Below are 270966 nucleotides of genomic sequence, written 5' to 3'. Positions count from 1 at the left end.
TGTGAAAAGATGACCTACATTCCAGCAGTTTGCAGAGAACTGTTTCCTGTGGACGTGACCCCACACTGGAGCAGGAGAAGCACTGATCAGCATCAGGAATAACGTGTGATGAACTGACTGTAAACCCCCATTCCGTGTCTCCTTATGCCACTGAGGGGGAGAGGTAGAGCTGGGAAGGAGAGAAGTGTGGGGGGAAGGTGTTTTTAAGGTTTATTTTATTTCTTACCTGCTTGGGTTTGGTTAGTAATAAATTTAATTAATATCCCAAATTGGAGTCTGTTTTGCCCGTGGCTGTATTTGGTGAGTGATCTCTCCCTGGCCTTATCCCAGCCCATGAATTCATTGCATTTTCTCCCCCCTGTCCAGCTGCAGAGGGGAGTGAGATATTGGCTTTGGTGAGTGCCTGGCATCCAGCCAGCATCAACCTACCACAGTACTACAAAAAAACCTGTGCTTATACATGCTTGAAGAATTTCTGCATGGCAAAACACACCCATAGTGACAAAGACAGGACAATGGTTACTGTGTGACCATCCCAAAATCCAGAGTATGAGGTAATGCTACGCAGAGACATGTGACAACTAAGCAGTCAACTGGAGTTGCTCAGGCTTTCTTAGAGTCCATGGTGCCACTGCTACTGGAGCTTGTGATAAAATCACTCCTTGAACATTCAGGAGAAAGCAGCCAGGGGAAGGGAAAGGGTTAAAAAGAAGAGTGTAAAAGACCGTTAAAAGCAAGGTAATTGGAAGAGAAAAAGGAGGAAGCAGCCTTCAAAAAAAATGCTCAGCTACAAAACACCTGGAAGACACTCAGCTAAGACCACAGAACAGCAATAGCAATTTGAATGGAAAAGCACAGGGTCTTACATATGAGGCAGGATCTTCTCTGTGACATCGTATTTATCAAGTTTTCCTATTTCTTACACATTTTATGGGAGAGAATTATGTCTTTGATCCCAGTCTTTTAAGAGTGTGATTGGAGGGATTTCTTCAGACATGATCTTAAAGATAGTTGCATTCACAGCATCAACAGTGTTTTATCAGAACAGTAATGCTTGAAGACAGAAATCTTATACTGCAACAGCCTTTTCACAAATTAAAAATTGTTTTCTCCCAATACATGTTCTCATGTATTTGTTCAAGAATCATTCATGTTTCTTTGTCTACAGAGGAAGAAATTTTTTAAGGTTTGATACATCCTTATTAATTTTCCATGAGAAAGTTGACTCTGGAACTCACAAGGTGCAGTGGATTGCCAACAAACTTATTTCATGACCAATGAATATTTGGCTGCATTCATTTGCCCTTGTCAGAGGTGAATGACAAGAGCTTCTTGCTGAGAGCAGCTTCTTGCTGAGCTTTTCAGAGAAGTTCCCTGCTATTGCCATGGTTTCCCTCAAACAGTTACGTGACAATCCTGGGAGAGCTGACAGTCTAAATCCTACAAGTATCCATCTAGTGTGGTGTCCTCCTTCCAAATATGTCTTTGGAAAATAGTGCAAAACACTACAATGATCAGATATGGAATAACTTGTTTTCCAACTTAAACTCCTCCTACTCAGTAATATTTGGATATTTTATTCTAAGACCGAAGTATATGATTTGAATATCTACCGGGAATAATTTAATTCTTAATTTTTCTAGTCCTTTATCTCTTTTCTATTCATAGGAAGAAAAAATTGTTTTAAATCTCACTAAATTATGCATTCTCATTACATATTTCATAGCTCAATCCAATGTTTTATGAAGAGTAGATCTTCCTGTCAGTTCTGCATGTTTCTTAATATAACTCCATGTTCCTTCTTTCTTTGTGAGATATACTAGAAGGTCCTGATTATCTTTCCTATTTTTATACTTTTAACCATAATACTTTCTTAGTTTTATAATCCTAGTCCTCTTAGGCATGCTATCCACAACTATTTATAGCCCCTCTGTAGTCATCAGAGCCTTTATTTCTACTGGATTTTAACAAGCACGTCACTTCGTATTTTTCTTAATGAAGTACACAATGAACAGTGAGAATCTACATGAGTTTTACTCACAAAGCCCAGCTGACAGACTTAATTTGGACCGCAGGAGGTTGAACTAATGGTTTGTTGTCCCTCCCCCTTCTTCACCATCTCTCAGTTGCCTTCAATTTTTAAAATTTAATTTAATCTTTTATCACATCAGTCAGGTATTTCAGAACCATGGACTGTGTTTACAGTCCTCTCAACTTCACTAAGTAGATTGTGTTTCACAAATTTTGTCACTTTATTTGCTCACTAATTTTTGTTGAGTTACTGAGAAGCAAAAAAAAAAAAAAAAATTACTAGATAGCACTTCAGTAACCCACTTCTCTATATCTATCTTAGTTCTCATGTTATGATGATAATTAATTGTTGAATTCTATGATTTGGTTTCTGTCTCTCAGATGGTTTGGTTTTCTGAATACTGATGCTATTGTTTCACACCTCAGTGACTCAAATAATGATGTTCTTTTGTTTCACACCTCAGGGGTTCTCACTAAGGCTTTTTTTCTAACAGGCCAGGTCAAAGGTCCATAGAGTTCTAAATCCAAGATGCCACCTCTTCTTACATGTAAAACCTTTGTTACCTTAAGGAGGAACAGCATTTTTTGTTGGATCATTTGGAATTGGTAGCATTGCATCTACAAGGCATATGTAGACCGTAGCATCCAGTATCACTCAATAGACTGTGCCACTGCAACAAGCTACTAGAGAGGCTGCGCACTTTCTTCTAGTGAAAAAAACTGCATTTTTCATTATGTGTATACAAAATATTTACTATCTAAAAACGTCTAGTCCTGGAACTTAGTTAATATTTGCCCTCAATAAAAATAAAGAAATCAGGCATTTAATTTATTCCTCGAACAAAAAAAAAAGTAAATACATGCAGGATATAACAATAAATACATCCTTGCACACATACACAAAAAAAATCCCACTTTCCTGAGCATCATCTGAAATATCAAATTCCAAGAAGAACAAATTATTGGTTACCCTACTGTTACTATTAATTTTGAAAAATAACATGATACCTGACCTTAAAATATGGTAGATGAATATAAATTCCTTTTTCAAGATAAGACATTATTTTTCACAAGGATTAAAATGACTATTCAGTTGTTCAAGGACAAAATACTTCATACTGCAAAATGAAAACTTTGCAACTGCAGGCACTCTTTAAACCAGCTTGGAGATAGGCTGAAAGGTGAGGAACTTATTTTCATGTAAATTAAGTGCCTGCATTTCAGGTAGAAACATCCCTTCCTCCTTGCAACATTATTTTTTAAACTAGATTTAATAGTTCATCAAGTTTTTTTTTTTTTCTCAAAGCACTAGGCATTCCAAAATGGAAGTGCTGTCTCAAGTACACTGTAAAACTAAATTTTGTTTGATGAATTCATAAAGTAACAAGGTTTGACACACTCTTCCAAATTTTATCAAGTCATCATTTAGAGGGGTTCAGAGTCACAGCCTATATAAAACCTCTCAAGAGACCCTTCCTCTCCTAACTGCTCAGCACAAATGCTCTTCATTCTCACAAAACTCCACACTGCTCAGTTCCACTATGCAATTTGCTTTCTTGTAGTCTAACTGGGCCCATAGAATGGTGGAGTTACGTCCAGATGATGGCCAGTCACAAGCGGTGCTCTGCAGGGCTCGGCGCTGGGGCCTGTCCTGTTCAGTATCTTCACTGACAAACCAGGGGATCAAGTGAACCCTCAGCCACTTTGCACCAAGGTATGCAGAACTGTTGATCTGCTGGAGGGCAAGAAGACTCTGCAGAGAGATCTGAACAGGCTGGATCGATGGGCTCAGGTCAATGGTCTGAGGTTCAACAAGGCCCAGTGCTGGATCCTGCCCTTGTGTCACAACAACCCAGGCAGCGCTAGAAGCTTGGGGAAGAGTCACTGGAAAGCTGCCCAGTGGAAAAGGACCTGGGGGTGCTGGTTGGCAGCAGCTGAACATGAGCCAGGGTGTGCCCAGGTGGCCAAGAAGGCCAGTGGCCTGCTGGCCTGTGTCAGCAACAGCGTGGCCAGCAGGACAGTCTACCCTGTACTGGGCACTGGTGAGGCCACACCTCAAATCCTGTGCTCTGTTTGGGCCCCTCACTACACAAGGACATTGAGGGGCTGGAGTGTGTCCAGAGAAGGGCAATGGAGCTGGTGAAGGATCTGACACACAAGTCTTATGAGAAAAAGTTGAGGGTGCTGGGGTTGTTTAGCCTGGAAAAAAGGAGGCTCAGGGGAGGCCTTATCTCTCTCTACAACCACCTGAAGGGAGGCTGTAGCCATGTGGTGGTAAGTCTCTTCTCCCAAAACACAAATGGCAGGACAAGAGGATATAGATTCAAGCTGTGCCAGGAGAGGTTCAGGTTGGACATCAGAAGACCTTAGAAGTGTTCCAAAGGCAAGATTTTTTGTTACTCATTTGTCACCTCTACTGATTTACAAACCTCCCCTACAGGCCATCACAATCCTTTCCTCAAAACCAAGACTCCTTGGAACAGAAGCAGCTACACTTTTGTGAGGGTTGGATGAGTGGACAGTGGGGTAGATTGAAAACTAGGTGACTGGCAGATGCCAGAAGGTCATGATCAGTGGCACAGGGTATATTTGGAGGCCTGTCATTAGTGTTGTCCCCCAAAACTCAATACTGGGTCCAGTACTGTTTAATTTGTCCATCAATGACTTGTATGAAGGGACAGAGGCCTCCTCAGCAAGTTAACTGGTAACACAAAGCTAGGAGGAGTGGCTGATACCCCAGAGGGCTGTGCCATCCTTCAGAAGGACCTCAACAGGGTGGAGAAATGGACAACGAACCTTCTGAAGTTTAACCAAGGTACACACAGGTTCTGGCATGGGAAGAATAACACCCTGTACCAGCACAAACTGGGGGTCGACCTGCTGCAAAGCAGCTCTGCAAAGAAGGACCTGGTGGTCCTGGTGGACAACAAGCTGTCCATGAGCCAGCAGTCCCCTTGTGGCCAAGAAAGGGATCCTGGGATACACTAGGAAGAGAACATCACTAACAGGTCAAGGAAGGTGATCCTGCTCCTCTATTCAACCCCAATGGGGCCACAGTTGGTGTTCCATTTCCAGTTCTAGGCTCCTCAGTAGAATACATGGATCTCCTGCAGTGAATATAGCGGAAGGCAACAAAGACAATTGAGGGACTGGAGCACTTCTCTTACAAGGACAGATTTGGGCCTGTTCAGCCTCAGGAAGAGACAAGTAAGAGACAACCCCATCAATGTGTGCACATATCTAAAGGGTGGTGCCAAGAGGATGGAGCAGGCTCTCCTCGGTGGTTCTAAGCAGTAGGGCAAGAGGCAACTGGCAGAAACTGATGCACAGGAAGCTCCACCTGAACACGAGGAAGAGCTTTACTGTGCAGGTGACTGCACACTGGAACAGATCGTCCAGAGAGGTTGTGGAGTCTCCCCCACTGGAGACACTCAAGAACCATCTGGGCACAATTCTTTGCTCTGGGATGACTCTCTTTGAGCACAGATTTGACCAGGTGACCCACTCTGGTCCCTTCCAACTTGACCCGGCAGACGAGGCGGGACTTCACACCTCTGGTCCCTCCCTGGCCGCTGCCCGGTGATGGGAGCGCGCTCGCCGGTGACGGGAGCGCGCCCGCCGGTCCCGCTCGCGCCGCGCGCAACGGCCGCCGGGCGGCGAACGCGGGCGCAGCACGCACTGCCATGGCCCACCCCGCCTGCGCTTTCTACGGCGAAGATGAAGATCCCGATGACGATCCCGATCCCGCTCCTGCTCCACCCGGCGGCGGAAGTGGAACGAGGCGGAGGGCGCTAACTCATTCCGAGATCACACCGCCGAAGTGGCGCTTTTGTTGCCAGGCCTTTCCCACCCCCCTGCCCCGCGCCCCCTCGCACCACTCCGCACGGCCGGCAGCTCAGTTACCGCCGTCCCTCTCCTTCCCTAACTCCCACCCTCTCCTTCCGGGCCTCCACGGCGCCTCCTTCGCCGGCTTCCGGGCCGGCTCCGCCTCCTCCTTCCCCTGCCGGGACGTATTTTGCCGGGCGGGGGCGCTGGCGGGCCCGGCAGCAGCAGCCGTCGCTGCCGCCATCGTTGCAGGACGGTTTCAGTCTCCTCAGCTCCCCAACATGGCAGCAGCGGCGGGAGGCAGCCGCGCACCTCGCAGGCCGGCGCTGCTGACCCCTCGCGGCAACGGGGACCGCACCGTGTTCCTGTTCGACCGGCGCCGGGAGCAGGCGGACCCGGACGAGAAAGTGCTCAGCTACGGCAAGGACAACTACCGCGCTTTCCGCAGCGCCGTCTGCCAGGTACGCGGCAGGGCGGGCGCGTCGGTGGCGTTGTTTCACGAGTGAGCGTCCGTCCCTGAGGCGCTGGGGCTGGGGGGCGGCCGGGGAGGGGCGGGGGTGTCACAGCCTGCTCGGGGGCCGCCGCGCCCGCCGCCTGCCCGCCAGCTTTGTTGCCGGGATAGGTGGGCGGCAATGGCGGAGAGCCCGCGGCCGCCCCGTCGCCTTTCTCCCTCAGCCCGAGAGGCCGGTGCGGGGCGGCGGCGGGAGCAGCCCCTGGCGGCGGGCGGGAAGGCAGCGGGCGGCCCCCCAGCGCCCCCACGCGGGGAGCGGCCGCGGTGCCGCGCTCCGGAGGGCGTTTGTAGCTGACGCGGTGCTTGGTGCTCGGTCACAGCGCCGGCTCGGGGGTCTCACAGGTCGCTTCCAACCGAGATGGTTCTGTGGCTCTGTTTCTGTTGTCCAGAGTGTTGGCGATGAGCGCCGTTTCCCGTCTGCAGCCGTGGCTGCCATTTAAATACCGTGTCTGGCGGCGCCTTAGCTCTGTCGCGTGTCCTTTCGGTTCTTTTTCCCTGTCGTAACGCGAAACGAAACTTACTCCGTCTTCACAGCTCGGGAAGGTGGAGATTGTTTTCCGCGTACGGGCTGTTCCCAGTAGTTTGCTGGCGCTGCCAGTAGGCATCGCCCGTTTCTGTCATGGTTTCGTTTTCTGAGCGAGTGGTGAATGCCATAAACCTCTTAGCTGCCTGCATGTTTTGCCATGTGAAATGCGCAGGAAAATCAGCTCTTAATTTCTGTACTAATTTAGTCTGATAAAAAATTTAATTTTAGTTTCTTTATCCAGTATAATTTGCACTTCGTTTTCTAGCATGTAAATTCTATATTTTACCTATAGATTGGATTATAATAAATACCCGGTTTACATTTTAATAAATATAATTATTTCTAAATTTTATAAAAATGTATCGATTATTTATGAACAATATAAGTACTACCAAGTATCGCTTTTATATGTAATATAACTATATAATGATTAAATATATAATTAATATAATTATATGTGATGATAATTATATAGAAGATACAGGCAAAATATTTATTGAGGAAAAAATAACTAAATAAGTAGTGTATAAATTGTTCTATGTCTGGACAGTGTTTCTTGTAATGGCTTCCTACTGTGATGGAGCTTTGAGTTGCCAGTGTCAGCAGGGATAGCTGTCACTTGTGATTGCAGAGTTCTGTCTCCAAAATGGCATAGCCATGGCAGAGGCATCTTCCCTAGAAGTGTCCACAAAACGAGTAGAGGTGGCATTTTGTGATATGATATGATTTAGAGAGTGCAAAGTCTTGGAAGACTGGGAAGTCTTTTCCAGCCTTCTTGATTCTGTGCTCATAAATAAAGGGGTTGTGGAGTGTTAGCACATTGCTTTGTCTGATCCCTGCCCGATAAAGACATGAATGCACTACAGTGTAACATTCTGAAAAGCTAGACTGTGGGGTGGGTTCATGACCTTCCAAGGGTTTGTATCTCCTGTGAGTAATTTATAAGTGTTACATAATTTTCTTCTACAATTGTCTTAATAGATACAACTGCACCTAGCAGATGGGCTCAAGAATACTAAGTGTTTTCAGTAGTTGAGGCAAATATGTACCTGATGAACCCACCCGTCTTTCTCTTAATTTTGTATTTTGTCGGCGAGCTGAGTTTAACACTAATTTACAATTTGTTCTAGAACGGAGTCTGTCTTTTCTGGTTTTTTTATATACTGCACACTCCAGTGACTTAATGTTTCCATACATCCACATGGTGTTCAGTTCACAGAGATTTTGGCATATTTGCAGTTTTATTAAGAACTAAGCCATCATCACCAGCTGTGACAGATCTCGGGTACAAACAGCTTTGGGGATTTTTTTACCAGAGAAACGTTTTGATGTTTTGAAGTTGGTACCTTAATGCTGTTAGGCAGACTTCTTGCATGGGCAGCCAAGCGTGTGAGAAGCCTGATGCTGCAAAGCAGACCTTGCTGAGTTTGAATGTGCTGCCTGTGAAAATAAAATTTTCAAGTATAGTTTTTTTACTATGTTTAATACTACAAGCCTTGTCACCAGTCCTGTTGGCGGTTTTGCGTGTTAAGGGTAACAGTCTGTGCTCTTACAAACTTACGCAGCAAGAACCTCAGCTGATTATTCTCTTAGAGAAAGACCTTCTCCAATAATGTGTTTACTGTTATGAATATGAACGAGGCCAAACTTTCTCTGGAGAAAGAGGTTCTCGTTTATTAAAACAGCTGCAAGGAACGGAGTACCCAGGATAAGCCCAGGCACCCACACAGCGAGCCAAAAGCACAACAGTGAGCTAACCCCAAGTGCACTGGGCTCTCCCCACAAAACAAGTCTCCAAAAAGAAGAACCCCGACCCAACCGAACGCCCCCCCATTTATAGCTCCCTTTGAGTCCAGGATTGGTCCATTTTGGATCCGCATGGTGATTGGTCCATTTCCAGGCTTCTCATTGGTCTTTAACGCCGTTCATTCTGGACCAATCGTTTCTGCAGGGCTTCAAATGATTGGTCAGATCTTCCATCCAATCCCTCTTCAACCTCGCCTTGCCCCTTCCACCAAACCCTGGAGCCTTGTCCTAGAACATTCTAATCAGCCCCCCCCCCCTTAACATAATGCAATTAATATAACATAATTAATACAATATAATTGAACTATACCCTAATTTAACGTAACTTAACTTTTATCTATAACATTTGCCATCAGTGAGTGTGGTCAGAGATGCCTCTGTCACTGCTACTTTCACTGTAATGACTCTTTGCACTTTGGAACTGTCATCATCTGATATGTGGGGCATCTGACTCTGACAAAATGCTGAGACAGGTGGATTGGCATGACCTCTAAATGTTGGTACAGTGAAAACTGGACAGGCAGAGGGTTGGGATGTTTGCTACCTCATGTCTCCCACACTAACAATATTCAAGTTCTAGGACTTCTAGAAGAACATTTTAGCATCTCAGTGCTCCAAGAGCTTTGTAAATTGTGTTTCTCTGAGTGTTGTACTCCAAAGTTCCCCATTTCTGGCATCTTGAAAGTTGCAACTAATTACTTTTAGGAGAAAGTGATGAATGGTTCACTGGCTTGGGACAGACTTTCCTAGGTTCCTGGTGCTGAAAACAGCAGGGAAGTAATGAAAGCTCAGGAAGAATGATTCTTTTGTTAAGCGGATTTTGAGTTAGTTCAAACTAAGTTGAAGTGGAATGTTGTAGTCACTTTTAGCTAATTAAAGCTGTTAGGCACTGTCAGACTGCCTGATTGGGCAGATACCAAGTATGCAGCAATGTTGTTTCCACGGTTCTCCTGTCTGGTTGCTCAGCGTCAGTACAGGCTCAGCTTTCAGTGGACTTTGCAATTTGTCACACAACTGAATGATGTGAGTGTAGCAGCAAAGGCACTCCCATGTGGTCATGGCTGACAAGGATGCCAGAAATATTAAGGTGTTGGAGCTGTTTATGTTGTGAACATCTTCCTATGGCACAAGAGGATTCTTCTGGGTAGATCTGGATTTATAGGAATCAAATCCTACAAAAAATTATGAAATTAAACCTGATGGTGATATGTGATGATCCTGAGTTGAAAATACTTAAGTACCTGATGGCATGGTCTTAGGCTACTACTTCTGAGACTTAGGGATTTTTTTTTCATAATGCAGAGAGAAGGTATTTTCTTGTTTGTGGAGCAGAATTGATTCAGCCACTTCAGAGGCTGATTTGGGAGCTTATGCGTGTTGTGTCTGTTGTCATATAAAATATTCCTCTGTTATTACTAAAATATTCTTAATTTTGAAATTTTGGGAGGGGGTTTTAAGCAAATTTTTGGTTTTTTACTATCCCCTAAGTAGTTCATGTATGTCTGTGTAGTTGGAAGTGGCTTTGTATACTGATAAATTAGCCTTTCATTCTCAGTGTTGCAGGAAGATTTAGGGAAAATATCTTATAAGAGGGTGGAGCTTATATGTCTTTGTTCTTCATCCTTGTAGTGATCAATCCTAAAGCAGAAAGCTCTTAATTAAGAATAGTACTAGCTTGAGTATTCAGTTTGTGCCCATGTGGAGCAGTCATATAATTTCAGTCTACAGAATCATAAAGTTTTAAGGTGAATAAGGGGGTTAAGTGTTGTGTGTTGCTTCTTCTTGGCAGTACTGTTTCTTGTGCTCCTTATTATTATCTTCTGTTAGGTCTGTACCCTACTGCTTGTCCTGATGTTTAGTGTATAATTCAAAAATACTTAGTAGCAGTAAGCAAAATGTGGCTAAACTGTTGGCGGCTAATCTGAGATGCCTTGCTCACCTTATCCAGGTGCACAGTGGAACTGGAACACTTCAGTTTGTTGCTGAGATGGCAGAAATCCTTCAGTCACTTAGAGAGGTCATGCTCCTTTGATAGCAGAAAGGTGTCTGTGCTGAAAACTGCACAGAAGTTTTGCCACGTGTGGAGGGATTTTTAAGAGGCTTTGAGGTGAACTACCCGTCTGAGGACAGTTAATGGTACTAAGATTAGGGTAACTGCTTGTATAGGATCCAAAGTCATTGGTGAATGCTTCCTTAGTTCTTCTGAAGCTTCTCCTCATTGTTGTGATCTCCTTGTGTAAAAAAAAGAAAGCATAGATCTGTAATCTGTGTAAAAAGTAAATATCTGTAATTAAATACTCAACAAGTATCACAATAAAACAATTTGTTTTGGTTTTAGTCTTTTGTTGAGCTTCCCGTTGTATACTAACCTACTTACTATTTGAATAGATATTTAAATAGATTTTGCCAATCCACCCAGATAAATTCCAATGTCTCAGTGAGCCAAGAAGCAGAAAAGGATATTCATTAAGATGGTGTATGGAAAATAAGCATAAGTGTAATATCAAATCAAGACAAGAAATAAGTTAATATTTTGGTGAATATTTACTTACAGTGCATAATACATAAAGTATAATCAAATCATTTGCAATCAAAGAAAAAATATTAGGAACTTCTGCAAGTTTGTATCACCAAAACATCATTCTGATAAATGCTTAATAGAGATACTGCCATTAATGATAAAATCAGTCCATCTTGCAATAATTGTATTTTTGTATTTTAAACCCTATGTTTGTTTAGCAATTTTAGCAATTCTGTGTAACCAGAAACTAAGAATATATGTATTTTAAACATGCTGTTCATACGCAAAGCAAGTTTCTCCTTGATTTTTAAAGACACTGCTGGAAATACTGTAAGATGCAGCAATGCTGTAATTTTTTTTCCAACACTGTCACACTGTATTTCAGACATCACTGAAATTGTTACTGATGTTTTGATGGGAAGAAGGATGCAATTTGCCTACCTTTGTGCACTTAGGTACAGCCTTATGTGTATCAGTTGATTTGGAAAGCTGAGTGGCTTGTAGGTTCCTGGTCAAATTCAGGTGTTGGCAACACAGTCAGATGAAGAGTACTTGCAGTCTTTAGGATTAGTTATCCAGGTGCAGTTGTTAGATGTGACTAAATATTTTTTTGTTTTGAAGAGTGGTTTCTGAATTCCTTTTCCTTTAACAAGTGGTGCCATACAAAGTATTTTGGTAGGAGAAGCTGACATGAAGTTAATGTTCAAATTTTGGCTGATAGCTGCACTGAGTATTTGTGATTGTGATTTTAGATATGGTAGTTTGTGAAGGTCTCGTGGAAGTTACTGTCTAGACTCAGACTAAGTCTAGTAACATGCTCCTTGTAGAAATTCTGGGGTCCCAAGCTTCTTTCTGCTTGTTAAAAGTTGCAAATCTTGAAAAGATGTCTGAGTTAATGCATCATTCCGGACAAGTACACTTGTGACTTCTCTAGAGATGTTGTGTCATACCATTTGAGATGTTGTGTCATACCATTTGTCTCTTTTCTTTTTTTCTCTTTTTCCATCAGAATTGTGATAAAACTTTAAGGCATCTCAAAAACCTATTCTATTACTGGATCTTGTGATACATAGCAATGTTCTAGGTGTTTCTGTTAAACTCTTAGTTCTTAACTTCTTAACATCTTTTATTATTACTTTTCGTAAATATTTAGAAGTGTATCAACTGAACTTCTGAAAGTAGTGAAGCTTTTAAGTATGACAGAGGACAAGGACCTTGAAGTTCTGCAAATGTTATCATCTGTAATTTGTTCTTTAGATGGAGATGGTGCTGTCAATAAAGGATGGTTGGAAAATATTTTTAGAGCGTTAGTGTTCATTGCAGGTTGTTGTCTGCAGATAGTCTCTAAAAACCATTTGACCAGAAGATACAGGCTCCTGTGTATTTCTGTAATATATCATTTTTTGATTTTAGCTCTGAGAAATGCTTAGAAATAATTTCTACCTTTATTTTTAATTTTAGCTGCTTTTCTGGAGACTTTTGGATTCCTCTTTGTTGGTGTCCAAATATATTATATATAAGTTTGTGTTGTGACATTAGGGAAGCTTATTGAGATTATGATTAGAGATGACTGTTATCATCCTGCCCTGCTACCATGAGTGCTTAGTCCCAGGTGCTCACTAAGACATCCTCAGCAAGTTGTAATTGTGTTGTGAACTGTCCTGACAGTGGATTGGAAAAGTTTATTTGATTAGCATTCTTATGAGGCATGTACAGTTCTCTTTTACTTCCGACAAGTTCTCCACTTAATCTTTTTATATTTTAGTTTTCATATCTGCTACTTCTATTAATTACCTTAATATTACATAGTTGTATGAATAGTTGAGAGAGATGATACAAAAGACAGTTCTTGGCTTGAAAATCTGGGATTTGAGAATTAAATAGTTTCCCTTAAATGAGTACTGTCATTTCATCCCTTTGTTGATGTAAGAGATTTCTCTCAATTTGGACTGGTAAATCTTCATTAAGTGGGCTAATTAACTGATAAATGCATGTCTTTCAGATGATCATTTGGTAAATAGCATGGGATATTCAGTTAATCTGTGCAAAATTAGAGAAGGCTACAGCCTTCTCAGTGTTTGGGTGTGGCTCTTAGCTTCATTTTTTCAGATTCGTGGACAAGTTTTTGTAAAGCAGCTGCTGGATCAATTTGAAATACTTTTAAAGCTATATTGCCTTTTGCCATGTTGGGTAGCTAAGTGTTTAACTATGAAGGAGAGCATTGAAAATGACATTATCAAATTTCTTTATGTTTAACTAATACAGTTCAGGTTCTCCTTTAGAGGTTTGCATTGGCAGTACAGTTGTAGTAGTCAGAAAAAATACTTCTTGGATGTGGAAGGTGACTCCATGGATGTTATGTCTCTGTTATGCTTTGGCTGCATCACTAAGGCCTGCAGCCATTTTTTCTCATTATTCTCATGTGCTGTCTGCTTGGATTGGTTATGGTCAGAGGATGCAGAATTTTAAGGGTACAGAAGTTGCATATTGTAGGGAACAACTGTTTGTGTTGGAAAGGTTTGGATCCCAAGAGGCTAAACGTCTTTTCTGAAGATATTATAGTCTTGGCTTCACTGTTCTACCTTTGTCGTGTTGGAGAGTGTTCTGTTCCTTCAGTTTTAAAAGTCACCACCAGGAGGACCAGAGGAAGCAGAGCAGTGACTCTGCCCTTACAGCATGTTATTTCTCCTTCACTTACCGCCTCAGGCCTCTTCATGTGACTGCTAGCTGTGGTGGTGCACACACTAAGTTAAATATTTACTCTTTGAACACCTTTTCCAAGGCAGATAGTAAATCCAGAGGCAAAATCTATGTTGACTTCATGTTGAGCGTTTTAGTTGGCTCAGTAGGCAGGTAAGACTTGCTGTGTGTGTAGATCAAGTAGCAGTAAAACTTTTGAGCTTTTGTGCTCATATGTGAAAGAGAAAAGAAACAGAGACCCGTTTGAAGTGTAAGCTGCTGAGGAGTTATCTGTGGTTTGAGGTTTGTTTTTGTTTTGAGGTTTGTTGGGGTTTTTTTGGTTTATGAAGAAAACCTGTGACCGGAGCTGGTGCATAAACTGAACCATGCTTCTTGATTCAGACTTAAAGGTTAAAGATACCACAGTTCATTCATGCTTTCATGTGTCATACCTGTAAAGTGCTCTGCTGAAGGCTTCTTGGGCATGTGACATTGTCTCAAACTCCTTTAGCATTATATAAATCTCATGTCATAAACATCTACCAGCAGATTGAGAGCTATTAACTTTATTTATCATTAAACATAGGTGGTGCTCCAGACTGATCCTCCACTTACAAGGAGGGCATTTTTCTTGTTTGTACAGGCAGCTTTTTTTGCATCTGTATCATTCCATGGGTTTAAGGATTGATATCCTGCTGTGTGCAAAACAGGCTAAACTCAGAGGTTTTGTTTTTCTTAATTTAACTTATTGCCTGTTAATACAAACTTCTGATGATTGATTGTGGGGGAAATGAATCACTTAGAGAAGTGATGCATTTCCTTCCCGTTTTCCAAACTCATCTTCTGTCATACACCATTCTTTTCCCATTCCTAGTTTAATTTATCCTTGTTTTCCCAATGCATATCTCATGGTCAGTCCCAATTCCTTTAGGCAACAGGTGGTGTGAGACATCGGGGCATGTGCAGGACTTTATTCTGCTGCTCGTACTGTTTGTTTCCTGCTATGATGAATTGCCATAGGTCTCAGCTCCATGGGAGTAGGAGAGCAGAGAGAGGAGATTCTGTGCCCTGATGTGGGGTCCTCCATGGGCCTCAGCACCTTTGGGACCCTCCCTGCTCTGGTATGGAGAACATCCTTTCAATGGGTCTGTCCTGGGCAATGTCTCCTGATGCATCTCCTCTGTTGCTTCTCTTTTGTCTCTTCTATGTCTTCCCTGACAAGTTAGAGCAGAAGCACCATGTGCTCTTCTGGTGGAAATTTGGGGGAGGAGTGAGTTATTTCCATGGATTTGAGAGCTATCTGCAACTGGCTATGGCTGTCTCAGGGCAATTGATTGTCTCCTCTCACACTGGTCACCCCTGCCACTCTCCGAAATCAAAGCCCGGCAGCGTACGCTCAGCACGCTTCCAAGTGTGCTTTAGCAACTCATTTGGATTTCAGTCAACACCTATGGTTGTTTTCCCAGAATATTAAATTTTTGGTTTGTTGACATAATCTATACTTTTTAAGCTTTTGGTGTAATTTTTCTCTTCTCTATGCACATAACAGTTCATCTTTGTACTATTTTAACTCTTGTATTTGCATGTAGTGATAATATGTAACCAACAGTTTAGGGATCCTTGCCTTTTCACATGTCTGCCTTTTCTAGCTTGTGGATTTATTTGAAGTTTGTATCTGTTTTTTCCCCAACGTCTCTTCTTTTGTATACAAAAAGATAAAAGCTTTCACTTAGTTGCTTGAACACATTGACTTCCAAACATGCTTTCACTGTGAATGTGCAGAGGCATTTCTGAGTGTAGTGATTGTAGTCTTGAAGATTTTGGTGACAGTGAAAGCTTCATCATGGTTGTGTGTCTGGATTATCATAGAATAACTCACAGATTTATCATATGAATGTGTTTCTGGGTTGTCTCATAAATCTTATCAAATTGAGTTGTGTACATCTTCAGTACTTTCTTGGAAAAGGGCACCATACTGGGCTGAAAAAGACATGGCAGTGAAACCTGAACTTCTTACCAACAGAAGATACCATGTTATCTCTTACATGGACAAATCTTACTGAGAAATTAAACATTTGACCAAACACTGTCTGTTAGAATTGAATGAAAATTGCCAGCTGTACAAGTAAATTGCCCAGTAGGTTCACTTTAATTCAGGAATCACCAGCAGCATCTTATTCTGGAAATCAGGTCCACATACTGGCACAGCTGTGCAGCTGCTTCACTGCTACCTGGCATAGTGGGAAGAGACAGGGTCTAGGATAACCAAGAATGTAGGAGAGAGGGAGGGAGGAAGTAAAACAAGTAAGTCTTATGTAGAAGTGAAGCATTTAAACTGAGTAATCCCCAAAGTTTACAAAGGATATGGCCTGTCAAACTGTGACATGGACAAGACAAACAGTAATCTGCAGTCCAGACTGCCAAACTTGGTGTGTGTACCTACCTACCTAGTAGTTTGTGAAGTGGAAAGATCCTGCTGCCAGTGGACACTGAAATGCTGGGTTCACCCAGGAAATTAAAGCATAGCCTGCCAGGCTGTTTGGGTTGGTTTAATTGAGGCACTCCTGTGGAATGGGGTGGGAGGACCAGAAGGATGAGGCTGCCCCTGCTTCCATAGCAGGCAGCTGTCTTGTACCTGCAGTAGCTGATCCTAACTTCTTGCTGCCTTAAAGTAAATACTGCACTCTTCATAAGGGTGTGAGAGCAGAAGAGCCTTTGGGAGAGTGAGAAAACAAGGAAGCTGTAGTTACAGCTGGAGGGAAAGATGCTTGTCTGTGCTTTCAAATGTAAAACTTCGCAGTTACTCTATATTAACCACTGACCTCAAATGGCACTGTAGAATGTTAGCTTTCTAAAATCCATATATTTTAATGCTTAGTTTTCTTGCTCTGAGCAGTTTTATAGTTTTTCCTGTACAGATTTGCTGTGTGGAAATTTGTGTAATGTGAGAGGTAAAATTGAAGTGATCTGAACTCAGAGGAGTTAAAAAGTATTACTCCAGGTTCTTAAGTCTGAATATCAGTCTCTGTCATCTGCATTAGTTTCACTTGCACCAAGTACTGTGAGAAGTTCAACATTTTTTTCTAATTTTGCTGATGGATAATAACTGTAACTTTAATGTGGTCACAGGGAGAAAGTAACAAATATGGAAAGTAGGCTCTTAATGAAACCATAAGTAGGGTTTAAAAATATTTTCATGAGTCTGAGTAATAGGGATGGAAAGAGAGATGTGGGAAATGATGAGGGCAAGCTGCTGCAGAGAATGCTGGAGCTTCCTTCAGGGCAGAATCTGGCTGGAAGTGCATCAAGTACCTGTCTGAATTGTCACTGCAAGAATGACTGGGTTGATGGAGTTTGATGAGACCAGGATTGATTTTACTTGCGTTTCAAAGACTGGAAAGGCAGGAGAAGGTACAGATATTTATTTTATTATTTTGGGAAAGAGATTAGTGTTGATCATCAGGGTGTAAAAATGAAAGTAAAAGCAGAACATTTAAATGCATGTAGAAAGCAGGATAAAAAGTCTAAAGCTACAGTAAACACATTCAGAAGAAGGCATCAAAGTGGCAAAGATTGTTTAGTTTCAGAAAAACAAACTTCAGTGTTTTAACAGTAAAGAATTTTTTCTGAAAGAAATTTATTTTTTTAGATGTATTATATAATTGAAGAACAAAGACTTTAATATCCAATGTTAAGAAATATTAGGTTGGTTTGGTGTCTCAGGAGTGCAGTCAAATATGGGACACCCTCTAGATCATAACTATTGTTGTAATTTCACAGTCTTGTTCCTCTGCCCTCAAGTGGGTTATCAATAAGACAGTTCTTCCTCCTTAAAATTCCTGTTGCTCACTAGAGCATATTTTTATTTTATGCAGTTAAATGAGCATACCCTAGTATGAACAGATTTGATTAAATTGAGAAAACAAACGATCCTAAATTCCACTGTGTTCTAAGAGATTATGTGATTACTCATCAGTAGCTTGTGACAAAGTAAATAGACTTTGCCTTTTTTTGTTTTAATGTATCTGAATAGTTTTTGGACTACTTAGTTATCATAACTAAATAACCTTCAATTTTTATAGGCATTTGGCATACCTTCTGATGAAACCTTTGTTATCACCACAACAAATAGAAAGGAAATCACAGAAGAGAACTTCAGTAAGTATCTTAGATGACAAAATAATTACAGTTATTTCTTTCTATATTGATATAAAGGTCACATGATAACTGTTTGTGCTCTGTGATGTACAGTAATTAACTGAAAGTACAAATCCTGTAATAGTTTGCCAAAAATTGCTTAAAATTAGTTTCACAAACATGTTTTTGATGAGTTTGTATGATAACAGTTATACTAAGTATCTTCTGTCACAAAGTGACAGATATATATATATATATCAGATATATATATATATCAGATATATATATATACATATATATATGTGTGTATATATATATATATATATATATATATATATATAGCTGTCACTTGAGAAAACTTGCATTCTAAAGCTTGGAAATGTCAAAAGATATTAATTTAAATGTTGTTGTTAAATGCTGAACAGGCAACGCTTAGGACAATACACAGATTACCTGTGGCAACGCTCGGACTTGTTTTGAGAGCAGAAGTTGCCTGATACAGTGCTCTTCAATGTACTTTACATTTCATCTTCACTGCAGGCGAGCTTGTTCACGATGGAGTTACTTTATATCTGCTGCAGTCAGTTGATCAGATGTTGCTTTTGGCAACCAAGGAGCGAATTGACTTTCTGCCCCACTATGACACACTTGTCAAAAGTGGCATGTACGAGTACTATGCCAGCGAGGGCCAAAATCCTTTGCGTAAGTACCTGCAAAAGTAATCGCGTGTAAATGATGTTTATATGATTATAATGTGGTTATGAGCAATTCAACTTCAAATTATAGCTGCTAAAAAATAGTCTTAACTGTAAAAGAAAAATTTACTATGTTCTTCATAAAAAAAGTTTCTTTTTAAAATTATTAAAATTAGCCACCTCAGAATCCAGATTTATAGAGATACCTTCTCAAATACTTGTTCAAGAAGTTTGAGTATTTTAGAAGTAAAATAACTTTAGCCTGAATAATCTTGTGCATGTCATTCAGACAGGTCAGCATTTGTGTTATCAAGTTTTTGTCTCCTGTACTAAACTGTAGACTTTGTGTTTGAATTTAATGAACAGTTTTTGTGTGAGCTACTATAGAATGTTTTGTGCCATGTGGGGTGCTACAGGGCTTAATTTACCAAAAAGAGCAAGTATTTCTTTAAAAGGATGCTGCTTTAATATTTTTGTTTTTTTAAGTGGTGCATGAAATATGTAATCGCCATTTTGTATTGTTTTACTGAATAAATTACTTTCTGTTCATGGCTTCGCTGAAAATTCTGTCTGTGGCTGTGATTACCTTCTAAATACTATGTAGTTCACAGGTACAGCAGGTTCAAAATTGCACAGAAAAAATTCCAAAAAATATCAAGAATCAAGCGTGATACCATTCCTGTTGTTTTAAAACAATATAAAAAATGTTTATAAATAGCAGCAGTTATTTTTAAGGACCAGTCTTTCCCCTTTCCTCTCTGTGCACATAATTTGTTCTGTGCCCCAGCAAAGGCACTATTTTGGTTCGGGTTTGGTGGTAGTGTTGAGTCAGTGGTACATCCATCCCTGTGCACAGGAATTGCTGTGTAAGCCCACTGAGAGCAAGCATTCTGTGGAGGTCTGTGATGTGCACTTTATTCCTGCTAGCAGCCAGTAGTGGACCTGTGGCTTTCCAACACAGAGAAACTGGAAAGGCCAAGCTGGGCCTGGTCTGTAGCAACCATACCCTGGTGGAATTTGATTAAATAGGCAAGTGTAAAGTATTGTAAGGACTCTAAACCTTAAGAAAAGTCCTTTCAGTTGTTAAAGGGTGTGGTTCATGGGACACTGGGAACACCCTTGGGGATAAAGGAGTAGAAGAGTGCTTGCAGTTGCTTAAATTACTTTTCAGAGCACAAGAACTCTTGATTTCTATGTGGAAGAAATCGGGTGTAGAAGGCAGGAGAATAGCATGGCTGAGAAAACACCTCTTGGTCAAACTGAAACACAAGAGAGAATTGCACAGCTGGTGGAAGCAAGCTATAGAATAATAGCAAGCTAGAGAATAATGTAGCAATAATAGCTAGCAAGCAAGCTAGGGGATAATACAGGGATATTGCCTGGGAATATACAGATGAGATCAGGAACACTAAGGCACAGCTGGAGCAAATTTGGCAAGGGATGGGAGGAGGGATGATAAGGGTTTTACAGATACATTAGAAAAGGATAACAAAAAAAGTTGCACCCTAAATAACTGAAATGTGAGGTGAGGAGGTCCAGGGGCAGCTGACATGGGGAAGACTGAAGTACTAAACCAATGCCTAACCACTTCTGAATGCTGATGAAGGACCATTGTTCTTTGCTATGGAATAGTAAATATGGATCACATAACTGATGCTCAACTACTTTGCAATGAAGAAAGTTGCAAAAAAGTGCAGAACTGTTTTTCTACTTCGATAACCCCTTGAGGGAAAATGCCATGTGCTTCAGTGTTGCTGTGTTACACTGATACTCAAGGGTTTTCTTTTACATGTCTGAAGTGTGGGGCCAGTGTAAATTGCACTGTAGCATTCTGAAGAACTCTGCAAATTGTAGGAAATAAGGTTTCCTTTTTAAAGAGACTGACTGGAAATGTCTGTTCACTAAAGCTGGTCAGTCAGATTGAGTAAATCTGAATTTGATGTATTTTTTTCAGATTAAATGCAATTTTCCAGTAAACTTAGGTAATTTTACTTTAATTAGGTAAGTGCTCCAAACATTAATGGTTAGAAACGACAGATTTGTGCAAACAGTTTGCCTGACTATTTCTGCAGTGTATTGCAACATGGATCTGACAGAAATTTGGTTGTATTTACCATTCACTGAAATCCTTCAACCATTTCTACAATTTTTTTTGTTTTCTATAAAAAATTAACACTGTAGTTTTAAATGTTTCACAAAATTTCAATTCAGTTTTCTTCAGTTAATTCATTCTTCCTTCAATATTTTAACAAGTCAAAGTCTATTTTTATTTACCTTTGACTCACATATGAATCATAAAAATTAATTTCTAATCATGAAAGGGACAAATCTGTCTTTTGTTAAGGAGATGGTTAGTTTATCATTGTTCTTTCTAATAATTGTGATATTGCCATTAAGAGCTGTGAGAGACTTAGTGATAAAACAAATTAAAAAGTACATGTAGAAAAGCTGTTTCATTTTTTTAAACAAGATGTTATGTGATTTTGATTGTTCTGACTGGGCTTAGGTCTTGTCTGTGTTTAGGTAATGTGTTTTCCTAATTGTTGAAAGAAACTACTATAAGTGGGTGTCTGTTTCCTGAGCACTAATAGGGTTTTTTTGTCAATTTCTTTAGCATTTGCCCTTGCTGAATTGATTGACAATTCTCTATCAGCTACCTGTCAAAATACTGGCATTCGGAGTATACAGATAAAATTGGTAAGATAAAAATACTTCAGTGTTTTCATACATAGTTTGCATTATCCTTTTTTTTCCCTGTTGCTCCTTGTTGATTTGTGCTGTGTGTTTTTCCCCCAACAGCTGTTTGATGATTCCCAAGGAAAACCAGCTGTTGCTGTGATTGATAATGGAAGTGGAATGACTTCTAAACAGCTTAACAACTGGGCTGTATATAGATTGTCAAAGTTTACAAGACAAGGTGACTTTGAAAGGTTAGCAAGTTCTATATATTTCTACAACAATTAGCAAGCTCTGCAAAGGTCTGTAAAATAAATTCTTAAGGCATAGCTGTATACCAACACTCAGCTAAACCCTGACATTTTATGATTACATAAATAGACCCATACTTTTTCTGAGTAGGCAATAGAGAAGCTTTATGACACAAAACTGGTCTTCTATTCTTGTGACACGCTGAATACTTTTTTGTTCTTGGGGCCTTTTCTAAACTGTCTTTTGCTTGCCTGCATACAGTTTGGGACATGCTATGTCCTGCAAGGGGTTTTTGTACCATGTTCATCTCTTACCTGAAAACCTTTCAGTGGTGCATTAAATGATACATTCAATATCTGTTAAGCTACTGCAATAACAGTTGGTTTTAGTTCAAATTTTCTTTTTTTAATTTAAATTTTAATTCTGTATAATGTATTTTAAATTATATCTGGAGATGTCTATTTTTTTATGCAGGCTACACAAAATAAATGTTTTTCATTTAAAAAAGAAAGTGGAGGTTCTGTGGTGGGTTTTGCTTTTTATATGAATTAACTTTATGGTTTGGAGTCTGTTCTCAAGAGATGTTCTACCTGCACAGCCAGGCTTAATCCTAGTGTATAAAATTGCACAAAATCAGTGATGTACAGTTTTTGAGCTTTGGTCACATTTTAAATACCTTAAGTCTAGGATTGCAAATGTGAAGACGATAATTACAGTCTCAGTCATAACTAATTTGTCATATGAACAGGTAGTGTAAAAAGTAATATAGCTGTGGGAAGTGATAATATAGCTGGGGGAATTGAAAACATCGCCAAATAGAAAGTCAATGTCTTTTAAGCATCTAGAGATAAGTGCATAAAAAGTGATGCTGGGTCACTTGTAAAGAAATTCACTGCTTTTTGAAATTGCTGTAGGCAAGTTTAGTAACAGAAATATGTAGTATTCCTAAAATGCAGATTTAAACTGTGGATTACTGCTTAATGGAAACAGAGGTCTAAATTACAGTAGGATGCCATCTACACCTTATTTTCATTTGGGACTGCTGTGATTTAAAAATAAACATTTTCCTAAACTAGATAAGGCTGCTCAAAGTGACTTAGAAGACATGGAATTTAACTACTGATAGCATATGTTATCTCTCCAAGTCTGCATTTAATAGTTGGTTGGCATTATTTTCCACTTTGACTTAAAAGTATTTTTATGAAAGGATGCTGTCAGAAAGATCAAGCTTGCTTTTTAAGCCATTTTTATTTAGTAAGATTTGGTTTGCGAGAAGAGGCAGAAATGTTTTATAAGATGACTTGGGAAAATACTTACTTTTAAAAAGAGTACATCAAGAATTTCAGGCACATATGTTTTAAGCTTGGAGTTTTAAAAGGTATAAAGCGAAGGATTTTTTAACAAAATACCAGGAGGAAGAATTTGGTAGAAGCTTTAGATCAAAAGTATCTTTGGGGTTTTTAATTACTTTTGTCTTGAAAAAATTTATTAAAGACACTCTTATTCTCAGTGATCACTCAGGATATGTACGCCCTCTGCCAGTGCCTCGTAGTTTAAATAGTGATATCTCATATTTTGGAGTTGGAGGCAAGCAAGCAGTGTTCTTCGTGGGACAGTCTGCCAGAGTAAGTCAATGTCTGACTTTAATTTTATTTTAGAACGTTGGCACACAATCAGATTGTTACTTCCTAACTTTTAATCACAGCAATAAAGTATTTTATTATGTTAATTTTAAGTCTTATTTTGATTTTCAATGCTGTTTCTTTAATAAAATCAGATGATCAGCAAACCTGCAGCATCTCAGGATGTTCATGAACTTGTCCTTTCTAAAGAGGATTTTGAAAAGAAAGAGAAAAACAAAGAAGCAATATATACTGGATTCATTCGAAACAGAAAGGTAAATAGCCTTAAGATTCTCACATTTATAATTGAAAGCCTTTCCCAGGTTAATGTGATTTAACTGTGTAATATTCCTGTAATACTTATCTGGAGATATCTTCACCTTAGTGAATCATTTGCACCCTGTAGTGTAAAAGGAAGTAACCAAGAACTTGAAAACACTAAGGACAATATATGCCTTATTTTTTATGTGATGCTTTTTCCTCTTTTCAGTTAAGGTTAAATGACAGAAATGCTTTACAGTTTTGCATGTCAGGTTAAGAAAAATACTTTATAATACTTTTCTAAGCACAGAAATTTTTTTTGTTGTGTATGAAACAAAAATGAATTTTCTCTGAAGCAGTAAGGAATAAATTAGGGAACCAAATTGTACTTGTTTAGAAATATGTATGACTAACCTGTATAAGGAAGAGAAGTCCAGCCAGACCAACAAAACTCATTGATTTTATAAATATTCATAAATGTTGTAAAATAAATGAACTGTTTAGCTGAAAGCTAAACTCAACAGTCCTGATGCTTTTAATGAAGAAAAAGAGCCTAAGTAAAAAAGCTGTAAGATAAGGAGGAAGATTGAAAAGAACTGTTTTTTGGATATTTTTGGGCAAGGAGGGAGAGAACAAGATGTAGCTAAGGGTGCAGATGGGAGGAAAAATGGGTGGTGTGTATGACAGGGTAGTCAGACCTTGAGCTTGTATCTTGTGGGTTATATCAGTGTTCTTAATGTTTCATATGGATGAGAAAGGAAATAAGGTTTTTATTTATGCCAATTCTGAGTCAGTGAGTTGCAACAAAAAATGAATTGCCAGTTTTGATTTTATTCTCTCTACAATATCAGACTCAAAAAATAGAAACTGAAAATAAAAGCTGACAAAATCTGCTTTATTGTAAAGGGTACAAATGCTTTCCCTCCCTGCTTGATACTAAAGAGCAAGGTTGGATGATACAAAGTAGAAGACAAACTAAGGCACGCATAAGTTGGAAGAAAGTAGCTGAATGAGATGCATAGGTACTACTAAAGAGTTCAAGAAGCTGGTGCAATCAACTGTTTGAAATGTTGTGGTAATAATATAAAATCAAAGTTAAATTGACAGTGTTAAAATGCAAGTAAAATTCTATTTAGAGTTAAAAAGATAACTTGTAACTATCCAAGAGGGAGGAGATGATGTGAAAAGTAATAGAAGTGAGGTATGAAGATAATAGAGGTTTCCCTAAAAGATTCCTAAAACTCAGGTTTAGGAATTTTTTTTGCAAATCATTGAAATACCTAGGCCGGTTCATTATATTGGTGTGAAATAAAATGTGTGAATGCATCTCGCTAAAGACTTGAAAAATGGTCTGCACTGCACATACATCAGCAAGAGAATACTGTGGCAGAAGTAGAAATTGTAAATGGATTATTAGTGTGAGAAGAAATAATTGAGCATTTGAGCCATTCAGTTGGTGAAGGAAGTTACTTTTGCAAAGAAATTAAGGTGTAATTAATGTGAAACAAAAAGAACTTTAGAACAAGGCCATAACACTGAAGAGAAGTGATATTAATGGTATCCCTGCTGGTCATCTTTCCTTGATGGGTAATAGTCACCTCTCTTCACTGCAGTCATTTCTCTGGACCATTGAATATTGCAAAGAAGTAAATAGTTATTTTCTAGTTGAGATAGATGCTAGGAATGTAGGGGAAGGTGCCATGGTAGTTTGTAATCTGTAGTGGGAAGGCAGCCAGATAATTTGGCAGTGATATTTTGGAGGCTCTTTTGGTCTCTAAATTTCTTCCATGATGTACAAAGTGGCACTTGTTCAGCATAAGTGTGCAGCTTCTAGGTTTGTCAGATCACATGGGGATAAGGACCAAGCAGCTCTGGCTTTTCTTTATTATTGCCAATCCCATCACTAGCATAGAATAATCCAGGCTATGCTGTGGGCAGGAAAAAAGAGATGTAGTCTTCTTTGACAAAGTCTCAAAAATTGTTTAGTTATCCTTTTAGCTAAGGAGAGCTCTTTGATTCCCTGGGGAAAGTAAGTCTTAATAGAACACCCTTAACTATTTCACCTAACTGGTTAGGTAGGACATGTCTCCTTTCATGCCTTAATGATGTGGGGTTTGTCTGCTTTCCTGCAAAATAAGGCATGTAGCTGCATTTACTACAACATATCTTCTCAGTTGTACCAATTGTTTGCATTCACTAGAAAGATCTTAATCTTTGTTTTAAAAATAGGAGTTTTTTTCTGGATGTACCAAATGTAAGGGATTACTCACTGGTCCAGTGTGAAGCATGACATCAACCACTGTGTCTTCCTGCACTTTAGAAAACTGTCAAAAGAGCAAAGTGCATCCATTCAGGAAAAGACAATCAGTAGTTTCTGGAATGAGGAATCTCTCTTTCTGTTAGGCTACTTGACATTTCATCTGAAATTGAGGATTCACCTTTTTTTCTTTTACAACAAAACTGTTTCTTCTTCTTGAGTTTCTACTATAGAAAGTAGCCTATCCCTTTAAAAGCCAATAACTTTTTTTGGCTTTGTTTTCTTCAAGAGGCCTTAATGTCTTGCCCACTTAATGCTTCCACTTGATGGATGAGAACATGGATATTACACAGTGCTACATTCAGTGTGATTAAATGCATTTTTAGACGGCACACTTTAGGTGTTGTGATGAAAGTGAGTTGAAAATGAACTGGATTAGTGATGTCACATTCTCAGCTTGTTGACTTTAATTTGGAAACCTTTATTTTAAGCTTTAATCCTTTGTGATACTTAGCATCATGTGTTCTGTATTAGTTTTCTCTTATGTTTTTTAATCCCTTTCAAGTTGATGGGAGTTTGGAAATTCAGTTTACATCCCTGCTCTTATTATTTTACTTTTTTTGTAGCCATCTGATTCTACTCACATCACAAGTGATGATGAAAGATTTCTTCATAATCTAATATTAGAAGAAAGGGATAAAGAGAGTTTCACAGCAGTTGTCATTACAGGTGTACAACCAGATCACATGCAGTACTTGAAAAACTACTTTCATCTTTGGACAAGGCAGCTGGCGTAAGTTGGTGATTTAAAAGATTTCATTTAAAAGTGGGCTACTAACAAAGTCAAGTAATTATGAACTGCTGCTTTTTTGTGCTTTGACATTGGCCTTATTCTTTTTAAGGCCGTTGATACTTCAGTTAGCCTCCCTATCTAACCAATATTACAGTAATGAACACAACTGAATGGGGCACCCCCAACCAAAGATGTGACTTGATGATTAATACATAATCCACTGTAATTTTTGCATACATATCCACTGTAATTTTTAGTAGCCTATTAATTCAATGGTGTATTACTGATGTAAGAAATTGTTTATCTAATTACTAAGAACTTCATCAGTTACTTTGCTCACAGCCATGCTCCTAACCTTGCTCACAGCCTTGCTCCTAATTTACACTTTTAGGGGATCTTTTGGTTGGTTCACTTTTTAAACAACAACAGAAGAAGGTACTGCTCTTCATCCCAGTTTAAGAGGGAGAAGGATATATGACACTATCTGCTCTGTACTGTAATAATGTCATCAGTGGGCCTGCAGAACCTGGAGATACCAGTGAATAGTTTGGGCTTACCTGTTATGATGATCCATATGTGAATGTAAACTGAAATACAAAGGCCTAGACCAATTTTGAAATCTGGCAAACTACACAACTTTGTTTTCAAAGTATGATTTCATTTTTGTGATACCTATAATCTGATAATAATAGATGTACTTAAAAAGAGGATTAATATAAGATTTAGGTAATATCTTACTATGTGAAATATCATTCAGTGTTGCACATAAAAACTTGTTACTGAAGCCATTTTTAACCTCATGAAAATATAGGATACGTGACTTGCAGAGGATAATTTACATCCCTCATTAGCTTCCAGTAGCTCATCCAGTGAACACTTACACTTTACTGTTAGTTCTTTCCAACCATCTCTTGAAGTGAAAGAGCTGCCTCTGTTTGAGATGGAACCCAGGTGCAATTATTCAGATATATGCCCTGTAGCTGTTGCAGTAAAACGACTCACTTAGCCTTCCAGTGCTACGCAGTCCTGTGTCACTGTTTCAGCTGTTGTAATGGCCCTTTCCCCCCCAAACACTTCCCCATTTCCTTCTGCCATGCCTTTTGCCACACATGCAGGGTACCAGTTTCGTTCCGCTTCCATGCGCCGCAGCACAAGCCCTCATTATTTTGGATGCTTTGAAGTGGAGATGAACCCCTAAAATAACAATGTCTTAAGGCCAGGAGACTGCCTTTTGAAGTCTGAAGAAATGCACACAAAATACTAAACAATTTGGACATACTATAAAATCCTGAGCAATGAGACCAGGAGGAGCCTTTTTCTGGGAACCACGATTTCTCTTTGGGGAACATTTAGTGCAGTGGAGGTCAAAGGCAAGCAGCTATAAACTTGCAGGTGCATTTGACTTTAGTCATGCATTCAGTCCCCTTGACTAGTACAATCTCATTTTTCTCCAGACCATCCCCCAGAGCTTTAAGGATTCAGTCTTTGAAGTTGAAAGAATTAGCTAGCTGAAAAGTTGAAGTAAATGGAGTTGAGTTCCTCAGTTTTCTCAAATTGCATTTCTCTGTGAAATTATTTAATCTATTTGACCACATATATTTTTTGAAATTTGTTAAATGAGGAAAAATGCCAATTAGAAAGCAATGTTTACAACTGAAAAACTATTTCTGTTATGCAGATCATGTCCATGACTCCTACCTATATTCAAATTTATGTAAATAATGTAAAGATGGTGATTGTTTGTTACATATTTCTGTTTCTGTTAGATGATTGATATAAAACTGATAGCAGAGACAAAATGTGGAAAGATTTGTGACTCTAATTCTGATTTCCAGAATGCAGAACAATTTACAGTAGGTTTATTTAGTTGACCCTTTGATGTAAAGGATCTGTAGCCATGTAACAATTGTTTGTTTTTTTTTTTCACTTATTCATTTTTTTTCAAATTTGTTTCCAATTATTTTACCCAAAAATTGGTCCTAGTGTGATTGTGCATGACAGAGATGAGAAGACTCAAAAGGAGTCACTCCCTTTAGTAAACCTTTTGTACCAGATATATGTTGTCAAGGAGTTGATTTATAACAGTGCAACAAACCAGTTATATTTTAATAAAAATAAAAGCTTATTTAGATTTTTTAAATTATAATGTGAAATTTTTAAATTTCACTTGCTGGTTTGGTTTTTTTCTGAAATGTGTTTCAGTCATATCTATCACTATTATATCCATGGACCAAAAGGAAATGAAGCTAATGCTGTAACAAAAGAAATAAGCCCTTTCAACAATATCGATATTCAGGTAAGAGATTTTATACATGTTAGTCAAAAGTCCTCTTTGATGACAACTTATTTTATATTGTGCCTGTTTCTCTGTATTCAAGCATTCAAGATGTGTATGTAGTTTAATTTTTTGAAGTAATTCTGTTTAGCATTGCAGTGTAGGAACTAACTCCTTTGCTAACAGTCAATTGTCAAAGTGCTTATTACTATAAATCTTTTGCTCTAAGGAAAATCAATTTACTTGTTTTCCTTTTTTCCAGATTTCATTGTTTGAAAAGGGAAAAGTACCAAAGATTGTCAATCTGAGGGAGATCAAAGATGACATGCAGACACTGTATATAAACACTGCAGCAGATAGTTTTGAGTTCAAGGCACATGTTGAAGAAGAAGGTATAGTTGAAGGCATCATCCGATACCATCCCTTCCTTTATGATAAAGAAACATACCCTGATGATCCATGTTTTCCATCAAGTAAGTGAAATGCTTTGCTGATTGTCCGTCCTATCATAGACAGTCCTACTACTCTAAATATTTTAATGAAATAAAAACCAGAACAACTTTAGGTTGAAGTGTAAATATTACCATATTACCTGATTTAGGTTGTGACAGAACAGAAAAGTTCACGTTCTTTTGGATGAACAGATGTTGTGAATTTTCTGTTGTGGTAACTCATTCCTGTAAACTTGATCTTCGGCATACCACCATCTGATTCCAAATTATAAACTCTTATGGAATGTACTCCAGTTGAAACTTTGCACTTTCTTGATTGCATCTTTGCTCCAAAAAAGTAATAAAATATGAGCAGTTGATTCAAGAGATTTCAAGACATACAGATTCAAGAGATTATAGTATCGAAATACTGCAAAGGACAACATATAGTCTGAAGTCTTTAGTTTAAAATTTGTTTTACTCAGCTGTGAGTTTTTAAATGCTAGGGGTTTTAAAATTCCTTGTGCTTTTTTTTTTGACAAAACAAATCTTGAGTTAATTGGGACAAGATTTCATGATACTAGAAGAACATCAGTTGAAGCAAAGGAAAAAGTAACTCTCAAAATTTTAAAATTTCGAATTTGGTAATATTTAACTTCCATTTAGAATTTTTCTTTACCTTCCTTATTTTTTCTGCTTGCTATTTCTAAAACATGAAAAAAAATGTAATATTGTATGGAATGAGCTTGATATAATGTGCATTGCTACTGTGCTGAATATAATAACAATAGTACTTCATTAAGATTGCTATGGGTTTTGATATTACACTAATTTTTTAAGGAAATATATTCAGGAGACTATCTTTCTTTTTTTTTTTTTTTTTAAACAAGGATTAAATGATGATGATGACGATGACTGTTTCTTAGTAGAAAAAGGTGCCAGAGGAAAAAGGCCTATTTTTGAATGTTTTTGGAATGGAAGATTAATACCGTACACAACTGTGGAAGAGTAAGTGGTGATGTGTTTGTACAGTCTCTTTCTATAACGTAAACCTCTCTTTATGAAAAAGGATTGTAATGACTTTCTCCTTTTAAGTTTTGACTGGTGCGCTCCTCCAAAGAAGAGAGGATTGGCACCAATTGAATGCTACAACAGAATTTCTGGTGCATTGTTTACCAATGATAAGTTCCAGGTCAGCACAAACAAACTCACTTTCATGGATCTGGAGCTGAAGCTAAAGGATAAGAATACTCTGTTCACAAGAATCTTCAATGGACAGGTAATTACTGCATTCTGTTAAGTGTTTCTTCTTGGTGAAGTTCAGTGCATGTAATACAGAAAACTTTGCTCACTGGTTATTTGTTCATGTCTCTCTGGTTTAGTGAGCAGTAAAAGCTGAGTCTTTAAATCTGAAAACTTAAGACTCTGTATTTTTCCCTTTATTTTCTTGAACAATTACTTTATTTAGTTGTTACATGTCATTTTTGTGGAAAGACCCACTTCCTAAAGGAATATGGCTGCTGGGGGAAGCACTTTTTTTGACTTGAAGTGTACCTTTCCTCTTTTTAAAGTTTTCAGACTGAAGAATCCTTTTTTTTTCTTTGTTTCTGTTCTTGTGTTTCTTTTTCTTTTCTGTTTGTTCTTTTTGTGTGTGTGTGACTTTTTGGCTTTTCATTTGAGTACCGTATCTCTGTACTCTTAGAACTGTTCAGGTTTCTGATGTGGTCAGATTCAAATTTTATAATACATTGTTAATATGTGCTTATTTTGTAATCTCTTTATAGGAGCAGCGAATGAAAATTGACAGAGAATTTGCTCTGTGGCTCAAAGACTGTCATGAAAAATATGACAAACAGATAAAATTCACAGTCTTTAAAGGAATAACTGTACGTACTGATGTATTATCCAAAAGAATGCAGAGCCCTTGGACAATGTATGCTGCAATAGAGTGGGATGGAAAAACATACAAAACTGGACAGCTGGTAAGTTAGTTAAACCCTATGAAAGATGCTGTGCATTTGATGCAGGAGTAATGAATTAATTGCTGTCTTCTGCTTATAGGTGAAAACTACTAAGACTCATCCAATATTCTATGGAAGCATTGAGAAATTTTACTTGTATGGGGACCATGATGGGGATATATTTGCCACTGGGGGAGAGGTTCAAATTGCTTTGGTAAGAAGAAATACAGAAAGGATTCACACAGCTAGTGTGGATATTAAATATTTAAACATAAAGATATGTTTAAACATAAAGATATTAAATCTTTAGTCTGACCTGATTAAATTACTTTAAATAACAGTAAATACCTTTAATGTAATTTTTTACAATCAGCAGTCTAGAAATACTCAACTTGAGCTTTAATGTGAATATATTAAAATTGTTATTTATTATGAACAGTCTGATTTATAAAGATTTGTGTATGGAATAAAGTACCATACCACATTTAACATCAATATTGTGCATCCATTTGTAACCCTTGTGGTTTCAGCAAATTTTAAAAAGTGTCTTGTAGTTTCACTAGGCAGTATTTGTTAGCATATTGCCTTATGTCTTTGTTGACTTGTTTAGTCTCTTGATTGGGAGGTCTTTCTCATCTGACATATTATAAAGTCTGGCATCTTATAACTGCACTGAATTTTTATTTCAGGAACCACAGGCATTGTATGCTGAAACGAAAATTATTCCAATCTCAAAACTTGACAGAACAGTGTCTGACAAAGTTGTGAAAAAGTACATAGAGGATGAAATGGCAAGGTAAGCACTAAGTAACAATTACATAATTGTGGAGTTCCTAATTATAGTTTTTGTATTTAATCAGGAATCAAACAAAGTTCAGTTTTATTCCCAAATGGGAAAGCAGTCAGCTGTTTCAGTAGAAACCAAAAAACTCCCCCCAAAAACCAAGAAGAAATAGGTTGGGATTTGGTTTTTCTTTCCCTACCAGAAAAATAGTTTCATGTGTATTTAACTAAAGGTAAATTGCTCTTTATTTTAACTTACTGCAAAAATGTTCATCCTCTTTTTTTTTCTATTAGACTTCCTGATAAATTATCAGTAACATGGCCTGAAGGAGATGAGTTGTTACCAAATGAAACAAGATTTGCTGGTACACCAATAGGTATATTTTTTTCTTCCAAATACTAAAGCATTAAATTCCAGTTAAAAAATATATTGTGCACTCTTATTAAAAAGACAAGCATACAGAAATCTCTGATCACTTTTAATCCACAACATATTTTAAAAGTCTGTCATCTTTCATTTTATATTTAGGAGCATTAAGAATAGAAATTTTAAATAAAAAAGGAGAAGCAATGCAAAAACTTCCAGGTACAAGCCATGGAGGTTCAAAGAAACTTCTTGTTGAACTCAAAGTTATTTTGCATTGTGAGTATTTCATTATATTTAATTGTATCTTTATTATTTTTAAAGTGCATAATGGATAATAAGGTATTCGATTGTATAATATATGTATATATTTAAAATACATATTTGAATTTGATAAGTGGATGTCGTAGTTAGACAATATTCCATCAGTTCGTGTTGCATTTCAAAGCCACTTTTCATGAAATGACAACTGCCTCAATACCATGTATCATCTTAAATGCTGTATTTTGATTACATCTTCTGTCACAAGTAAGGAGGGCCTAACAATTCCAGCCTGTTCTACTTAACCTGCATAAGAACATGGGTAAAATGGATAATGTTTCTGCAGTTAATGTAGCAATTTACATGAGATGCATAAAAGTGGGGATCAGACTTGTTCAGTATCTAACATAAATTCGCTTCAGCATTTTTAAAAAATCAAGGGTTTTTATTATTTACTCATTTGTGGTTTCCATTTTGTGGGTACTTCACTTGGTGTTCTCACATTGCATTATTAAGAATTGTGTTCTGTCCAACGCAGATGAAATCACTCAAGTTTTGTTTTGTATAGAACACTAAAGTCTCTGAAAACTCCAATTCTGCACATGTCAAATGTATTTGAAACTTGTAGAAACCTAAAATCTTCTTTCTTTCCATACACCATAAGAAAATCCAAATCCTTTATCTGTTAGGAGTTGTAAAAATAGCTTTATGAGTGCTGAGGTTATTCTAGTGTCAAGGAAACCAAATGAAGTATCTTAGCTCAGTTTAGTGTATATGTCATGAGTCTACATGTGGTATTTTAATGGCACTTGTTCATGGGAGCTGGCTGCTGTGCATGACCATTGTCCAGCATAGTGTGCTGGGGCATAAAGAGGTTGGAATTGAACAAAAGCTGTTCATTTAATCTAGATTATCAAATTGTCTCCTATCAGCATGTGTGACACACCAGTGTTTTGCAAACTTAAGATAGGGCATCCTGATGTCAGGAAGTATGGACTTGAGAGAGACCTGGTGTTTCTGTTGTTCTGTTTTGTCAGGGTCATTCCTAGGATCACTGAAAAGTCTGCCTTCAGACCTTTCATGTCTCCTGACCCATTCATGATGGAAATTTGTACTTTTAACTGTTTCTACTGCTTCATGTGTTAGCTTTTTTTCTCTACTCAGTTGAAGAATCAGTAGTGTAATCCTCATCTTCTTCACCAGAACAATGAATAAGACCTATAAGTGATGATTTGGGCATAGCACACCTAGCAAAACTCAAACCCTTATTTGTATAAATGAGAGAAATGTGGTTACACCCATACAAAGGCCAAGAGCAAATATAATGTACAAAAAGTTTCTCTTCTCTTTTGAGGAGTGGAATACTTGGTGAACTGTAGTACGGGCTACCAAGAGACCTGAGCTATGAGAAACCTGATCTCTTACTGGGCAGTCTTATTATACAAGCTTCAATTCAAAATTAGGGTTTGAATTAGGGTAAGAGAATGATAAAATCTCATTGACAGCTCTTACTTTATCTTATGTATGCTATTTGGTGCAAAAACAGGGTAATGAAACAGTTTTGCTTAGCTGTAAAGCAATTTGTATTTCTACTGCATTTCTTTTGTTCAGTGTAGTCTTATTGCAGTCACATTCTATATTCGGAAGTGTGTTTTGGTGGAAAATAAAAAGTATTACTACTTCTTGACACTTCCAACAATAAATCTTACTTCTGTATTTATCTTAGGTTATAGAACCAGTCACTAGAACTGCCTCAGAGTTTCAGTGTGTTATATTTTTGTATATGTCTTAATTCTGCAGAGGTTTATAAAGATAAAACAATTTGGAGCAAAAAAGGAGGGTTTTTTTCCAGTAATATTTTCTGTCAACTGCACATTTTTATCATTGCTCCCATTTAAGCAATTTTGCTACAGTCATTTGTCAGTTTGATCCATTGCCAGCATGGAGTGCAGAGTGCTCATAGTTACAGGAAATGTACAACCAAAGAGCTAACAAAATTCAGCTTTAAAAACCTGCTTCTTTCAGTGCAATGTGCCTGAGGCTAGCAAGTTTTAATTAAAGTGGGATTAGACAGGGAACTAATTTGTTTAGCTGTGATCATTGTGTTTAGTTGTAAAGCTGAATTGATGTTAGTTAGAGATCCAGAAGTGATAGTAATACTAAATAATAAGTGATACTAATGCTTGAAAAAGTTAAGAATTATGGTGTAAAATTTAAATACATGAGCTAAGTGTTTGTTTTGCAGCACCTACTGAGAATAAAGAAATAATTTCCCATATCAGTCAGCATGGAGGCAAGTGGCCATACTGGTTTAAAAAAATGGGTAAGTTGCATATTCAATATCTTCAGTTTATTTGTTGGTTTTTTTTTTTCTTTCTAATTGTACTTTTATATCTGTTTAGAAAATCTTCAGAAACTTGGTAACTACTCCTTGAAACTGCAAGTAGTGTTGAATGAAAGTAATGCAGACACTTATGCAGGAAGGCCTCTGCCATCTAAAGTATTTAAATTTACTATTGTAGGTAAGAATTCCCATCTTTTTTTCTACTTTTAGTGTTTCTCTTTGATTCATATTATATCAAAATTTGTGATGTCCTAGTTGAGACGTGGTTTTCAGCACTGAAAAGTAGCATTTGCATGTCAAATTTGATAAATTTCCAGGAAACAATGGGGTTTTGTAGTAGGTTTTGATCTCATGTGTAATGTGTTGGCTCTGTGGCAGGCAGTTTTACATAAAAAAATAAAACCCTTGATGTGAACTTTCCGAAATGTACGTATAAAAAACAAACTTAAACTTCATTAGAATCCCCCTTTTTCCTCATGCCATTGACATAAATATTCTTTCATAAAACTAATATTCATTAGGCCAACTGTCATACATAAACCACAGAAATGCATTAAAAAACAGTTATGCGTTTAAAATAAGCATGTTGAGCTTGAAGTCTTTTTTTAAATTAATTAATTAAGGAAGAATCCTATGCAAAACTAAATTCTCATTTGGTTGTAATGGATGTGTCTCTTTACTGCAATGCTTACTAGAATACTCACTTCAGAAAGGGTCGGAGTGAAAAGAGAGGTGGTGAGGTAGGCTGGAGCTTGATGATGGTGCCAGTTATTGTTGAGTGTTTGTGGCTGAGAGAACGGGGAAGGCCAGCAAGGCAGATATTGTGCTGGGAGTCTGTTACAGACCCCCCAGCCAGGATGCAGAAGCAGATTGAATACATAAACAGCTGGGAGAAGTGTCACAGTCACTAGTCCTTGTTCTTATGGGGGACTTCCCCTTTACCAGATGTGTGCTGGAAATGTAACACAGCAGAGAGGAAATGGTCTAGGAGGTTCCTGGAGACTTTTGAAGAGAACTTGCTGAGCTGACACAACTGGTGAGGCAGCCAGCTGGGCAGGGAGCCCCATCTCCTTTGTGACTTTCTCTTTGAGAATAGAGAAGGACTGGTGGGTGGTTGGATGCTGTCTTGAGCATATCAATCATAAAATGGATGTTTACAGTGTTCACTGTTCTTGAAGTAAGGAGAGAACTGTCATCTTGGACTTCCAGAGAGCAGGATTTGGCCTGTTAGGTGAGTGGTTGACAGAGTCCCTTGGGAGGTAGTTCTGAAGGGCAGAGGAATCCTGAAAGGCTGGAAGAAGAGGAGCAAAAAGGAAGCTCACAATCTGAACTTCAGGAGAAGACTCTGGCCTCTTCCAAGATCTGCCTGTTAGAGCTCTATGGAAAGAGGTCCTGGACAGACTGGAGGCCCAAACAAGTTTGTTAGTATTCACAGTCACTTCCAAGCTCAAGTCTGGTTCATCACAATGAATAGAAAGTCAGACAAAAATTCCTGGAGGCTTGCATGGATGAACAAGGAGCTACTGACAAAACTCAACACAAAGAAGTATACAGAAGATGGAAATGGAACCAAGTAACTGGGGAGGAATACAGACACCATCCAAGCATGCAGGGATGGGGTTAGGAAAGCCAAAGTCCAATTGGAATTGAAAATGGAATCACTAGCAAGTGATATCAAAGTCAAGAAGATAGACTTCTTTAAATACATAGGTGACAAAAGGATGGCTGAAATAAACATGAGCCCACTGTTGAATGAGGCAGGGAACACAGGATGTGGAAAAGGCTGAGATACTGAAATCGTCTGCCTTAGTATTTACTAGTAAGACAGACCTCAGGAATCCCAGACCCCAAAGACCTTCCTCTGGTGAAAGGTCTGGGACAAGGAGGATACACCCTTGGTGGAAGATGATCAGGCCAGGGAATACCTAAGCAAACTGGTGATACCTATGTTCATGGGCCATGATGGGATGCACTCATGAACCAGAGAGAGCTGACTGATATCCTTATGAGGCCACTCACACCAATTGAATAATCGTGGCAATTGAGAGAACTGCCTGATGTTTTGAGGAAAGCATCACTCCCATCTACAGAAACCAGGAAGAGGACACACAGAGCTACAGGCCAGTCAACTTAATTTCAGTTTGTGGAAAGGTGATGGGGCAACTAATCCTGAAAACCATTTCCAGGTATGTGAAGGACTAGAAGATCCTTAGGAGTAGTTAGCATGGATTCACCTTCTATGATGAAAGGACTAGCTTAGTAGATGTTGTCTACCTGGACTACAGCAGGGTTCTCATCAGTAAGATCCCATAAGATCCTTACAGAGAAGCTCATGAAGTTTGGACTGGATGAACAGAGTGAGGTGAATTAATGAACAGTGAGCCCAGAGAATGGTGATCTGTCTAGTTGGAGGGCAGCAAGTAGGGGTTACCCTAGGGGGTCAATACAGGGTTTGATCCTGCTCAATGTCTTATGAAGGATCTGGATAACAAGACAGAATGTACCTTTAGCAAGTTTTCCTGATAACACAAAACTGGGAAGAGTGGCTGACACATCTGAGAATTTGCCACCCTCCAGAATGACCTCAACAGCCTGCAGAAATTGGCTGTCTGGAACCTTAGGAAATTCAGCATGAAGGATGAAGTCCTGCACCTGCAGAAGGGCAGCCTGCAACCCAGGTATCTGGAAAGCAGCAGGAAAGAACCTGGAAGTCCTGGTGGGCAGCAGGTGGACACAAACCAGCAATGTGCCCTCACAGCAACAAGCAGCAACAACCTCTTGGGCTGCATTAGAAGCCGGTCAAGGGAGGTGATCCTTTCTCTCCTCTCAGGATTGGTGAGGCTAGCTGGGGTACAGTGCCCAGAGCTGGACACATTGCATCACAACACACAGACATGGGTATTCTGGAGAGAGTCTAGCACAGGCCCCTGAAGATGAGGAAGGGACTGGAGGGTGCTGAGGCAGTGAAACAATTTTCCCAGAGAAGTTGTGCTAGTTCCACCCCTGGAAGTGTTCAAGACCAGGTAGTATGGGACTCTGAGCAACCTTGTCCAGTGGAAGGTGTTCCTGTCCACAGCAGCGCAGGTTGATACTGGGTGATGTTTAAGGTCCTTTCCAACTCAAAGCAGTCTATGATTCTGTGATCTCTTACCTGAAAAAAGTCTGGGGGAGCAGTGACTGCTTTGCCTGAAGATGATTTGTGGGGGTCTTACCAATGTCTATAAATAACTGAAGGGGGAGTGTAAAGAAGATGGAGCCAGGCTTTTTCCAGTGGTGCTCAGTGACAGCACCAGAGCCAATGGGCACACACTGAAACACAGGAGGTTCTCTCCAAACATCAGGAAACAGGGGTTTTTCACTATAAATGTGACGCAATGGTGGCACAAGTTGCCCAAGAAGTTGTGGAGTTTCCTTTCTTGGTGATATCAAAAGTTGTCTAAAGATGTTCCGGGGCAGCTGACTCTAGGTGGTCCCATTTGAGCCAGGGGCATTGGATAAGATGACCTCCAGAAAACCCTTCTGACCTGAGCCATTCTGTGAACTTTATCTACAAGAGGGACAGGAAGAGGGAAAGAAAAAAAAGCTAGTTTCTTTGCATTTAATATCAAAAGGATTATTTTTGTCACAATTTTGGGTGGTACAGCTAACATCTGTTTCCAGGAGATCAAAGGGGAGGGAAAAAATCAATGTTTTCTATTTCTTCCACAAAAGAGAGGCTTTGAATGCAAATTCTTGAGGCAGAAAATAGTTCTTAGTATAGCATATTTTTCTAAAAGTTTCTACATATTGGCAGAGTATAAAGAGGTGTTCTTGTATGACAGTAAAGGAAAAAAAATGTTTGGCATTACTTGAAAAGAGTAGTTATCTAAACATATGTCTAAAAACATGCCATGGAAGGCTCAAGATATTTCTGTGAACTTGCAAGTAAAGAAGAGGAAAAAAAAACTTGTTCTCTGAACAAAAATGAATCTTTCTTCTTCTTTTATCTCTTTATCCAAGTGAAAAGAGAATCTTATTATTTTCCAATAGTAGTGTGGCTTCCCCCAGTATGGCAATTAACTATTCAGTTAAAGATTCCTTCAGCTATAACAACTAAAATGAACAAATCTCAATGGAAAGGAATAAAACTTTGAAAAACTGGTTTAGCTAATAGTGTTTTGCAGAGATAAACAAAACTCTACAACTTTTGTGAAAGTTGTAAATCTGGTATATTTATTACAGCACTGGACTGAGAAACAAATTATTCTATTTTTCTAACAGAAGGTTGTCACTGAGTGTTTATAGTTGTTCTTGATAAGCTAAAAAATCACCATAAATGCTGGTTAAAACTGAGCTTCCGAAGTCATTCTACAAGGTTTGTGGTTTTAGTTCAGACACGTTCTTTTGGCAGTTACTCACTTAAATATTGCAGAAGTTATTCTACTGTTACTTTCTCAAATAATTTTACAGTTTTATCATTTGCTTACAAATGACAAATAAAGTTGTAGACACTGTAAGGTTAAGGTCTTTCTCTTATTATAACCAGTAACTAATTTTGGCCAATGCAAGGTATCTGTCATCTCCTGTGCAAAGGAAGCTCCCTGATAATGGACACCCCTAGGTTGTATAGATAGTTGTTAATTTGAGTTTGAAACTTTTTGGTAGGATATTAATTTACCATGTAGCTCAGCATGCATTGCTTCTTTTTTCAAAGGTCACTTGGTCAAGACATTTGGTTTCCACAAAATAGGATGATTGATTTACACGCTCCAGTTGATAGACGCTCCACTTGTTACCACTGGTCTTGTTTGCTAGTGTCTAAAACTAGCAAAGGAAGTGTGGAGGGGCCAGGTTTCACAGGAAACTAGTGGAGGAAGTGTAGTGGGGCCAGGTTTCACAGGAAACATACACTCACGTTTTTTTTTCTAATACTCATCATTATATACCTTTATTTCTCAAATTTGAGGCAATTGTAGAACAAAAATGTTCTGTTGCATGAATGATTTATTTTACCAGAATTAAAGCAATTGAATATTTAGGAAAAGCTGTCCACGCAGAACTTTTTCACTTTCAGGTGCTGTATTGGTGTTTTGAATACTTTGGGAATTTTGACTGTCTTGTTATGTTTCTTATACTGTAGTCTCCCACTGTTATATTTTAACCACTGTTTTTATTTCAGTGTAAATTAAAAGAAGAACATAAGCATAACTTTGGTTATAACAGTATTCTGAACAGCCTGTTTACTTTGTGTCTGAAAACCTCTTGACTTAATTGCAGCCTTAATCAAGAAAAAGCCAAGGAGCACACATAATTATTTCTAAAAATGTATTATTTTTTTCTCTTAGAGGGCAAACCAGAGAAATTTTTGGTGGGTCTCTTGGAGCTTCCTTTTCGAATTGGAGTACCTTTTAGTATTCCTTTGGAATTGCAGGATGAATTTGGTCATGCAACACACTTGACAAATCGCATTAGACCAATTCTGGAAGCTAGGTAATTCAGCCATCTTTTTTTATTTGCCCTTTATTTATATGACAATAATATAATAATACTTTAGGGTTTATCTGAATGATATTCTGGGAATTTCTCACATAAATTAACTGATATTTTTCCTTTTATGTTCATAAGAATGTCTGAAAGTATCTTGTATATTAAAACACCGTGTTTGTTTTTAAACTGGTTCTCTTGTGTTTTCTATATATTTTTCTAGTGGATTAACACTGAAGCATGAAGACATACCTGTGGCAACAAAGTGCGTCATTAAGGGTGTTACTGCTAAAGGCTGTGTAAATAGTTGCCAGGGCAAGGTAGGCTAATAAATTTAAACTTTAAGTAAACTTTCTCTGTCTACTAAGAGATGGAGAAAATAATTTTTATGTGAAATAAATTGTTACGTTTGCTCTGCACTAATGACTACAGATATTTCTTGGGATATTTTTAAATTATTTCTTAGAGCTCTACTTGGAGCAATTTTTTATTTCCCATACCTGCACTCTTTTCACAGCTGATGGGACCTGGAGCTAGAAGGGCTGAGCAATGCATGGATGTGTGGTAGAGTGTACCCAGCACACCAAATCAGCTGTCTTAGTTTGAACTAGTGCTGAGATTGGTTTAAACCAAATCATTCTGGTGACTTTTGCACTGAAAGATGATAGGGAGCTAAAGAAAATGAAATCTTACATTCTTAGTTCAGATGATGAGTAATAGCAGCTAATATGCAGGGTGTCTGCTCAAGCTCCTTTAATTGTTTCCACTATTCTTGTTGCACTTACACAGTTATGCTTATCCACTTACACACTTACGTTATCTAAAGCCAACCTGTTACTGATGGATTCTCAGCACCTTGTCAAGCTTCTACTTTACTGTAAAATCCAAAATGTACATTCCATGTTAAAAAGATTTTTTTCATAAAACAGATCTTAATGCTTTTGATGAATATAGATTTAAATTTTTTAAAAATATTTTTTAAATTATTTATAAGGCATATTTAGACAGTATTTTAGCCAGGTCCCTCTCATTTAGTCTGATAGTCTAGTGTATTAATAACAAAGCTAGGAGATGAGATATCCCATTTTACTGTTGATATTGTTGCTTAGAAAATAGCAAATAATGTTGCTGGTGGAAAGATGTATGAACAGGAGAAAGAGCATATATACCTGCTTATTGAAAGTTAAAGGGTGTTCAGTGTAGTAAATTTTGTAGGCAGAGTTCATAATCTAAGGTGAAGGGCAAGAACAATGGCATAAAATGGAGTGGATTATGAGAAATAAAGTGTATAGGAGCAAATGTGCCAGACTTTAGCAAGAGATAAATTTGGTGAGGGGCAAGACCAAGAATCATTTAGGGAATTTGCAGTATAGAAATAATACTGTACAATAATAATTTAAAAAATTATTACTATTTTTCATTATCTGATTTTAATGTGAAAATTTGTTTTAGTGATGCAATTTACAGCAGTTATTTTCTTACATCCTTAATCAAAGATAGATGGACAGTGATAGCGATGCCTTGCTAAGGAATAACAAACACAGAACTTGCAGACCCTTATTTTAAGACTTTTTTTTTTAGCTGCTATATTTTTCCCCATTTAAACAGCCTCTAAGCAGGAAATGAAAAGTTATGACCACTGCTTTTTGTAGTTTCAGAATCATGTAGTTTAACATATAAATCCTGAATTGTACATCTCTGATTATAATAACATGGAAAAGAGGTGTCAGTACAGGAGAAAAACAAATCTTTATTTTTTGTAGCACTGTAAGACAATTTCTAGGGACTTCTGAAATTAACATATATACAAATTGACATGATTATGTGAAACTAATACATTTAAGGTTATTTAAGGTTAATAATTAACCTTTATTTTTTATTTAAGGTTAATAATTAAAATATTCTTTTCATTAGAACTTTAATCTGAAGATTACTCTTCCTGGTTTGAAAGAAGATACACAAGTCATTAAAATAAGATTGCAGCCTGGTAAGTATCCTTAAAATATTTAGTGAAATTCTGTTAAATTTTGTTCTGACACTATTAATGAAAGCTTCTCCCAAGAAAGTAAAATATTTAGTGAGGCATAAAAAAGGATTCAGGTGATGACTAGAAAGGAAATAAAGCCAAGAGCATCTCATTCTTGGCAGGAGTATCATTGTACTCACAGTACAATCTCACCTACTATTCAAGGGTCTGGAATATTGGTCTGCTTATTTGAGATACATTTTTGTCTTTTAATTACTTTAAATCTTTTTCTAATCTAGCACCACTGAACGAATGAATTTCTTATCTTCTTGTTTTTCTTTCGCATTAAGACTTTTAACCTGTACTAATCAGTATTGACCTGTTCTCCCTGCAGAAAATCTTTTATGAATGAATAAGTGGTCGTTCAGTTTCTTAACTGAGCAAAGGGGGATGCTTTGGCAATTGAATTTTGTCTGAAATTTTTATGTTACATGAATTTATCATAATGCAATACAGGAACATAGAGGTCTGTAAGGACACTGCCCTAACCAGAATTTTATGTTTTCTGGATGTCTTGATTCAGAGGAGTCCCTTACATGAGGTCTTGTTATCCCTTGTTACCTGGATTTTTCTGGATTTGGGATATAAAGTATAGTGTGAAAGTTAAGTTTTGGCCTCCCAGATTACCAAACTTCAGGCTTGACCATCTCATTTTGCATAGATACTGTCGTCTACTTTGTAAGACCAACAATGCACAGTTTAGTCCATAAACCCTTAACTCCTCAAAGGATAAAGATTATTGTAGAAAACAGTGACATGATCGGACTTGAGACAGACTGTGTTGTGTGTTGCTGTTATTTACCTTGGACTGTTATTTACCTTCATCCTTCATTTTGCTTTTGACAATATAGAGATGCTTCACTGCCTCTTTCTTCTCACTTGAGTTAAATCCTTGGCTTTGTAAGCTGGTTTTGAAGGAATAATAAAAGCAATTTCAGTCTCATTCTTCAACTAGTGAGTTTGTAATAGAAGATTTAATAAGTCATGCATAAAGGATGCTTCTGAAAAATTACCATCTTTGTTCTTTCAAAACCTATCTTTTAATAGTAATCTGTTACTTCCTTCTCTTTTGAAAAACTTATAAAATAATTATGTGTTCCAGGAGATAGACTTATCTGAATAGCTTCACTTTATTATCTAAGTAACGACAACAAAATTTTCTTTTGCATTTTTTTGCATGCAGATTGTAGCTGTGATAGCTTTGGCAATTAATTGGATATCTCAGCATTAATTTTTTTGTGTTTATCATGTCACAAGAAAGCTCAAAGTTGTTTTTTTTTAATGAATGTGGATCCATATACATGTAAACATGTAAACAAAATTATATAATGTGTTTACACCTTGTATATTCTGAATTTCATCGGTTTTTTTTAAGAGTTCTCTACTAAGTTCAAAAAGTTGGCACATAGTATGTGTTGAAGGACAGAAAGTGTAGAACTTTCCAGTGCAAACCAACATATATATATATATATACCTGAATTGTTTGAAATAGTTTGTTACCACAAATATCTTGGTAGCTTGGCTTTAAAATCTCTGAGTTAGCAAAAACTTAAATTTAGTGTCTCCCAAGTTATCCAGAATGTAACTATTGTTCTGCAATTGTGCATTTTTTACAGGCCCTCCTCGTCAATTGAAAGTAAAACCAGATTCAGAAATTCTAAAGATTGAAAATGGTACAGCTTTTCCCTTTCAGGTTGAAGTACTGGATGAATCAGGAAATATAACAGCACAGCCAGAGTTGATTGTTCATTGTAAGGTAAAGTTAATTTCATGGCCATAAGGATTTTTATTCTTGCTTTTTAAAGGGTTGGAAGAAGAATCTGTGTTGGAGTCTACATAGAATTTAATATCTTTAGCAATGCTTTCCAAGTTTCTACAGCTTGCTAGCCATAACTGTGGCTCTCTTACCTCTTATGTATTACGAGCCATTCAATAAGTTGTAGAATCTGTGGAACATGACCTTAGAAAAGGAAGAGAAAATTATGTGAGGATGTATAGGTTCAATTTTAAGACATTTTAGACCATATTTATCATATACAATGTTAAAATTTATTCAGAAAAATAACTGCAGAAAGCTTACTTCTGGTATTTATAAGTTGAAAATTCAAGTCTAGTGCCTAATAATAATATTAGAAATTATCATAAGCACCAATAGAAGCTCAGAAGGGAATGCGTATCTTGCTCTGACTTTAGGAGGTAAAAAACCTTCCCATTTTGGCCATCTTTTTAGCACTCAAGAAATGACTTGCCCAATTCTAGTGAAATTCAGCAAGGGTATATAGAAGTGTTTTCCCACTGCAAAATAGGCTGCATTCCATTTGCACTTTATATGGGTACATGCTCTTCCTGTAGAGTGGGTCTGCAGTGATATGATGAATGTGATGTTTAAATTCTTTTAATGTGTGATGTTTAGTAAATTGCTTCACAAGTTAATTGAATTTATTGCATAATGGCAGAAGAGTCTAATTATTGTGTGTTATTAAAGCAAATTAATAGATAGTATACTTTATTTCTATAACTTACTCCCTTCTCCCACACATCACTTATTACCTGAAGAAAAATACAGGTTCCAATTGTTTCCAATTGTCTTACAGTTGTTGGAAAACTGAAATATATTATTTTTTTCTGTAAAGAATAAAATAATATATTTGTACTTTGCAAATAGTAGTTTCTGAAATTATCATGGTAGTTCTGTAAAAGAAACTTGATGTTTAATTTTACATTTTCAATAGTTTTTAGGTGCTTCAGACCTTCCTGTGTATTCTGTGGACTGCAGTAATGGAGGAACAAACATTTTAACTGGTCCAGTTATACATGTACAGAATATCAAAAAAGACCAGATACTGAAAGCAAGGTTTGAAGTACTTGTAAGTATTGGTTGGACTGTTTGGATAAACAAAAGATTGAAAAGTTTATTGTACTGTCTTGCCAGCATTTTTTATGAACAAGCTTAGCTCCACCGAAGTTAGTGGTTTAGGTATCATAAACTTCATAATTAGGTGGCTATGCTTTTTTATCACTAGAAAATAATAAAAAGGCAAAGAGTTTTTTCCATTTTTTCTTGACTTCTCATTCTATTTGTTACATCCCTGATGTGTTTCAGAAATACGCATGTTTTCTGGGATTTTTCTTCCCCTTTTTAATTCCTGGATTGTTTTCACAAACTGCCCTCATTGCATAAACATTTTAGTGTAAGAATAGGTACAACAATCAATATTTTTTTGTAGCATTTCAGTTTCAAAGCTCATGAAGTATGAATTTTTTAAATGCTATTGAAAATTCTAGTTCTCTGGCAGTCAGGAGAGTCATGCTGATGGAGAAAATAAGACCCGTGTGTGTTTTACTCTGGAAAAATGTGTAAATAAATACTAGTATGGCAAGAGGAATTATATGAAATGATACTTAGGATTGTGCTTAAAATGTATTTTTTAAATTTTATAACCTACTGCTTCTGGAATAGAAAAAATCTAAATAGCTAGCATCAATTCTAATATCTGTTAAAAGTTGTAAGTATATTGGCGTATCTTTTGTATTTACTTTTGCCAAGTCAAGCTGATTTCATGTTGGACACCTGGTCATACCTGGTATTCTGAGTAGAGCCATAGGCTATTATGGTATTATGTGTATGCATATCTAAATTAATTATCTTAATTATATGTCTTTTTTTTTTTTTTTTTTTTTTACCCATGAATAGAATTGCAAAGATGTGCCACCAGTGGAAAAGATTATTAAACTTCTTCCTAGCAGTCATGTTGCAAGACTACAGGTCTTAAGTATGAATGGACAAAAAGCTCTTCAGATTAAACATCAGGATGAAATCAGTTGTGTTGCTGGCCAAGTCATGAATAAACTTATATTTCAAATGTATGATGAAGCAGAAAGGGAAATACCCATAACTGCAGCTGCTGCAGAAAAAATCAAGGCAAGTACTTTTGAGTAAACAGCAGCATAATATGGTGGAGGAACACAAAGCTGATAGCATTAAATCCATAAATGTCAGATTGCTACATAATATTCCTCAAAACTGTATTAATAAACATGGAAACTTAACTCTCCTTTTAATTATTTTGTTATCTTTTATTAATTAAATGTCAAGTAGTGCTTCAGGGTAATATTATGAAAAGCAGGTTAGTATTTCCAGTGCTTCTCCTAAATGCATTAAATAATTATCACAGAGGTATAAATCCTCAGATCCAGGACCTTCCCAACATTTAGAAACTTTAAATAGGCATGTTCTGCATGAAGGCTTGCTTGCCTATCTTATCCCTCTGTCTTATGTGTGCGCTTATGTGGAGTCCAAAACAAACATACAGATTCACCAAATATATGACACTTGTATCTTTTCTAACTCAAGTTCAGTGAGGGAAACCTAATGTATGTTTTGATCTGCTTGTGGTTTTTTTCAAGTAATTGACTGTATTTCAGCAGATAGCATTGGTTACTGCTGAGAAATGTCCAGGCTTTCCCTTGAAAGCTGCTATTGCCTGTATGTTACATCAACATATTTGGAATGGCTTTAAGATGCATTATGTAGCTAGTCATTTATAATTTAGCTTTTGATTAATTTATAAAATTTTAATTTTAGGTCAACTGGACACCTAAAATTGACAGAGAGCTGTTGATGCAGGGATTATTACCTGATGTAAAAGTACCAACTTCAGTAAAAGATGCACGTTACTGTCTAATTACTTACCTTGATGAGCACGTGTCTTTGGAAAGTGCATTCACAGTCAGGTTTGTTCATTTGGTATATTTCTTTATTAACCATGTTATTGGCATAGCATTGTAGATCTCATTACTTTGGAGTAAAACAAAAGTCTTTAGCTGAAATAATGAAAGTGGTTGGCAAATTAACAGGAGAATGTCAGCTTGGGAAATGGGAAGGGTTTATGTAAATTTATTACATGTGAGAACATTATCTATGTGAAAGACTCCATTGTGATTACTGACTTGCATCCAGCTCTGTAATCACTTATGTAAATATACATATACTGAAGAAGACTGTTGATTTTTTTTTTTTGTAAAGTTGAAGTAAACATTAGCTCACAGAATAAGGTGACTGGTGACAGAGGAGAAAGAAATATCCATATAAAGTTAATTCTTATCTGGTTTCTCAGTCAAAACTGACAGGCTGTAAATTGAACCTTAAAATTACCTGTTTATCACTCTTAGCGTGTTTAAGTCTTGTATCTTAAAAAGTTTATTAAGAGGAATCTGATTCTAAATTATTTCAGTGTATTTAATGTGATTTTAATAGGTTATAATTAATTAATTCACAGCACTCTGATGCTAGGGGTAGATTTGCAGCAATTAGTCATTTCACAGATCTGCAGTAGGAAAATAAAATACACTGCATGACAAAGCATTAAGATTCTTAAATATATTTATCATGCCTTCTATGATGTTATATTTACCATTATGAGAGAGATAACTCAATTTTCATGTACTCAGACCAGTTCCTGATGAACCCAAACACATTAAATGTAAACTAAAAGGCTCAAACACACTGCAGATGGGTGAAGAACTGCAGAGTGAAATCGGTAAGTTGTTTGCATATTCTTCATTTTCTTCTAAGATATATCTCTTTTTCTTGGCAGTTTGTTAAGACTGTTATATATACAGATGTCATCAAGAGTAAATTACTTTCAACTACTTTAATAAACAGGTTTACATTCTCATTCACAGAAAGATGTTCAGACTTCTGAATTGCCATTTTACACTTCTGGAGTTACTCCCTGATAAAATTTGCCTCTTACTTTGTACATCAGGACATTCATCACGCTTAATTCAAATAGTTCATAAATTTTTGTTTAGTTTATGTATTCTGAAATCTCAAAGGCTTAACAACATTCAGACTGTTGCTAAGGCATGAACTTAAGAGGAAGGCATGTTAGGGATCAGTCTTCTCATTCTTTGGTTTCTGTATGCAGTTGCCACATGACAATGAAAACTTAAAAAGTCTTTCAGTATTGGAACATTAAAAGCTTGGGTGTGAATGAAGAAAGCACATAGAACAAAAAGAGATAGGAAAAAAAAAAACTAGGTTGAAAAACGCTTTCAATTTTGAGATTTTTTTTTCCTTTTAATTTTTGGTAAGAAAATATCTTTGAATAAAAAGAATTGGGAAGCACAAATATGGGATATAACTAAATAGATACATTTGGTTTATACCCACAAGACTGGGGCTTCTTATCAATGTATATAAAAACCTGAAGAGAGTGTAAAAGGTTTGGAGTGGGGCTTTTCCTAGGTGTGTTCAGAGACTGTAAAGAGAGACAGTGGGCACCAAGTGAAACACAGGATGTTCCCCCCAAACTTCAGGAAACACTTTTTCAATGTGAGGCTGACTGAGCACTGGCACAGATTGCCCAGAATTTGTGGTGTCCCTCCTTAGAGATACTCAGAAGCTGCCTGCCTGCAACTGGCTCGAGGTTGCCCTACTTGAGCAGGGGTTTTGAACCAGGTGACATCCAGAAATACTCTCCAACCTCAGCCTGTGATGTAGTGATAGTTACTGAATTTTTTTCTATATTGTGTCTGTGTTGTGTATGTTTATTTTCCATATGTTGTATAATGTTTTGTTAAAGCAGCTGCTGAGGTGATCATCCTAATAATCATTTTAATCATCATCATCTTTTTTAACAGATGTAATGATTACAGATCAGTTTGGAAATCAGGTTCAGACAATGACATCTGCATGTGTAAATTCCCTAGGAGTTTCTGGGCCTGGACTTGATAAGTCAAATTTGAAAATAACTTGGCAGGTATTTATAAGATGTCATATAGTTTACTCCTTTGTGGCATTTGTGTGGTAATTGTCTTAATTCTGTTACACAGAACTAAACCAAAAATGTGGAAGGGTATTCAAATTACATGCTAGTTGGTTGCTGAAAGCATTAAAATTGTATGATCCTGTTCTAAGGAGCACAGCTGCATCTGTTAAAAACCTTATCACTGCTGCAGCTGTAAAATGTGGAGGCCAGTTCACTCTGTGCTTGAGTCAGGGTTGCTTTGTTTCTAGGTCATTGTTCTGTTTGTTTTCTTCTATCTTGCTTTTAGTCTTCTGTTTTTTTTTATGTTGGTACAGTTGATTTTAAGATGTTTTGAAAAACCTTGTAGAATGGACTGGTATCTATAACTTTTAAAATTCACTGGATATAACCTGAAAAACAAGTTTCTGAGAAATTCTTGAGTTTGAAATGTGTCACTTCTTACTCATGAAGTTCATTAAAATTTAAGAGAAGGAATAGAACTTGTAGTTTAATTTTTAGTCCACTGTCTCACAGTAAAAATACCAAACAGTATTTATAGCATTAATGCTATATTAAAAAAATACTAGTAAGTTTTACTTTGCTTTATATGTTCTTGATAAAATTTTCTTTGTTTCTCAATAGGAAAGTACTCAGACAATGAAAGTAAAAGGTATTCAATACAAACCCTGTTTACTTGGAAGCAAAGAATTGTGCTTTGCTTGGCGTGAGTTTTCTGACTTTATCAGAGTGAATTTAGTAGCAGGATCCCCAGCTAAATTGCAGCTTGTGGATTGGCCAGAGTTAGAAAAGGTAAGTTGAACAATTTTGCTTTAAAAAAAACAACATGGTCCCTAGTCATGTATTTTAATTCCATTTTTCATGCAATAGCTAGCTCCATTAGGCTTTTAAAAGTAAAATTATTTTGGAGTAATCTAACTCATATGTGTATGTTTACAACCAAAAGTACTGCAGACTTTATTCTGCCCCATTTGCCTTTCTACAGATAGTGTAACTTTTCTCTGGTGCAGTAATTTTACTGTGGGCTGGATCCTGACATCCATCTTTCACTGCTGTTTTCCAAAAATACAATCCTTAGTGGTAGTAATGGCTGGCAGCTCATCTCTCTGTCTTTGCTGGGGTTTTTTGATGTTCAGGATGTAGGATGGCAATCCCAGATTTACTTCAGTTTATAAGTGTTTACTGTCAGAAAGTAAACACTTGTACTTCATTGTCTCTAAGACTTAATGGAAATGGCTGGAGATTTTTGATGCTGTGCATCTATTTGCCTTAGGTTTTTAAAATTATTTTTCAGTGTTTACTTTGGCTATTCAAAGAACAATGCTTAACTTCTTGCAGAAATCAGAATAGAAAATTGAAAGCAGAAAAAAGAAAATTGTCTGAATAGAGGGCAGGAATCAAGATTGGTGTTTTGTGAAAATGGAGAAGGAGGTTACTGAAGAAAATTAAACAGAAGGTTCAGGAAGTTGCATAACTATTTTTTTTCTCTAGGCAGCTGTTCAACTATATCAGAAAATAAAATTTTTACACCATAGCTCTTCCTACAACAAGAACATTGATAAGGCCCTTCAGAATGAGTAACCCATGCCATTTAATTCAAGTAGTGCATTTTATTCTAAAAACAGAATATAAACAAACTCTAGAAATACATTCCTACATACCATTCAATCATGGCCTAGCTGTTCTGGGAGACAAATAGTATGGGAAAGGTGGACACTGTTGCTCTGGGGATTCCTAAACTGCTGTTAATGTCCAAGATATGTACAATTGATTATCATCATTTGAGTATCGTGTATTTGTGTCTGTTCCAGCCTGTGGCAGTGATAAATGGTAGAGAATTGCAGAGGCCCCTTATTGTTCAGTTGTGTGATCAGTGGGGAAATCCAACTCCTGAACCTAATGTCAAAATCAACCTTACAAAGAGTAGCAACTTAAAGGTAAGCATTGGCCTTATTAGGTAAACTTTGTTTAACACAAGTTTTGTTGTCATGTCTATGGTATGTTAATTTTCAGGACATTTTTGGAAATGTAATAAAATACTGTAAGATCACAAAAGAATAACTAATCTTGTATAAGAACTGTGACAACAAATATCATAAACTGGTCCCAGGACAAAACCCACAAATATAACAAAATTTGGATAGGACAGGATCTGAGTAAAATTCAAATACATTCCAGATATTTTACAGAACCTTTTTTCCAAATTTTGCATGCACATCAGACCACCACATCCCCCATGTTATCAGAGGTAATTTACTGAATTATAGTAATGACAATGGTGCAGTCTCAACTAGCAACCAAATAATTTTTATCCTGTGGTTCTTTGATTTTGATTCCTGAATGTATGACTTACTGGTCTGTAGGTAAAGCTGGTCAGCAGATTTGGGCCCTACTTGATTATCCTGTGAAAAGCAGGATAAATGAGACTAAAACAATGAGGATGCAAATCTAGCCCAGATATAAGTGGTTACTGTCTGTTCCATAAGTGAGGTATGAGTATCAGATGGTTTTCACTTTAGTCTATACAAAGGAAGGACTTTGACAGAATACTCCATTCATTAAAAATTTATTCTTGTGTTTGAACAAAAAAGGAAAGTCAAGCTGTCAAACATTCCTACTTGTCAGTACAGAGACTGTTATATTGAATATATATATTATCAACACAGGATATATTCATCCACCTCTGGACATAACATTTTTTCATTCAGGACAGGTCCTGTTCCCTTTTTGTTCCTGCTTGCCGTGCATTTGCGTTCCTCAGTTTTCTCAGAATAAACAACAGCTGAGAACCTTCTTTTGCTTGCTCCTCCAAAGCTGTGCCACAACCTTAGCTTTTGCCCAATTTAACTATGCTATTATTACTTCTTTTAATTGGCTATTTTGGAGTAGATTTCTTGATATCCTGAACCTTTTTTTCTGTCTTTTTTTACTCTCTTGCCATAGAAGCCCGCCTTGCAGTTTGGAGATTTTTTTTCTTTGCACCATCTACTGTTTTTATGGTGTCAGCTGAAGTTCACTGTGGGTTCTAGTTATTTTGTTCCTGAGAGAAGACACAACCTTGGCAGTAGCACTGTGTGATAGTGCTGCCTGGTCAAAGAGACGTTGAGGCAGCATGCTGTGTCTTCACAGATTTTTTGCCTTCTTCTGGGGAGCACCAGCAGCATGTCTTAGAGTCCACATGTTCTTTAGCTGAGTGGGATGTGTCCAGGAGAAAGTGCTCTGGAAGCCAAGGTTGAACATTGTTATAAAAGTGTTTATTACAGCATGCTCTGCCTTGGCATTTCCAATAGGTGGTATGCACAGTCTCTCAAAAGAAATGAGAAGATTTTGGGAATGGAAATTCTCAAATAAGATGTTCTCTATATTTCAGATTCCATCCTCTAAGTCTCCAAAGCCTGATACTATGCAGTTGTAGCATGTGTTCCCTGTACTCCTTTATCTTACAGATCCAAAACTGAGTAAGAACTGGAGGAACACTGTAACAAGCACTAAATTGTTTGTAGAAAGTTTTTGGATCTGAAAATACACTCAGATTAACATCTGCTGTGGATGATACGATAGCATCAGTAGCAGTTTAAGAAATAACATTTTTAAAATATTTGAATATATTAATGAAGAAAGTGTCCTAGTTCAGATGAAGTGATTGCTTTTAAAATCTGGTAGAGAATTTGAACCCTCTTCCTTAATATTGTCCTAATAACAGTATATCTTTCCCTAACTTATAGTACAAATTTTAGCTACAGCTCAAATTAACAGACATACACAGTCAAATGAGATAAACATTCTGTCCTAAGACTATTTCTGTGTTGTTGAAAGATTTTATTTTTTTTTTGACAGCTTGTTCCTTCAAACCAGCAGCATAAAACAGATGACACTGGTAGGGCTAACCTGGGAGTTTTTAGTATTCACGCACCTAGGTAAGTAGTGAAAACCGAATGGATTTCATAAAGTACTACTAAGTATTAATCTAGAACTAAGATTTACTATCCATATGCAGGTGGATGGCCAGATAGTAAGTTACAAAAATCTAAGTGCTTAACTAAATAAAATTCAGTAGCTGCTTCTTTTGATCTATTGAGAAGCTGCTGCTGTAATTTTCTGAATCTTGTTTTATTGTGCTAGACATTGTTTTAAAGGATTGGGTAGAGTGTCCTAAGGAATTTTAAATAGATGTATTTCATTTTTCCTATTTGTAATTCAACTGCTCAAGTCTAATTTCCAGCAGATATGTGTACTGTGGTTCCTGCTTCTTCATCTTATGCTTCTTCATGCTCACTTCATGTATAGCTTCCCTTACACACTTAGGTCCCATATGGCTTTTCAGTTCATCATTTCTGTATCTTCCTCATAGTCACAGTTCTGCAACCCACTCCCTGTATCCCTGAGGTTTTGGAGCAAGACTGGGTTGACTTTAGGTTATTTGAAACTAGCAATAAGTGCTTGTTCTTTGCATTTAAATATGGAGGATTTGACTCATAGTACTCTTGCATTTGGAAATCTAAAACAGCATTGTTTTAAATGCTGTTGATGGTGTTCAGTGTATTTATGATGTCTGTGACTTGGTAGAAGGATGATGAATATTAGATATCAATTTACTACTGGAGGTTAGAAACAGGTGTGACATCATACTATTTATAGCATAATCAAAACTTCCTGGGAAGTACAACCTCTGTGCAGTTAAATACTATATTCCCAGTTGTATTTTTTAAAAGACTGGGAATTTTTGAAAAAACTTTTAAAAATTAAACTTTTAAAAATTAACCTTAAACTTAAAAATTTAAGTTTTTAATACTGTGAAGAAAATTAGTTATTTGATAGCATTGAAGACATTATATACTTTCAGTGTACTTTGTTGTATATGAATGGTACTTGGATTCACTCTTTGGAAATTTATCAAAGTGGAATGCTTCTCACCATTTTAACTGCTTTTTGCTTTACTGTCTGCTGCTTGAGGCTATAGTTGCTAGTGTCTTACAGGCAATGAAATGTGATTAAGATAATGAAATATTAACACAAAATTAACAAGTTAATATCTTAAGAATAACTTGTGACTATACTTACCTGACATTGAATTAACAGTTCCTTTTTTTTCTTCTCTTTACTACTACATTACTAGATATTGTTTAGCATGCTTTCATGTACATTATTCAGACTTTAAGCCAGTTGAAAGTTGCCTTTTCAGAAGAGATTTTACATCCATTTTTATGATTTCTCTATATTGCAGGGGAGAGCACATTTTACAGATTAAAGCCTCATACAACAAGGCCATATTAGATTGTCTTGTAATCACAGTAAATGTCCTGCCTGATCCTGAGAAACCTATCTGCCTGAATGTTAAATATGACAAAAGTCCTTCTTTTCCAGCAGGAGGTACTTTTCCTGGTAAGTATATGACTTTTTGGTGGAAATCAATCACTCAAGAGCTTTGAAAACTGTGGAAAATTATTTTGGGGGTTTGCCTACTGTATTGTTTTGTTTTGTTTTTCTGGTCTGTTTTCTCAGTTCTTTGTAACAGCTGTGTCTGAGGTGTAACACTTGGACAGAAGAGATATGTAGGTCATCTTTGGAAAGCATTTCAAAAGACCTCTTATTTATTTGTTCCAAAATGCTCCTTTTATCCATCTATAAACGATAAAACTAAGAATCTCTTTTCTGTCTTACTAAAATATGATCTGAGCTTGTTCATGTATGTTTTCCCGCATCTCTTTCTCTGGAATAGTAGCAAAGGAAGTAGCTATGAAATTCTAGGTCAGCTGTGAGCCAAGACAAACCAAAAGCAATCAACAGGAGGACAACACAAAATATTCTTTTCTCCTGCTGTATTCTCTCACAAAAGAGCTTGTTTCTTGGCTGTCATAACTTGATCAGCCAACATTTTTATGACAAGAGGTTTTTGGTTTTTTAAAATACTCCATACAATGTTATGACCTTGATTAAATTCATGAGGTATTTCAGTTTTTCCTGGAGGAATCATAAAATGACAGAGTGGTTTGGGTTGGAAAGGACCTGTAAAATTATCTACCTCCAACCTCCCTGCCAAACAGACATTTTTCAAATGTAGTGTGTAGTGTAAACCAGGTTTTTAGTTAAGAAAGAGAATTAAACAGCTTCCTCAGGACAATATATATAGTATATATGACATTAAATTATTTCATAATAAATTCTGTATTGACTGCTTCATATTATTAAATAAATAAAATATCATCCTAATTATTTGATTTACTGTTGATTTCAGGCATACCTGAGGGCAGGCACTCTAATCTCGGCGGGGGGTCATGCCTGAACTTTTCATGCTCATCAAATCATAGTCCTTCCTTAAAGTGCAAAATCCAGTCCTGCACAAACACTGCAAGTTCATTTACGTGCATCAAACCCATTTGCTTTGTTCACATTTTGAACTAGAAGAAGGGTAGCTTTATTCCAGTTTGGATTCCATTTCCTTCAGATCACTGCACTTTCTATGGGGCCTACAAGAAAAGTGAAATTTTTCATACTGGGTTATAAAATGGCAGGTAGTTTGACTGCAAAACTAGCCACCAGAGTGAAATGTCTTTCTATAGCTGACTTCTAACAGCTACAACTGTGTGATCCTAGTCTGTAAGCAATAAAGTACTTGTGAAGGAAGAGGGGGATTTGGATTTCTTGTCCTTGAAGGAAGGAATCACCTGCTCAACTGCTACTGGTATGCATTCCTGAGAGCAAGAAGCAGCCTGGTGTGCTGTTTTGATAAGAATGATAATTTGAGAAAGGCAGACTTGAAATTTTAGGATTTTTTTTTAAAGCTGTCATAAAGTAGGTGTTTGGTTTTTCCTAAGGATTGTTACCTGGTCTAGGAGAGAAGGTTTTTCATACCTGATTTGAAATCCTTAGTGGTTTTGGCTCTTTTTGAAATGCTTGTTTTGTAAGGTTTTTTTCCTCTTAAGTATGAGGGAGACACAGAAATAATGAAGTTTGAGCTGCTTAATTCTGAATAAAAATAATCTTCAAAACATGTTTTTCATCCTACAGATTTTATGGTTAGTGTTCTTTCTGAAGATGACACCATTATTAAAAATATTAATCCAGCACGGATTTCTATGAAAATGTGGGAAGCACAGAGCAGCCGGGTTAGGACACCAGTTGATGTAAGTCATCAAAATGCATTTTCAAAATGACTATGGACATGCCAGCATAGGACAAACATAGTAGAACTTGTCTTTCATTTGACTTAGATCTGCATCCTGTTCTAGATTTTAAGTAACAAATATTACAGATCAACCCTACGTGTTTATCAGTGTTTGTCCTGTTACAAGTTGTCAGATTGATCATCTGTACTACAGTAATGACAAAAATGTTGCTGTTCTGCAGAAGCTAACTCATAGCAGGGAGGGTATTAGAAGTAGCCACATTGAATTTTGCAAAGAAAAGACTGTGAGAATTAAGAACATGAAATTAGTGTCTAAAGTACAGGCAGTCTCATTGGTTCACTGTGGGCTAATCAGTACTGCAAATCATTTAGGCTTGGTAGCATATTGCAAGTTAAGTACTTTCAGTACATTGCATTAAATTTTTTGCATTTTTACAGGTTACGACGTTTAGCTGTAGTAAGGTGAAGGATGACAAGGAAGATGGGTTCTTTTACTTCAGGTATAACAGCATTTATTCTGTAAATACTCATGGAACTTACTATACAAAATGCATAGTTTGAAGTAGAAGAGTTTTATGTTTTGATAATAATAGTCCGTCACAGAATTAGTATGATACAGAAGAAGTGAAAGATACTAGCAAGATGTATTGAGATGAAGATTGAATTCTTTCCTAGATACTTTTGACATTTGTATAATCTGAGAGTGGAGAAGAAAGGAGTCTAAGATAATAGAATACATTTTGAGATACGCTAGCAATGAGGGAGCTAAATGATCAGCTTGTAACTTAGATGGTAACTTTAATTCTTTTCAATATTTCTTTAACTACTGTAGAATTGCAGGCTGGACTAAGAAGATTTAACTCTTTTTTGCTACCTTCTCTAGCTGTGCATCAATCCTGAGCAATGGTCTTGGTCCTGTTAGTAATCATTCCTTGGGCTATTTATTCAGAAATAGTGTCTCCAATGAAAGGTGGCAGAACCAGAGCTCATCATAAGCTGGTACCTAACTGCCACATTCTTTCTACATCTATTTCTAGTAGACAATCTATGGGATTAGCTAAGTAGTTATGGTACTGGCTATTGATTTAACCTTTTGCCTCCTGGGAGTGGGCTTTTCTTCTCATAGGTGCCTGTAGTTCACTAGTTGTCCACAAAGGTCCAGAAATAAAACTCCCAGCCTTATTGAAAAGTTTGAAAGGAGAGTAGACACTGCCCATTAGCAGCCCTTGTAGGAAATTACATTTTACATATTGCTGCCAGTGTCTGTGGCATCACTGTCTATGAAGTGACTTTATTTCAAGTTTCCTGTTCTTGGCACACTCTCAGATAGTTTTCATCTGTTTATTGCCAGTCAGTAACACAGATGCCGTTACGCAGTCTGAAACAACTTCCATAGCAATCATGTATTTCTTCTTTTTCTAAAGCCTGTGTCTGTCCAGCCATGAGATCCTTAGCTGATTATTTACTAATTAGTGTTTTAATGTATCCTGACAAGGCAGGTGCTACTGTCAGTCTTAAGCTAAATAAAATGCAGACAAGAATTGTCACTTTGTTTGTGAAATCTAAAAAAGGAAAAGTCATGGTCTGTTGTAGAAATATTAAAGCTTTGGGATTTCATATTTTCCAAGCTAAGTGTTCCAGGGAATCTTACATATGACTACTTCCCAAACAAAATCAGAAGAAATAAGTTACTTAATGTTGACAAAACAGTTAAACTGCTGTATGTTGAGTGCAAGAATCATTAATCAATTTAAGAATGCCACATGTCATGTTTGGAGAAATACCTGCATCTTGGCTGTTTGCAGCTCTTCAAAAGTTTGTAAGCACTTTTAAGTCACTGGTATCCCTTGCTGAATACTGAAAAGTCCTCTGGATGCCATGTGGCCTTCCTTGCTGGGTGAAATTATAGCAGCAGAACCTCAGGTGTCTGGGCTTTTCTTCATGTTTTGGTGGTAGGGGTTCTTTGCCAGTGGTCTACACTCTGGAATGCTGTCAGTTAGAAGGAAAACTCTGTTTCTCTTTCACTATACTCAGCCTTGACCAGTGATCCCAATTACACAACTTTGTACAATCTGACTGAGGAGGGAATTATATACTCTGATTTTATGAAAATTTTATTAAATTTGGAGAGAAATGGTTGTTGTTCCAAATCTAGACATGTCTATGTTTTGTTCTGGTAGCTGTATGAAAATTCTGAATAGGAAATTAAATGGTGTAGACTTGCAGATTTCTGAATAGGGCCATGACAAACATCCTGTCGTCTAGAAAAGACAAACTCTTGGAGGAGACTTCCCTCATTCAAACTTCCAAAAGCCTTACTCTAATTCTCAAGGATGTTTGATGGCCTTCTTTCTGAAGGAGGAGTATTATGCCTTAGTAGGGCTTTCTGACTAGATTGGAGGACAACTCAGAGTTTGAATTTTTTGTGTACTTACATACTTGTGACTATAATATTGTCTCATGTTTGCTTGGGTTTTATTTTTGGTTTTTTTTAGGGATAAAGTGGTTCCAGAGAGGGTGGGCACTTACATGATCCAGTTTACCTTTGCAATGGATAAGACAAATATGCTCAACAGTGAACAGGTTTGTATCTATAATTAATTGCAAGTAGCCAAGAACATGTAATGCAGAATCATCTGGGTGAAGTGTTAGGATACTTTGTAGGTTCAGAGTGGAAATACTTCCACTCACAACTTTTGAAAAAAAATTATATTTTTATTTTTGATAGTTACTGATTTCAAACTGTTGATTATCAAAATATGTTTTCATTAACTTCTATAACCAAAAGTAACCAAAAATTTGACAGTATAACAGAAGTGCATAATTTGCAACCTAGCAGAACTGCTTTATGGTTGTGCTAATTTATTCCAAGTCTGTCCACAAATTTCACATACATTTGTTTTAGTGGTTTTTGAGCAACCCAGGTGTGCAGGTGATTTGTAGTTAATTATATCAGTCTTTATTTTATTTTGTTTTGTTTCATTTTTCCTTCTTTTTCTGCTAGATTATAATTGAAGTTGTACCTAATGACCCTGTACGCTTGTTACCTGATTCTTTACCAGCTACTCCAGCAGTTTCCAATGTTCGAGCTCAAACCAGCCGTACACTGGTCAAGGATTTATACCTCCATGTAATGGTAACTATACTTCCATATAAAATCATAATTAATGAAATGTAGAAGACTGCTGAAACTATGTTGAATTTTGCTGTAAGGCATTGCTACTGTTTCTTTGCAGATTCACTTCATTAAAAAAGATGTTAATCAGTGATTTTTCAGCATATAACAGGTCCGTCTTCTTAGATTTACATACCGATGACCAAAACTGAAATGTTTTGCCCTTGCTGTCAGGTATCTCAATTGAGAGATCCATGTTTTGTTGCTGCACAAAAAAATTGTTTCAAGAATAGATTCTAGTGGGAAAACGCTTATGTGTACAGCAGATGTTTCCCTCCATGATTTTTATTCTCTTAGAAATCTTATATTACCAAAAATAAGGTTTCTTGAACATCAGGTGTTCACAGGGATAAAAGGAAATCACTTACCAGCTACCACAATAGCAAAGCAGACTCAGCTTGTGCAAAAGTAATTTAATTTCATTTCCAGTTAAAAAAGATTTATGTAATAAGAAACGAAGACCAAAAATCTAAAGCAGCACCTACTGCCCCACCCTTCCTAGGCTCAGCTTTGTTCCAGATTCCTGTACTCTTCCCCAAGCAGTGCAGGGGGATGGAGAATGGGGGCCACAGTCAACCTGTAACAGCTCCTCAGCTCCTTCCTGCCAGTGCTTTTTCTTCAGTTTCCCTGTTCTAGTGCAGGTCCCTTCGTGGGCCACAGTCCTTCATGAACTGCCCCACTGTGAGCCCTTGCCACAGGCTGCAGTCCAGGAGTTGTCAGCCTGGTTTAGCGTAGGGTCCTCCATGGGCTTCCATGCAGGTCTCTGCTCCACCATCCTCCATCATTGGCTACAGGGAAGTACTTGCTCCAGTGTAGTTTCCCTGTGAGCTGCAGAGGTCTCTGCTCCTCCTGCTGTTCCTTCTCTCACTCTCTGCTGTTTTCTCTTTTTTTTCCCCATTCTCACCTGCCTATGCATTTCTGCCCATTCTTAAGTATAAAGAAACACCATTTTGGCTCAGTGCACAGTTGGAGCACTGGCCATGTGCAGCCTCTCCTCACAAAGGCTGCCTCTGCAGAGACTGCTAGCACCTTGCCATATAAAACCAGGGCAGTGCAGGAATGGATTATTTAGTTCAGTCCCAAACTAACTTTAATTTCTTTTTTACTCACAGGATGAATACAACAACCACACTGGACTTGATCTAGTTGGCAAAATAATAGCAAAAATTAAAAGCCCCAATGAAGATTTTGAGATCCCGCAGTTTCAGGGGAAAGTCAATACAGTAGAGTTTCCATTGGAGAATGGGTCAGCTGAAATTGTAAGTGACTGAAATACACAGCTCCATGAACACTGTGTATAATGAGGCTATTTTTCCTGCAGTTTGAAAGTTATCTTACATCTCATTGTGTTCTGTGGAGATTTAGTTTATATTGTAGGTTTCCCTTAGAAATAAGTAGATAAATTATTTCTTCCGTATTTGGTTGCTGATTTTCAGAAAATCTAAAGGACATTCTTTAAAAAGTTTATCCTTTCCAAGTGAGACAAGAGTACAAGTACTTTCAGTTAGGGACCAGGACATTCAGGAAAATCCAGGAAAAATATTTTCTTCATTTGAATTTCACATGTGAATAACACTTAACCAGTTTGTAGTTAAACCATTAATATTACCATTAGTTTACATTTTTATTTATAGTACTCTCAGGCTGTTATATCTTAAGATCATTTAGACTGACTTCTTCATATATTTCTAATTAAATTTTGCTAGGCTCTCTTTACTTTTTTGTCTAAGTAGTGGGCATATATATACTTTGTGGAAAGGCATCCTACCCTCATTTGAAAAAGATAAAGCTGCCATTTTTCTTTATGCTTTGTTTCACTCATTAGCACATCTGGCTGTTAGAAATGCTTTCCTTATTTTGGTTTGAAACTCTGACATCATACATACTCTGAAAGTACCGCATATTGTAGTCACATCACTGCAGGCACTTTTTCTTCAACAAATACAGATTGAATTTTTAAAACCTGTAAGTTCCATCTTTCACAGTTGCTATAAAATACGATACAAAGACACAGTGTAAAATGTGCTCCTGCCCAAAACCAGGAACTGTTTAAAACACACCAAAGAAAATCCAGGTGAATGTGAAATTTCTTCTAATTGGAATGGTCACAATCTCTGTTTACAAACTCAAGCCTACACAGAAGTTCATTCAGTAGTATTCCTGTGGTGAAACAGTTGTATATTGATTTTTGTTTTCAACTTGAAATATTATATAAGAATGGCAGAGCAAAGTTATACCTCTATTTCATTTGGTTGTCGCATATTTTAAAAGTCTGGCTTCTACAGAAGTCTTCAAACAGTAAGAAGATGTACTACAGGAGGATCCAACATTTTAAGGACATTTTCTCAGCCACCTTTTCTAACTCACTCTTTGGAACCAGCTTTATGACAGACCAACATCAGTGTGGGCCAAGTGGAGACAGACACTGCATAGCAATCTAAATGAATTCTCCAAATAAATCTTGGAAATCACCACCATACGACTACAGTAGAATCCTAAAATCTACAGGTCCTACATAGAAATTTCTTTATAATGTATATTTTATTCAGTACATTGACTGCTTTTATGGAGCTTCATATGTGAAACTGAATGACACAGCCTAAGTTATTCATTGTCAATAACAGTCAAGAACAGAAACATCTAGTTAACATGGCCAAATGTTATTAATGTGCCAGATTCTTGTCTACTCTAATCCATACAGAAAAGTGACAAAATATGTATAAAAAACAAACTAGTAAAATAAAATGCAGAGGCTGAATAGAGGTATCAGATAAAATTAATATACTGATTGATTTATGGTACACTCTTGGGTTTCTCTGGTTTCCGTACCATGTTTCAGGAGTAATTATCTGGTTTGTGAACACATTTTCCTCCAGGCAGATGGGGTTAGGAAAACCTAAAGGTTTTAGCTTTAGGTAAGGATCAGCTAAAACCACTGGTCTAACAAAACACACTGCAATTCTTGTATTTACACATGTGGTAACAAGGTGTAAATTGAACACCTTTATATGGGTAACAATAACCCCATATACAACCTGTGACAGTTCAGATGAAATTACTCGATAATTTCAAAGACTCCTTGCTAATGCAGAAATAATATTTTTTTGGTTTATCTCCATGTAGTAACCTCCTGTTGCATAATTGTGACGTAAATTCTCCAGTTCCCCATCAGTGACAAAGTAGCCAATGTAATGGAGGGGAGAGTGTGATTGAGTTTCATGGTGTTTAGTGGGTTGGTGGTTTGTTTGGCTTATTTTGCCCTTTACCCCCGCCTCTTTTTTTTTTCTTTTTTTGTAAGCAGATGAGGTGGTTTTTTTCCTGGTTTGGTGGGAGCTGGGGGGGTTTTGCATGCTTCTTCCTTTTTATTACAATGATCTAAAGAGGTCCTGCTGCTTTCGACAGTAACTTGTGTTCCCCAGTCATCCATGGGGGCAAAATGCATTTCAGTGAACCCAGTATCTTTCCCCCTCTTCAGGCAGTTTTCAGGCATCTGGTTTATACTGAGTTCACTGGCTTCAGACTACTCACAAAACCCATGTGGAAACTGTGCGGATCTAATGTGGAACGGATTTGTTGGTTGTGAGGCACTGTCCTTTTCATATGACTTGTAATAGGGAGTGGAAGGGACATACTTGTGTTCTTCAAGTATTTTGAAATTGTTCCATCTTGTTTGTAAAGACAGTTGTGTGCACTTAGCACAAATAATGAAAGTGAGAATCTGACATGTTTACCCTTAGTAATAGATAAGTTCAAGAACTTGTTTAATGAAGAAAAATGTTAAGATTTTTGTTGACATATTTTTTGAGGAAAAAATATTTCCACTACAGATTCTCCTGACAACATATGTAGCTACAATATTTTTGAAAGCTATGAAGACTATCTTTGAAGGTTATATATCTATCTCTTCTTTTAGGCTGCAACCACTTCTCTCATGATTTGGCCAGTTGAGTGGCAATTTCTACATGTTAAAGGTGGAAACAGTATGAGTTTTATTATAAGAATTATTCATTTTATGCATGATACTTTTCCCTAAGTAGCAGCGCATTTAGATCGTACCTTTACTAATTTTATTTCTGTTTACCTTTATGGTTTTATAATATTTCTCATGTTTATAAAGAGAGGCAAAGGATTTAGTAGGTATTTTCAATAAGGAATTGATAAGAAGTTAAATGTTTATGATAGTGTTTGGATGTATAGTGTTCATTCATTTGGGATTTGCTGTCTACTTCCATGGTAACAGCAGTAACTTTAGCTAAGCACTGGGAATAGTTTGTTCCTCCTTCTCCGTGTTTATGCTTTGGGTCTTTGTTTTTAATGATCTGTTTGCATTTCACATACTGAATGAAGTACACCTGAGGATATCTTGCTTATGAGGCAGTGCAGAGGATATTATTTCTGAGTGTGTGTCTCTGAAATAAAAGACATAGCCAAAAATACTAAGACTTTTTCAACAGGTAAAATGGCAATCTTAATTTCTTAATAATAAAATAGCTGTATCTTTGTATTTTACTTTATTTGTTATAAAAGGCTGTGAACTGTATAGAAATCATGTGTTATGTAACTCACAAGATTCACATTTACACTTATGTAACTTTTGAGATTTACATCTGAAGAATGTTTCTTTTGTGTGTAACCTCAAGCATGGGCATAAACTTATGTTTGTTTATTTTCACAGAATTTAGTGCTGGCTGAAGACAGTCCTGGAAGAGATAGCACTGAATATATTCTTGTCTTTGAGCCACATCTGCCAGCTTTGAAAAAACCTTTGGAATCATATTGTCTCTCGTTTATGTTTTACAATGGTATGTTTCAAGTGCTCTAAAATAGTTGCTTTTCCTTAGAATCAGCTATTTTTAGATCCATAATATGTTTTCAGAACTATGTAATAGCTTAATAGATTTTTGCTAATGCTTAAACCAATTAAGCACGATACTGTGTTTTCTTTTAAAAGTTTACATGTGTATTTCTGTAGATTCCAAGAAGCAGCAGCTGATGGCAACACTGACCAGGGAGAAAGACCAATTATCTAAGTCCATAGATCTTTACAGAAAGATGTTTGATACTACAAATCAGCTCGTAGCTGAAATGAAATGTAAGTTCAATCAAATATGTAAATAATTTTTCTGTAAATTAAACTTCTGCCCTATAATGATTTTCAGAATATAGAGAAGGGGTGAAAAATCAATATTGAAATCATGAGACATAGTAATTAGAGGCTAGCAGACAGGGTGTATATCTTGCAGGGAAGCATCTAATTATTTAGCATCTATCTATTGGGCTGTTCCTACCTATAAAGGTCTTTGACGTAGAATGTCATATTGTCAGGATTATCTAAAGTAGAAAAGGAACATTGAAGTTGGTATTCTTTTTATCCATGACTGCCTTTCACTCCTATCTTTGCATGCTCATACATCTGGAAATTCAACACTTGTCTAAAAACAATTTGAGGAGAGTGAACTATAGATAATCCTCTTTAAAAAACGTAGTCTTATGTTTTCAAAATATTACTTTTCCACCTCAGGTTTGACCTTGTGTACATTATTCAGAAGTGTTGCGTCATTGTTTAGGTTCTTCAGCAAATGTAATTCTTTATGAATGAAGGAAATGTTTTCTTTGCCTTTTTTTTTGTTTGAATCATCTCACCTGTTGATCTCAAGGTTTGTTTTAATAACTGCATTTTGAATTTTTCTTTTAAATAATCACCAAAAGTAAGTAAAGTACATTGGTGTAGAAGATGCTGCTGTTTGTTGTAATTTTAATACTACATATTTCCATTATGAATGGAAAATCCTGAATTGCAGTGAAAGGCATAAAATCTTTGTTTCATACACACACATCTGTGGAGAGTAAGTTGCATAAAGTGTAATGCTGTACTCTTAAGTAACATTTTCAAGTACAAACTTGTTGTCATTAGAGGGTAGAAAGCAAATCACCTGTTTACTCATTTGTTTCTGGAATTAGTTCAGATATGAGAGCTGAAGAAATAATGTCCAGAAAGTGGTGTCCCATATAACAGACAAAAGAAGGTAGTGCCAGCCACCACTCTTCTCTCCTGTCTTGCCAATTCACCTGTTGGAGAACCATTTACAATGATAATTGAGGATGAAAATTAAAACCAGCTAATGTTCTCAGACTGATAAGGTCTAAGACCCTTTGCTCCTTGAAGCTGAAGGTGTGACATCTGCTGAAATAGTTTAGAAACTGGACAAAATCGCAAGATCTTTGTGGAAAAATATTCTGTGCTGAAATTAAGAAGTAGATAGGGTCAGTTGCAGCTGGCATAATTCTAAAAAGTTATAAGAAATTCTCTATGTGTTCCATTGCTTCCTATCACTTTCTCACTCTCTTTTGATGTGTTTCAGGTCAGGTTAAAGAAGCTGAAACACGAGAAGCTCTCCTGAAGAATGAACTGAAAAAGCACCAAATTGAATTACCACAGACAAACACAGTATGCCTTGATTTTTACTAAACTCCATTAATATATCTAAAATTGATATCAATAATATATCAATACTAATATTGCTGAATCACACCTGTTACCAAAACAGTGAAAATTTAAACTGTAGAAAAATTAATGAATCAATGTCAAACTTAAGATCTTTTTTTTTGTATTGTTCTGTTAGTGTGATGATCTTTTAAAATACTGTTAAAGAACTAACAAAAACCTTGTCTTTTATATCCTGGTCTTGTGCTTTTGCTGGTCATGTTTCTGCTAAGGTTACATGTGTTACTGGTACTGTTAGATGTTAGAGTAGGTTATAGGAGGTTGGTCAATATATATTGGATGTATTCTGGCATAAGTAAGCCAAAGGAAAGCACTTTTTTTTAGAGAATCAGAGAATTGCATATGTTACTGCCAAAGTTCATGTAAAAATAAGTTTGGAAATATTCAGGGCAATGTACCTCATTACTAATTTCCCTTAAAGATACAATTATGTTTTAAGAAACTTTAAAAAAGTTTGCAAACTACTGACATTTGGGGGAAGAAAACACCTATGTAAACAATTATCGTTAGATCAAATAAGACCAAGTTATAGTCATTAATCACAAATCAGTAGAATTAAATTGCAGTCACAGTACTGAAGTTCCCCCTGCTAGCTAAATTTTTCAAGCCTGGACATGGTCACCCTCTGAAATGGTTTCTTTTTGTGCGTGCATGATTGTCTCTTCCTGCTGTTTTAAACTTTCCTCACTTTTGTCTGTAAACAAGCATTGATAGTTCTTTGTGAAATGATCCTTGAAGTCCTTAAAAATTAAAAAAAGGGGGAAAAAAGTAATGAGAAAGTTTGGTCACAATAGCAGTGATTTTTCCCTTTGCTCTTCTCTGAGATTGTGGTCCCTTATATTTTAAAAGTCTGTTTCAGGTTATTACTTTTAGGTTAGAATGTTAACTGATGACAGATTACTTCTGCTGCTCAGTCCAATGGTACATGCTTGCTGATTTTAAATTTTTATTCTCAGCTTCAGTATGTGGATTCTCTTCTGAAAAAAAAGGTGTTGGAACAAGAAGGAGTAATGAAGCAACCAAGGAGAACTTGTACCCTCCCAAACTATCCAAAAGGCAACCAGGATATTCTAGGCAAGGTGAGTTTTCTTGCAGGGAGCCTTCTAATGAGTTTTGTTGGTTCCACAGAGTGGTAGTGATGAAAAATTATCCGATGACCAGCTCCCCTAACAGAGCCATCAACAGGGGAATTAAATGTCTGTCTGAAGTTGCAGGATTATTGTGATTACTATGAAAGGGGGACATAGTCTTGGTTTCTGTTTTGACTGTTGTAACTTCTGTGGTACAGATTGCACATTTAGCTCAAATTGAGGATAATGAAGCGGCAAAAGTCATCTCTTGGCACCTGGCAAGTGACATGGACTGTGTTGTCACACTGACCACAGAAGCTGCTCGTTCTATCTTCGATGAAACTCAAGGTCGACAACAAGTGTTACCCCTTGATTCCATTTACAAGAAGACACTTCCAGATTGGAGCAGGTAGAAAAAAAACAATGAAAGTTCTGCATTTGTATTACATACTTCTTCAACTCTTTTCTTGTCTAAGTTGATTGTTAAACTTCAGTTAAAGATTTGAAGTATAAAATTTCTGGGCTTATTATTATAGCAACAGTAATGTCACTTGAAGTGTTAGTGAAATCTCAGCTTTACATCTTTAACTACTGTGTGATGTTCTTTATATAATAAAGTGTTTCTATTAAATAAGATAATATTTTTTTCTTCATGTCTACATGTTTTCTAGAGCAGGAATTTATTTTAAATAATTATAGTGCTTGTAATCAGATTATAACTTTCAAAAGTCCAGTTTCAAAATACATTCCTAAAATCATCTGTAGTAATAAAAATTAATTTTGCTATTTCTGTTGCCTGAAAAATAAAGTACAGTATTTCTGTTCCTGAAAATCATTTGCTTATGAAGGTGACTGCTAATATAATAAGAATGCCCTTTAGAAAAGATCTGATGTATAAATGCATTTATAATGTTCAAATTCTCAGTTTTCATAATACAGTGCATTAAAATTTGTCCATAAATTAGTCGTATGAATTTGCTGGAAATAAGGTCTCATAACAAATCAGTGTTTCACTAAAACATCTTTAATATAACTGGCATTTCAGATAATGGTAGGATCATTTATCTAATGTGGAAGTGTTAAGATGCATTCAATTCAGTTGGAGATTCCTGAGTAGAATAAAGACAAATTGCTTTCTTCTTTTCTTCTCCTTTGCTGTCCTCTTTCTTTAACCAGACCTTTACCTCACTTGAGAAATGGAAGAACCTTCTTCAGACCTATTGGAAATCCTGTATTTGCCAGAGATCTGTTAACATTTCCAGATAACATAGAGCATTGTCAAACAGGTAAATGATAAGAAAGAAATAATTAATAACTTATTTCTTTTAAAGAATGAAATACAGAAACATGACAAATGATAATCCCTTCAATAATCTTCACTGATGCATTTGCAAACACCAGAGTACATTCCTCCTGAGTTCTGTTGGTAAAAATAGGAGGGCATTAGCATTAATTATTTTTAAACAAAATTGTGAAAATTTCAACCATGACCACTTTCTTCTGCTTGTTTTCTTAGTTTCATTTTGTCTACTTAGATGTATGGCAGGTTTTTTCTTTTTTAAATTCCTGCAACATTATCTTATTCTCAAGCTCTTTAGAGCAGGAACTGACTATCACAAGATTAATTTTATAATCTCATATTGCAGAAGTTGTTCCTTTTGTTAGGCTTTGTTTCTTTGGTTCTTCTCAGAAATGTGAAATACATAGATTTAAGTACATGCAGACTGAACTGTACATGACTGTGTATGTTATGCTTAAACAGCTTAATAGTTGTGAAAAATCTTTCAATTTTTACATAGATTTTAGTTTAGGAAACTATTGTCCTCTTGCTCTTTCTAACAATGTAGCAATCCCTACCTTTTCCTACACTTTTTTTTTTTTTTTTAATGAAGTAGATCTGCTCCTTTATATGGAGAGTTGGCATCTGTAGTTACTTCAGTAAGTTTTGCATTTTATTTCATGACTTCCCACTATTGAAGTATTCCTCTCTACTGTTAATAAAGACCAGTTTTTAACCCTGTGCATTTTCAGAAAGTTAGATATTGACAGACTTTTAACTATAAATTCTTCTTCATGCCCATTGGGGAATTGAAAAACCACATTGCATGACCTATCTCGTGCATGACTACATTGTTAGATTTTGTATGGAAGAGACTTCTGTTAGCAGAAGAGTTTTAAGCTCAGTTGGATTATTTGCTTGTGAATGTTTTTTTCTTTGATAAAGCATTGAATATTAAGAAAAATATTAAGAAACTGAGAGCAAAATTCAACATTCCGGGAAGATTTTTAAAAAGATAACGTTTATATAATTCCCTGAAACTTATTATGTGTATCTTGATCAATGTAAAGTATCAAGAGAGTATTTTATTGAAAAATACACTCAATTATGCCAAAAGGCACTTAAATGTACTATTTGTTTCCCTTATGAATTCACTGATGAACGCAGAAGATTGCATATATATCTCAACCTCAAGAGAATTTTGTTGAAACAAAAATTATTTACATGCTGTTTCCCTTGCACTTATCTTAGAAGATGTAATAATGATGCCTCAGAATTGACTTTTCAAAACTCAAGTTATTTTGCTCCAGAGAAATTTCATAGTTCAAAAATTTATATTTTTCAGTGTTTGGTATGCTCTTGGGTGATACTATCATTATAGATAACTTGGATGCTGCCAACCACTACAGAAAAGAGGTTTGTTTCAATTTTTCATTAAATTTTACTATACAAATATATTGCAGAGCTACATATTTAATACATTAAAAACTTACAGTAATTTCCTAGTTTAATGCTGTGTTAGCTGTAAGTGTACTTACTGTCTGTGGGTCTCAAAGCACTTAACAGTGAATGAAATGTCTGTTATTGGCACTGACAAAATTACCTCCATTCAACAAATTCCATTATGTGAATGTTTCTATGGCAATTGGGACCATGTTTTCAAAGATAAGCATCTTCAGTTCTGCTGTGTTAGTGTTAAGCACAGGTTCTTCTGTACTTTCCTAGTCACTCTGTCTCATACAACACAGGAGTCTAAGGCACATGGTGAAATTTCAGGTCTACTTGACTAAAAACTTGATGTGAAACTTACTAGATGTCTTTGAGACCCATTTTATTTAGGTTTAATGGTACATGTTTTAGCACACAGGAGTCTCTGAGGAAGTGCTGATACTGAGCACTTTTACTTTCAGCTTATGAGTTTGCTGGAATCAAAATAATGATTGAGCATAAGAATGTAGAACTGTACTGATTGCCACTGCTTCCTTATGCTTCCAATATATGTTGATAATCAGTTTTCCCAGGTATAGATCTATATTCTGCCTTCAGAGTTCTGGAAAATGTGAGAACACAAACCCAAAAAAACTGGTCTTCGTAATTATTGACAGTAATGCTTAATTTTAATAAATGTGTTCTATTGCTTGAAAGCAAAGTCGTGATGTAATTTCATAAAATATGTTTTTCTTTAGGGGACAAAGTTGCATTGCAGTTGAAAAATACAAAGGTTCACAACAGCATTGCTGAACACTTAGATTTTCTGCGGAGTTACTAATTTATTCTCGATTTTTATACCTGTGCAGGTTGTAAAAATTACACACTGCCCTACCTTGCTGACTAGGGAAGGAGACAGGATTCGCAGCAATGGAAAATTTGGAGGCCTGCAGAATAAAGCTCCTCCAATGGACAAACTCAGAGGAATGGTATTTGGAGCACCAATGCCAAAACTTTACTCTACTATCTCTGCACAGATAGGTGGGTTAATGAAATCACAAACATACAAAACTTACAAAATTGTATTGCTTGTCCTGTGCTTTTTATTCTCTGATATAATACAGAGAGGAAAACTTCAATTTAGCATACAGTTATTTTAAGAAGTAGGAGCTGTACAGTGTTCTGTTTATAAATTTGCCTTTTCTTAAAAGGTTATAGCTATTACATTTCCTGAAATAAAAAATAATAATAATGAGACAATCCCCTTTATTCTTAGTCTTATTAAAGGAGTATAAGCAGTAATAATCATTCAAATAGCCAGCATGAGAAGCTTGAGCTGATTGAATTCTGGCATCACTGAGACACAAGTTTTAGGTCTTTCTACTCTGGAAACACCATAATCAATTTAGAATTTCTTCTGTGCAAGTGAGCTCTATGAAACAGTGTTAGAGAGATTATCTCATAAGTTACACTATTTCCTCTGGGATCACTTCCATTTCTTTATGTGCTTGGATTCTTTATTTCAGAATAAAGGTTAGAAATTAAGTTAGAAGATGCAGTTTCTCACTTGTAACAACTGACCTGACTGATGAGCAAAACATTGAAAAGTCTTACAAACAAGATTGTTTTTAAATACTTAACTGTAAAAAGAAAGAACATGAAGTTTATCCATGACAGTGCAATGGAGTGGTGTGGAGAGAGAACACACATACCTATTAAAGCAGCCATATATATGAAAAACTACTTAGCACTGACCAGTTGAGTAGGGGGGAAAAAATAAGGACTAAAAAGATCTTTTCTCAGCATTTTACTAAAAATATATTATGCCTAGGGAAAACACAGTAAGCATGTCAATCACAGACTAAAATACACTGGGTTTAGCACTTTGTCTGTCAGCATCTTTTCAATTGTTGAACTCAATTATTACCCAATACAAATTATATTGAAATTTTTTATAGTTTACTACTGGAGCAATCGTGGTAGAAGAAAAGGGCATGTTTTAATTACACTTAGATACTAGACATTTAAAGGAAAATCATAGTAAAATTCCATTTAAAGGACAGCATCTCATTACACAGGGCTTGTTTTGAACTTAATTTTACACTTAGCATTAGTTCTGACATGCTCTTTTTGAATGTTTGTAGGATAAAAGTTGCCAGTGTAATAACAGATTAGGCAAGGTACTTGTAAAATAAGCTGTACTAAGAGTCTGCAGACTTCTGTCAGTCTGCAGCAGCTCTCTGTGTGAGAGCTTTCACCCCATGGCAAACTTAAGGTCATTTAGTGTTCAGTTAATCTTTGTGCAAGATACCTCATACTCACCTGAAAGTAAAATGAATGAGTCCAGGCTAATATGCTTGAACCCTTCCTTTATTACTTGACATATTTATTCAGTGCCTGGATGTGGAAAAATTTTTTGTCTCATATGTTTAAAGAGGAAAAAGGATTGTCAACAAAATACACCTTTGTTTATCTGAGTCTGCTTGATTAGATTTCCATAGTGGGACAGAGTGAAACTCAGTAAATGTTCACTTGGTCCACAAGGTGGAATACAATTCAAGTCAATAATCCAAGCTTCTGCTTTGTAGCACTGAAAACACAACATGCTGCAAGCACTTAATGTCATCAGAGGTAGAGAATTTCACATGGAGCACACAGGCAACAAGAAGTGTACAGTAATACCAGTTTCCCACATAATTTTCAGAGCTTGCAGGTACTTCACTGTCATCTAAGATGTGGACTCAAAAAGAAAAGAGGAGTCAAAATATTGGATATGGTTTTCTTTTTACAGTCATTTTAAGAATAGCCACTATAAGTTTGGATGTTTTTTTAAGTAGTGTTTTGAAAGGTATGTTTTCTTATGGATTTATACGTTGCCTAGTTTGTATTGGTAGCATTCTAAATCAAAATGGTAATTTACTTATTGTTCTGTGGCTTATTGTTTTATTTCTCAATTAGATCTTCTTCAGCAATACCGTGCAGCAGTAATTAAATTTGATAGTGTGAATAAGGACCTGGATTTACATTTACAGTCATTGAACACTCCAGAAATGCAAAAGAGAAAACAGGAACTTGCTGAACAAGAGAAAAGCCTCAAGCTAGTAAAACAAAAATTGGGTAAGTTATTGTACTATAATTTTGATGTGCTATAGGAAGAGAACAGTTAACTGCAACCAGATGTATTTTGCTCTTACAAAGTAAGAAGTTCAAACTACGAATGTAAATTGTTAACATTAATTAGTAGCTTAGAGATGTCACATTTTAAGGAAAGAATAGAAAAACTGTATGTGGTAGTATGATGCTGTGGATATTGCCTAGAGCAGTACTGCCCTCTATTGTGTTCAGATAGCAAAAATGTGGTCAGTCTGTACCTTGTGAACATGAAACTGTGATCTCACTAATAAGAGATTATATAACTATTATTGTGGCTGGCCCCGTGCTACAGAACATTGGCATGCTTTTTGAAATGACTGTGTAGTAAAGAGCTGAATTGCTTTTGCTAAGGAAACACAATCAAAACATTGTGCTATAAAAAGAAACACCCTGAAGTCTGCAAGAATTGTCTGAGTTACAAAAATGCCAATATCAAATAATATTTTAAAAATCAAGACTTACTCTGCAACAGTTATAAATAAATAATTTTAACTGTCATCTTTGAACTCTGTCTTAGATATAACGAAACCATAAAATTCATGACATTTCTAAAGTCTTATTTCAAAGGTTTAACTCTATTGTTATAGGACCCATTTATAACCAGCAGGTTTAATTTTTCTGTCATTGGTTCTTACTTTCAACTTTTTCGTAGGTATGACTCCTGCTTTATCAGATAAAGGTGCTGAATCGTTACTTCAGCCTATAATTTTAGATATATCTGACACCCCCATTCCTCCCAAAAGAATGAGAAGAGACACAGTGAAAAAATTGTACAGGTAAGTATTTTCTGAGTCTAGTAATTATTTTCCCATAATCTGAATTCAAAACCAAAACTAGTTTATTCGTATTTTTAAATTCATATTTGTATCTAATAAGCAACAATTAATAGAGTTTGCATAAAGCTGATTTTCAAGATAATTTTTAATTTCTTCTAAAAGTTTCTGCCTCATTTAAAAGTTAAATCTCATATAGAGATTTGCTTACTAATTCTAATTCTGTTTCTCTTTATGAACTGATGATTATCTTTGTGCGCCACATTCCCCATATTCTCTGGTATATTCGACACTGTTACACCTAAAACCATTTCAGATGGCTCGGTCTGTAAACTCTTTTAAGGTCTGCTGTCAAATACTGGATAGATGAACACAGGAATAATTATTCTTATGTAATAGAATCATTCTTACACTATTTTTTCTAAGTAACTCTCTGAGGTGAACTGGTGGTAAAGTGTTTTACCCATGCATCTGTTCTCATTCCCTCTGTGCTGAGTGTTTGAACACACACACACAAATTTGGGAAATCCGTATATCTGTATCTTTAAAGTAACATGAAACTGTCTTTGCCATTTCTCATGTCTCTTCTCATGACTACATCATTGTCTTTGCTGAACTATGGTAATTTTTCTGAGATTATTTAAATCTTAACCCAGTTCTGTGAATCTCAGAACAAGTGTTCACTATATTGCTATGTCTCCTTATTTTTTATACTTGTTACTGTTTTAATTTTTATCTACATATAGAACTAAAGTGGTTATGTAGTTAAACTGATATTAGCCTGTTGCTATTCTTCATTTTAAAGAAATAAATACAGTAATAAAAAGCTGTGTACAAATATGGGGATTATATTGTTTATACTTTTGGGAACTCTATGCTATATAAATATTATATATAGATATATATATCTATAAAAAAAAAGCTTTGTTTATAAGCCACTGTGCTATGTTTTATTTAGCTCAGAAGAATGGATTTCCTCTACTGCAAAGCAGCAGCAGCAGCAAGAGCTGCAAATGGCCCCTTCAGAACTTAATGGAGCTCCACGGAAAAGAAAGGCATAGACTGATGAGACTTGCTGGGAAAAGCTGTGTATGGAAAATGTGAATACATTCACTTAAAGGAAATACTTATGCGGTATTACCATTACTCTGAAGATTTTTATACTGATAGAAGATACAAATGTATTTCAGTTAGTAGGAACAAAAGTGTAAGTATTTAACATCGATAGCCGAAGTTTTGTATAGTTAATTTTCATTTCTAAAAGCTGTCAGAGTTTTTATGTTCGTGTGTGAAAAAAAAAAAGGTTTTAAATATATTCTTTTTTATTTATGAAAATAAAAGATCTTTGCAATAAAACTGCTTCATTACAAAACACTGACAATACAATCACTTGTGTTGAATAGATTGTGTCATGAAATGAGATTTTAATTTAAAAAGCATCTCAAACTGTCTTGAGGAAGACAGTCAAAGGTCACTTTAATGATCTGCATTGCAAAGATTTTAGTGATGAACAGGGCAGAAAAGGATCAAGCATGATTAAAGACAGAATTGCAGCAAGAGTCAGAGCAAGCAGCTGAAAACAGACTTGATTGAAAGAAAAAGATAGGGCAGGAGTAGGAAGCTAAACTTGAAAAGTACAGTAGTTATTAGTTGAGGCCCTGTGAATAACATAGGAGACAGTGTTCAGGGGTGTGGACATGTGGGTTCACCTCTGCCTCAAAGAATTTCTGCCTCGGAGTGGATGTTGACACCAAATCTACTGACCTGTACTCTCAGCAACATGCATTTTATGTACATACTCCTTTTCTGAAAAAGGACTTTTACTTAAAAAGACATGGTGGTCTCCTGCTAGAAGTTTTAGAATGCTGATCACTGGTGTACATCTCTGTGACAGTTATAATATGAAATTTCTCCAAATTAAGGAGAAATAAAACTGTAATTTTTGGTTGAAGGTTTTCCAGAGCTTTATGCTTTAAAGACAGGTTAAACATCAAATTATCCTACTCTTAAAGCAAATAAATATATTCAAGTAAACATGTAACACCAGCAAGAAACTAAGCTAGCCCTACCTCAGCCCTTTTTTCTGTTTTTTCTCTCTAAATTTAGACATCAAGACTTGAATCAGGTAGCCATCATGAAGGGTTTGCCATGTAATAATTTGTCCTAACACAAGTTACCTATTTGTACTTCTTTTAAATGCATTTATTTTAATTCTGACATCTGCCTAGCCTCAGTCTCCAGCCTATGGATCACCTTGAATCTTACTGGATTAAATATGTATTCCTTCAGAAATTTAATCCAGAATTGGATTAAATAAGTATTCCTGTAGAAATATGTATTCCTGTTGGAGTTCATCTCTTGCCTTTGTAGTCAATGTAGGCACTACTAGCATCGTGTGATGGATCTCCCTGGTGGAAGAGACAAACACACTTAAGGATGGTTTCCAGCATTGTGCAATAGCTATCAGAGATTTCAGGAAATTTCACCAGGGAACTTTCAGGATTTTCCAGCAGAGTGATGGCAAGTTACTACAGTGCAAGTCACTGCTTTGCAAAGCTGTTGAGGGCAGCTGATTTGGTCATGACAACAAATTGGAGCTCTGAAGGTAAGTGTCAATTTTTTTCCTTTACCCACTCTTTATTCTGCAACAGAGCAGAGCAGGGTCCTCAGCCATGGTGGGCAGTGTTGTGTTGTCCTCACTGATTTGATGTGGGGCTGGTAGAAATCCATGCAGGAAACTGGGAGAAAGTGGTTGTGGTTTTGGTCTGGGCCTGCTTTTTGACTAGCACCCAGGGATGCAGAGACTGCCTGTCAGGTGAGGGGGGCTGGACACCCCCTGTAACCCAGGGAGGTAGGTTGGATGACAATTCCTTTATGCCAAACCACATTTGTGGTGTTACAGCCCCACCATCAGTATCATGGCCTTGACTCTACATCTCTACAATCCCAGTACCACCAGTACTTCTCTAGCCATGGCACTTGCTCTGCCTCCTCCAGGGCCAAAGTCCCCTTGTCAGCCAGAGCTGCAGGTCAGGGAAAGAGCAGTGAGAGGGAGGGAGAGAGGGAGAGAGGAAGGGACCGTGCCCAGGGAGCAAAAGGGGGCAGGGAACCACTGCAGGGTGTTGCTATGTTACTGCTACAGCAATAGCCTGGATGAAAAACACGCATTCCAAATGTCCATTGAGACATTGTGAGACTGTAGCAGTGTAATTACTGGAAGTTTTCTGCTGAAGCAATCCAGAGTAGGTGCATATTTGATTAAGTTAGCATTATATTGCTATCCTGAACTCCATTTCATTTCATTTAAAGAGATTTGCAGTCCCCATTGGTGAATGGTTCATTCTTCAGTTGGTCACAATGGGAAAAGAAAGATAAGTTGCTTGTTTTTTAACAGCAAAGATATCAGCTGCTCTAAAGACTTTTATTATAGTGCATTGCTGCAGTTATGGTAGTGTTATTTTGTGGATATTTAATAAACCATTATTAAGGAGCTATCATTAAAACATTATCTGTTTCCATGCACCAACATTTTCTCCCAATAAATTCTGCTCCCAAATTGTTCTGTTTAGGGGTTTGTTTTTTTTAAATACTTGGGAAACAAAATCTATCAAAGTTGCATTTCATGATCACAGAGCAAAGATAGGCAACCATCACAGACCGTACCTGCAGTAAATTCCTTTTCACGTGCCAGAATGCAATACAGCAGAAGAGATGCCCAAATCACTTCCAATGTTTTCTTTTTTAAAAGTCAGTTTGCTTATTATCTAGGAAGTAGAACATGTCTTACTGATGGTAGCAGTACCAGTATCAGTAAAAAGCAGCTGTTTGCCTCCCTTTCTGCCTGTGACTCGACAGGGTGTATTCAGGGATTTTGACATTCCTGCCACACCAGATCATCTTCCCACAGGAACAGGCATCATTTCAGGTTCATAAAAAGTATGGACTTGTGGATGTGCATACACACGACAAGTTGTATATGTACATGTGTACATATAGTTCCTCTATTTCCACAGACAAGCTCTTCCACACCCACCGTGACTGTGGAAAAATTCCAAGAGAGCTACTGTGTTGCCTGGATGTGCTTTAGCTGCTCCTGTCCCCCATCTCTGCCTCTGTGGCATGTCTTCTCTGCTGTGAAATGGTTCTAAGAACAGAGAAGCCCTAGCTTTAGCAATGAAAACTGACTTAGAAAAGGTACACATGTAAACTAATTGAATGCAATTTTATTTTAATCCAGCCCATATATAAACTCGAAAATTTTCAGTTATTAGAGGCAAAAAAATACAGTACTTTCAATTTGTAAATACATAAATTTCACAAATTTTTTAATATATGTTAATGGATTCTTACAACTCTCACTAGCTTTTATAGAACTCAGTATTTATGAGGGCTCTAAAGAAATCCCCACTCACTATTTTGGGGTTATTATTTTACAGTAGCCTTGCTCTTTATGACTACATTATTTAGGCCCTGTTTGTATGCATATCATCAAGCACAGGTGAACTTTGCAAGAGCAATAGGGCTGCTAAGACCTTCCTTCAAAAAATTGAAAATAAGTACAACAGCAAAACTATGTGTTTCACTGTCTTACCTAGGAACAAATTATGAAAGATTTTTTTCATCTAATAACACAGCCCAAGAATCTTTGCCTAAATCATATAGTATTCACCCTTTTTAGAAAATGAATGTTACTGTCTAGTTACTGAAAAGACATTTAGTGGGCTCTTATTTCTTATTATTCACTCCCTCTTTATCCCTCATCCTGCAACTTTGGTAAATCAATTAAACCATATCATGCAGCAAATATTGCAGTCAAGGCTGATTTCAAGAACAGAAAATTATTTTCCCTTAGTGTACTTAAAAGTTTCAAAGAATGATGAACCAACTAACTGCAGCAACCTCTGATTCATCATATTTCACACACACAAAATAAATTGGTAGATTAAAAAGTTACTGAATAAAAAACTGAGCTACTGAATTAAAAGTTGCTGCTACTTTGTTTAATGGAAAATGGGAATGATCCTAAAAACTTAAAAGTTAACTTTCCCCAGTAAACAGCTAGTGAAAACAAATGTTTCATATTAAATATAGCTCCTGCTTTTAGCCTGTTCTTATAAACAAAATATAGTTGAGAAATGAAATGGCAATGTCATAAAATTAGCTAAAGGCTGCCTTACAAGAAAAGGGAAAGGTGGACTGTTGTGTTCCTGCCCTGTCTTAATTCCAGGAGCCTGTCTTTGTAATTAAGGGTCTCTCAGCATGTGCATGCTCCTGTGTGGTGGTATATTAACCTAAACTAACTGATTCAGAAGATGCAGATCAAAGGTCCAGCTTTGCTCTACAAACTGGAAGAGCTGGTTTAGCAAGAGGAAGATTCATGACAGCCTGAGGAATGCAGTGAAAAGAATTCTTCTGAAACAATGGAGAAGGCCATTCTAAAAGTTGCTCAAGAGTTTCTTTTCTTCAGAAAAGAAACAGAGTCCTGGGGCAATTCTAAGACAGAGACCATCCTGGGAAAAGTGAGAAGGGATGGTTGGAAGTCTTCTTCATACTAAGGACTTCTGGCAGATGCAGTTGTGAGTAAATTTGGTAATGCATGCCAGAGCTAACTCAGCAGTGATGGGAAGTCAAAGCAGAACTGCTGAAGTGGAAGCACGCTGAGGGCTGGGTCACAAGTGAGAGGCCTCTCATGCTGAAATTGAGCCTGCTGCTGTTGCAGGTAATTTTAGAGAGAGCTGCCTTCAGTGTAACAACTTCATCTTGCATCATTCATACCTGAACTGACCTGACACATACGACACAGCTGGTGGAGTCAAACTGCTGCAGGAGCATGATGAAAATGGAGACTGGTAAGATCAGTTAGTGAGTTGTGGTGTGGTGTTGTTGCAGTGTGGTGTTACACAGACATGTGCAAGCTTGCATTTAATCACGTCCTTCACTGGCATTTTAACCACTGTTTTGAAGTTTGTAAGTACATTCCAAGTGGAGAGCTCTTGGATGCCAAAGGCAGTTTGTTGTCATGCAGAGTTTGAAAGGAAAAAGTCCCTCTGAAGGTGGGTGGTCAGACCAAGACTGATTTATCCAGTTGGTCTCTGGATGGCGATTATATCTTTCTCCAGAACTGAGCCCTTCTAGGAGTCCATGTCAGAGCATCTGAACTGTACAAGATCTGACCATTCTTGTCCTCCTTTCTCTGGAAACAAACACTGGGAGGCCAGCCTCAGTGCTGGCAGAGTGCTGTACTTGTCTCATGCTGCTCAAAGTCAAAAGGGTCTTCTTCTTAACTGTTCCTGGAATAAGCTTGTGGTGCTGGTAGAGTCTCTCTACCCTGCTAATCTTTGGCACCCTCCTGTGCCAAGATAAACAAGATTCAAAGATAAGCAAGAGTCCCCAGAAAAGTCCAAATGGAGGAGTGTGGGCTAGGGAAGGGAGCAATAAGAGCACAAGGAATCAGACATATTTGGCTTGGATCTGAAGTTTTGCATCTCCCAAAAGGAGGCTTGAGAGTTTGTTAGGCCTCTGTTGTTGGGTGCTTCCAAGACTGAAGCAGTTTGGGATTAGACATGAAGCAGCTATAGAGGCTACTGGCACATGACTTGAGAGTCCCTAGGAGACTCAGCAGTGTGTTAAGAATTCCCTGCAACTGGATGCTGATGGCACAGGGAAGATGAGCAGAAAGATGGAAACTGCTGGAGTTGCCAAAAATAGAATACCAGGTAAGCGTGCAAGGAGTAGCAGGAGAGTTGACCAGTCTATCAAGACAGATGGACACATCTATCAACCTAAGAGGGAGAGATTTATGGCAGATTAAGGACGGTCTCACCAGTGCAACTCCTAAAGCCTGACAGGTAGGCATGATTCAGGATTCTAGTGAGCACATATTACAAAACATCTTTGCAGTGGACTTGAAACTTATGCCAAATACCCTGTTCTAGAAGATTTTATGGGTTACTTTTCCTCACCATTGTGATCGGGTAATTTCCCTGGGTTGGTGAAAGGTCATGAAAACAGAATTAATTTTTAAAAAATGGTTTGGTGATAAAGTATTTTTCTTGTGGGAAAGAAAGCACTCTGAATTTTTTAGGTTTTGTATCATCCTTATGAGGTATTTTGTGGCTCCCAGAGCCATCTAATTCCCAGTTACTCAACCACCCACCGAATCACAGAGTGGGAACATGTATTCTAGGCTATTCAGGCCCGAGTCATTTTTGATGCTAATACTTTTAAGTATTAGTATTTTCTAGAAAAATAAGCAGGCTTGAATATACACAGATCTACTTCATAAGCTTCACATATAAATTGCCAAGTACACTGGAGAATAGTTGCTCCGTACATATTGATACACTGGTTGTTAAATGCCATAAATACATTTTAAATGTTTGTGCTGAATTTATTCCCTGAACTGCTCTACTTTCTCTGATCTTAGAATTGTAATATATACCACTTCTGGTGTTAAGAAAGACTGGAAACATTATTTTAACCAAATGTGTTGAAGTGCAAATAACAAGTGAACTTTTGAACTCTCTTGCATTCTTTGAGGATCTGGAGAGGTCTCTGCAGGCCTGGAGAAAGAGCTGAACATGGATGTTTTGTTAGAATTTTGGCAAATAGAATTATCTGGAATTACCATGGTTTATTCAGATTCCAGCTTATCACTTCAAACTAGATTTCTCTTTAGTAATAGTTACTCAGTTTCTCTTATGAAAGTTTCCTGTATGTAAGAGGGTAATAGCAACCCTGTGTCAAATGCATGATAGCATTATCAAAATAGAGGAATTTGGGGTCAAAGAGTTTGCTGGTTGGCTCTGTTGCCAAGACTGACTGTTCCAGATCCTTATAAAGACAGGCTGACACATTGGTGTGATGTGTCAAGGACCTGATGATGTGGAACATTTTCCATGACACCGCTTCAAATGCAAGCCTTTCCTTTGTTGAAAAACTCTCCTGCATGTGCAGAGATTGTATGCAAAAAATAATAATAACAAATATGCTATCGGGGGGGAGCGGGGGGCAGGGGGAAGGGGATGGGGCAAGAAATGGAAAGAAATTTGGTGTCCTTTTCCTGAGTTGGAAAAGCACAAAGCATTCAGTGTTCTGCATAAAATTGCAGTTTTTTGCAATACATTTATAATACAGTTTGAACTTTGAGAATCAGAACATTTAATAATTGTTACCTGATTCTCTTGTTCTCAGTTTTCAGATGTTTCAAAATCACATCTATCATTTTTAGGTCTGCTCTGTCTTTGGAATGTATTTGCCACATTTTTTATGGACACTAACTGTATATCTACCTCCACTCTTTCCAGTTCTTCCGATTCCTGGGAAAGAGGGAAATTTGTGAGAACATTCCTCAGGTTTTAGGCAATGCCAGTTATTGCTCTTGGAACACTTTGACAAAGCAACTACACAGAGAGATACAGAAATAGTAAAATCCTGTTCAAATTTTCACTTAGGTGAAAAATAAATAATGCCATCTCAGAATCCATAACATATAAAACTTTCATCTGTATTATTTCTCCTGTCAGCTTACCTTTTCAAAAACAACTGTCTTCTATATATAATATATATATATATATATTTATTAAAGGTTGAGAAACGTTTGTGAGTAGTAAATGTAAGCTTTTTCTCAAAGGAAAAGGAAAACCAGACTCTCTAGTGTGAAAAAAAGAGTTATCGGATTATCTTTGCCAAAGGATTTAAAACTCTTTGAACATGAAATGCTGGATGTCACTTCATAAGATTTTTTTTTCCTTCCTAAAATTCAGGTTGAGTCAGCTGGTATAAATTTCTCTAAGATGTAAAATAAAGATGGTTAAATAGGATTCATTGCTGTAGGTAGAGAAGCAGTAGACTTCTGTGTGAGCTGCTGGCTATTTTGTACTGCTGGACTTGAAGCCATTGGATTTCCACCGCTGGAACACAACATTGCAGCTCTTCCAGTATCCATTTGTGTACATGATGGTGATGGCGAGTAAATTTGATCTGCTCATCATTGACTGTTAAAGTGGCAAAATTTGACTGCTTTGGATGGTATAACTCTCATTTAATAACCTGCACTCAAAGTTAAGTTTTGATAACCAAATGCTTTCTCTCTTTAATATAATTGAATATATATATCAGAAAAATATCCAAGTTTAATATATCAGAAAAAGATCCAAAGTTCCAACAATTACTGGAGAGCAGCTGCATATGGGTCTTATCTTCTTTAACAGTCTGGTCCTCTACTACACTGGATCAAAGTCTTACTCATAGGCAGAAACCATCATTCATTTAAATGTGTACAATTTTGACTGCTTCAAACATCTGTGTTTGCAGCAGCAGCAGGAACCCGCAGAGGCCCTGCACCTTCAAAAGGCCCAAGCCAACCTTGTCCTTAACAGTGGTGAGGTTTTGCTGTCAGTGTAAAATGTTTTGTAACCGCTTTTTGCCAATTGAAAAACAGGACCAGACCCTAGAGACAGTCTGTAGAAAAGGATGTCTTGTTCCCACCCCTGGATGTGTGTCCAACCTATGTTGCAATGTTTGGCTGTGGACTTCTGCTTCCCTCCCCCCCCCCCTTTTTTTTTTGTTAACTGCCTGAAAACAAAAGAGTATATCCATGCAAATCTAGACTTGAATTTTGAGCTAGCTCCTCACATTAAAATTGCTAAAGCCTGGAAAAAATTATCAACATTTATGTGTCTCAGAAGAGTTTTGCAAGTCACCAAGAAATGAGTCAGGCATGAAGTGGTGTCTGTAGGTTGAGGGGGTGACTGAAATGCAAATACCCAGTTACCACAGACAGAATTGAGGGGAAAGAAAGAGTCTCACTCCAGTAACTTAATCCAGATATATGGCCCTTACCAGAGAAAGTTTACACACAAGGAAAATGAAATAAAGTAATTGTAAAGTAAGGTTGATTAAAGAGTGAAGAACTTTGATTCCATAACTGTATAAAGAATCTAAAAATAAATAAATTAAAGTCATTGTTGCCTTTCAATGTGCCACATAGCAAATAGTGCCTTAAGGTAATCTGTGTTGCCAACTCCAGACAGCAACTCCAGAGGACTGCTGAAAGTCAGAAGCAGTTGGACAAAGACAGTGAATTAGTGCAAAGCACTAACAATAAAAAAAAATAAATTAGGAGACTGGCTTAAAAGTCAGATTTGAAAATGATACCATTATTTGTACTTTCCTTTTTGTTTCTGAGTCTGTAAGACAGGTTTGAGTCAAATTTTCACATTGCTCTCTGCAAAGGAATGCCAGAACTAACTTTCTCTTGCAATACAATCTGAAGTGCTCAAATCATGCTGGAATTCTGGGAACTGGAACTTAAATGAAAAAGCAAAATGTAGATGCTGCAATACTAAAAAAGATGTAAGGACAAATGAAGAACAGTAGGTAGATAAATTATTTTTTCTGCCTCAGTTTTTAAAGAGAACACTGATGTAACAAAATACATCCCGTAATCTAACAATGATAAGTCATTCCTTCTCCATCGAGATTTCAATGTTGTAACTTGTAAAGTCCACTGAACTTAGCAGACCTCTCTAGGAATAAAGGTCTTGGGAGCATTCCCATTTTTTCAAAGGAAAAAGGACAACTCATGCATGAGGCAGTGAAGTTTTGGCTGTCTAAGGATACACTCAGTGAAGTGGCTCTTTGTGAGTTATCTAAATCTCTCCAGTTATACACAGCTGATATTTCTAGACATTTGGCTTAATGTTTCTGCTCTGGATATGAATGTCTTCTCCATGAAGGAGAACTGTCCCCATAATTTATGTTAATCTTCAGCAGTACACTACTTGCAGTGAAATTGCAGTGTAATAATTTGCACTGACTTCCCTGACATCCAGTTAGGAAATGTCCTACTGTGCTTCAGGCAATTTATTTTCCCCTAGTGCAGTTTAAAAATATGTCTACAGTCACAGCTCTGTGACATTATTTCTCTATCAATGACAAACTTCAGGGAACAGCAGGCATGAACTGGTGAGATTTACTAATTGAATGCTTTCCTTCAAGTGGCCTATTGTTAGTAATGCTGGAAAACTGCTCAAACTGAATGTGTAGACTGAGAAGAAGTAAGGCAACTTCTTAATTATTGTCCTATTGCTCCAAAATCAAAACTAAAAGGAGCAAAATAGTAGCCAATGTATTTCTAAACAGCAATGACACATATAAGCTTTTAATTTCTTTCAGAAAGAGAAACACAAAGTGAAAGAAAAGACTAAAAACCCCCTGTTCTTTTTTCTGCTTTCTTCCCACTCCCTGCCCCTCCATCCTAACCTCAGCTGCCATATGACACTTAGTGTGGGTGCTGTTATTACTGGAATATAGGGAATTTCATCTGGCACAGTTGAATCACTTCCCAAATTAAAATAGGCTATCTCAGCATATGCAAAATAACCTGTATCTACAGACCTTTTGCTGGCTCTAACACTGTTGGTGTAATTGGAGTGGCAAAATTTCCTATAGAGACCAGGCCTCAGCACAAAGCTTGAGACTGTAACACTGAAGACAACAGAGTTCTGATTTTGTTAATATTTTCTACCATCACTGACAGGTACCTATAAAACAACAGAATTTCTTCCTTAAGGAGGAATTTCTCATCTTAGAGCAGTAATGACTCCACCATGTTCTTCTGTAAATGGCTAAAGGGAAGAAGGAGAAAAGCCCATCATCAACAGGAGCAGAGAGTACCAAAAATTTCTGACAGAGTTCATCCTAAAGTTTAGATTTCATTTTAGCTGTTATAAAAAAATACTTTAAATAACATTCTACAAGCCTGAAATCCTGTGCTCGTTAAAGTAAAAGCAAATGCTGTAAATAATGCCAGATGCCCTGAATTGAGTCCATGACTGAGTTCATTCTTGAAAATATGCTCCTATACATAAATTCTTCATATCCTATGTTCACTGAAGTAAATTCTAAAACCATGAGTTCATTTTACCACTACTGCATACAGACTTGTCCAGTGTATTACTGTCATTTGATCCACCAGTTCTCAGTCTCCCACACAGGAAAGACACTAGAAATGTTCATCTTTAACTTCTCTCGCAGCCATCATCCCTGTACCCACTGCTCTTCCAAGACCATATAAAACCACACCCTCTTTTGGCAACAGATATTTCCTTTTAACAATAAAAGACAAAGAGGATACAAGTCCATGGTTGATCAAGATCACTCGTCTGCACAGCCTGCAGCAGGAAGGATGCTGAATTGTAAGATGTGTCTGAAAGAATCAGAGGAAATGGTGTCACCATCCTCACCAGGAGGTTTTGATCTCAGGTGGGAAAAGGAAATTCAAGACTAGTCTGAACTCATGTCATAGACAACTTAAGGATACTGTGAAACCTCTGAGATGTTCTAAATTCTAATTATTTACCAATTTACATAAACAGTTAACGGAAGGATATTATGATACAGAATGGAAATGTCATGATGAGTGAATTTAAATACATATTTAAATACTCCTCATTGTCTACCAGTTGTAATTAATTACATGGCTACTGCTCATTAGGAGGCATGTATTTAAACGTACCCAGTTTCTCCCAGTACTGGAAAGAAAAAATCAACAAGGCCATTATCTGTGTGAAACCTTCCTGTACTTCCCTGTACTCCAAGGACTTTACTACCCAAGTAATGGAATTACCTTAAACCAGCATGTCTGAAAACAGAATATTTGGTGTTTTTAAAAAAACTATTGATTCTTGCCTGAGGTTTTCAAGATGAGGTGGCAGAATGAGGCAGAAAATGTACAGAGATGGTATCCAATCATGTTATCCAGCAGAGGTTTGACTGAAACAAATCTTGGGTGCTAAATTCCTAGTTTTCACAGAGGTGAGGGCTGTTGATTCCCACTGACGTTGGTGGGAGTGAAGTACTTACCTACTTTGAGTATGTTGCCTTCTCAGCTGATCAAACCAGAGCACTGCTGTCACCAGTTTATTTATTTGCAGCCCTGGGAAATCCAACACACATGGTTTGCAGTCTGATTAATACACAGTTCGACACACAATTAGGATACAATGCAAAACATTTATCAAGAATAATTTATTGGAAAATCTGTAGAATAAAAAAAGGTAATTATAAAGTAAACTTTGAATGTAAAATAAATAAGAATCAGAAGAAATGTTTAGAAGGTTTCCTTCATTTTTTTTTCCATTGGGAAATAAGCCAGGAGTTATTTTTTCCAAGGAAGCAAGACTGATGTTGTGAATCACAGTATTAGGTCTTACTGACATAAAGAATTTCCGCCTCTTGTTTTCAGCAAGACCTTCTTATTTTAATTTTCAGTGGACTGACTGCATTTTTAATCAATGCCTTTATATAAACCAACATCTATTATTCCTAAAATGAGATTATAATGTCTGCATAGAAACTCGACCCTATTGTAGTTAGACTCACTTAACTTTCTTGCTTAGTTCAAACCCCAGGAACTTCAGCATGAGACTGACTGGTTAAACTGATGAACAAGGAATTCAAGCTTCAGAATCATGTGATTTTTCTATCAAGAGCAATGTAATTGTCTAAAAATCTGCTGACAACTTTGTCCCAAACACTGCAAAGCCACATGCCACTCCCTTGCTCTCCATTCCAGCTCATCTTTAAAGTATCATAAAAGCTGAAATCTGTCACTTTCAATCAGAGAGCAGCATGTTGAGAAGGGCAGTGCATACTGTGAACCTCTGAAAGCTGCCCTGTACCACAGGAGGAAAGCACTGCACAGTAATTAATGCCCTCAGTTTTAGTCTTTATTCTGAAATACTGCACTACCATCAAAAGTGAAATATCAAAATAAGTATGGCAACTCTTCATTTCATAAGAAGCAAAATTCAAATAAACCCTTTACAGCAAGGGTAAAGAGTGCACAGTTTAAGGCTCAGCCTTTCAAATACATTTCAGCAATTTGCCTGCAGGTTTTAGAAGGGCTTGTGCACAGGTAGCAACTGTAGCTTTGTACAAACCAGGTTTGTCCTACTTTATGTGCAGGTTAGAGAAGAACTAGCTGTGGAAAGAACAGAGGAGCATTGTGCATCTTTTCCCTTGAAGTCACCTGGCAATTTCAACAAATCAAAGATAAGCTGACAAAAAGAAGTCTCTTCCCTCTAACTCCTCTACCCTCCCTCCAACATCCCATCTGCCAAGAAATGCCATTCTCCTCTGATTTTCTTCCAGTACTCATTAACTTCTTGGCCCCATACACATGTGTCAGCCAGCCTGAGGCTCTTCACTGAAAGGTCTTGTGGAGCAATAAAATATTTTCTTCTGACTGTCATCCCATTTTGGATGTCCAGACTTGCTCTGCTCAGAAAACCATGGTGACCATATCAGAGGATGATATGTCAGTCAGTCCTCTCACGTTATATAACAGGTAATATAAGAGAGCACTTATCTTTTGTATGGCAGGAGTGTAGACCTTAGTCCCACTCTTTCTTTAGGTGTCACAACCATTCGGTATAAAGCAGACAGGCCGTTCCACAAGCGTGGTGTACTTGTGGTTTACCATGCTCCAGCACTCAGATCATTCTTCAAGGTGAATAACATAGTTTGATCTCTTCTGTCCTGCCTTGCAGCCTTGAACAGATGCAGTGTTGTGCTGAGAGCTTCTCCCAAGGAATAGTCTTGTTTCTTTTGTTCTCCAGCCAAAACCATACCTGCGACAATAAAGAGCATGTTTCAACACAAACATTTGACGCATGCCACAACTAGGCAATGTTTGGGCTCTTTGTAATACACCAATTTGGTTTGCTGTTTAGATAAATGAAATTAGCACAAATGTTTTTCCCCAACAAGGAAATAACACCAGAGAAGAAAGGCTGGAGTTGCCAGGTTGCCCACCCACGCACTGAAACATCCTCAGCACCACACTGCCAGTGATGCCTAGATAGACAAACATGGCAATTCAATAAAGAGATGTGGCCAAGCACTGGTTGGAACCACATGGGCTATTTCTCTGCATACTCCAAAGCTCCCAGGATGGTCTCTGCTACAGACCTTTTGTTGTGGAATGAGCAAAATCCTTGTGGTTGTATAACTGTTATGGCTCTCCAAGTTGGCTCTCCAGTTAAGAGAAAACCAAAATACTCCATTCTCCCTTCTCTCGTTTATTTATTGATTTATCACTGACTAGTGCTGCTTGGATTTTAAACTAAGTTAAAGTGTTTATAAATAGTAATTTTATGAACATCTGTTATTTACTTTTCATTCAGTCATTGATTTTCATTAAGCATTCACAGCTAAATATGTGTCTGGCAGACTCTAGTGAGGTGATTACACATAAAAATTTGAAAATTGAAACCCATCACTTCTTGATGGGGAATATTTTCTTTTTAAAGAAATTGCAAACAAAGCTAAGGCTCTGATCCGAGAGTTGAAAAGTTGCAAAACACCCATCCTAGATTCGAATTAGGATTTTTATGTTCATGTTAAGATTACTATGTAATGACATATAGGCCAAGTGAATGGCATAGGGCTGTGTCATATCTCTACAAAACAGTATTTAAAACCCTCTTTCCCCAGTAGAGTACTTTTCCTGGTATATCCAAGCCAGCATGCGTCATGCACCTCTATCCAAGCTTTCCTCTTTTAGCCTGCCGTTTCCTACAACTTCCTTTCAAACGTTTCTTTGTTCCCTGATGCCAGTTTCATCTTTCCAGAGGGACACTGTGACCTGCTTTGACTCATGGACTAACACAGCACCAAATGTACGCCCAGATTACGCACAGCTGTAGGCCTCACATCTGATGGCCAGTGAGAAGTACCCGAAAGGCCTTTTGTGGCACAGACAATATTTCCTTTTTTTATTAAAGAGAAGCATCAAGGCAGTACAAACACCTCTCTGAAAACCATTCACCTCAGGTTATTTTGGACAAGGTTTTGAGACAGTGAACCTGAAGAAAAGGAACCCAGAATTCACAAAGCAATTTGTTGCTGAAATCTACAGAAAAGAAAAGCTGATGGATAAGGGATGTAAATTGCAGGGGAAACACCATTTCTACCCCATACACCACACCATTACAGACACCTTTCTCTCTTGAAGTTCTGCAGTAAATATCTGGTAATGTTTTTGCATATTATTCTGCCCACATGCTCTGTGCACTTTTCTCTCTCTAGCAGCCCTTGCACATGGCCCTTGCTGTTTCCCCATCATTATCCTCTTAGGAAGTATGAAGGTATGGTTGATCTTGGTGCTAGAAACACAGCCAGACTGCTTAGCAAAGAAACAAGAACTTTAAAACATTTCAAAGGACATATGGACTCACGTTTCTGAACTGCATCTCCCAAGGATGTGAGCACTGATCTGGCCAGTCACTGAAGCTCTCCTCAGTGCACTCACAGACTGCATGCTCCATTTGTAGGGAGGGGTGGAGGGATGCTTTCCATGCACTGTAAGAATCATCTGTCTTGGGATTACTGTGAATTTTAGAGATGAGATGACATAGCACAGAAATACAAAATGTGAACATTTCTGTCTCCTTGGGAACGCGATTAACCCTCATACTTACACTGTGAAATAAAACTAGTTACACCCACAGGAAAAATGCAGCCATACACAGAGCTTGGACCACATCTTCAGCCTGCACCTGAGCTGAAGATTCTCCAGGCAAAGCCCAGTTTCTGTACTGGTTATTGTTGAATCAGCTGATATCACATTTATAGGCCCAGTGTGAATATCAGAGGAGCTGAAGTCAACTCTATGCACCCACCCAAGTTCATCCATTTCTCTTCAGCTCAACACTTCTAGCACAAGTCATCCTCTGCTGATATTCCTTACTGAGCCATCATGCAGCCACCCTAAAACTTCACTCTCTGCACCAGCACTTGTATTCAAGTTCCAACAGAGCTCTAGTTTCAGGGAGAAGATGAGACTGGTCCGGCAGGATTTTTTTTTCATTGTTATGGTTTATTTTAAATGAAACAAACTCCAAAATGCACTGTGCTTTGCAGTGGAAGAAGTCTCACATAGCCTTTTAAAGAAATGGCAGCTAATGCTGTGAAAGCCTTGTTTCATAATATTTACAAATATCTGATCCAGACAGTAAAGGGACAGCTATATATCAGAAATTAGGAGAGATTTTCTTACATAGTTCTTGAATGAACAAACATTGACAAAGTCCTGAAGTTGCAGAAAACTCCTGACTTATTATCTGTCATATCCATGGAGTAAGCAGGGCTCTAACAACTCTCCTTCTGATGGTGTCCCCATGTTACATTTGGTCAGGCAATTGACTCTGGGGTTCATAGGTAAATTGGGCGCCCTCATGGAAAATCAGGTAACATCTGCTTTGTCCTCCTTCACCAAAATGTAAGCTCAGTGTTCAGCATATGGAAATATTCTGTTGCTTCATGCTCATTTTGTTTAAATCAGTCTATTAATTTTTGTACTATGCAGTCATTCTCAAGACAAGGATGACCTCAGCCTTTCATTATTTAATGACTTTCCTTTTGTGGGACAATGTGCAGCTCTTCCATGTTGCTCATCCCTTTTGGAAAAGGAAAAGTTTCATGAGTTCCTTGGCTGAGTGAGGAAGGGGGAAAGGAAGAAAAAGCCTTCTTCATTGCTTTTTAGGAACTGAACTGTAGTCTTGTTCTCTGCAGGCTTGGGAAACTCTAGATAACTTCTGCCAGCACAAATAATGAAAACCCAATTACATGCTTCCATGAATGCAAACAGTGGCACAGGAAATTGTTTAACCCTTGAGAAGGTTAAAGCATAATTTCTTATGAGAGTGAAGTGCTATCCTCTTCCAGGCATCTACAGAGCATTAGAAGGGTTTCAAGCGAAACAGGACAGATTGAAGCAACATCTCATCTTTTTCCATTGCTATTTGTTGCCAGTGAAGTGTTCCTATGCATCTGTAATGGCACACATTTCTCTAGGGGACAGGAAGTTTTAGTGTATATTTCCAATGAAACAGTTCCTAAAAACCAGTGTGAATGCATCATTTTGACCTCAGCATTTAAAGCTTCTTTCCCTGCAGACTTGCAGAGTGAAGCTGTTGGGTGAGACTCCCAGATGAAATTTGCCTGTTTCAGCAGGTCGGGGCAAATGATGAGGTCAGCAGGCCTAGAGCAGAAGGAAGAGCCCTGCCCTGCTGCCGGCTGTGCCTGCAGTGAGAGCTAGGAAAGCCTGAGCAGCTGCTGTTGGCCATGGGAGGCCTTGGGAGCAGGGCTGGGGCTGGCCAGGCTCAGCAGGAGCAGCCTGCACTGTTCCCAAATCTCCACCCAAACTATTCTCCACCCAAAGATCGCTCTCTCCCTTTGCCTCCTTCCCACTGGTGGGAGCAGCCTGCCCTGGCCCAGCCTTGATGCTTTTGTTCAGTGTCACTTCAGTCCAAAAATCCAACTCATAAAAGAGCAGGAGCTGAGGATGATAGAAGGGCATCCCTGTGGTCCTGCTCTCGATGGGATGGCTTCACACGGGCAGGCCACTCAGTCAAGGTGATTGGGTTGGATTTTAACACCTAGGTGAAGCTGAACGCCCATTTCTCCCTCTGCCCAGTAAACACCTCGCCTTACAATTAAAGGCTTATTGTACATCCCTCGCTGAGGTAGCTCCAGCACCCTTCCCATGACAGTGGGTGAATGAGCCGTCATCGGGTCACGAAAGGAACACCACCACCTCACGGCACCGGTGTCAGGCAGGACCCCAGGGCTACCACAAAGCAGCAAACCAGCCTCAGACACCGGGAGCTCAGCGCGTCCGCACCACCTGAGGAGCCCGGTGTCCGCTTCCCCGCGGGTCGCGGGCCGCCCTCTGCCCCAGCCAGCCCGGCTCCCCGGCAGCGGGGGCTCTTCCCCAGCGGCCCGGCCTCTCCTCCCGTCAGCTTTCCAGGGGAAAATCTGGTACGGGAGCTGTCGGCTCGGGCAGGGGCCGGGGAGCGGGGGCTGCCCGAGGGGCCCCGGGCGCCACACGGGGCCGGGGGCTGCCGCAGGGCTCTGCCCGGCCGGGGGTGGCAGCGGGGCGGGGGCCGGGGCGGCCGAAGGGGAGCGGCGCCTTGGCCGGAGGGGGGTGCGGAGCCGCCGTGGAGGGCGGAAACGGGGTGGGGGGATTTGCGTCAGTGAGGGAGCTGAGAGCGGGCGGGACGGACGGAGGGACAGACGGACGGAGGGAGCCGGCGGAGAGGCACCGGCCCGCTGCGCTCGCCCGCCGCCGCTGCCCGTCGCCGCATGGAGCTGTGCCCGGGGCCCGCGCCGCCCTCGGGATGGGCTCTGCCGCTCCTCCTCGCCCTGGGCGCCGCCGGGCTCAGCCACGGCACCCCGCACCTGCCGTACTCGCGGCCGGGCTCCCGCAGCAAGTGAGTACCGCCCGCCCGGGGCGCGCTGGACCGGGCTGGCTGCGGAGCCCGGCAAGCCTGACCGACACTGTCCTTCTCCCCCAGGAACTGGTGCGCCTACATAGTGAACAAGAACGTGAGCTGCTCGGTGCTGGACGGGACGGAGAGCTACGTCCAGGCCCAGTACAAGTGCGCCTGGAACCAGTTCCCCTGCGAGCCCACCCTGGTGTAAGTAGCGCAGGGGGACACCTCGGCAGGGAGAGCGCTTTGCCGAGCTTTCCCCCATTGCCGAGCCCGGGGGAGCGCTGGGTGGTTCCCGGCACCCCGAAAGGCGCAGGGCTGTGGCAGGGGGTGCGGAGCGCCTCTGGTCTCCAGCGCATCCCGAACAAAGCGCTCGCTCGTTGCGGACATGGGGCTAATGCCGGAGCTAATTAGAGCCAGACCGAGCGGCTGCTCCGCGCTGCCGAGAGGGAGCTGCGCTGGCACACCTCGTCGGCTCGGAGCGGCGTGCGGGCGGGCGGGAAGCACGCGGGCTGCTTTCCACGGGCACCGGGAGCGCGCCTTGGCGCTGCCGGGAGCGCGCCGGGGCTGCGGGCGCACAGCCCCGCTCCAAACCGGTTTTGTTGCTGCTCCTCCGAGGCGCTGCATCGGCGCGTACAGGGAGAGCCAGGAACGCGAGCCAGCGCATTTACAGTCTGTGTGTCCTTGTAGTTATCCAGCAAGGGGAGCGGCCAGGGCAGATTTTATGGGGGGTAATATAAAACTGCTTGTTTGATTTTATTCTCTGTGCGTGTGAGCACGTGGAAATCTGTGGAACGGCCACCTACAGCAAGGTGTGCTACAGCAGGCATTAGGGAACTGATGGATCTCACCTGCTGGCTAATCACAGGGAAATCTCCTTTCCTCATTTTTCCACTTGAAAAGCAGTAATATTTACACATTTCTGTTTGAAAGCTCTAGGCAAATGCACTCTGTGAAACCATTTCAGCATCCCCAAGAAGCTGCTGGAAAAACACCCATAGATTATCATAGGTTTAGACTTGGGCTGAGGTGATGATCATGAGTATTTTACAATAAAGCTACAGTAACTAGATTTTATTTTGACATGAAACAGTGATGATGAGACAGATACTGCTAGATCCTGGGTACTGCTGAAATAGAACTTCAGACACCGATGACGCTGCCACCCTGGGGTCGGTGACAATAGGTGTTGGGCGTTTGGCATTCAAATGTGCTGCGTTCTGTTTGTTTGGGTTGTTATTTTTGTTTAAAATCCAGCTTTTCTCTATATAAACACTAGAATTGGAGGGGAAAAAACAAAGACAGCAGACAGCTGAGACAGCTGTCTTGTGTAACTTCCCTTGTTTCCCTTTGGAGTCTTGAACTGGCCATTTTGGACTTCTGACTGAGTTTGTGGATGTGTAATGGGGTGTGCCCTCTATCCCGAGAAGTCTGTGTAGTGGAGCTACAGAGGCATGAGGAGGGGTTGAAACTGAGCTCTTTAAACACATAAATCACCAAGCATTAAGATAAGGAATTTCAGAGGCGGTAAAATAGGACTTCCATGGACTATCTGCTAGCAGATAGTGAAGAAAGTGTGAAGGCATTGCTTCTAGCTCAGGAAATTCCTGCACCGAGAGTGTGAGATTATTGGCAGGAGTGACAAGGGGAAGCCCAGCTTGAGCAGGGGGCTGGACTGCATGACCTCCCGAAGTCCCATCCCTTCCATATTTCTCTGTGGTTCTCTGAAATGGCATTGTCTGTCCTTGTGCTTCTAAACATCTGGAGTTGGCTGCTGTCAGAGAGAGAATGTGGGGCTGAACAGACATTTGGTCTCACCAGATGTGTCCAGTCTCGTGGGGTTTTTTGTTCTTTTGAGAATGGAATTAGATGCTTATCATAAGGCTTTGTTTCCTCTGACTTTCTTTGGTGAACATCACTGTTATTTTCTTCATAACCATAATGGCAACTGCAAAACAATTCCTTGTTCTTAACATAAAATATTCCTTACTATTACCATAAAATATTTTTCTTCTGTCATAGCACCAGCTGATTATTACCAAGAGAAGGTGGAATATCAACATCTTGAAATTTTGTGTTCAAAACTGTTTATAGGTTGTCATTTTATTTTTGTGTCTGTTACATATACACTGTCAGTGGCAGAGTAAGAAAGGTGCTAAACCAAAAAGTTTGAAATACCTCAAATCCTGCAAATTCCTAACTTGATTCCTGTGAAAAATATTGTTTAATTCAGAAGGAGTAGCTTCCTGAATAACAAAATGTGTTTATATATGTTTGCTAGCTAATGTTCACAAAAATAGGAAAGAGCTGTAAAACAACAAAGAAATGACTGTGAGGACTTTGTGGAAATTATTCTCTTTTTTTTTCTCCTTTATACACTTGAACAGAGAACTTGACATGAGCTAAATAGCAGATATTCATGGGAATAAAGTGCAGCCCCTGTGTAGTCTCCTCTCGATACCCATGGTTTATCTAAGAGCTCATTCAGCTGCAGACAGTGGGCACAGTGAGATCCAAACCAAACAAAGAATTCCTTAACTGTATCATGGATGTGTGTGTTTTATTAGTACTTAAGTACTATCAGGTCTATTTTCTAATCTACTGTTGGTTTATATTAGTTTAAGACTAGATTTAAAGAGCCCATCTAGTGTGGTCTGGGTTATGCATAGCAGTTACTTAGATTGCAGTGTACAGGGGAGCATTTCACTGCCTTAAACTTGCAGTGTTCTCCTGCATTCCATGTGTTCTTCACAGACAAGGGAGTGAGTTGCAGATATGGATTATAGTCAGCCCTGATTTCTCTTTGAATTTTTTTTTTTTTTTTAAATAGAGAGATCTGGTGATTAAACCTAAAATCATATGCATGCATGAACCCATTTAATCTACCCTTTGGGCTCATTAAAATATAATTTGTCTGAAGACAAAAGCCCTAAAGCCCCCTGTTGGAATGACTACACTTCCATGATTGTTAACTGTAAATTCACTTTGGCTGCAGGGTGTATTTCCTGAAAGGTTAAGCTGAAATTCAGGAAATTATTACACTTCATTGTTTAACTGTTTTATAGGTACTTGGGCTCAATAGTGCATTTCCTTGCTGAAAAGTTGGTGAATACTTTGGCTGATTAAGGTGTCAGGGATGAATGTGAGTTGAAGTGTGGCTGCTCAAGAGATAGGAAGAGAGAAAGCAGAAAGAAAGAGCAGAAATGCCCTTTGAAGTATGCTCCCTTTGAAGTGTGAGAGGCTTCTGATTTATTTTTGTTAAAACTGTGACTAGTGAAAGAAAGAGATACTTTGTTATTAGTGGGTCACTGGGCTGAAAGGTACAAAAATATTAGTGTTTATACTCACTAGAAAGAGCTTGGATGTTTTGAAATTTAATATTGCTTCATAAATAATTGACCCCTCACTGCTTCTTTTGTCATGAATTTCCATTCTTAGCTTTCTTATGAATGGTTTGGTAACTTAATTAGCAATAACAGCAATTTATAACTAGTAGTATTATCTATTTCTAAAAGAAAAAAACATGTTGCCTTTATGGTTGGATCCTACACACTCTTTAGGGTTGTGGCTTGTTTGGGACAATTCTGTATTGTCACTGTAGCTGGTTCAGGGTGGGATGCTGTCATAGCAGTTGGTTGTTTTGCCCCTTGTTCTGTAGTGTGTGGGTACACCTGGCTGTACCAGGGGTGCACTGGGTTATGGCTCAGCACTTTTGGGAAAAGCTGCTTCCACTGGTAAGGTTTTGATTTTAAAGTCTGAAGTGAACTGAAGTTGCTGAAGGTTTTCTGGGACGTTTTCTGGGTTTGTGTCTTTGCTACAGAACTGCAAACAGGATTTCCCCCTACAAGGTCATAAAAAAAAATTATCTTGGTAAGAACCTCTGGAGGTCATGCAATCCCCTCATAGCCCCCAGCTAATACCAGAACCAGCTTCAAACTTAGATAAGGTTGCTCAGGGGCTTGAAGAAAGGATGTTTTATCAGATCTCCTAATTCATGTACCAGCCCCCATTAATTTTGCTTAAGTGAGTAAAGATATTTGTGTGCTCAGGTCAGGTCATCTGTCTTTAGCTTGTGAGGAGTGAATTTCATGATTTAGTGTAAGCTTCTCATCTTAACACTAATGATACATGTATACTAAGCAAGCCCATTATTTCATTTAGAAAATGACACAGAAAATGATGAATGAAGCAATAGGTAAATTAGCAAGACTCTTCAAATCTCTCACTGAGCAATATTTTCCAACTTCTTGTCATTTTATCATAAATAAGCCCAGTGCCAAACTAATCACAATTTTATTCATGGCCCAGAAGATTCAAAGCACATGACTGAAATGACTTTTGAGAATGTTACTAAAAGTTTTCTGCATTCACAAACATCAGAACAAATTACTGCTTATGAGCAAAACACTGCTTTTAATCAGCAATATTTTGCATTTATTAACAATATATTAGAGGTTAAAAGTGGAAATTTGATAACTGAAAAACCTTATATGAGACATCCAGTTCAAGTTGAATGGCTTCATCCATCTGGCAACCCCAGAACGACCTGGGTGGAGCACATCAGCCCCAGTCTAGGAACATATAGGAAATCCCCATGTAGTTTTCAACCTTCCAACAGTCCCAGTGTGTGGTTTTTTCTGAGAGTGGTCTGTTGCTAGAAATCAAGCATGCAGATCAGTGTCAGAGTGCTCAGCACCAGGCAGGAGCAAACCTCAGATATACAAGTCAGCACAGATTGAGCCACTGGCTTCCAGCAATACATATCTTGTAAAAAAAAATCTTTCAGGATGCACAAAAAACTTGAAAGAAAAGCAAGAGCTGTTTAATGTTTCCCGTTCAAGTATCTATAAAGGTCTTCAGCACTTTCTTTCCAACTTTGTGTATTTTGTATGAAGCAGAATTTCTTTGTACAGGCTCCAGCTAGCTGACTACATAGGGAGGTTAGCCTAGGGGTTTGTGCATTGAAAACAGTAAGGAAACTTAAAAAACTTTGGTCTCCTGGAGTGCTTGTTTGAAAATCTTTGAGATCCTGCTGGGTGTGGTAAGTTTTCCTGGCTGTCTCCCCAAGCCTGAAATTGTGCATCTCTGTCTCCACACACTGAACGCAGCAGAGTCTTTCTTCTCTGTGAACTGGACAGGGAATTTTCATTTCACACATCATTTGAGTTTGTTGCAATAATGTAAAAAAAAAAAAAATCCCATGCTGCTCCTCACTTCCCATTAATGTGATAACTCAAAGTTTCATGCTTTTCTGGTTTGAGAAATGTGTGACCTGGAGGTCTGGGGCCTCTTCTGTTAAGCACCAAACTGTTGCCAAAGCAATAAATTTTTATTTGCAGGGAGCTGCTGAGCCATTTAAGTGTATTTCATCATAAATCACCCAAATAATCAAGGAACATTTTGTACCATTAGGCAGTGGGCAGTGCCACTTTTACACGTTGGGGATATTATGACTCCCATCTGACTTCATTCTGCATTTGCATCTCATCTTTCCTTTCCCTTCTGATTCACTTTTAACTTGGTGTCTTGAAAAGTAACAGTTCTCAAAACAATGCTCCATTTTATTCTCAAAGTTGGGGTCCCATTAATCCCCCAGGTTAGCTCTTGTCTTCCTGAAAGTATTGGTTATTTGTTTCATCTGGGTGTATTTTCAAATAATCTCTCAGCTCTTTCTAGAGCATTCTAGAAAACAGCTTATTTCATGGGCAGAGAAGCAGAAGAGATACTGTTGGAGCTCAGTTTTTCAGGCAGCTTTATCAGCAGCAGTGCTCTGCATCCTCATTTCATCTCTCCCCTCGTGTAAGGTGAGAAACTTGGTCCCTGCTGCTGGGAGAGGCAGGTGCTGATGTTGTAAACATATAACCTGTGCAGAGTTGTTCCTGTTCTGTCACTGAGCACATCACACTGCCACTCTACAAAATTTCCCTGGAATCCTTTTAAAAGGGCTGTCTTTTCAGGGTTCTCCTGTCCCATTCTGTTTAAGTGGGATTTTAATAGTTCAGTGTTGATCTGTTACCATGTGTATGACTGGCCTTTCAACGTTGTTAATCCCAAGAATGAAGCTGTGCTTTGAGGTTTGCCACAGGCTGTCTCTGGCTCTGAGTTACTGAAATGCATTCTGTGTCCTTCTTTTGCTCTCATAAGAAGAGGATGCCTACCTAGTGATAATTTATGAACATTAAGAGTATTGACATTTTAAACTTCTGTGCGTTTCCTACTGGACTTTAGTGGTCAGCTTTTTGAAAATAAAATCCTTGGCAGCCAAGAGAGAGTTAGATAGGTAGGTATTTATGTATGTGTGTGTGAGGATATATGTTCAACAAGAAGAAATCACTAGTATGAGACATGGGGTCGTATTTCAGACCTTGGTTCTTTCTTCCCACAAAAAAACATTTATCTCCCAAGAGAGAAAATTGTAGTTTGAATCTCATCTTTTTTTTGATAGAAGAATTCCAGCTGAGTGGCATAAAATCCATTGTATAAGTAGTGAACAATGGCACTTTTGGAGAGTTTCAAATGAAACCATGTGGTGTTGCCTGAGAATAATTGAATGTTGTTGTCTTCTACCAGTTCCTGTAATCTTCTGTCCTTCTTACTGAAGAAAACACAAACTCTGCAGTAAAATTCAGCCAGATTCTCTCAGATGCATTGAAACAGTGTTCAGTGTTGAAGACAACTAAGTACCAGAGCCCAGGCTGTTGTGAGCTGACTGGGGCTGCTTCTTCCCTGGTACCACTGATGAGATGATAGTTTTACTTAGGGATAGACAAATGCAACTTTTTCCTTCCTTGCATGAAGGAGTAATACAATCACCTGTGCCAGGTCTCTGCCCACTTAGCAATTTCTTCCAGATGGAAGGCCATCTTCTCCCTTCGTGCTTAGCATGAAGCCACCAAGTAAAAATAACCAATGGAAAAAAGTACTGAGTCTCTAAATGCTCATTCCTGTTTTTTGAAACATTCAGTAAAATTACAGTGCCTTCATAGTCAGATACTAAAGCACTCTTTGCAGTGACCTGGATGGGTGGTTTCTTGGGTGTGTACACAGCAGGTAATGGTGTTCCTGTGGATGCAGAGTGCTTTCACTCATTCCCTTGCTTTTCTTTAGTTTCTTCCCTGTTAATCCTCTCAGTCAGTAGCAGTTTTTTCTTCAGGATTTAGCTCAGTACAGATCTGGTACAAATGTTGGCCATGCTATACATGACTGCAAAATTTATTAAGAACTCCCTTGTGGGCCTGTGCAAGCCTGGAGAAGCTGAATCTCCACGGTCATGTGCACCAGTGATGCTTGTCATAACTTAATATTTTCCACAGGAGTGCCTCAAAACTTTGTTTCACCCAGCACAAAAAAATTTAAAACACTCTCTTTTTGCTTTTCGTTATATATATTTTATTTTGATTATTATGTTATCCAAAGACCTTTGAGGAACTTCAGTCTAGATGTCTGTGAGTGGGCCAGGCACTGGACTAGTGTCTAAGGTCAGTGGCATTTTTCTCAAGATGTAATTGCCCAGACTCCAATGCCTGTAAAGACATTTACTGATCTACTTTATATAAATTCTTGAAAGGAAAAATGCCAGGTAAAGGAAAAATAGCAGTGTAAAGATAAGTCTTGTTAAGTCCATCTGAAGAAGCAGCTTAGTGTCTCTAATACCAGATCAAAATGGGAAATTATTTTGGGGTGCAACAGGATTCTTTTTAAATAGACTTTTGCTCCATTGTATTATTGGGATTTATTACAGCTTTGATGGCTGCTGTCACTCAACGTTTAGACTGCTGTAGGTTTATCTGTTTGCATCAAAACATCTTCTTGCTGCTTGCTATAAATGCCTTAGGATAAATTCTTGGGAGAGACACATTTTTTTCAAATTAAACTCATCTGTGGGCTGAAACACAAGCTAGCTTCTGGTGCTACTGCATAGTGACAAGGTCATCAAAGAACAAAAAACAAAGGTGGGATTTGATTCACCATGACCCACACTGTCTGCCCTGTATGCAGAGGGGTGAATCTGAGTGTGGGAGCTTAGACATGCAGTGATGGTGACACAGGTGCAAGTCAGGGGTGTCCAGCACAGTCTGTAGGTAACAGGGTGTAAATGGTGACTTTAGGGTGAGATGCAGCCCTGTTTTGACTCTGCTGGCTATGTGGACTACTGCTGTTGGCCTTCATGGAAATACAGACAACTGAAACCTGTCCTTACCTACACACGAGGCACCTGAAATGCAGGTGAGTGCTGAAACTCACTGTGACAGACAACTGCTCAAACCTACAAAGATTTTGGTGGAAGTAGGATTTCTGCCACCATTTGTAGGGAATATAAATAGGCCTGCACGTTTGGGAAGCAGGAAGCGTGGATCAACTGGTTCTAGTTCAGCCTTTGTGTAGTATAAACAGCCAATAAAGTTACCTTCTATTTTCAGCAGAAGTATTTTCAGCCTACAAAATAAAAAATGTTTAGTCAAAATATGATTGCATTTAATTGCATCTTCTAGGTAGTGTTTTTGGATGGTGTCTATATGCCAGTTCTGTGCTCCCCTTGCAATATATTGGAGATTCGGATGCCTGGGACTATATAACTATAGTATAACTGTATAAATACAATTACCAGATGATGCAATTTACAAAGAATGTGTCTACATGCAATAAAAATGTTAAATAGTGTAGATTTGATATCTTCTATTTTATAAAGACGGAAATTTGCAGGCTGCTGAAGTCATGGGACTTGTTCCAAACACTACAGAATTTTGGACCAACCTTGAAGCTGTGTGCTCAGAGTAAACATTTTGTACACTGCTTATGTAGAAACATGCTGATTCTGTGGTCCCTTCCTCGCAGTGAGGAGGTGGTGGCACTTATCTCATTGCATTTCCCAAAAGGTTGAATGTTAATATCCAGTTACAGAGCTGAGCCATATGTTTTCCCACCAATTTTGTGCAAATGTTTCTGATTTGTTTTATCGCTATTAGGTGACATTCCAAATATCAGTGTTAACTGTTTCCTTCTGTGGTTTAGCACCGTGAGAATACCATAGCTCATTCCCCAGTGAAAATGTCCAGCATTTGCAGCAAACATGGATTTTTAATTAAGCATTTTCCTATGGAAGTACTGCTGTCTCAAAGAGGAATATTTGAGTGCTGTTGTCACCCTGTACACCTTCATTTCAGCTGTGAAACACTTAAGATAATAAAAGTGGAGGTTTGTATTAACATTCTGGGGGTGTTTTCTCATTTGATCAGCATGTTGAGTTCATGGTGAAGGTAGTAGGCGTGGGTAGTTACAAGCCTGTTGTGGAAAAACTCCTAAAAAACAGCTGTTCTTATATTCTCTGTTGCAATGAAAGATTAGAGACAGTGGATATTAACCTTTATTCATGCCTTATAAAATAATTATTTCAGTATTTAGCTCAATTCATCAAGAGATTATGACCGTCATCTTGGACTTGAAGTCCACAGGAGAATGGAAGGACTAGGCACAGTAAATGTTGGTGTGTTATATGCAACTTCTAGCCACATAAGAAATTGCTATTTTTAAAGAATACTTGTAAAAGTAATTATGTGTATTAACACTTATTTGAATAGCAAAAATCCAAGTCAACCAGAGGAAGATTTGATGTTTTACTGGTTTTGAATTCCATTGCAGCATATAAAAGCGTAAAAGTGGAGCCTCAATTTTTAAGATACTTAGGAAACTTTTGTGGACCCTTTTGACAAAATTGCCTCACTAGATAACTCTGTCACCATTCACACCTGCCAGATAAACCATGTGGAACTTGATGTTACATTCCAGCCATGTCTCTTTATCCAGCTTTATAGAGAAGGAACATTTTGTCTGGCTGGCTACCTTGAGTACATTTTGTGTGTTCTGTATGTTTGTGATTGTGTATTTTAAGTTTGCTGTGACTATGAGTGAGTAATTGGATTCAGAATACTGCAGATTTAAATGAAGACATGTCTAATTTGTATGTTGTGATAGTTCCCAGTCTTGTGTCTTTCACATGCATAGAATCACAAATTAGGGATGTGGTCCCTAAGAGAAACTTACGGTTTGTTTTGTTAGAATTGTAACCAACAACATAATTTTGTTCGGTGCTATATCCTAGCAAAATCCTGTAAGTCTCCAGCTCCTCCACTGAAATTCACTGAGTGAGCAAAGTTCTGCCTTTAAAAAGCATTTGTATGATTGGGAAATCCCTGGGGCTGGATGCGTGCTGGTGGCTGTCGTTTGTCAGTGCAGCTGGACGGTGCTGTCACAGTGACGCCGTTCCTTGCAACTTGCACAGCAGTTGTGCTTGAAGAATGTCATTGGTACAGAAGTTGTAGCTGTGAAACTGTGATTTTTAAGAAATTTTGGTATGACTGTATTCAAATTAGAGAAGTGCTAGTGTAAGTTCCTGTTTCCTAGCCTCACATGTCTAGTATTCCTGGAGGAAATGGGAGTAGCTGTGTGATTCATTCTGCTGGAATGGCAGTATAGAGAAGAAGTTCTTAGTCAATAAATCACAGTTGAATTTTTGAGCCATCCATGAGTATAGCTGTCTTCTTACCACAGTTCAAGTGTGAATATGAAATCTGTTCTAGGTACAGATTTTGAAATGTTCTGATTCTAACTTATTTTGGCTCTAGAAGAATTGTGATTTAGGATTCAGGTTAATCTGTATTTGATATACCATATATGAAAACAAAACAGTTCTGATTTGTGTTGTTTCAAACTTGAAAGAATTTTTTTAGACATGGACTGTTTTTCAAATTTTTTAAATATTAAATCGTATTTAAGCATTTTATGCCTATTAGAATCAGGAAGCTATAAAACAAAGAAGAGTGAGAATGTCAAACATGCCTGTTTTTTGTTTTTAAGATGGAGTTTAGAAAAGTTTTTAAGTTTTGACATTGGAAAAATATTAAGTTTGATTTCTTTTTATTTGTTTATATTCTTCTTTTGTATTTAGTTGTTTCTTAATATTTGTCTGACTCTTAAAGCCATCTGAAAGTGTCTGTATTGATGAATATGACTACAGAGAAGGTATTAAAAGAGAAAATTGTCAGAAATGTGGTGGAAAATCCTCACTCTGTAATTTGAGTGAAGAAGAGCAAAATTTGCATATAAGTAATTCTTACTCATTTTATAAAATTAGTTTCAGCTATATTCTTAAAACTTTGCTGGGAAAAAAGAGAGATTTGGCATTTGAAAATAACCAAAATACTGTATTTTTCAGGAAGGGGTTTGGCCCTGAAAGTAAAAAGAGGAACACACACAAAGCCAGAAGCAGTTAAGTGTTTTATGGAAATCATACAGAATTATGTACAACCATTTCCAGCATGAGAAAACTGATCTGGAAGTTCAGAGTTTGCATTTCAGTAATGTGGTGGTTGTGAGAGAAGTTGTAATGACTTTCAAAACCACTTCAAAACACTAAAGTATCTAGCTAATCCTGTTTCTCTTGACTCTGGCAGCTAGCTGGAAGGAAAGGATTCAAACCCAAATTATCTACAGAAGATGTGGGAGATCTTTAGATAAGGGAGAAAGAGAAGTTGTTCCTGGGTGGCCGGGATATTGTTCTCCCCAGTGGTGCCCTCTACATTGCACTCTTCTATTTAATTTTTAAAGCACTTTACCATTGGGATTTCTGTACTTTGTAAATAGGATTCAGCAGATGTTTAAGTGAAAACTGTAGAAGAAATGATGAGCTGGAGTGAAGTCTACAGCTGTTTCATATATGGTGTTCAGAAGGTATAAAAGGATTGGACGCCCTCCCTGAGTTAGCATGCTCCAAGCCAGAGTCTGAAAAGCTGACAGGCACAGCAAACCACTGCAGTTATGAGCAGCTCACAGACAGAGATACAGCACAGACTGACCCTGCCTTCCTATGCTGATCCACAGAAAAACTGAATCCAGAGAAGCTTATTAGTACAAACTACTCTTGGCCCAGAAATAGTTGGAAAAAATATGATTGTCGCTAGTGAAAGTAGCTTTTACCCCTTAAATGAGAAGTTATAGACCAAATAACAATGCAAAACAACACTGAGTATTTCCCAAGTGCAGAAATTAGTCAATGTTGTGGCAGAATTGGGAAAGATACGTTTGGAAGAGAAGCAAATTCATAATTAGCAGTTAATATTTTAAGCACACCACCGCAAGTTTGTTAACCAGCTTGGCAAAAAGGGACAGCAAATGGCTGTCAGATGGGAGACATTATATTAAGATTGTGTATCTGAAATATGCTGAATAAAATTGAATAAAATTTCAGCAACTTTTTGCATGCATGGCCCGAGAAGCTTTGAAGAGTAACAGTAAGCTCACTCTCACTCTGTGACTTCCAATAGGAAATGTTTCACAGTAAATCTTACAGATTTACTTCTTTCCATTTGGTAGCTGATTACCGATTTTTTTTTTTCGACCAGTTAGGAATTTTGGATGTTAATAGCATGCCATGTTCAGTGAAATATGTGACTTTCGATGATACCATGGCTGTCCTGTGCTCTCTCTGTCCCAGGATACACTCCCTGTGAGCCCAGCCAGGCTATGGCTGAAACCTATTACAGAGCTTCTGTAGATTCCTTTGCTGCTGTCCTGCATTTATTCTGCTTATATTACTGTTTAGGGACACTTCAGCTGTTAAATGAGCCTGCAAACTGTTCTGATCTGAAATAATCTGAAGGACAAAAGATCTGAAAAAGCCTTAGGGAAATTAGTAGCATGAGGCTAGTTTAACTGAGAGAAAGGAATTCACGTGGGAAATTGGGATGACTTACTGTTTCTGTGTGTTCCAAGAATACCATTTTATAGAGCTCAGGTGCCAAATCCCTGTTTTACTAATTTTCCTCATGTCTCAGTCCGAAATGAGCTGTACCTTGAATTGATTTAGTTTTTATCCAATAGCATAGGCTCTCCTATGCTCTGCTGGGATACCACCGTGTCTGACCGCAGCTGAGCACATGGGATGTGTTTCAAGGGAAGCTATGGAAGAAGTTTGTGGTTGAAGAAAGTTGCAAAACCAGAATTACTTTGTCATTTATTAACTTTTGAGTGGTTAATCAGGGAAGCTCAAGGTTGTATGTACATAATGTGTGTATAGGTTTGTCTGGCAGACCCTCTTCAGCTTAACTGATGGAGGAAAGAGTTGATTTCTTTGTTTGTTGTAGTGTTTCATCTGATTCCTTCTTTCATGTCCTTGTCTGACTCACACTTTTAGCATTTTGTCCTTCTCTGGAATATCCCTCCCAGCTCAGACTGTGCTGTATATATGGATTCTGAGGAATGGTTTAAGTGGAGACTGTGGAAACACAAATGGGGCAAAGCAGGCAGAAGCATTTTTTGATGTTCAGAAGAGCTCTGGGGAGAGGGTTCCAATGAAAAGTTAGAGGAAAAATATTTTGAATTTGTAGTCTAAGACACTAATGGTCACTGGTACTGTCAGTGGTGTCTGATGAGTTGTACCTTCATTTGCCACAACATTTTATCCCTCTGCTCATACATGAAAGTCCCTATTCCATGGCTCCGTGTTGAGTGGAGGTAGCTTTAAAACCTAGACAAAAACATTTGTTCATTTGATGTTTAAAGCAGAAAATGAATAATAGCTGTAAGTATTTGATTTTCATTATAAAAGGTCCCAAAACCTGTTTTAATTCTAACTTTAATCTAACTAGCAGCTTAGGTTATGGATTGTGTAAAATGCTCTCTGTTTTGGCAGATACCGGACGAGTTTCAGACCTCGGTACACAGTTGCATATAAGACAGTGACAGAGCTGGAATGGAGATGTTGTCCTGGCTACAAAGGGGAGGACTGCAGGGAAGGACCTGCAGAAAAGCCAAACACTGCTCGTCGTCCCTCAACACCAGCCAGAGCTGCCGTGAAGAAAGGCACAGGTAACTTTTGTCTGAAATTTGGTATGCACAGTCCTGTCTGGTTTCTTGGTTTGTCTTCTTGTTTTGTCTTCTAATCATTTTGATTTCTACTGAACTCAGCTGCTGCAGGTACAAAAGCCATGTGAAGGACTCTGTGCAGTGGGGAAATAATAGCCAGGCAATAGCAGGCCTGATACAGAGAATTTCCTGAAGAATAACAGAGAAATGGGCTGTAGAACCCTGGCTGGAAGTGCCAGCTGTCTATTCATGGTTCCAGAAAACCTTTGGATAAAGACTGTGGGTTTTGTAAGAATTTACAGGGGTTTTTTTGTGGTTTCTCCAATGTTCACGTAAAAAAAAAGGAATATTACTAAAACACCCCCCCCCAAAAAAAAAACCACAAAAACCCCTGATACTAATTTTAATGGTATAAGAGTTCCTAGCAGTTTCACAATGTTTTGTTTGAGGAGTAAGAGAATTAGTATGGATAAGCCTCAACTTCTGAAAAAATATTTTAAAGAATGAACTATGTTTGTTTGTGTGAGATACTGTCTTCTGAAAGGGCAAGAAGGAATGCTATTACTGCTATATTATGCCTTTTCTCCATTAAGAAAAAATGATAAACAGATGTTTCCTTCTGAAGGACTTACTTTTTCCAACATAATTGGAGATTAGTGTCACATATAGCACTTAGTCAGATTTCCACATGTGTTTTCTGTGTGGTGGAATGTATTGAATGACTGAATACATGGTTTCAAACTAGTCCCATAGATTATATACCTGCTTTAAAAATGAGCTTATAAAGTATTTTGTTAGCTGACCTAAAATATTAATTCCAAAAGATGATAATAAAACATGGGGATCTATATCCTTCTCCTCTCCTCCAGACAAAATTAAAAACTACTTTTGACTTTTCCTGCAGTTTATCCTTTCTTGACCTCTGATAATGTTTGTTTTCTGGGGTTTTGTTCTGGATTTTCTGCAGTTGTTACACATTTTGTGTGAAACTGAACATCCAGATTTGTACATAGCTTTGTAAATGAGGTCCTACTAATGATAAGATTCAGATTCATTAATTGATTTTTGATAGATAAAAAGTAGATTGCAGCTAAAAGTCTTTTCTTTCTGATTTTCATACAATGAGGATAAGTTATTTTAATCTAACAGTTTTGAATGTGTAAATTTTACACTTTTATACATGTTTTTATTGCCTACTTAAATATATGCCAAATAATTAGGTATTTGTGAACCAAGTGTGATAACTGGAGTGTCTTGCAGAACCCCATGTCATATATGGGATGTGTATTTGGATCCCAGGTCAGTAAAACACAGGAGCACAAACCCACTTCAGGCACATAAATGACTGCCACTAAAGTTTTCAGTGGGAATTCAGGAGTAAATCATTGTTATAGGAGAAGCAGTGGTTCTAAGGTGATGTGTATGGACCTGTATTGGTCTGTTATATGTGCTGTAGCTTAGATTCGTTGCTGAACAGGAGGGGTGGTTGCCAGTTCCTTTATGGCCACTGTACCTTGGTAGGAATTGGTCACTATGCTGAAACTTCTAGTTCTGCGGGTTTTGATAACATATTAATTATAAATGACTGAAACTCAGAACAGAAAAGACAACAAGCATTAGGCAGTTTAAACCATTATTTCATTTTAAAGAAAAGTGAAGTCAACTGCAGCTTAATGAAACAGATACCACTGGGAATACTTACATCCACATTTTGTTATTTCTGGGAAACAGATGCAGAGCCAACAGGAGCACCGGAGCCTCCACCATATGAGAAGAGAATGCAGTTTCTTGAGGATGAGTTGTTTAGACTTACACGGTCTGTGATTGAGCTCCAGTCCTCCGTGGCAGGTGTGAACGAAAACCTGAAGCTGACTGTACAGGAAGATGCCAGCAAGATGTTGGTCACTTGGCTGAACAACCTTTACGACCGCCCGGAGCCTGACAGTGCAGTGGGGGCTGAAACAGACACTATTCAGCTGCCAGGCCTCCTCAACAATAAAGACCAAAAAGACCCTTTTATTGATTTTGAAATGGAAGATATAAAAGCTGAGCTGGCTGAGGTCAAAGAAGCCTTGAAGATGAGGAATGATGAGCTGGAGGAACTGAATGGAAAAGTAAAAGGATATGAAGGACAATTGAAACAACTGCAGGAGGCAGCACAAGGACCTACAATAACAATGCCCCGTGACAATATATATCAGGACTATATAGACTCAAAATTTGAGTCCCTCAGACAAGAAATAATGGAAGGATTTGAGAAGAAAATGGCAGATCTGAAGAACTCCTGTGACTATAAAGTAGAGGATATTCAGCAGCAGTATGACGACAGTGAAAATAACTGTGTAGGGATAATGAATGTTATAAGAGGAAAAGAGAATGACTTGAGGAAAGAAATAGATACTCTCCGCACTCAGATTCCTTCAAATAACTCCAGCTGTTGCAAGAAGGGTGAGGGAAATTACTTTGACCAACAGATGAAAGATTTAGATAAGAAGATTGACAGAATTGTGGAAGCACAGAGGATCTTGAATGTCAGAATAGATAATGAAATCATTAGATTGTCGACTCCAGATCTAGAAGATGTGTTGGGTGAGAGGCTGGAGGAGCTGGATGCAAGGATGAATATTACAGAAAGAAATGCTGAAGAGCACTGTTTTTACGTTGAGGAGACTCTCCGTGGTGCTATCGCTGCTGAGGTGGATGAACTGAGGGAATTGTTTGACCAAAAGCTGCGGGCGCTGGAGGTCAGGCTAGGCGGGACTATTTTGGAGATTGCCAACACCACGGACCCAGATGGAATGTTTGCTAATCCTGGGCCTATCTTGCCCAGCGATGCTGGATTTGCAAATGAGCAGTTTGCAGCAGAGATGAATTTTGTGAAGGACAAGCTGCTGTTGCTTGAGCAGCTCTGTGGGCAGAAATGTCAGTCTGCACCACGAGGCACTGAGGACCTTCAGAAACAGCTGGAAGATTGTAACGAAAAGTACAATCAGTTGCTTTTGAAAACGGAGAATAATTCTGTTGTCCTGAAGTCTCTAAATAGCTCTCTTAATGAGAAACTCAGCTTAATTAAGGGTAACCAACGTGACATCCAGAAAATGCAGAGAGACGTACGTGTATTCCGATACAATCTAAATGCCATTGATAAGGATATGAAAAACCTTCAAGATGGCCTGAGTAGCTGCAGGGAGCAGCTTCTGGGTGTCAATTCGACATGCAGAAAAACACAAAGAGGTGTCTTCCGAAAAATTGATCAAATGCAGAGGACATTTGCGAATCAAACTGCTCATTCCAGTGGGAATTGTTGTGGAGAAGTGAAAGACAGACTAGAGCAATTGAATGACCATGTCCTGAATGATCTTAGCAAGTGCAAAGAAAAGACCCAAGGGGTCCAGGAGGATGTTTCAGATGTTGAGAGCAGAGTCTCACATATTGAAAAAGTCTGTGGCAAGCTGGACTCTGTTTCAGACAGCTTGCAGAATATAAAAGAGGGTCTGAATAAGCACGTGAGCAGCTTATGGAACTGCATCCGTGAAATGAATGGAACTATAGCATCGCATTCCACTGATATTTCTGGCCTCAAAAATTCTGTCCAACAGTTTCACAGTCAGGTTTCCAAAATCACTGCAGACATTGAAGGCGTGCTGAAATCTCAGCCTGACACAAGTAAGTTTCTTACTTATTTTTTTTTTACTTTTTGCTTGTTTGTTTGTTTTTTAACTGGCTTTCCTTTCTGAAACTCTTAGAAAAGAACTAAACGAGGGAGGAAAAAATATTACACAATTCCTACTTTATTTTCGCAGTGACTAATTTTGGCTCTTTGCTGCAGAACACCACAGAGTACTTTGAGTGCTTTTAAAAGTATCCTCCAAAAAGAAGAAAAAAACAAAAAAAAAGTCTTACATGTTTTTATGTTTACTTCGAGCTAGGATAAAGACAGTGGGAAAAGAAGTGTTTTCGAATAGTGATTTTAAAGTGACTTTTTTGTAATAATTGTCTGTATTATGCCAATTCATTTGGCTTGATTTTTTTTTTGTTTGTTTTATTTTTTTGTTGAAGATTATTCTGTATTCCTCAGGGAAAATTGAAAAGCAAGTAGAGAAAACTGAAGTCAAATTAATTCAAATTTATGATAAGAAAGATTTCTTCTTAGTTGTGTTCTTAGCATGAGTTTATGCTTATAATTCAGCACCAGCTCTTTGATCTAGAAGTTTCACAAATGAGCTCTGGCATATCTTGGCATGACAATATAAGACTTCTGCTTCATAGCTCTCCCAGAAGCTTGCATTCCCACAAGGTCGTTGGCAGTACTTGGCACATTGCAGCTGGCAATGTTTTAGCACCTCAGCCAGTTCTGTTAATAGTCCAGCATGTTGGTGCAAATCCACCTGCACTTTGTTTAAAGTTTTCGTTAGAGCAGCTGAGAAGGTGGGGCACATTCCCTTTGGCTCTGAGCGCTGGGAAATGGCAACCTCAGCATGCTGGTGAGCCTTGCCATGGAGGTTTAGAGACCTTGCCAAATGCCCCTCTATTCCCTCTGCAGCTCTTGCTCCAAATTCCAGCAGCAGGTTGTTTTCCTGAGAGCTGAAGTTTACAGAAGGAAGCTGAGTTCCTGTTTTCCCGTTTCTCTTAGCATGATGCAAAATCACAGGAATTGCAGACTGTTTTGAAACTGCACTCTTCAGTTGGTTGATGCTTCTGGTTTTAATTCTGTGCACGTATGAGATAAATAAGAGGCCAATTTCTGTGACTGGGTAAAATTAGGAGAGGTGCTGAGGGAAAAGCCTGTGCGCTGTTGCAGCTGATGGTGGCTGGGAGAGATCAGATGCGAGATTCTTGAGTGTTCTTTCTGGAATGGCCAAGTTGTGCCTCATGAAGGGAAGAATATCCTTCTCACCCCAAGGCAGAGACTTGAAAACCTGCAATAGGTGTGTTTCTTTTGTTTAATTGTTTAAAACCAAATGTATAGCACTACTTGACACAAAAGTCCTTCTGAGGTGAGAGGCTTTTGTGTGAAATTAAAAAAAATATTTCTCTTAACTTTAAGGGAGGAAGTGGAGTGAAGAAGGACTGTAAATTTCAGATAATACTTTTGCTGTAATTTTGACTTAAATTCAGCAGGGTGAGAACCTTTATCCCTAGATCTTGCAGAAGCATCCCAGTTTCCATTAAAATGGAACATAGTGTATCTATATAATCCCGTCTTCCCCAAAATTAACTAGCACTAGGGACCAACATTGGAGAAAGGTCCAAGATACATGCAAGTAGTAATATTTCTTCAGCTGTTTGAAGCAGGTGTTCAAGTGACATCATGGGTTGCATTTGTTGTAATGTATTAAAGCATTAAAAAGCCTCTGCACACCTGGGTTTCCATAAAATAATACCTTTTGAGGGCAGACCCCTCCATCCACCACTGGAAGTTAAAAGCCTGTGGAAGGATGCTGCTGCTGGCTGTGGGGTGCAGGCACTCTGAGCATCCCTTGTTGCTCTGGGGTGCCTCTGGCCTCTGAAGGATTCGTGAAGCACACACTGCAGTTCCCAAATGTTTCCAATTACAACAACACTGTCTGGCACAGCAGCCTAAGTAAGTTTTGATGGCAGGAGTTGCAGAAAGATTTTGGCAGAAGAGCCTTTTTTGGAAGTGTTTTTGCGAACCCTGTTACGTGAGTTGGGGTATGGCTTTAACTATTTTTACATTTGTGATCTGCAGCCTTGTCTGCCATACCAACATTATTTGACAGGAAGACCTGAACTTGGATCAGTGGAGAGTTTCTTGTGCACAATTTGCCAGCACATTGTAGCATTCAAATGATGTTATTTGACTTCAGAGGGGCCGAAACAGAAACAAGTTGTTGCTAATAAAGTTGTTGAGGGCAGTAAGGCAAAGATGTGTTGCAAGAAGTAAAACTTAAAATCTTACCAAGCAGTGTAAGCCCAGCAAAGACAAATGACCCTTGTCTTAAAAATATGCCTGTATTTTCTTCCATGTTTTTATTCAGGGGTTTCAAATGCCTCAATCCAAACTAACAAGCCAGCTTAGCAAATGACTGTGTATCAGATACAAACCTAAAGACTAGAAATGTGTTTAATTTGTTGTAATGCCTGGTGAAGGTAGTGAAATGTACTGCAGCACACAAGGCAGTGGTGGCATCAGGCACTAAGCTTTCAGGGAACCATGCATGATGTGCTGTCCAAGGTAAAATGATCCAGCAGCTTTCCATCCACATTAGATGGTGCCTTCCCCCAGCGCCATGTCTGCTAGTCTAAGTGGTTCTCATTGCATTCTGTCCCTCTCTGTGGATGTGATTGCTCTTCACATGGCATGACACTGAAAGCCATGCCAAAGTTGGTGGTCTCTATTAAAGTACTGCCTTTTTGTATGTATATATAGATATATAGATATATATAGATATCCATGAACTTTTCCAGGAATCAAAAGTGGGGTCTTGCAGCCAGATACCGTGCTGGGAGTACAGTTTTCTTTGGTTACAGGGATTTGACCTGACCTGCAATTCCTGTGGTAGTTGTCTGTGTACCAGGGCTTTGAAACCAACAGCAAAATGTTGTCTGATGAAGTTGTGGCCTAAGAAACCAAATGTGTGCTCTGCATTACAGCATGGATAAAATGCAACATAAAATTTTTAATGCTGTAGTGTGAATAGTCATACAGTCAATTCCTCTGGGCTCCCTGTGAGCTTGTGCACAATGCTGCTTTCTAACAGAATTGTAAAACCCCCTTGGTGTCTATAACAAAATTCAAGCGACGTCTTTTGGGCTTCTTGTGAGAGCAGTCACAGATGCCTTTATTCTCTAGTTAGCTTTATGCACTTCATTTCTGTGTGTTTGGGGGCTGAGGAGAGCACCAGAGGATGCTGGTATGTGATGTGGTAACCACATTGTCCCTCACAACAGTGGTGACAAGCTGAGCAGCAAGGCTGCTGCTGCTGAGAGCAGTGTTCCTGTTCCTAGCTCTGTAATGATCTCAGCTCTGTCCTTGCCTTCCCAGATAGATGGGAGGATGATGGGAAGATTGTGTTCATGGCCTGCTCAGCCAAGTTCAAACAGATCTGTACTCACACATATCTGATTGCTTCCACTTGAAGGTGAACTTTAGGCCAGTGATTCTGGATTTAGAGTTATGGAGATGGGACAATTCTGAATATTGCAGTGTTCATGTTGCATGCAAGGAAGCAGTTTGCTCAGGATATGGGATTTCAGCAGTTGATTGTTATTTAAAGGTCTAGAAAAGCAAGCAGAGAAATGTAGTTATTTTCCTAGTGTTGTCCCAAATAATTGTCTTAACGAAGCTTAGCATAATTGACTCAAGAAATGACAAGTACATGCATCCCAGGCTAAAGTACCTTGTCACTTTGTTTTTTCAATGAGGTTAATCTGAAGATTTTCGTTGAAGGTCTAAATCAATGCCTCTATGGAAGAAGTTGTCTTACAAAGCAAATAATTCTGTTAAAAATTCGCTTTGATACTTTCAGGGGGTTTTAAAATTTTTTTAAAGATTTTTTTTAAATTTTAAGGTTTTTATGAAAATAGTTTTAATCTGCATGAAGCAAACATTTCACTGTTTAGGCCTCTGCCTTGTGGACAGAGTTACTGAGTGAGCTTCAGCCCAACTTTGTGGACCATTGCCTGTATGAGTTTCAGTTCTCTTGGTGGTTAAAAGTCAGCCAGCAGAGATCAGGGAGGTTTTTTCCTAGCAGCCATATCTAGCAAATGAATGCAGGTGGTGTGAGACTTTGGCTTCAGACAGCCTCCCAGTACTCCTGAAGGTTTATGTAGGCTTTTAAGGCTTTTATGAGACTGAAAACAAGACATGAAATTCACAAGGGTAAAGTGCAGGTGTGGAATAGTCACAGAACAGCACGTGGGTTGCCAGTGATGCTGTCTGGACCCCAGCCATGTGTTGGACACAATACCTGTATAAGTTTGTTGTAAACTCTTCCCCAGGTGTGCAGACTAAGGCTCTCCTGGGCTCCCCAGACACACAGCAGAGCCAGGGGAAGGCTCACACCACATCTGCTGCTTGGCACAGCCAGATGGGTTAGCCCTAGGCACTGGTGAATTTTGGACTGTACTGAATTGAAGTGTTTCATTGTGAGCATCACTCAGAGAGGTGGTCTCTGCCGGGCACCTTGGCAGGCATCTCTGGTATGTGACAAGTTGTATCAGATAAATTTTTAATGGGTTGTAGCTGTCATTGCATCTGCTAAAATCTACACATTTGTAAATTTCTGTTCTTAGTGTGAAGGTAATTCAGCTTTACACTTGGGAGGGCATTGCATCTAGGACTTCATTTTTATGAATAAACCAGAATTCCCATAAAGGGCTTAGATCCTGACCAGATACACAAATGGAACTATGTCAGTGCTGTTCAACCCTGATGTCATATGGGTTGGATGCCCCAGTGGAAAAGTTTTTTAATGGTATCTCTTTGATTTAAACAATAAAGAATTTTCTGGTAGATTATATCTTTGAGTTCTCCCTTTATTGGCAGAAAATATTAGTCATGGAAGCACTAGGACATTTAAGCTTGTTGCTTTTTAAAGTAAGGGGAGAAACCTCTTAACTCATGTTCATTTACTGATGTTTTTTGCTGTGGATAATTTTCTTTATGATCATGCTAGAAGGACAGCCTTGTGCTAAGAGTTGTGGGAGTGGAGAGTCGAAAGGAAGCACAGTGGGTGTGAGGGGCTGGGGAGAACTGAAGTGAGAGGAGAGAGAGGGACAGGGAGAGCTTGCTCTGGAATGAAGGTACTGCTGGGAATAAGTGTGATGCTCTGCCTGTTTGGTGCAGAAAGGCCAAGCTGGTGTAACACTTGAATTAATGTTCATAGGTTATTTGATTGCTGCTTGTCCTGTCTCCAGGCTGTCTTCATTTCTTTCCCTGTGCCACACAGGCTGTAAGGAGTGGAGTCTGTAGTACTTCAGGAGTGGAACGGCGTTTAGCCAGTGCAGTCTTGGGTCTCAGGGAGCAGGTGGCCTCCAACTCAGTCCTGTTTTATTTTGAAGTATTTATCATGCAAAACCATGCAAGCTTATGTTCTATTTTAGGCAAATAATTTTATATTTTTCCTCCTCTTTCCTCCTGTCAAAGGGCAACCAGAAGTCCCGCAGCATCCCTTGCCACCAAGGCCTCCCGTGCAGCCCCAGCCTGGCATTTCCCTGCTGCCATCCCGGCCCAGGATGCATCCCCCCCGGCACAGGATCCCCCTCCTCCCACCACAGCTGAGGCCTCCCCCACGCCCAGCTCTGCCAGGGTCAGCAGTGGTGCCACTTCTGCCTGGAACAACCGGCATCATCCTGGAGACGGGGGAGGCAGGGCCTCCTGGCACGGTTCTGATGTCTGGCAGAGGGCGCCTGAGGAGTGCGGATGGCCAGGCCGGCCAGAGCACCATGCCCATTGCTGAAGGGTACGCTGGAGCACCAGGTGAGAGAACCAGGCTGGTAGTGCATCACTCCTGAGTGCAAGGGATGGGTCAGGCCTTGCTGGAGAGCTGACACTGAGATCTGCTGTGCTCTGCCAGCCCCCTTTTGGCCTCTCATGGACACCCACTGAGGCTGTTGCTGTTGGGAATGGGTTTTCAGCAGAGATGATTTGTGAATGGGCCTCTGCAGCCTCCAGCTGGTTGCAGGAGTAGGGGAAACACACTCAGTGCCAGTTTTGCTGCCTTTCCAAGGATGCCAAAGCATGAGGTCAACAGAGATGATGTAAAATCCCTGGTTACTGCAGCAGTCTTTGCCACTAGGGAAACTCAATTTCTTTTTTCCTTCCATAGTTCTTGCAGTGGATTTAGTACATTGGAGTAATAACTTGGTTCTCTTTGCCATGACCACCCCGGTTTAACAATAATTGAGCATTTCATAGGGGACACTATTTAATAGCTGTTTTGGTAGGTTGCTCTTCAGCAACCAGGGATGCTTTCTCGGGCACTGCAGTGATATTTGCTCACAATGTACTCTGCTGTGTACTGAGTCACACATATTACTTTTCCTTTGTAGGATATCCAAAGCCACCTCATTCTACCACGGATTCACAAGGTAAGGCAGTCGTTTCCTAGAAATGTTTCACGTGGGTTCCTAATGTTTGTTTCAGTGCCTGGAAGGTCATGGCTGAGAGAAAAAATGTGTTAATTTTTAGCATTTAACTTTAGCATTGAGGAAAATCTGATCAATATTTTCTAGACCTAAGCATTAAAACATAATCTGTATCTTTTGAAAACAGATGGAGGTGAGGAGAGGAGTTGGGTTTTGAAAAATCATTTTGGGTTCTTGCTACTTACTTCACTGTGTGTTTTTTAAATGCAGAGAGTTTGTATTTTCTAGCCTAATGTCAGTATGCACCTTTCTGTATGCCTTCTAAATGAGAAAATAAATGATGATTTTATTATTTCTTTATTAAAACATGAATAAGGCCAAGACTAAGATCTTGAATAACTGCTGGCATCTTTATGAGGTTGTTCTCCTCTTTGTTACAGTCACCAGGGCTCAAGTTCGTGACTTTAGTGAAAGCAGGAGTGCTGCCACTGACAGCCACTGATTAAAATTATTCAGAATGCAGTTTTCTTGGTTTGCTGGGGTGCTTTTTTTTTTTCAATTGTTAATATCACAATTTATTTAGGAATTTATATGATGAACAGGTATAAAATTTATGTGGGACATGCTGGTTGGCCTAGATAAATATGTTGATTGGGTGCTGCCAGTAATGCAGTCTCATACTCAAGATATTATCAAACCCTGGGGAATGGTATCCTTGATCAAAGTATTTCCATATCCTCTTCAAAAAAAGTTATTTCATCTAAATTTGTTTGAGGAAATATGGGCAATAGATGGAAGTAAAACATCAGGGCTTTATGGAATTCAAAAACCTACTGCCCCAGGACTTAATTTAATGGCCATAACAGAATCACAAATAGACTTCATGAAGAATGGTCTGGGGACTGACAAAAAAAGAATTGTAAAAAGTTTGTGCTCTCATTGTGATATTTATACCTGCTAATTAAAATTCCATCATAGCCTTAAAGCAATCTTTTTGCATTTGAGGATTGCGGTGGTAAGAACAGGCAGCAATAGATGAGGTTTCTGGAAAAGGATAAGAAGTAAAGAAACATTCATTTATCTTGATGCCAGCAAAGCCAATGTAGATGTCTAGATTTCTGTGATAAATGGATTTCCTGGGGGTTTTCTTCCCATTGCAATTTATAGAGAGCAGTGTTTTAATAAGTTTATGCTAAAACTGTGTGAAACAGTAGGTGGATGTTAGAAGTGTTGAAAAGTCAGGGCAAGGCAGGAGTGCACCCATCTGTGCTTGGTGGAACGTGTTGGTGGAACAGTTACCACCCTGGGATCCAGAGGGAGATGGGCTTGACCAAGGAGTTAATTTTCCTGATCCATGCCACTGAATATCTCTCTAAATACAAGATATTCCTGCTGATCTGTCCTTAAAATCCCCACAGTGTACCTTGCAGACCTCAATGGCTGATAGTCAGAAAACAGAGAGATAAGGGTCATACCAAAAACTGTTAAGGCTTTTGTGGAGTTGGAGCATTTACATCCCCTGTCCCTAATCTGGCTGGATTGATGGGCTGAGGACAATTGGATGAGGTTCAACATGACCTCAAGTACCTGACAAGTACCAGTGCTGCACTTTGGCCACAATAACCTGCTGCAGTGCTGCGGGCTGGGGGCAGAGTGGCTGGGAGCTGCCCAGAAGAGAAGGATCCAAGGGTGCTGGTCAGCAGTGGCTGAACATGAGGCAGTGTGTGCCCAGGGGGCCAAGAAGGCCAATGGCATCCTGGCCTCTATCCCAAATAGTGTGGCCAGCAGGACCAGGGAAGTGATTCTTCCCAGTATTTGGCACTGGGGAGGCCACACCTGAGGTGCTGTGTCCAGTTCTGGGCCCCTCAATCCAGGAAGGACACTGAGGTGCTGGAGTGTGTCCAGAGAAGGGCAGTGAAGATGGTGAAGGGTCTGGAGCACAGGTCCTGTGAGGGACAGCTGAGGGGGCTGGGGGTGTTTAGCCTGGAGAAAAGGAGGCCCAGGCGTGACCTTATCACTCTACAGCCACTGAAAGGAGGCTGGAGCCAGCTGGGCGTCGGCCTCTTCTGCCAACAAGTGACAGGACAGGAGGACATGGCCTTAAGCTGCACCAGGGGAGTGTTAGGCTGGACATGAAGAAGAGCTTCTTCACAGAAGGGGTGACTAGACACTGGAATGGAGTGCCCAGGGAGGTGGTGGAGTCACCGTCCCTGGAGGTGTTTAAGGAATTACAGGATGTGGCACTCAGTGCCCTGGTTGATATGGTGGTGTTCAGTCATGGGTTGGGTTCCATGATCTCAGAGGTCTTTTCCAGTCCAGTTGAGTCTGTGGTTCTAGTTGTCAGTGTCTGATGAAGAGAGAGCATTCTGGGGCAGAATTCAGCAGTTAACAGTGCTGTGGAAATTAATAGCTGCGGAAGGGAAAATTTTTGGCTTATCAGAGGAGGAACTTACTGTGTGAATAAGGCACCAAGGAATCCTTACTGTCTCATTAGCTCTGGACAACTGCTTGTGATGTCTTTGGCAGTCTTCACTCAGTGCATTTTGTAGTACTCAAATTCAAATTTGAAAGATGACCAGACCTTCTTGTACTATAATTCCTAATATAAGAAACTTGTACTATTAAAATGGCCTTGTCAGTACTCTCATTTCTGTTTCTGAATAGCTTCTGTTACATAAAAGCACTGCTCAGGAAGAAGGGCAGGTTGAAGGCTCCAATGCTCCAATTCTGTCTTCTGGGACTAAAGCAGCCCACTATCCTGCTTTTCTTGAATGTTGAGGCATGATTTGCATCTTTCAGTACCAGAGCATTTCTTGATTTTTATTTTTTCAGATTCCTTAGCTATGTATAAGGAACAATAGGCAAGTGCTGGAGCAATATTCTTTTGCTGCAGTGTGAAAGGATGGAATTGTAAGAGCAGACAGATGTTTTACTAACAGACTCAGCAGGAAAGTATGTGTGTCTTCATAACACACCAAGATATCATCCACATCAGAATCACTGTGACTTAGCAGAGCAGCTTCATGGAAATCAGTGTGGTGCTGTGCTGCATGGCCAAGCCATAGGCAGGAGGAATGTTTCTGAAAATGAGATGTTAAGGTCAAATTGGAGCGTTTAAAAAAAAATAGGCAGGGAAGTGATAAATTGCTTGTATTTTTGTCATATAAGCTCTAACTGAAATTACACACTTTGCCCTCATTTAGATTTAGGAGTATTGACCATATGTGAGAGGAAATCTGGCAAATCCTCCTTACTCCTGCTGTGTCCAAGGGATTCATAAGTGCCTATTGACAAATGAATTATGTATTTATTCTTTCTTCTGTGTCAGTTCTTGAAGAGTCCTCATTCCAGTTGCTGAGCAGTTGTCCGCAGCACCCTCATATTGTTATTTTTTTCTCCTTTCATCTTGATAGCAAATGCCTATGCTGTGTGCTGTTTTGTTTTTGCTTCATGATCTTTTTTGTCTTTTCTTTCCTTCTGGCCCTTGGGCTCTGTGGGAGGCATGAACTGTGCTTGGAACCAGGAGCACAGCTAGCAGATGGGTGGAAGGAGATGTAGCCTAACAAGGGCCATCCATGCATCTTCTGTGTTTTTTTGACTCCTCAGAATGCATTACAGTAGCACAGATTGCCAAGAACAGACTTACCTGCTCCTGCTTACCTGCATGTGTAATATCTCAGGTTAAACCTTCTTTAATGCATCTGAAGTCAAAAGAGCTTTTTCCTCCCCCAAAAGGGGGAGTAAACCTGCGGTTGAAACTTTTGTGAAACTTTTTGTCTGCCTGGCAGTTTCTTCATCAGAGCTGTGCCTGTGGTTCAAAGCTTTAAAATGCTTTAATTTTCTTTTCCTGATGTTTATACTTCCTCAATATTGACTAGTTAAGTGAAAGTAAGTGTCCAAGCCTGGACCTTCCTTCAAGAAGCTGAACTTTGATCTTTGCACGAAGAAAAGTGTTTGCAAGAGGGGACATGTAGGAGAAGGTGGTGCTTTTTGAAAAAGCACTGCTGAGGTGTTGGTAGGAATTGTGAAAACTTCAGACAGGCACAACTCCATCTAGAAGGTGGGAAGAGGGGAAGAGAGTGCAGACACAGTGCATCTTTACTATGTGACCTTGTATCACCCCCTGAACTGATTTACAGGATATTTAGACGGGTTTAAGATTTCTCCTGTGACTAGATACATATGGTGTGCTAAACTCAGCTGCAGATCTGAAGCAATTTCATCAGCTTAGCAACAAATAGTTACTTCTAATAACTACTCTAGCAATTAGTGAAGGAAAATCTTGAAGGAAGCTGTGGAGAGCCAGGGAAGGAGTCGCTCCTTTATTCAGGTGACACCAACCCAAACAGAGCTGTTGCTGCTCCAGAGCTGGCAGTGTTTCTGGGCAGGCAACATGTGGTTTGTTCCATTTTGCAGTGTTACTGCAGGGGAAAGTGAGCCAACAATTTGAGGTGTGTTTTCAGTTAATTTCAGTCTCAAGGTAAGCTGAGAGCAGCTTTCTGTGTAAGCAGCATTGTGTTAAGGTGGTGGAGCTTTACAGAAGCTGTTTAAGTAACTAGGCTTCCTGCAATTAATTTTGGTCCTTTCAAATAACCTCATCTTAGCTTGCAGTTGCACCTGCAGGCACGCTGGCAGGTAGGAGTAATGAAAAAGGGCTTCTGTCTATCTTCTGAGCTTGAAACAAAATGCTGAATAAGAAGATTTCCAAAGATAAGGGAGGCAGCTGGTTACCAGCCCCTGAGGGAAATCAATGTAGTTATCTGCCAGTTCTGAAGTTGCAGGCTTGTCTTCCCCTTTGCCTTCTCCTCCCCATCCCCCCAGGCTGAGTTATTCAGAAAATCAGTGAATAGCAGAACATTTGTATATCCACATTTTAGGTGAAGTTATGTGACTTTTTAAGCTTCAGTTTTAAGCAATATCATCTGAATTAGATTGGATTTAAAGAAAAGTGTTTTTACACTGGTCAGGCACTGCAATTTCCCCAGGGAAGTGGTCACAGCACCAAGCCTGACAGAATTCAAGAAGGGTTTGGACAATGCTCTCAGGCACAAGGTGTGATTGTTGGGGTCCTGTGCAGGGCCAGGAGTTGGACTTAGGTGGTTCTTGTGGGTCCCTTTCAATGCAGGATTTGATGAATTTAGCATTGTTGCTGATGGGCATCTCTGATTGAGAGGGAGAGGCCAAACATTAATTTTAAGGAAGGCAGAAGGAGCAGAGTAAAACAGCAGCTGTGGACAACTCTAGGGCATTTGTTGTTTCTCTACTTGCCCAGACATAGCAGCAAGAATTGACTCTAGCAGTGTGTACTGCCTTAAGGAAAATGTTTAAAGGGAAGGTATTTGGAATGGGACTAAGTGACTGAGCACTGAACACTTGATATTGTCAGTCTGTTAAAAGTAAAAATTCATCTTAATTGTCCAAATTATATTTCATCCAACTCAGTCTAATAGCAGTATTCATCTAGCATTTGGATATCCACTATAAAGTACCTAAGTGTCTGTTTAATCTGGTGAGAAAAGAAGGAAAAATTGTCAAGTGAAAAGTTCCCCAAAAGAGAAGTGCTGGAGAAAGACAAAAGGTTCTTTTTGCATTAATACAGAAATGTTATATATTCTTATAGCCATTTTCAGTGGGCTTTGGCAGAGAAAGTGGGAGATCTAAGCTGTGCACATGACAAGGAAAGCTGGCAGGAGCTATAATCTTTAGCATTCCTATGGCCTTTGTGATAGTGATGGAGAGTGGAGATGTTGAAAGGCAGCTTCTGTCCTAAAAAAAGGTCTTGGGCAGAAGCATCGTTGAATTGAAGGGTGCTAGGATTTCCACTGCCGGCATTTTACTAGCCGTGTACTGTTTCCTTAGAAGGGAAAACAAAACCCATAAGATACCTGTGGCCAAGGCAGGAACTTTATGGTGCTCATTAAATTTTATGATGAGATACCTGGGGCCCGGGCCAGGAATATGTATTCTGCTAATTCCGGCATCCTGCAATTGGCAGTGTTAGTACAAGTGGAGTATGTGCAGGAACAGACGGAGGATTATAAAGCATCATAGGGACAAGGCTGTGTTATCATCCTGATGTCGTTCTGACTCGTGTTGTTACCCATTCCAGGACCTGCCACTGCTGCTGTGCCCTCCCTGGTGTCATTTTCTGCTGGGCTCACACAGAAGCCCTTCTCCAGTGATGTCGGCGTGGTTCACTTCAACAAAGTGCTTGTGAATGACGGAGACTACTATAACCCCAATACAGGTAACAGCCAAGGAATGCACCCACAGGCATGCTGAACAGGCAGGAGCAGGGGTTACCAGTGTTCCGTGTTACCTCAGGCCTTGCTGGAACATGGAACAAACCAAGTCCATCTAAACCAGACACATGGGGGTAAAAGCTCCCTGTGGGTGTGGACAGGCACACCCTTTCATGGCTGGTTTTCCATGACTGCCCAGTACTGCTGAGGCCCAGCTCACCTCTACATTTGCCCTGCCAGCACAGCAGGGCAAATGTAAATGGGTGTGCTCCTCAGTCCCCCTGAGCCCAGCTGAGCAGAGGTGAGGTTCCTTACTCAGCCACTTCACCGTGGCTGGGTCACGGGGAGAGGGAGAGGTTCTCATATTGCCTCTCCAAGGTCCCTAACTGGGAGCCGCCTACTTCTCAAGCACAGAGTGCAAGTTGTGCCTTCACCTTCGTGACTCCGATCAGTTGGTCGCCTGCCCAGGCTGACCTCGTTGCCTGCACAAAGCAGTGGGTGACCCACGTGGCTTTATGTCTGTCACTGTGCTCAGGGCAGTCAGGTGTCCCCGTGTTGAGTGGCTGTGGGCAGTGCAGGCTCTCTCTGTTCTGCAGGCATTTTCACATCGCCGTACGAAGGGCGCTACCTGATCACGGCCGTGCTGGCCCCGGAGAGGGACGAGTACGTGGAAGCGGTGCTGTCCGTCTCCAACGCCAGCGTGGCTCAGCTCCACACCGCTGGCTACAGAAGGGAACTGCTGGAGTATCACAAACCCTACTCGGGGAAACAGACCTGTGGTGGTCCTGGGACGTTCCACCTTGTTCTTCACCTCAAAGCAGGAGATGAAGTGAACGTCGTCGTAACGGGAGGCAAACTGGCCTACACAGACTCAGATGAAATGTACTCCACGTTTAGTGGAGTTCTCCTTTATCCTTCCATTTCTCATGTTTAGGTTTACCTTGAACAGGGGAGAAGGGTAAGATATTCAGAAGAAATTAAGTGTAATAAAATTCAAAGCTTTAATATATTCCGTTTATATATTTGATTTCAGTGATGGGTTTATAGTCTGTGGGGAAACACTTTCCTTGTCCCTTGTTAACAGAGGTAGCTCCAAAGACATATTTCTGTAGCTAAATGAACTCCTTCCCAAGCCCTTGTACAAGCAGAACAACTGTTTAAACAACAAGTATGTTCCCAGTAGATACTTCTGCACTGTGCTCCAGCTATTCCCTAGTTTTTCAAATTGTCCCTAGTGTATCAAAGTTTACATCTCTGCTCAAGTTTACAGTTGTGGTCAGCTATTTTCATGTTTTCAGTCAAGCAGAGCCAAGAAAGTGAAATTGTAGTGGATATGGTTGACGACTTTTTATTCCTTGTATTATTTAGTAATGTGCATTGGCATAATCAGTTTGTTCAGTGCAATTGCAAACTGTGGTGGTGCAAAGCAAAATGATATTCACCTGCATCAGTTTTCTTTTTTGCCTTTAAGGGCCAAACACTGTGCTAGGAGACAAGGTGGGTGACTCAGTCAGGTGGAAGCAGCAGCACAGGGAGAAACTTGCCTCAGCTTTCTGCTGGGAATATGTTATATATGAACGCAACGTGCAGTTGCTACTACTGAAGGATTCAGAACAGTTATTGTCTATTTATGGAGTAAAAAAGATGATTGGTTATTCATGACACTCTTGAGATTAAAGCTTGCTGCTGAAAATTAATAAAACAGGTCAGAAAAATCAAAATCAACTTTGCTTAGCTAGAAGAGTGGTGATTTTGAAAAATTTTAAAAATTTTACAGGGCCTGCTTCTGGCAGTCCAGAAGTGTTTGCATTAGAAAGAAAGTTTTTGGTGCATAAGACAAATCAAAGAAAAAATGGTTAATAAAGGAAAATAATGTTATTAGTCAATATAGTCAAATGCACAAACCAACCCTCTGCCAGAGTTGTTGTGGTAGCCTCCTGCATCAGTGCTTTCAAGTGAGGTTTGTTTTAACACTCAGCATCTGTTTACATGGATCAAGCAGCCTTCTTAGCTTAAACAGGTAAGCGCATCTGAGGCAGCAGTATTTTATTTTGCACACTAGCCACTTCTCAGTGGAGATAATAAAAATGATGCTTTGGCTCTTAGGAGTTAGCATTTTAATCACTTCCATGGCTGAAAAGAAACTCAGCCATGTTTAACTGAGAGCAGGACTGTATATTCATTTTTCACATGTACATATATTTGTCACCTGTACATTCTTTATATCAGCTGACCTTTTTAGTAGTCTGTTCATGCCACATAGAGCTGTATTTATCATAGTGGTTTGTGTAGTGTATTTTCCTTATTGCAAATGCAGAACAGCTGTTTGTAGCCTCAGAACAAACAACTTTTTAAGGTGGGGGAAGAACTCCCTGCACTGTAAAGCAGTACATTGTATTTAGCTGAAGCTCTTCCAATCTGAAGAGATCAGATGAAGACTTGTGCTTTTGTTACTTCGTTTTGGAACAGATACTCCCTAATAACTGTGTTTCCAGGCAATGAGTTGGGGCCTTCCCACAACAAACTATCACATCCTGGAAGCTGAATTGCTTTAAGAAGAGCAGGCAAAAAAAACCCTTCTGTCCACAGGGGACCTCTGAGTCAGTCCTGGTGCAGCTAGGGTTGCACTGGGGCACTTGTGAGCACGGGAAGGAAACTGTGGGTGGAGTTTTAAAGCACCTGATTTGGGAAGATCTCTTGACACCTGATTTCCAGAAATGACGGTGTTAGAGGTAAGCAGGAGCTGGAGCAGGCTGTGTTTGTCGTTGGAAGGCTGTTTCTGACAGAGCAGCAGCCAAAGATGTACAGTGAATTTGCACTGATGGAAGGAGCCGCCTCCATCCCGTTTCCCTGCCTGTGTTTCTGGACCTGAGCATTTGCACGCAGTCAGCAACTGCATGCTCATTCAAGGGGGGTTCAGCTTTCTTTTGTCCTTTCTGTCCCATGCCTTCCTAGGGCTCAGAATGGTAGGGACAGACAGGAAGGGTTGTTTTCTGTGTTTTCAAAAGCCAGGCATATAATACGCTTTTTTTTTGCTTTAAAAACATAATTTCTTGTTACGTACAAAAGGCAGAGAAGCACTTTTCCTTTCAGGATATTTTTCACTCTCCTCCAGAAAGCTGTGTTCTCTAAGAAGCTGGCTCCAGACTATGTATGACTCAAGATTATTGTTGCCTTTTCTAAAAATGACTCATGGAAACAAACAAAATGAGCTGAGTGCTTAGGGAGACCTAGCTGCCAAACATAAACTTTTTGTTCCACCTCCCCCCCAAGTGAGAAATTTTTAAGAATCAGCAGCACAAGTTTAGTGCTGAGAGTTGCAAATCAATTATTTAATCATTATCTATCATTTAATTATTGTCTAACTGCTCCAGGAGATTCCTAAATCCAACCCACAGATCTTCACAAGCCCAGTTCTGCTGATGGGACAGGGCCATCTTCCACCAGAAAGTTTCCCTTTAAACCCAGGATCTGCTGCTGCCTGTGCTGGGACAGTTTAAGCATCAAAATGCAGCGTAACTGGTACTTGTACACTGCTGTAGGGCATTCCCTAAACTGTGTCACAGCAGGGCACAACCCCAGCACCTTATTTTGAGGACACTTTTGGACTTTTGAGGGAAAGCTTCCCATTCATCTCGAGCTGTGTGGATGGGTAAAGCTATGTCCTTTTACAAGGAACCTCTATCTAAGATTCCCACCTTCGTTGAGAGGGATTTGACCTTAATTTGCACTTCCTTGGTAATTGCTGTAATCAGGGTAGGTGGTTTGGTTCCTCCTAATTAGGTTATTTTCCTGGAGCTTTACAAGGTGGAATATTCACCCAGCTGGGAAGACCACAGGGATGCAGCCCATCAACAGGCAAAGGGAGAATGGAACCTGAGTTTGTGTCTGCTCCAGTCAGTGCTTGGATTAAATATTAATAATGCAAGAGCTGGAAGAGACTTGGGCACAAATGCATTCATAGGCCTGACAAGGGTTGGCTCCACACAGAGCAGCCCAGCTTCAAGGGAAGGAGCAAGAGCTCTGCTCCAGAATACCTGAGCTTGCTGACAGAGCATTTACATCTGGTGAGAATCAGCAGCAGCACAAGGAAAGACCTGCACTGAAAGGAGCATATCTCACTGTGGGTTTATGATTTGACTGCTACATCCAGGAGAATCCACAAGGCTCAAATAGGAAGCATCTGTGAACTGAGAAAGCCTTAAAAAAAATCCAGTAGGTGGGAGCTCTAAGATAGGACTGGTGCCTGTCTCACAGATGACAGTGCTACCTTTTAGAGCTGCTTTGTAGGTAGTTCAGTAATGCAGTACATGAGAATTGCAAGACTCTTAGACAACACAGTATCTGTTGGGCCCAGTGCTCTAATTTGATGTCAAAAGAGGAAGAAACTCAGAAAGAAGAAACTCATCTTCTACCAGGCAAAGCTCTGCAGGCAGATGTGTGTCTGACAGTCCCTCAGCCAGTCACAAGGCCCTGTGGTTCCTAGGGACTGCAAAAATCCAAACCAGATCAGTCTCCAGGGCAGCATCACTTGTGAGACAGGTGAGTTCCCAGAGGCAGGGCTTTAGCAGCCAGAACATCTGAAGCCAAGCCAGCATGCTGACAGGCAGAGACACTTGCCTCTGGCCAAACGTGGCAAGCGTGTCCTAAAACCCCAATGTGACATATAAATCAGTCATATCCCCAGGAAAGACTGCAGCAAAGCAGGAATACCATTTTTCACTGCAAAAAGTGTAAAAAAAATCCCACCTCATTATTTTAATTTGCTATTAAGACCTCTGGAGACAGCAAAGACATTTTTCTACTGCCCACTTTGAGAACACTTAAAGCTATGAGGACTTTCTGTGGTACTCTATCACATTTCCTTTCAGTGTACACCAGGCTAGTTGCACCAACTTTGTGCAGTGTCACTGAGCCTCCAGTTGGTTTGATGAAACCAGCTGGCCCAACAAGAAAAATTAAAAATAGTCAAGCAAGCTGTAGGTGGAAAGCATATGAAACAGCATGCCCATCACCACCCCATGCAACTTTAAAATGTGCTAAGAATGCAAGGTGAAGAGTTCCCCAACTACAATCAGGAGATTCAAATCTGGATTGAACTCTTTCCTGAGAATACAGCAGGCATTTGGAAGTGATTGTTTGCTGATTGGCTAAGTCCTTGTATTACAGCCCAGAAGTGGCCATGGGTCTCTTTCACTAAAACTAGAAATGTATTTACGGTCTCAGCTTGGAGATGGGAGGAATCTGCGCTCCACTGAGACTTTCTCAGCAGGTACAGGTCAGCTGCTGGTTGCTCCTGCATAATGGCACAGAGTTCAAATCATCCAGCTACCAGGAATACCTGGGGGCAGTCTCCTGTCATCACAAGACAGACTTGTGCTGCAGCCAACATAACCTTTTTGCAATGTGCCCTGCAGACTTGGGATGCAGAACAGCAGCCCTGCCAATTTTTTGTATATGGGAGATTTCAAACAACACCTTGTAACATGTTACTGCATAACCAGGTTTTGGCATTTATTTCATTGTCTTGATTGTGAAAAAAGGAACATTACTAACATTTTTCAGCAAAAAGAACAGGGCATTTCAAAGTATGATTTAGGTATGCATGTCTACACATATATTAATGCATAAATAAAAATAATCTCAAAGGGGGAGAGAAATATCCAGGAACACGAAGAAAGTGTGTGACAGAAAACAACTGCAGATATGTCCAAATAAAGCCTACCTCTTGTGTAATGCCTTGATGCTCTTTTGCTTTCCAGGGAAAACAGCAGCACTGTAAGCCAAAAATTTTGTTCTCTTCTCCACCACCTTTAGAATTGCAGTTTCTGCCTTCTCAGTCAAGCTTGCATGTAGATTTAAAATGAGTTTTCAGTGTCAAGCACTGTGTTACATAGACTCTGTAGTACATAGAAGTTCTGCCAACACAGCTCTTGTCCATCTCAGTTGCTCAGTCACTAATTGCCCTAATTCCTGGCAAAGATGGAATTTCAGTTGCAAGGGACCTACAACCATCACCTATTCCAAGTACCTGACCGATTCAGTGCTGGACAAAAGCTAAAGCATGTTGGTTAAAGGCATTGCTCTTTGCCTTTAATGCCTCTTAAACACTGTCAGACCCCTCCTGGGCTGCACTCGCCTCCATCTATCCTGCTGGCATGGGGTGTTCCCCAGTGACTGAGAGTGTGGGCAGCCAGCCCTTCCCATGGCCCTGGCAGGATCCCCTTCTTTGTGGTGCATCAAAGCAGCTTCAAGTTCAAGAGCATGGGGAATCCAGGGTGGCTCCAGGGAAAAGGAAGCGTCCAATGCCATGTGGGGAGTGCACCTGGCTGCCTTACACACAGGAGCTTCCATAAATGCTGTAGTTTGGGGATCTCTGGGCGTTGTTAGTTGTTTGGACTTTGTTCATTTTTACCAATCACTGATCTTTGCATTTGTCCTGGTTCTGGCTTGGACAGGGTTAAGTTTTGCAGCAGGGGTGAGCAACTGGATATGAATTGTATGCTCTGTTCCTATCACTGTTGTTACTGTTCCTTATTCCACTGCTGTTTCTAGTAAATTGTTCTTATTGCAACCTGTGATCTTTAGCTCTGTGTGCCTCCAGCTGTCATTTCCAGCCCTCCCCAGGGGAAGAGAGGGAGCTGGAGGAGGGGTGAGAAAGCTCAGTGGTCTGGGTATTTCAGTGGGAATACAAAATTGGGGAATACCACTCCTAAACCACGACAGCACTGCAGAGCAGAGCTGCTGAGCACTCATATCCATCTAGGACAGGATGGATAGGATCCAGCTCTCTGCAAGGCCTTGTCCCTCATGAGTGAACAGCATCTCCCAGTTTGGCATTGTCAGCAAACTTGCAAATGGTGCATTCAGCTCCTGCATCCAGCCCACTGATAAATATATTGAACAGAACTGGCCCTGGAATTGAGCCTTGAGGAGCACCACTGGTCCACCCATCACCAGGCAGCAGCAGTCCCTTTCCCTTTCACCACAACCCTTTGAGCCCTGCCCTTCAGCCAGTTCTAGGCTGAGCAGCTCATGCTGTTGCTTGTGATCACCAGAGCAGGTACACAGGAACTATCATCAGAAGTGGGAAATGTAAGATTAGAGGCCAGCAGGGTAGGAAGGTGAATTAAAGAGAGGGCAGGGAAAGGTTGGCTAAAAGATATGACCAGAAAGAACAGGAAGTGTACCAGTGCTCAAGTGTGACAGAAACACTAGTGGGGGTTTGATTAATTTAAGGCAAGGGAAAGGAGCAAAAGCAGCAGGGCACTGCTTAGGAAACACATTGCACAGGAGTGGCCATCCCTGCCAGGCAGAAGACCCTGGCAAACCCTTGCTGTGCCCAACAGTGAAAGCTCTGAGCACACAGCACAGGGGACATGTGCCCAGAAAACCCTGCTGAGCTGGCTCTGTGCTCAGCTCACCGCTGGCATGAGAGCCCAGCTGGCAGCAAGGGGGAGCATGCACACCAAAACAGTGCAGGGCTGCGGGTCCTCTGTGCACCAACTGCATGACACAACTCCAGGCACAGCGTTCTGCTCCTAGAAACAGTGATTCTGTTCTTTACACATTGAAACCAGCTGCTCCAAGACAGAAAAATCCATCCACCAAGAACAAGACCACCTAGTAGGAATGCATTACAGTAAGATGGACACAGGAGAAACAATGCCAGCTCAGAAAAGTTTTTGCAACAGATCCAAACATTTGGCATACATAGGACACACCACCCTTGTGCTGCTTGCAGTGGCAGAGTCACTCACTGCAGCACCAAGGATGCAGTGGGACCCAGGTGTGAAGGATGGGCAGCGAGCAGACTGGTGGGAGGAACGAGTGCAGCATGTCAGCAGAGTCATGGGGAAACCTGGCAGGAGCACAGGAGGTGACAGAACACCAGCAGTAACACCAGTGACACCACAGAAGGTCCAAGAGGCACAGCATCACTGACCTTTTCATGCAGATCCATCATAATTGACTGAACAGTCAGGTTTTCTATGTAGGCTGCTAGGTGGTTGCATTTACCAAGTGCAGCAAGAGACCAGGAAAATTAATTTCTAATGAAAGCTTGAGGCCCCTTTTCCAAGACTGCCTCACAATATTTGCTTCAAGTGATTTAACAACTGCTATGGAAGACAATACTCTTTGCCTTGAAAGGGAAAAGTTAACTTTGATTGAAATAGGATAAAACTCCAAATTAGGGCAGATTTACAAGAGCTCAAACAGCACTTACAACTTTTTATTCAAAGCAGCTTGTAGATTCCCAAGTCGTGCCTCTGATACCTGATATTTTATATTACCAAGTGCATGTTTGCTTTTTATTATAGTTGTAACCCAGTACTGGTACTGGCACACAAGTTAAGCTTGATGACAGCTATTTTTTTATCAGCTGTATAAATACTCTGAAAAAAGTAAATCAAGCCTGAAAGAAAGCAAATATACTGTATCCTGAGAAGACCAACTTGAATTCTATGCTGAACATAAACACAATTTTAACAGTCCCATGTTTAGTCATTCAGCAGTACAATAAAGGAATTACCAAATACAAAGTAAAGAGGAATTTCACTTTAAGTCTGTTTTTATTGTGATAACATTGTTCCGAACACCAATAAACATTGCACTGAAGTGTGGGTTGCTGTACCCAAGACAGTCCAGTCTCAACAAAAACCACTGTATTGGTATGATCACAGATTTGACATTTTAAACACACTACCTTATTAGTGATTGGGTTGCTTAATAATCAAGTATTCCACATCTTCAAGATAAAAATGAAACAAATGACTGAAGAGAGTTTTCCCACCCTCAAAATAAACCAACATTTTAACTTTCATCTGGAAGTAATTAACACTGTAAAAAAGTCCCAAATAATTCCTCTCTATTTAGCAAATTTTAACTCTGGAACTTAAAATTTCTTCAGACAAAAGTGACACTTTAAAGGCATCTCAAATTCTCTATCTGTGATGTTTCACAAGGAATTTGCATTACAGTCATTTAAACAACTCATCCATATGACAGCATTTTCTAGAAGACTTGCATGAAATATTAACATGAAATCTCATCTCTTTCACGTTTACCATAAACGGATTCAGAGTTTGCTTCAGAAGTCCCATAATGGAGTTGACACAAGTGTTAAAACTTTTCCAGTTGAAAAGAAAAAAAAAAAGGGTTTTGGAAGGCATATACCGATGACAGAAAGTTAAGAAGACATGAGCCAGGATTGCACATGCACTTGTACACTGTTGGGAATGAAAGCCCAATCTTCTGAAGTACAAACATGCTTGGTACAGTAAAGAAATTTAAAAAATTAAATCCAGAAATGCATACCATTTAAACTGCTGATCTTTAAATCATTATACAAACGGGTAATGCCCAAGTCACTAACAAGTTTTGAATTGCAATGTTCCTTATTTACTCCCAGACAGGTGTCATTGGCTCAGCCTTTGAGGGCTTCCAATGCTAAGAGGATCTGCATCTTCAACAACACAGTCTTAACAACAGGGGTGTGTGTGTGCCCACAGCCAGGCACACTTAGAAGTTCCTCTTTCACAGAAAGAATGATGTAGCTTGCGCTAATTTTACACCCAGTATAGCACAACTTGTTCTCAAACATTCGTTTCAGGCCGCTTCACTAAGGTAACAAAGGTCAAGCTAACACATAATTCTTATTTACCCCCTCCACATTCATGTTGTGGCACAAGCCCACAGCTTGATAGCAACAAGATGTCTGCTCTAGAGTCAGTAAAGTGCCCAGCAGCCCCGAGAACACAGGTACACAGCAACAGGCCCCATATTCTGTCCCTAAATGGGGTTAACAAACAATCTGAAAAGCTTCAAATACAAGCCAGAGTTAGAAAAACCAAACCCCCTGCCCTACTCGTATCAGAAAGACTCAGCAACATTTACATTTTATCAAAAAACAAATATTAAACTGTAGCTGTTACAGAGAAAAACCAATCTGTTTTTTTAATTAAGCAACCTTTTGGACACTCCTACAATGCAAAGTGACATGCTAGCAGAATGAGGAGCTCTCAACAAAACTCACACAACCCCCATGTTCATACCAGCTGAAAGTACATGTATTTGGAAATATACCTGATACTATTTTTTTCCACACTTCTCATTTACTCAAGACCCCACCTTGAAATCCACAGCTTATCTTTACAACAGTCTGAAAAGTTGAAGGGAATTGAAGGGGGAAAAAAAAGTGAAAAAAGAATATCAATCCAAAAGGACACAGCCAAACCATGGTAACAATCTGTCCCATTTGGGAACTCATCATGGTTTCGTGAAGTGCTTTAATTTTTAGAAAAGCTGTGTAATACCAGGGCTACCAAGAGTAGACTTAAGCATGGTAAAGCAAATTTTGACAGCCACAAAAAGACTGTTTGAGGAAAGGCTGCTTCACTTCCTTTATGCAAAATAGAATCTTTAGATATAATATTTAATCTTGTAATTAAAATACTTTATTATGTATGGATTCTTATTTATTAATTTTAAAGTATTTAAGTGACTTAAAAGCTCAAATCCCATTGATATTCAAAGCACTTGGTGATCATGAAAATTTTAGTTTCTAATGAAATCTATGGGATAAAACGTAAAAAAAGGGGAAAAAATACATGGAATGATGTTTGCAAGCTTCTGACATTGAAAAAAAAATACAAGAAAAAAGTAGTAAAATATCCTTTGAGTTGAATCCACAGGATTCAACTCTCTACTTAAAGACTGAGTAGACTGGTGACCAAGAACCACAGAAGTTGTTCTCACAGTACAAAAATGAGGATGCCTTTCAATTCACTGACATGCATGACACACCGTGACAGGTAAGTTTTTTTTATACCACTCTCCTTCTCCTGCTTGAAAGAGATTCCAGGTTGATTTTGCTTGCCTCCACTCATTATCCAGTGTTTTATAAATGCAGAAATACACAAGAATTTTATAATTGTGGGGGGGAAGTAATTTCATTTATACAGTGATTTATAAATGCCCCCCATGAGCAGTTCACCAATTCTCCAGAGTTAGCTGATGTTAAATCAGAACTGAGGGTTAGGACAGCCTGACAATGGAGGAAAAAATACTCCTGGAGGGGTGTAAAATCCTCTAAATGTCTGCTTTTGCAGGTAGCAAAACCGAGTGATCTGGTGTTTAAATGACTGTAGTCCTTAAGCCCTTTGGGCTGGTGGAATGATATATTCTCACATAGTTTTGTCCAAAAGAAGTTAAATGCACTAATTCAACTTAAAAAGCAGCCACCTTTGCCTTTAAGTACTTTTGGAGAAAGTCAATTAGCTGCTTTTATAGCTGAAGAACTGGAATGTAATTTGTTCACAGGCTCTGACTGGAACCTGAGGAATGACCAGCATGATGTTTGCAAATAACCCAAAACTTCTTAAAAAGAAAAAAAAAAAAGGAAAAAAAAAAAAGGAAAAAAAAAGTTTTATTCTGCTCTGCAGCATTTAACCATTCTCACAGCTGGAACCTCACTACTGAGTTGCATTTTCTTCCAGCTACTGAAAACCTGCAATACAGAAGTCTGGAAAGACCTGCAGTAGGCAATTAAAAAATTAAATACATAATTATTTTTTAGTATTGCAATTCCCTGAATATAACCTATACATACACATTTTACTGGCCTACACAGCATACACACACATACACATTATATCTGTGCTGAAAAAGGAAATAAAAATGCCAGTTCCCCAACTCTTACAGAAATGTTCCAAGATTTTTCTTGATGAAAATTTAACATGACACAGCACAGCCTGAAAATAACAAAAGCCATACAAGTGTCTGAAGACAACTTTCATTTTAACAAGCTCATGAAATAGTTTTAACATTGTGTGTAAAAAAAAAAAAAAGTAATAAGCAGAGTTAGTTCGAGTGTCGTTTGTATAAGCCCAGTCTTGTACATGTAACAAAAGGCATATTTACATTTAAAGAGGAATTTTATGTCTTCAGAATCTGCCAGGCTAGCAAGGTCTGTCTGTACATTTTCTGTATTCTAGCTGAGAAAGAGCACAGTGGTCTTAGGCTCTGGCTCCTTTCAAAAATGGCCTAAATGCCCATCTGAACATTAAACCACATTTTTCATAAATAGGTCTGACATTCTATTTGACAGTTTCCATACACTTTTTGGCTTCATTTTAGAAAATATACTTAAGACAACATAAAAAGAATAATCTGTGTTTACAATAAGGTCTGTATTAATGAAAATGCAAAGTCATATTTTACCTCAGTATTTAGTTGCCCTGAAGCACTTGGGTACCATGACCATCAATGACAGGCCAATCTCAAGTGCCATAGAACAGGTATACATTAACAAACAATAAACAAACAAACACAAAAACCAACAAACCCTCCCACAAAAAAAAAAAAAAAAAGACAGTAGCTTTGCATTTTCTTTGTTTTAAACCAATGAAATTAAAGTGATTTCTTTAGTAAGACTTACAGTACCAATATATAAATTAGCATCCTCATTAAGAAAGTTCTTCACATTAAACTGAAGTTGAGTAGCTCAATATGAAATTCCATCTCCTGGTGAGAAGTACTTTTCAGGCCAGGTCATCCATGTTAAGGTCAGGAAGAGGCTCCCTCCAGTAGCAAAAAGAGCTGAATTCTGGGCATGGAAATGCAGAATTCTGTTCTTTATTAATCAATGGGAACACATATTCCACAAGCTCGCTTAGTCTGTAATACCTGTATTAAAGGAGAAGAAAGACCATTATTTAACAGTCTAGTTACTGTTCAGCTGTAGTCAAAAGCAGCTTTAGAAGTCCAGACCAGAAAGTTCCAGTCAAATAAGGCCCCACTACCAGAAAAGTGATTTTCAACTCTGTTTTTCCAATTGTCATTTTGAAAAGTTTCATTCAAGTATCAAAAGCTCTAAGTTCCCAGCAAATAAGGTTTTCCACATTTCACATGTAAAAGGAGATCACAGTCATAAATGCAATTATTTAATAATCCCATTTCTAAACACTTTGTTTAGCTGAAATAACAAAAATGGTCTTACGAAGACTTGTTTCCCTTAGTCTGTTCTTGGATCAGTTCACCCTTTGGATTCACAGTAAATATTCTGCAGTCGGGAACTCCCACTTGCATGTAGGCATATACATCCTGCAAAAGCACAAATACAAGTACATGCTTCAACATTTTCTTATTGAATGTGGTAACAAGCAATTTATCAATGGAGAGAGAAAAGCTGATCCAAAAAGGCTACAGTAAAACTGCCCCTTAAAAAAAAGCCCTCGAACAACAGTAAAAAAACCCAACCCCCAAAATATACACACACTATAAAAAAGTATTTCCCCTGCCCCCAAACACTTAATTCTTGTGCCCAAGCCTAGGACCACAAACATGCACAAAGTCTACACCACACCACTCCCTGTGACAATATTCTTCTTACAATACGCCTCTCTCACTTAATTACAGAAGCACTGAACTGCAGAGAAAATAGAGGAACCATACAAACAGAAAAGGGATTCAAGACTGTAAAGCACTGAATTAATGCCCTTAGGTCACAAAGCAGTCAAAAATACTTTAAAAGAATTCAGAAAGGTGGCACATATTTATTAAAGTGAGAGTTTTAAGGCATCTTTGTAACCTTTCTCATATAAGCAGTTGTAGCAACTTTTACTTAAGGTATCTGCATGTGGCTTTTCCCTACCAAACCCATAAAAGTAGCAGTGTCCCATTTCCATATTCAAATTTTCATAAACACAAAAAGAAAAGCCTGTTTGTTTTGCTTCTCAAGTACATGCATTTTAACCATTCAGTTAGAAAGGGGCACTTACATTGGGCCTGTTTCCAAAAGCAGCATAAAAAGGCTGTTTGCTGGGAGCAAACAAATTCTTGATATCATTCAAACATTCGATTTTGAACTTCTCAGGCTTCTTTTCTATGACTTCCCTAAAATAAAATTTCAACAGTCAAACTCTAAATCATGATTTGATAAAAGGTATCCTCCTTTCCCCATTTATCTGGTATTTATATTCTCATTGCTTCCTGTTGCTAGCACTGGTAGTTATAGAGACAGTGCTAAGTAGCTCTCCAAGAACAATACAAGAAACAATCACACATTCCCTCTTTTCCAACACCTACAGTAAAAAAAACAGATGAATACTGTGCATAGGCTAAGTATGAATGGAAATGGAATTCCCAGCTGTGAATGCAGCTGTGAACTGCTTTTCTGTAGCTGACTATCTGAATCAGAAGATCTAATCAACTACACATAAGAGTGCTTGTTACAACTCCTATCTCTGACAGAAGTGCGTAAAGCCCATTACATTAATGGAAGTTGCTGTCATTGCTACTCGTGACAAAATAAAAAAAAATAAACAAAAAAGCCCAACAAAACTTAGACAAAATCCCCTCCACAAACAACCAGCCCCAAACACCTGTCCATTACTAGCTCCTCCCACCAAGAATAAGCAGATTATGGCTGGTCCAAAAGATCAACTTGGTTGAACCATACCTAAACTCCACACTTTTTTTAAAGCAGCTGTATATGGAGCAATCCCAACACCACAAGATCCTTTCACATTACAGCCTATATTCCCCAGATTTTTTTTTCTTTTCTTCCTATCTTGTGTGGTAACAATGCAATGCAAACCTTGAAGATATACTTGAAAAAGACAAAAATGTACTGATATAAACAGAACCTAAGAGTCATCAGTCATGGACTAGATGAATAAAGAGAAGGGAAAATGAGTTCTTCTTGGACTGGTATGTTGTGTTTTGTAGCCATTTCTAACATGCCCACAGGAACAGAAGTATACATGTGAAATTCAGACAAAACAGAGTTTTAAAATGATCACTAGAGGAACATCAAGTCTCAGTAGCAAATGTAGTCCAGAGTGGAATGTTTTGTTACAGCTGTAATGCCAAATACTTTTAATCTTCTCTTTCTCAGAAATGGGGAGGGAACTGACACAGGAACTCCCACAGGCTTACCTATGAAAGGCAGAAAACAAACTGCTGGGGGACAGCATGAGAGGGCCCCTGGGGAGAATTGTTCCTTTGTCATTCACCCAGTGCAGGTATCCTCTGGTGATATCTGCCATCCCAATGGCACGGGCAGAACAGTACAGGAACTTGTAGCCATTTCTAGAAAATAAATTACCAGCTTAGTTCATATTCCTGCTGAAGTTTCTTTGCAAAGGGAAGTATACAATTATAGCAACGTCCAGAGGCACCAGTTTAGGTACTGAATTGCTGCAGAGCTCTGCACACACACAAGGAAAAGACTTTTCTATTGTTAAAAGAATCTGCAAGGCATGTAGTAGTTTAAATACACAACTTAATCAAAACTGAGAAACAGGAAGTGCAAACATAATAGGGATGGTAAAAGTCAGAGGACACAATTAGGTAGACTAGACAGTATTTAAATAAGTGCCACACCGGTTTTATTCAGCTTCTTTCAGCCCAGCTGTAGGATGACAGCAATTATTTAAATTATCTGCATCACAAAATAATGGGTGCCAGATCTCCTGTCTTTTTCACGTTGTTGGCAGAATTTGCAGTGCAGAGTGAACGATGGATAACAACAAGCATTCATTAAGCCCCTAAATTCTTCCTGCAGACTTTGTATGTTCATCTGTTCATCTGTTACACAGATTTGTATACAGTTACTGCATGCACAAAAGGCTTGAGTGTTTATGTGCATTTTCAAAGACTTGATTCAATTTGGCAAATAATTCCAGAACTGCTCTTCTGTTATGCACTGAATAAACAAAAACACCCACCAAAGCCACCCAAACAAAACCTAACAAAACAGTAACATTCATGTTACCTCCCATGAAGCACAAGGGGCCACATGAAGGCCAACAATACATCCTAAGACCCCAAATATTTTTGTGGAAAAAAGACTACTAAAAAACAAAGACAAAAAGTTGATTATTTTAATTTAATTCTGAAGTTTCTAACAGTTGGTCATCCTCAGTTAGCAAGTTTTATTTCTGGCATCACTGTATTTGAAATAAGTTGTTCCACAACATAAAATCTAACCTAAGGAGCATTCACCTGACTTTGGAAGCAAATTCATTAAACCAGAAAACACTAATGCATTGGAAGGACACTATTTGTCTGAGAAGGGAGCTAGTAAAAGTGGTGGCTTGCATTCCTGTAAAAGTATAGATCTGTGGGAAGAGCTTAGTTTCATTTGTGTATGACACAAGTTGTTCACTCCAGCATTTCGACCAGTTAATTTTAATAAACTGAGTAATTTTTAACAACTATCCAATTACTTATACATTAATTCCCATATTCCAGAAAATCCTACTTGTTTCATAGACTGCATACTCACTCGTTTATGGAATGATAGAGTTTTGCAATGCCCTGATGAGTCCAGTCCTTGCCAAACTGAGGGAGGATATGCCCCAAAGCATCAGACCTAAAAGGAGAATCAAAGGTACATGACACGTGGTATATGAGTTTTGTTAAGGACAACCACTAATGAACATACAATTTAGAAAGAATATTTACAGAAATGTTTCTGAAGGTCCTAACTATTTAAAAAGAGAATTAATAAACAGTCCAGACTGAGCAATTAGTGGGGTCATACAATACAAGTCAGTTTCCAAGTTAACCCATGGCTGAAGAAGTCGTCGAATAGAGGGAACAATCACACAGTAAATGTTATCATCTTGGCATTATTCTTTTAAAATATATTTTCTGGTCTACTTCAAAGGCAAGTACAAATTAAAATAAAAAGCAATGTTATTAACAAACATTCTTTAATAGCTGTCTTAAATAAAGCTTCTTTACCTTGTTTTGGAAAACAGGACAGGATCAATAAAGCAAGATTAAAAAAAAAAAAAAACAAAGAAAGAAAATCCCCTAAGATACTTACTTGGTGATTGTTCCATCAATGTCTGATATGATGATTTTATCGTTCCAGTTCCAGAGGTATATTGTTCCTGCACAACGGCAAGTCCCTTGGTACTGGGTTGTAATACTAAATACAACATCATTAGGGCCATCTCTGAGCTTCAACTTTGCCTGTAGAACAAAAGAAAATGAAAATGTAAGTTGCCCGACCTTTAGAATTTTTATGATTTTGGAATCATAAATGAGCTGCACAAAATGGCTCATATAGTCTTCTTTGTCTATCTTGATTAACTCATCAGAAAGTGAACCATGGTTTAACACAGGCACAGTTCTGCTGTCCAAGTCTGTTGCAGCCTGGTTACATGTGTATGTCCACAGTTCTTGTACTCCTTACAGCAGCAGTAATTCAGTATTTCACAGTATTTCACCCTCTGCCACTTTAATTCCTGCACTACAGCAGACTTGCAGCACTGTCAAACTGAACTCCCAGTTTGCCATGGGACACAACAGTATTTTTTACTTAGTGGATGCTTTCCTCAAAATTCTTCTCTGATAAAAATCATACATTTAGACAGTTGCAGAACTAACTTTTAAGTTAAGTTAGACCACGTGAATAAACTGCACACCAATTTAAATTCACACAGATGTGCAGATCCCAGGATATCCAAACTGCAGAAGCAAACAATGGCACTTTTCTGGCAACATCTTAACATAGTAGTTTGATTATAGAACTTAATAAGAAATTACTATTTCTTAATCCAAACAGATTCTTAAAAAAAAAAAAAAACAGAAAAAAAAAATCAGAAATTCCCTGCAGCTGCACAGGAATCCCTTGCACAGGAATACACGTTAAATTTCTTTTTAAAGAAATTTTTTTAAAGGATTTTGAATCATCCTATGCACAAGACAGGTATGCCACTTACTATCTGGTCTGAAGACAGTCTAAGCGACTTCTTATAAGATGGAACGTTCCCATGGGGTGGATGCTCTGCTGGAGCAGAATCCATTTTCAGGGATTCCTTCAACTCCTGGGATGCTTCATCACTAGAAGAATCATCCTCTGGAGGCCTAACGTGACATCAACCAGAATAAATGTAAGCTACATGAAATCCTTCTTTAACAGAGTAAGATGCTTTTGCCACAGTAATTTCTGCTGAGGATTTGCTGCACAAACTAAGGAAGTCTAAGGTCTAATGAATGCCCACATAAAGCCAGTACATGCCAGTAAGCAAGTAAAACTTGGAATGCTAGTACTGGTGGAGCTCTAAACATGAGTATTCCAGCTGGCTCCACACACAATGGGTTTAGTAGAGAGACAGTGTCAGGTGGTCACTAATACTGTGCTGATGAATTAGGGAAACTGCAGATGAAAAGGGACACTGAATGGGTAGCAGGGCTTCATTTTTAAACAAAGCTGCCTCAGTTACTATGGCATTTAAACTGTGGGTGTTAGTGGAGTAGCTCACCTTTAAGGTTATTCACAGACTTATTTTCCTGCTCATTAGAGATTTCAGGATTAAAAGCAGCATTTAGTTTCTCTGAAGTATTAAATCACAATATATTTAGTTCTTTAAACTTTAAGAAACCAACATTTACAAGTACCTTTGCAAAATCATGCAGGAATATGCACATGCATAATAAATACCCTAGAATGGGAGAGTTTTGTGCTTTTAAGCAATCATAGCTGTCTACCACAACTTGGGCAACATGTGAACTGTAATGAATACTATTTTATTGTTTCAATTATTTAATGTTACAAAAAATTCCACATGGTTCAAATTATTAATACAATATTAGGCCTTCACAAAAGAAAAAAAAGTATTACAAAGTGTATCAGAAACAATATCACTGTATTTACAGAGCGGTGGCCTATTGATAAAGGTACCATGTATGTATTTTTCTGTCACTTCTGTTATGATTTAAGAAATAAACACAACAGCATTTAGGAATTAATTGTAGTGTGTTTGTAGTTCCTACAATGTTTGCTGTCACATTATTTTGCTGAGTTGTTTGCTATAGACATCTGGTTCCTCTTCAGTAGCTTACATGTTTTTTCCCACAGTACATTACTACTGATTTCTTCATTCAAAAAAAGAAAAAAGAAAAAAAGGAAAAAGGCACTATTCAGTCCACAGATAAGTCTTCAGACAGGAACACACCTACTATTAACTTGCTCTTTCATAGTTGCTGGCAGTTCATTTGCTCTTTGCGTCTCGGTTTTCCCCTCTTTTGCTTCTGGTATCTGAAGCAACATGATAATAAAGAATATATTGACATTTTAGGCATTTTAAACAAATCCAAGTTAAAAACAGCTACCAAATTAGTACATAAACTATATTAAGTCTCAGAATTACCATTCTACATAATAATTTCTAAAAGTTATTTTAAAAAAGGATGCTTATGAAGAAATCCTCTCTGTGTGCCAGAAATCGGGAACTGCTAGTTTAACATGATGAATTTAGCATTAAAAGGAGCTGTCAACCTTTGAGCTTATAAATCACATTTTTTTTGTGGGGAAGTAAGTTGAGGGCCCATACTCAAGGTTCAGAAAGCTTAATTTAGTCTAAAATGGGGCGTCTCAGCTTAAGTATTATGCAGTGCAGCACCTACTTACTTATTTGTGTGTACATTCCTAAAACATACTGCAGTGACTGAAGAGTAGCTCTGATAACTGCTTATGGCTTAGAAGAAAGAATTTTAAGAATAATGCGCAACAGGCAGATACAATAAATTTTGTTGATGCAACTAAAGCACCAAGCAATGAAGCAGTATTTGGGGCTAAATAAACAGATGCAGCTACAGCTGCTGCTGGATGAGCTGGCTATCAGTGACACTGAGCTATATGAGTAATGTTTTGAGGCACTTCTGACAAATAACTATTTTTTTATCTTTCAACATCTAACAGAAAAAAAAATCCCAACAGGTCTCAGCCACCTGCTTAGTCATGCTTTCTTTCTTGCGCCAGAACCACCACCTTCCAGACTTCTTTGGCATCTTTTCTTTGACCCAAGACTCAACAGTAGCCTGAAAAATTAGACATGTTTTTAATTAGTATAGAAAAAGAAATAATCAAGTGTTACTACATACAAAATTTTCAAAGAAAATATGCATTTATCTATTTACCTTAGGTAAACTCTTCTGAAACACCTGCAAACTCAGAATCATTGGAGCAGCCAATGCCCAGTTATAATACCTGTTTTAAAACATATTATTCGTAAGATATTACAAAATCTACATATCAATAAATATCAGCATGAAAAGTTTGCCCTTGTGTTCAAAAAACATGTATTTGCTGCCAACCACTAACAATAACATTTTCTGCAAGCAGAGTAATTTTATTATACAATTCAATATTAGTGGCAATTACAGAAAAAAATCTCACTTAAGCTAAAGCTAAATTTAATGCAAATCTTTGGTTCAAACAGATTCACACACAAACTGCAATGGAAGCTGAGAAACATGCTCACTTCAGAGACCAGATCTGAAATGGGATTTGCTATGACCTCATTACAAGACACTGAGAATTTACCTGTTATAAATCCGTATTACCAAATTAGGATTGTCTATGAGTCCAGGATTTTCAGCAAATTCATGATAAGTAATAATATGTTCCATGAATTTTTCTGCAATAGAAAGAGATTTTAATTAGAAAGTAATAACATAAAATCCCAAGACATCTGATTAGTTTACATCTAGGAAAACCCTTTCTGTCATTTCAGAGTGCTGATCCTGCAGCATCACTAAAGATGTGCTAATTGAGGCCTACTTGTCAAGGCCTACCTGTGACTGCCTCCTCCCTACAGAAGAAGCCTTGAATCACTTCAACAGTCACAGTAAAGAGCATTAAGAAATAAGAAGAGGAAGGATGAGGAGGAACTAATTCAGTTCAAAGGAGAAAGAAAGCCATGCTTGTCCAGGCAAATTTTCTTCCAAAATTATGACTGCAGGTAAGGGGTTTACATACTACGCTAGATGAAAGGGGGAAGGGTGATGCCAGCTTTTCAGGTTTGGAAAACTACAACTATCACTAAGAAGCCTTTTCACAACTAGTTTCTATATGTTTGCAGAAATCCATGATTCACCATAAGATCCCTGCAACCAAGACATCCTTCTTTCCAATCAAATCCAGTATTTCTACAATGTTACCACAAGAACAGTCCTGAGTCTTTATTAATAAGCACCTAAATGTCACTTAAAGTATTAGAGACTGAATGACCATTTAAAAAAGTAATGTTAAAACACTGCAGTATATGTCCATAAAGATTTCATGCTCCTAAAAGCTCCTTCAAAAATACATAAACTTCAACAGTAAATAGACCAAAGTATTAAGAGAAAAAAATCAGCTAAGAAAAAACTAGAGGTTAACAATCATTTAGCATAGAAGTAGATCAGAAAATAGTCCAACACAAAGGGGTTTTGAAAAAAAAAATGAAAAATAAGAAAAATTGTCAGGCAATTGGAAAGAAGATGAATTGTTAAGATTTACATAGGACTAAGCAAGGACTGTCAACCAGAAACCAATGTAGTTGGTCAGATAAATATTATATAGTACAAAAAAGGAGACAGAAAGCTTCTCAAGATATCGAGTGGCCTTTATTAATATGAGGTTCAATTCTGCTATATCTGCTTGGCAAATGCTTGAGAATTTTAGAAAAATTAAAGACTTTCTATCCCCTTTTTCAACATGAGCATAATTAATAAGCCAAAGTTTTGTAAGGAGGAAATCTGATCATGCAAGCCACCTCATTTGTTTAGCCGCCTGGTCTCTATTCCTCTTTATATTTTAGTCTTTCACATACCTTTAGAAATCTCTCCATTTTCATTGAGACCTCCACAAAGTGAAAGTGTAACATCAGGCAAGTCCATAGCAGAATCAGACATGCACTCTGTACCACTATCAGCAGCAGCACTTCCCACTGACTGTGGCGACTGGGAACCAGAAAGGGTATCTGACTCTGTCCACTGCCTGAAGCCAGGATCAGAATCACTAAAGGAAAGTCAAAAGTATTTTACTTGCAAAAAAATGTAGATCTTAGGTTACAGAACACACTATATGATTACTCCCCCCAAAAAATCTTGCCTTTGAATTTTTTACATCATTTCACAATATAAATTTAAAAAAAACCTAAGAAGAAACCCAGAAACACACACCCACACCAATCCTTCATAAATATTGGCAGACTGTTTCCAGTTCTCCTAACATCCACCCTCAATTTGGCAATAATTGCATTTCTTGCCTAAACTGGATCTAAATGAGAAAAACATTCTCTGTATTCTACTTCTGCAGAATAATACTGTGCTCCTCAATCTTTACCACAAAGTTGTAAAGTAAGAAAAAGGAAAAAAGAGCACTGCTTTTAGTGTTTTTAGAATGCTGTCTGTTGCAGAATGTACAATATAAAAGAAAAATTACCTTAAAAAAATAAAATCACATTGTCATTTAAGGCTGGAGTCACTAGTTTGATCCACTGAAAAGTTTACAATATGGCTGAACAAGAGCACTGGTACAAAAGCAGTTTAAATGTACTTATGTCTGCAGAGCAAACAGGTTACACAAAGAGGAAAACACAAAGTAGTCACCTCCCATGTGATCTTTCAATGTGTTTCTTGTCAAATTAGAATTTTCACAATGAGGTAAGTACTCAGTACTTCACAAAAGCCTAAAAACCTGAAGGCCAATTCTTTTTATCAGAACTGGCACATAAATAATATATGTAATGATATGCAAGTCGTGCAACTACAGAATTACCCAGATTTGCAGCATTTTACTTCAAAATTACCTTTTAGGAAAGTAGAGTGCTGCAACTTCAGGTTCCAAAGCCTTTAGGTCATCCAAGTAAATATCATCAGGGCCTTGGTGATGACTTCGCTTGTGCACTCCTGTTAATTTTAACAATTAAGATTACTAAGATGAAGTTACCCAGACATGTTAAATACAAATATAATCATGGAAGGTTCACACTTATTTGTATGATTTTTAAGTTCCACAGTTTCATTATAATTTTAATCACATAAAATTTTAAATAGGAAAAACTAAAGAGGGACATTTATACTTTTTCCACTATGACCTCAAGTTTGGTAGATCACACTGAGGGTAAGAATCAAGAGCTTTATTCCATACCTTTCTTTTTTGAAGGAGAGTCAGTTTTTGCTGTTGGTTTTGTTTCTGGTAAAGGATCCATCAATATTCTGGACTGATGATCACCATCCATTGGCAATGGAAGTTGAGGTTCTATGATTGCAGAAGCAAGAGAGTCTTTAACATCCATCTGCTTTAGGAGCGGATGAGTTCTTGGCTCAGGTTTCAGTACTGTACAGACAGCATCTTTCACATCATCGTCATCTTCAACTTCATCAGAGCTGAGGATAACCCTAAAATGAGTCTTCTCTGATGGAGTAATGGTAGCTGTTCTGCAATGTTCCAGTTTTTCCTTCTTGCTTATCTGAAAAACAAAAGTCTAGTCAATCCTTTCACTCCACCTGTTTGCGTTATTCCATTCTAAACATTAAATTTGTACTCATGGTACAAGTTCTCGTCACACAGGGAAACCAGAAAATAACTTAAACAAGTATTGTAGCAACATAAAACATGTTTCACCATATTAGCAAATTTCCCTGCAAAAGAATTTTCATAGGAGCTTATTTACAAGTTCAGTAAAGAAACTGGCATAGAGAAAGCACTGACTTGATCAAACCACAGCAAGGAGAAAGTTTAAGTGTGGATTTACCAGGGCCTCTTTAGATACCAAATTTATTCTTGTCAAGGCTACAGTTCCTCCAGAATGAAACAGAACTTACTCTACAATAAAGAAAATTAACTTCTTAAATTGTTTCCTTCAGGTTCTGACTAAAAATTCCTTCAGGTTCTGACTAAAAATTTCACTGCTAGGTTTTCTGGGATTACTTTGTTGAGCAACTTTTGAATTCAACAAAGCTAACTCTCTGCCTGCCACAAGGGGCTGCTACTTCCCCATTTCAGCTGTACCTGAACAACAGCAGATTTCCAATCCTCTCCTAGGAAAGTCTTAAATATGCCCAAAGTCAGTTACAAAGTTAGAGACAATAAAGACATTTACCTTGGTTGACTCTGGAAATCCTCCCCATGTCCATTCCATGTGAGATTCAGATCTGAGCAAGCTCTCAGCAGGCTTAACTTCTAGTTCTGAATCACTTTTAGGGCAGACTTGCTCAGAGAAAGGGCTATCAAATCAATAAGAGTGAAAAAAAAAAAAAGTAAAAAGAAAGCCAGTGTTTAAAATGCATTAATGCATTTGTTGTCCAGCTACTGTTGGTAGAGTTTTCAACAGCTTAACAGAGCTTCAATTATTTGGCAACATGGCAAGAAGCCCAGCAGGGTTTTCAAACGGTGAGAAATTAGGTTAAAACCAAAATCACATTAAAGACATTAAAGGACTTACATAGTGATCACACAAAACAGATTCCTCCACTGCATCTGCAGTGCAGGAATAGCTCTCCCTTCAGTCCATGTTCCATTTTTCAAACAAAAGAAGAACAAAACTAAAAAGTTCATCGAAAAGTAAGACAGAAAATAGTTTTAAATTCCTTAGCTCTGTAAAAAGATAGCATTTCAGCTTACTATGCCGAGACTTGAATAATAAAATTCTTGCAAACATAACTCACAAGTGCACAACATCAATTCCCAGTGCAGGGAAAAAAACATTCAGAAGATAACTTTGGAAAGGAAAAGGAGATTACTTGGAAATTTCCGTCAGATGTGTTTGGACTATATGACCTTTAAAATTCATCTTATTTTTTCTACAGTGGTTATTATCCATAAATCAGAAACAGACATCTAAAATTTACCTCAGTCAAGATTACTTTTTAGCCAGAAGAACACCCTACAAAATGCCAGAAAGGAGCGATTTCAAAATAATTTAGCACTTAGGAAGTTAGAGATTAAAGGAAACTTAAGGTTTTGTCTACCCTTCCTTGAATAGGGCAATTATATTCCATATTACAGAAATGCTGCTCTTTTTCACTTTGACATTCATAACATATAATGGTTTGGGTTTATATAAACAAACCTCAGTATTTGAATTTAAACTGTAGGGACCAGAACTGGACACAGCCCTGCATGTGTGGCCTGACCAGCACTGAGGAGAGGGATAATCACATCTCTGTCTCTGCCACTAATGCCCTGTGGATGCAGCCCAGGATCCAGTTTGCCTTTGTTGCTGCAGCCATGCTCTGCTGCCTCAGGCTCAGCTGGCTGTCCCCAGGTCAGCAAGGCTGCTCCCAACCACACAGATCCCAGCCTGTGTTTGGCTTTTTGGTGGTGGCATCCCAGCACACGACTGCACACTTGTCTTTGCAGTTGCTGCACTTGTAATTTGTGACTGATCTGGGTGCTAGACAATCTCTTTGAGGCTCCTTCTTCCATGAAAACTTGGGTCAGATGAACTTTTGAGGTCACTTCCAATTTGGGTTGCTCAATGATTTAACACTGAAAATTTTAAAGTAACTCCCTACAGGTATTTAATTTATGGAATTTTTTTCCATACAAAATTCCTACAAGGATTAGTTACCTAATTCAGCACCACATATCAACTTTTGAAGGTTTGAGGAACTCAGGTTTTGTAGTATCATACAGGACTAAGCTGTGATCACAATTCAGACTGCAAAAATAGACATTACACAGATCACAATCCAGACAGTAAGAATCCCTCATATTGCTCTGACAGGGCACCCTAAAAATCCAAGATATCAGGACATTTAAACATCTCTACAATGGTGAGTTGTCATCTCAGTTGACTTCCAGTCTTAATCACCCATGGACACAAAAAGAAAACTGGTATTTTCCCCCCTCAGTTCTCAGTTAACAATGTCATACAGGAATGACACTTTCTGTACTCTGTTAGAAGGGCTTATTTAAAGTGACACACTGATGAAAATACATGTACACCTTTGTTTTCAGGAAGAACATGAACTAACTCGCCCTATATGTCAAATAATTTATTCCACCTACACAAGTCACCTGGCAGCTATGCACAATATTAACCTGTTTTTAAGTCTTATTCTTAATATTCAGCAGCTCCTGCTAAAGATTGACTATTTCAGGGCTTTGGGACCCTAAGTCTATTTTATTTCCCCTCAAGGTATGATTTTCACTGTCACTCTCAGGCAGAAGTGTTTAACCAAAAGGCCCATGCCTGTAATAGTGAATACTGATGGCATCAGGTATCAAATAGTTATTAGTGGTGCTTTCCATCTTATTACACTGAGTAGGACAAACAGAAGTGTCCCCATGGAAAGGACTTGCGTTATTTTCTTCCTTGAGCTCCCTGCAAGGGTTCTGAAGAGCGAGACAACTAATTGAACTACAAGTTAGTTAGCTTTTTCAGATCTCCAAAACGGAGGTTATTAAAACTTCCCATTTCTCTTCCTCTGTATGATAGCTACATGATAAAATCTTTCTTTGGTGACTTAGGAGAAGTAATTTAAAGCAAAATTTCTCTTCTCCTAGATGGCTTGTGTCAGAGAATCCCTGACCCAACATCCTCCCCAAAGACAAAAAGGAAAATTACCAATTTCTCTATTGAATTGCAAGGTGGACTGGATAGCTTTTTGATAAAAACAACGCCAGAATTGTGAAAAGCCCACATACCTCACATGAGGCACAAACAAGTTATTAGAGACTGGCCCCATAACACCTAAATGAGAAGAGATGCATGAATTCTCTCTCCCAGATATAACCTGCTAGTCTGTGTTAGCTCAGAGTTTTATAAACTGAAAACAAGTATATGCCTCCATGCTACATTCATCTAGGTGATATAATCCATACAGCAACTAAGGGTCAAACACTGTGACTGCTTTTCAGTCACAAACCACAAACCTTTGGGGAACATTGCAGGACTGCATCTCATTAAGTGTAATTGAGGATGTGGTTGTCAGTCCAAAACATAAAAAGGAATGATAATGGGATTTCCTGTCCAACTGCTTCTGTTCATTAACAAGCTATGCACTGGGGGAATTAGCAGGCACCAAGCATGGTGTGGTACATTCTGACTCCACTGAGGCCAAAGGCCTGCTAACACCTGAAGCAGACAGATCATACACACTTCAAAAAATATTTGCTGAAGGTTGAACTTTTCCATTCTGCACCAGCTATTAATGCAGAAGGACATGTACATGTGCACTGAGCAGGTAACAAGCAACAAAAGCCATCATGGAAGGCTGTAATCCTCACTGACATTGTGAATGTACCTGCTATGAGGCAAATTCCTCCATCAAACTGAAAAGCAGTACAACCAGACACTTGCCAAAGAGTGCAGATAAATCAAGACACTACTTAGCATGCTCTGTGAGACATATATGCCCTCTCCTGTATGTCCAAGGTTCAGGAAAAGTACAAAATTTACCTAAAGTACTACCACATATGTACAAAATGCTTTCTTATGAATCTGGAAATTGAAGTTAGAGTGGTAAAATCCAAAGTGTGAGCCTTGAAAAATTACAAACTGAATGCAAGAGGAAGAGCATGAACATCAGAATGTACTGAAGAATGTACATACAGAAGGTCACTGAAAAATAACTGGGAAGCTGTATTATGCCATTTTTAAGAATCCACAGTGAACTGATGATGATTTCACTATCTCTGGACAAAGAAAGATACCAGAACTGCAGCAAATCCCCTGTTCTGAAGTGGAATATGATTCAGCTTCAGGATCTGGCTTTACCTTGAGCAATTAGGATTACTTCACACAGCAAAATGTACCTTAACATACCCATCACTTTTGTGTTCTGGCAGATCAAGTACTGCTTATGCTAGGGTGAATCATTGGGAACATACCAACTTTCCATACCCTTCTCAGCTTGAGGGAAACTTGTTAACTGTATTTTCTCTCTTTAACAGTGAAATAATACATTTTGTAAATTTCCCAAAGTTTCAAATTAGTATCAAGTGTTGCATTTGACCTCACAGAAGCTGGGCAAGTTCGATAGTTTTACAGATGAGGAGGAAAATTAGTAAAAAGACAAAGTAATTTTTTTTATAATTACTCATCATTACACAAATGATGACATTACAAAGTGACTTACTTCTCCAGAGGGGACCAGTCTCCATCAGATAAGGGGTAATGGTCTTTTGAATGATAAATCAAAGATTCTTTTTGTTCTTCACCCTTTGGTGATGAATTTGAGGATCCTCTGTGGAGACACATAAGACATTAAGTCAGCTATAAGAAATCTGTGTTATTAATTCAGTGAAAGAAACTACATAGATGTTATTTTAAAAAAATCTAAGAGCAAAAGTAAGGAGTGTATAGCTTAAAGGATTTGTTGTTTGCAAGACACTTTATGTAACTTTAAAAGTATTTAAAAACTATTATTAATACTTGAAAATATTGCAAATTTTAAAAACTATTACTCCTGGAAGTTAATCCTGAAGAAATCACAATGGCATAAATGATACTACTCTACATGAATAATGATTTTACTCTACACAGGCAGATAACAATAACAAAATACAAAGATGAAGATAAACTTTTACACAGTGAACTTTACTGTGTGAATTTTACAATCACTGGAAAAGTAGAACTAGAAAGGTTAGTTTTGACAATGTACATTTGACAAATTAAAAACAGTAAGAAACCAGGGGTAGGTACTAGCATCACAACTTACCCAATCGCTTACAGATTAGCATCAACTCCAACAAGGAGATAAAATAATGCACTTTTCTGAACAGTGAGGTTTGTTTTGCACTGGGAAGTCTACTCAGTATCTACATCAAAGACCCACACCCAACCAACAGTAAGGCCCACTGACCAGGCATACACCTATTTTACACAGAAGTCCCCTTGAAATATTACCATCAAAAAATACTTCAGATCTTTTTGCAGCTTTCTAAGTTTAACTGAATAAATACTTATTCTCAGGGTACAACTAACATGTCTGAGGTTACATCAAGGGCATCATGGCTATACAGCAGATAAGAATACAAAGAAGACATGACTGGAATTTAAGTGCAAAATGCAACAGAAATTATTTTAAGCCATTATTATGAAAGAAAAAACTATTTTTATTCCAGTGCACAGTTGCACTGGATTTGTTTTAGAATGCTAATGCTTATTTCTCTTATGGATGGAGGAAATAAAACATTCTGCTATTATCAAATGTGTAAATATTTAGAATTTGCATGCCTACTCGATTAGACACTAAGCAGTTACAGTGATCTACCTCATTTGCACAAGTCTTTCATTTGGAAGACAGTCTAGGTAATGGTAGATGCTGAAGTCCAAATATGTTTTTTAGCTCCACTTGTTATTCTGCAGTAGTATTCTTATGAAACCTGATGATGCTGCCTGACTTAAGATGAGAACTGCAGAGACTGTACTTCCTTTGTATTCATAAACTAAGCTAAGTGTGAAAGAAATGTGTTTCACACTATCTTTATTGGCAGTACTAAGTATCTCCAAAGGAGGAAAAAAAAGTATGATTGAACAACTAAGTAAACACTAAAAAAAAAAAAAAATCAAAGAGGTCCTCAATATCTTTACTTCAGTGGGAGGGAGGCAGGATGACACATGGGTGGTACTGAACAAATTTTATTCACTGGAAATCAGCAACAAGAAGGGTTCATACAAAGGATGCAAAAAATCAAATTTAACTGTTAAGTGGATAAACACAAAAGTTAAATATATAAATGTAGTCAAAGATTATTGAAAATATAAGGGGAAAAATCAGTATGCATCAACTTGTAACTTCAAGCTGCACCATCAACTCTAAGCTATTTATTTTACAACATTTATAAATACCATTACCACATCATCTCCTTGTTGTCCACTTTACATATAGTCTAAATACATGTATACAATTTCAGAGTCAGATAACCACCTTAACTCTTTATCACCCTTAGCACTGGAGAAATAATGTCCTCTATTTCTGAGTTGTACATACTGTAATCTCAGTTGTCCTAATATTATTTTATGTAAGTCCAGCATTACTAACATATCTAAATCATAGCTGGAAAAGACAAAGAACATACTTTGAAAAAAGCTGATAAACACTTGGTAATAAATTTTCCCAAGAAACAGGAAACAGCTTGCTTTCTGCTTTATAAAAAACCAAAGAGATAAGACATTATCACTGGCACCTGTGACTGAATTTTTGACCTTCCTGTTAAAACATCAGCCTCCCTTTTCCTTTCTTAGTTTCACTTTGAAACCTGAAGCAATGCCTAAGAACAGTTAAGTTTCTAATTTCTTATCTTTCGTCTTCCTTTTCAGAGCCACACATTTATAACTAAAAAAAAACCACCCAAGAAACAACCAACCAAAACAACATAAACTCAAACAAAACTACTGATACCACCTTACACCCCCACAGGGTTTGAAGACAAAACTTACAAACACTTTTTCACAACTGTAACTTTAGTTGGGAAGCAAACAAATGCATGCCCGTGCAAGGCATTTTATTTCCTGCCCTGGTAACTCACTGAAATGAGTTTATAGAAACTTGACTAACTGACAGAGCCACAAACCTAATGTATTTGGGCCTTCACCATTACAAAGATTTTTTTTGTTTCAGTTCTGCATTTACTTGCTGCTCACAAGAAAACACCCATCTTTTACAAAATCATCTTCTTTTTGCTTTATAACACGCTGTCTGATAATGTACTTCTACTGCTGTTTCTGCTTATACACATTAAAAAAATGTTTAGAAATAAAAAGCCTTGCCAAACTTTCATTATAAAGAATAGAAATAATAAAACCGGAATAAACTTGATGAAAACACCATGGTCTGTTCAGCTATGGCTAAACATTCAACATTCTGATCAAACACGTAATTTTTATTCACCTCTAGACAAAGTAAGATAATTGCTAGAATAGCAATCTGAAACCTAAACACTGGATGAAAGCAGCCATTATTACAGCCGTTACATGTCATTCCTAAATACTTCATACATTTGTAATGACATGTTAAATAAAGAATAAACAATTATTGGGTTATATTTTCTCTCTTCCTGTACTTGACAGTTATTTTTATTTTTGATGGTTTTTACTATGACAAGTTAATTTTTGTTGTCTTAATAACTGCATGCTAAAGACTAAGCAAAAGGTCTTCCTTTACTTAAACTGGAAAAAAAAATCAAACCAAACAAATGCCAAGACTTAAACAGAACAGTGAATATCTAAATGACAATTCAGTGACATAAATATGACACTAATAAAATAAGGCATATTAACTAAGAAAGCCACAGACACACTAAAAAACACTTTAAAATCCAGATTTTGTTTGTTTTGTATTACTGGTCATAGGCATGATAACAGATTCATGTTTTCCTGTTGCACTAACCTTTTTGTCTGGTACCTACTAAATTTGAGTAACTTACAAATCTCCTTTGAAGATCCATACTGAAGGACTTTTTTCAGTTGCTTTTTAGTCTCTTACACCAAAACATTCAATTCCCAGACCTGACCTTGAATTTATTCAGCCAGTAATACATTTAACAACAATGCCATCCAGCGAAACACCTAACTTTCTTGAAAACCAAGTCCTGAAGAATAGGCTTTTCCTGGATTTGAAGCATTTATATGCTTGGGAGCTTTCATTTATAACCTTCATCTTTCCTTCCCTATCTTACCCTACAGAATTCTTCAGCTTATTAGTATGTGCTACCACTTTAGCACAAGCTGCCCTTTACTAAGAATTTATCCACCCCAAAATACAGGATTGATATTTTTTCCTCCTTCCCTCTCTCCACCTTCTTCACTCATGTATAAAGAATTCTCCTTACTAACATGAAGGGACATTAATTTAAATAATTTTCAGCTGCCATGGTAAACTTCAGGTTAATGAGAAGCCAAATTCAGATGTGGTGTGCTACAGGCATTCCACACTGCAGTCTATCTAGAGGCTACCAGACACCAGAAGATCACTCTGCCTCATCAGAGAAATTGCACTGAAACTTTCTCACTCACAACAGATCACTGCAACACTTCTTCACCATAGTAGGCTTAACTGCATTTAATTAAATGCAGTTAATGAAATGCTCATTAAAAAATGGCCCAATTTTAAGGTGAATCCGTGAAGATTTGGAAGATACCTGTTTGGAGTTTAGCTCGCTTGTTGTTTGGTAGGCAGAGCCTATCAAAATTTGTGCAATACTTGCATGGAGGAAATGAACAAGCCACCTTTTAAATGTCCAGTGGTAACAGTGAAAACAGCAACTATCTAAGAGCTTACCTTAGGGGCTGTACACTTTTCTCATCATCTGAGCTTATTTCCATTTCAAAAATGTCTTCAGTCCCAGCAGAAGAGATCTGGTCTTCTTTCCTGCTATCTTGTTTGTATTTCTTTCTTCTTCTTTTTTTCTTTTTCACAGAACCTGGGGTGAATACACTCTCTGTTTCTCCAGAATGTGGAATTTCTGAGTTTGCACATGTCCTCTCATTTTCTCCTGATTTCAAATGACTGTCAGTGTCTTTAAAAAATTGATCTTCAGTGGGTATTGGAGATGTTGCCAAATAAGCAGGAACTTTTTCCTAGGGAAGAAGAAAAAAAGGCTACTTTTTCTGCTTTGTTTTGTGCACACAGGGTAGTTGTCAGCTACAGATTAATCCTTGTACCTATATTTAGACACAAAGATGCCCAATGGTATGAAGATGATATCTAGAAAGGAACCAAGTTCATCACAAGAATGATTACAAAAAGTTTAGAAAAATGCACGCTACTATTCTTACAGTTTTCAGGCACAAACAATTGATTTTGCCAGCAAAACAAGCAACCAGTCAGTGGAATGTTTTTGAAGTTATCTGCCCTGAGCATGCCAGTTCCAGGCTCATTAAATGGGCTAATAAAAAAAAGGGCTAATTAAATCCACTGCTGTTTATTTTGAAACAGATTCATGGGAAGGTACAGGTTGAAAGGGACATCTGGACACCATCTGGTCCAATCTTCTGTCAAAAGCAGGGCCTCAGGTTAGGTTATCCAGGACCTTGTCAAGCTAAAGGTTGAGTATTTCTGGTAAGGGAGTCTATCACTTCTCTAGGCAACCTATTCCTGCTTTTGTACAGAAGGATTTTCCTTATATCTAGCTGATATTTTCCCCATGACCTCTGCCCTATCTTATGGCTAGACAGCTTTGTGAAGAGAGTGTCTCTGTTCTGTAACTACCTTGTAGGCACTGCAAGACTGTGGTTAGATTTCCCTGAATCCTCTCTAGGCTCAATAGAATAAGGTCCAGCAAGTTTTTTTGCTATTTCAATTTCTCCAGCCCCCCACCGGGCTCTTTCCAACTTTCCATGTCTCTCTTGAACTGGCAAGGCCAAAACTGTGTTCAGATTTGATCTAACACACACCAGGATGAGCAGGACAGCCCCACATGCCTTCACCTGATGGCTGTGCTATTGCTGATGCTACCTGGGATGCATTTGCCCTGACTGCAGCCTGGGCACACTGCTGGCCAGGTGGTGCAGAGCTGCATTTCATTCAGTCGGATCCAGCCTGCACTGCTGTGTGTGCCAGCTCACACTCCCAAGCCTTACGTGAGACTGCCTGTGCATCTTGGTTAAAACTTGGTGTGAATCTTATTGGTCCAGTCTCCCAGCCTGCCAAGCTGGCTCTCTGTGGTGGCTTTTTCTGACCTGTCTACCTCTCCTCTCAGTTAGTGTTACCCACAAAATTATAAAGGTGCCTTCAGTCATGTCATACATGTCAGACATTATTTATGCAAAGTATCTTTCAAAAAGAAAAAGTCAACTATAATTTACTCACCCTAAAACCAACATACAAACAACCAGCCCTCAACTAATTACAACACACTGCCCTTTGAAGGAAAAGCTTCAGCTATGGACTGCCTGAGGTTTATTTACATTGTAACAAGACACTGAAAAGACACTGACACCTAGTCTGAAAGAAACACACCGTGTAGGGACAAAGACAAGATGGAACAAAGGCAGAAGAGAATGGAATTTGCATAGTGAAGAGAAAAAGTTATGGAACTCAATTTCATGGTAGAGAATAGAAGTAATTACAAGATGTCTGTTATTTTACTGGACTCTTATGCAGAAGGTTAGTCAGGAACACTGATGAGACACAGCCAGAGCATTGATATTACTTTTGATGTGCTCTAAGTCTTATCTGCTATTTAAAACCAAATTCAAATTTTCATTGAATGATGAGTTACAGAAAAAATTTTGTTCCACTGGTTGTTAAGTAGAGTGACATAGAGAAAGGAGAACAAAATACAGCCTTATGCAACATTGATGACACACAGACTTTGCATTAAGAAAAACCTTGAAATCAAAATGCCAGCATCTAAACTGAAGGTAATATTCTGCACAATTAGTGATAAGTAACCAAGAATAACAAAATACATTAAAAAAAACACACTCAGAAAAAGTTAAAAGAAACTGGCTGGAAAATTGTCCTGATTTACATGGACAGTGGTATTTATGTGGTGAGTGGTATTACTTCTGATTGATTGTCAAGATGTGAAAAATGCAAAGACTGATCCTTTAAAGGAGCTTTCTGAATGCCCTCAAAGGGGCAAAAAAAAAAGAAATCAATGAAAGGTTTGTGATTTATCCCTTAAGCACAGCTTCAAGAGGCAAACAAAGATGTTGATCAGTTGCAGGGGAAAAATGCCTAAAAGCAGTAAAAACAACTCAGTTTTGCTTTGTAGCAAATTTAATCTATATTATCAGCATGAGTTACCAGCTTTCAAGAAAACATTATACATAGTTAAGGCACTCATGTTATAAATAAAAATGTACTATGCAAGTGCAATAGCCTCTTTAAAACACTTTACTGGGGACAAAGGCAGTAGTTACCACCCTTCCTCTCTGAAAGTCATGACACTGATCAGTTCCCATCAATGTCTGACACCACCCAGACCTGTAAAAAAATGCTTTCAGTTTTTATTTTAATCATAGTGTACACTGACACAGAACCCAACCTTCCTTGTGTAGGTGTTACAAAACCCTACCCCCAAGCTCATTTGGGGTATTAATGCCTATTTTTTCCTTCCACTTCAAATTGTATTTAATTGCTTTCAATATGAGAGCTTCCTCTGATCCCCCAAAGTAAACAAGTAGCACCCTCAACTAAAAACAGGATCAATCTCATTTCCTTGAAACACTGATTCCTAATAAACAGGAAATTAACGCTTTATCTTTTACTTCTCTGTGACAAACTTTTTTCCTCTCTCTTCTGACTATTTTTCATTAAACCTTTTGGAACCTTGTATTTAGAACTACTTTCCTTCAGGCTTGCTGAAAGATGCCGAGACTCAAAAGCAATCAAAAGCAATGCTCAGGACTGACCAATACTGTGATTACATATTTCCCATATCCTTAGGAAATCAGAGTAAAAAATGAACCATTATTCCTGTTTTTCAGAGGCTCATTAGCTTCCAGTTGGCAAAAGATTCTTGAAAAATAAATTCTTAAGTCAAAGAAGTTACTGTTACCTGGTGAAATTTTCATAAATAAAATTGTGAAAAACTAGGCTAAAATTTGTAAGACAAATTAAAAATATGCCCCAAAACAGACTACCTTCATTAGTAGAAGCACAAGCTGTAATAACTCAAAGCAAAAATTATTTTAAGACACAGCAATCAGCATAACTGCAGCCAACAAGAATGAATTATCTAAAACAAAGAAAAAGAAAACTTCAGCCCATCTTCCAAATAATGCTCTAATTAATGAAAATAATTAGTTACTTTATTCTTACTGGCAGCAGAATTGTAAAAAGCATCAACAACTTGGCAGCATATGAAAAAGATGTTAAGATTCAGTTACAGAAAATCTAGCTTTCACAGAAGTGAGGATATTGACAACACTGTATGAAGCACTTTTAACCCATTACTGTGTTATTACTACATTGTAGCCATTAAGAAGCACAAAGTCCTTACATTTTCCTCCTCAGTTTCTTGCACAAAGAAAGCTTCTCCATTGTCACCCAATTTCATATGCAGATCAACAGCATCGCCATTAATTTCTATATCAATCTGTGGAAAGAGAATTTATTCTAAGTAATTCATCATGGGGAAAGTGCTGACCTCATGGTCTGCTTAGCTCTGAGAGTAAACTTTGTTTCACTATATAAGGGTGTCCCTTCCTCCTCTTTCTGACACAAGTCATAATGTTCTTTACTTCGTTCACCTGCAAAATACATGATGCTCCTGGCAGAGAGCCTAACAACCACAAGAAAAATAAAAAAAATTAAACTTGATATCAAGACTGAATCTTGTTAATACAATCATTGATATATTCTTTATTTGATGGAAAAATGACAGACTGTTCAGATGTTTAAATCCCAGTCTGAATTGGGGCCTGGTATGAATCTGAATCCTGAACACCAGAAGTTCCACCTGGAGGCCTCCTGGAGGCAGGCTTTGTCTGAAAGTGATAAGAGACTTGCCAATTATTTCTGCAACCAAGTTAGTGTTTCAGATTTTCCTGCTCATGAGTTTATGGGGGTATGACATAGGGCCACAACCCTTCTGCAACCATAGTGTTTTAATCAGAGAATAATGTTTTTATTGTACTAAAAAGGTACTTTTTCACCAAGAAAAGCCAGTATTGGTATTGGTAAATAACCAAACATGCATGGGAACTATATCCAAATCGTTAAGATAATCACTTTTCTTCTTTTCCACAATAACAGACTGATTTTGATGTGAAAATCATATATATTTCACAACTGTTTATTTTTTAAATATTTTCTTGTATTTCCAATTCAGCAACATGAGTTTAAAAAACCTCACCTTTGCTTTATACTGGTTTAGACATACAAACATGTCTCAGTTTAGTACCTATACCTCACACTGGTTTCTGGAGACCTCCGTATTTACCTGAAACTGAAGCATGGATACACATGCTTTGTGTTCCCACACATCTTGGGACTACAAATTGAGCTTGGCCTCATAACATGCCAGAGAAAAATGCATCCATAACGCAGTAACAAACACAGCTGACTATTGAGAGAACTGTGTGAACAGTAACTCCCAGGATGGAGGAAACAAGGAGCAGCAGTCATCTACACAAGCAAAAGCTGAGAATTACACTGACAGTCTAGTACAACAGGGACCAAAAGTAGATGTTTCTACTATTCAACAGCTTTTTAGAGGTATCCATAAGCTAAAAACCTCTCAAATTTGGTTCAGCTACTCAGAAGTGTGTAAAGACATTTAACAACCTCTAATTTCAGACACTCTCGTTGTAAGCATATCTCCCTTGCCTAGATGTCAGAAAAAGTACAGCTATACCACCTCTTTTGTACCCCACTGAAAACTGTAATGTAACCTGTTACAAAATGTTGAGGTAAATATATTCTTTGTCATCAGCAAGCTCATTAAAATAAACACTAACAAGTGGGAAATCACATAGGAAATAAACACAAAGCCGGCTACTCACCTATGTGAGTAGTGTTACTATGATAAACATACAACTTTAATGTATGTAACTCTAACTATTGACCTTTAACAAAAAAATGTCCTGACCTAATTGCTCATTCAGTTTCATTTTATTCACTTTTTACAACCAAAATATAAAGATAGGGGTAGCTTCCTGCAATAACCATTTACTCCTTAAAAAAGCAGAATATAATCGTGAGGGTTTATGTCCTATTTAAATCAGCTCATCTTTTGGTAGCAAACCCACATGCCGTACACAGTACTCCTTACTGACAGTAAAGTCCCCCTAAAACAGCTCCATTTTCCAGCCAACCCAACCCAACTCACTCTCTTGGCATGATTAACAAAGCCTGTGGGAAGGGGATGGAAGGACAACCTGCTTGGGTAGCACCATCTCAGAACGGCTGGATGGGAAATTGTACCAGGTTCTCGTTCAAACATGCCCACACAGGAACAAAGCTTCAGTCTCAGTTTTCACTTGCCTGTGGATTTTAATAACTGCATTTTTTATTGCAAATCAGCCTAGAGCACAGCTACAAGCAATATTTATAACAAGCAATATTTTAACATCTGCTCTGTTAGTCCTTCAGACATTCCAAAAAGAGTTGCTTACATCAGGGATCACTTAAATAACATTAAGCATTTCTTTCCCAGCATACTCGGATAAGTAAACAAATAGCCCCATGTAAACATTTTAAAACTGTGAAGTCTATATATTGGTATTTGTCTTTTTGTATAGGTCCAGAGCTGTCACAGTTTTTCTTTCACAGCATTTTTGCGGAGTCCTTAGATAACCACAAGAAGTTCTGTTTTGCATTCTAAAACCACCACCCTGTACAGCATTTATGAGCAACTGTTCTAGACTAAACCGGCCTGCTAACTGGGAATGTGGGGAGCTGGGGAAGGAAGGAAGAGGGGTAAAAAAAGGAATGAACTGGTCCTCAAAACTTTGTTTTGGCCCACTTCCTGAACTCACCACTTTCTCTTTAGAGCGCAGTACACCAAGCTTCCCAAAGCGGACGTGGAAAGGGGAACACTGGAATGTCCCATCCTGCTGCCGGACCACGATGACATCGATGCAGCCCGACAGGGTTGCCTGATTAATGCCTTTGTACAGCTCCTTCACAGTAACCAGGACTTGTCCTGCAAGCTGCCCCACGTAGTTCATAGTCTGAGACTAAGGGAGAGAAAGACAAAAAAAAGTAAATTTAAAGCACAGTAGGTATTTTAATTTTTAAAAAACCATTTCTATAGATGAGCAATTTATCAATTTATATATATGTCATTTATCAATTACTCTACTGTAACAAGCTTTACACAAATGCTTTCAAGAATCAACAGAACTTTGAGGCAATCCTTAATCCTATTACTAAAAGTATCCAGAGTTATAAAACTTACTCCTAATGCTTTATCAACTTGAATCTATCACTAATTAAGTACTTCAAATAAAATTCTGAAGGACGTCATTTTTAGATCTCAAAGCCTAGATTTAAGTGATGCTTAATAACTCAGATAAGCTAAAAAGAAAATTTCATTCTCCAGAGGACTGCCTGTTTAATACAACCAATCCTATATGGAAAATGAAGATAATTGTACATAAGGTTTCAAAAAGAAAAAATCTTTACAAGTCAGGAAAAGGTATGTAGAACATACTGCATGTAACTCTTCCTTTACAGCTCTGTATTTCAGAAACAGCTGAGTCATCTTAGAAAAATTATCAAAGTATGTAATGGGAGAAAAGAGATACATACATCAATAAGATTATGCTACTGTAAACAGGATAAAGAGCACAGAATCACTTACTGAAAATTTTGTCTAATCCATTAAAAATACTTAAGTAAATGAATGAATTCTGAATGACTGCAAGTCTTTCAGACTAAGAACACAATTTGAACTAATAAGAAATGAAAGTCCAAAGATTTCTCAGAACATCTGAGCTTGAACAGGAAGAGGATGAAAAACTGTGAAAATGTTCTGATAGAAACCTAAGTACAACTCTTCCTCATTCTACCTACCATCTTCTGCCTCCCACCCAAAAGTCTGCTACAAGCTCATTTAAACAACATCCAAGCAACTGCAGCCTCTGAAGTTAAAGATATTTAGAAGAACAAAGAACCACTGTCAACAAGCAAAACCCATAACACTGAACACATAAAAGAGCCTAAATTATATATATTTTTTAAAAAAACTATTTTGGGATATTATTTCTAGAAAAAATCTACAATGATTTTTTTTCTTGTTTGCATTTCTATTTTTATTAGTCATTGAACAAGGTTTAGGATTCTTCTTAATACCTCTAAACAAAACTATACTGCATTACAACAGTTCTTCCTACTGATACTGCTTAATTGTCTATATAATCAGTTATTCTTTTTTGAGCCTCCAAAGTCTTCCTTACAGTAACACAGGGTATCTTACACTCACCCAAAAGTGGCCATTTTTGTGGCATCTCTATACTGATAGAATTTAAACAGGCAAGAAATCTAAAACTACTTTCACACAGCAGCTATGGAAACATTTTTCTCCATCTCAGGCTTCTCATACATTACTGAATCATACTAATGTTTTTTAAAAATAATTCCTTCCTCTTCACAAGACTTACAAAGGAAGGTGGATGGTTTTCAATACAGATTTAACAGTGTCTTGAAATTATAATGGAATTACTATGCTAGGCTACGTGCTAGTGAACTTTTTCCCTGCAGCCTGCTGATGAAGACAAAAAGAACAGACTGTCATTGAGTGAGTAATGAGATTAGGAGGATGGACTCTCTATCAACATTAGTCATTAATTCAGTTTCATCTGCAAGTAGCTTCAGGTACAACTATAAAACTGATTGCTTGATAGTGAAGTAATAGCTCACTCCTGCTAAAGAGGGAAGGTCTCACTTCAACCTTTCCTCATCTGACCCTCTTAATGAGCTGATTTTAGCTCCCTGACACAGCTGGGAAAAGTCTACCATTTTTGTTGTTTGTTTCAGCAGGTTGTTAGTAAGTTAGGTCAGCTCATTAAGCAGAACATGACAAACACCTGAGTCATGAGGCCCTGAGCAGCACCAGAGAGCTTAAGGGAGGGAAAAAAAGAGGCAGGGAACTGAACATCTTTTTGATAAGTGAGATACTTGCTGCTCTCATGGAACTATAACTCAACACAGAGATGTTACAGTATCTCTGCTTTCCTGTAGAAGCAATTAGTCTTCACCTAATACGACAGCCATGTTTGAACTTAATCTCATGAAAAAAGAAAATCTTTAATGCATAATCATTATCATTCATGGGTCTAACTTAGCCACTTCCAAAAGCTGTCTACAGTATCAGCTTCGGAATTTCATGTCACCAAGGAGACTGCATTTGTAAAAATAAATGTTTGACACAATCAGGAATAAAACTCTTCAACAGGATCTCCATTCTGTGTATTTCATTTCAGCGAACAGGACTTGAGAAGTGGGCATTAGCAAGATATTCTCTAAGACTTAAGCAGTGACTTCTTACAAGATCAAAATTTCACACCTTCTGCTAGGAACTGAGTTCAGATGATAAATAACCTAGTTTTTCTCACATACATGCTAACTTGACCATAGAAATTCGCCACACAGCCCACACAAGTCCAAAGCATTCACCCATTCTACACATATTCTTGTCTTTCTGTAGCAAAAGTATCCTGTAGCAATGTTCTCTCTTCTACAGGTATCGGTTTCATTTCTGTTGCTCATAGCACAGCCACTTTTATGAACATACATACACTGAATAACCTCGTACATTTGAAAGTTCATAACCAGTTCACTCTTACATCTGGAAAAGTCATGAACTTTTGTACCTAGTAAGTATTAAAAACATTGCTTATAAGGAAAGTAGCTTTTTATGATCCAAGTCTCAATGTAAATGTTGTTTTGTATGTTGCAAGTAAACCGAAGAAGATAAAGGTAATAAACTAATGCACACTATTGCTTACCAGGCTGCAATTCAGCTTTTAATATAATGATTCACTTTGCAAGATAAACCTGTTATATAAGGCTGTTCAAACTGTAGCAAGAAAATGATCAAATAGAAATGAAGTGTCACTACATACCTGAGAAACAAACCATTTTATCTTATATGTCAATAGAAGCCCAGCTGGGAGATTTTAACATTTGCGGGGCTAGGAATGGGTTTTAGCTTTGCTTGGGTTTGTTTGTTTTCCTTAAATGTTATTGTATATTGCTGGAAAACTTGTGCTGAACAAGTACAGAATCAGACTACAGAAAGAAAGGAATGGTGTAAAATGTTATTGTGCTAGTTTTTGCAAATGCAATAGAAATATCCTGATCACAGCATAACCAGTAAGACAAAATATTTCCTCGATAATACTCTTTGTTTCATGTTTAGTAACCATTTCTTAAATATCACTGCCTTGAAGGCTGAGAGCAGTATGCCTTCCTAACCTCCTATAAAAACCTAAAAAGCATGCTGATTGCTAGTTCAGAAATTCAGGACAAAAGCCTGATGGAAAAGACAGGCAGTAATAAGAAAGGCAAGGCAGTAATACTTCACAATGCTGTTTGGTTTGCAATTTTTATTTCTTTCGATATCCAGAATCTATACATTGCCTGATGCAGTGAAATTCCAGAACTCTGCATAAAAACTGAGGTTAATGCAGCTCACTACTACTTACTCTTCTCAGACAGCAAATTAAAAGGCTATGAATACCTGAGGTATATCAAAGTAGAAATATTCTTTGTGACTTTTGAGGCTTGAGAGAGACTGATTTTTGAATATTTATGCAATGCTACCTAGTTTACAAAAATTCTTACAGCTGAATATATTAATACCACTAAGGTAAGTGCAACTGTAATTGGAATGGGGGAAAGAATCTCTATGCCATATCATGAAAATAATTTTTTTTCTGGCAATAAGCCATTGCACTGGCAAAAGCAGAAACTGAAACTGCTTTGGATTTTTAACTTTCTTTTGCTGAGAGAGCATAAAAGTAAATACAAATAAAAAATATCTAATTCAGCAGTTCAATAACTAAAATGCCTCCACTTATAAAATACTCAAATCAGTGCAACTAAAATTAACACTGAATATGCTGTTTGACTTCCTCATGTTATAGCAGTGGCTCTCAAAAATAATAATTAAACAGTACTCCACCTCAGAGTATCTGATATGCTTTACATGACAAACAAGACAAAGTTTCAAAACTCATTGCCATGAAATGCTTACATTAGCATAACCTGAGCAGGAGGTTTTGTGGATAGGAATTATATCTCTGTACCATTAACAAAGATGTTATTTTAGCTGCCACTAGACCAACATGTTTAATTTTTTTTTGTGTTATTCAGTAATATCCATATAGAGGTGCAAGATATAATCAAAAGTCTGTGCACAATAGGTGTTTTCTATGCATATGGAGAACCATTTTACTAATGGTAAACTGCATGTTTTGAGTTCTTAAAGCCATCACCTTTAAGTGATGGCTTTAAGTGCACCCATATGAATGTGCCTACTACAAGTGCCTAGCTCAACAGGAGAAAAAAAGAGTGCAAGTTACTCAAAGGCTAAGTTTCAGATTGCTCTAGAGAGCTACAACTTTAAAGGGCATGAATTTTAACTATCACTCAAAAAAAAGTTACTTAGAAGCAGCTCTTAGCTTCCAGTAGCATAGATATTCATACACTCCATTTACTTTGAGATACATTTAGAGGATTCAAATATGTCTATTGCCACGTGATTTAAACAGCAAATAAGTTGTATTTCTTTCAAGAGATTAGGCAGAATAAAATAAAAACATGTAGAGCAGTGGTTTACCTCAATTTATCTCACTTTGCCTATATTTGCATACATATAAATTTATGAGGCAGAAGCTTTCCTTAAGCAAGAAAATCTTCAGCAAGTGTTTTACTAGTTTCTATTTTGTACTCTGAAAAAACTGGGGGGGAAATGACCCTGTCAAACAAGACCACTGTAGCATCAGCTCTACTCAACAAAAACATCTTTGTTCCCAAGTAAAGATTTTAATTGGGGGTTTAGGATTGCTCCTAGTACTGCACAGACCAGTTATGGAACAAAATCAGGAAACAAAGTAAGTCTGTTGAATGCCTAATTAAAGTCTTCCACATACTATTAAATATAGGCAGTCAATTTTTATATATTTTAACTGTGTTATAGGAAATTATATACCCATATTTAGCAATAAATCTGTCGAACTCACCAAGATTCCAGAAGGAACCTTTTCATGGGCAGCAACATCACTTCTATTTGAGTCATCTTCAAGAACATCCTTTTCTGAGTTATGCATCTCAGAAAACAGAACACTAACTTTCCACAATACAGATAAATGAAAAAATTACATCCATAAGAAAATGTTGTAGCAGCATTTCTTCTCTTCTCATAGAAGCAGAAGAACTAGGTAAACCTTCTGGTCTCTTAGAGGAAACTGCTTGGTATACATTCCCACGCAGAATTACGAGTAAAAAGGAAGTGAGCTTTAAGAAAGCTCACCCAGAAACTCCCTTACCAATAGGCTTTGCTTGAAATGTCCCAGCCCCCTTGCACCCTCCGAGATAAGTGACAACACGGGCTGACTTTGCCATATGTTTGCACTGATAGGTGATGATCTTGGTTCGCATCACGTCACGTGACTACAGCTGAAGCTCCCATGAAAACAGGGATTTGGTTAATGATTCTTAAGCAAAGTCTACATTAGCTCACCAGGAGACTTTTCACCCACTGTTGCAACTGCAGCGCTGGCAGCAGCACTCCAAGTCCCGGTTCAGCTAAGTCGAGACTGCCTGCTGACACTCCATGTGCTGCTCCCTCTGCCCATGGCGTCACCGGGGCAGCCAGGCACGTTTGGTACAGCCAATTTCACAACATTCAGGGTCTGCTATTCACGAACTTTTCTCCCTCCTTCTTGAAATTGAGATTACATAATAATAGCAAAGAGACAACTGACGTGATGTCAAGATTATAATAAACCATATAAAACCAATGCACACCAACATGAGCATTTGTTTTCCTGTGGAAATTTTCCTGCTTTCTTCAAACAGAATTGTAAAGCAGCACAATGTGAGTGTGTGGACAAAACATACAAGCTTTTTAAATAACTAGCTCCATGACTCAGAACAAGAATTGATCTTTCATCTGAGGAATTCTGAAATTTATCTAAATAAAATAATGGACAGGTGAAATAACTTGAGGAAGAGAAGTAGTAAAGAACTAATTCTGTCCCAGAATGTGAGAGACATTCTCTGAGGACCATCAATATTCCTTCAACATCAACAAGTTCTCACCACCCTAAACCCATGCACCTCCTTCCCACCCTCACTGCATTACTGCGTGTGTCTGCTCAGAAGACTCTGGAGGATTGCTTGCTGAATTACAAGCTTAAAAAAATTATCCAGGACTACTATTCTTGATATTTATCCTACTACTATTCCTCCTCTCAGTTTTGTAAATTCATGTAAAAGACTTTGATGCAAGGAGAGTAAACCACATTATAGGATGCAGCCAAATAACTTGTAGGTTTCCAAAATGATTAATGAACTACACTCAAGTCCAAAACTGCATCAGTGTCAACAACAAATCCTAAATTGAGTGTTGGGATTCGTATGTCTGCAGTAGGGTTGTAATAAACTGCTACCATCTCTGAGCCCTTTTCTATACATTGAATAAGTTCATATTTCATCTGGCTTTTACAGGAAAAACTAATGGGTTTTTAGCAAACATGACAAGTATTTTCTTAGAATATTGAGAATTACTAGACACACTCAATTTCTCTTTCCTTTTCATCATTCCTTTATCCTGCAGGTTCCATTAAAATATAGACTAAAACATACAGTTATGAGCAAAATGGAAGCAAAATTCATAAGCCAGTGCTTCTTTTCCAACACTACTGACCTCATATTGGGATTTTTTTCTGTGATATCTCTACTATTTCAATATTGTTCAGTATTTCAGATGGACATTATTTTCTTCAAAATTTATAAGAGTGTTTTAGACAAGAGCTTTTCTGGAATACAGATAAAATTGTGTCACTGCAGTAAGGTAAGATTTAAGTAGATAATAAGCTTTGAACACTTTGTTAGCCCTCTTGTCTTTTATTTCTCAATATTAGTAAGGTATGTAAAACATAATTCCTGCTGAGTAAGTTTCAGCACTAGTTTATGTACTTACAAACAAAACAGGAAAATTAGCTTTTATTTTGAAAAGCAAATACCTCAAATTTGGAAGTGTTAGAAGCAATGTTTTCCATGCAGCCTTAATGAAGCTCCCTGGTGTAGGTAGGTTTTCCTGTGGGGTAGTCTCAAAGTTTTCTCACTCGATTCACACAAGTTAATAATGCTGACCAAGATCATTCACCATCCTATGTTCTGTCTTTGACCTGCGCTTTGTGAGTCTACACATTTTATCTTGCTGCTCATTAGGCAAAATCCCTGATGGGAAATATTTTTAAAACATAGTTTTCTGCAGCAATTGTCATATTATATTCAATTGCATTTCATGTAGTCTTATAGCATCTCAGAGATGCAGTATTTTTTTCACCTATGCAATGAAAAATTCAGTACCAATTAGGAATTAAACATGCAGAGGAGTTTAGCACATTTAGAACTTGATTTTTCAGATTTTCCCTCTTTATTTTACCTCTTTGCACATTGCCTCAGTAAGCTGTGTTTGCAGTTGCAAATCAGATTTCTTTTTAATGACCATCTGGAATACGTAAAGTCTGACTGCCTGTGAAAATGACATTTAAGCAATTATTGGCCTGTACTGTATAGGAACTGTAGAACAAACACCACCAGCAAACAGCTACAGGACATTCCCCCAACTCTCAGCAGTGCATACCATTCTGAGTTCTGGATGGAAGGAAGCACAAATCCTACAGACACAGCCTGTATCAGCACTCTATCCCAATTCACTCAGAGATCAGAATAAGTATGCCAAGGCAAATGAATGGAGCAAATCCTTCACTAATTAACATACTCTAATAGATACAGCAAGTATGGGACCTTTGTTCATGTTTCAATGGTCTCCTTCACCCCACCTTGTCACACATAATTTTACCTGCTATTAACCAAGAGCAAAACACCACAGTTCTCAAAGTAAGGATGGGGTGTGATAATTTTTAGTCTCACACCCCATCCTGACACTGGAAAAGGTTCTTTCTCCACAAGGCTTGACTCCAGTTCCAGAATTCCAACACTTGTCTATTTTCACACACTTTTACACTTTGCTTATTAGGCGCAGAAAAACAGTGGAGGAGTTGCCATTTCTCCTACACAGATTACAAAAATCAGACTGGGGCTGAAAACACCTTTCTGTGCCCAAGGACTTGGTGCCAGCCCTGGTCTGAAGCATCTGCTTACTGAGGCTGGAAATAAAGATCTGCTCATCCCACATTGTGCTGAAACACATTCAGCACATCTCTGACACTTTTAGATGCAAAAGTCTATCCATTCTCCATATGAACCTAATTCAAAGGTTATTAACTTTGCTAAAATAAAATAAACTTTGACATGACTAACAGAAAACATACCAAATGAAGATTATCTGCTTGAGATGCCTCAAGGGACACATGAATGTTTCTAAAAGAAAGCAGCTGGAGTTTTTCCTATAGCAGAGTGGAAAAATAACATCAAGTGTCACTTCTTATTAAAAAAATAATACACTTGCTAAGATTTTCTATACAAAAGCTAAAGGTACTTAAAATATAACATGGAATTACATATTTATTTTTAGCAAGTTACATGAAACTAAAAAAGAAATTCTGTTCAACAATGTTGAAAAATATTACTAGGCAGTACTACCTGCTTTTACCTGCAATTCCCAGCTCTCCAAAAATAAAAACAAACAAACAAGCAAACAAACAAACTTACTATCACAAATAACAACAGCAGATATGAGAATTCAAGCAGTTAATAGATGTTAGAGAAACACTATTGATACAAAAGTAATATACTGTTCACTAAACTGGTGGTTAAAAAATAAAATCAAATTAGTTTTGCACCTATGATGCAATATGGTAAATTCAATGCCTTCAAGATCTCCTGTCAGGTGGAATCAAGAGCCATTTAAATCAAAACATTTTGCAGTGCAACTTAATTACTTTTCATCACTGGGGAAAAAAAAATAGCAAGAAAGGAAATCCACAGTTTATTTGGAGCTAGTGCTTTTGTAATTGTGTCAACAGTTTTATCTGTACGATCTGCAATGAATCATCTGATTTCAGAGTTACAGTATCTGTCCTTGCATTAATTTGAGCACTTTCTTTTTTAAAAAAAGTTATCCTTTTTTCTGTTTACAGAGGAACATCAGTGAGGACAAAAAATAAGAGTTCATAAATTAAATTTTACTGGCAAAATGATCAGTTCAATAAAAACTTAGGTTACACATACACAAAGTGTTCTTATGCACACGGAGACCTCAACTTCTTTCAAGGCACTGGAAAAAGTAACTGGCTAATCCAAGAGTGCAGCCCTTTGCAATCTGCACGGGCAGATCCCACACCACCCCCTGCCACACTCGACATACTTCCAGCAACACAGACACTTGCAAGGCCACATCATCCTTGGCTGAACTTATTTCCAGACATGTAACACAGAAACCAATGCTTCTAAACAGAAACTCTATCAATCTCATTTTTGAATGAGATGAGAGAAAGCAGATGAAGCTTTTCCTGGATATTTCTACAAAGGACTAAGCATTTCCTCAATAAGCAATCCAGCAATCCCTTATCTTTGTTTCCTCTTTTTAACAACATTCTTTCCAGCTGCTTATCTGCCCCAGGTGCATTTAAATTTTCTTGCAGCCTCCCAGGGTTTAGAAGTCAAAGCAAAAAAACGCAGTCATGTGTGCACACATGAACTCTAACTATATCTAATCTATCTATTCATGGTAAATAATTTGGTTACATTTAGAATGGATACACAAAGGCTAGTACAAACCTTCATGCTGACAAGAACAGAAATAATACTTATTCTAAGAAATACATATATGGAATACTTAAAGAGCCCTAAATATTGCATCTATAAACAAGATACCTTTTTTCCCCACTTGATAAGACACTTGATAAGATTCTCCATATTGTTGAACTCATGAAGATATACCAAAATAAAGCAATATCCCTAAATTTAATTTGCATAAGACTTGGCTATATCACTAACAAGTTGGGTAAGAGTGCTAGTCTTACAGAATTCCCACACAGATGTGGGAATTTACATGAGATGTTGGGAAGAGGAAAATTAGATACAGCTGAGCAAAGTGGCATAGGCTCTTTCAGCAAAGCCAATCCAGTGCATTATTGAGCTGTAATGACACAGAGGTCACATCTGGCTGAGGGATCTGCTCGCCCCTAGCACACAGCAGAGTCTGCATTGTCTATGTAGGACACAACACACCTGTGTAGGGGCCTCACAGATTTCTTGTTTGTGTTAACAGGCATACTTTTTCCTTCAGGGAATGAATGGCTTTAAGTCACCACTAAGTACTTTTCTTCTTTAAATCACTCTATTTCAGTTCACAGCACAAACTAAATTCTAGTTAGCTGGGGGAGTCAATTACTTCCATTTCTAATGGAATCACAGCTCCAACTCATTATCCAAAGCACTTATTTCAAAGAATTTTGAAAAGAATCCTTTACACGTTTCCTTTAAAAGGCTTTTCATAACCATCAATTCAGAAGAAGTGTATTTCCTGAGGAGACAGCCATGCAGTCTAAAAAAAGACAGGTAAACCTAGAGCCACAGCCTAAGACCAGCTTAGCTGGCTTCAGCCACATACACCAACAGAACTATGTCACCTAGTACACTGCAGACTTTTCTATTATTATTTTGCATATTTACACTTGTGGTATTGAACTTCAGCACTCCGGATAAAGAAATGGGCCAATTCATCGGCTAAAAATCTCATCTGCTCACTCAGTGCATACAGAAGCAATGAGGAAGTACCCCTTGGTCCTGGGAAAATGAGTGACTCAGGACAACTTCTGACAACTAATGTCAAATTACATTAGTGCAAAGGTGAAAGAAATTGATTAAAATATTTAGTTAGGAAGGGGAAACCAGCATCCTTTCTCTGATAATTCCCTTGAAATAGAAATACAAGGAAAAAAAATCTCAAAATTGTGCTTAAGCTTTGTCCTCAAGCAGAAAGACAATCTGACTTGACCGAGCATGACAGTTTCATATTAAATCAGTCTGCCTGCCCAAACTGAAATGCAAGCATTAATGTAAAAACCAAGATGAGAGAGCAGCTAGGCAGATTAAATGCATTTTTAAGTGCCACATTCTTTGCAAAAGCAGCAACATTTTTTACTATGCTTAAAGTGGATAATTCTATTCTACAACTTTGGTAAAAAACCCCTCTGCTTACCTATGTGACAGTGAGATATGTCCAGAGATGACATCTTTGTATTACTGACGAACCTTAAACTGTAACTTCAACAATATCATGAAGAATATTCTCCAGATACAAAAGTCACTGGGATACAGTTTGCTGCTGTGCTATGTTCTCAGAATGTGCCCAGTATGGGATGAAGACATCTAATCTATACACTTCAGACTTGTATTTGATCAGAAACATACCACACACTGTTGTGTATATGCCTGAAAGCTTCTTCACTGTGGGTATCTGTAACATACAGCACTGAATCTCACACCAGAAATGGTCCCTTCACCCCTTTTCAGACAGTTACATAACGTATTGCTAAATCATGATATAACCAATGATTAAAAGTTATTTCATATATAATCCAAAGCTATTTAAAAAAATATCCAATTTGTTAGAAATTCTAACTTGAGCACCGATCCTGTGTTCACACAGAGACCTTGAGAAAATGTTTTCCTTTATGCTGTGATCTCATACTTAAAAGATGCAAGACTGAAAAACAAAACATTGTGATCAAGAGCAAAATTGTGATCTAGACTATTAACCATGCAGCCATCCTCCAGGAAGAAAAGCAACAACTGCAACTAAATTAACCTCTGGCTTCGACAAAGGTTCCCAAAGTGGCTTTAAACAAAATCCTTCCACCTCTATCTGATCTAGGTTGCAAATTCTCTGAGGCAGAGACCAAGGCACAGAGCATGCAAGGCAAAGCAGGGCTGCAGGGCTGCTCGGGGCCTCAAGGTACATACGGAGGTGTCAAGTGCCCTACGCGCAGTTTGGGTTTCCCTTTAACTGATCAAGGCTTGACACCACTGGAAGGAAACGCTAGAGACAGAGAGAAAGGACATAAAATTCACTGCACTGCAAACCTGAAGTATTTTACATGGAGGTCTTCCAAGTAAACAATAACAAAGAACTACACTTACTTTTGCAACAACCCAAAATATTAAGAACCATGAAAAAGATGAAGTATTAAGTACCAAGAACAAATTCAAACACCATCTCTGTTACAGGCCACTAAAAAACTCAAACTTTCTGATATGCTTAACTGAAAAGTTAAGCATACAAGCTTAAAAATTAATACTGTAATTGCTGATGAGAGCCATTCAGCACTATCCTAGTTATTCCTACTGCAACTAAGAATAATACCAGATAATACAGCATTTCAGTCAAAGTTCCTGGCATCCTGAGATTATTCAGAAACATTTGAACTTCAGCATATCTGTTTAATAGTGTATTTTATAAGAGTCATATACTTTTACAGAGCACCTCACTATACACCATTCAAGTAGAGGTCTTCCTTGATTTTTTTAAAGGGATGGCAAAACTCTTTACATTCCTGTATGTTCAGGAATTCAAAAGAACTCTAGCAGGGACCAGGAGAGAAGGAAGAACTTTGGGCCCTGGCTGGAACTAGCTGCCTAGTATGTATACAAAAAATGTTGCTAATGTATCCACAAAGTGGTAGACATTGCCACACTTTAAAAAAAAAAAAAAGAAAGAAAGAAAAAAAAAAAGAAGGGATTTCGTGACTTACAACTAATGAATATCTGTACATTCTTAAAAAGCATGTAACACTACAATTTTTTTTTCTAATTTGCAAACATTAAATGCTTAGTATGCAAGATTGTCTCGAAAATGCTTGTGAAGTATAAAAAACCCCAACCAATCAAAGAAAATCAGAATAGACCCCAAGGAGTTGTCCTTCAGTGATGCTTGTGTGTTCCTTACAACCTGGGATATTCTATAACTCTAAGGACTAAATTCTATAAGGTCTTCTCTGACAGTAGCCTGCATAATTCCACATATCAATACGGCTAACAAATACTTTCTTGTAACAACAGTTACAGGAATTTTGTTTGGGGTGGGGAAAAAAAGCTAACCAGATGACGGGCGTGTACAAAGTGCAGCCACAACACAGGTATAGTTATGACATCATTTTTCTGGATGGAAATGCACAGGTTTACACAGCATACTGCCCTGCTCTATCAAAAATCATTGATGCCTGCTACATGTACTCAGTAACCACTCCAGGAGAAGAAAAACGCAGCTCACACCAATTAAACCACACGCACACTCAGCAAGACCCCAAAGCGAAGCACACAAAAAACTGCGGGCAGCGTGGCTCCACTTCAGGCTCCCCACACCAGAGGGACAGACACGGGAGGCAGCGGCGGAGCGCCCGGCCGGAGCGAGAGTTCAGTGCCGGGTTTGAGGGGAGGGCGCTGGGCAGCCAGGCCAGGCGAGGCACGGCACGGCACGGCACGTATCCCGGTGTGCCAGAGCGGCACCGCCGAGCGCCGGGAACACCGGCAATCCCGCCACCCCCGGGCTGCGCTGGGGCAGCGCCGGCCGCCAGCCCAGCCCCGCTCTGCCCAGCCGCACACGGGCAGCCGGGGCACGGCGGGGCTGATTCCCCTTCGTCCCGCCGGCCTGGGCTGCGGGGAACTGCAGAGCGCTGGCAGCGCCGGGCGGGCGGCACCGCTCCGCAGCGACGGTTCCGGGGAGGTTCTCGTGGTCCGCTGCGGGGAGCGAGCCCGGCCGGCAGCCGGGGCAGGGCCTGCGCCGCCCTCCCCTCCTCCCGCTCTCCCTGCTTCCCTCCCTGCCCGGTGGCCGCCCGGGCTCGCCCCGCACGCCGGCAGGGACACCTCGCGCCCAGCCGAGCCGAGCCGAGCCGCCGACAGCGACAGCGGCCCCTTCCCGCTTACCTCGAGCGAGGCCCGGCGGGAGCCGGCGCCGGCCGAGGAGGGACGGACGGTGCCTGGATGGAGGGATGGAGCGGGGGAGGGACGGACGGCAGCGGGCAGCCGGGGGAGCCGCGCCCGGGCGGGTGCGAACTGCGCCAAGCGGCGGCCGTTGCTGCAGCGCGTGCACGCCCGCGCGCGCTCCCGCTGGAGGCGGCGGGGACGCGCCTGGCCCGGGGCGCCACGTGACCTTGGAGCGGCGCCGGGTAGGAGGGGGAAGGAGGCGCGCGTGCGCGCGGCCCCGGCAGGCGCGGCCCCGGCAGCACGTAGCGCGTCCCGGAGCCGCCGGGCGGGATCCCGCCCGCGCCCTCGGGAGCGGGGATCTGCAGCCGAGCCCGCTCGGGAGCAGCTGCTTATAGCCGCCGTCGGAGCCGGCGATCAGGATTAGCACCCCGTGACTGCGCGGCGGAAAAGGCGCGCTGCCCTCACGGTGTTAACCGCTTCATTCGTCCCTCACTGCATCCTTCTTCTGAAAGTTACCGGCCCACCCACAGGAGGAGGGAAAATTTTTTTTTCGTGTACATATACATATCCTTATACATACAGACATATATAAGTCATATATGCATTCTGCCGTAATATATCTCTATATCTATATCTATATTTCTATATCTATATATTTATATCTGTATTATCTGTCTGTATCTCATCGTCTCAAGCTGTGCCCGAGGAGGTTCCAGATGGACATTAGAGGGATTTTTTCACAGGAAGAGTGGTTAGACTTTGGAATGTTTAACCCAGGGAGGTGGTAGAGTCACCAACCCTGGGGGTGTTTAAGGAAAGACTGGACGGTGGCACTCAGTTCCATCCATGGTTTCGTTGGCACAGTGATGTTTGGTAGGTTGTAGTCGATCTTAGAGGTCTTTTCTGACATAATTAATTCAGTGATTCTGTTTTATATACCTATATCTATCTATCTATCTATCTATCTATATTTATCATAATGAAAGTGTAGAATTGCAAAATCAGAACATGTCCAGCAGGCTGTGTATGCATTTCAGGATAGCAGCTTCATTTGCCCATTGCTTTATGATTCACACCACTGCTTGCTGAAGTTGGTTTGGTGCTGTGTTATTTACCTGAGTCACGCTATTGCCCAGAGGCCCCAAATGATGCTCTGACATAATATGTACTAAACTCTGGTAAAATTCTCACTTCAAACAACTTGCACCATAAAAAAGTGTTAAGAAAAGGAGAAGCAGCATAATAGGAAATACAATTTTGGTTTCACAAATGTGAATTAAGTGTTTTATCACTATCCATGTTCCATCTTTATTTTATTGTACTTCCATTTGTCTACCAACGACTACTTCATCCACCAGTCTGCTGACAAAAATTTTGTTAAAAGTGTGGTTTTGCCCCACTTGGTGTTAGAGCCATTTTAGGTTTTCACATAGGTTTCATGTAGTTGTCACATAATGAGAAATCAGGCTGGTCGGCAGAGCATTCAGGCCAAGTCACAAAAAGGCCTGCTAGCATGCAAAGTGATAGATAGACAAAATTTATTTTGATGGTCCACATATCTCTTAAAAGATGCTTGACAATCTTTTTTTACCAGTGCTACAAAGAGATAAGATCTGTTTATTCATCTGTGCCTCCTGGGACAAGCTGCCTAAAAGATTATAGCCAGTGAGTTTGCTTATTTGTAGATAATATATTTAAATCCATTTGAGCACAGAACTAATACAAATCTATCCTTGCATAACGTGCAGGCTGGGTTTTCAAGGAAACTGGTTCATGGAAGAAGGCACAAACACAGAATTACATGGATAGGGTGACTGTATTATGGATATGTAAAAAGGGAGGTCAGATTTCACACCTGCCCATTTTGATGATGTTATTGTCCTGTCAGGAATTCTGAGTCAATCTTGGAACACTTCCAGGACTCAGGATACATGGAAGCAACAAAGAGTAATGGAGCAATTTGCCACCCTTCAGCGCTACCATTTTTCAGCTGCAGCAGTTTTCTGAGAGGCCTCCTGTCTGAGTATAACATTGCAATAATAATTACCTAGCCGCATTAGCATAACATCTGTCACAAGCACACAGTCTGCAGATCATTTCCCTGCTTTGCTGAGTTCCTTATTTGGCATCTTAGTCTCACAGTTTGGGAGGGTAACCTCTTCAGCAATTGCTCTAACAGAGTATTTACATTTGTGTTTCTGTGATCTTATCTTTGCTAGTCATAACAAGAAGTTATTTTTTTAGTGGATGGGATTCTCCTTTTCAACACCAGGCAGCCCTATTCTCAGGGAGATAAGAGGTAGGGGCTAAATCTGTCATATGTCCTCAAATATTGACATTAAGCTAAATTCTATCATGAAAATATGCCATAAAAATCTTTACTTGAAAAGGGGTAACAAATGAGTAGATCACACTTATCTGTTTCAAACCTGGAATAAGTTCTTCTGAGTAAAGAGCATTTATTTGAAAACACAGTGTCTTTCTTTCCTTTAGGAAACATTTACCATTCCAAAATTATCACCTCTGCACAATCAGGACTATTGAAGCAGGCATCCCTCAGTATTCTCCTTTTGTATTCTTTGCTCTTTTGCACTTGCACATAGAAGATTGCAATCAAGCTGTAGAATGGCTTTCATTTTCCACAGCTGTATCTATCTATAAGTGGGATTGGTTTCTGTTGTGAGTGTGTGGAGTGCTGTAGCCAGGAGCTCTCTACATCGAGGCACCATTTGTGGTCCTTGATAACCACATCTCACTGCTGGTTAATCCAGGGCCTCCAGGGCTCAGGTAACCTGCTACCTCATTTGTGTTCATTTTGCCCTTTCACCACAAATGTCACTATTGTTTCCCCCATCAGGGAGAGGAGAGGGCGTGATGAGGGCAGCTGCTTACTGGTGTGGTTATTTTGGTGAAGGGGAAGCAATTTGAAAGTGTGTTACCCAGTGCCATATGTAAATCAGTGGCTCTCTGGCTCCTCAGCTGAGCATCCTGTCTGGCAGCAGCAGTGTGTGAGAGGGGTAGCCTGCACATAAGGCAGAAAAAGAGCTGGAATTAGTGATGAGTTATAGTTTTGTCATTTTGCCTGTTTGTATGCATACAACACTCAGAAAGAAACCACTCTCTGGCGCAGTCATTTATTCCATACCCACCATCAGCCCTGCTCATACTACAGCAGACAGGATATCTTACCCTGTAAACCTATGAGAATCCTTATCTCTGCCTCTTAGTCACAACCAATACATGTCCCTCAGAAGCATTTTCCATAACATCTCTCAGATCAGAATGACATTATGACAGGATGTTATGATTTAGTTAAGTTTAGTTTTATTTTTTTATTTCCATTTAAGAGACAAAAAAAAACAAACACAATAAAACACCATAAAAACCACCCAAACCCCCCCTCCCAAAAAAAAACCAAAAAAAACCCCAAAACACCCAAAAAACCCAATTAAACAGAACAAGGGGGTAAGTTAATAGCAAGGATTCAGGGCTGTAAGGAACTGTATCCTGATGCACCAAAATTTTCAAGCACAACAATAGTCCCAAAAGTTGACAGACTTGTGTGTAGAGTTAACATATTAATTGGTAAGAATTAACATATTAACCAATTAAGCTGGCACACTCAAATCAAGTCTCATATAAGCAATATTTCTCCATTCTTTGTCAACCATTTGCAAGTGTTTTACAAACCATTTTCTGATAATAGATAATGATAGGATTTCAGGCCTTCTGTTAAGAAGTTCCTTATCCTTGCCAAAATCACAACCTAATTAAGCAGGAGGTTTTATTCTGGTCCTGTTAGGATAAGTGATGAAATGGTAAATGGAAATAGCTGTGTAAAATTGGATGATAGAAGATGCAAGACTGATAAAGAAGGAAGGAAAGGTGTTTCATTTGAAAACTTGCAGAAGGAGATTGCAGGAAAGAGCTCTCCCATAATGAAATGGGAAGTGGGACAAGAGCAAAAGTCAGCAGAAGATTGCCCTCAAATATGGGGCCTTCCTTCTTCTCCATCACCCCTTACTGTCTCTCTCAAAATAAGGCTTTATCTTTAGAAGCCCTTGTGAAACTGAGTTTTTTTCTAACGTTTTTCTCTTTACAGCTTTTGTGGCTCTTTTCCCTGGACAACATTTTCCTTCAATTCTCAAAACTTAACATCCCTTTAGCAAGACCAAAACACACAAACAAACAAAAAATGTGGGGAAAGACTTGTTGCAGGTGTCTGTCCCCTCTAAGTGCAGATTAAATGGGATGTCATTTATGTATTTACCTTATAGTAGTTGTTCAAGGGCAAAGAGCAGAAGTGCAGTCTATGCTAGTTTAAGGATGATCTCAGTTTTCATCCAGCTGCTCCAAAGATTATGGCTTAATGTATTACCAAATTATGTCTGTCCATCTCAGAGCACAGACAGATCTTCCTCAATAATTGGCTAAACAAATCCAGAAGAATTCAAGGACAGCTGGAATCACAGTGCCTTTACTGCAGTGGAAGTCAAAGCCTATTTTTCTCATCCTTTTTCATCTTCAAAAATCATCCTTTGTGGTTTTAGAAGGTGACTGGATGATACAGCTTATTGCAACACTTTCCCTTGTTGTTAACTACAGTTATTATTACACAAGAACATAAATTTCTAAAAGAGTTATAAATTTGAATATAAAGAGTAATGTGTGCTGAAAGGGAACATGTACGTGAGAAATAAGAAAATATAGAGAAGTGCACTTCAGATAAACATGGCATCCAGTGCCTGAGTTTAAATGTAGTCAAATGATTCTGTGTGTTTGATAGGAGATCCTGTTGCTACAGAAATAATTTGCATTCTATCGTTATGTAGTGCACAGAGACTGAAACAATTTTTCATAGTTATAATGGAGAACAGAATATAAATAATACATTTAAAATGCAAGGAAGAAATTATTCAACCACAGTAACATAATAAGCTTTTGCATACTCAACAATTTTGTTAACATTAATTTTGAATATTTGTTATATATTTGTGAACCACTACAGCTTAAATAATCAAAATAAAAAAGGGAGAGTAATCTTTTGTATGTTTATCTCATTACTGTGCATAACTACATTATTCTTCTGGATAGCAAATATATTCCTGTAGAATAATACTGATGTGACTCCATTTCGAGCTCTATGAGGAGCCATCCAAACTTAACAAAAAATCCCCTAACTCTATTGCATTTTAGTTTAAAATTTTAAAGCTATTTCCAGTAGGTTTTAATTGAAATATCAGGAAAACAGTGATTTTTCTTGCAGCAAAAAGCTAAGACCCAATTCTGCAACAATGACACAGAAGAGAAATCTGCTATTGGCTTCATGGTGAGAAAAATGGGCTTTGTAATCTGAGATTTGGGACATTTTTAGAACATTCCTCTGAGATCTAGCTAGATTTCTATTAAAGCTAATGCAGAGACCCCTGCGGCATTCTGAGGAATCGGATCAGGCTCTCCGTGGTACAGTCTGTTCTATTTATAACTTGCTCACTGCCGCTGGTGTTCGTGGCAGACAGGCTCCCCACACCAAGGAGCTGGGAGAGCTGATGGATCTTTGCAGAGGGAAGGCAGCTTGAAATAATTGCCAGTGCAAAATGTGTGTGTGGAATTGTGTGAAACAACCTGCAGCTTTGTGCTGCTTTTGAAGGGCCACTCTGTAGCTCTGACAGAGTGCTAGAATTGCACATCTCTAGATATTTATCATTTTCTGTAATAATTACATGAGAAGTTACACGCATTGGGGTGTCCTGCCATGGAGATGCTCCTTACTGCATTTCTCTGAAGGACCTATGTCCTTCACTGCAGGGCTAAAATACATAGATTTAGAAAAAGATGTGATGGAGAATTGAGTCAAGCTCAATGTCAAACACTAATTAAGTGTAGTTGGATGATTTTAGTTGTAGTTCAGTCTGCTTTTAAGTTTCTCCCAACACCATTTTGTGTAGATGTCATCAATTTGATTTCTACAATTTTTTCTCTGTTGCATCCTACATCCTTCTGTCACTCACTATGGACCACCCTTTCCATTATTTACAGGAACATTATTTCTCTACTTGCCTACATATAAGTGTTCTATCCAGTATTTCATTCAGACAGAAAATTTCTGTTGGTTTTAAAAAGAGTTGAATAGAATCCTATTGGAATTCTACTAGAAGGAAATTAATTTCTTCTCATGTGGGATATCAGTATCCTGACTTCTGTGCATTTACATGCTATTGAGACTCTTTGCTTTCTTATGCTAACAGTGCTGTGAGGATGGATTAGAAACTGGTATTTTTTGTGTTTTCAGTAATTCTACATTAGTAATAGATCCAGCACCTAGAAATACCAGTGGAATTCAGTGACCTTTCATCAATAATCCCTCTGGAAAAAGATAATACAATATGATTGAGTCTTCTTAAAGTTGAAAGCATTATGAATATCTTCCTAGTAATTAAAATATTTCATTTTAATTTCTTAGGTTTTATAACTTCTGGTCACTTTAAAGTTGAACTTAGCTTGCATAGCAACAAAATAAATTCTGACCTTTATTTTTATTGGTTTGTTTTTCAGCTTGAACTCTGCTTCTTTCATGGTATCTAAGCATTTGCAAATGAGTCATATTTTCCTATATCCTCAGTACATAAACATGTGAATGAACACAGTAATGAAGGTGGATGAGCACAGCAATGATTTAATGCAGAGATTCTTGCCTTGCATTTATTCCTCACTTACATGACCACGAAGCTACATTCTCTTATAAGAAACCAGTGGATTTGATGATAGGGAGTGGATGAAGGGATAGTCTTGGGCTGAACCACTGAGGAAGAAGAGCAGTGGGTTTATCAGAAATCTGAGTGCTGTGGCAAAAATTGTGGAGGAAAATTAGCATTTGGGGGGCAGCTGATACTTCATGGGTTAATGATTTATCCACAGTAACTCATTAAGGTATTAATGGAGAGGACTGGACAGCAATCATGTGAGTCTTGGTGATAAGAAATGGCCAGATGTTGTCCTGGTCCACCTGATGAAAAAGATTTGCAGGAAAGAAACTTGGATCAAAAGAAAATTCCTTATGCCCCCCTGCATCCATAGGAGATGGTCCTGTTTCTGGAGTTCTTCCACTGTGTCCAGACTGGTCATGGGGAAAAGCAGAGCCCACATGGCATGAAGAGGACTGTATATATAATTTCCTTGAAAAAGTAAGCAGCATCTGCCTCAAGCTGTGATGGCCTATAAATATTGATTAACACATCTGTGTAACTGATACCAATATTCCTTTACACTGCAGTAAATGTGTCAGTTCTAGACAGGATTTGCTGTAATGAACTCTGCTTATAAGGGACACTTTTTAGTAATTAAATTCACATTGAGAGTACATGTATCATTATTCACATACTTAGAAATTCCTGCAGTGCAGTGCAGTTATGTGGTACTGAAACATAAGTACCCATCTACCATGCATTTAAATTTAGAGTTGGGAAATATTACAAATGTTACACAAAAAACCCTATTAGCAAACTTCTGTGGTTAAATATTATGGTTAAGATACCACTCATGAAATCTCAAGTTGAACTTATCCTGTTGGTGATAGGATCAGATTCTTCAATGAAGTTCAGTGGGGTTTAGCCAAGGCTGCTTTTTCTGGTGCTTTTTCTGGTGGTTTTTTTCCCTGCCTATCCAAACTTTCTGTGGGTTGAGGAACCTTTTCTGCTACTCCTGCCTTTCCAGCAGTCTTCTTTGCTGCTTGCTGGTTGTTTTTTGTATCCTTTCCTGTTTCCACAGAGGGTACTTCATTTGGATCAGGTGTCTCTTCTGTAGCAGTAATTTCTTCTCTGTGTGGCTTAATAAAATCTGATTTAGGAGAAGTAATAAAATTTCTGAGTGATCCTAAGTAACAATATTTACTGTGCTCACCAACATTTCTTTCACATTGGTTATGACCTTATCATGTTCTTTTCCTCTTTCCCTACCCATATAAAGAGGTTCAGTATCACACACAATATTACTACTTGCTATGGAACCAAAACCAAGCCCAAGTCTTTATGTCTCTAATTAAAACTATTTAGAGGTAGATACTGGCAAACATTTCCAGGTACAGAAATAATTGTTTCCTGCTTAAGTCACCTAATTTACAGGACTGCTCAGAAAAGGCTACCATACCAGTAAGGCAAGAGAGGAAGGAAATGCTGTAAAATATTTGTTCTTGCCTTAGGAGCAAAAAAGTGGGGGGAAATAAAAGTATTAAAATGTTCTGTCAGAAATTATATAACATGTATACATCCTGTATACAAAGAAAAAATACTTAGGCAAAAAATATGTAAAACAAATGTTCTGATATTGTCAGAACTGAAGACTGATTTGGAGCTAAAATGCTGCATACAGGAGAGATGAAATTGTGAAGAATAAATCCCTGTCCAAATAGCAATTCTACAGGTAGATTCTAAAAGAACAGTAAAATAATATACAAATAATACATGAGAATGCTGAATCACCAGAGAGTTTTTAATTTTCTACCCTTCCAATAAATGAGACAAAAAATGATCACTTATAACTCCAACTTTACCATTCAATATGGACAAAAAATGGGGAGAGAATAATTGATTAATCCCAAGTAGTGGCTAAACAGTCAGGGTTTTCTAAAAGACTTAGGCATTTAGGGTCCCTGAATCAGCAAGGCCTTATTTTTGGTGAAATATCAAACATCTAGCTGCTGAATTGAGTCTCACTTTGGAAAATAACACCATCTGTGTATGTATACATGCTTACAAAGTCTTTCCTTTGCATCCAGAAATTTAGAAGTATTTATGATGACTTTTAAATTTTCCATCAGCCAGGTTAGTCAAGGTGACAACTTGCAGTGGAAGTAGAAAAGGTGGTTTGAAAATATTGATTTTAATTTCTTTCACTTAGGCCTAACCTGGTAATTCATACTTTGCATCTGTTGTTGATTAAGAGCATCTGTACTGTAAACTTGATTGATTGTGACCTATGAAATATTGATTGGCTCAGACAATTAACTCTGTAACAATTTAACGATTTTTTCATTAGAACAGAAGACTCCAACAGTGAAGGCACTCTTACCTTTCTTTCCCCCTTCCTTCTGTTTGCTTGCTGACATTGCTTTTTTCTTTTTAGATACAGTTTTATTATTTTGATTGTGTCCTTGGGCTGTGTCAGTCTGTCCTGACACAGGCATGACAATCACCTGAAGCAAAGCAAGAACAAAACGTGCACAAGCGAGACATGGATGCATCACAGATTCAGCCTGAAATCCCCATAACTGAATCCCTGGAACTCATCCCTTTTGAAGCAACTTATTACTCTAACTTTCAGGGACACATACATCTGCCAAAGCAAAGTAAAGTAGAATCCAGCCTGTTACCTGTCTCATTTGTATTCCCTGGCTGTTCTGACAAAAGATGGGGGGCAGGAGAACAGATTTTTAAAAATAAAGTAGTAGAAATAAACTCTTGTCAAAATGCAATCGTTATTAAAAATAATTCTGAGTAATGAAAAAATAATAACTGAGTAATCAGTTATTGCAAAGAGTAGGTCATATTCTTGTTTGCACTCTGGAGGATGGAAGCACTGTGACTGTTGTTTGTACGTTGTATGTCATGGGACAAAGATGGAGTGACCTGCATATCATCCTTGAATTGGCTTCATGTCCTACTAAGCAAAATTGTAACGTAATTTTGCATTAGTCCTTCAAACTCAGGAAGCTGCTCTATCTCAAATTATAGATCTTATCATGATTATATCTTGAAATTTAAAAAATTAATCCTTGTTACTGTTTTGCTGTTTTACTCAGCTGCTGTGACTAGATAATCTGAACTTTTTCTGGTAACAGATATTGATTTTTCTATCTAACAAAATACTTACATATCACCCTTAAATCACAATTCATGCCCAGGTGCATTGAAAAGCACAGGACTACTCCTGTGCAAATATTATTTGCAAAAATACCTTGTTGACTTAAGGTGTGAAGCAGTGAAGGTCTGGACAGAGAGGTGTGAAGAGATGCCATGGTGGTTTTGTTGCAAACAGCAAAGTGAAGATTAACAGGGATCTAAAGGGAAGCTGGAGGTAATTACAGTGGTGAAAGCATTAAGACACTGACATACTGTGCACAACTACATGAACTGTGACTAATAAAACAAGACACAGTGAAACAAGCTTGTGATTGAAGGAAAGAAGTGAAATCAGTTTATTTGTGAACATAGAGCAGAGTTCATACACTTTTACAGATACACACACACGTATTATTATCCTGGCCTCCTAAGCCTTATTTTCATTTATGTTACAGTACTGTTACCCTGTTTGGGCAGATTAAACAATATTTAGGGCTGTAAATGACACCCATATTAAGGCCTCACTAAATTAACACAGCAATACAAAGGGGCCTTAACACAGACAAAAGCCAGCACTCATTTCTCTGTGATCTAACACGTTCCATTTATGCTGCTTTACCAAAGATGGAACAAATCCTAACTCTGCTGCTCAAGTTCGCCCCGATCTTTTTGATCTTTCCATCTACCTCATTAGTTGCTTCCACTGAAACAATTCTTGACCCTTTCCTTCCAGATGCTCCAGGAAGAGGATGAAATGGTGAGCATGTGTTTACAGACAGCATGCACTTGGCCTTGCTTAAAATTAGTTTCTGTGAAGTTAGTATTAAGAAAACATTCAGGAAAGGCCCTGTTTTCCCTGGCATAAGTAAGTGTATTAGAAGCAAATGTGAAGTGAATGGAAAAATCCAAGGCTGCCTGCTAAAGCAGAAAGCCATTTACACACATGGATTACATCAGCCTAACATCCAGAATCTCCTCTGTACTTCTCTCTTCTAGACTTAAATTCATGCTTTCATTTTATCCTACTGCTTTTTCTCTTGCTCAGACTCTCTCTCCTCCTCAGGGATGTACACACTTACAGTGACGTCGCTGGTCTCTGTGCCGTACTTGTTCTTCACCACAATGCTGTATTTCCCAGAGTCTTGTGTGGACACAGTAGAAATGGAAAAGCTGACATTTTTTCCAGATTCAAACCTCAGGATGCAATTGGCATCTGATACAAATGACTTTTCATTCTTCAGCCATGAGACCTCTGGGGTGGGATCTCCCCAGACAGTGCAAGAAAGATTGAGTGCCTACAGAAAAAGTACAAAGGAATTATGAATCAGTAAATATTTGCTGTGTTTTTTGATGCCTGACTCTCCAAATATTCCAGCTTCCCATTTAGCATCCTGCTTTTAGTAAAGGGATTCACACTATCATCAGTAATCAATAATTTATGTCACTCTATCATAAAGAAGGAACTCAGTTAATTCAAGAATGCCATTAAAACCTTTCAATATTTTATGGACCTTCTTCTCAACTCTCATAATCATTAGTAGGGGTTTCTCCATGTGTATTTTTTAATATAAAATTGGATATTATCTGCATTTTTGTATTAGACATGAAATGAGATTTTAATGAACTGTCAGATGATTTTGTTCACATTAAACTCACCACATATATATATATATATCTCCCATAAGTAAAGAAAGTGTGGCTGCCTTTATAGATAACTAAGAACAAAGTGGCTCTGAAATATTTTGTTTAATTTGGGATCCTTTTAAACTGTGCCCTGACAGCTCTTCTAACAGACTTGAAGTGTTTTATGCACTTCTGTAAAACTATTTTTAACTGAAATCAAGTCATGCTTTACTCATTCTTTAGTGTTCATGTAAGTATTTCCCTTGGTTGTTATTACTGTTCCTAAGGACTGAATTCAGTCCCATCAGCCTGTAGGAAGGAAGTATCTTCACTGTTGGAGAATCATCTTGTTGGGGAGGTCACTGGCAGCTTGTTGTACCTTCAGCAGGCTGCTGAGTCTCTTGGGCACACTCTGTACAGGCCTCCCTTTTTTCTTGTCAGCTAATTCATTTTTGGGAGATATTGATACATGTAAATGATCTCCTTCTCCAGTCACAGTGCTATGGCAGTCTTCTCAAAAATATTTGCAAAAGTGACTATAATGTAGAGACTCAAATGTGAAAAAAGTTCACATGACAATTCAGTGGTAATAGGCCTTTCTCTGGAGCTTTTTTTAGGAAGGAATTTATTTATATATATGCCATTTAAAAGGGAATGTAACTGGACTGGAAATTGAAGAACTTTTACTGCAAAGAAAAGTCTTCAGTGCTTCATTAGGAATGGACCAAGTGATAATTAAGGAGTAGACAAGATTTCACTTGACTGGAATCAAGTATCTCTTCCAACCTTCCCTCCAATTCATTGCTTCTTATCCAGTAGTGTGATAGTGGAAGATGGGACAGAAGAGAAATGCCTAGAAGGCTGTTGAAATGAATGGAAAAATTGACACCTCTATAAAAGTGAGAGGTATTGATACTTCTGAGAACAAAAAAAAAAAAAAACAAAAAAACAAAATAAAACAAAAAAAAACCCACAAAAAAACAAAAACAAAACAAAACAAAAAAAAAAAAACCAAAAAAAAAAACCAAAAAAACCCCACCAACAACAAAAAAATCCCCATGTGCCCAACCTGAGAACCAAAATGAGAGCAAAATGGAAGGGAAAGTCTTTCTTCTATCAGCAACATGTAATTCTTGGTACTGAAGGAGGGCGGGTTCCAAGTGAGAGGTGGTTATGGCATGGTGGAAATGGCCTCTATCTGATTTCCTGCAGCACCTACAGCTGATGACCACGTGGGGCTGTTGACTCCCTTCTCTTGTAGCCCACTGGTGTGAATGTGGTTTTGGTTGCCATATCAGTCCATCTTTTTAAAAAACAAGTGGGAAATGAGGTTTTATGTTTCCCCCTTTTCCTTATCACTCTGTTACAAACATGCCCTCAGCCTGGCAATGCATATGGACCCCTTCAGGTGCTCAATATTTCATTATTGTCTTCTGATTCTCAGGCAAGCAAGAGCTGAACACCGAGTGGCTCCAGCTGCCACTCCACCACAGTGCTAATGAGCTGATGTCCATGTCCACAGAGCTCCATTAGTGGCATCATTCAAAGCTGGGGTGTTTGAAGTGCTGTCATACTCCACAATTCAAAGAGATTCAAGTAGCAGTGATGATTCTTTTCTTCTTCTAAATCATTCCTTAAAATAGCTACATTTTCCTTAACCTCACATCACTAGCTCCTGTTTGATATGAGTGATTCTCTTAATGTTCCCAGCTCCGTTTATTTTCCAGCTACTAATGTGCAGAGATGTGTCTTATAATTCACTATATATAGATGGTGAGATCTTGGTTTTCTGGAAGGTGATTCCATACCCAAGGAGAAACAATTGCTCACTGTGACTGCACCTATCTGTTTCAGATTTCTGCTCTTTGGGCAAGAGATTGTCTTTGCTCATGTAGATATTTATTACTCACTGAACCCCTTGATTTTAATACTGTGTTCAACCTGATATAATTTTGTTTTAAAAAGTGTCTCTCATACTCCTGGGCCCAGGGCACTGAGGCATGTCCACTTGAAGAAACCAGCAGCTGCAAGTCCAGAGCCTTTGTGCCCCTCACTAACTCTTCTGCCTTTTACTGCAGGTTATCATGAGTAGGGTAGTAGAGGTGGCAGAGAGAAGTGTGTTTGTGTTTCTTTGTAATTGAATCTTCTTTCACATTAGCACAGTGTCACAGTTGTGGATGGTTTGGGGAGTGGATTGAAGCAGCTCAGTTAAGGAAATCTGCTCCCTACCTCCAGCCTATCTGTGAGGATCTACACCCCTGGCAGAAGGGTAGAAAGAAGAGTGAGTTGGTGGGAAGAAGGATGTTACATGTTGCTTCTATGTCTGAAAGTGCCTCTCAGAATCCTAAGCCTCTTCACTCATTTGCAGGCCTTCATTAAAACAGCCACTTAGGTTAAGTTGCCTGGCTGGACACAAAACTTAGGCTAGCATTCTCTGTCAGGTCAGATTCCTCCCTAATGTGAGCTGACACTTAGCCTTTTCCAATTATACCACACTGCTGAGGAGCATTTATGTCTATCAGTGGAAGCCTCTTAGGCCATCTGGAATGCTATTTGATTAACACTTGGTAAACACTGGTTCATTCCCTCTCACCCATACCCTTCAGCTCACACGTAAAAAGCTAATAAATGGCATCACAGTCACAATGTTAAGTTTAAATCTGAGATATGCATGTGCTTGGAAGTTCAGTCTCATGATACTAATCTGTTCATATAAGTCTGTGGTTGTGGTGGCACTAGACTTCACAATCAAAGCTTGCCAGACCTCTGCTACCTCATTTGCTGTTTTACAAAATCCTCAACGATTGTGCAATTTGCATGAGTTACACAACAGAGAATTGCATTCTTCTCTCTCCAGCATATATGCAAACAACAGCCAGATGAGCCAATACCACCCAAACCAGCTCTGTTTTCCCGATCACATTCTGTCCTTCTCAAAACGATCCTCTGCTGAATCAAGAAACGTAAGGTCAAGGATATTTGTCTCGAGTTCTGGGAGTATTTCAGCCATGTATTCAAACGTTACAAATGTCCTTGCTGTCAAGGACAACATGTGTCTGGGTAAGATTTTGCAACTCATTTTTACAAACTCCTTTTATAAACACTGCCCATTTTGTGTCAGTGAACTCATACACAATTTCATATCAACACTCTTTTTTGTCTGAAAGGTTAAAACTGGTAAAGGTTTACACCCAAGTTTACACCCTGCCAAAGCATCATGAGAATCTCGCCTCCAAGCACTGATTAGCTGAAAATCTGCTAATTCATTCTGTTCCTTTGTGTCTTCTATCTACAGTTACAATGTTCACATGAGTGCTTTTTACTTTACAGCATTTCTCAAACTGCTATATCTGTTAAAGAATTTTATTTTGTAATGTCAACATATTTGATTTTCCCAGAACTGCTGCAGTGTACTATCTTGTTGGCTATATCTCATGTTGTTAAGCAGTTCAGAATAAGATTTTAGATTCTTAACACTTCTGCTGAGCTTGTGATCAAATTCTTTTAACCCAGTTGACCTACTGACAGATAAAGCCAGAAATACCAGAGAGCTGCCTTACTGTCATTGTCACATTACAGGTTTTCAGTGACATTCACATGCCCGATTTCACTGTTTGAACCCACTGTGAAGAGGAACTGGCTGGTGGCAGAGCAGCAGGAAGTGAAGAGCAGGCACTTCTTGGTCTCAGGACTATTAAACAGCAAGCTGTAGAAGCAGTGTGCTGGGGAAAAGTTGTGAGACTGAGAACTCAGTTTCTGGGTCATCTGTTCTGTGCTCGAGCATCAATGTTCCTCTGGGAGTGCCTTACCATAATCTTTCAGCTGAACTCTCCTAATATAATCCAGCGTAACACCAGTGACTTATTTTGACTTCCCTCTCTTTTACCCTGAGGAAACAGAGAATTTTTTCTCCTATTGGCTGGATGAGAATTGAGTTATTTTGGTTTACTACTTTTACACCATTTAAAACCCAGCCTCTACAGGTGGCCAGCCTCTACTGGCCACATTGCAAAGAACTTAACTGTAGAAGGCATAGAATGACTGGCTTCCATGTGAAAAAAAGAGTTAAACTTTCCTGATACAGGGGAAAAAAAAATCTAACCTGTGAAACCTGTGCGTGAATTTTTAAAGAGCTGGTTATATAAGGAGTTTTAGTCCCAACTCACATTGTCATCTCACTTTTATCTATTTCTTAAGAAAAGACACTGCCCTGAATACATAAACCCATCTGTGCAAGTCCATTGAATTATGTACAGAAGGCAGGGGATGAATAAATAATGTAGCAGATTTTAAAGATGGCATCTCAAAAATAAAAGGTGAATGTATTGCCATCATTGAAAGGCATTCAAGCTGTTGGGATGTTGTGTAAAGCTTCAGTTAATTTACTGTACCTTGCCCTCCTGGATGGTGACAACATCGGGCAAACCTCCAAGTACCCGTGCACGATCTGGAAATAAAGAAGATTAATTTTCTTTAGTGTCTCCAAATCAACTGTGTGCCGAATCCTGTTTCTCTTCTCGTTCTTTCCTTTTGTCTTATTTATGTACAACTTGTCTCTGATATCTGTGCTAGCAGAGAACTATCCAGCATTTTTAGCACACCATTTGGACTTTAAAATATGTTGAATTCACAGCAAAAGATGTGTTAATAGTTGGTGTCAATCACTTACACAGACAAATTAAAGTACACGTGCAGTGTGCTGCAGACTTTGATATCAATTGAGTTTTAATTCTGAGTGCACAAAAATTATCTACACTCTTGAGATCTGGTGCTCAAAATATTTACTGCAGTAAACTAAAAACGTTGGGTATCCAAAGGGAAATTAATGACACCTGGTAAAATGCTGGAGATTGGCTTTTAATCTAGATACAATGACAGATTTCAGTCTCAGTGTCAAAAATGAAGTTCCACCACTTGTGTGTAGCTGTGTGTAAATGAGACTGGTACCTGACTGATCTAGCTTTAAACTCAAGAGTCCCACAGCAGTGTTAGACAAATACAAATAAGCCAATCACATGCAGGCTTCAGTGCACTTCTCCTGGAATACAGATTTTGTTCCTTGCATGTCTGGGTGGAGCCTGGTGGAGGAAGGAAATGACTGTACAGAATGTTCCCCTCTGGTGTGCTCTGTAAAAGATGTGCTCTGGAGCCCGAGATAACAGCCTTAGGGAGCAGGAAAGGCACTGTGCTGTGACAGTTAACAGTGCCTTGTGGGCAGCCCAGGGGCAGGAATGAAAGGGCAGGGCAATCTCTGACCCCTTTGGGGGGGTCACTGCTCCTATCCAAGCCCTGCTCTATCTCTCTATGCATTTTTCTCAAATAACTTTTCAAATGCCAGTTCTGCCCTCATTTTTATGCAGGTCTGAAAGTAATTTGAAATTAATTTGAACAGTTTGTTTTTCCATGGCTTCTTCCGTAAGTAGGGAGGATAATGAGTTTAATAATTCAAGTTGAAGGCTAATAATTTACTCCCTAAGTAGTTAATACATACTTCTGTTTTAGTTGCTCTGTTAGAATTGACACACAGGAAAAAGTGTGAGGAGATTCTAAGCAATTCAAAAGCTACTGTTGCTTTCTTATCCATTTGTGTATGTAATGCAGAGCCATTTGACATTTTAGAGCATTCAAAACTAGCCAAATTATTTTCTCAATCTTTGAAAACAAAGAGACTTTTGTGCAGAGAATATGCATGAGAGATCCTAGCAATAAAGTTTATTTTTAGAGAAGGCTAACTGATACTGAGAACAGGAGCTTGGATGAGAAAAATCAACCTAAGCCATAAGAATGATATGATTAGCTGCAAAGTGCACCAATGTTAAATCAACAGAGGGTCACTTACTTCTCCTTGGTGTAAGGACAAACTCGTTTTAGGATGAGCACATGCTTATAAACATGCCTACATGCCCTCTTGTTCCCAACACACAACCTTCCTAGAGAGGAAGACAAGCTTCATAAACAGTTTCTTGCAATCATTGTCAAAGAAGGCCGACTTACTTTTCTCTGCAATCGCAGCTTGCCTGGAGTTGAAAGAAACAAAGGGAAAGTCCAATTTCAGTTAAGGTTTACTTAGAATGATAGAAAAATAGATTATCTTTTGAACTGCTTTTAATCCATTATGGAAAATCTCTCTCATAGCTTGGCAATAGAGCTTTTTCCTTGCTACCTGACTGTTACATAAGAGTTGCACCAAAGAAGTCACATGCCAAACTCCTACGGGCTTCTGTATGACTAGGACTTGTTTCATAAGATAAAGTTATCTCCAGCACAAAACAAACAAATACTGTTATTATTTTATGGCTGCCATTACTGTATTTAGATGTCATAATACTTACTTTAATCTCTGGAACTCAGCAAAGGCTTCATCGAAGGCTTTGTAAAGAGGAAAAAAGTACATTTAGAGAGAAATAATCTCACAGGTTGAAACTTAAAATTAATAAAGAAATTTAAAATGTAGATGTAATAAATTTAAAATGTAAAATTTAAAATGCATGCATGTGTACTGTACAAACACTAAAATGCTGAATGGTTTGACTGATAAAGGCCATCTGGTATATGGCAGCTATTATATGTACATATGAATGCATAAACACACTTTTGTCTTCTAGAAGTCAAGCTTTAAGACAGAGGGCAAGAAAGTAGTAGCTGAAGTAATTTCTCAGAAGAGAGAAAGAAATGCACAATGCATCACCTAAATGAGGGATTATGGCAGTGACCCTCCAAACTTTTTATATTGTACATCCCTATATAAAATTATTTTGAGCATGCACTCCCTATATATAAATTTATTTATAGATTATGTAGATGTATACAAGTGAAGTACACTGGGTCATCTTGCACACACGCTTCAGAGACCACTGGGTTATGGAATACAAGAGAGATGATTTTCCAAGGATTTTTCACATCTGCTTGAAGCATCACACTGATGGCTGTGAGCAAAGAGAACAAGAAATTGTTGTCTCCCTTGAAAATTCAGGCTAAGCTGCCATCATGGGGGAGGCCAACCTCTCCTGCTTTGACAGGGAAGAAGAAATGTCTTTTCCTAGAAAGTGGAGTAGAGTACAGAAGGAGCAGCATGGAGATGATTAAAATGTTATCACCCTTACACAGAGCTTGCAAACAAAAAGTGAAGCTTTAGGGATGGGAACAGCTGGGAGTGGAAAGAGCAATTTGGAAGGAGTTAATCAGTTCTCTAGGATCTGAGAGGTCTCTCAGAGTAAAAGCTTCCAACAGTCAATCCAAATTTTTCCCCTAACAGTCCTTCCTCATGCTGATGAGAGGTCTTGGCATCTCTGAAGAATGAGGAGTTTTATTACACCCATCAAAGAAATAGGGTAGGAAAGTATCAGAACAAACTTGTCCCTCACTTCCTCCTGGAAATATTCCTTGGAAGAGAGACACACAGAAGGCATTCAGTGCTACAATTCATATTTAAAACTGCCAATCAATGCCAGCAACACAAGGGATTTTGTAAAATAGCTCTGAAACTGGGCTGGCATCTCAGTAGGCAGACTGTAAGTGGGTATTTGGATTAGGAAAAAGCGGTTTTTATGAGAGAGCACAGGTTGGGGAAAACAAATCGTGTGGTCTGGGGAGAACAAATCGCATAATCACTGAGTAAGCCGAGTTGGAAGGAACCCACAAGGATCATCAAGTCCAACTCCCAGTCCCACACAGCACCATCCCCTAGAGCTACATTGTGTGCCTGAGAGTATTGTCCAAAAATGCTTCTTAACTCTGTCAGGCTTGTTGACACAGTCCCTGCAAAAAATGCCAGACTGGTGGGTGCACACACAGACCCCAAAGGGTGACAGGTCTGTGGCAAGATGCTGCTGTAGATGCTGCCACACTGCCTCAGCACACTGCCCACACGGGGATGATGTTAGCAGAGGGGATGGCCCACCTTGGCCAGAAAGATCCACAGTCTTTGTGTGCGTTGTGCTGCCATCAAAGAGTTCCATTATGTATCTGCCTTTGTCCTGGGGAGTCGGCTCATTGATCTGCAACCAGATCTGCTCCCCGGTGACACCAGTCCTCATCCGGTCCGTGAACTTAATCTGGGTATCACTGAAAGCACAAAACAATGTTACCTTTTGGTTTTACTGCAGGATAAAAAGGGTTTGCTCGTGTTGAGCCACTGAGCACACCTGGAGTTACTAAATGATTTCCAAGACGCTATGGTATGCCACCTTATTCTGAAACCTTGAAGTCAAACCCTTGCTACAGTTGTGAGCTAGAATCGGTGTGACAGCCTTTCCCTGTTCAAGGTCCAGCTGTCCTCAGAGCTTGCAGAAGAATTATGCATCTCAGTCTGCAACCTGAGCCATAGAAAAGCTGTACAAGTCTAAAAACCAGATCTCTGAAGGGTAGCCCAGGCATCCAGAAATGTTGCTGTTCTCTTATTAGCATTTATTTCTGCTTGGGCAAAACAAAAGTATATAGGGCTGTATCTACAAAAAAAAAAACAACCCACTTTTGTCAGAAATGGTGTTTGTCCAGCTGGAATGATTTCTGATGCTCTACTATGTTTGGAATTTAAACACATTTTGACATAAGCATATCTTCTTCCATTAAAAGAACAGAAAACAAAAGAAAAAACAAACCCAACACCCCCCTCCCTCACCCCCCAAAATCAATTTCTTAGCTTTCTAGCTAAGCAGTTAATTTCCCTGGATGAGTCAAAAGATATTTGCCAAATAAGCTATTCATTTCCTTGTTATCTTTAAACTGATAACTTTGAATGCACTGGAGGGGAAAAAAATTTCTAGATTAATTTGACATGCTTCAAGATGAAACAAGTTTCTAAAAATGAAATGGAGAAAAGAGAGAAAGAGAGAGGGGGGAAAAACTCCCACAATACTTCATATTCTCTTGCACTTATTTGAAATACTTGGGACTTTGGATGATACAAGGTCAGAATGAGTGCCAAGAAACAAGGAGGCCTCCAATGGCTTTCATTTCTCTGACAGGGTGCTGGTTAACATCAGTGTCAATAATTACAGCAAGCCTGGTACAGCACATCCTGGGTGTTCTGTGCCTTATTTACATGAGTTTTATTGAGAGAACAGTAATTCAGATTCCATCATACAGACTAACAACTACCATGTCCACAGGAAGTGAAACAGCAAGAATAATAATAATAGATTTGAAGTGATCTAATTGTTTACTTCTCTTATTTACTCCTCTGGGTTTTCCAGTGCAAGCTGTTTGTGCTGGCTGAGAACTCAAAGCTGTCTCATAGATTTGGATGTGCAACTCCCATTAATTTTATGGGAAGCTGGGCATTCAAATTCTTTTTTGAAATCTCAGTTCTTCTGTCTGTCTTGGTTACATTTGTAGTGCCTGCAGGAGGGGCTGTCTGGATTTTACTGCCCCAGGCACATGCTGGAATTTGCTTTGCCTCCTAAAAATGAAGCCATGCATTAAGAGGATATGCCTGCTTGTCCCAGTTCCACTGAATTGTGGCTTCTAGACAAGCAGACCTCCAGGGCAGGTATCTCTGAACCCGTGGTGCTGGCCTCTTTTGAAGCCTGATGGTCTCTTGGGCTATATTTGCACCACTCCATAAAACTGAGTCAGGGAAAGATGCAGCTCCCACTGGGGAGGTGGGAAGTGCTCTGAAGCAGCACCATCCTGCTGGCATCCTGTGGCATGGGACTGTCTTTCATGAGAGAAACAACAGGAGGGCCTGGAACCACCACACCTGACTCTCATACTGATTCATATGAATACATTCATATTCCTGTGAATGTAATTGACTGAAACAAACTCATATGAAATAAGGACTCATGAGAGAGAAGGGGAAACCTGGGCCTCATCTCTCTTGCAAATCCAGGTTCTTTCTGGATCTATGAAACCAAAATTGCACCGGGTTTTGCAAAGTCCTTGTGTACTTACTTGTGCACCCAGCCTACTCTCAAATCTTCTACATAATAAGTAACATAGGAGTACAGTCTGATACCCTCAGCTGTGCTCTGGATTTTCAGGTCTGTTGCAGATAAAGCTGAAAGAAGAGCACATGGTTTTATGCAGCCATACAGCCATTCATTGAGTGCCACAATGAGTCATTCATTTGAAAAAAGAATTAAGTGCTTACCAATCCTTCTGCATACTTCATTCATCAGATCTGCAAAAGCTGTGGAAATAAAATCCAGAGACTAAGACTCTGTGTCTGCAGTTCAAGCACAGTCAACAGTAAGGACAAGTACTGGCTCTGAAATATTCTCCCAGAAGGTTTGAAAAACCAGTCTTTCAAAAAACTACCTTTTCAAGCACATTAGAAATCTGAGTAATGCAGAAATGTAGCCTGTTATTTTACAGTTTCCAGGCTTTATTTAAGTGCAGTCTTGATGAATACTGCTGCAGCTGAACAAGACGATGTTTTGTTTTTTTTTTTTTTTTGTAAATGATGCTGTTCAGCTGGAATGCTAACCCATTTATATACATTCTAATGGATAATGATGCTGTTCAGCTGGAATGCTAACCCATTTATATACATTCTAATGGATAGGAGTGGAATGTTAAGAACATAGTAATCACAGTAAGTGGAAAGGCCTTTTTGCATGTATGCCATTGACAAAATATAATAAAAATATTTTTAAATTATCTAGTTATGTAACTTTTTCCATACTTGTAGGTTTATTGATAGCCCCCTGAGGAAATCTGTTGTAATTTTTGCTTAGTGGTAATCACTGTATGCTCCCAAAATTATACAGAAACCAGATGCAATAAGCTGTATTCAAATGTTATTTGAACTGAAAAATCTCAGTTTTTCTAATCAGATGATTTTGTACGCATGAGGAACAAAGCCACAGGAAGGCAACATGTGCAGATGCCTGTATTACCCTGAACCCACTTCAGCCCTGGTATCTGCTGGTGTGGCTGAGCACAGCCAGACTCTGACCTGTGTCCTTGAGCTTCAGCTCACTGGAGTCCTTTCCTCTGTCGTCCTTCAGAATGACTTCATATGTGCCAGCATCTTTCTTAGAAAACTGCAATATTGTAATGATAAAACCCGTTTTCAGAACAGGTACTGTAGAAAAATATAGATTTTACCTGTGAACCCAGCTGATATCCTGTCCCTGTCCCCAGCAGGTACCCGGTGCCTGAGGCTGTCCCCATGCCCTCCAGCTGCCCTCCTCCTGCCTGGGGTGCTGGGATGGGCTTTGGCAGGAGGTCCTGGTGTGCAGGACCTTGTCCTGCCCCAGATCTGCTGCAAGGCTGGGTATGAACCAGACCCCTCTGGTGACTCTGGAAGCCTGAGTGACAAGCACTTTCCAAATGCTATTCAGAATGGAAATGTGGTCTCAATCTGTTGCTAAATTGACATGCAAAGGAAGTGACAAGCTTATTATCTCTTCTGTCATCATTTCCTGAAAATCTGAACAAGCAGTTACAGACAGACATTTGCTTTAGTGAAAACACAGACGCCTTGTGAGCTTTTCCATTTTTAAAACCCACTTCCTTTTTCAATTGTTCTGCTGGAGTACCAGATTAGATCATATAACTCATGTGAACTCAACTGAAGGCTAGTGAAGACAGTCACTCACCTCTGATATCAGCAGAGTACACACGCCATCCTTGAAGTCATGTTCTTCATCTACCATTATCTCCCGGTCATCTTTGTACCACACAATGTGTGTTTCCTTCTTAATATTAGCCACCTAAAATGGATGAAAACCACACTGCAATTATTCACTTCACCTGAGCAGGGGAGCTCAGTGTTGTAATTTGGGTTAGCTTGTTCCATGGGTTAGTGTGTTCAGGTCTCTCACAGAAGAACAGCAAGATTTACAACCTGATAGCAGTGAGTTACTGCAGGCCTCCATTTCAAAATGTGGGAGGCAAGAGAGAAAACAACAGGGATGCAAACAGAGAGAAAAGGAGAGCAGGGAATGAGTTGATCCTGCCCAGGGAATTTCAATGTGCATAAACAGGCCAAAAATGAATTAGTCCCTGGATTTACAAAGACTTGTCATTCCTTTTCAGCTGCCTTTCTTTGAGTGAGTGGCTGATGGACCTGAAGAAAGAAATTCAAGCTATTTTCCAGCATATTTTGTTACATGCAATGAGCTGTTGCCTCAGCAGGATTAACCTTCAGAGGCTCTGTCACTGTCCAACATGCAGCTGGGAGTACAAAAGCAAAGGGCATCTCTTTAGTCCCTTCCCAACATTTAGGTAGTGGTAGGCCAGTGTGGTGTACTCTGAATATTGTACTCAGGGTTTTCCTTTCCCCTTACCTTACATTTCAACATCACATTACACTCATCAGTAACTTCCCATCCCAGTTTATCCACGAAATGAGGACCTGTTTGAAATTACAGGAATGTTTTTAAAGGTCTCATCAATGGTATTCATAATGCAAAATGAAAGACAGATGTGTTTTACTTGACAAGAATTCCGTTATATTTTAATGTGGTTTTATGTTTCCTATTTCTGCTTCAGAAGTACCCACATAGCACAACAAAACCCATGTATTTCAAATGAACATATATAACTATAAACAAACTCTTAACAGGCTAACACATATGTGATACTTATAAGTATTTGTATTATCACCTTGTTTCCTGTGCCACTCTTTCCTCTGGAAATCTGCTTCATCCTGTAGCTTCTTGAATACTAGGAATTAAAACCAGTAAGAAACACAAGGTTAAGCTTCATGTGCCATTTGTACAATGCTGAATGTCACTGTAACAGTTCAGTCTAACCCTGTCCCTTGGATGTCAGTGAGAAGCTAGCCATAGGATAAGGTTTTCACTGGACATTCCAGAGTGTCAGAAGCTGATTATGGCTAACTCAACTTCCCCAGCTGCTTGCAGTCATCAGGAGTTTTATGTGTCCTGCCTGATGATGTGCAATCCCCAATCATACAGCTGCTGGTAGGAAGGCAAATGAGAGGCAGCAGAGTCAGCAGCTGCTTGAGCTCTAACAGGTGCAGCTGCTTGTTCCCAGCTGAATGGGCCTTTTATATGGGAAATGTTCATTCCACCCATAGGAAAGCAAACCACAACATGTTGCAGTATTTTACATTTCTGTAACAATTCCCGTTTCTCCCATCACTTTAAAAATTTCAGGTCACACACACACTCTGTCCTGTAGGAGGCAGGCAAAATTGTGACATAAAAAACCTGAAAGATCTGTTGGTGTTGAAAACAGTGAAAAGCCAGCTCACTGCATAAGATCAGCCTACCATCACCAATGAGGACCAGACTAGATTGATTGGTTGCTTTTCCATCCTGCAGCTGGAACGTGTAAGTGCCTTCATCCTTCTCCTCAAGCTTGTCCATAATCATTTCAACAAGGCCAGTATTCTTGTCCACCTTCATTTTGTATTTCTGCAGGAGTGGAAAGTAAAGCAACAATTAATACATGTCAGAGACAGAAAATATTTGTGAAGTGTTATAATGGTCTCTTTAGGAGAAACTTTGTTTTCTTTATTTGGATTCCCACTTCTTCAGGTTCCCATTTGTACAGATCACCATCCTATTCTAGACTCACTGTCTCTAGCTACAGCTCCAAATGTACAACCAAATAAATAAATCTGTTTATTTACTGATGCTGTACAAGCACATGTCATGCCTGTTGCACAGTGAGTACTATAATCTTTTTCATTAGAAAGGTTTAGATTTGCATCTCTTCAGAATAATGATTTCTTTAAGGGTGATTATACTGTACAAGGTTGTGTCTGGAATGCTCCATCTCTGCCTCTATCTGATATCAGTGTTGCAACAAAATCATGCCACGTCCCGTTTTTGGGTGTAACAAATTCTGCAGCTGGAAACAAACACTTGGGAATTTTTCTGTGATGTAATAAATTCCTTCAAACCACAAAGACAGGTGAGAATAAGAGCATTCTAGGGCTATAGATGAAGGAGGTAGGAGGAGTCTGTGCAATTGCAGTGATTCCTTGAAATCACAGTTAATAGAACAAGTGGTATTCACAAAAGTGGCAGGAAGGCGTATAACTTCCCTTTACAAAATGCATCCAGTAGAATTCATCTGGACCTCAGAACTATGGATAAAATCTTTCTAATCATGCTTTCCATGACATATGCTATTTCTCATGAAAATTCATCAGAGTGGAACACTAGTTGGAAGTATACTAGAGACACTAATCCTCCTTGATACTCATGAAAATGCAAACACATGTAAGCAGTGAAAAGCCTTACCTCTCCATTGAAAATCTCCTTATCATTAAACACAAAATTGGCCTTTGCATTGCCAGACAGTTTTTCAGCTTGCAGCCAGAATCTCACTTCTCCTTTTTCCAAGATTTCCACTGCCAACTCAGAGATAAGTGGGACAGCTACAAAGAAGAAAGAAAGGAATGATGCCTATTTTGCCTGTTCCCCAACAACTATTGTCTGCAACAACCAGAAAGCCACTTAGTCCTCCCATGCTCAAATACTGTATGCAAGGTAACTAGCTCATAACAGCTCTTCACATAGACAGAATGCCTCTCCACCCACATGTACCTAGAATGACAGATGAGATTTAGGCTTTTGATCCTTCAATCACAAGGTCTGACCAAACGAAAAGTGTTCAAGATTTGATTTATGCTCCATTCTAAAACAAGGCTATTTCAAATGCAGGCTGCAAGTATCTGTGCAGCATTATGTGAGTCTGTATGCTGCGGAGCCATATTTAATGAGTTGTCTAATAATATTACTATAAGACAGTGAACTGACTCAGAGGGAACAAAAACAAAACAAAACACAAACAAATCTCCAAGCACAAAGCCAGATCAGAAAGTCAGCTGCTGAGCTGTAGGTTGGGAGATTTTTGAAAACACTCTGATCATTTCCTGAGTGGAACCTCCATCTCCAGAATTCACCAAATATCCCAACACATCCTCAGTCTCCCCAGTACATTTTGGTTTTTTATGAGTAACTGAAGCCCCCACATATAAACAAAGTGTGTCAACAGGGAAAAAAAATGTAAAAATCATGTACTATACCATAGGTAACTCTCTTGTAGTTAGTTAGTTCCTGTTAGTAACAGTCCTCAGCTTGCTTTCACTTTAACTTTTCTTTAAGACACCATAATCATCAACATTAAGCATGAGGAGTTAGACTCTGACATTGGAGCATTTTGCTCATCTCACTGACTTCTGTCATGTAATCTGTCTTGGTGGATGTGCAGATTCTCAGTAGAAATCACACTCTCAGCATTATGTGTGCTGCTGCGTGTGAACTCTCCCCCAGGCTCCACTTTCTCAGTAGTGTAAAGTCTGTGTTGCTAGGGTGTAGCAGCTGAGGACAGTGCACAAACACGTTGCAGAACACATGATGATACAGTCATCATGTGTGTGAAGGCACTCCTCCCAGGGCAGGCTGGTTTCTTTAGCTCAGTGCATGCAGAGGCTCAGCTGCAGCAGGACAGGACTGGGACCAAAGCAAGCCTGGTTTCTCTCATCCTGCTATTTGCTCCGTTCTAAATGACTGGGGTGCCTTCTGGAGCACAGCTGCCACCCCACCCCACTGCCAAACAGACTTGGGGGGTGAGGACCCCTCAGCTCTTCCTTTGTCACACTCACTCCTTCTCCCTCCTACACCCACACCCACGTGTGTGCTCTCAGTGCCTGAGTGGCACAGGGTCTGCCTCTGATAAAAACAGAGCTCCTGGGAGGTGAGGCAACAATCCCCAGCAAACAGAGAACTATGGAAAAGGCACATGCTTAACCAGAGATGGAAAGGTCTGGAAGGGCAGCATTGCCATGAGGGAGTGGGGCAAAGACAACCCCATGGAAGTGTGTCCCTGCTCTGCAAACGGTCCATGTGAGCCTTCCTCACCCAGCACATCACTGTGTGTGTAAGAAACAGAAGGAATCTGAGGGCTTGCATAATTTCTTAAAACAAAGCAACTGAAATGCTGAAGGAAGCAAGTGGGAGTGTGAATAGACTTCAGGCTGCACTGCTTTTGTCTCACTGTCAGCTCTACAGAAATTTTAAACCCCCACTTGGCTTGCCTGTTATTAACTAAGAATATCTTAGTCTAACATGGAAGAGAGAAAAGTATCTCGGCAGCTGTTAAATAAATGGCTGAAAGGATGCAAAAGGATTCTTTTTTGGAGAAAAGTCTGATCACTTCTCAGCCTAAAGGAACTGGACAAATTTGCCTTAAAGTCTGCCATGAGCAGAAGTCTTATTTAAAATATTTCCATAAGCACTGATGGCTATTTTTGGCATTTTCCAGTGGTTTTACATCCTATTTGTATAGCATTACAAATTACTGGCAGCACTTGACAGGCAGCCCTTGGGCAATTGCTAAATGGAGGAGTTGGAAGAGTTTCTTTTTGCCTTGTACCAACACACTGTCGTACCCATACATGGCTGTTCTCAGTAAGGCTCTTATTCAAGCAATCCATTTTCCCATGGAGTTACTGGCTGCATGTGTTTCTAAGCAGAAGTTCCATTAATTGCTGCTCAGAACACAAGCAGCTGAATCTCAAACCCTGGTTGTAATATATATTTTCCTTAAAGTGTGCACAAGGGCCCAGAGTGGCCAAAGCATATGAGACAAGTTTCCTCCTTAAGGATACTTTCCCTTTTCTGCCTGTCCCTTCTGGGAGCTCATGCACAGCTATATCTGTGCTGTTACCTGACACAGTGCAAAAAACATGATCTGATCTGTGTCCTGAGGCAATATTTTGTGACACTGGTAGTGAACACAACGCATGGAAGTGTCCTCAAGAAGGGAAGGGTCAGGGCAATTAAGGTCATGAGACAGCAGCAAGGTTTTGTGATGACCGACTTTTAGTGTGAAAATATAATTAGGAGAAGATAATTGGGAGGAGCAGGAGTAAACAAGGGTTTGGTTGGGCTGTCATTAAGCTATCAAAAGGTGATACAGTATGTTGAGAAGAGTAGAGCCAATGAGAAAAAGATGAAGAAGGAAATGAGAGAGATGATGTAGGCAAAAAGGCCATTTCTGTAGCCAAGGATTGGCTGGGCTGAGAGGTGCAATGTGGGCTGAGTTGGAAGAAGTGCCAGCAGTGAGTGCATGCACTAAGCTGAAGATTTTAAAATGCAGGCAAGAGTTTTAGTGCCTGGAATGAATAAGAAGAGAATATAGTGGGAGATGAGACCAGGTTTAGGTCTCATCTTGTTGTGTGCTTTAAGATTCATTATGTAATCCAGTATTATTTCTCCCCCCTTTATTCAAGTAATATTTCAATATAAATAACCAAATCGTGCTATTACCAGGGTATCATAAATGTCTGTGGAAATGACAAAAATATCATCCCAAGTGTAGAAAGCATGTTCAAATTTTGTCAAATGTTCCAGGAAAGAGGGAGAGAATGAATTTCAGCAGGAAAATTCTGTATATATAGATCGTTACAGCTGAATTTACTACATTTGCCAAATTTGTTAACCTTAAATTTAACTTATGTTAACTTTGGTTGGAGTAAAATTAGAATCTTTCAAATTCTGGTTTTCAAATCAGGTCAAGCATGCTGAATAAGTATTAAAGCCTGTTGTGCAGAAGAAGCAAAGCCAGTATGAGAGTTATTTTCCAGCTGTTATACAGACTTATTTTATAGACCAATAGCCTGCAATAGTTGGGGAAGAACATCAATAATATACAAATGTACTGAAAGAGGGAGAGAAAAAAAAGAATCTTAAATTTTTCAATCCAAATCCACTTTCACTTGAAATTACTATAGTGGCCTCCTACCTGATGGTGGCAGGAGGTTTGTAACCATAGACTCACAGAATGGTTTGGGTTGGAAGGGACCTCCAAAGGTCAGCTAGTACAAGCCCCCTGCTATGAGCAGGGACATCCTGAACTAGATCAGGCTTGTGATACCCCACTGCATGCAAAGCTCTCCCCTACAGACTGATTCACTTACTTGGGAACTGCCGTTCATGGCTCAGAGCAAGCAGGCGTTTCATTTCTGCAAAAGACATAAGAAAGGAGTAATATGAGGTGTGTGCATGCCTTTTGGATCTGAGAGACACAACAGCAGGGAATAACAGATGTGAAAGCAAACTAGGCATGCTTAGTAGGCATTGTGTCTACCTTCCTCATCAATTGTGTAGCTTGATGAAACTCCATCAGTGTCTGTGACAATACAAGAGTAAATTCCCAAATCATCTTCTCCAAGATTCTTAAAGGAAAGTTTTGACCTATAAGGGAAAAAAAAACCCATTATGATGAAAAGGTGAAATCCATCTGAACCAAAGTCCTCCTTTCTGTCTATATTACCAGATATGAATAGCCTTGTGTTAGCTTTTGCTTTGACTGAACAGACAAATCTTTGGCTCTGTCAGCTATAAATCAGAGTAAGCCCTACCATGTGTGGTACAAATAGTGATGGCACCAAAAGAAAAAAGGCATGTTGTCAAGGCTTTGATGACCCTGGAAGGATACTGTAGATACAGGTCGACTCAGATTCCATATGGCAGCACCATGACTGTGGTGGGCCACTGTTTCTTTCAATATGGCTTCTAGGAGAGCACACAGGCCCTTCGTGGGCTGAACCTGTGCATCCTCCTTGTCTTCCTCTGGGAAAAGCTGGAAGAAACAGAGTAGGCTTGGAGATGTTATATAAGTTACCAAATCAGGCCATGGTGATGCTGACATAAGAAAGCCTTGCTTACTGCAGCAGTTCCAAAGACTGCAGCTACGTTACAGGGCAAAAGCATTTTTAAGAAGCCAGATAATTTTATTATTTGGGGATTTTATATAATAGGAATAGCAATAGTAGTAAAAATAATAATAATAATAACAACAACAACAACAACATCTGCCTTGACTGACAGGTTATAAGGTGACAGGGTTCAGATTTTATTTCCCTGTGCCTAAACATCACCAAAGTGCCTACAGAGTAGGTCTGACTCATTCAGTGCAAGCTACAGTTTCCAAATGGTCTGGGTATGGATTTACTGGAGAACAGCATTCTCAGGAAGTAACTATCAAGTAACAGAGGCAGTTCTAACTCTTCCTGAGGTCATACATTAAAAGGATGGATTTCTGTGACAGTCTAGATCTCTCAAATACAAGACTATTGCTACCCCTGAGGGTCTTACTTTCCGCCTTTGGTATCGATGTTCAGTCGAGAATCATCCTCAATTGGTTCATAATTCTTGGACCAAATGAACTTAGAGTCTGGAGACATCTGATCACATTCAAAGTTCAAGGAAATCACTCCATTGTCATCTACATCCACCACCACTTCCTTGGTTCCTTAAAGAGCAGAACAAGGCAATTCCAGTTTCTCAGAGAATTCAGCAAACAAATTTCTGTAGATATCATTCAGAGAATGAATTAAGCAGATCCTTGCCATTTTCTCAGCTGGAACATAAATTGCTGCACTCATTGATTTCCCTGGTCTTTGATTTACAAGAACAGCTCTTTTTCTAATCCACAGGTTAAAACACATCATAAATCCTCTGATTTACTTGTGTGAATCTACGCATACACAAGAGTTGCAGTATTTGCCATGAAAAAGCCTGAAAGGGGTAAAGAAATCAAGACTCTAAATCCACTAAATGTCTGAGCTGTTAAATAGCAATATTTTCCATGGTAAGCAGTGATTAGAGTTTTCATTATGCAGCATGGATTTCCTATTCTCTAATAGGGTAAGTGCTATACAGGGAATAACATGCAAATGTGAGCATTTGAAGAGGTGAAGAAGAGGAAGCAGTCAAGTTGTCCCAGCAGCACACATTTGTGACTGAGGCCCATTTTTGGTGACACTGGCTTCGCTCAGGGAGGTTGGTTTAATTGCTGTGCTTGGCACCCAGCCCTGCTGCCGTCTGCACCATTAATCCTGGGCCCACAAAGGGAGTGAATATTTGCAATTAGCTGCTTAAGTCACCCACCCAGTCTTGCCAGAGCCTTCAGTCATTGAGCTGGATAGGGTGACCCAGTTTGTACTTTGAAAGGCCTTGGGGGTGAATCCTGGGTCAGCAACCTGAAGGCATCTCAATTCTGCTCCCTCACACCCCAGGGGAGCTGAGGGAATTTCATCTGGGATTTGGGCAACCCAGTGAACTTGTCATCTGTGGCATTAATGTTCATTTCAACAACTTGTCTGAGAATGTCAGGGAGAGCATGTGCACTGAGAGGGGCTGGAGGACATCCAGCCTTCTTTTCTGAATAGCTCTGAGCTGGATCTCGCATCTGAATAGGGCACTCATGTCCTGTTACTTGGGCTAAGACAATTCTGGGCTGCCCAGAATACTAATGACACACTTTCTCCACAAAGTATTGTACTTCAAAGACAAGAGCCTTATTCCTGACACTGAGATTGAATGCTTTATTTTCAGCATAATTCTTAGTGACCCTCAAGCATAGTAGGAGATTTCTGTGTTTCATCGTCCCAAAACTATACATGTCTTTTCCAGCACTGCAAGCAGCTCCTGTCATGGCAATCAAAGCTGTGTACACACAGCTTTCTTAGTCTTCACACTTTGCCATAAGCATTTAATGAAAGATGAGATTAATATTCCCATTTTGGTACTGTTATGTACCAGCCCTTGCAGCTGTGAAGCACATTAAGTACCAATATGTGATAAATGAAGTCTGAGACCTACAAATATTTCATTAGGCAACAGTATATTTGCAATTTTTTGTTATAATTTAATTTATTATATGCAAAATTCATCACTTGAAATTTCATTAGTGTTTAGCTTCTTCTAGGTCATTTGCCCATGAATCTTTTGATGGCACTTTATGTGACATGGAAAGAATTACAGCCATAAAGGTAATTTGAACAATAGAATCTTTCACATTTGTTTCAAAGCATTTTCATTGTGGTAACAATGTATAGCATTTATTTTCAGAAGTGATGATGGAATTTACCTCTAATATTTCTTTAGGTAAAAAAATAACAAACATGTCTAAATTACTGACTATATTTGAAGAACTCACTCCACCTATCCTGCAAAGTGGAGCCAAAGAAGCAGCCATAGTACTAGCAGTCCTGATTTCCCTCCTCTAGAGAGCTTGGTGGTTTCAACATATCATCCAGAGCTTCTCTTAGAGTCACAGTAAGAAATAAAATACTTACATGCCATATCACATCTCCATTTATCTAAGCATTTTGTTGCATTGAAAGGAAAGAAATAACAGAACATAAAGCCGACATCTTCCAGACACGAGAGGTAATGGCATCATTTTGAATACAGCCAGTCAGAGAAGTTGAATGGGACAGTTTCCTCATTTTCTGAGGTTCAGGCCCTTCTCAAGTGGCTGATCCAAGCTCATAATCTAATTTTGCTTTTTATCAATATAAACAAGGACTAAGGGCAGCAATACAAGAGTTGCAATCTGCTCTTAGATTTTCCTTGTTTCCTGTGAGATCCACATATGCTGAAGTGCTTTTGTCAAAAGCCAAAATTACAGATCAAAAGTAGTCTGGGTTGGTATTTGTTTACATGGTTGGGATTCCTAATTTAATTTTAGATGAAAACTGTACAAATTAAACATGGTTTTCAATGAAAAGAAAGTGGATGTAAAGTATTGAATAATTATATTTACACATTTCTTTGGATAAAGACAGCTGGCACCTTTTGTATGAAAGCAGGTATTTTCATTCAGAATATTATTTGCTTGCATTATTTGATTAGAAATCTCAGCTGTCTTGTAATTTTATACATTCACCAAAAGTAGCATTCCAGCAGGAACTTTCTAGAGAGACCTGACAATATTATATGACTCCATCCAAGATGGTAATAGAGGCATGATTCATAGTGCAGCACCAAAATATTTGTGGTAATTTTAAAAAAAATGTGTGATTTTTCTCGACATTTTTGTGGTTAGAGTGAGAAAAGGTGGAAGCCTGCTCAGGAGGCTGTTTTATGAAATAATTGTTTTAAGTAAGTTTTTGTCTTTTCTTAATACCTCTAAGAAGCTTGGTTTGGTGGATTCTGTATCAGCAGATCTCAGCTCAAAATATGGGTCAAGTAGATTTGTACACGTAAGTAATTTTCAGTTTCCCTGAGTGTTCACTGGGCTAAATCCTCACTTTCTGGTGATCCCTCAGACGTCATACCTATGAACTCTCCTTCTCTAATGGTGAGGTCTGTAAACCAAATGTTCTGCTCAAGTTCACATCTTTTGACTGAACACTGCAATTTTTTTGGCCTTTTTGGTCATCTTCACAAGAGTCTGTTTGTATTTTTTCTCAGTTGTAGTAACATGGTCAATCCTTTATTTAGGACACTTGAAGAGTGTTACCACCACAATGTTTTATCAGAAGTATGATGCACAGATATTAACCCTCAATGAAAATGGATTAGCAAAGCCAAAAGTTTAGTCTTAATAGTGGCTTAATTCTCTTATTAGAAGTGGCTGCTGCATATAGCTGTTTTCAGGAATAAATTTTTAAGGTTTGCCTTACTCCCCTTGCAGGTGATAGAAACAGCCCTGGTGCTTCAGCAGCTTATAGATCTGAAATTATGTTTCCTACATTTTTCAAAGATCCTGTTTCAAACCCTTCTTATTCATACAATTACTTAGCTTATTTTTGTCCTTGTACCCCAATCTTACATGCTTTCACCTGACCATCTGCTCCTTCCAGTCTCTTTTCCCTATCCCAGCTCAATAGCAGTCAGAGTCACCCCAGCCTCCCTAGTCTGAGCTTTCCAGTTCTTTTACACCCCCAGCTTCAGACCTCCTTTTTCAGGCTTTTTTTTTGACTTACAGCCTCATTGAGGTCTAACTCAATACTTGTTAGAATTTTTGCTGCCCTGGTCATAAGGATTGGGCACATATGAGAGCTGAGCAAGAGGATGTAAAAATTAACCTAGGGGTCAGAAGCTGGGAAAAGATCCCAGGGAAATGAAGTCTGCAGGTATAGGAAGGGAATTGTCAGAGGAGAAGAGGGAGTATGATGGATCCAGGTGGAGTTGTACCCCTGTACCTTCTTACATCATACTAACCTTATAGTAAGGTTTTGTTTAAATCGTCTGAGATTTTTAAGGTATTTGTTTAAAATGTCTGAGATTTCATTTTTGCACCTTGTAGGACCCTGCACTTCTACAATAGTCTGTAGATGAGGAAGCCACAAGTCCACGCTTGGATTTTCTGTTGGGGGCTTGGTGACAAAAAAAGTGTTGTCTCTGACCAGTCACCTCTGTCACTTGTACAGCTAAATAAGGTTTCCTGAAGTTCCAGGTATGGAGATGCTGCCTTTGCACTGGCTCCTGTGTTTCTTGCTGATCTTATAGACACACTGGAGCTTGCCTTCAAGGATGCCTCCAACAAAGAACTGCACTACTGAAAGTGATCCACTGAAAGTGATCCTCAAAATTACTTCACTGTGCTTTTCAAGCCTTTTTTTTAAAGACCAAGAGAAAAAATGTGTTTTCTTTTATCCTTTCCACATTACATAAGAAGAGGGGATTGATGAAGCATAAAAAACTGATTTAATACAGAAAAGGCAAAATTTACATCTGTAATATTGTTTTGTTGAGCTGATCTTATTTGGTCCTCTACTTATGCACCTACCTGTAGAGACGTGCAAATCTTACAACTTTACTGCATCTTTATATTCCTGAACCTGTAGTTACGATAAGAAAATCTGTTCTGACCTTAAAACATACCAGACAATGAACTCAAGATATGGCCCTCAACTCATATCTTACTTCATAAAAAAGCTTGACCTGAGAAGGATCAGATTCTTGGCATGTAGCCTGCAGGTAAACACATTGCAACAACAGGAACCTGTGTAAATATGATGACAAAGAGGAAGTCTTTCTAACGAACCTGGTCGTGTTTCTGCTATGACAGCATCTGTGACATCTGATGGCTTCCCAACGCCAGCCTGGTTTGCTGCCCGCACACGAAACACGTAGCTCACACCTTGTGTCAGGCCACCAATCTGGAGGAACCAAATACATACAGTGGTGTGTTGCAAAACACTGATTTTAATTTCACACTTATTAAGATCAGTATGGGTATTTGACAATTCTATTTCCTTTCTTGTTTTGTTTCTTTTCCAGTTTTGTTTTTTTTTTATATTCAGCTCCAGAGTGACATGACTAATCTGTGTGACTTGCTCCTTCCTTGTGTGCATAGTTAATGTTCAGGCAGCGTCATTGCTGTCATTGATTTCTTAGCAAAAGGAGGACTGGTTTTGGAACAGGATGTTTTTAACTCATGTACCTTGACCTCTGAAACATCATAGTCTTTTACTGCACATAAATGCTGGCTTTGAAAAATGAAATTATCAGGGTAATAAGTGCCAGCCACACCTATTTAGAAACAAGAAGGAATTTAATAGTACAGAGTTAATTGCAGTGACATGAGGAATTATACTGAAATTATGTCACCTGGGGATACTCCTATAAAACATATATGAAAGGATCACACTTTAAAATTACTTGTCTTTCAGATATTCTGAAAAGCATAAAAATAGCAAACCTACTTCAGGCTTATCTCTAGAACTGTGAAACTGCTGATCACTTATTTCAAAGTCATTCCACAAAATTATGTATCATATGTCCTACTGAGTAAGTGGAGCCATGATCAGCGCAGGATGATGCAGTCAAAACTGACTTCCCCAAGGTTATGCTGCTATGCTAGTATTTGAATCTTCAGCAATTTACCTTCAAGTATTTCTTTTGAAGGGGCTTCTCATTGACACTTCTCCAGCGTTCCTCCTTTGCTTCAGTTTCCTTCATATCAACATAATAACCAACTATGGGAGTACGACCAGAATAAACTGGTTCCTTCCACAGTAAAACCAGAGAGTCTTTCCTAACTTCTGTGCATTTGACATCATGGGGTGGCCCTGAAATGTAAAAGTTGGGGTGTGGTGTCAAAATAAATCCCAAAGGGACCAGTGCATAAGACTCCAGAACCAAAACCAGACAGAACCCAGAACAGCACACAGAACTTATATAACATTTAGCTCCTCTGTATCATACCTAGACTCAATGTACAAAATACAGCCCATGACAATTAAAAAGACTAACCCAAAACACAATCTAATTGGTTGAGATTGGTATCTTGATCAAATATTCATGAGCTTACAAAACAGACAAATAATCCCCAAACTCTGGGAAATAAGTTAATGATTAAGCTAATGTGCTGCTTCAAGGACTGGTCTAAAGTCCACTGAAGTCAGCGGAGGTTGTTTTCATTAATTTCAATGAATTCTAAAAGGTCAGGGATCTGGTCTTGTAGTGATTTACATTTAGACAAGGGTTACAAGGTCCCATTCTTCTTTGCCTTGTACCTTAGACAGGTATTTATGTCTAGTACTTAAACTAGAAAGCAAAGTGCCAGACACAGTAGAGGAACAAAGAAGGAAAGATAAAGAAAACTAAAGAAGCTGCTTGTAAAATGCTACTAATTAAATAGGGATTATCACTGTAATGGTACAAAATCAAACTGCTGGCAATTCAGGCCTGGCCATGAACTTCAGTGTCCCACAGACTCCCCTGCAAAATGCCTGCATTAGATAATCAGTCCCAGAGCACCCTGGGCTGTGTCCCACTCGGGATCCTACCAGGCACAGCAATGGTCCACTCTTCACACTTGAAGGACTTGCTTGGTTTGGAGGGTGCCCCAACCCCCGCCAGGTTAGCAGCAGCCACCTGGAACTGGTACACCATGTTTTCCTTCAGGTTTTCTATCTGCAGGATCAATGAGATGGTACTTATTAACTTTGAATTAGGACTTCAAAAGAAAGTCACAATAATAATTGTTGAAAACATGAGCATGCTTTGAAGTGTGCCTGAAGATGGAAGCATTATTGACATCTTAACATGATAATTATCTTGGCTTTTCCTCTCATCAGTGATGGAGCACACATGAGTGATCTTAGCATACTCAAATTGCAACCCCCTTTTCCTATTGATAGATACTTTGGTAGTCAGGGAGGAAACAAGGCATTGTTCAACAATCATCTTGGTCTGTCTCGTGGTATGGAGCAAGTTCACTTAGGGCAAGAGTTGTCCTCACAGTGGGGTGAAACTCAGTCCTGGCATTGCTTTTCATTTCTAAAGCAGCTCAACGAGGTTTTCTCTAAATTGGGTCAAGAACTGATCACAAAAACCAGCTGGCACAGAGCTGGTTTTAGCACTGGCAAGCACTGGGATATGTCCACCAAACCAGTAGGAATTCCTTTTATTGTGAGGGCCTACTTACAAAATATTAGACTATGTCAGTGAATTTACAGATGACAAATGGTTCCAGACTAACAAATAAGTGTACAAACAATTTTGTAGAGAAGTTTAATAAGACTAAATAAATTTATCATCCTGGAATTCAAACCCTCTGAACAGTTATCTGTCCACTGAATCATAGTTCATCCCAACCCATCTTTGACATTTGATTTGAAAGCACTGCCTGCTCCCCCAGCAACAACTGGAGTTAACCTCTTACCCTGTATGCCCTGTCAGCAACAGCCTTAATGTTGGCCTCCTTCCATTTCCCAGGAACTCCATCCACCACTTCCCTATAGTTCACGTAGTAGCCGGTGATTTCAGTTCCACCAATGGCTTCGGGTTGTTTCCATCCCAGCACCATCGAGTCACGGACGCTCTCGAGCACCACGATGTCGTAGGGAGGGGATGGAGCAGCTGTTGTGGTGTCAATAGCACGTGAGTAGGAGGCAGAATCTCAGGCTTGCTTTCACTTACCGTGTTCAGACGGCTCCTACCCTGCGTTTCCTAATTAGGACAATATTTATGTGCTCAAGGGAACTTTCTGGAGCTGGAATAAGAAATGCAGGATGAAAGCTTCCACAAACCAAATGCAAAGTCCAAACTGCATAGGAATTAGTCTCCAGGATCCCCTGTTTTTGAAAAGCAGGCTCATACATAGCAAAAGAATGTGTTGCAATTGCAGCTCTGATGCAAGTGATCAGGACTCACTTTACTTTATGAAAAATGAGGAACTAAAACTAGCATTGCAGGAAAAGCAAAAAAATTGGAGATGCAATGATTTGTTTTGTTTTGCAGAAAGCAAACCCCTTTTCACAACACAATATTAATTGTAGTTTCCTTTAAAAAAAAATAGTCTCACATTCTTTCCTCTCAAGAATTGCCTTTATGTGTTTCTTTTTTTCTTTTAAATTTATATACTGTGCAAATTTTATCATTGCACCCATCATGTGGTCTTACCTTAATGGAAGGCAGAGTGATCATAGGCACTGCAGTATGACCAGAAAAGGAACAGGTCTGTTACTGGAACTTACATTAAAAAATATGTGGCATAGTCCTTCTTCTTAGATTTTTCTTAAACAGTACAGAAATAATTCACTTCATTCCAAACCACTTTATTATATTTCTCCTGTATCTAGAAGGAAAATGCTTGCCCACATCCATTATGTAGCATATCAGTGAAAAGTCTTACTTGTGCCCCTGAAGTCATACTTTGGATGGAAAACCCACATCATATATGTTTCCTTTTGTGTGTAATGTTTTGCATTGGTGTCAGCTAGGCCCAGGTGTCTCACTTCAGAGGCCTAGGGAGGAGTTTTTTTCCCTAACCAGGTATCAGGAGTCAAACAGTATTTAAGCCTCACATATCTTGGGCAAAATGGGTGTTTAGGCACTGAAATTTAAAACATGATTTTGTGCACATGTCTATACATTCCTCCTTATGTATCACTATAAGTCAGAGACAGAACACAACATTCATTAGCACAGTGTGTCAGCAGGTAAGATGTAGCTTAGGCTAAAATCCACGAAGAATCTTCATATTTCCTAACAGAACACAGATTTTCATGCTTACCATCATAAACAGATTTTGTTTCCTTCCTACACATACAACCCAGAGAACCAGGTAACCAGATTCCTAACAAATTACTGAAATGATTTACAAATAATATATCACCTTGGATACATTAATATGCAGTCAAACAAGCCATTAAATTACTAACCATATTGATTTGTTTCACTTTCATTAACCACTAAGTTTGCAAAGTGATCTCCAAAACTATTACATGCATAATGATCTTAATGGAGAGTTGAGGACATAATTAATAGGTCTGATAGAAGATGCATCACTGTAGAGCACGTCCACTTGTGGCACAGTTGAACAGAAGTTACATCAGTCTGAAGTGGACCAACCAAAGCAGCAAAATCTATTTATTTCATTAATTCTCACCTGTATCTTTCTTCTTTGTAACTTTTTCCACTGTCAAAAGATCCCCGGGTCGAGACTTACTTGCCTGCTTAGCAGCAACTTTTTGTGGTGCAGATGTGACAGCGTCCTTAACCACTCCTCTCGTGTTACTGTCTCCTGTACTCCCCAGTTTGCCACAGCTACTGGGCAGTGTCTCTCTATTAAATTTAGCATTGCATTTGAGCAAAGCATCTGTGTCAAAGATAGGCTGGGAGGCCTCATGCATGCCTTCCCAGCTGGTAGTGTGGTCTGTTAGTCCAGCAGCTTTACCACTCAGTTCAGGACACACACCATGAAGCAATCCTCCCCCTATAATTGCCAGAAAACAGCAAAGACATTTGGATTTAGAACACATTCTTTTTTCTTCATTTAGGCAACAGAGTTAAGAAATGCATGCAATGAGCAATACAGCTGAAGTATGACAAGTCATTGTGGTTATGCACAAAATGTTAAGCTTGAATTCGAGAAAATTTGAAATGCATAGAATACCTCTCAACCTGTTCACAAATAATGCATTTTTAAATAATGTCTAGTATTCAGAGCAGAAAAAAAAAGTGAAGTTAATACTATTACTTTGCTTCAGTTATTTTAGTTTTAGGTCTTCCAGGTCACGTTTCTGTTCCTATGAGGATGATCTCACAAAATTGCCCTAGGCCACATGTCTCTGCTCTAAGGTTGAGAGGTATGCAGCTTCAATACAAATGAGAGTGAGGGTGCTGCAGACATACAATTCATTCTAGTCCAGTGATCTCATTAATCTTTATGGATTAGTTCAGGCAGTGGCAAACAGAAACAATCCATCAGCAAAGGGAGAACACACAGGGTTGTAGAAGTTTAACAGACAACACATTGCACTATTAGGTTTAGTCATGGAAACAAATTTCTTAGGAACTGACTCTATATAGGATGGTGTGGATTAGAGGTGATATACCAGATTACAGAATCAGAATGACATTCCATTTTCCAGGATACCTATTAAGTGAACTTGGCAGTGCTCTCATACAGTGGTTCAAAAGAAACACCTGAAGAAAACTGGATGGTGAAGGTGAACAGTCTACAAGAGGGCAGTGAGTGTGAAACCATGTCTGTGAGACTACAGGATCTATGGGTAAATTATTATTTGTGGACAACCTTGTGAAACAAAGCAATTAATTATTCACTAATAATTGCTAAAAACATATTTACTTAATTAATTACCATTGAAAGGGGCGATGGAAAATAGCTTACCAATGGCTGCTTTCACTTCTATAGGCTCTGATTCCTGTGAAAATTCACTGAGTCCTGCTGCATTAACAGCTCTGACTCTGAAAATGTACTTCTCACCAGTGCTGAGCCCATGGCAAACAAATCTGAAACAAATCAGTCAAGGAATACTTAAGAAGTATTATAGAGAAAAGAAAAGTTTTAAGGGGGAAAATAAACCATTTCTTCCATGGCATTTATTCTGGTTTCTAAAACCAAGGACAAACCATGGCCTCAGTCACTAATATGAAGGTCAGAGAATGCAGAATCTGAGCACCTCATTCACAAAACAAAGTCTAAACTCATCTCTTTTAAGATACGCTATTTCAACACTCTTTCCTTCTTTGAGACTACACAAGTTTCTGTGTTACCACAGGGTCTATCTTACTTCTACCTGTGTATTAAATCTATACTTCCTAGTAGAAAAAATGTCAAAAGCTGCACAGGTAAGGTCTATATTTGCTTCTTGTGGAATATTTTCATGACACAAGTAAAAGACACATGTAGCACAGGTTCCCATAAATCCCTTGAATCATAAATGAAAAATTGCAAAGTTCAAAAAAATTACAGGGCATTGTATAGGAGATAAATTATTTTTGTTCTTCACTTTCTTGCTTCAATACATCACAATAATCCAAGTCAGAGAAATTCTTTTACTTGAAGACATTTACTTGATCATCTAACTCTCGCATAAACAAAACACTCATAAATTTTCTCTGGCATCCACTCTGAAACCACAAAATTTCTGAGGACAGGAATCAATTATTTAGGAATAGATTGTGGTATGGAAATTAATTTTTTTTGTTTAAAACCCCATTTTTTTCACAGGTATTTTAAGTGTACTTTATTCCATGTTACTTTGATTTTGTTCTACTTTATAATGTAGTAATAATTGCACTACCAATGCTGATCTCATGAAATGGTATATGAAGCAACTACAATGCGGAAAACAAAATCAAAGTTTTACTTTGGAGTAAGGAAAAAAAACCTGAATCAAAATTTTCAAAATGGATTTTTCCCTACCCATTCTATCAGACTTTTCCAAATCATTTGCTTTCACAAGGATGTGTGCAGAATTTCAAAAGATCAAAATATACTGCATAAGGAAGGCTATGAACTACAGAGAATGCTTTAAGATTGACCTAACCAGAAAAACCAAGAGTTAACAGACAGCCTGTGCCTGACTGCATCATATATTATATCACACTGATTAAAAATACAGTGATAGAAACCTATGCAGTGTACTTGTATCACAATATATAGTAACTCAGAACAATATATTTATTTCTACAGTGGTGAAGGGTCACATATATTTTAAAACAAGCAGAGAGCATGAAACTTCACCCACTTTCAATATAACTGTGATATAACTCATAGAAATATATATGAAAGGATGTAATAATGGCACACATAAATATAAATAATATAAATGCACTCAAGAATATAAAGGTCATTGTTGTGTCTGTGTTCAGCCAAGTGAGGTTTTAGGTACTTCTGATATACTAAGCATTTACAATGCCCTTCTAAACAGCAAAGATGGTCCAGGAGTATTTAGCTGAGTTTGACTTACTGTAATAAGGGTTGTCATGGATAGCAAGTACAAATAAGCAGAATCAGTCATAACAAGCAGGAATTACTTCTGTATTGGCATCAATCCCCTTGAGGAAAAAGTTCTGCACTTACTGTTTCAGACTCTGAAGATTACATACTTATTCAAACAAAACCAAACCTGATTTATCTCAGGAACTAACTCAACTCAGGAAGTTTTAAGTCCTGATTTATTTTTTTTTGACTGGAGATCAAGCTTCATATTGGTAAGAAATGTGGGTTTGTACCCAATATTTAAGAGTGTTAATTAATTTCTTGATGATTACAAGTAAAACAGCAGTCAGAAAGTAATATTTTTAGTGGGATGTTTAGTCCACATGTCCTCCTGACAGTCCAGATACACAGCCCAGAAATGTTTAGAGCAGTCTTCCAAAATAAACCACTTTGCTTCCAAACATTATGCAGCTTAGTTCTCCACATTTGTAACTTCAGTCATTCCTCAATGTCCTGCTTTTCATCAAGCTCCTAGGCTGTACAATAGCTAGAAGCAGCAAGCTGTTTCTCTTTCCTTCATTAGCAATGTCCATATTTCTTCTCTCTTGACTAATTGTTTCTAATATAAGGTTGATTATAATTTCTCCTTGGAAAAAACTCACTGTACTTTTACAACTTAGGATCTTCACATGCAACAGGGATTCCAGCCTGCTGCCTACCACAGAGAGATTAGCTCTACTACTACTAATGGCTGGAAAGCACACATACCCAGTAAATCAGACATTGGTGGCCATAAATTCCATGGTTTGAGGTTAAATTACCTTGTGCCTTTCACTGGATTGTTGTTACATGGCTCCCAACGACCAGATCCTTCCACACTTGACTCAATGTAGTACCCAACCAGCTCCTTGGCATCTGGAGGCTCTGTCCAAGTGACAACAACTGAAGTATCTGTATTCCTAGTTGGCATAATTCGGCCAGGAGCTTTGGGAATATCTGTGGGAGAGAAGCAGAAATAAATTAGTGGCCTGCCACTTAAAACTTATAAATAAAATAAGCATGAAATTCTATTCTTGATTATACTAGCATGACTAGTACAGATTTAATATTAAAAAAACTGCTCTGATTTAAATTCAGTAATCTGTCAGGACAGGACAAGACAGGATCAGAAGGCTCAAGTCTTTGGTGGTGGGGTTCCTCACTTCTGTATTGCCTATGATTCAGTGTATTTCCTTAAAATCATGTTTAGTTTATCCCCTTGTAATAAATATCTGCACCAGAGATGTGATTTGGAGCTTTCTAAAAGAGAAAATGCGCTAGGTGCACATTGAAGATCTTGTGCAGCCCATGGGATAAGCCAGAAACCAAGGCTCCTGTTAAGTAGCAAAGGGTATCCATAGTGTTTTTTAAGAAGAGATGTCTTGCTCTCCTTAAAAAATGTATTCCATGGGCATCCAAATGCTCTGAGAAGTCAATATGAAGTGAATAGAGATCATTTAGGAATTGGATTGAAATCTGCATTGCTGTTTGGAAACAAATTGGTGAAGTAGGTGTAGCTACTGATGACTTTCTGTATTGAACATCTTGGCTTCTCTTCCAGTGAAAATAGTCTCTGCTTTCAATGTAAGTATTACATTTTTCACTTTTGTTTAATTTGGCAAACAAGGAAGGTTAGACTCTGCTGATGTCTGGGCTTATTTTCAAAAAAGACTCTAAGTAAAACAAAACATTTTTGTACTTCCTTGAGTTTTCATTTTCTTTTGCTATTTGCAGTCTTTGCAGTTCTTGGCATCATTATTTGCAGCTTAATTTCCTTGCCTTGCATCTGTTATTTGACCACATTAAAGGTTGAACAACCCAAACAAAAATTATTTTAGCTAAAGGGAATAAATCACTGACTGCTTTTCATACACTTGAATTATTTCTGGGCAGCTACCTGCCTGCAGACAAAACAATTATATCAAAAACTGGAAAGTTATCATGGAGGTAATTTAATACACTCAACCACGGCTTACCAAGTTTGTCATCCACTACAGTGGCTTCAGTTGCTTCTGAGGGTTCACCAATCCCAGCTGAATTGCAGCAGCGAACTCGGAAGCAGTAGGATTTGCCTTCAGACAAATCAAAAACTGCAAAGCGAGGGGACTTCACAGGGATCTCAGTGTTCACCCTCTGCCAGTCCTCTGTGCCAGCAACACACTGCAGTCAAACCCAGAAACCACGTTTAGAACAGAAGCATCTGAAGGCTGAGCATCTCGCACAACAAGGCTTTTTCCCTGGACCACCAAATTCATGTCTGCTGTGGAGAACAGGGAGACACATCCCTTCTTTGGGGCTTTCCACAGAATGAGCATATTTCAAAGCTTATTAATCTGCCAGATGTTCACTTTCTCCAGAAAACATACATAAAAGTTTACTGGTTTTAATATACCAGAGCTAAACCCTCTCCACTGCAAGGAAGTGATGTTATTAACTGCACCCAGTCTGGACCACTTTCAAAATGAGTTTTGCAGATATTCAGCATTATGCTAAGAGCAAAACCCTAACATTACCTCTTTGCTTCTAGATGCTCTTGTGGCACTCTTGGTGGTTTTGGGGTGTCTTTCAGAATTAATAATGATTTGACCCTCATTTTCCAGAAAAAAAAAATTTACATTTGCAATTAATTTCTGAATTATTTTTACTTCCATGGCTAGATCATGACCACTTATACCACTAATATTAGTGATTAATTTTTTGCTTTGATTTACATTAAGTATAATTTCAAGTAAATGGTTCTGGTTTCTGAGGGATTCAAATTCTCATCTGACTATGTGACATTAGTGCTGAGTACTCAGCATGCAATTGATTATTAAAAATCTTTCTTACAAAATTCATATATTCACCCTCTCCAAGGCTGTTGCTAAGTGAAACTCATTTATTTAGACCAGATTTTGTATGAGAGATGGAAAACACATAATGGGAAGATATTTATGTCTCCTTTGATGACACCCCTAGACTGATAGGAAAAAACATTGATAAAAAAGTTTATGAGCCAAGAGATGCTAGAAGGAAGGGTGATGGTGTGAAGAATTTTCTAGGCTAGCAGCCATGCAAAAACACCTCAGGAAAGCAGGTGAAATTAAAACTCATTCTGAAAAATTAATTAAAAATTAAAACTGAAATTAAAACTGATTCTGGTCAAGTAGATCAGAACAGAAATTTTGTGATCTTTGCTGAGTTGGTGAAGCAAATGTAACACTAATGGAGAAGATAAACATGAAAAGGCAGCTGGAATAGAAAGTGCTGATGACAAGAAACTCTTGCAAAATGCTTCCATCCAAAATGTTAACAATCTGTCCTGCCAGACAAGCTTCATTTATACAAATTTTATATATATATATATATATATATATATATACACATACACTATCATATGTGTATATAATATAGATTTATTATATACATATACATAAAATAAACATGCATTATATATATATATAAATATATATATATGTAAATTCATGTGATTTTGCTCTGTGTTTTCACATTATAGAAGGAGTTTTGTTCTCTCTGCTCCAGGTAGGTCAATGACACAATTCAAGAATATTACTGTGTGTGACACATTCTTAATCTACTTTCCTATTTCCCATCTTTCTTTTATGCCTAGTCTATCTTAATCTACAGTTGACAGTTATCTTGATGAACTTCTTATCCTTGCCCTAATTTGCAAATCTCTGAAATGAGAGTTAACCAAAGGTCCAGAAGAGATGACAAAACAAATGTAAACTATTGTAAACAAATGTAAACAAATGTAAACATCATCACAGCATGATCCTATTTTGCCCAATTTTACCTTTTCCACAAAGTACATGATACCCTCATGGCCCCGCTGTCCGGGAGGTTTCCAGCTAAGCACAACATAGTTCTTGGTGGCCTCAATAACTTGGAGGTCTGTGGGAGGACCAGGAACAACACCCTCTGAAGGACAGGGAAAAATAGGAAAGGGAGCTTGGATTTAGTTCTTCTGGTTTTGTCTCAGAATTAGCATCATAACTAAAAATCGGACTATCAATATACCTTAGCACTTAATATTTTTTTTTAATGTAAAAATCTTTTAAATATTAAATAAATTTAAAGTCTTTAAAAGTCTTTTAAATATTTGGTTTAAATTTCCTTCTTTTAATTCTAGGCATGATTTTGCTAGGTCCTGAAGAATGAAGCTTCACCTCAAAAACAAAGTTGTTGAGTTATTCAAGGTCAAGTGACTCTCAGAACAACAAACTTTGGGTGTGTGCCAAAGTGCACTGAACTCACTCAGAGCTTTCCTAATTACTGAACCAGCTTCACATTAAACATTTGTAGGCAAAAGGGCTGTGTTTACCTGCAGGTTCTTCCTCAGTCACAATAATCTGTCCCGTCCAAGGAGCAGAAGGGTGACCTAAAACAAATGTCAGAGATAACACAATGAGAACAATGAGAAAACTGACTCTTTCTTGGTTCAGAACTAACAATTGCAAGATCCCCACGAGCTCCATTTTTGGTTAATGCCGTGGCTGTTGCTCATGTACCAAGCTAGTTACCCAAGCTAGCTGTAGGCTTACCAGCTTGAATATTGAGAGCAGCTCAGCATTTAGCATAGCTAGAAAATCCACTGAAACATCTATTCCTTCCTGAAATGTCACTGAAGTCTCCTAGGTGACAAGCAGAGGTATTTGGTTCACTCAGCTCATAATTTTCAGAGAATTAGTTTCAGCTTTATTTTCCATCCTCTATTCCTTTGGTTTAACAGTTCACTTATTAAAGGAACAGCCAAATTCCTGCAAGCTGCATCTTGTCTCTTTTTTAACCACTTTCTCTCACATTACCAGCTTGTAAATCATGGGTCACAGTCACAAACAGTAACAGCTCAGCCTGACTCAGCATGTCCACTTGATAAATTTGGGTGTCTCTCTGAGCAGCCAATATGTTATCACACTATTGCAGTTATGCAGCTCTCAACCAGGTCAGTGCACTTTCAGAGATAATTTTTGAAAACACTGTTCTCCGCCTCCACATTGTTCACCTCACATTGGCTGATCTGATTTGGAGATGAAACAAGGGAAGAAGCAGGTGGATAGGAAAACTATGAGGGATGAGAGGAGATACAGAAGAAATAGGCCACCAAACCCAGACTTCATCTGCTGTGACAGCTTCCATGCTGACCATTGAGAAGAAGAGCCCTCTGCCCTCCCCAGGCAGGGTTTCACATGTCTGCCTGAGTGCAATGTTTCCTGGCAGTGCCAAGTCTCTTTCCTCTGGCCTTTTGTTTTATCTTGAATGGAAACCTAGATCATCTGGCTGCAGCACTACACAGAGTAGCTCATACAAGCTATGGGAGCACTCTAGCTTTGTGTACAATGCTACCTTCACATTGGACCATTTTAAATTGTAAAACTTCAGAAACATGTAGAAATAGATTTTGAATAGAAGTAGAAATTTATTTTAGGCATATGATTGTGTCATATGCATAGAGGGCTGTGTTTGGAAGGAAAATGTCTGGGACATTGTGAGGCCACAGGAGAAATATCCTTGACTTGTAAATGCTAACCTTCAAGCAGAGAGCCTAGGATCTGTTGGGCTGTCCTGGTGCCATTCTGATGTTATTGCAAGACTTGGATTGTCACACAAGAACAGCACTGGCCACCCTTGTCTGGGGCTCAGAGAGACGCTATTCACAGGATCTGTTCAGCTGTTTTGTTGGCTGAACAACAGCAAGTCTCTCTGAGCAATTAAACTCTCCTGTGCATTTTCCCCCCCTTCCTGCAAGTTTGGAGCGTAGCACTGCCGTCAGCCAAAGTCATTTCAGCAGATAGAACGCTTAGTGCAAAAAGCACTGAGATGATTTCTTCTTGGCAAAGCTGGCTCCAAAGGATATTTTGGCTTTGCATTGCTCCATCTGGTGGGGCTTTGAAGGCTTATGAGTTGATACTCGTAATTTATTTTTTTTTTTAATGAGTTGAGACTTCTTAAACCTCTCATGCAACCTGTAAAAAGCACATCTTACTTCTAAGCCTGGCTCTGTCAGCAGGATCCAGAGCAGCCACAGGCTCTGACACCCGGGATGGCAGGCTGACTCCAGCCTTGTTCACAGCTCGGACTCGGAAAATATAGGAACGGCCTTCAATCAGACCAGTGACAGGAAAACGAGCAAACTTCACGGGATTCTCATTGCACTGGGTCCAGTGGGAGGTGCCAACCTCACACCTGAAAAACACAGACAACAAGAGCAGTGCTGGGAAGGGAAGGACATGAACTCAGGGCTCCCCCACGCCTTTGCAGCTTCACCATCTGTTTGTGCTCATTGCCTGGTCTGTACCGGCTCCTCAGAGAATTATTTACTGGTGACATCAAAGCAGCTGCACCAGGGCATCAGGCTGAAGCACCAGCTGGGCATGTACTAAATCCCTCACAGCTGCACCCCTTCTTTCCTGAACTGAAAAAGGGATAAGAGCAGACTCACTTCTCTGTTTAAACCCTCCAAAGTATGCTTAGGGAGTGTCAGCTTTGGCTCACTTGCAGGGACAGGAGATATGCATCCCTTGCAGCTGCCAGGACACTGCTTCATCCTCCCTGCACAATGCTGCACTGTACATCCCACAAGATGCTGGGCTTCATGGGGTGCAGAGACCCCCACTGTGAGTTCTGGGACCAGCCCAGCACTGAGATAGCTGTGAATGGGGTTAAAGTGGGGCACTCAGTCAGGCCCTGCTGCAGAGACCAGACCACTGGGGCTGCCAAGGGAGTGTGCTGGCTGCAGTCCCTACAGTGACAGGACCCAGTGTGGTGCTGCTGGTCCCACACCTGTGAAGCCTCACACATATCAGGAAGATGGTTTATGGCAGAAGGAAGATATAAGAGTAGCCACTTCACTGAGAGAGGCAGGAGAAGCCTGTGGTGATGGCTTCCCTGTATCCAGCAACATGGTCAACAGAAACATGACCTTTCAGCTTGGAAGAGACTATCTGGTAAGATATCTGCCAAAGAGAAGGATACAGCTCCTACCCAGATTTCTTGGTACGTACAAGAATCTCTCCTGAGAATTGTTACCATCCCACTCAGGGTAGTTTTGTGGTTCTTATGTCTGCTTGGGGTGAGGGATGCCCAAGCTTTGCTTCTACCATTAGCAGACCATTAGCTTCTACCATCCTACAGACCAGTCCTGCTGGCTCATCCACAAGGCAGTTAGGGGCTGCCCTGGCTGAATATTTGGGTCCTTAAATACCTTTAGTGGGATCCAACACTGGAGAGCAGTAACACAGCTTTGAATTTGGGAGCAAATGCGGAATAAACAAGGTGAGCACAACAGAAAAAGCAAAATGCTGTTTCTCTTGCACTTACTCTCAGTGCTAACATCCCTCAATAGCCTAGTTTTAAAATGAGATATTATTGTTCAGAATCTAGTCCTGGCTTTTGTTTAGGATTTTTCAAAGAATGTTTAAGAGCCATAGCTTAGATCTAGCACAACATTTTTATAGCAGTGACAGGCACTCAAAAGTTATCAAAACAGTAAAGTTATATGTGAATGTTAAATGTATTTCACAGAGCAATTCCCTCTTTTTACTGAGATATACTTTATATATATATAAATGTTTGAGTGTTTTTTACATGCATCTGAATAAGCCCAGAAGAAGCTCTTACGAGGGACTTGGTTACTGAAATTCAAACAAATATTACCAGCACTGAAAATCACTGCAAGTCTCAAAATACTGACCTAATTTCTAAAATCACAGGCTTCTTAGGATCCTGCCACCTCCGTGTGTAACACATGGGGGCTTCATATTTTTAAAAATCATTTCCATGAAGCTTGTGAATCTAAGTGCTGGAATAACAACAGCATTTGGGAAAGAAATCCAAGTCCCTTTGAGATAATATTTTGCTTTCTGGTGCATAGTAACTATTAGGAAAGAAGGCAAGAGAGCCCTGATACTGCAGGATCTGCAGCTGCCTGATGCAGAAGAACTACCCAACACTACAAAATCCTGAAGCCTCTCATGCCTCAGAGGAAGAAGTGAAGGCTGAGCTGTGCAGATCTGGCAAAATCCTTTCTATGCAATTAAATGAAGCAAGATGTGATTATTTCCAAGAAAGTTAGATCAGGGCCAGCCAATGAAAACAAAAAAAAAAAAATCAGTTTTTTTCTGACCAGCAAGAAGAATGAAAATAATAAACTACTTGTTTTAACTCATGTTTTTCAATGTGCATTTAGTTTTTTTGAGTTGGAATGAGCAGCAATATGAATTCTCCAGTCCAGCACAGCCACTGACCTGTCAATGAAATATCCAAGGATGGGGTTTCCTCCATCGACAGCAGGTTGCTTCCAGGAGACAATGACATAATCTTTGTTGGCATCTAAGCACTGCACATCTAGTGGTGCACCAGGGGCTCCAGGGATTTCAGCATCAGCATCTATGATGATGGAGAAATATGATTGCAAATGTGAACCACAGTTCTTTCACAATTATTAATCTTTAAGGATTAAATTGTGTTCCCAATGACTTTAAAAAAGTATTTTATTTTATATTGCAAGTGTTTTTCTAGGTTTTGGCTTCCCTTTGTAACATTTACAAATGTTACAGCATACTACTAATGTAATTCACCTAGATATTTTAAATCAAACTAGTACCATGTATTCTGATTAGGGAGCTGCAAGAGACACTGTTGAACTAAAAACTTGGCAGCCACATAATAGCTGAATTAAAAGTATTCATGCATTGGATATAACAATACTGAATTAAATATCTCCACTAATAGTATTCATTGTTTGATTTTGGTTGGCTGTGAAGAGCAAAGGTACCAGAACTTTTTGAAGTTTAATTACATTGCACATACATTATCACTGTGGAATAGAATCTTCATAAGGATAAGTGTATTGTTCCTTTCAAGTGTTTACCGCAAATCTGGGACTGCTGGTGTCACAGGGCCTTGACTCCTGCATCAGCTTCAGAACGTCTTATCTGAAGCTTTGAAAAATAGAGCATAATGCTGGGCACTGGGGAATTTTTACTGTTTACAAAGAGTCTGATTTGTGAGACGGTGCAATCTTCATGTAGAGAAAAATAACCTTTGCAGCAAGATTCTGAGACTTTCAAATAAGAGATGTTGTTTCTCTGCAGAATAACATCAATTTGTACATTTGAGAGCTACTTCAAAAGAAGACCTAAGAGTTATATACCTGAATAAAAAATTTTGCTAATAAATACTATTCATACAATCCATATAAATCTGAGTTCTCAGAAAGGTTTAATGTTTCAAGGCATTACAGGTATTTGGTTTACAGTATACAGTAATCCAGATTTTTTATGATTTTGACTTTTATGAAAAAATGCCTTATTAGAGAATTTAATATGATTCATTAAGTAAAACACCAGTCTTCCTAAAAAAAAGAAAATCTCAGAAACATTTTGCAAAGTCTTCTCTTATAGGCAGAGTAAAATCACATGGAGCTTTTGAAGCTGTGCCAAAGTTGCTGTGTCCAGGTTCTAATTACAGATAACTTGATGCATTTTTTAAAACGGTGACATACAGACTAAACCATCCAGTTAACATCACAGAATAGTAAGAACATTAATAGCAATAACAAAATGTCTTCAGTGACCTCTTTATGACATGTTTTAATTGCCTGTATTTACCGCTGGACAGAATGTGAGACAACAGTTTCTTTCCAAGACAGACTGGGAAGCAGCTGGAAGAACCAGCACTGCTGATCAGCCTCTAGGAAGCTAGGATTTCATCCCTGATGGGTTGCTGACAAATGATGACCTGTAGCCATGGCAGAGGAGCCACACATGCTCTGGAAGCCCATCTGAACGTGTAACATTATGAGCCTCCCTTCCATTGATATGCTGATTTCTGTGTGTGACACAAAAAGACAAGTGGCCCAGCTTAAATACCGCAGCTGCCATTTAAATAAAAGTTGGCAATGAGGAATACAGTACCCAACCAAGATTGCGGGGACCATCTAAACAGGAATGCAGAATATAATTAATGTAGATAGAATTTGGTAAACACACCCACTGGCTAGGAAGATACTCTGCTGAAAGGGATGGTGGTTCAGTCAGGTCACACCTGTGTTACCAGAAGATATAATAGGATTGAGGGTGATCATTTATTTATATGGCAGCACAATGTAAAACAAATAAAGAAGGACAAGTCCTATTTCTTGTCACAGAAGCTCATTTCAATAGGCTCTTCCTTCAGGTGATCAAATTGTCTGCTTCAGTTGTATTTTCTATGCAGGTTGTCATCTCACACAGTTCTGCTGGACTTGGCAACAAGGAGCCATTCTGGGCATGATCTCAGAGCCAAGAATTTCCAGAGCCTTTTGAATTAGCATTACACACTTCAGCTGCTTTTAGCAGCTGGGACAGATATAGAATCAGCACACAACATGATAGCCATGGCTCCTTTTAAAGAAATAATTCTCAATGGATACTCAATGAAGTTTTTGATTGGTACAAGCAAACAACATTCACAAAAATTACATTTTAATTCTGCTCTTCACTGCATTACTTCAGAGAATCACACAGTGGTTGAGATTGGCAGACAGGTCCAGGTACTGTCTAGTTGAGCCCCTGGCTCAAAGCAGAGTCAGCCACAGCTGGTTCCCTAGGGTCATGTCAAATCAGGTTTTGGGTGTCTTCAAGGATGAGGACTGCACAGCCTGTCTGGGTAACCTGTTCCAGTGTCTTCTTTACTCCCCTCCATCAGGTACACACGGATAAACTACTCCCATGATCCCTCTTTTCCAGGCTGAACAGTCACAGCTTTCTCAGCCTTTCCTCACATGAAAGATGTTCCAAGCCATAAATCACCTTCACATCCCTTCAGTGGCCTCACTTCAGGGACCCCATGTCTCTTTTGTATGGGGGATCTCAGAACTGGATCTAGCATTGGATGAGCCCCACCTGTGCTGAGTAGACAGCAAGGATCCCCTCCTCAGCCTGCTGGCAATGCTTTTCCTAATGCAGCCCAGGATGCCACTGTCTTTGTGACAAGGGCCCATGTTCACCTTGGTCCACCAGGATCCTTCCTGAAAAGCACCTCTCCAGACAGACCCCAGCCTATTCTGCTGCATGAGATTGTGCTCCTCCAGCTGCAGATCTTTGCATATCCATTCCACTGTTTTATTTCCTGCAGTGTGCATTAGAGAGAACCCCTCCAACTGAGCAGAAAATCTTGATAAAAATAGTGCAGTTTAGTTTGCAGTGGGATGGTTACAAAAAATCATTTGTAAATTATTATGTGCATTTTTCCTCCTTATGACTGATGTTCAGCACTCTGAACATAGCACCCTAAATTTCCTCCTCAGAATGTCAATGGAGTTTAGAAGTCTTCAGGCAGATGACACCAAAGCCTGACACATGCATGGATTTTTTTCCAGAGATAACGACTGGAATGTATATTGCTCGAATCTATCAATAGGAAATAATTATTCTATTGTGATGAGGGGTGAGAAGAGGCAGGGGGGAAAGCATCTCAAATATGTGATTTTGTCAAGATCTTTTCCTCAGCTCTGTAGTGAGTTTTGTGCACATGAGAGTATCCTACCTCGAACAAAGACATAACCACTGTACTCTTCATAGTACTCTCCCATCGCCACTCGGAGCGTGTACAGACCCTCATCTTCCTTGTTTGCATGAGTCAGTGTCAGAGAAGCTCGCTCCCCACTCCACTGCATCTGGACCCATTTGGATGGTGTAATAAGAACACCTAGGAATCAGAGAACTTCATGATGAGCACCAGCAGGATCTACTGAGGAACAGATTCTGAATACAGAGAACATATTGGGATAGATTGGAAATACAAAGGAGACCACTCTTATTACACAACATTCTGTCCTTGAAAACAGTCATAAATAACATCTAATTCTGCCCTAATGATAACTTTGATTTCAAAGCATTACTTCAGGAAGCAATAGTTTTTTATATTTTATCTGCTGTTACAGAACACTGTGCAGCTACTTAAAAAATATCTTGGCTTATAAACAAATAAATAGTAAAAGCTCAATGAGCTCTAAAAATGGGCCACATAGATGTTGGCTCTGATAAAAATGCTTCCAATTTAGATTTTTTTAAGAAATAAAAAGTCCCTAGAAGACATTTTCACTGTGATTTGTTAGTTTTCTGTGGTTTCACATCAAAATGCTAAATTATGAAACAATTCTAGTTGAAAAAGAGAAAATATGATCATTGGAAAACCTGAGAAAGTGATGACCAAATCATAACGTTGACACAAGCTGAAATAAGTAAAGATTTACATGAAAGAAGTTTCTATTTCTTCTTGTCAGACATTCTCACCATTTCTGTACCACTCAATGTCTGGTTTGAAGCGCTTGATATCAGGATTGATGACAACTGTGCAGCCCAGACTCATTGTTTCGCCTTCTCTCCCAAAGGCCACGTCAAACTTGTCGACAAAGCTGATTTCAAACCTGGAAGCATAGCCATGAGGGGTAACGGCAACTGTACAAGAGAAAAAAAAATCTGGTTTTCTTTCCTTCTGTGACAAGAGTAGGAAGAAAAATTACTCAGTGATTATGAATACAGTCACAGGTAAAGTTCAAGGTATAAATAGGAACAATATGCATATTAAGTCATCATCTTCAGAGGCAATTGCAGCATTGGATAATCCAAGTCCTTTCTATTGCAGAGAATTGATTATTTCTTCATTTGTACAGCTCTAGTTCACACAGTTACTTCATTTTAGCAGGGAGAGGTTTCTGCAGAATTGAATTTCAGAATTTTCAAAATTTCTAATCCAGTGTTTTATCATAAGGTTTGTTTTATAACTTAAAAATATTTCTATTTGTGATCAATTATTTGTTCAGGTCAAAATGATCTTTAGCTTTATGGTTCTTCTCTTTCCCCATTTTAACTCCTTGCATTCATGTGTTCACTCAGCCTTTGTTTTTGTAAGCTAATAAGCTTTTGTGGGGGCTACTGCAAACATAAAAGGGCAGCCCTTCTTTCTTGTTTCTATTCTTGTTCCTGAATTTATCTTTTCAGATGCTGTGTGTCCCAAGTGGCGCAGTTTTTCAGACAGAACATCTTAAGTGCCTTTCACTTGTACTGTACGTACACGACAGAGGTGCTTCCATGCTTGTTTTGAAAACAGCTCAGCTGATAAAAAATAAGGTCACACTTTACTTTTACTCAACTAGCCTACACTGATAACTTTCCCTCTTTCTGTGATCACTGAATATATGCAAACTGTGATCTTTCTTTCCCATAAAGAAGTGAGAGATCCCAAATTTTATTGGAAATATATGGAAGTCTCATCTGTCAAACATTTCATGGGGTTCCTAGGGCACCTTCACCCACATGGCATATGTGGGTGGATTGTCTTATGATCATGGAATCATGGATGCCATATTGTTAAAATGTGAGGTTCTCAGGTAAAACAAACTACAGTTTTTACCATGATACATGCCAAAATAGTCTAATTGGGTTCTGGATATTTAATCTTTTCTATGCATTTTCTGTTAATTTTCATAGCTTATGAAACCACATAAGCAGCAGACAACAATTAAGCCTACCTACTCTGTGTAGGCACATGCTTCCTCATGCCATGTTTTACATATTGCAAAAGAGGAAGTGGTTCTCTCTTTGACAGATTCTATTTCATAGTGAAGTGCAATATTAACAGGATATTTCTTATATAATCCAACAGACCTAGAAGGCAATGCCATTTCCCCCCACTAATGAGGCTAACACCATCCCAAATTGTAGAGCTCCTTGTAAATCAGACCTGCTTCTTTTTAAAATAACATTACTAAGTATTCTGCTTAGTCATGATGTCACAACTATAAATGGAAGTGTCAAAGAAACATATTGTGACTTACATGGAGAGAGGGAAAGATTTCTACCATGCAAAAGACTTGCATCAATTTCTCCTTTGTACCCTACACAGAAAAAGACAAAATGGTCACTACCACCAAGAGGCAAAGGCTCTGTGAGCCAAAAAACCAAAACTGGCAATGTGCATCTTAATAAAAAAAAACCTTGAAGGAAATATTTTGCAACCTACTCTTTACCACGAGGGAAGCATAAACTGAAACTTCTCCTTTAACATTCATAGCAGAGGCATGATACTGCGCAGTGTCGTCAAATTCACATCTGAAATGATAAAAATGATTAGGCAGAGCACCCAATCGCTCCTTGGCATAGCCTCTCTAGTGTTTTAGATTAAAAAACCCTCAGAAATCTGGGTAAAATCTATGAAGTAAAAGCTTGAGAGACAGGCACACTGGACACTGGACTGATGGAAGCCATTAGGTTTTTCTCAGCGTTAAACCCCAGTGTTTGAAATAAATGTCTCTTTCCAAATATCACTTACAGATTTGAAATTGAGAATACAGCATATGTAGGAAAAATTATCTGATAATATTCATTGCTAATTTACTGTCTTCTATGAAGACATGCCTAATATGGAACTTGTAGGAATTGTAGCTTTCATAAAATATTTTCAAAAGGCACCTTCCATTAAAAAAAATAATCAAATCCAGGTTGCTGTTGATTAGGACTTATGTTTTCAATATTTTTAATGCAAAGTGAGTGCAAAAATTTCCCACTTGGAAGATGAGTACTGTTTAAGATCTTTCTTGTATAAAAGTGAGGACATCTCAGTTCTGTTCCTCATTTCAGTAAGAATTGTGAACTTTGCTATATTTGAAAAACAGTTAATTCACATATTTTTACACATTTAATTGTACTTATCTAGCAAGCAGATGGTAAAAGTAATCATAGATGTGCCACTTTTCTGAGTCTGCCATAAATAGAATATCCAGATAAATGACCCAGATAAATAACTCAGGTAAATTGCATGTCCTCTACTGAGGTAAAACCAGAACTGCTTCAACATTTAGAAGACAGCATTCACCACAGTTGATATCTCTGATATTACCTGACTTGATATCTCTTACATCCCCAAGAGGTATATTCACATTTTGCAGCTTTCATTCTATAGCAACATTTCAGGTAAAGTTGTTTGTTAAATTATTTAATATTTCCTTACTCTGTAATCTCCAGGGAGTGCAGCCCATACCGACTGTGAATGATATACTTGCCAGGGTGAGCTTGTACATCAATGGGCACATTATTCTTGTACCTATGGAAAAGCAAAGAAGTAGTATGTCACAGAGACAAGTCATTTTATACTTTAAAAGGTCAACTGCTTGATATTTAAAGTAGAACATCAGTAGAGCATCATCATTTCTGCTTGATAAACTGTAGTCTAACTCCCTGGGAAGACATGACATATCTTTGGAAGTGTAACCTTTGTCTCTTTTTCTTTGACCTGCCCAAGGTAGATTTTATTCTCAAGTTAAAAGAAGAAAATAGTCTTGAGTGGGATGAAAATCAGCTCATATTACCATGAACTTCATGTTGCCACTTGTAAAAGAAATGAGGAGTCACATAAGCAACATCTCACAGTTTTGTAAATGACAAATAAAAATTTTGTAGCCTGCTTACTTACTAGCTATCATAAATATTTTGTTTGGTTTGCATGTTTGACCTACTTTTAAAACCTCTATATACACAAAAAATGTCAGGTAGAAAGTTAACTTTTTTGTTTACTTCCAGCTCAACAGGGTTAGACTGGAATACCCTATGAGTTTTTTCTGGCACAGGTGTATCTTCAGGTCGGAAAGGTTTACTGTTCAAAATTCCCAGTTGTCCCAGTTTGAAGGAATGAATGAACCAGTGCTGATCATTGCTGAGCTGGTACTGCTAATTTCAGAATTTATACAAACACCTTGAGACTCATAGTGGAAGAAGAGTGGTGCATGATAAATTCTTCCTCTTTTGCTGCATAAAATGTCACTCATTCTGGATAATACACAGTGTAACCAAGTAAATGTTTGGCTGAATCCTCTCTTAAGCAGGCACTGGAAATATGGAAAAAACTGGCAATAGAAGTCTAATAAATAAATTGCACTCCAAATTGTATTCAGTACATTTGGCACTGATCTGAGGTCCATAAAGAAAAAATGCTTCCCAAGAGAGTGTCATACTTTACATAGCTTTCTCTCTTCTTCATAAGGTGTATTATATAAACAAAATGAAATTATAAAGGATGATAGATAAAAGCATCTTTTACTCTGATGTAGCTTAAATAAATCTTTATTCTCACAACAGATAACCAGACAAAGAAGTTTGCTTCTTCATTTCAGATTTTATATTTTAAACTTTTCATGATTTTCAGTCATGATTCCTTTCATGATTTTCAGGAAAGGGAACTGGTCTGGTGTCAGTGACTTGCTCCACTTCACCAAACGAATCAGTAATTAATGATTTTATTTTCACCAAGAATATTATCAGTTGAATATGTCTCAAGATGAAGCTATATCCACAATAAATCTGAAAACTCTCTTTCAGCACCATAAGTGTTGTACAATAAAGATTATTTCCCTGACTACAAATATTTGGGCATAGTAATTCATTGAGAGTTTTTCAAGTGCTTAAGTGAGTAAGGACCATAAACTCTAATGCTTTTTATCCTCATCTTCCTCTCAACAAAATGTCTATGGAAAGGGACACAGTGCAGGGCAGTACTCTCTATTCTGCACATCAATCATTCGCAGAGATGTCTGACCTCATTACTCTATTATCCTGGCTTAGACAATGAATAATACATGCAAGAGTAATACATTCCCCACCACACCTCACCTCATCTGTGAGCTGGTGCCCCCCAGACTGAACTGCCTGAGAACATCAGGGCATCTTTATATTACTTCTAGTGTGTAAAATATTTTAGAAAATAGAATAATGCTATCTGTTCTTAATATTTTCCATGGCATATGAAATTGTGTAAAGAGGACTTAGCTCCACAGTATCTTTATATTTTCACCAAAGGGCTGGGCAATTTTGGATCCTATGGCAGCAAAGCTGTTTGGCAGCATGGGGTGCTGTGCAGAAACAACCTTTAACTGGGTCATGCCAAGAAGACTTTTACTTCTTTTGTCTTCATTATCAGGTCAGTAAAAATTAATTGATTCAATTTTTGTTTATTTATATTCATCTACAGAAAGAATAAGACTCATGTTAGAAGGACCACTTGTTATTTCTGGAAATGCAAATTCCAGAGCAGCCAAGTCATTAGCTAATGTGGGACTGCAACCTCTCACTGTCATTAGGCACTGATAATTTATGCTTTCTGCTACTGGTTTCAAATGTCCTGGGTTTTCCATATGCTTTTTTTTCCAGGGGAGTCAGAACAGCTGCATCAGGCAGGTTTTCTTTAGAGTAAGTCCATAAAGCTTTAAAGTTTTCCAGGCACAGCATGAAAAGGTCTTCATTGCTTATAGAAAGAATGACTGTTTGCAATATTCTACTGACATTTTGTTAGAAAGGCTGAATGAAAGCTGACAGATCCAGGTCAGCACTGTTCTATATCTTAGAGCAAAGACACCTGCTGAAAAGGATGTGATCTCTTTTTCTTTTTGTTATTTTCCATTAGTAGCCTGTGGCAAAATGAAATCCCTTTGGAATTCAGATATACAGTAAAATGATGTATCAATTTCCACCATCCACATTTAGCACTTAGATGAAAGGCTGGTTCACAGCGAGAGCAAAGACAGACAGCTGAAGGCTCAGTTTAACCATGTCAGGTTTTGGGGATAAGGTGAATCTCAACCAGAGTGAAAATGACCCAGGTCTTGAATTCTTGGGTAGGATTCAGGTTACAGAGCTGGGTTACAGCCATGAGCATAGCTGACCATTGCTTATCCAGCTGAGACCAGAGCTGAAGGGTTTGTTGGAATGTGAACACAGGGCACTTGTAACCCTCACAGGATGGGAAAAGTGTGCCCATGCAGAGCCTGGCTGTCAGAGTCCCAGGAGAGAGATCAGTGACTTTGTGGACTCAGCTCTGGCCTATTAATATACCTCTTAATAGCAATTTTTGACAAGCCCCGAGCATAAGGTTTTTAAGACCTAAATAAATGTAGAGTCCCTTACACTATTCAAGTAGCAAGTTGCAATATGTGATTATTACATAACATTATTATATAGTAGATGTTTCCCTTCCAACTCAGCATATTCTGTGATTCTGTACAATCTTCCAATACTTCCAAAGTTTTCATCTTATTTGGATGGTTCCAGATCTACCTGAAATCACTAACTCCAAACAGTGACAATGTGTCTGCTATGAACACATCATCATTACTGAGATTTCACAGCATCATCAGGGGATTTCTATTTCATGGAGATTCAGCACTATAACTGCTCAGCTGCCAAAAAGTTTGCCCTTCACCAAAGCCTGCTTTAATGCTTCAGGGATGTTAGTGTCATTTGTAGAACTAAACTCAAGTATTTGGAAAACATTATCAAAGATATTATGATAAACTAAACTGCTACTTTTCCCTAATCCTCGACAGAAGGAATATATTTGATGTCTTTACCAAATAAAAAAAAAAAGTCTATTTATTCCTAGTCCTGTTATACAAATATTTTAAATATTAACCTATTAGTTAATTTACTATAATAATTATGTAATTATTTGTGTTGTTATTATTATTACTTCATTTTAATATTTTGCTCTTTTTCTGTACAATGTGACATGAAAGCTGTTTGACAGCCCTGCCATCAGTACCTGATTTATTTTTTTTTAATTTAACTTATATCTTTTCAGAAAAATGACTACATTTTTCTGAGATAACATTGACTGAGATAGCTTCAGATTCTGGTTAAGTGGTGACTTTCAGTGCCAGGGATACAAACTTACCATGTGACACGGGGCTCTGGCCAGCCAGCCACAGAACAATTAAATCTGACATTTTCCTTTTCCCAGATAGTGTGGGAACGAGGCTCAATTATAAACTCAGGAGCATGTAAGAGTTTATCTTGATTCAACTTTCTATGGAATGCCTGAGTCTCTTCTAGCTGGAAAAGAAACATTTTATTATACACTTGATTATAGCAGCAGTTAGAAGTGGAAATTATTAATACCAAACCACAAAAAAACCCAAAAACCCAAAAAAAAAAAAAAAAAAAAAAAAAGAAAAAGGCAAAACCCCCTGCAATTTTTATTTAAACATTCAGACACACTTAATGTGTTTATCTCACCTGGACGCAGAATAACGTTTTCATTTTCCAGAAGTTCTCCTTCCAAAATAACTAGATTTGATTTTAAAGGGCTTTTCTTCTCAAAACTATTCTAACTAAAATAATATTCCACATTTAATTACTTATTATTCTAAATACAGAGTGGAAGGTGAAATAGGCCTGAAACTCAGATGTCTTCTGTACTTGTGCTGTAATGCACAAGATCTAGGCTCTAAAGGCTAGATCAAGGACCCTAGGCTCCAGGCTCTAGATGTAAAGATCTAGGCTCTCTATGCCTAGATCATCTCTGACAGAACTACTTTCAAACCTTTCCTCCTGACAGGATCTTTCATCCTCACAAGGTAACTGGTTCAACCATTTGATTATCCACAGAGTTGGAAAAAACTCTGAATATGGTATAAATCTTGCTTTCTGCAAAAATAATTATTTCTTTTCTGCCTTAACTTTCAAATATATGGAGAATTCCAGGTCCCTGTATTCAGATTATTAAAAGGGGACTTTTATAAACAGGGCAATACCAGTTTTCCTAGCAATGGTTTCTCAGTACTGGACAGGTTCAAGAGATTTCCATTGAAAATACTTGGGTTAACTACTACCATTATTGTGATTGCCCATGGATTAAATCAGGGCACTGGTGTGCTAGGCACTTCACAAACAAAAAATGGACTAGTTTTCTTTTCCAGCTTAGAAATTAATTTCTAATCTTTTACCGTTTTCTTCATGGCCACACGTTCAGCAGACTCCCGGATCGCCACTTTCCTTGACTTTTTTTCGTGATGTTCCTCTTCAGAAGTTTTCTTGGCCACCTTGCTGACACTAACTCCTTCCCCTGTGGCAAAAAGGTTCCTCTTGGCAACATATGCAGCACTTTCTTTAATTCTCTCTTCTTCAGTGTCTGTGATACCACTGATGTTCACTTGTCTGAAAGAATTTTTAGAAAGCAGAATCCCATTGGAAAATGCTGAGAACATGTTCCCTTTCTACATACCAGCAAATCAGCCACTACAGTGGCCAACACCCTTCTGGTACAACACTCTCATATGTATTCAAAACAGAAACATGGATGGGATTCTGCAGAAAGACTGAGTATTTTACTGTCCAAAGTCATGGCCATGTTCAGGGCCTCTCCCTCTAAATATGCCATACACATTTTCAGTTTAAACATTATCCTGCTGTGGCTTTTTATCTCCATCACTATAAAGATGAGTGTAAGGCATAACCACAGATATTCAAGGTATTAACTTACAGCTGCATTGTTTGTAACAGCACTGCCTAAGGGGCAAGAGATAATTGTAGCTGTATAAAAATCAATATCCTCATTCATGAATTATTAAAAACCCCACATCCCACCCTATATAACTGTGAACAAAAAAGTTCTCTTTGTTCACAGAAAATTCCATCCTATATTGCTATATATGCTGTATAGTTTATATAGGCTGTCTAAATTCCATTCTACATTATCTTTCAGGTAGATAACCATGGATTTTCTTGCAGCCTCTTCTTCAGGCTCTGTACAGAGGTGAGACACAAAGAGCTCCCAGTGGGTGCAATCCTGTTTCCACACTCACATGTGGATGTACTTTTGAAACCATATTGGTTTGGCACTGCCAGGACATTACAGCTGCTGTAGTGGTGCATGCACAATGAGAGTTCCTTGACTTAAGAAGAAGCATCAATATCCTCCTGCTAAATTTAGTTACTTTAAGGGAACATTAGATAGCACACTGAAAACAAACTCTGTTTAAGTCCTCATTAAGTGCTATCTTGCAAGCACTGTAGAAACATCACCTCTGTTTCTAGAGTGCACTCAAGCATAGCCTCTCTTTTATCATGAAACACTACTACAAAGCAAAAAATAGAACGAGGAAATTTTTTTCTGGTTTTTATTTGTTTTTTTCTTTTTTTTAAGATAGCCAATATTATGCATCTGACAGCACATCTCAATACTAAAAAAAAATGGAATTTAAGCTCAGAATTAAGTGTCCAGCCCCTTACATATGAAGTCAATTGCATGAGATGCAAGACAGTCAAGCAGTGCAATGCTGTTAACTTAATTACATTAAACAACTGCTGAAAGGATGAAAAATCTTACTTAACAGCATAGAGCTTTGACCACCCTCAAACTCAGCTTGCTGTGTTTTAGTTGCTTTAAGAGGGCGATCCATAAGAAATCAGTGGAATGATAGATGCCCTCCACTTAGGTCATCAGCTGTCCCCACCAATATGACCTGAAGCTGCGGATATATGGAAGAGATTTTTTAAAACAATTTTGAAAAAATCAGTATAATGAATATGAATATAGCTTCCTACATTCATTTTAAATGAATACATGGCACTTTTCTTCAAAGGCAAACTGATACTATTCCCTCCTTAATTACATTAGTTAAGATCTCAGCAACTTCACAGTGTGGACTGGTTCCTCAAGACATTAAGCATCTTTTGGGAGCTGATGAATATCCTCTGACTAAAATAGAACTCATCCTAGTCATCTGCAGTTGTAATCCCCAGATGCTTTTGATCAGCAGTATTAAATATTTAGCTTTTCTAATAATTTCTCCATGTTATAATCTCCCCAGATCAAAGAGAAACATGTTCCCTTAAATGACAAATGCACTAAACCAGCAAACTGTACCATTTAAGAGCAGATTTTACACTCAAGTCTCAAGGGTTTCAGTAGAAAATCATTTTCAAACAGATCCAACCAGATCCAAACCCAAATGGCACAGGCAAAATATAATTTTAAGGGTATCTGCCATCTACATTCCTTTGGCATAGGCTTATAAGTGATTGCAAATAGTTCATGAGCCACATTCAGCAACTTCAGCACTTCTGGCATTACATCAAGCTCTGGGTGTTTTGCTGTCTAAAATACTGTCTCTTGCAAGCCCAGGTATTTAAAAGGTGTTTAAAAGGATCAGTTGCTAAGTGAATAATCTGAGCAAACTATTTTTTTCTACAGCAGAACCTAAGGGTTCTGAAGTAGAACCAAATAATGGAAATGGTGACACATCACTGAAGGTCACCCCAGCTCCAACAAACCCCAGAGATGACCTTTATAAAGAACTATTCCTTTTAACAGCTCTCTGCCCATGGGAAACAACACATCAATTTCACTGGGGAATTTGGGAATGACATATAGCATGCCCATGCTTCAATGGGCTTCAGCTGTTATCTTTCAAACAAAAATAAATATCTGAGAGGAATGTGGCATGCAACTTCCACAGCCTTGGCATGTGGTCATGAGCATGATGCCAACAGTGAAAAGCCTAAACCAGATACCATTTCATGTTATGTTGAGTTGAGCACTCAACAGTCATCGTATGCTCTTTTTAACTAATTTTTAAAATTTTGTTTTCAAAAATCCCAAAACAAAATTTAAAATTTTTGGGTCATTTCAGTGGCAGAAAGCACACACAGCTTTCTGAATTGCCATAAGCAAAAAGTAAGATTGACATCAAGGAAAAAAAATTATGTAAGAATTTGACAGTACCTTTTAATGAAGGAGCCCAAACAGGACCCCAAAATATTTTACAGACACAAATAAATGAAGCTACATACTGTCACATTGAGTTAGATATTACTGTATGCATTAAAAAAAATAAAATAAATGAAACTATTTCTTAATATTTGTTGAGACGTTAACATATTGTGCTAAGATCACAGCGGCCTGTAAAAAAACTAAGTACTAATCAAGAGTTGTGTTTTTCGACTATTGCCCAATACTATAAATTTTACTTGTGTAGACTCAACATACAATAAAAAGGAAGGATATTTGTGCTTGAGGGCATGGGAGACAGATGATGGTGAGCTGCAAATCTGCTATATAAGTATAAACACTGGCTGAGAGGCAAAAGTAGTGAGAAGCCTTGAGAATATGTTATCTCAGGTTTTGCGTGAGACTGTCACATTTTTATATGTTTCTATCACAGAAGATACAGATAAAACTCCAAAGTAATTTTTTAAAAAGGCAGCAGTGTGTTTTTTAATGTTGGTTGGATCAAAGAGCAGCGAAACCAACACAGGAATGTACAAAGGGTGAGAAAAAATTACTCTGAGACAGTGGGAGGGAGTTAATAAAAAACAAAGCTACTGTTGTCATCACAAAGGCATCACAAATGCTCAAAAGGCCAGAGCAATAACATCCTCCACGGACAAGCTGGAACTCAGTTCACATGAAACCACAAGTTTGGATATAAAGCAGGGCTGGCTTTGGGTGGTGGTGAAGCAGTAGACAGAGAAGCACTGGCTCCCAGAAACAACCTGGATGTGTCCCCTGAAAAATGCTGTGCTGCAGAGGAAAAACAGGTTGAAGGGAGGTTTCTCTTCAACTGCAGGTGGGCAAGAACATTTTTTCCTGGCCTCTAACCAGGAAAAATTCTCCACAATACACCCCAATATGTATTAATCTGAACAAGTGACTATGCTGGAACTGCTGGAGACTCCTACTAAAATCATTATGCCATACCCCAAAAAGGGCAGGGGAGCCTCTTTGCTGCTGTTGGTTCTGGCTTCCACATAAAGTTCACATTCAGCTTTACTGAGAACACTGCTGCAGTAAGATGTATTACATCAGTAGTAACCATGCAATAAATACCACCAACACGTGAGATCAGGATGAATCATTACAATGGATTTGAGAAAGCATTTGGTTTTATTCCAGGTTTTCCCTGTGCCAGGACAAGATATTAGCACATTGTTTCATAGTTTCTATGTTTAATGCTTGGTAAGAGAGATTTGATTACAGAACAAATCTTCAAACCAAAAAAATAAGCTAAATAATGTGGACAACATGCTTGCCAGGTTCCCAATAGGCAGAGTTCTAATTATATTTTCATTTCATAGAAAGTGTTCCTGACAATGTGTCCAAAACAAAGTCCAGACACGTAGGTTTATCTGTCCCAGCTCTGGATGAACAATGTCCAATTTTCTGCCAGTCAGTTGATTTCTCTTTTTCCTTTTATCACTCATATGAAGTGCAAACTATCACCAGAAGATACATGAGTGTAAAGACAGATTAATGGATTTGTTATTTTATAATTTGTCAATAAAACATCAGAAATAGGATACCAAACAAAATGAAAATGAACATACCTTCCTGTGAATATAGGCACTGAGTAGTCTAAGGCTTCGTTCTCTTTGTCCTCTGATATCAAACTCTGTTTTGCCCTCTTTGCTTTGGGACTCATCTTATAGGATTGATCTTCTATCATTAAGTTGGAATTTTTCAGTCTGAAATAAAAATTATATTGTTAAAATCAGGAAAAGAGCTGCTAAGAAGCACTCAAAAATACAGTTAAAGCACTACAATTTCTTGCTGTCTTGTTTTGTAATCAAGAATTTATAATTTTTAGTAGCCATCATTTCAGAGTTATTAAACACATAACTAAGAGTACTTTTGACAATCCCATCATTACAAACACACCACTTATGCCCCTTGGTATTAAATCTGAATAGACAGAGTAAGCAATACACCTGGTAGCAATGTACTTTTAATAGTTTTAAGGTTGGGACTTGAGAAGAATGTTTAAGTCTCTCTACAGAAATTGTAGGGCACTGCACTGCTCAGAAAGCAGTGTTGCCATTCCCACTGCTCTCCCATACCACTCCAATGGGAAGAGAAGAGTGGAGAGAAGTAGCACCATTTAACATAGCACAGATAAATGGAGGATGACTGAAAAGGAGGAAGAGCTTCCCCCCCTGCCCCGTCCTCACCAGTCTGGGAGGGATTCTGAAAAGTATGAAGCATATTTGAGGCAATCACTTTGGGTTAATTTTGAAAATAGTTACAAATTATGTAAACAAAGTTTGAAACACCTGGTCCTCCTTTGCCAAAGCACCACATATCTAAATGCCATAACTATTAAATATGCTAATTATTTGCCAGCCTTTAATAAATCCCCAAAGTGTCTATTCACCTGTCTTGCAAAATCACCACAGAAAATCACATGTGGTCTGCTTCTGGTCTGAGGATTTGTCTACACAGTCCAAGCTCCCTGCTTACATGTGCAGATACAGGAGCAGAATGATGGTTTCTCAGCAAGGCTCGTTAGCCCTGCCTTGTGCCTCTGTCAGGGATAACCTGCTTCCCACACCCTGGATACCTTACACTGGTGTCTCCACACAGCATGCTGGACACATATATCAAAACCCATGCTAACACTGGGCCCCTGGGAATGTTTCACATGCATAATGTAATATGATATTATATCCTTGGGCTAATGTTTTCCTTAGGCTGTATCCCTGCAAAAGTACCACCACCAACACAAGAAGAGTGCTTAGTTTCCAAAATACGTGCTAGTAATCTATCCACTGAGACTGTGTGTGAGATGACAAGGATCACTTTCATTCTCCCATCTTTCCTTCCTTCATTTCTTTGTGTCCATCCCTTTGCCCAGACTGAGTTCTCTCCCTACCCAGCTCCTGTCAAATCAGTCTCCCATTCTCTTGCTCTCTGTCTTAATGTTAATTCCTCTGTGCTCCCCAGGTGCCACCATCACCAAGCCTACAGCACTTCTGCCAAGAGACGCTCAGTACAGAGGGTAGAAGCAACCATGCACTTCTCCTTCCTTCCTCCTCTCCCTGTAACCTGCTTTCCACACAAAAGGAGGCACAGCCTGTGAGGGATTGTGGCACACACTGTAGGACTGGGGCCAAGGGTTTTCCATGTCAGGCACCACTGGCTCAGCTCAGGCACAGACCACATCCACAGGAGAGAGATGCTGCGGGCTCTGGGTTTTGACACCAGGCACTGCCCAGGATAGCCAGGGACAGAGAACAAGAGAGGCAGATCCGGCTTTAGGGACAGAAATCCAAGCAGAAAACACTTGGGAACAATCCAGGCAGGGTAAAATAAAAAACGAAGAGAGAGACACATTGAAATGGGGTGTGCAACAGCCTTACTGCTGGGCTGGACAATGATGTGGTGCAATCACTACAGCAAACCACAAATGCACTGGGAGAACTCATCAAATAAGGGATAAGAAACATCAAAGGCAAATTATTTTCATTACTTTTCTTAATTGAACTAGAGTCTGTAAGGAACTGCAGATCTTTACTTAGCAGGTGACTTTTATTCCTGTCCTATTTAAAAATGGGTCAAACCTGGGATTTTGACTCTGACAGCCATTAGATTTCCTCAGAGCTTTAGGGCTGAAGCTGTTAAGAGGCCACTTAATTCCGTGTTGTTTCTAGATCAAGAAGGATCACAGTACCAATTGAACTTCAGTTAAAAGGTCTGGAAGTTTTTATTTTCATAAATGTAGTTGAAATGTGGTGAAAATTTCAGCTCAGGCATTTACAGCACTGTTAAATCCAGACAAACACATTATTCCTAAAGGAGAGTTTGACCTTGCTCTAAGTTTAGTTTTCATTTAAGGTCCAGATTACACATTCATTCAGGGAATTAATGGGAAGCATATATAGCAGTTCCCATCGCTCCCTGCTAGGCATTTTGTTGATATCTTTCCTGCATAGCAGTGGGGGTTTCCTATCTTTCATTTATATATCTCTAAAACTATTTGAAAAGGCAAGAATGAATTGCTACAGGTTCTGTTTATTTGGAGGCTATTTTTCACTCAAATCCTCCAAGTGTTTGAAGTAGAATATCTCACTTTCATGACCATACCAGAGCACCCAGCTGATGTTTTCAGAGGGATACCTAGAGTCACTCCAAAATGTTCGTTAGAATTACACTGCATAAACCAAGAGATGAGAAGAATAAATTTGAAGCAGCAGAAAATGTTTCTCCTTTCTAAATTCTGGCAGAGCTAGATGGAGGCTAGGAGAAACATATTCAAATGGAGCTCTTTGCTTGAGAGAACTATTCTGTTATGAGGCTTATTTCCCTGTTTTCCTGTGTTCTTAGTATTTCTTCCTGCGTAACACAAAACCAAAATCCTGCCTAAAACCATTATTTATGTGGCCCAAAGGAGGACTCTGTTTCTTGAACTAGATTCTAAAATCTTGCCCTTTATTTTAAAACGTTCCAACCTTTTACCTGATATGTGGAACAGAATCTCCCGAGAGGAGCAAGAGCAGGGTATCAGTGCTCTCTAGTTTCATAGGGAGGAACAGAACCATGACCTTTTAACATCTTTCAGCCTCATCTGATATGCCCAGCTAGCATATGTATATTTTTTTCCCAGGTCAGATACTATCTGTACAGGTTTATCAAGGTTGGGGACATAAGCCTACTGTCCTTACTTCAGGGTGGATTCCAGCATGTTAAAATGTCAATAATTTTTCTGGTTTTTCATTAGAGTTGTAAAAGGCACAGGCATTGTTCTGTAGAGATGTAAGAAACAGATGCTATTAACTTTTCCCTCTAGCCTAAAGAGGAGCTAAAGAAAACACTGTGCAGGGCATCTGCGACTCCCAAACAGATTCTTTGTTCTGTCTTGATGCCTTATTCTCACACAGAGAATATGTTGGCACTACCCTTGTTTCTGCGCCTGAAGGGACAGGTTTCCCACACTGCCCAAAGAGAGTCTGCACCCAGTGGATATAGAAATGCATTCTGGACACAGAACACAACACCCTATTCTTTAGTCATGTCACTCCCGCATGAAAAGGCACATATAAGCTCTTTTACACCTCTAAAATACCATGTATCTTGTCCTAAGCAGAGAGTGGTATACACAATGGTTGCACCAGCTGTACCTGCTGGAAAAGCTCCATTAGCTACAAAGCCTTGTCCAGTCTCTCTTTTTAGCAGCTGTTTTTTTTTCTAATATGCAGTATTTTCATTTACTGTAAATAGGAGATAGAGGACTGGCAAACCCAGTTATAGGAAAGGAAAAAGAAATTATTTTCAGCAAAAAACTCTTTAAATTCAGCCTCTAAAAATGAGAAATGCTCTCTGGTGACTTTTAAGTTGCTGACAGGTTTGTCACAAGCCCAGGCAATATTGCTGGCAATATTCCCTGACACAGCTTCCACAACAATTTCACTTGAAGGGGAATTGTTTCCACATAGCAGGTCTCATTAAAACAATTTCCATGCTTGAGTATGACATCTGGAATCCAGCTTCTTAACCCTCACCTATAATAAACCAAAGGATGAGCAGTGCCAGGAACATGGTCTTCTAATGTTTCTGAAAGTGTACTATTTACTCAGACTGTCCAGATCCTGGTTACAGTGTTGTTCAGGAGGGCATTAGCTCACACTGGCAGCCCAATTAAAGGCAAGTTGGAAAGGCATTTTTCCTCTCTTTGCTTGGTACACCTGAATTACACCATGTCCTCCTTGCTGTTTTGCCTGACCTGCAAAATACATGCAAATACCTGAGCCACACCAGTAACTTGTGTTTTCCCTCTAAGCAGGTGTCTGGCCCTTCTGGTGGCAGATAATCTGTCTGTGACACAATGGGATTATTGATGCTGCTAGACAACAGACAATAATGCCAGACACATGGAAAAGTAGGGAAAGTTAGAGCAAAGGCAAATCACTGAGCTTCCACAAAAAAGAGTTAAACGAGTTTAATCCAGCAGCCCTGTTTGACAGCCCTGTAGTTCTATAAGCAGCTTTGGCAGATCTGCCTCAAATCTTCTCAGAAGCACACAGAGGATGGAGCACTGCTGTGGAAGAAGGAGCCAGGTTTCCCACAGGAGCCAACCTGCCCATGCTGGCAGCCCCCAAGGGCTGGATGGGGAAGAGGATGCATGGCCACAACGTCGGCTTGTGGGAGACATACACCCCTCACCTGAACAGAGCCTCAAGGGAAGCAGGACTGTCACTTTTCCTGCCTCTGCTGAAGTGCTTGGCTAGAGACAGCCCCACGAGCTGGTGGGGAGGGCTGGGTGTGAAGAGGCAAGCTCTCCATGGTGAGATGCCCTTTCTTCTGGGAGCCCAGAGGTTTGCTCCTTTGGCCAACTGCAACCAGCAGAGCTGCAAGGTTTCACACTTGCTCTTGATTTTGCCAGTTTTCATTTTGCTCCCTGTACACCCTCAAGCTGTTGTGGTGTGAAGAAGACTTGAAATGTGGGGGACAGGCCACTTGCACAGGGGAAATTTTTCATCATCCTGAAAAATCAAGCTGTGGCTCCTTCAAACTGCCTGTGTTCACCCTCTAGGAATGTTTTCCACTCAAGTGAGGCTTCAATGTCACAGAACTGGGTCCAGGTCAAGGTCTTGCAGGTTACCTAGTTCCTAGTCCTTCTCCACTGCTTTCCCCATGATAAATTCCTCACATAGCACTAACTGCATGTCAACACCAATGCCTCATGAAATCTTTCCTGTACTGTGACTACAAAAAGGATGAGACCTAAATTTTGCAATAACTATAAGTTTACCAGAAGCTACTTCGGATAAAAAACAAAGAAGTAACCTCAATAAAAACTTAATATTTGAGTTTTCCTGTTGGGATTAATGGTGTTTATCTGCAAAACTATATCCATTATGCATAAATCTATATTTGATGCTAACATTCACTGATATGCAATCAACAATTCTTGGATGAAAAATTTTGTCTGCATTTGAATTTGTGTGTCCATTCTGGTTTCAAGCAAACACTCTACTGTTCAGGTAATTTAGATACAGCATTTCAATTCAACGTTTTCTACTTCTAGAAAATTGAAAGAATTTGAAGTCTCTTTTTTTTTTCCCTACACCATTCTTTTCATATGGATGAAAACAGAAAGTCTTTGATTTTCCTAATTTATTTAACACTTGTTGTCTCCACCTTACCCCTTGAAGTATTTTGGCTTATTGGGAAAGACAGTACCATTTTGGCAAGAATTTCTTCAAATTTGAACTACATTTAACTGTAGAATTGCATTATTTTTTCCACTTTGGCTCTTGCAAATTGCAGAAATAGGGGCTGCAAAAAGGAAATACCAACATAGAGGCTATATTAACCATAAACCCAAGTTAAATACTGATATTTTCATTCAGAAATATTGTCTCCTGTGTTAATTAAGTTTTGTGTAAGAGAGCTTGGAATCCCATGTATCTAATCTCCAGAGTCCTTGTCTTAGGCAGCAGCAATGAATTTTCTCCAATACAATAACAGGATCACAGAAATAAAGAAGTTGCAGCTGAGACATTCTTATCTGTGAACTATCTATTGGCAAGTCTTGTAATACAAAGTATTATATAGGCAAATATGCTACTTTAAACCAAAAACTTTTATCTCAAGCAAAACCTCAGTAAATGTTTTAAATTCTCTCTCAACTAAGCAATTTCATTTCCTTCAATATTATACTGTTGACATTAGAGTTATTCTTAATGAGAACACAGAAGTTTCAGAAGAAACTTGTGTGACAGCTGAAGTGTTTGCAAGCAGGACTCAGAAACAGGTTTTTTTAACAATCATTTTTTATAACTTGAAGTTCTTTTTTTATGAGAACCTTTTCTTCAAGAAGAAGGAAGGTTTGGGTTAGCGTCAGCAACAGAGTGCAGGCACAGATGCATTGCTGCAGAATTTGGGACATCTTCCCTTACCCAGCACCCTTTGGAAGCACAATCCTCAGTCCCAGCACCTCCAGTTTTCTTCCCTTCACCAGCAGACTATAAATGAGAGTCTCACTGCTTTCTCAGTGGTAAATCATCTGAACAAGTAAAAGTGTTTCAACAGCAAGCCTGGATATGACCCACTGTAAGACAATCAGCTACAGAATCATAAAATCATTACAGCCTCTAAGATCATCAGGTCCAACCAGTAACCCAGCATGGCCAAGCCCACCCTTAAACCATGTCCTTAAGTGTGTGTGTCCACACATTTTTTGAACACTTCCAAGAATGATGATTCCACCATTTCCCTGGTCAGCCTATTCCAATACCTGACTACCCTTTCAGTGAAGAAATATTTCCTAATATCCAATCTAAACCTCCTCTAGTGCAACTTGAGGCCATTTCCTCTCATCCTGTCTTGTTACCTGGGAGATGAGACCAAGCCCTGCGTGGTTACCTTCTCAGACAGCTGTAGGGAGTGATAAGGCCCCCCCTGAGTGTCCCTTTCTCCCAGCTAAATAACTGTATTTCCCTCAGCTGCTCCTCGTAAGACTTGTGCTCCAGAACCTTCATCAGCTTTGTTGCCCCTCTTTGGACATGTTCCAGCAACTCAATGTCTTTCTTGCAGTAAGGAGTTAAGTTCAGTCATTCACCTTGACTGTAACAGCCTGAGGATCAAATTCCTGAACAAACTCTGGCAAATGGAGACCGGACCCTGAGTTTCCTGAAAGCCAAGATTTCAGTGAAGGCTGAAATCACAAGGTGTTGTTTACTGCGGTACATGTAGTCCTTCTTCCATTGGTTTTGGCCAAGATTTCACCATTATCCACAATCCTGGGAGCATATTGAGTTTTCAAAATTTAAATTTTCTGCTGGACAAGTTTTGATCAGCTCTGCTAATGATATTCTTAATTTTACATTAATATAACAGCAAGCAGATGTTTTGAGCTATAATTTGTTGATTGTTTCCTCTATTGCTAACAGCTGCTCTAATCTTACTTTAGTACTTCTCTAATTTCTATAAATCTCTGAGATATATGCATACAAATAATATGAGGCTATTATAGCAAAAATATTATGCTCATGTAATTGCTTGAGCAATATTTATTACCTTAAATTTTAAAAAAAGCTATACAAGCTGAGCATAACTACTCTTCTCTTGTAAGATGGGACACTTCAGGTTTGGAAAAAGTATGCCTCAACCAATATGCTGTGTGAAAATTACAGTTTCTTGAGTCACTCAGCACAAAAGGGAAACTATTAGGCCAAAGAAGAATTAATCATATATGGTCACATCAACTCAAACATGCATGAAGAGCTTTGAGTTCTTGTACTACTCCAACCTCCAGCCAGATAACAGACAGCCTCAATCCAAAGCTATCGCAACTCTTCACATTAAGTTCAGCTGTATTAATGTGGCTAAACAACTTGGAAGGAGAAGTAGCTCACGCCTAAGCAGTTTGGAGTCAGCACTCAGCCACATCAGCATTGCCAGTGCTATTCTTATGACAGTCCAAGCATCACACATAGATTAGTTCAACAAACTAAGCTGACCACGGTCTTTCCCATTGCCAAAGCCAAGGGGAAACACTGGACCAGGAAAATACACTAATGCCAAGTTGTAGAGAAACTTTATGTGGAGGAGGAGGAGAGTTTTGCCATTGTTTTCAATGGGAAGTGGTTGGACATTTTTCTACCAGAATGCTGTTTCAAAGATGGATTATCTTACCCAAAGCTGTAGGCTTCAGATCCCAGCCTGTAGGCTGCAGCCAGCTGGTTGATGGACTCAGATGCATGGCTGTAGGCAGCTGAGCTGGTGCTGAGGGACTCTGAGTCAAGGCTGTAGGCAGCAGACCTCTTGCTTTGCGCGGCAGAGCTGTCGTAGGCTGCGGACCCGTGGCTGTAGGCTGCCGACTCGAGGTCGTAGGCTGAAGAGCCATGGCTGTATGCTGCTGAGGAGTCCAGGCTGAAGCCAGCCGCAGACGAGTGGCGATAGGCTGCGGAGCCCCTGGCGTAAGCTGCGGATCCTTGAGCATACACGGCAGATTTGCTCTTTGTCTCCTTTTGGTACTGGCTCACAGTGGACGACAGCGCTTTGTGGCGGTACGCACGGTCATAGTGCTCGTGGTGTCTTTGGTAGAACGGTAAAGACATCATGGGTGCCTTCGAATTTTGGGTTCCACTGCACTTTTCTGAGTGCAAATAAACAGGATAATGTCTGAAAAAGAACAGGTCAAACACAAGGACTACCGTCAAGGAAACTCCTGAGTTAGCATACAAATAATACCCAACTTCACACAAACTAACACTGAACTTGAAAAATCAACTGCAATGATTTTAGAGTTATATTTTTATGATGTGATTTAGACTTTCAGACAGCTTCATATTCAGGTTTCAAGATGCTCACATGTCACTCATCATGACCAGAAACCTTTGCACTCTTGCGTCTGTTCATTTGTAGTTGGTTCCCTGCTAGTGCAAACTACTCAAGTTTTATGTGCTCACTTATTACTGCAAACTAATGAAACTCTGTGTGCCTGGCTTCTTCAGAGACAGTATAAATAATTTTGTTCAATTACAATAGTGATAATAAAATAATAAATTACTTTTAAAGGCATGAGCAAATCCAATAAAGCTATAAAAGCTGTAACAAACATATATGAACATTTCATTTATTTTTGTAATCCAATTTTCAGATTGAATTTAATCTTCCATTTATTATTACAACAGTGAAAAAAAACTCTAAGATTGAGAAGGAAGTAATTTTTTCTCTAAATGTGCATTACAGTGATTGTTTTGTACGTGATACCAGGGTTCAATTTAAAAGGACTTGTTGTGAATTATACTTTTACAGTTGAATCAGGGATTCAGTCTTTATGCAATGGGTAAAATAATATCATGCTCCGCAATGCAAATCCTTTTCTTTTAACCTAAAATATCATGTTCAAGATTGCCAAGACCCTTCCTCCAGATAATAGGTCCATTTAATTTTAGTTTGCATGTCATCAGTAGTCACTTGTAGTCTAAATTTTGATCAGGTGACAGGTAGTTCCCCTCTCAAAATGGGATGAAAGTTAAGTGCAGAAAGCATTTCCCTTGTCTGTTTGTTTATTTTAAAACCAGCAGTTCCGTCATTATTTTGCTTTTTAATTTTGCTGTTGTTAGAACTGACTTTTTCTACTTTGACATTCAAGCTTGCCTCAAATAATCCATATGATAACCTTTCTTTCTCTTTCTTTTAGGCTCACATGGCTACTAGAATTGTCTCTGCAAAGGTCCCTGATTAGTAAGGTGACATTTTGTAGCTCATAGAAATGAGCTGCAATAAGGAAATGTTAACAAGGATTTAAAGAAGATCCAAAAACAAGAGTGAGAGGTGTTTGTTATTGTTTCGGGGTTTTTTTTTTAGTATCGATCACAAGAGTAGGAAAATTGTTCTGCTTCATGATTTCTTCATATTCATGAAAAACTATTTAATGTTTGGACTTAAAATATATTTACAGAGCTAGAAGACAAGCATGACTTCATGAAAGTGTAGATATCCAATTTGGGTTGTCTTGCGCAGGGTCAGGAGTTTGTCTTTGATGATCCTTGTGGGTCCCTCCCAACTCAGAATATTCTGTGATTTTGTGATTTTTTTCCCCCTGGTCTTTATGCCTCCTAGACTTCAGTCCTTGGCTTTTTCTTTAGTATTTGGTTCTGATAGCAAGTCAACAAATTTCAAACTATTCTCTTTAACAACTGCAGTGGTCTTTGCCCTAACCAAGGTAAATTATGAAAAAGAAACCCAGAAACAACCAGAAACCAAACCCAAACCTAACAAAAACCAGAAACAAAGAGGAAAATTTTCTTCTATTTCAGGGATCTCACAAGGGAAATGCTTCTTGTAGGAGCATAACTTAATTGATTATTTAGTTGCAGGAAGTCAACAAGGAAGAAATTTATTCAGAAACTTTTTATGTAAAAGAAGTTGCTGATATCCTGACCACAGCAAAACTGTGACTTCAAGAAGACCAGATTATACATTTACTTTATTTTTGTCTGAGGAAGAAGGAGAAATGGGAAAGAGTGTTAGCCCATTGTTCTCTATGAAAAATTTTATGCTCTTTTTAACTCTCTTATTCCTAATGCTGGCTATTTTTTCATGTCAGTCTAAAATAATGCAATTATTGCAGTCTAAAATAATGCAATTATTAGAAAAAAGAATGTCTAGCATTCTTTTTTCTAATACCTGTCAGTATTTTGTGTTGTTACTTATTTAATTTTGTTAGCCACCAGTAGTATGTAGTTCCTCTGTATTTCCCTGGTTTCAGAAGACTTTTTTCTTCATTTTTATTCATTGCCTCCCTCTTCTACCTCTGCAGAGCTGGGTTTGGACTTGTAAGTCATTGTGATCACTGCCTAGGAAGGTTAAAGCATACAGAAGAATATTGTCTTGCACACTGAAAGGGAAGGAACATGAGAACATCCTGTTTTCCTTCTGCAGAGCACTATGGTTTGTCTTCACCAGCTTTATTTGAAGTGTTGGCTGGCTTCACCATTCATACAACAGCCACAATGCTAGCAGGCATTCAGCTCAGGCATTCCCACAGCCTTCCAGGCTTCAAAGTATGGAAGGCGTTCCACAAGCATGAAACACTGCATGTGTTGCCCATTAAGAAGTTAAACAAGGCATTTCATTTGCATTTTATCAAACCAGAAGAACAAATTAAAATGTACAAAGGAAACATTTTTCTTCCAAATATGAAAGGTCTGGATCTTGCTGTCCTCAGGAGTAGAAGTCTGTGATAGGAGTAAGGACTGTGATAGCAAGGCAGGTGCTCAGCACTAAGTCAGTTCTCCTGGTTCAAATCAAAGGCCAGCACTGACTCACATCATGTAAAGGGAAACTCCTTTTTAGATATTATTATATAGGTATTTTATCACACCATGAGTTATGTTTTATATTTCCCTGAAACATCACGGATTATCCTGTACCAGGCCAGGTTAAGCTGGTTACATTAGTCTGATCAGATACAGTAGGGCAATGCTATGGGAGATGACAAGTAACTCAGAAACCTCCAAGGACTTTGCTCCTATCTGGAGCACTGCCTGATTATCAGACTGACTCCCATCTCTTAAGTTTTATCTATGCTACCTGCACCCACTTGGTCTGTGTGCACCAACCAGCCCCCTTCAGTGTGAGGGCAACACTCCCTCTCAAGATCAGTGTAGCACTTCAGAGCTTTGCCTAAAAATATTAGTGGCCATAGTTAGATGAATTCACAGTTTTTGGAGCTATATTTTAGCAGCTGTTGAACTGAGTATTTAAAATTACTACTGAGCAGACAGACAGTTCTGTACTTGTCCATAGTTCACAGCTGCACATTAAAGGAGATGATTCTGCTGCCATTACCTCTTGTGCTGTATATCAGTCTGTGTAGTTCTTTAAATCTGCTCCATCAATCAATGAAAATAGTGAAATAGATTTCAAAAAAGAAACTGTTGTAAGCAGAGAAAAGATAACATCCTATGCAACAAGAAAATATTTATGTTATTTAAACATTCTCTAAGCCCACAAGAGAGTACATGACAAACTTCTCCTATATCTCAGTAACCCAGGCTTCATTTGAGAGTACTGTGACAATATGCAAAGATAGCTGAGTGAAAATAAGAGTCCCTGCACTACTTTCTTTTGTTTCACAGCTGAATGTTCAGATGTCTCCAATTCACATCCACAAATCCCACAAATGCTGAGCTATGAAGAATAAAGGGAGCTACAATCAGCTTGGCATTACAGATTCAGATTAAAAATAATTGAACACATAAAACCTTCCGGCATAAAAAAAACACTTACCAGGATCCAAATGAATGGCAGCAAATGGAAGAGCTCCCAAGTGGATGAACAGCACAAAAATACAGCAACAATGAAGCCAGCAAAGAAAGAGATAGTTAGGACGAGGGGTAAGGACTGGACTTCAAGGTCCAGAACAAAAATAATGCCTGCAGTCAGTGGAATGTCAGAGCCCCAGTCCAGACCTTTTATGGCCAGGGGGATGCTATAAATATAGCATGGAAGAGGGAGAGAGACAGAGACAGATACCGATACCCTGTACTATCTCTGTGCAAAGACATGATGACGGCAGCCTCAAACTAAAGGAGATATGGAGTTCTCCCTTTAAAATATCCTCACTAAAATCTGCATAAAATCAGCATTGCAATTAAAAATTATTTCTAAGATTTTTTCCCCTAGTTAAATCAGATTTAGGAAGAGAGAAAAAAAAATTGCGTCATGAACCAGAAACTACGAAAGACCAATCCCTATGTTGACCTTTGCTATGGTACAAGAATTTGAACATTTCATTGGTTCTTTTTTTTAATGCCAAGCCACAGCACATGTAATATAAATATTTCAGCTTAATGACAGACAATCTATCAAGGCTCTCTAAAGCCATATGAGTTACATTTTAACAGAAATGTACTTTCTTTGTTCTGTTGAAACAGTTACTTTTTTATCTTCTTTAAGATAAAATGCTAAATTAAGAACATGACCTCATGAGGCATTTAAGTAGATATAAACAATGCATTCTAAAATCCAACTTTTTGTTTCTAAATTAAACAGTATTACCTCTAGGAATAATTAAATGGGCTTGTCTTCTTTCATTTTGGTCCCAGCATTCTGGCATAAAAATGAGTAATCAATGTGGCTGAATATTGCATCAGAAAAAGCTCTGTTGTAATCGAGATCTCATCTGAGATCTAATAGGTGGAATGCAGTGTGATCTCATTGTAAATACAATTTACCTCTGCAATGTAAATTTAGCTTTCAATAAAAGCGATTAGTGCATTTTATTTTGTTAATGTGCATCGACAGAAATATTAACCCTCTCAGTTCTGCTATAGCTTCTTTTCACACTTGACATGCAACACAACCAAGAACTTTCCAGATTCTCCTGCTCTGCTAGCACTATCCCCTTTATGGGTGTAACTACCAGAAAAAGGTCTGGACAAGGCTAGAGCATCCCAGGCTTTTCTCTACAATAGTTAATCAACATCTTCACCTCACCACCTTGATTCTACATTAAATCCCTTCATTGTCCCCACTAGCTACTTGTTCCCTGGGGAGCCATTGCCTCCTTCCTGGTGCTCCACCATGTAGTAAGTTCAGAAGCCTCCTCACCTCCCACACCAGGAGCTGCTCAGGTGCACCACACGTTTGGGCTTTTGGTTTTTGCTCATGAGGAGAGAAACTATGGCCAGCAAAAAGTTGTGCAGTCATAGAAACTGCATTGTTTCTATCAGGAAACTGACCAAATCTGGAACAGGCAGAATGAAAAACAGGCACCTTAATACAAGATTTTCTTCCCTCAGAATGCAGTGCCACTGTTCTATAGGTTCTGGGCTATAATGTGTATTTTTAGTTATCGTAGATGGAGTCTCAGTGGACTGACTCCTGGATTGCATTACAAACTCCTGATCCACTCCTTCGCCATGGGTCATTTGCACTGACATCGTAAAAGTCTTAATGACAGGCAAACTGCTTTTTAAGAAGACAGGAAGATGTAGAGAAATGAAAACAATTAAACATCACATTTCTCTGCTTTAATTGCAAGACAATCTGTATAGCTCACACGTGGGGGGTAAAAATCTGAACAACATTTTCAGTGTTTTTGTAAGGCATAATAGCACCATGAAGTTCAATACAGTTTTCAATATCTGTGCTGCCTCTGTTCATTCTGTAAATAGAATGGGAGATACAAAGTGTAACAGCAAAATATTATTTTGCCCCTTAAATTTACACAATTTCAGGTCTAGCTTTATTATGACATAATATCCACAGCTAATTTCAAATTACTGAACTCCTATTCAAATATCAAAGTACATATTTTAAATCACTTGGAGCTGGACAAGCCTCAGAATCCCTGCAGCACTCTGTATCCACATGTATTTAGTTACATTGGGCTTGGGAGAGACACCCTTAGGGAATATTAGTTCTGTCTTCTCCTAATTAGAACTACATAGTGCTGGAGACCAGTTTGTTTTTCTGAATGGGAAAGCTAGAATATTAATTTAGAACCTGACATGATAGAACAAAAATCTTTCCAGACTGTCCACTGAAGATTTGAGAGCTACAGCATCCTGTAGCTGGGGCCATAAGTCAAATTCCACAGCATCCCGATCCATCTCTTTCATTTGAGTATAATCTTAAATAAATCTAGAAAAACAATTTTTGGAGAACAGAGGCTTTGAGCATGTGTGTTGTCTTCTGGAGTTTGCTTTCAAGCTTGGGTCCAGTTTTCTGAATTGATTTTTATCAAGAAAAAAGATCACTTCAGGAATATGTGCTGTTGTCCATTATACTCCAACTAGCCATCTTCACAAGCCACTGAAGGGAAGGGAGATCTGTGTTCCCTGCCTTCACCCATAAGAAGGTATTAATATATAAAAGGTTTCTGTTGATTCTCTGCATCAGTCAGATCATATATTTAACAAGGAGTCAACCTTTTAACAGAAGGGTCTGGGTGCAGCCTACAACAGCTTTAGTGTCTGGCCTCACATCTGAAGAACCAAAGACCACTGTTGCTTGATACAGATAGAAATTTTTCCAAAAGCCTCAAGCTATTGACTGTTGGTGCCTAGATCAATTTTTCATCATACAGAAATATTTGCCTTACCATTATTATCAACATTTATTCTACAGTGTCTCTCTGGAACTGGAAATGTCACATAAAAATGTTGCTGAGAGCATTTATTTTCCTTTGTAACATTATAAAGGTTTCTGTCCATAATAAAACCTTACCCTAAGAGCGTATAGCAGATTCCTGGAGCTATTCCAAAAGAAAATTATTTTAATTTCTTTAAATAAGTGCTTTTGGCACTTAGGTTTTTTTTAATCCATAGTATCTCCTGTCATTTTAAATTCCATATCAAAACAGATGGTTGTCAAATGTCATCCCACATTTTATCATTCTTTCCTAAACATCACAGATTTTTCAATATCTTTGTTCCAATAATGATGGATAGTTTCTAATATCATTGCTGTGTTTGGCTTTGTACCTTGGAAAGGCTGGCCAGAACACCTTGACACATGACTGCTGAAGGACCAGAGTAGTACCTGGTAACTGTTATCTGCAACTGCAGATAACCCAAACCCAGAAAACTTGACTGAGGTACAATATCTGATCTGCAGCTTTTAGAAACAGGTAATATGCTTCACCATATGAGTTAAATAGTTTAGGCAGGATATTGGCCAAACAGAGATGCCCAATGTCTGTGGCTGGGGCAGTGCAATGAGCACTGAGTGTCAGGTCCTGATAGAGGCTGTGAGGAGCTCCAATGGCCCCTGGGGAGCACTAAAAACAGGGACTCTGCAGTGATTGTCACTCCCTTTTCTGTTATCCACAGACCATGTAACTGAACTATGTCATTACAAAGAAAACAATCTGTAGATATCATCTTAGTGAAGTGCAAGCTACTATTACAATAATACAAAACAATTGCCTTGGCATTACAATAATCATTTCCACAATCACTTAGGCACAGCTAACACAAATGTACCCAGTACACAAAAGCATCTTCCATTTTTTGTTCTCACATTAATTGATTTAATACTTTTAAATCAATCAAATGTTTCTTTTAAAAGAAAGGATAGTGGCTGTGTCTTAATAGAAGAAACAAAAAATGTTTGTAGCTCTTTAGCCATCACCCTTGGAAATTATGTCTAATATAGCAATTAGGCTCAAACAATTAGAACAAAGTTTTGAGGAAAATTTGCACCAGAAATTCATACATTTATTCAACACTCCCTGCACAGCAGACCTTCAAGTTTCAAACATCAATCATGAGTAAGAAAGTCTTCCAGAAACTGGGGGTGAATGCAAAAAGACCTGGTGAATACAAAGAGGTGAACATTACACTGTTTAGTATTTAAAGAAAATAAAGAGGTACACTGAAGAACAGAAGGAACTGATATTAGGATCTCATGGGTGAGATCTCATGCAAGTCAGAGATAATTTTGGTTATTATTTCCCAGGTGTGATTTAACTTTAAATGAAGTAGTTCAAACATCAACAGTGTAGGCTGTAGCACCAAATGATTATGAGACAATTGCCAAACCCACCAGGACATTTCACAAATATTCAGAGGGTTGATCAAATTATTTTAATAGTTTTTTTCAGTAACTTAAAATATCTGCTATAGCTGGTGACTTCAGACTCCAGTGCAGCCATATTCCACAAGGCAGCAGTATGTTTAACTCTGAACTTGATTAATTCTGATTTTTATCTAATGGGTCAATACTCAGTTTCTCCATCCATGCTGTAGGAAAAGTTTTTTTCATATCTAAACAGCTTTAAGTTTGAACACTCGACAAAAGGGACTGGCATGAACTAAAATAAGATGCTTCAAAGACTGGAGGGCAAGATCAGTTTTCTGTCTGATCATGGTCAGGAAAACAAGCAAGAAATCAAAGTGGACAGGTTTTCGATATCCTTTCCAGGGGATGCTTCATCTTAACATTTGTAGCTTACCCAGTTCATGATTTTATAGCTTAAAAGACTTACAGGAGAAGTTGTGGTGGCTTAACAAAGCCCTTTATTAAAAAAATTTTAAAAAATTAAATAGCTGTTTACAGTAAAATTCTAGAATTCAGTATAACACTAGTCCTACAGATGAGAGCTCAGCCTTTACTGACTTTCTGAAAATCAGCTGGGATTTCTTTATATTATAAGCTGTTGAATGTTTCTAGTTCCTCATCTGTCTTTTTCTTGCTATAGCTTGTTCCTGGCTTTCTGACAGAAACTGTCAATGTCTTGATAGCACATCCCTGCCTCTTCCACTGAACACCCCCTCAGCTGGACACACCTGCAAAGTGGCAGCAGCCTTCTCCCCTCAGTGACTAGAAGGAAGTGGAGGACCCCTGCCTCATTTCTCATTGACAGCCATTGACAACCCAGCATCTTTATACCCAAAGAAATCCTCATAATTCAGTGTAAGGTTAAACAAGAGCAACAAAATATGAATCCTAAACTAGCAAATCCATCTTCTCCAGGCCATTTAGCCACAATAAATTTTTGAAGTGCTCCTCCAAAATACTGTGCTTGTGTATTCCACTAGTGAAAAGCAATGACTTCTGGGTGAGTGATTTACACCTCTTTTCAGTACTTTCACTAAGCAAACTGCAGGGATGTTGAGAGGAGCACATATACCAAATGGGCACCAGGTGTGCCCAAAACCCCACTGGCTGCTGGGGCTCCCAAGGAAAAGCAGCTGTGGGTTCACTGCCAGAGTGAGAAGTCTCTGAGACTGCAGGTAGTGGAACTAGAAAGAAGTACCAAGGGCAACTTACAGGGCAGGGAAGGGCCAGGTGGGGGGTGACTGACAGCGATTAAAATATCCTCCTCTGCCTACTCAAGGAGCTGGCTCAGACAACAGAGCATTATTTTTCCCCCTGATAACAGGTATAACAGGGAGATTTATCCAGGAGAGATTTCATTAACTAAATCCAACGTTAGTGATGGTGTAGCTCTGACAATTCAAAGCTCAGCAAAGGACTCTTCCACCTGCTATTTACTGAGCTAATCAGTTTGGGATGTTTTTCAGCCAGCCCTTATCTTGGCACTATATAGCTAGTCCAAATGAGCTAGTTAATTTAAATCTCCTCCAGATATAGCTCTAGACAATGTCAGTGTGGGCATTACATTAATTATTTTTTTCAGCACAAGAGCTTGAGGTCATTGAGGCTCTGTTAAAACCCAGATGATGCTTTAAAATGAGGCATAATGGGCATAATGAGAAAGCCCAGCTTGACTATTAAGTCAAGGTTGTGCTTATGCAGCCTTACTTCTGTCCCTGTGTCTGATTATTTCTCTTGTGTTTGTATTTCTACCACTTCTCACAGTAAAGAGCATGACCACATCACTTTGATGTGGAGGCACATTGATCACCTGTTCTCTCGCTCCTGTGCTATTTTTAAAAACTCTCCTCTTGCTTAGTTTTCATCAACAAATTTTCAATTCAAAACATCACACTGCATGCTGATGTTGCTCTCCAGTTTCTCTATTTGAGACAAAAAAACACATGGAAAAAATATCCATTTATATTTGGCATGTCTTATGTGGTCATATATATATAAAGTTAATATTCTCTGCTCTATGAGGCTTGGAGTGCTGCATCCAGCTCTGAGGCCCCAAATATATATAAGAAGGACATGGACATGTGGCCCAGAGCAAGGCCACAAAGATGATGAGAGGGTAGGAGCACCTCTCCTATGAAGACAGATTGAGAGAGCTGGAGAAGTTCAGCCTGGAGAAGAGAAGGCTCTGGGGAGACCTTAGAGCAGCCTTCCAGTATCTAAAAGGATTCTACAACTCAGCTGTAGAGGAATATTTTACCAGGGCTTGTACTGGCAGGACAAGGGGGAATGGCTTTAAAGCGAAAGAGGGCAAGTTTAAATTGGGAATTAGGAAGAAAATCTTCACTGTGAGGGTGGTGAGACACCAGAACCAGGGAAATTGTGGCTGCCCCATTCCTTGGAGTGCTCAAGAGTAGGTTGGATGGGACTCTGAGTAACCTGGTCTAGTGGAAAGCTGTCCCTGCCCATGACAGGGGTGTTGGAAATGAGATGATCTGTAAGATCCCTTCCAGCCTGAGCCATTCTATGATTCTATCCCAGGAGATCAGTTTCTGAGACCTTTCATAAGAACTTCAAGGCCAAGATATGACATAACATGGCAGAAACAAGTGATATAGGGACAATTTTGGTGTGCAAAGCAGAGGCTGTGGCACTGCTGAGTGTACAGCCCAGCCTGTTCTGCATACTCAGCTTCTCATCTACAGTATTTTTCATTTGGCACTTGATTGAATCATTTGAAATAGATGTTGAAAACAAGTCATTGCCCAGTTGACCTAAAAATCCTTCTATTAAAAATCTTTGTACTGTTTCACACCAGCTTTGAATCTTTTCCACGCTTTGTCACTACTTGATCTCTGTTTAAACTGCACAAAGATTTTATATGCACTTGTAAATTTGACAGGCATATGTAACAGAAATTTATTCAGAATATGCAAATCAAGTGGGGAAAACATTCTCTTGCTCTCTTTTTTCCCCTGACTCTGATGATGATTGCTGCTGCTTTGCATAAATCATAGCAGAGCTGTGGGAGCTGGAGAGATACAAGATTCAAGCTTCTCATCTAAAGTAATTTGTCAAAAATCTTCCATGTGCTGATGTGCTTTCAAAGGAATTAAGATATTGTATTCATATCTTCCAGTTGCTTTATATTTTAAACATTAGTTTATTTAACTGTTACTTATAACCTTGGATGGATTTTTCATCAAATCTAATTTTTTTGTGTCACAACTTTTCTATGTAGTACCTGTCATGGCCATCTCAGCTGAACTGTCTTTCCTTATGAGTTTTAAATTGGATCCCTTTCTGTTTGAAAGAAGAGCTGTTTGTTTAGTTGGGTTTTTTAGCAATGTGATGAATATTTAAACAAAAAAGTTCTTGATTTTGCCCCATAACAAATTATTTTCTTACCATATTGAGAAAAAGGCAGGGAGATTGCAAATAAAAATTAAATTTATTTTAAACAAATAGTACTTTCTTCAAAGCCATCAAAGATCAGTCTAACAGACAAAGAATTTCATATGGAATCTTAACAGAAACCCATCTTCAATATAATGGTTTGCAAAAGGAAAAACTCCTTTTCTTCATGCCAGTGAGTCCTGTTCTTGCAGCCACTGGCTCTTCTGAAGTATTAAGTAAATGTGAACTGGAAAAACCCTGCTGGAGGCTCTCATAGATCAGTAATTGTCAAGCATGGAAAGTAGGTTGAGACAAAAATATCCTCCAAATGAAAAAAAAAAAAAAAAAAAAAAAACAAACCAAAAACCTTGAGAGTGTGATTAATTTCCAGTTTTTTTCTGGTTTCCAAGGAAAGCCTTCACCCAATGTTTGTGGCAAAACACCCCCATTTTGCTGGCCAGATTGGTAATTTGGTACTGCCCGCTTTATAAACCATAGGAATCTGGGAGATTTTCCCAGTTTGTAAGCACCACAGCTGCATGGTACCCATGGCATAAGAATCAGAAGGTTTTGGTTCATCTCTCTTGTCTTTTATATAACTTTTGGTCTTGTTATTCTGTGTTCTTCCATTCATTTTTTTCTCTTTTCCAAGAGTGCTTTGCTCTTCAAAGGATCTTGCTTGACTTTACAAAACACTGACTTCTAAATTTTCTTTACACCATGGGGAATTACTATTTCAAACAGTGCAACACCAGCAGGACTTCTAAATCCAGCTGTACTTCAATTGTGATTTATAGTCACACTTCTTTCCAATGAGTTTGCATTGTGTGCAGCAGTGTAAGGCCAACCTTTTCAGCTACTCTGGTTGGTATGTCTGAAGTAAAAAAAAAGAGGGATTATTAATTTAATTGGTTTGCATTTATGCACTTGGAACAATTTTCAGTTGCCAAGAAATTCATTATTGATCTTAAGCAGAAAAAATCCCTCTAGGAAAATGATTAAGCAATTAAGCCTCTGCATAAGTGAAAGACTTCTGAAACTGGCTATATATTTTCACTGATAGGATTGCTGGTGACAGAGAACAAGTGTCCCATCATTTTACTGTCATCATTCTATTTGCAATTATTTCTGTCTAAATAGCCTTTCATTTGTGGAAATTTGCATACTGTTTTACATTTCCATTTTCATACTGCTAGTCCAGCTAACAATTTCTAGTAATTACTATCAACAGACAGTACAGCACAACTAAAAGGCAATTTGGATCTATAATGAGAATCACAAAAATCACAAAATAATTAAGGTTGTAAGGGACATAGGTGGTCTCTTGTTGACCCTCTAATTGAAAGCAGGGCCAACTGTGAGACTGTTCACAGCTTTGTTGAGTTGGGTCTTCAAAACCTCCAGTGATGGAGAGTGCACAACCTCCCTGGGCAACCTGTGCTAGCCCTCGCCTTGTTTAACTGCTGAGAGACAGGAGTATCATCCATACATCCTCACAAACCTGGGGGCTCTCCTCCAGAATCCTACTTTGATTTTTCATTTTTCTTTTTAAAAAACTGTGACATGTTTGTGGCTCTACAGTCTAGTGTTTAAACTCCTCCAGATACTCCAATGCCCACAGGCTGTCTGTCAGCACTCTGAAAGTTGTGGAAGAGTAACAACAGACCATTTGGAGATCTGATGACAGATTTGTTTTAAAAATCTCTGCAGTTTAAGCAGTGCAGTTTCAGCTGTATTCTACTATTCCCTTTATTGTTTCAGAACTGTTAGCATCAGACCCAGCCCTGGAGTCAGCAGTTTATCAATGACACAAAGCAAAATTTTTTTGCTCCATTGCACAAGTTTCCAGTGTCTAACTGTGGTTTTAAAGCTTTCCTTCAATTCAACGGTTGATTTTTGACAGTGACAGGCTCTAAAGAAGATTTAAAACATATTTTGACATTGCAACCTACTTGCTCAATTTTCCATCTCCCATCCTTATATTCCCATATCGTGCTTCTCAAACTTTGTCTTACCCAGGAACATTAGGGCACAGGTCATCAATGGGCTGGCAGCCTTGAAGGAACGCAGCTGGTGAAAGCTGCTGAGGGGAACAGGTTTCCCTGCAGACACTTGTGGGCTGTCACCAAAGAGGGGGTTTTTCCTAAGAAGTCAAACCTTGACATCTGGATGATCTCTGGACCTACCTCATGGAAGGGTTAGTGCTACATCACTGCTAGATTGCCATGAGGGCTTACAGAGCTACAAACATTTGATATGATCATGAACATGATGTCCAGAAACATGGCTAAGTCTTTAGCTGCATGTCCAGATAAAGGATGTGGGCCTCAGAAGAAGGAAATTATCTTTCCAAAGGCTCTGAAAGAGCTGCATATGAAGCTGAAGTGGTTTCAGAAGTTAAATAACTCACATGAAAGGAGATGATCTTTTTCACAGTGGACAGTGGCAAGGTAAAGCCACTGATTAACACTTGACAATGTTAGAGACAGGCAATCTGTATTTGCCTTATGCAACACTGAAAGCACTGAGCTGGACAGATTATGCACACTGTGAAAATGCAGAGCTGTTGCAAAACCAGGCATTTTATAATTTCTATATGTTCACTAAAATTGCTGAAGAACATTAATTTTCTGAGCACTGCATCTCTGAATTATGTCTATAACTAATGGATCATAGTTCAATATTCTGAATGCAAGCTCAGACTAGCTAATCAACCCCATGGTTATTTGCATAGATCAGTGAAAACTGCTGAAAGCAATATTGATATTCACAATCTCTAGCAAACATGGTAATGCTTTATTTGTTTTTAGTTTTTCTTTTAGGTGTCAGATACAAGCATAATATTATTTCACTGAAAATAATTTTAGAGTAATGAGCTGAAACCAACTGTACAATTCACAAAGCTCTCTAGTTTCAATCCCTTCTCAGCACAACTTCTTAAAACAAGTTTGTAATAACAATTCGATTTTGCAATTCAAATAATTTTACTTAGGAAAAGCAATTGCCTCGGAAAAACACATTTGAGAATCACAAAATAATTCAAGGAAGAAAGACCTGCATATCAGGGCATTGCTGCTCTAGATGTAGTACTCAGGGTGTTTAGGAACTGCACTCACTGGGTGAGCTGCACATACACTTAATTAACAGCTACCTTTTAATTATGGCAGGCTTAAAGTTCATGGGAAGCTAAAGGTTCATTCATGATTGTTCCAACTTGGGCAAGCAGATGGAGGGCTAACAAATCTGAGTAGTCTTAAGGAATGGTCTGGCATTTGCATCAGTCTGAGCACAGGAGGGGTTATACTCTCACTTGTCTTTTTTACTCTGTGATCCCTGGCTTTTCAGTCTGCCCATGGAGGTGGAGCAACAAGGGAACACAACGCAAGAACTGAATATGTGCAAGACTGGCCCGAGAATATAGTTCTGGAAAAGTGTTTCAGACTCCAGTCATCTGAGTCAAATTTCCAAACACTAAAATCCTGATGCATGATTGCCTTTGTATTTTCTTTTGTAACTGGCTCATACTTTCCCGGTAGTACAATGAATAGAGACCTGTTTCCAAAACACACTTGCAAACTATTTGGTAGTTAAAGTTTTTGAGTCATGATCACTTTGCTGCTGTATGCCTATGTCTTCGTTTGAAAATGGTTTCTCTCAGAGTTTGCTCAGTAGGGCAGGTACCACCCCTATGAAGTGCCAGTATTGACTTTGCTGTCTAAGAAAGATGTTGCAACCTAATTTTCTGCAATAACTGGAAAGCTACTGCCTTCAAGCTTTGCCCAGGTTTCTCCTTCTCACCTTGTAAATGTAGCAGCCATTTGAAACCTGCTTGGGATCTGGCATTAATAATTCCACACATCTGTCACAGAATGTCTTTAGTTCTAGTATCCTCAAACACAAATAATCCCGTGATTAACATTAGCTGCTCCTGTTCAAGAAGACACAGTGATATCAGCATCTCAAGTTTTATCTTTCCATGGATCTTTAAATTGTTCTGGAAAATGTATTATAAAATCATTGTCAACATGTGCTCTTACTAGCTGATCTCACTGTTGCTGGTAAGAAGCTGACAGTGGAGCAGAAAAGTCTCTTTTGTCCAGGTATTCTCTGCTTCTGAACTGCTTGTAGTCATGGTTCCTGCAACACCCATCCTCTGTGTGTTAAACTGGGCTAAATGATTTATTCAGAAAACTACACACAGAGGTCTGCACTCCTTAGGGGTAGGCACACACAGCACAGGATCCTAAAATGCCCGCCAGCATAATGGCAGTACAATCTCTTTATCGCAAGAGGTGCTGCTCTGCATGGCCCATGACACTGCTAACTCCAAGAGATGCGATTCCTAATCTTCAGCAAGACAAAAACAGTGCCAGGGAGATAGCCTCTAGAATTATCTTCTCTGCAGACACCCACACTTTGGATTAATTAGAAACATTCCTATAGATAAGAGCATAATCTTTGTAGGAATACTTAGAACAGAGATATGGACCCACAACATTCAGAGTTACCAGACAAAGTTAAAAGCATGTGGAGCCTGGAGTTCATGTGATTCACTGTTTTTAAAAGCTGATACCAACCCAAGGACTAAATGTGCACAGCAAAATATATAAGGCATATCTTTGTTTACTATTTCTAGCCACATGCAAAAGCAGAGGGGAAGCATTTGTTTACTAGATGGGCCTTATTTTCTATGAGATGGTCCAAATGGAGCCTGTCTGATGTCCATTTATCTCCTCCTGGCAGTTTTTTGAAGTCTAGCCACACTTCCGTTGCGAAAAAACCATTTATTTAAACACCATTTTTCCTCTGGCCAAAGCCCAAAGAAAATTGAAGTCAGCTACCTGGGAGAGATCAACCTGAACTGTTGAAGCATATTTTCACATTCTGTCATTTTATGAATTAAAGTTTTAGTATACTTAGCTTGCAGGGGCAGAACTTCTTCAAAGCTCCAGATTCCAGTGGAATTTTGTGAAAAATCCTTGTGATTTCCACAGTGGGAGGAAATGGCAAAAAATTGGGGCCAGAAACACATAATTTTAACTATTTTAACTAGTATTTTATTGTATATTTTTACATATGATGGAGAGACAATTTTCATCAAACCAGCCAGAAACACCTTGAAACTTTTAATACATGTATTTATCATTACTTCTGCAAGTCTAAAGGGTAATTAAAAGAAAATACACTATGGAAATTTTTTCAGCTGATATCTGATTTTTCTCATTTTGCTTGTATAATGTTAGATTATTAAGTATATACCACAGTACTTGACATGTCCTATGAATGAAAAAGTCCTGTGTTTCAGGTTTTGGAGGGGAAGGGTGTGTGCTGCTCCAACATCCATGGTGGGCAGACAGCTGAATCCTCGGCCACGGTCTGGGAGCGTGTTTGAGTACAATCCTGAAAAAATGTATTACTGGTTTCCTGAAGAAGGGCTGATTTCCTGCTTACTCATCTGTAAATTCTTACTGTTTCATTAGAGGCTGTTACAGTGGCTGGCAGGGTAAATAGAGGGAATATGTCCCTTCCTTCTGCTCATGCCAGCAGGGACTCAGGACCAAGTGCAGCTGCATAATGACTGCTGGAGGCTTAAAAACAGCTGCTGATCAGCTCCAGGAATTCCTGGTGGAGCAGCTAGGGCTTTCTTTTGCTTTTGGGTTGCTCACAAAGAGAGGAAGAAGCCTGGTTGCTGGAAAAGCTCAAGTGAGCAGTGGCCCTGTTCATGGGCTTTCTGTCCTAGCAAGGGGGTAACCTTCCAGGAGGGTGCAGGAGCATGGGAAACCAAACCTGCAGCAAGGAAGCCAGGGTCCCCTGTTCCCCCCTACAGCAGCTCCAGAGAAAGCAGGGAGGGCTGGACAAGCATGATCTGGTGGGAGGAGGGCTGGCTGGATGAGGGCTTCAGAACTTCCAGTCAGAAAAGTGGGAGCTTGTCCTTTTCCTTCCTTGAAATTGTTGTGAGGGGAGGAAAATGGGGGAAAAAGGATTTTATTACATCTGTCAGACACCCCAAGGAAGCCTTTCTGGGCTGCAGCCACAGGGGAGCATGGTCTGTCAGCAGCTATTCTGCAATATGAGACACAAGGAGCCCACCTTTAAAATGGGAGTATCTAAAGGAACTAAAAACAACTTTTTTTTTTTTTTTTTTTTTCCAATTTCCCCTATCTTTTGCAATCAGCTAATTTTCACTAATGTTATGACAAGGCTGCTGGTCAAATTATAGTTTTTGGTGGAGCATTTGGAAAATTATTTTCCTCTCCCTTATTCCCAGAAGAAGTTGAGTGAAGTTACATATGCCATTTCATATTACTGTCTGCTTTCTGATCTCAAGGCTGCTTTAATGTGCAAAATGGCCAGAGTCTTAACACTTTTCTTTTAGAAGTGAGATTTCATTTTAAAAAGCATAAAGTCTTTCTCTGTAAACAAGGGTTTTTGAGATGCCTTCCTGGCTCATCAACAGAATACAATCATATATCCTTCCCTAGCTGACAAAAGGGAGTCAACGGAGTACTGGGTGACTGAGACCAGTTAGATAATTCTCATTTAATGGGAGAGGCATGAAGATAGGAACAATTCCAAATATTTGATTTTAAAAGCATTTATGCCTTTCATTGATATTTTGCAGTTCTCATTACTTTTCCTCTGATAAACAAAGGAGCAAACATGTTCTAAACATTGAAATCAAAATTAACATGTTCCTGTGGGATATCCAGGCATACTTGAACCAGGAAGCATGGCTAGAGAAGGAAGGTGTATCAGAGCTTTGTGAAGCTCAGTTTAATTTCTTGCGTTAATTAACTCATTTTTCCATTGCCATTTTTTTTTCACTGCTGTCCTGAGCTCATTTCATCAATTCTCACCAAAAAGGGCTCATAAACTATGAGTTCTCTACTGCCTTTCAGATTTGAAGGAAACTGCATTTAAATATGCTCTTCTCTTCCAGCTCTTGACCTACTTTAGAATATTTGTTTTCATATACTTTCCAAGCACTTGTATATTTTATTTAATTCATATTTATTCAAAAATTCCTTCTAAATTCAGCCTAGATCCAGAGGAAGATTTTCAAGCCTTGCTCAAGTGGTAGGTCAGCTCTGGCTCTTCACACTCACACAGAATGTTTCTCTGCTGCAAACAAGGAGAGAAAATTTTGTTATACAAATGGAAAACATATTTGCTATAGGTGCTGTTGATCACTGTGATGCTGTATCTATTACTGCATTTCTAACTGTGATTGGAACAGAATGCTTTCTGTCTTAGAAAAATAATATCTGAGTTTTCCATAAAATGGATGCTCTGCTTCACTGCTGTTAATTGTTTTTTCCCAGTCACTGGAAACTTTAGAGAAGTGTCCCCAAGCTCTGGTTGCTTCAGAAGCTTTCCTGTGAGCTGGGTGTATCACAGCTGTTAAAACTTTATGAAACCTGACATTGCAGCTTTACATGTGATGAAACCCTGAGTAGTCTCTCTGGTACATGTAAAACTGCAATGTCAGGTTTCATAAAGTTTTAACAGCTGTGATACACCCAGCTCACAGGAAAGCTTCTGAAGCAACCAGAGCTTGGGGACACTTCTCTAAAGTTTCCAGTGACTGGGAAAAAACAATTAACAGCAGTGAAGCAGAGCAAAGAGGGGCAGCTATAACAAGGCAGGCCTTCACTTTGTAAAATACCAAGAAATTTCCCTTGGCAGAGGCAGGCAGATGCTTGCTACAGGCAATGCTCTGTGGCCCTCAGCACAGGAAAGACAAAGGGGCAGACACTGGGGCAGATCCAGAGGTCCCCAGAAAATGATCTGAGAGTTAGGGCACCTCTCCTTTGAAGACAGGCTAAGAGAGTTGGAACTGTTCAGCTTGGAGAAAGCTCTGGGGACAACTTATAGCGGCCTTCCAGCTCCTAGAGGGGGAAGAGAGAGCTGGAGAGGAACTTTTGTCGTGGGCATGTGGTGATAGGACAAGGGGAGATGGCTTCAAACTGAAAGAGGGCAGATAATAAGAAGATACTAGATATTAGGATAAATTCTTTCCTGTGGGGGTGGTGAGGCACTGGAACAGGTTGCCCAGAGAATTTGTGGATGCCCCATCCCTGCCAGGGATCAAAGCCAGGCTGTACAGGGGTTTGAGCAACCTGATCTAGCAGGAGGTGTCCCTGCCCATGGCAAGAGGGTTGGAACTAGATGATTAACTTTCAAGATGCCTTCCAACCCAAATCATCCTACAATTCAGTAATTCTATTCTATGATTTGCGGAAGTCAAAAGTGCCCCAAGCGTCCCCGCAAAGCTCGCGGCGCTTATGGGGTCTTTCCCCTTCCTTCCGCAGCCCACAGCAGCACTTAGCCCCACACCGATTTGATGTCACTTCACAGCGTCCCCCCGCTCCTGTCCGTGGCCATAGCGGAGCCGGGCCGTCTCTCGGGTCTACCCAAATGCGGAGCTCCCCTTGCTGGTGACAGCCGGGACCGGCTCCCGGCTCCGAGCGCTGTGCAGCGACACAAGCGTGTCCAGGTCAAGGTGGGAACCCGAAATCGAGGTCAGTGAATCATCCTCAGTCTCCCCAGAACCTGTGAGCAGGAGGCTGCCGGGCTCCGGTGCGGGTGCAAGTCACAGCACCTCTTCTTTACAGACACATGGTTAGGTTAGTGAAGCACGGGGACAAATTCCCACCCCAGGAATGCCTTACAAAGGGCACCCCCAAGACCATGATGTGGTACCCACTTTCCACATGCCGAAAAAAGCTGGAAATGCATAGTTTAATTACTTTGGTAATCATTTCACTTCCTGGAAAAACATTTTTTTATTATTTTAAAAGCATTAGATGAATTGCTAAACATTATTTATGGTTAGAGTAGGTAAATAATTTATTTGAGTATGGTTTGCTTTTATTCTTTGAATAACCTAGGTCCCAGTGAGTTGTCTGGGGATTTGTATGACACATGAACTTAATTAAAGTATGGAGTTCACTAAAGGATCCTTCTCCCAGTAAAATGCATCCTCACAGAGGAGACACACTGATGAAGAGGTGTGACATCATGGCTCTTTATATCCCCATGGCCAGGATTTTGGTGGCTGCAGACTCTTCTTGGTAAATTGATCTAATTCATTTTAGGCTGCCCCTGCCAGCCTGAATTACTTTATTA

At 38.8% G+C, this 270966-nt stretch overlaps 4 protein-coding genes across 9 annotated transcripts; 2 read left to right on the top strand and 2 right to left on the bottom strand.

The window, feature by feature from the left end:
- The first annotated feature begins 6101 nt into the window (after positions 1 to 6101).
- On the top strand, positions 6102 to 75151 carry SMCHD1 (structural maintenance of chromosomes flexible hinge domain containing 1). The gene is made up of 48 exons (XM_059470077.1): positions 6102 to 6317; positions 17982 to 18057; positions 18577 to 18738; positions 21346 to 21428; positions 21531 to 21661; positions 23170 to 23284; positions 23437 to 23556; positions 26426 to 26592; positions 28795 to 28888; positions 29130 to 29340; positions 30189 to 30306; positions 30394 to 30577; positions 31083 to 31280; positions 31360 to 31473; positions 31949 to 32055; positions 32337 to 32419; positions 32572 to 32685; positions 34913 to 34990; positions 35070 to 35189; positions 40336 to 40480; positions 40698 to 40794; positions 42389 to 42461; positions 44117 to 44256; positions 45233 to 45367; positions 46195 to 46422; positions 47086 to 47234; positions 47952 to 48040; positions 49146 to 49264; positions 49895 to 50062; positions 51082 to 51207; positions 53108 to 53187; positions 54495 to 54652; positions 56279 to 56394; positions 56835 to 56896; positions 58892 to 58979; positions 59401 to 59532; positions 60684 to 60830; positions 64247 to 64373; positions 64544 to 64663; positions 65934 to 66019; positions 67033 to 67155; positions 67365 to 67555; positions 68323 to 68432; positions 69771 to 69841; positions 70723 to 70894; positions 72812 to 72970; positions 73659 to 73782; positions 74738 to 75151. The coding sequence occupies exons 1-48, from the start codon at positions 6138 to 6140 to the stop codon at positions 74838 to 74840; spliced, it is 6093 nt and encodes a 2030-aa protein (XP_059326060.1). The 5' UTR covers positions 6102 to 6137; the 3' UTR covers positions 74841 to 75151.
- A 17684-nt stretch (positions 75152 to 92835) lies between these two features.
- EMILIN2 (elastin microfibril interfacer 2) lies at positions 92836 to 128947 on the top strand. The gene is made up of 8 exons (XM_059470064.1): positions 92836 to 93059; positions 93144 to 93266; positions 106747 to 106922; positions 108651 to 110585; positions 116029 to 116361; positions 116934 to 116972; positions 123079 to 123216; positions 123808 to 128947. Exons 1-8 carry the CDS (start codon positions 92932 to 92934, stop codon positions 124143 to 124145), a joined length of 3210 nt encoding a protein of 1069 aa, XP_059326047.1. The 5' UTR covers positions 92836 to 92931; the 3' UTR covers positions 124146 to 128947.
- Positions 128948 to 131765: 2818 nt separating this feature from the next.
- Positions 131766 to 175591, bottom strand: LPIN2 (lipin 2). 4 transcript variants are annotated; one of them, XM_059485847.1, is made up of 20 exons: positions 175472 to 175591; positions 161380 to 161580; positions 158901 to 158996; positions 155231 to 155529; positions 151085 to 151192; positions 147103 to 147226; positions 146148 to 146469; positions 145807 to 145906; positions 144826 to 145013; positions 143556 to 143649; positions 143150 to 143219; positions 142961 to 143050; positions 142186 to 142268; positions 140950 to 141094; positions 140049 to 140197; positions 139503 to 139589; positions 138152 to 138304; positions 136993 to 137107; positions 136212 to 136315; positions 131766 to 135898 (listed from the first exon to the last, which is right to left on the bottom strand). In XM_059485847.1, the coding sequence occupies exons 2-20, from the start codon at positions 161569 to 161571 to the stop codon at positions 135754 to 135756; spliced, it is 2664 nt and encodes an 887-aa protein (XP_059341830.1). In that variant the 5' UTR covers positions 161572 to 161580; positions 175472 to 175591; the 3' UTR covers positions 131766 to 135753. The 4 variants fall into 4 exon arrangements, with proteins under 4 accessions (XP_059341830.1, XP_059341822.1, XP_059341839.1 ...); XM_059485839.1 differs by lacking the exon at positions 175472 to 175591 and adding an exon at positions 166591 to 166877; XM_059485856.1 differs by lacking the exons at positions 158901 to 158996; positions 175472 to 175591 and adding an exon at positions 166591 to 166882.
- A 3187-nt stretch (positions 175592 to 178778) lies between these two features.
- Positions 178779 to 254307, bottom strand: MYOM1 (myomesin 1). 3 transcript variants are annotated; one of them, XM_059490633.1, is made up of 40 exons: positions 254167 to 254307; positions 250060 to 250548; positions 241974 to 242111; positions 237593 to 237803; positions 236542 to 236699; positions 232831 to 232923; positions 231844 to 231932; positions 231659 to 231718; positions 230115 to 230279; positions 229366 to 229527; positions 226083 to 226224; positions 223823 to 224022; positions 222161 to 222217; positions 221633 to 221757; positions 219813 to 219996; positions 218619 to 218793; positions 216241 to 216362; positions 214996 to 215322; positions 213268 to 213464; positions 212390 to 212516; positions 211485 to 211669; positions 210643 to 210757; positions 205959 to 206115; positions 204949 to 205055; positions 204779 to 204823; positions 201096 to 201232; positions 200117 to 200261; positions 199486 to 199545; positions 199167 to 199234; positions 198477 to 198590; positions 197831 to 197918; positions 197024 to 197062; positions 196825 to 196930; positions 194831 to 194994; positions 193263 to 193299; positions 192925 to 192947; positions 191322 to 191377; positions 186387 to 186602; positions 184538 to 184661; positions 178779 to 183307 (listed from the first exon to the last, which is right to left on the bottom strand). In XM_059490633.1, the coding sequence occupies exons 2-40, from the start codon at positions 250485 to 250487 to the stop codon at positions 183069 to 183071; spliced, it is 5385 nt and encodes a 1794-aa protein (XP_059346616.1). In that variant the 5' UTR covers positions 250488 to 250548; positions 254167 to 254307; the 3' UTR covers positions 178779 to 183068. The 3 variants fall into 3 exon arrangements, with proteins under 3 accessions (XP_059346616.1, XP_059346627.1, XP_059346622.1); XM_059490644.1 differs by having other exon boundaries at positions 215305 to 215322; XM_059490639.1 differs by lacking the exons at positions 178779 to 183307; positions 184538 to 184661 and having other exon boundaries at positions 185634 to 186602.
- Between the last annotated feature and the right edge of the window lie 16659 nt (positions 254308 to 270966).

The sequence above is a fragment of the Ammospiza nelsoni genome, chromosome 1 (assembly GCF_027579445.1).
Source record: "Ammospiza nelsoni isolate bAmmNel1 chromosome 1, bAmmNel1.pri, whole genome shotgun sequence".
In the NCBI taxonomy this organism is placed as follows: domain Eukaryota; kingdom Metazoa; phylum Chordata; class Aves; order Passeriformes; family Passerellidae; genus Ammospiza; species Ammospiza nelsoni.
This window is presented reverse-complemented; position numbering and strand designations above follow the sequence as displayed.

Coding starts and splice junctions, on each gene's coding strand:
- EMILIN2 (XM_059470064.1), top strand. CDS start 92,932: ATGGAGCTGTGCCCGGGGCCCGCGCCGCCCTCGGGATGGGCTCTGCCG. Junction 93,267..106,746: donor CCCTGCGAGCCCACCCTGGT/GTAAGTAGCGCA, acceptor CTGTTTTGGCAG/ATACCGGACGAGTTTCAGAC. Junction 123,217..123,807: donor CTACTATAACCCCAATACAG/GTAACAGCCAAG, acceptor TCTGTTCTGCAG/GCATTTTCACATCGCCGTAC.
- SMCHD1 (XM_059470077.1), top strand. CDS start 6,138: ATGGCAGCAGCGGCGGGAGGCAGCCGCGCACCTCGCAGGCCGGCGCTG. Junction 35,190..40,335: donor ATTTAAATTTACTATTGTAG/GTAAGAATTCCC, acceptor TTTTTCTCTTAG/AGGGCAAACCAGAGAAATTT. Junction 44,257..45,232: donor AGTTGATTGTTCATTGTAAG/GTAAAGTTAATT, acceptor CATTTTCAATAG/TTTTTAGGTGCTTCAGACCT.
- LPIN2 (XM_059485839.1), bottom strand. CDS start 166,677: ATGCATAACTCAGAAAAGGATGTTCTTGAAGATGACTCAAATAGAAGT. Junction 139,590..140,048: donor ATTGATGGAACAATCACCAA/GTAAGTATCTTA, acceptor TTCTCCTTTTAG/GTCTGATGCTTTGGGGCATA. Junction 137,108..138,151: donor TTGTTTTCTGCCTTTCATAG/GTAAGCCTGTGG, acceptor ATTTTATTTTAG/GGAAGTCATAGAAAAGAAGC.
- MYOM1 (XM_059490633.1), bottom strand. CDS start 250,487: ATGATGTCTTTACCGTTCTACCAAAGACACCACGAGCACTATGACCGT. Junction 224,023..226,082: donor CTTGGATATTTCATTGACAG/GTCAGTGGCTGT, acceptor TGTGTTTTTCAG/GTGTGAGGTTGGCACCTCCC. Junction 186,603..191,321: donor TCACCATCCAGGAGGGCAAG/GTACAGTAAATT, acceptor CTTTTTCTGTAG/GCACTCAATCTTTCTTGCAC.